Source organism: Pelophylax lessonae, assembly GCF_965119305.1.
Source record: "Pelophylax lessonae genome assembly, contig: HAP1_SCAFFOLD_57, whole genome shotgun sequence".
Classification (NCBI taxonomy): Eukaryota; Metazoa; Chordata; class Amphibia; order Anura; family Ranidae; genus Pelophylax; species Pelophylax lessonae.
This window is the reverse complement of record NW_028120142.1, coordinates 248166-536523: the sequence shown is the minus strand read 5'-3', so window position 1 is coordinate 536523 and position 288358 is coordinate 248166. Positions and strand designations below refer to the sequence as shown.

At 43.8% G+C, this 288358-nt stretch overlaps 1 protein-coding gene and 1 pseudogene across 2 annotated transcripts; one reads left to right on the top strand and one right to left on the bottom strand.

Annotated features, from left to right (window-relative positions):
• Positions 1-140749: 140749 nt before the first annotated feature.
• Positions 140750-247273, bottom strand: LOC309543479 (CD209 antigen-like protein A). The gene is made up of 4 exons (XM_082275959.1): positions 247239-247273; positions 239458-239606; positions 236996-237105; positions 140750-141163 (listed from the first exon to the last, which is right to left on the bottom strand). Exons 1-4 carry the CDS (start codon positions 247258-247260, stop codon positions 141025-141027), a joined length of 420 nt encoding a protein of 139 aa, XP_082132085.1. The 5' UTR covers positions 247261-247273; the 3' UTR covers positions 140750-141024.
• Positions 206748-207929, top strand: LOC309543480 (annotated as a pseudogene). The gene has a single exon. The product of its transcript is annotated as an uncharacterized misc_RNA (transcript).
• Positions 247274-288358: the final 41085 nt, after the last annotated feature.

Below are 288358 nucleotides of genomic sequence, written 5' to 3'. Positions count from 1 at the left end.
GCCCCCCAGTATATAACATAGCCCTGCCAAATCTCTAGCACTGTAATAGAGAGGATGTGGAAGAGAGTGGAAGCAGTTCTGTAACACCTGCTGCTCCAGTGTCATTTAGCAATTATTAGTGTGAGGAAAGGGATATGCAGTGTAGTTAGGGTACTTTTTACCACTATAGTTAGATTCAATAATCTAGTTTCTGTAGGGAAAGTGTTAAGTGTCAGGGTGACCGTAGTGTAGTTTAGGGTGAACTGACTCTGACTGCTATGCCAGGGTGACCGAACTCATCCATGTCAGGGTGACCGCCAGAAGAAAAAGATAATTTTTCTTTAAATTTTTAATAGAGCAGGGATGGGGCTCCGCTCCTTTCACACCTGAGCGTTTATGTTTCAGGCATTTATTGGGCTTTTTTGTGGACGTCTTTGGAGGCAGGCATGACATCTGAACTTCTGTGTAGGGGTATATATACACACACACACATGTATGTACAGTGGGGATCAAAAGTTTGGGCACCCCAGGTAAAATTTTGTATTAATGTGCATAAAGAAGCCAAGGAAAGATGGAAAAATCTCCAAAAGGCATCAAATTACAGATTAGACATTCTTATAATATGTCAACAAAAGTTAGATTTTATTTCCATCATTGACAAAATTATAGAAAAAATGGCCTCTGCAAAAGTTTGGGCACCCTGCAGAATTTATAGCATGCACTGCCCCCTTTGCAAGGCTGAGACCTGCCAGTGTCATGGATTGTTCTCAGTCATCGTCTGGGAAGACCACGTGATGTCAATCTCAAAGGTTTTAAATGCCCAAACTCATCTGACCTTGCCCCAACAATCAGCACCATGGGATCTTCTAAGCAGTTGTCTAGAAAACTGAAACTGAAAATAGTTGACGCTCACAAAGCTGGAGAAGGCTATAAGAAGATAGCAAAGCATTTTCAGATGTCAATATCCTTTGTTCGGAATGTAATTAAGAAATGGCAGTCATCAGGAACAGTGGAAGTTAAAGCAAGACCTGGAAGACCAAGAAATATATCAGACAGAACAGCTCGCAGGATTGTGAGAAAAACAATTCAAAACCCATGTTTGACTGCACGATCCCTCCAGAAAGATCTGGCAGACACTGGAGTTGTGGTACACTATTCCACTATAAAGAGATACTTGTACAAATATGGTCTTCATGGAAGAGTCATCAGAAGAAAACCTCTTCTACGTCCTCACCACAAAAATCAGTATTTGAACTTTGCAAATGAACATATAGACAAGCCTGATGCATTTTGGAAACAAGTTCTGTGGACCGATGAGGTTAAAATTTAACTTTTTGGCCAGAACGAACAAAGGTACGTTTGGAGAAGAAGGGGCACAGAATTTAATGAAAAGAACCTCTGTCCAACTGTTAAGCATGGGGGTGGATCAATCATGCTTCTGGGTTGCATTGCAGCCAGTGGCACAGGGAACATCTCACGAGTAGAAGGAAAAATGGATTCAATATAATTTCAGCAAATTTTGGATGGTAACTTGATGCCATCTGTGAAAATGCTGAAGTTAAAGAGAGGATGGCTTCTACAAATGGATAATGATCCTAAACACACCTCAAAATCCACGGGGGATTACATCAAGAGGCGTAAACTGAAGGTTTTGCCATGGCCTTCACAATCTCCTGACCTCAACATAATTGAAAATCTATGGATAGACCTTGAAAAAGCGGTGCGTGACAGACAGTCCAGAAATCTCAAAGAACTGGAAGACTTTTGTAAGGAAGAATGGGCAAAGATACCTCAAACAAGAATTGAAAGACTCTTGGCTGGCTACAAATAGCATTTACAAGCTGTGATACTTGCCAAAGGGGGCAGTACAAGATATTAACTCTGCAGGGTGCCCAAACTTTAGCAGACACCATTTTTTTGTTTTCTGTTATTTTGAAAGTATAAATGATGGAAATAAAATTTAACTTTTGTTGACATATTATAAGAATGTCTAATCTGTAATTTGATGCCTTTAGGAGATTTTTCCATCTTTCCTTGGCTTCTTTATGCACATTAATACAAATTTTTACCTGGGGTGCCCAAACTTTCGATCCCCACTGTATACACATACACACATATAGGTGTGAAAGGAGCAGAACCCCATCCCTGCGCTAATTAAATAATTTCAGTAGCGCAGGTATAGGGTTCCGCTCCTCTCACACCTTGGCGTTTTTGTTTCAGGCGATTATTGTGCATTTTTTGGGCGTCTTTGGAGGCAGGCATGACATCTGAACTTCTGTATATATATATATATATATATATATATATATATATATATATGTGTGTGTATGTGTGTATATGTATATATGGAATCAAAAAACACAATTTTGAAGCCCTAAAACCCAATAAATGCCCCTAAAAAGTGCCTAGGGTTCTGGGCAGGGGCGTACCATGGGATTGGCCAGGATGGCGCCCGCCAGGGGCGCAGGCCGAGGGGGGGGCGCAAAAGTATTGCCAGTGTAGCAGTGAAATACCACTCCTATTGCTCCTCTGTTCAGCCTGCGCCCCACGCGGCCGGTGCCCCCCCCTTTTCTTCCGCCCATCGTATTTCCAGGTTGTGATCCGGCCCCGCCCCCTGCTCTCTGTTTGTACTGAAAGGAGGGGCTGTCCCCGGCTGTCCCCGCCCACCCGTTCCCGCCGCCGGACAAGGCTGAGAGGATGCTGCACGCAGCTGTGCTGATCGGAGGTGAGGGGGAGGGGAGCGCGCCCAGTGACAGGTTTACGGGAGGGGGATAGTGTGTGTCTGTGGGGAGCCGGGTCGGTGTTGTGCAGTAGGATGGAGAGTGTGTGGACCGTGGGCGGTGTATCGGGCCTTGTCACCCCCTTCTCACTCCCTTTCACTGTATCCCTGTCACCCCTTCTCACCCCCTTCTCACCCCGTCACCCCCTTCTCACCCCCTGCCACCCCCTTCTCACCCCTGCCACCCTCTTCTCACCCCCTTCTCACTCCGTCACCCCCTTCTCACCCCCTGCCATCCCCTTCTCACCCTCTTCTCACTCCGTCACCCCCTTCTCACTCCGTCACCCCCTGCCACCCCCTTCTCACCCCCTTCTCACCCCCTTCTCACTCCGTCACCCCCTTCTCATCCCCTTCTCACTCTGTCACCCCCTGCCACCCCCTTCTCACTCCCTGTCACCCCCTTCTCACTCTGTCACCCCCTTCTCACCCCCTGTCACCCCCATCTCACTCCCTGTCACCCCCTTCTCACCCCCTTCTCACTCCGTCATCCCTTTCTCACTCCGTCACCCCCTTCTCACCCCCTGCCACCCCCTTCTCACTCCCTGTCACCTCCTTCTCACCCCCTGTCACCCCATCACCCCCTGTCACCCCCTTCTCACTCTGTCACCCCCTGCCACCCCCTTCTCACTCCCTGTCACCCCCTTCTCACCCCCTGTCACCCCATCACCCCCTGTCACCCCCTTCTCACTCTGTCACCCCCTTCTCATCCCCTGTCACCCCCTTCTCACTCCGTCACCCCCTTCTCACTCCCTGTCACCCCCTTGTCACCCCGTCACCCCCTGTCATCCCCTTCTCACCACCTTCTCACCCCCTGTCACCCCGTCACCCCCTTCTCACTCGGTCACCCCCTTCTCACACCCTGTCACCCCCTGCCATCCCCTTCTCACTCCCTGCCACCCCCTTCTCACCCCCTGTTACCCCCTTCTCACCCCCTATCACCCCTGTCACCCCCTTCTCACTCCGTCACCCCTGTAATCCCCATCTCACCCACTGTCACCCCCTTCTCACTCCTTCACCCCCTTCTCACTCCGTCACCCCCTTCTCACCCCCTGTCACCCCCTTCTCACCCCCTGTCACCCCCTTCTTACTCCCTGTCACTCCGTCACCCCTTTCTCACCCCCTGTCACTTCCTGTCACCCCCTTCTCACTCCCTGTCACCCTCGTCTCACTCCCTGTCACCCCTTCTCACCCTTTTCACCCCCTTGTCACCCCCTTCTCACTCCCTGTCACCCCCTTCTTACTGTCTGTCACTCCGTCACCCCCTTCTCACTCCCTGTCACCCCCTTCTCACTCCCTGTCACCCCCTTTTCACTCCCTGTTACCCCCTTCTCACTCCCTGTCACCCCCTTCTCAATCCCTGTTACCCCCTTCTCAATCCCTGTCACCCTCTTGTCACCCCCTTTTCACCCTTGTCACCCCCTTCTCACTCCCTGTCATCCCCTTCTTACTCCCTGTCACTCTGTCACCCTCTTCTCACTCCCTGTCACCCCCTTCTCACTCCCTGTCACCCCCTTCTTACTCCCTGTCACTCCGTCACCCCTTTCTCACCCCCTTCTCACTCCCTGTTACCCCCTTCTCACTCCCTGTTACCCCCTTCTCACTCCCTGTCACCCTCTTCTCACTCCCTGTCACCCCCTTGTCACCCCCTTCTCACTCCCTGTCATCCCCTTCTTACTCCCTGTCACTCTGTCACCCCCTTCTCACTCCATGTCACCCCCTTCTCACTCCCTGTCACCCCCTTCTTACTCCCTGTCACTCCGTCACCCCCTTCTCACTCTGTCACCCCCTTCTCACCCCCTGTCACCCCCTTCTCACTCCCTGTCACTGTCTCCCTGTCACCCCCTTCTCACCCCCTTCTCACTCCGTCAACCCCTTCTCACCCCCTGCCACCCCCTTCTCACTCCCTGTCACCCCGTTCTCACCCCCTGTCACCCCGTCACCCCCTGTCACCCCCTTCTCACTCTGTCACCCCCTTCTCACCCCCTGTCACCCCCTTCTCACTCCGTCACCCCCTTCTCACTCCCTGTCACCCCCTTGTCACCCCGTCACCCCCTGTCATCCCCTTCTCACCCCCTGTCAACCCCTTCTCACTCCCTGCCACCCCCTTCTCACTCCCTGCCACCCCCTTCTCACCACCTTCTCACCCCCTGTCACCCCGTCACCCCCTTCTCACTCGGTCACCCCCTTCTCACCCCCTGTCACCCCTTGCCATCCCCTTCTCACTCCTTGCCACCCCCTGTCACCCCCTTCTCACCCATTATCACCCCTGTCACCCCCTTCTCACTCCGTCACCCCCTTCTCACTCCGTCACCCCCTGTCATCCCCTTCTCACCCCCTGTCACCCCCTTCTCACTCCGTCACCCCCTTCTCACTCCGTCACCCCCTTCTCACCCCCTGTCACCCCCTGTCACCCCCTTCTTACTCCCTGTCACTCCGTCACCCCTTTCTCACCCCCCGTCACTCCCTGTAACCCCCTTCTCACTCCCTGTCACCCCCTTCTCACTCCCTGTCACCCTCGTCTCACTCCCTGTCACCCCCTTCTCACCCTTGTCACCCCTTCTCACCCCCTGTCACCCCCTTCTCACTCCCTGTCACCCCCTTCTTACTCCCTGTCACTCCGTCTCCCCTTTCTCATCCCCTTTTCACTCCCTGTCGCCCCCTTCTCACTCCCTGTCACCCACTTCTCACTCCCTGTTACCCCCTTCTCACTCCCTGTCACCCCCTTCTCACTCCCTGTTACCCCCTTCTCACTCCCTGTTACCCCCTTCTCACTCCCTGTCACCATCTTGTCACCCTTGTCACCCCCTTCTCACTCCCTGTCATCCCCTTCTTACTCCCTGTCACTCTGTCACCCCCTTCTCACTCCCTGTCAACCCCTTCTCACCCCCTTCTCACTCCCTGTTACCCCCTTCTCACTCCCTGTTACCCCCTTTTCACTCCCTGTCACCCCCTTCTCACTCTATTCTCACTCCCTGTCACCCCCTTCTCACTCCCTGTCACTCCCTGTCACCCCCTTCTCACTCCCTGTCACCCCCTTCTCACTCCCTTCTCACTCCCTGTCACCCTGTCACCCCCTTCTCACTCCCTGTCACCCCCTTCTCACCCCCTTCTCACTCCCTGTCACCCCCTTCTTACTCCCTGTCACTCTGTCACCCCTTTCTCACCCCTTCTCACTCCCTGTTACCCCCTTCTCACTCCCTGTTACCCCCTTTTCACTCCCTGTCACCCCCTTCTCACTCCCTTCTCACTTCCTGTCACCCCCTTCTCACTCCCTGTCACTCCCTGTCACCCCCTTCTCACTCCCTGTCACCCCCTTCTCACTCCCTTCTCACTCCCTGTCACCCTGTCACCCCTTCTCACTCCCTGTCACCCCCTTCTCACTCCCTTCTCACTCCCTGTCACCCCCTTCTCACTCCCTGTCACCTGCCCTCTCTCTCCCTGTCACCCCATATCTCTCTCTCCCTGTCACCTGCCCTTTCTCTCTCTCTCTCTCTCCCCTCTCTCTCTCTCACTCCCTGTCACCCCCTTCTCACTCCCGGTCATCTGCCCTCTCTCTCCCTGTCACCCCCTCTCTCTCTCTCCCCCTGTCACCTGCCCTCTCTCTCTCTCTCTCCCCTCTCTCTCTCCCTGTCACCCTCTTTGCACTCCCTGTCACCTGCCCTCTCTCTCATTCCCTGTCACCTGCCCTCGCCCTCGCTCTCTCTCTCTCCCTGTCACCTCCTCTCTCTCTCCCTGTCACCCCCTCTCTCTCTCCCTGTCACCCGCCCACTCTCTCTGTCACCCGCCCTCTCTCTGTCACCCCCCCCCATCTCTCTCTGTCAAACTCTCTCCATGGGGGGGCACCGATACAGTTCCTCGCCAAGGGCGCTGGAGACCCTAGGTACGCCTCTGGTTCTGGGTCATGCCCCAGGGACTATTAATCACACAAAAAAAAAAAAAGAGAGCCAATTATTAAAAAAATTATTGAAAAGATTTCTTTGGATTTAGTGTCTAGGGGGTTTAAAAAGTGTACCTGTGAAGTTTCAGCTCTGTAGCATGTCTAGAACAAGAAAAAAAACAGATATTTTTCTTAGAATTTTTATTAGCGCAGGGATGGGGTTCCACTTGTTTCACACCTGGGCGTTTTTGTTTCAGGAGTTTATTGTTCATTTTTTGGGCATCTTTGGAGGCAGGCATGACATCTGAACTTCTGTATAGGGCAGTGGTTCTTAACCTGGGTTCGATCGAACCCCAGGGGTTCGGTGAGTCAGTCTCAGGGGTTCGGCGGGAGGGCAACAGGGCAATTGCTCCCCCCCGAGAGAAAATATTACTGATTGTGAGGCCAACCCCCTCCCCCCAGGAAATCAGAGCTGCGGTCGGGACGACTCACAGCTATTACACATAGACACTTGACGCTCTGCCCCCTGTACCTCCCCCAGCAGGTTTCCAGCCTATCTCCTGCAGGCTGCTTGCTGCTTGAGTGGGCGGGATGGGGATGTACCTGACCACGGAGATCGCGCCCGCCTGGAAGAGGGAAGTGTGAGCAGCTGAGCAGAGAGAGCCGAGTGAATGTTCCTGGAGGTAGGCTCAGCTAGCTGTACATGGTGGATTTGTTTGCAAGCACCTCTATGCTAAGTCTGCTGAGTTACTGCAGCTTAGCATAGAGGTGCTGTTAGCTGACAAATGGAAATGCATGTCCTTTTCATTTAGCTCAATAAGCATTGTGAATGCCCCCTGGTGTGTGCCCTCCTGATACCCCATGGTATGCCCTCCCAACACCTCCCCCCCAGTGTGTGTCCTCCTGACACCCCATGGTATGCCCTCCCAACACCTCCCCCCAGTGTGTTCCCTCTTGACACCCCATGGTATGTCCTTCCAACCCCCCCAGTGTGTGCCCTCCTGATACCCCATGGTATGCCCTCCCAACACCTCCCCCCAGTGTGTGCCCTCCTGACACCCCATGGTATGCCCTCCCAACCCCCCACCCCAGTGTGTGCCCTCCTGACACCCCATGGTATGCCCTCCCAACCCCCCCAAGTGTGTGCCCTCCTGACACCCCATGGTATGCCCTCCCACCCTCCCCAGTGTGTGCCCTCCTGATACCCCATAGTATGCCTTCCCAACCCCCCCGTGTGTGCCCTCCTGGCTCCCCCAGTGTGTGCCCTCCCAACCACTGATGTGTGCTCTCCTGACACCCAGTGTGTGGCCTCCTGACTCTCCACTGGTGTGTGCCCTCACTACCCTCCCCCACAGTGTGTGTGTCCTCCTGACCCTCCCCCCCAGTGTATGCCCTTCCAACCCCCTGGTGTGTGCACTCATAACCCCCCGGTGTGTGCCCTCCTGACCCTCCCCTGGTGTGTGCCCTCCCAGCCCCCTGGTGTGTGGCTTTACTGATCCCTGTACACTGTCCTATCCTCTATCCTATCAACTCCTGTCCTCTGCCCTATTCTCTGTACGCCGTCCTACAGCCTACTGACCACTCTATCCTTCCCTACAATCAACTGACCCGTATACACTGCCCTACATGCTACTGGCCTCTGTACACTGCCCTACATCCTACTGACCTTTCTACACCGCCCTAAAAGCTACTCACCCCTATACACTGCCCTACATGCTACTGACCTCGCTACACTGCCCTACAAACTACTGAGCACTGTACGCTACCCTACAAACTACTGAGCACTGCACGCTGCCCTATAAACTACTGACCACTGCACGCTGCCCTACAAACTACTCACTACTGCACGCTGCCCTACAGCCTACTGACCTCTGTACGCTGCCCTACAGCCTACTGACCTCTGTACATTTTACTTTGTATGATACATTTAATTCAGTTCTGTAAACAACACCTTATTTTCTGGCAGTGCCCCTCCCGAGACTAGACTCATAAAATCATATTTTATTTTTCCAATTAAGAAGGGTTCGGTGAATGCGCATATGAAGCTGGTGGGGTTCAGTACCTCCAACAAGGTTAAGAACCACTGGTATAGGGGTATATATACACACACACACACATATATATATATATATATATATATATATATATATATATATATATATATACACATACACACATATAGGTGTGAAAGGAGGATAACACCATCCCTGCAAATAATTTCAGTAGCGCAGAGGTTAAGGTTCCGCTCCTTTCACACCTATATGTGTGTATGTGTGTATATATATATATATGTATATATGTGTGTGTGTGTGTGTGTGTGTATACCCCTATACAGAAGTTCAGATGTTATGCCTGCCTCCAAAGACGTCCACAAAAAGCCCAATAAACGCCTGAAACAAAAACGCCCAGGTGTGAAAGGAGCGGAACCCCATCCCTGCGCTAATAAAAATTCTAAGAAAAAATTTCTTTTTTTTTCTGGTTCTGGACATGCTACAGAGCTGAAACTTCACAGGTACACTTTTTAGACCCACCAGACACTAAATCCAAAGAAATCTCTCTTTTCTTTTTTCACTTTTTTCAATAATTGTCTCTCTATCAAAAACAAAAATTTTTAAAAACTTTTTTTTGTGTGAATAACCACTTAAGCCCCGGAAGATTTTACCCCCTTCCTGACCAGGGGGTATTTTGCGATTCGGCACTGCGTGACTTTAACGGACAATTGCGCGGTCGTGCGACGCTGTACCTAAACAAATTTGGCGTCCTTTTTTTCCCACAAACAGAGCTTTCTTTTGGCGGTATTTGATCACCTGTGCGATTTTTTGATCACGTGCTATAAACAAAAAAAGAGCGTAAATTTTGCAAAAATAGCAATATTTTTCCCTTTTTTTTATATGAAATTCCCCCAAAAAAAATGTAAAAATCAAAATTTTTTAACAATTTCGGCCAATTTGTTTTATGCTACCTATGTTTGGTAAAAAAAATCGCAAAAAGCGTATTTTGATTGGTTTGCGCAAAAGTTATTGCGTTTACTAACTAAGGGAAAGATTTTTGTCATTTTTGTTGTTTTTTTTTTTTAACGCGTAATGCCGGCGATCTGCAATTTTTTTTGCGGTACTGCGACATTGCGGCGGACAGATCGGACCCTTGAATGACATTTTTGACACTTTTGGGGTTACCAGTGACATTTCTACAGTAATCAGTGCTATATATATGCACTGTTACTGTAAAAATACACTGGTAGTGAAGGGGTTAACTTTATTTGAGAGGGAGGGGCTGTGTGTGTCCCTAGGGGCGTGATTCTAACTGTGATTGGCTGTGGCTTCAGCTGTATGCAGAGTGATCAACGGATCTACATAGTAGATCCATATGATCATCTCTCATACAGAGGGGAGAATGACAGACGACATCGGGTCCGCCGGTCACACGCGCGGGGGGGTCCGTGACCACGCGGGAGCGGGAGCGCGCCTCCGGCGGCGCGCGCTCGCTCACTCCCTAGACCCTCACAAGCTAGTGACGTAGCCCTACGTCACTTTGCCTGTGAGGGGCTGACCGCCGCCATAGATAGTCGTGCGGCGGTCAGCAAGTGGTTAATAGTCCCTGGGGCATGACCCAGAACCCTAAGCACTTTTTAGGGGCATTTGTATTTGAATTATGTATGCAGAATTTCCTTCCATTACCCTTCTCCTCAACAGAATTATGTATTTAGGGTCTCCTCCCACTACCTCCTTCTCCTCCAAAAAATTATGGAAGCAGGGTCTCCCTGCACTATCTCCTCCACAGACAGATGTATGGAGGATCTCTATCCACTACCCTCCTTTTCCACATAATTATGCATGTAGGATTTCCTTCCAATACCCTCCTCCTCCACAGAATTAGGAATGCAGGGTCTCTTTCCACTACCTCCTCCACAGAATTAAGTATGTAGGGTCTCCTTCCACTACTCTCCTCCATAGAATTATGTACGCAGGGTCTCCTTCCACTACCTTCCTTCTCCACAGAATCATGTATGCAGGATCTCTTTACACTACCCTCTTCCTCCACAGAATTATGTATGCAGGATCTCCTTCCAATACCGTGTACTCCACAAAATTATGAATGCAGGATTTCCTTCCACTACCTCTTCCTGCACAGAACAATGTATGCAGGGTCTCCTTCCACTTTCTTCTCCACAAAATTATGTATGCAGAATCTTTTTCCACTACCCTCTTCCCCCTTAGAATTATGTATGCAGGATCTCCTTCCAATACCTCCTCCTCCACAGAATTATGTTTGCAGGGTTTCCTTCCAATACCGCCTACTCCACATAATTTTGTATGCAGGATATTCTTCCACTACTCTCCTCTTCCAAAGAATTATGTGGAGAATTGCCGTCCATTGCCCTTCTCCTCCACAGAATTATGTATTTAGGGTCTCCTCCCACTACCTCCTTCTCCTCCCAAAAATTATGGAAGCAGGGTCTCCCTCCACTATCTCCTCCACAGACCTATGTATGCAGGATCTCTATCCACTACCCTAATTTTGTATGCAGAATCTTTTTCCACTACCCTCTTCCTCCTTAGAATTATGTATGCAGGATCTCCTTCCACTACCCTCCTCATCCACAGAATTATGAATGCAGGGTCTCCTTCCACTACACTCCTCCTCCCAAAGAATTACGTATTCAGGATCTCCTTCCCCTGCCTTCTCCTCCACATAATTATGTACGCAGGGTTTCCTTCCACTAACCTCCTCCTCCACATAATCATGTATGCAGGATCTCCTTCCATTACTCTCCTCTTCCACAGAATTATGTATACAGGATCTCCTTCCACTACCTCCTCTTCCACAGAATTATGTATGCAGAATCTCCTTCCACTACCTCCTCCTAAACAGGATTATGTGTGCAGGATCTCCTTCCACTACTCTCCTTCTTCACAGAATTATGTATGCAGGATCTCCTTCCACTACCTCCTCCTCCACAGAATTATGTATGCAGGATCTCCTTCCACTACCTCCTCCTCCACAGAATTATGTATGCAGGATCTCCTTCCACTACCTCCTCCTCCACAGAATTATGTATGCAGCATCTCCTTCCACTACCTTTTTCCTCCACAGAATCATGCATGCAGGACCACCTACCAATAAATACCTCATCCTCCACAAAATAATGTATGCAGGGTCTCCTTCCACTACCTCCTCCTCCATAGATTTATGTATGCAGGATCTCCTTCCACTGCCTTCTCCTCCACAGAACTATGTATGCAGGATCTTCTTCCACTACCTCCTCCTCCACAGAATTATGTATGCAGGGTCTCCTTCCACTACTACCTCCTCCACAGAATCATGTATGCAGGATCTCCTTCCACTATCTCATTCACAGAATTATGTATGCAGGGTCTCCTTACAATACCTTGTCCTCCACAAAATTATGAATGCAGGGTTTCCTTCCATTACCCTCCTCTTCCACAGAATTATGTATACAGGATCTCCTTCCACTACCTCCTCCTCCACAGGATTATGTATGCAGGATCTCCTTCCACTTCTTTCCTTCTACACAGAATTATGTTTGTAGGATCTCCTTCCACTACCTCCTGACACAGAATAATGCATGCAGGATCTCGTTCCAATAAATACCTCCTCCTCCACAACATAGTGTATGCAGGGTTTCCTTCCAGTAGTCTCCTCCTTCACATAATAATGTATGCTGGATATCCTTCCACTACCTCCTCCTCCACGGAATTATGTATGCAGGGTCTCCTTCCACTACCTCTTCCTCCACAGAATTATGTATGCAGAATTTCCTTCCACTACCTCCTCTTCCACAGAATTATGTATATAGGATATCCTTTCACTAGTCTCCTCCTCCACAGGATTATGTATGCAGGATCTCCTTCCACTACTCTCCTCCTCCACAGAATAATGTATGCATGGTCTTCTTCCACTATTTTCCCTCCCCAGAATTATGTATGCAGGATCTCCTTCCAATAAATACCTCCTCCTCCACAAAATAATGTATGCAGGATTTCCTTCCATTACCCTCCTCTTCCACAGAATTATGTATGCAGGATCTCATTCCACTACACTCCTCCTCCACAGGATTATGAATGCAGAGTTTCCTTTTACTGCCTCCTCTACAGAATTTTGTAAGCATGGTCTCCCTCCACTATCTCCTCCAAAGACCTATATATGCAGAAGCTCCTTCCACTACCCTCCTCTTCCACATAATTATGTATGTGGGATCTCCTTCCACTTCTCTCCTCCTCCACATAATTATGTATGCATGATCTCCTTCCACTACTCTCCTCCATTAAATTATGAATGTAGGCTCTCCTTCCTCTATCATCTTCACAGAATTATGTATTCAGAGTCTCTTTCCATTACCCTTTTCCTCCACAGAATTATGTATGCAGCATCTCCTTCCAATACCTCCTTCTCCACAGAATTATGTATGCAGGGTCTCCTTCTATTACCCTCCTCCACAGAATTATGTATGCAGGATCTCCCTTCACTACCTCCTGCTCCACAGAATTATGTATACAGGGTCTCCTTCCACTACCGCCTCCTCCACAGAATTATGTATACAGGATCTCCTTCCACTTACTCCTCCCCCACTTAATTCTGTATGCGGGGTTTATTTTCACTACCTCCTTCTTCATAGATTTATGTATGCAGGATCTCCTTCCACTACCTGCTCTTCCACAAAATTATGTATACAGGGTCTTCTTCCACTACATCCTCTTCCATAGAATAATATATACAGGATCTCCTCCCACTGTAAATAATTATGTATGCAGAATTTCCTTCTAATACCCTCCTCCTTCACAGAATTATGTATTCAGGATCTCCTTCCACTGCCTCCTCCTCCAAAGCATTATGTATGTAGGGTCTCACTCTACTATTTCTTCCACAGACCTATGTATGCAGGATCTCCTTCCACTACCCTACTACTTCAATTAATTATGTATGGAGGTTCTCCTTCAACCACTCTCCTCCTCCTCAGAATTATACATGCAGGATCTCCTTCCACTACCTCCTCTACAGAATGATGGATGCAGGATCTTCTTCCACAATTTTTTTCCTCCACAGAATTATGTATGCATGATCTCCTTCCAATAAATACCTCCTCCTCCACAAAACTATGTATACAGGGATTCCTTCCACTAGCCTCCTCCTCCACATAATAATGTATGCAGGATCTCCTGAATGAGACTTCCTGATGACGCGATAACAGCGAAATGCATTGTGGTCTGTAAACCGGAAATCGAGTGAGCCAGCAATGTCATTTCCGTCCTGTCTGGAATGCACACCACCGCTGCCACGCTACTAGGGCTGTGTAAGAGACTGTGTCATATCACAGAGCACTAGAACTGACACCTCCACAGACCCTAAAACAAACAGCGCTTCCACCCAGTGCCAGGAAAGGCACTATACACTGTAAGCAGCCAATTTTTATCTTTATTTTTGTTACTTTAATAAAAAAACGATTTACACTATATTTGGCTTCCCTACCAGATTTTTTCCATATAAACCTGCTTGAGACCCATATCCTGTGGTCCAGATCCAGATTAGAACATCTACCACCCATTTGGACTGGATAAGCCCGGTGAAGGATTGATCCATCCTTAAAGGGATCAAAAGCGATTTAGGTCCTTGCGACCTAAAGTGATCTGGTAAGAAGCAAATATTGCTTACTTTTATCAAGAACACAAATTGGAGCACAGAAGCACTTTGAAGATTTCATTCAATTATCACGTACTATTTTCACCAATTGCACAAATATATATGAACCACATATTTTATTGTCAACCATATGCATTTTTACGTCATACAAGTTTATGAATAATCACAAGTGTCACTAATTTGCACTATTTTTATTATCACTTAAAGTCACCAATTTTTTTTATATATATATATTTTATTTTAGTATATACATATATATATTTAATAAGTTGATATTATTATTATGGTTTTACAATAAGGTATTACAATTGATTTCAAGGTCCACCTTCCATTTATATATTTATATAATTTATTGGTAAGGACACTATATATATAATATCCTTATTCACCTTGAACATTATCACTGACCAGCAGCACACGTATGCTATAAACCAACATCATTACCAGCGCCTATTTTTTCATTCGCTTAATATTTGTAATTTTAGTGGCACAACACCATTAAAATAAAAAAGGGCAGCAGGTATTTGCACCATACAAAGGGCCAAAACATTAAAACCAGGCGCCTTCACCTTTAATAATCAATTATGTATGTAGTGTCTCACTCCACTATCTCCTTCGCAGACCTATTTATGCAGGATCTCTTTCCACTACCCTCCTCCTCCACATAATTATGTATGCAGGGTCTCCTTCCATTATCCTACTACTCCGTATAATTATGTATGTAGGATCTCCTTCAACCACTCTCCTCCTCCACAGAATTATTCATGCAGGGTCTCTTTTCACTGCCTCCTCCTCAACAGAATAATGTATGCAGGTCTCCTTCCAGTCCACTACCTCCTCCTCCACAGAATTATTTATGCATAATATCCTTCCACTACTCTCTTCCACAGAATTAAGTATGTGGGGTCTCCGTCCACTACTCTCCTCCACAGAATTATGTATGCAGGATCCTCTTCCACTACCTTATCCTCCACAGAATTATGTATGCAGGGTCTCCTTCCCCCAGTGGCAGAACTACCAGGGTTGTGGCAGTTGCATTTGCAATGGGGCCCTGGAGTTCCGCCACTGTGGAAGGGCCTGTCACCACCCGGGAGATAGTACACTCGTCATTCACGTGCAGTCTCATAGGCACACAGTCCCGCCCTGCTCATCCTCTCCGACCGCAGTCACGGGCACTCACAGGCACACGTGCCCCGCCCATTCTCTCAGCCAGCCCATTGAGTTCAGTAGGATAGAGGGGAGATACCATGTTGGGAGACTGAAAGAGAAAATCAGCTGATCCGGGCCAGCCAGTAGAGTGAAGGGGAAGGAGTTCTGCACTATGTGAGGAAACTCCATGTCAGGATAAGAGTTACTGGAGACTAGTGATGGACGAACATCGACCGGGGCGGTTCGCAAACGCCAGCCGCAAATTTTCTCAAAAGTTTGCGAACCGCGAGTTCGCGGCGGGCCCCATTGACTTTAATGGGAAGCGAACTTTAAAAACCTTTAGGTCATATTTGCAGCCACAAAAGACGTACTAGATGTGCACAAATAGTCCCAGCACATGGACAATGTCATAACAGAAGTATTGCAATTGAAAAAGTTGCCCTACATTTTTTATTTTATTTTTTTACAGCAAAAAATATATATATTTTTTTCATAAATCAGCCAGGAGTGACAGCAGCCGGTAAATACATTTTCTAATACATATAGGGTCCATTCACACATCTGTAAAATGGGTCCGCATCCATTCCACAATTTGGAGGAACCTTTACAGACACATTGTTTTTAATTTCCAGTCTGAAAAATTAGGCATTCACAGGATAAAGAAGTAAGTGTCGGCCATTCCAGGCCCCAAAAATTAGCCCACATGCGTTTACCTGACAGCTAAGAACGTAGTATTCTGTGGCTGAAGGTACATTAGGCATTCACAGGTAACAGAAGTAAGTGTCAGCCAGTATTGGCTGCAAAAATTAGCTCACATGGTTTGAACTGACAGCAAAAAACGTAGTTTTTGATGGCTAGAGGTACGGTAGACGTTCATAGTACACAGAACCATAAGTGTAGGCCTGTATAAGCTCCAAAAATTAGCTCACATGGTTTGAACTGACAGCAAAGAACTTAGTATTTGGTGGCTGGAGGTACATTAGGCATTCACAGAAAAAATAATTGTCGGCCCTGAAAGTCCCCTAAAATTTGCCATTCAATGAAATGCCTTTTATGCCGCTGATGTAGCGAAGCCAAGGACCAGGATTTGTTGTGGATGGATGAATTTCGATGAAACCTGGTCTACTGGTCACATGTGTTGAATTCCTCAGAGATCCATGCCTCATTAATTTTTATAAATGTGAGGTAGTCTACACTGTCATGAGCTAGGCAAGTGCGCTTATCGGTCACGATCCCCCCTGCTGCACTGGACACTTTTCGGACAGGACACTGGACGGGGGGCAAGCATACAGTTCCATTGCAAAATGTGCAAGCTCAGGCCAGATGTCAAGCCTGCCCACCCAGTAGTCAAGGGGTTCATCACTCCTCATAGCGTCCACATCGGGCGTTAACCGGATGTAGTCGGACACCTGTCGGTCTAGGCATTCCCTGATGCTGGATCGGGAGTACAGCTGTCGATGGGTCAGCTGAAAGAAGGATCTCATATCTGAAGTGACCAACACATCTTCAAACCACCCTCTTCTTGCAGGCGCTGTTGGATTGCTATCTCTCTGTCTCTCTGTGACCGAAAATTCCTCTGCCAACGCACGCAAAAGCAGAATGCAGCATTTCTCGCAGCAAGGCCTGGAAGTGCTGCATTCTGACCGCCCTCTGTGATGGTGGTAACATTTCCGCCATTTTTTGTTTGTACCGGGGGTCTAAGTACGTTGCCACCCAGTACTGTTCCTTGCCCTTTATTCTTTTTATACGGGGGTCCCCCTTAAAACACTGGAGCATAAGGGCCCCCATTCGCACTAAACTGGAAGCGGTGTAGTGGCCTGGCTCCAGCTCATCATCCAGGATAATGTCGTCCTTGTTCTCCTCCCCCAACCACGGATAACACCAGGGATCCCAGAAATGTTTAAAGCATGCTCTTCTTGCTCCTTCTCATCTGCCCCGGCACCATCCTCCTCTGACTCCTCTTCAGACTCCTGTTGTTGACTTATCTCAGATGGAGTAGCACCCCCTGGCAATTTATCCAACATTGTGACTTCCTCATCTTCCTGCTCCTGCTCATCAATGGCTTGATCAATAACATGACGCATTGCACGCTCCAGAAAGAAGGCATAATGTACGATGTCACTGATGGCACCCTGGCCGTGACTGACCAGTTAGGTGATCTCATTGAATGGCCGCAGAAGTCTGCATGAGTCGCGCATGAGCAGCCACTGGAGAGGTGAAAAAAACCCAAGCTCTCCAGAACCTGTCCTGAATTTGTACAGGTAGTCGTTAAATGCACGTTTCTGCTGGAGCAACCTATCAAGCATATGCAACGTTGAGTTCCATTGCGTCGGGCAGTCACAAATAAGACGCCTGATGGGCAGGTTGTGTCGCCGCTGAATGTTAGCAAGGCGAACCATGGCTGTGTAAGATCTTCTGAAATGGGCCGAGATTTTCCTGGCCTGCCGCAAGACGTTCTGGACCCCCGGGTATTTGGCAACAAATCGTTGCACGACCAAGTTCAGGACGTGTGCCATGCATGGCACGTGTGTTATTTTGCCCTGTTTCAGCGTGCTCAGCAGATTGGCACCATTGTCGAACACCACTTTACCAACTGTCAAATTGAGCGGTGTCAGCAACTTATCTGCCTGTGAACACAAAGCTGAAAGGAGTGCAGGACCAGTGTGGCTCTTGGCTTCCAGGCACAACAGACGGTGCACAGCAAGGCAACGCCTCACCTGGCATGTGGAATAGGTTCTGGGGATCTTGGGCGGCGCAGCGGAAGAGACGGTAGCAGCGGAAAAGGAGGAGTCAGCCGAGGAGGAGAGGGAGGATGGAGGAGGAGGAGGAGGAGAAGAAGAGGCAGGCCTGCATGCAATCCGTGGCGGTACAACCAAATCTACACGGGTGCCACGGGTACATGCTTGACGGCCATCAGAAGATGTACCCAGTGGGCAGTAAAAGTGATATACCTTCCCTGCCCATGTTTGCTAGACCATGTGTCTGTGGTCAGATGTATCCTGGCACCGACACTGTGTGCCAGAGATATATTCACTTGCCTCTGAACATGGCCATACGGCTCTGGAATGCCCTTCTGCGAGAAATATTTCCTGCCTGGGACCTTCCATTGTGGTGTTCCAATGGCCACAAATTTCCGAAAGGCCTCCGAGTCCACCAGTTGATATGGCAGTAGTTGGCGGGCTATCAGTTCCGACAAGCCAGAAGTCAAACGTTGGGCAAGAGGGTTATCCGGCGTCACCTTTTTTTTTACGCTCCAACATTTGGGACACGGAAGCCTGCCTTTTTCCAGAACAACGTGAGGACGTTATGATGGAAGGTGGAGTGGAGGACAATTGTGAGGAGAGAGGAGAAGGAGAAGAGGCTGGACGGTGAGAGCCTGGAGTGTGGCTTTGTGGGTTCTGACGGTATTGCTTCCACTGGGCTCGGTGATGGGAGTCCAGGTGCCTTTTTTTTTTTTTTTACTTTCAAAGATTTTTATTAAGTTTTAACAAAACAAAATCCATCAACGGATAACAGCATTTAGCCATATAAATTGGTAGGTAGCTTACAGAAAGCTTCACCATACAAGTTATGACCTGTGGAGTGAAAAATGTCCATAAACAACAATGCAGGTAAAGAGGCTCCTATGGAGGAAGAGCAATGTGAGTAAAAGTAGAACATCATGCAGTCGAGGGGGACCCCCCTGACCCCCAGTCAACCCCAATGGGATCACAATCTGTCGCCCGGAGAGCCAGGAAAGACCCCACCCGAATAAGTGATCAGTAGCAGAGTGAACTACTACGCCCCGATGTCATCACCTCTCCCTTATTCCCTATCATTTTGGGAACGCCATGGCTACAGGCGCACAACCCCTGTATTACCTGGAAAACAGGAGAGATTGAGTTCCTGTCCCCTTACTCTCGATGACAGCTCTGCTTCTTCCAACAACCACCTCAACCATTTTCGCTGCTATGCATGGAGTCTGATGCTGAAGCTCGTTCCTCTGTTCCTGTGGTCTACCATGACTTTTTAGATGTCTTCAGTAAGAAAGGAGCAGAGACTCTTCCTCCTCACAGACCATTTGAGTGTCCAATCAAGCTCCTCCATGGAGCCTAAATACCTTTTGGATGAATCTTTCCCCTCACAGAGCTTAAACTCACAGCTTCAAAAGAATACATCAATGACAGCCTAAGGAAGGGTTTTATTCGCCCCTCCACGTCCCCGGCAGGAGCAGGGATTTTCTTTGTGGAAAAGAAAGACCACTCTCTCCGTCCCTGTGTGGACTATCGGGACTTAAACAAAATTACAATAAAAAACCGTTACCCCTTACCCCTGGTACCAGAACTATTCCAGAGACTTTGTTTTGCTACTGTGTTTACCAAGTTGGATATACATGGAGCATATAATCTGGTACGAATCCGGGAAGGTGACGAGTGGAAGACTGCATTTCACACTCGTTTTGGGCACTTTGAGTACCTTGTAATGCCCTTCGGACTTTGTAACGCCCTTCCAACATTTCATTAATGACATTTTCCGAGACTTTCTGGACTTATTTGTCATTCTGGGAACTTCCTGTTTCAGATATATTGGGCAGACTAGATGGGCCAAATGGTTCTTATCTGCCGACACATTCTATGTTTCTATGTTTCGTATATCTTGACGATATCTTGATATTTTCTGTTACCTTAGAGGATCACCATGGGCATGTAAGGAGTGTGTTGGCCCAACTCAGGCAGCATGGCTTGTACGCAAAACCCGAAAAGTGGGAATTTGGACGACAGGACATTCAATTCCTAGGTCTAATCCTCTCTACAGAGGGCATTAAGATGGATCCGCAAAAGGTGTCTGCCATTTTACACTGGCCAGCCCCCACAGACAAGAAAGGGGTACAACGGTTTGTGGGGTTTGCAAACTTTTACCGGAAATTCATCAAGAATTTTTCTGCAATTATGTCCCCTATCACCCAGCTGACAACAGCGTATTCGGTTCCAGTGGACTCCTGAGGCACAAACCGCTTTTGAAACCCTAAAAACCCTGTTTACTTCCGCACCTGTGCTCTGACATCCTGACCCTGCTTTACCTTACGTCCTGGAGGTGGACACTTCTGAGTCAGCAGTTGGAGCAGTATTATCCCAACGCCAAGGAGCCATGGTTCTGTTACACCCCATTGCTTTTTTCTCATGCAAACTATCTCCTGCAGAAAGGAATTACGACATGGGTGATCATGAACTCTTGGCAATAAAAGCAGCTCTAGAAGAATGGAGGTATCTCTTAGAAGGGGCAGCTCATCCAATCCTGGTATACACAGACCATAAAAATCTGGAATACCGGCGAGCTGCGAAACGTTTGAGACCACGTCAGGCCAGGTAGGCTCTTTTCTTCTCAAGGTTCTCTTTCCACGTTACCAATAGACCGGGGTCAAAGAAGACTAAAACCAATGCGCTCTCCCGCATGTTCTGTGTGGCAGAAGAATCTGTGGTCCCAGATACAATCCTGTCTTCTGGGAACTTCCTGTTGTTACAAGAAGACTTACTACTTCAACTCAAACAGGCATCTGGAGGAGTGCCATCACCTCCCGGAATAACTCTACAAGCTAAGGATGGACTTTTGTGGCACGACAATAAGATCTTTATTCCTGAAAAATTTCGGGTCAATATTCTGGGCCTCTGCCATGATCATATACTCTCTGGACACTTTGGTATCCCCAAAACTACTGAACTGCTTCAGCGTACTTTCTGGTGGCCTAGCTTGGAGAAAGACTGTAGGAAATATGTTGAGACCTGTGTCAACTGCATTCAGAACAAGACAACCAGAACTAAGTCTTGGGGTCTACTCAGACCTTTGCCGATTTCAGACAGGGCCTGGAAAATTATATCCATGGACTTTATTGTGGAACTTCCCGCATCCGATCGGCCGTCTTTTGCCCAGGGTTGTCCTGTCCGCTGAAAAGTGCAAAAGACTGCACAAGAATTTTGTCCGCTGACTGCAGAAGTGATGTCATGTGATTGTTAACTTTCCCTGTGTTTTTTCTTCTCTGAGCATGCCCAGTCTTGCAAATCTGCTGATTGTCGGCCGAAATTCTGTACTGACTGGCGAACAATCGGCCGTTCTGGTGTTGGCCAACAAAAATTTTAATGCCTGCACAACAGATTCTTTTCGGCCGAAAGTGCGCTGTCGGCTGTCGGAAGCATCATGCTAACAAGCCTACAATCGGCCGATCGGTCGTCGGCCGAATATTTATGGCCGACAATCGGTACGTGTGTACGGGGCTTAAGATGGCACATTTCTTACCCATGAAGGGTACACCATAAGCCGTAGATACTGACAAGATGTTCATCAAGGAAATTGTAAGACTGCATGGAGTTCCTGCCAACATAGTATCTGATCGTGGGGTTCAATTTACCTCTAAGTTTTGGCGGTCCCTTTGTGAAAAGTTGATAATTGAACTGTCCTTTTCTTCAGCATACCACCCACAGACCAATGGCCAGACAGAAAGGACTAATCAGACTTGGGAGCAGTATTTACGCTGTTTTTCCTCTTTTTCACAGGATGATTGGGTAATGCTGTTACCACTGGCCGAGTTTGCTTACAATAATTCTGAACATTCTGCTATTAAGCAGACCCCGTTCTTTGCCAATTATGGTTACCACCCTTCCTTCCTGGTCACCACAGTTCCCGAGGGCCCTGTCCCTGCTGTCCAGGACACAGTTAACTTTTTTGCATCCAACAACAGATTACTGCAGGAAACTATAGCCAAAGCTCAGGAGAGTAACAAAAGATTCTATGACGGAGAGTGCGCATGCGCGGCTGCTCCGATATGGCTCTGCGCCTCCCCGGTCTACAAACGGCACCAGCACCAGCATCGTAGCACACTAAGCCCCGCACTCGGCATCGTCAGCTGCCCCTTCCTCCAGTGGTCCCCCCTTGGATGTCGGCGAGTCACCGGAGAGAGGTTTCCCGCCGTCTTCTCTTTTCATCCCCGGGGCGGGGCCCGGCCAAGATGGCGACCGTGCCTTTCCTCCCCTCATAGGAAAGCGGCACACAGGAGGTAGGAGACGTGACAGCCTGCACTATGGACACCCCATTGGCCTCCCCAGATCCCTGGTCCTCCCCAGCGACCCCCGCATACAATCCACAGCCCCCACTAGCATCACTGGCCTCTACGGAATCTCTCCTCAGCAGAACCCTGGAGCAGGCCCCAGGGATCCCGGGGCTGCAATCACCTGAGGCCCTGGCTTTCCCTCACCAACTAGGCCTCAACTCCCCAGACATCTCACTATTAATGGCTAGGTTCTCAGAGATGCTAGCCACTGGCCTGGCTCATACTGCCTCACAAATCACAGGATCCATTAAAGCGGAACTCCAGAACATTGGCACCTGGATCGAAGCGATCGAGAGCACTATGGATCAAACGGTCGCAAGGGCCAATCAAAACACTGCTTGCATCCAGACTATTCAAGATCAGCTAGAAACAGCACTCAGTAAACTGGATGATCTGGAAAACAGAAGCAGACGCCTGAATTTCAGAATAAGGGGGATCCCTGAAACCATCAATGACATCCCTGCCACAGTTAAAACCTTTATTAAGGATATCATACTGGACATTTCTGACCATCGCCTGGAACTCGACCAGGCACACAGGGCCCTACAACCGCTCCGCAAAGATGGCCTTCCTAGGGACATTATCGTCAAAACTCATTTTTATGGGGTTAAGGAGGAGCTCATGAAAAAGGGTAGGGGTAGAGAGGATCTATCCATCAAAGGCCACAAGATCCAACTCTTCACTGACCTCTCCCCTTCACCATTCAACGCCGCAGAGCTTTGAAGCCGCTTACACTAGCACTATCTGTCAAAGCGCTAAAGTATTGGTGGTCTTTCCCCCTCAGGCTGAATTTTCAGTTTCAGAACAAGACGCACAGCTTCTCCAACTTCCAGGAGGGTGAAGGCCTGCTCCTGCAACTGGGTGTTATCACCAGGGACCCTGCCCCTGCCCCATCCACTTCCAGGAGAGAATCTTCCAAGCGACCCCCACCGATCAGCCCTGTATCCTCGGTATGGAACAAGCAGCAAACCAAGCACCACTGTGATGTCAAGCCTCCCTGAAGTCTGCATTGATCCTCTGGAATCTTCTTTCTTCGGTCGTCGAAGTCAAACCTTCTTCGCCTGAGAGGGGTCCAAGTTGATCCCTGCCTCCATTTTTTGGCCCCCCCTTTTTTGGGTCTGTTTTCGGACTGTTGTTTCGTTTTGTTTTTTTCCAGCGAACTATCCTGTTTTCAATTTTTTGACCTAGCTGACCTCATCTTTTATATATTACGCTGGTCAGGTTCTTGCTTGAATGCTGGGACTGCTGCACATTGTTCATTGCTTATTTAATTGCCGTAATGCCTAAAGCTCCCCTCTTCCCCTCAAAACCCCCCCTTTTTTTTTTTTTTACCCGTTTCCCAATACCCTCTCCTCTTTCCTTCCCTTCCACTATTCCCCCATCCCCTTCCTACCTTCCCATTCCCATGATCCCCTTCCCTTCCGTCCTCCCTAGTCCTAACCTCCTCATAGCACATTTGGGGCAGTTCCCCACACTCTATACCTAGGGGTGATTTTAGTGCTTGAATATTGTTATCTTTTCTTTTACAGGACTGCCGGGCTGGTGCCCTATGGCCGGAGAGGCCTTAATGTGCCTCCTCCTGTCGGACGTAAGATGATTTCATCTTGCTTCCCTCAGGAATGCGCCCTGACTGGTTCAGGACGCATCCGTACATGTGATGGGGAACTGCGGGTTATGCCTGCGGTCTCCTCATCTCCTTGCAAGACCTTGTTCATGCAGCTTTCCCCTTCTTCTGTTGCCTTCTTTTCTCTCTTCTTCTCCCTTTACTGGTATGTTTTTCTTCCCCTCAAGTTCCTGCAGTCCATCCGGTTCCCCACCGCTCCTGACACGCCTGCTGACACTGTGACTAGTCTCCTACGGGGGTATTCTCGGGACCCCGCCAGGTCATCTACACCAGCGTGCCTCCTACCCGAGCACCATGCAGCCTAACGTGAGTATGGTCTCTTCTCTACAGGTGGCATCACATAACACCCAGGGCTTAAATTCGCCTGTTAAACGTAGAAAGGCATTTCAACATTATCACTCCCAAGGACTGGGGGTTCTCCTACTTCAGGAGACTCACTTTCCGGAATCTTATCAACCGACATATGTCCACCATAAATACCCCTTGTTTTATCTCGCCAATGCCCCCTCCAAACCGAAAGGGGTGGCCATATTTGTTTGCTAAATCCCTTCCCTTCTTGCACCTTCAAACCTTTCGGGACCCCCAAGGTCGTTACATTCTGGTCAAAGGCCACATACACGGAGTGTTATACATGTTTATTTCCTACTATGCCCCTAACAAGGGTCAGGCGAAATTCCTCTCCAAGATGTTTCTCCTTCTCTCTCCCCACTTTGAGGGCGCGTTCTCATAGGGGGGATTCTAACCTAGCTCTCGACTGCTCCCTAGATAAATCTGAGTCCTCCAGAGGTAAGCTTTGTCGACCCTCTAAACAGAGCCTTCGCGTGGCTAGATCGATTCATGCGCTAGGCCTGATTGATATCTGGTGCAAATTGAACCCCTCTACCCGAGATTATACACATTTTTCGGCCCCCCATCATATGCTAGCGCGCATTGACCACATCTTCATCCCCACGACAGACATCCCTTCTGCCCAGAAGTCTAAAATTAGAGACGTCCCTTGGTCGGACCATTCCATGGTCACTCTACAGCTCTCCTGCTCCTTATTTCCCCGAGGCCCCTCACTGTGGAGAATTAATGAGTCCATTCTGAGCGACCCCACTAGATGCTCCATGATAGACACTGCACTTCGCGAATACTTTGCGCTTAACGATCTCCCTAACACCTCGCCTACTACCCTCTTGGGGGGCCCATAATTCTGTTCTGCAGAGCTACCTCATCCAATTGGGGGCAAAAATTAAAAAGGAAAGACAAGTTGACATCACCCGCTTGGAGACTGAGTATACTCGCCTCCGCAGAGCTCACAAGCGCTCCCCTAATCCTACCTCCCTTGCCGAATTGGATGCGATTAAGTTGTCACTTAACCTGGCCCTGACCTCCAGGGCCGAAAAAAGCCTGCGTTGGCAGGAGGCTCGCTCTTATGCTTTTAGGGATAAACTGGGTACGAAATTGGCGTTGAAGCTATCCCCAAAGTTTCCCCCTCTGGTGTACTTTCGAGCAACCCCATGGACTTCTTCCATTCCTTCTATTCTCTACTTTATGTGGCCCCTACCCCCCATAAGGGGGACGATCCTGACTCGTTCCTAGACAACGTGCCTCTCCCCCGCCTCACGGCTACGCATAGATCCCTTTTGGAATCCCCGATTGACGAAGAGGAGGGGCTGGATGTAATCAAGGCTCTCCGACCCAATTCCACCCCAGGCCCTGACGGTTTTTCCAATTCTTATTATAAGACATTTGCGTCGGTCCTATCTCCTTATCTGGTCAGGTTCTTCAATGCCCTCAGGGGCGGAGCCCGCCTAGAAGAAGCCTCTAATAAAGCTTACATTTCTGTTATCCCCAAGCCGGGAAAGGACCCCTCCAAAGTGGGCAATTACAGACCGATATCTATCATTAATAATGATCTCAAGATTTTGACAACAATTTTTGCCAATCGCTTATTCAGCTTTATTGCCAAATACATTCATAAGGATCAAGTGGGGTTCATCCCGGGTAGGCAGGGACCTGACCAGATAAGGAGGGTGGTTGACGCCATCTCTCTGCTAAATTCAGAGTGGGATGGAGGCCCTTCCCAGTCTGGATTTCTCCTATCCTTAGATCTACAAAAGGCCTTTGACTCCCTTTCATGGCCATTCCTCTTCCGCACTCTCGAACAATGGGGTTTTGGTCCCTCTTTCATCACTACACTACAAGTCCTTTACTCCCACCCGGTGGCTCAGGTCAGGATGCAGGGATACTACTCTGCGGACATCTTGATCCGGAGTGGAACGAGGCAGGGATGCCCCCTCTCCCCGCTCCTTTTTGCCGTAGCCCTGGAATCCCCGGCTATGGCTATCCGTCTTCACCCTGATATTCACGGCATACAATGCGGGTCCGAGACCCACAAATGTGCGCTGTTCGCAGACGATATAATGCTTTTTGTTACCTCCCCATTGATTCCCCTTCCCAATATAGTTTCCCTCTTGGATGCCTTCGGGGTGGCATCTGGTTTGCGAATCAACATGACTAAATCCCTGACCCTTAATATCACCCTCCCTTCGCCGCTGGTGGAACGTCTGAAAGACCATTTTCCCTTCTCCTGGCACTCGGATTCCATTCCTTACCTCAGAGCTTCCTTGACTCCCACAATAGACAAACTTTATCCAACCAACTACCAGCCCATGATACAACGACTAAAACAGGATCTCTCTGACTGGTCTCGCTGTCACATTTCCTGGTTAGGCAGAATCAATGCAGTTAAGATGACTCTCCTGCCGCGTATTCTTTGTTTTTTCTGGTCGCTCCCAATCCCAGTGCGGAAATCCCATATCCAGAATTTACAAGGGCACATCTTTAAGTTTATCTGGGGAATGAAGGGACACAGAATTACAAAACACACGCTTCTACGCTCCCGGAAACAGGGGGGCTTGGGAGTTCCGGACCTCTGGAAATACTATCAAGCAGCACAACTGACTCCGTTTTCCATTATCCATTCCAGAGGGGGGAAGCCTGACTGGTACTCTATGGAATGCCAAGCCGTCCCCCGACACACCATTGATTACCTGCTTTGGAGACCTGCCCAAGCCCGCCCCCCAGTGATGGCCCCTACCCTTTCACATTCTTTTTCCATTTGTGAGTACATACACAAAACGCTTAAAGTCACTTCACCATGGGCTCCCCTCACTCACATATTCCACAATCCGGCCTTCCCTCCAAGGAAAAAACATAGATGCATTTAAATGGTGGACTGACAAAGGCCTGTACAGAATTGACCACTTTTTGGATAGCTCGGGTCCTATAACTTTTTCTCATTGTACCACGAAGTTGAAGATGTAGAGAAATTCCATGTAACCCAAATCTCCCACTTTATTAACTCACTTAGGTCCAAATTCCCTTAACCCCTGCGGGTAACACCTTATGAACAGTGGTGTGCCCAAATTTCTGACGTCAAAAGGGGAATCTCCCTCTTCTCTGCTCTGCTGAATGACACACAAACCAAACTTACCTACATGCTCAAATGGGAGCAGGACCTCAACATAGACTGGGACCTCCCTGACTGGCACGCAAATGTTGGGCGCTCTTTCTGGGGTACTCACAATATTGGTCTCATGGAAGCTAATCTCAAAGTTCTCATAAGATGGTACATGGTGCCCGCTAGATTGGCCACCATTTTTCCCTCCACACCCCCAACCTGCTTTCATGAAACCTGACTGGCACTATTCTCCACATCTTTTGGGAATGCCCCAAACTTAGGACGTTTTGGCAGCGCATTTATAGTATTGTCCGCAGATTACTGGTCTCACGGTGCATCCGTCCTTAGCTCAAGCCCTGTTAAGCCAACGCATTCATAAAATCCCTAAACACACCCAGTCCCTCATCTTCTACATCTTCCTCGGTGCCAAGATGGCGATAGTCAGGCAGTGGAAGTTGCCTTCAGTCCCACTCCATTTGGCTAAGCGTAAGATCTCATGGATAATGGCACAGGAGAAGATGTATAGTATTACGGATGACTCCAGAGAGAAGTTTGAAAGGATTTGGGAACCCTGAGCAGCCTACGTAAATGTTACCATTTGATGCATTCCTGACATTGGACTGAGGGTCGGTCCTTTCTTCCTTTTCCCCCTCATTAACCTCTTACTTGTTTTTTCCACACCGTCTTTAGGAGTTGGGCCGCAGGAACCTCCTTCCCTTCTTAGCTTCCCTTCCCCTTTTCTCTCTCCTTTCCTCGCAGTCTGTCTGCCTCCTTTCCCATCTCTTTTACTTTTTCCTTTTCACTTCATCTTCTGCTCTTGGTTTTAATGTACTCATAGCAATCTGCTGACGATCCTACCTGTGAAGGCCTCTAGGACATGGTCCGGAGCCCCTTTTTCCTGTTTCAGTTGGGTTAGGATCGACATATTTTCGCATCTGAAGTTCGGGTCACTTGCTAAATTCACCTGGGGCTGGTAGATAGCTTACCTCTAGGCTGTTCTCCTTTGGAGTTTTGGTTTTTGGGTCACTACACGATTACGTAGTTGACTCGTGGAGCGCCTCCTCTGAGACACAGTTTGCTCCCTTTTGGGGTGTCTTGGGAGTGGTGCTCTACTGTTACGGGGCAACCCCCTGCACCTACTGGATGGTGACCTCCTTTTGAGCTATTTTGGTACAAAGGTTTGACTATTTTTCTCATGACTTAACTCTAGATGTTATATTTGCATTGATTGCCGGATGCCCACTTGACAATGATGACCTACTGTATGTTTTTCAACCATTATTTGTTGTAGAATAGTTTTCATTATTGTATCATTTCCAATGTTATTTGTCTTTCTTATTCTCTAATAAAAATGTATTGAAATGTAGCACCCTTGTCTTAATGCAGGGTTGCTATTGAAATTTAGTTTGCTGGGCAGTAACTAGCCTGGCTGTAATTATACTGTGGTCAATTGAACTTCCTCTCTTAACCACTTTACGACCGGCGCACGACGATCTACGTCGGCACTCAGCCCCGGCCAGGCAAACTGACGTAGGCCTACGTCAGCACAATTTGCCGGCCCTGTGCGCGCTCCTGCGCGTCCCCGCCGCCGACGATGACTCGATTGGGTTCAGAACCGATCAGTCATCAGGTCCAGGCCAATCATTTTTGGTCTGGACCTGTTGATCGGTCCTGCCCAATCAGATCATCCTCTAAGCCTCTGAAATGTAAACACAGGCTTAGAGGAGATGTGCCCTCCCCCCACAACGGTCTTTTTGGATCCAGCGTGAGAGGAGAGCACATCTTACTGTGAGTATTGCACCAAGCACACCCACATACAGTTAGATAGGCACATTTCACCCCCGATCGCCCCCCAATTAACCCCTACAGCACCTGACACAACACACACTATATACAGCATATAGCAGTTACCTATATACCTGTATAAGTGTGATTTGTGAACAGGTGTAGCACTTGCGACCCCCCCTTTTCCACTCAAATTACCCCCCACCCCCCCCTAATAAAGATTTAACCCACTGATCTCCCCTGACCCCCCCCTGATCACCGCCGTTAACCCCTACACCCTCTGTCACATCAGCACTAATACAAACGCAATATACGGTGTTATTGTATTTTTGTATTAGTGTCATTGTGATCAGAATTAGCGCAGGCGACTAAGTTTCTGTCCCAAGAAGGTTTAGGGTCCCCGCCACCCGCCCAATAAAGATTTAAGCCCCTGACCCCCCCTGATCACCCCTACACCCCCTGCCATAACACACACCGTATACAGTATATAGCATTTTGCTATATACCCGTATAAGTGTGATTTGTGGTCAGGTCTAGCGCTTGCGACCCCCCTTTTTCCACTTGAATTACCCGCCACCCCCCCCTAATAAAGATTTAAGCCCCTGATCCCACCTGATCCCCCCCTGATCACCGCTAGTTAACCCCTACACCCTCTGTCACATCAGCACTAATACAAACGTAATATACTGTGTTTTTGTATATTTGTATTAGTGTCATTGTGATCAGAATTAGCGCAGGCGACTAAGTTTGTGTCCCAAGGAGGTTTAGGGTCCGCGCCACCCGCCCAATAAAGATTTAATCCCCTGATCCCTTCCTGATCACCCCTACACCCCCTGCCACAACGCACACTGTATACAGTATATAGCATTTTCTATATACCCGTATAAGTGTGACTTGTGACCAGGTTTAGCGCTTGCCACCGTTCCTTTTATCCTTAGGATACCCGCCAGTCCCTTCCAATAAAGATTTAAACCCCTGATCCCCCCCTGATCACATCCCGTTAACCCCTACACCCTCTGTCACATTAGCACTAATACACACATAATATACTGTTTTTACTGTATTTTGTATTGGTGTCATTGTGACTTGAGGTTGCGCTAGCTAGCTAGTTTCTTTCCCAAAGGAGGTTTAGGGTCCCCGCCACCCCCCCCCCAGATCCCCAGCGCATAGTTTAGAAGTAACCCCTTGATTGCCACACACGCACGCACGCACGCACCTACACTTCCATTTCTAGTATAGTGTTTGAACAGATCAATATCTGATCTGATCAGAACTATACTAGCGCCCCCATAGTTTAGGGTTCCCAAAACGCGGTGTTTGCACGATCAGTACTGATTCCGGCCAGCACCTGCGTTTAACCCTTTCACCCAGGTAAGTGTAGTAATCAATAGATTACTGTCACTTACAAAAAACACAAGACACAAAACCGCTGTGTTAGCAGAGTCAGGCCTGATCCCTGCTAGCATTAGCAGTTTTTTTTTGTAGCGCTTGAAATAATCTTCGACAACCAGGTGCTTTTATTACCTGTGAGTCGCATCACTGTACGAGTAAATTTAGTTACCAAAATGACCAAACGTTCGTACAGGGATGAAGAGCTTATCAGTTATATGCTGACCGAGTCATCTGATAGCGAAGGGGAAGCTACAATGACCGAATTAGTGTCAGTATATGAACCTGATGACGGCAGCGGCTCCCTGACAGATAGCTCCGACAACAGATGGGTCCCTGTTAGACCCAGGCGTACCCGACCCCATTCTGAAGTTGTTGTGATGCAGGAATCGCAGGGTGCTCGTATGGAGCAGAGTGTGGGTACTAGTGCCGCTCATCCTTCTGGCGACCTGGCAAGCGCCAGCGGCCTAGTACAACCTGGACCTAGTACAACCAGCACTGCAGTAAGACCTGGTGACGTGGCGAGTCCCCTAAGTGCAGTTGAAGCTGGTGCGGTGGCTAGCACAAGTAGTGGCCCGCAGCCACCGCGTATTCGAAGACAGGCCCGTAGAGCCCATAGTGCCCTCCCTGATGCGCTGGCATTTCCTAATTGGCAACCCACTGATACTACTGCGCCAGTACTTCCCCCATTCACCGCCCAACCTGGAATCCACGTGGAGACAGCTGGTTTTACGCCCCTGAACTTTTTTGAGCTGTTCTTCACGGAAGATCTTTACAGATCTATTGTGGATCAATCAAATTTATATGCACAACAGTTCATCGCCGCCAACCCAAATTCACACCTTGCCAGACAATTCGGCTGGAAACCTATAACGGTTTCCGAATTTAAGATCTTTCTGGGCCTTTCCCTCCACATGGGCATAACTAAACAGAGTGAATTGCGGCTATATTGGTCCACTAGCCCAGTTCACCATATGCGCATGTACTCTGCCTCCATGTCCAGGGGGAGATACGAGCAAATTCTGCGATTTATGCATTTCAGCGACAATGAACTCTGTCGTCCTCGGGGAGACCCTGCATACGATCGGCTCCACAAAATTCGGCCCCTCATAGACCACTTCAATCAGCGGTTTGCAGCCTTGTTTACCCCCAAACAAGTTGTCTGCGTTGACGAGTCCCTGATTAAATTTACTGGCCGCCTTGCTATGAAACAGTACCTCCCCAGCAAGCGTGCCAAGTACGGGGTCAAACTGTATAAATTGTGTGACAGGGCCACAGGCTATACAGTTAGTTTCCGGGTCTATGAGGGAAAAGATAGCTGTGTGGAGCCCCCCAACTGCCCAGACTACATAGGGAGCAGCGGTAAGATCGTTTGGGACTTGGTGTCACCCTTATCCGGAAAGGGGTACCATTTGTACGTGGACAACTTTTACACAAGCGTGCCACTATTTAGTCACCTTCTCGATTTACAAATTGGCGCACGTGGCACCGTGCGACCTAATCGCCGGGGCTTCCCCCAACGGCTTGTAGATTCCCGTCTTAGTTGGGGGGCGAGAGCCTGCTTGAAAACGGACAAATTGCTTGCGGTGAAGTGGAAGGATACACGGGATGTTTATGTTCTGTCCTCCCTTCACGCAGACACGACGATCCAAATTACTACGGCAACTGGCGTTATGGAGAAACCCCTCTGTGTCCACAAATATAACCTTAATATGGGAGGGGTGGACCTTAACGACCAGCTTTTGGCGCCGTATTTAGTTGCCCGTAAAGCCAGACGCTGGTACAAAAAAGTGTCTGTTTACCTATACCAATTGGCTATGCTGAACGCCTTTGTCCTATACAGGGCGTCAGGATGAACTGGATCTTTCCGGGAATTCCAGGAAGAGATCATCCTTGCCTACCTGTACCCAGGAGGCATGCCTGCCCAACTTCCCCTTCCAGATGCAGTGAGCCGGCTGCATGAGAGGCATTTTTCACATGTCCTCCCGAGTACCCCTACCCAAAGATGGCCCCAAAGAAGATGTCGTGTCTGTAGCAAGCGCGGATTTAGGCGTGACACCCGTTATTATTGTCCCAAATGTCCTGACCAACCTGGTCTCTGCATCGGGGAATGTTTCGAGCGCTACCATACACTAGTGGATTATTAGCGTAGGGTACAGCACGACACAGTGTAGGGCACATAAACACAGGGTCTCGAAGGATGTTGGATGTCCATCGACATTTTGAGAGACCCAAGCTGGAAGAGAAGATCGCAGAAGATCGCAGTCCCTCCCAAATCAAGAAATAAAGGAACAGTTAGAAAGAAAAATAAAAGGATCCAAAAACTGTTGTGGTGTCAGTAATTTTATATGTCCTTCTACTCCTTCCTACTATACTTTTTTCAATGTCCTTTGTTTGTTTTTTCATTCTTTTGTGACCTGTTTCTCTTGCAGGTCCCTCGTCGGCTACCACGCATTGATTTTATATATTCTGACACAAACAGTGTTTGCGCTCAGCATATATGGATACCTTTGCTGATAGCAGCTGTGGTGATTTTCTGATTTCAGCACTGCAGTTAAAATCCTATTTTGGTATACGTGGATAGTGTCATGTATACCCATCATTAAATTCAGTGGGTGGTTGTTTGGGCGGTTAATGATGAGTAATACTACGCATTATTCCTGTGCTGATTTCTGATAGGTTCTCTTTTTTTCCGTTCAGCCCACAGGCTGCATGAAAAAAAAAAAAACCTATATGCCAAACAAGGACCAGCAATGTACTGGTACGTTGCTGGACTTTGAGTGGTTATACCAGGATGATGCCTGCAGATTTAGGCATCATCTTGGTATCGTTTTTTACAGCCAGCGGTCGGCTTACATGTAAAAGCAATCCTAGCAGGTAATTGGCCGCTAGACTGCTTTTACATGCAGTGGGAGGGGCCTCCCCCCCCCCACCGCCGCCTTCCGCAGCCTTCCATGGTTTTTCTCTGGCTCTCCTGTCCCACCGGTTAACCCGAGAGTGCAGCCGGTGGTTCAATTTTCTAACCATAGAGCTAATTGGAGATGAGAATGGCTCCAATCATCTCTATGGCCTAAGATGCCGGAGGCTACGAGCATTTTATGACTTCTGTTTCGCCAGAAATAAACAGGGCCATTGGGAAATTGGGAAAGTATTTTATCACACCAATTTTGGTGTGGTCAGATGCGTTAAGGTCAGAGGAGAGATCTAGAGTCTAAAAGACCCCAATTTTTTTAAAAAAGAGTACCTGTCACCACAGATTGCTATCATAGGGGATATTTAAATTCACTATGATAACAATAAAAATGATTTAAAAAAAAAAAAATTAAAGGAAAGGTGTCAAAATAACATAAAAAAGCAAAAGAAAAAAAAAAAAAAAAAAAATTGAGCCCCCCCCCTTACCCCCGGTGCTTGCGCGCAATGGCGCACGCAAGCGGTGGTCTAGTGTCATATGTAAACCACAATTGCAGCATGCATGTGAGGTATCGCCGCGATCGCCAGATCGAGTGCAGTAATTCTTGCAGTAGACCTCCTCTGTAAGTCTAAAGTGGTAACCTGTAGAGACTTTTAAAGGTTTTCAAAAATGTACATACGTTTTTGTCGCTGCGCAGGCATGCGCAATTTTTAGAGCATGTCATGTTAGGTGTCTATGAACTCGGCATAAGATCATCTTTTAAATTTTACCAAAAAAAATGGAATTATATAGTGTATTTGTGCAATAAATTAAAAAAAAATGTATTTTTTTCGCAAAAATTGCGTTTGGAAAATCTGTGCGCAAATACCGTGTGACAAAAAAATTTGCAACATCCACCATTTTATTCTATAGGGCCTCTGCTTTAAAAAAATATATAATGTTTGGGGGTTCAAAGTAATTTTCTAGTAAAAAAAAAATATTTTTTCATGTAAACAAAAAGGCACAGAAAAGGCTTGGTTTTCAAGTGGTTAGAAGAGTGGGTGATGTGTGGATAAGATTGAGCATAAAATGCCGGGACTGTTCAAACACCCCCCTAATGACCCCTTTTTGAAAAGTAGACACCCAAAGCTTTTTTCTGAGAGGCATGGTGAGTCCATGGAGTATTTTATATTTTGCCACAAGTTTCGGGAAAATTATTATTTTTTTTTTTTGTTGTTTTTTTACAGAAAGTTGTCACTAAATGATATGCCATGGGAATATGTGAAATGACACCCCAAAATACATTCTGCTGCTTCTCCTGAGTACAGGGATACCACATGTGTGAGACTTTTTGGGAGCCTAGCTGTGTACGCGCCCCCGAAAACCAATCCACATCTTCAGGTTTTCTAATGGCGTAAATTGCTGATTTTACCCCTGACTACCTGTCACAGTTTCAGAGGCCCTGAAATTTCAAGATGGCACAAAACCTCCCCAAATGACCCCATTTTGCAAAGTAGACACTCCAAGCTACTGGCTGAGAAGTATGGTGAGTCCATGGAATAGTTTATATTTTGCCACAAGTTTCGAGGAAAAATTTTTTTTTTATTTTTTTTTATTTTTTTACACAAAGTTGTCAGTAAATGATATATTGCTCACACAGGCCATGGGTATATGTGAAATGACACCCCAAAATACATTCTGCTGCTTCTCCTGAGTACAATGATACCCCATGTGTGAGACTTTTTGCCAGTCTAGCCGCGTACAGGACCCGGAAAACCAATGCGCACCTTTAGGCTTTCTAAGGGCGTAAATTGTTGATCTCACTCCTTACTACCTATCACACTTTTGAAGTCCATAAAAAGCCAAGATTGCACAAAACCCCCCCAAATGACCCCATTTTGCAAAGTAGACACTCCAATCTATTTGCTGAGAGGCATGGTGAGTATTTTGCAGCTCTAATTTTTTTTGGAAAATGAAGAAAAAACAGGAAAATGCATTTTTTTTCCTCTTTTTTCAATTTCCAAAACTTTGTGACAAAAAGTGAGATCTGCAAAACACTCAACATGCCTCTCTGCAAATAGCTCAGGGTGTCTACTTTCCGAAAAGGGGTCATTTGGGGGGGGGGGGGGGTTGTGCTGTCTTGGCATTTCATGGCCTCCAAAACTGTGATAGGTAGTCAGGAGTGAAATCAACAATTTACGCCCTTGGAAAGCCTGAAGGCGATGATTGGTTTTCGGGGTCCTGTACTCGGCTAGACTGCAAAAAAGTCTCACACATGGGGTATCCCTATACTCAGGAGAAGCAGCAGAATGTATTTTGGGGTGTCAGTTCACATATACCCATGGCATGTGTGAGCAATATATCATTTAACGGACAACTTTGTGTAAAAAAAAAAATATATATATATATATATATATATTTCCCGGAACTTGTGGCAAAATATAAAATATTCCATGGACTCACCATGCCTCTCAGCAAATAGCTTGGGGTGTCTACTTTCCAAAATGGGGTCATTTGGGGGGGGTTTTGTGCTATCTTGGAATTTTAGGGCCTCCGAAACTGTGATAGGTAGTCAGGAGTGAAATCAACAATTTACGCCCTTGGAAAGCCTGAAAGCGGGGACTGGTTTTCGGGGACCTGTACTCGGCTAGACTGCAAAAAAGTCTCACACATGGGGTATCCCTGTACTCAGGAGAAGCAGCAGAATGTATTTTGGGGTGTCATTTCACATATACCCATGGCATGTGTGAGCAATATTTCATTTACTGACAACTTTGTGAAAAAAAAAAAATATATATATATATATATATATATGTATTTCCCGGAACTTGTGGCAGAATATAAAATATTCCATGGACTCACCATGCCTCTCAGCAAATAGCTTGGGGTGTCTACTTTCCAAAATGGGGTCATTTGGGGGGGGTTTGTGCTATCTTGGAATTTTAGGGCCTCCGAAACTGTGACAGGTAGTGCAGAGGTGACATGCACAATTTACGCCATTAGAAAACCTGGGAGTGTTGATTGGTTTTCGCGGTCCTGTACACAGCTAGGCTCCCAAAAAGTCTCACACATGGGGCATCCCCATACTCAGGAGAAGTGGCAGAATGTATTTTGGGGTGTAATTCCACATATACCCATGTCATGTGTGAGAATTTTATCTTTTAGTGACAACGTTGTGTAAAAAAAAAAAAAAAAAATAGTAATATTCCCAAAACTTGTGGTAAAATATAAAATATTCCATGGACTCACCATGCCTCTTAGCAAACAGCTTGGGGTGTCTACTTTCCAAAATGGGGTCATTTGGGGGGGTTTGTGGTATCTTGACATTTCAGGGCCTCCTAAACCGTTAGAGGTAGTGAGAAAATGCAATGAAAAATGTACGCCCTTTGAAATTCTGATGGTGGGGATTTGTTTTTGTGGTCCCGTACACAGCTAGGCTCCCAAAAAGTCCCACATATGTGGTATCCCTGTACTCAGGAGAAGCAGCAGAATATATTTTGGGGTGTAATTACACATATACCCATGGCATGTGTGAGCAATATATCATTTCAATGACAACTTTGTGTAAAAAAAAAAAAATATTTAGTCATTTTTCAAACACCTGTGACAAAAAAATGAAATATTCAATGAGCTCAACATGCCTCTCAGAACATTCCTTAGGATGTCTACTTTCCAAAAAGTGGTAGTTTGGGGGGGGGGGGGTTGTACTGCCCTGCCATTTTAGCACTTCATGAAATGAGATAGGCAGTCAAAAATTAAAGCTGCGTAAATTTCTGTATTTACACCATAGTTTGTAGACGCTATAACTTTTGCGCAAACCAATAAAAATACGCTCATTGAATTTTTTTTGTCAAAGACATGTAGCTAAATATATTTTGGCCAAAAAAAAATACATAAATTGAGTATATTGGATATTTTTTAAAAGACAAAGTTGAAATTGTCATTTTTTTGCAAAATTTTCGCTTTTTTTTATTAATATCGCAAAAAATAAAAAGCGCAGAGGTGATCAAATACCACCAAAAGAAAGCTCTGTTTGTGGGAAAAAAAGGATGTAAATTTTGTTTGGGTACCACATTGCATGACCGCACAATTGTCAGTTAAAGTCACGCAGTGCCGAGTCGTAAAATACCCCCTGGTCGGAATGGGGGTAAAATCTTCCGGGGCTTAAGTGGTTAATCTGGGTTTGACTGCATTTATCCCTTCCGTCAGTAGGTGGCACTGTTGCCTCTGACACTAGAGTGAGAATTACAGTTAAACAAACTGTTAATGTCCATGTCTCTCTCAGCCAATTACAGTGTTGCTGCGGCATTCTGGGAGACTTTATTTAACTGAGGGGAGGTCCAATAATCGTTCTCTTCCCGCCCGGACCCCCCTTCGGGGAGGGTGTGTATTGCTGTGCTGCTGCTGGCTAGGCCTGAAGCCTGGGGCCTAGTCACATGCCTGGGATTCTGCTGAGGAGAGCCAGCAACCCACATGGAAAAGAACATCCACAGACATCCAGTAACCTGTGTGAGTAATCTGCCTGTTTCATATGGAAGACAGCTGTCCTGCCAGTACAGACCACAAAAGAGATTGGATCTGGTGGAGAGGAGTTGCCTCCCAGATCAATCTGAAGCTTTATGGATACGGAATGAACCTCAAGGTCTGTTATCCTGTACCGCTGTCTGAGTACCTGTCTTTTGTAATCGGAGTCTGACAAATTGACTGTTCTCTAAGGGTGTCCTGAGCCCTACCCCTCTCTCCCCCAGTTTATTCTTGTCCTGTTGAGAAGAAATAAACTATTTTGTTACTTCAGCATAAAAGTGACTGGCACCCATCGTTTATTTTACCTGCATCACTACCCACCATGCCTGACAATCCACACCCACAGGAGGTATGTAGGCCCTCTCTGCCTCTAAGGGTCATCACTAGGCCCTAGGGGGTTCTGGGGGTCTGCTACAGAAATATAAAATATTCTATGACAGGAAAAGAAGAGGAGAACTGATCTTGGAACCTAGTGACCAGGTATGGCTGGCCACAACCAACCTAAAGCTAACCTGCCCATCAAGAAAACTTGGGCCTAAGTACATAGGTCCCTTTCCAGTTAAAAGGAAAATTAATGACGTTACCTATGAATTACTGTTACCTGACTCCTTTAAAATCCACCCTGTCTTCCACGTATCATTGCTGAAATCTGCATTACCAGACCCTTTCCCTGGAAGGATCAACGGAACTCCTGAACCTGTACTAATCAATGGAGAAGAGGAATTCGAAGTGGAAACAATTATTGATTGCAGGAAGAGAGGCAACCTCATCCAATATCTAATTAAGTGGAAAGGTTATGGACCTGAAGATAATTCTTGGGAACCAGTAAACAATATTCATGCAAAGGGTCTAATCCAAGCGTTCAAACGCAACCATCCTGAGAGACTAGCCCATTTGGGCATCCAGGGGCTGCCCATTGGGAGGGGACAATGTAAGAAGAGGCTTGCTATTCAAAGACATGTTCCTGTTAAATCCCGCAGAGACTTGGCTAATGCGCATGTGCGAACATGCGCACGCAATGTGTGACAGATACTGGCGCCAAATGGGCTATTTAAACCCAGCCTTTGCTCAGCTCTAGTGCTGCTTTGTCTTCAGCCTTTGTTGACCTGTACCTGCAAACGTGTATCCTGTTTACCAGTTCCAGACCTGGCTTGTCCTGACCATCCTCTGCTCTCTGCCTGTACCGACCCTGCTTGTCCTTTGACCTCCGCTCCAGCGTGCTCCTTCTGGCTCCTGCATTAACGTTTGGCTTCTGACCCGGCTTGTCTCACTACGCTCCTGTCTTCTCCAAATCTGATCACCTAGCCAGTGAGGGTTCTGCCAGCCTACCCTGCTATCCTGCCTTCAGCTCTAGTTGCCTGCACACCTGCTTATTCACTGGATCTACCTGGCTATCCCTGTCCGTGGACACTGGCCTGCTTCCAGCTTACATCAGGTACTCGTGCTACTCTACACTCCGGTGCCTCCTGTCTGCACTATCAGGGGCCCTGAGTCAGAGGCGTAAGAGAGGCCTTCCTCACCGTTTCAGGCTCACCTTCAGGTACATGATACACTAGCAGATTTTCAAATGAACATTTATAGGAACATTTGTACAAAAATTCATAGATTTGATGGTTTTATTTATATAATTTAAAGAACCCCTCAGAGGCTCTGTCAATGGAGCAGCAGCTAGACTACCTGAGCTATGGGACTGGGACGGGAGCCACGCGGTCACACTTTTCTGATTATAATAAGGGTCAGTCCCCTGTCCCAGTCTGTTAGTTTACTGTGCAGGCAGGCCGGGACTCAGGAAACTGAAGAGTGATGCCATGAGGGAGGGACTGAGGCAGCTTAAGCTACCCATTGGCTGAGGAGGCAGAAGGGGATAGTTCAGCCTGCAGGCTGCACCGCCTCCCACTGCCTCCTCAGCCAATTGGTAAATTGTGCTGTCCATCACTTCAATTTTACGTTCATCCCGTGGGTTTCCTGAAGACGAGAACATGCACAAAATGTATTGAAGCCGTGAGGTAGACGTCATTTCTCAGTTCATTCCTTGAGTGGTTCCTGGGCAGTGGAATGCATGCTGGCTTAGGCTGACGCTAGTGTCGGGGCATTTACACTAGACTGGAGACTATGTATGCTGACAAATTATAATAGATTTAAATGTGAGCGCATATGCAAACGTTTTTTAGATTTTGTTGCTATAATAAACGGTATCACACTATATATTCCCTGTTGGGGTTCTTTTTTCATGGTATACAAGTCACCCTGGGACCTCCTAGGAGAGGAGGAGGGACAACTGTGGGGATGATTGCTGATAAATCCATATACAGTATCTCACAAAAGTGAGTACACCCCTCACATTTTTATAAATATTTTATTCTATCTTTCCATGTGACAACACTGAAGAAATGACACTTTGCTACAATGTAAAGTAGTGAGTGTACAGCTTGTATAACAGTGTAAATTTGCTGTCTCCTCAAAATAACTCAACACACAGCCATTAATGTCTAAACCGCTGGCAACAAAAGTGAGTACACCCCTAAGTGCAAATGTCAATATTGGGCCCAAAGTGTCAATATTTTGTGTGGCCACCATTATTTTCCAGCACTGCCTTAACCCTCTTAGGCATGGAGTTCACCAGAGCTTCACAGGTTGCCACTGGAGTCCTCTTCCCCTCCTCCATGACGACATCACGGAGCTGGTGGATGTTAGAGACCTTGCGCTCCTCCACCTTCCGTTTGAGGATGCCCCACAGATGCTCAATAGGGTTTAGGTCTGGAGACATGCTTGGCCAGTCCATCACCTTTACCCTCAGCTCCTTTAGCAAGGCAGTGGTCATCTTGGAGGTGTGTTTGGGGTCGTTATCATGCTGGAATACTGCCCTGTGGCCCAGTCTCCAAAGGGAGGGGATCATGCTCTGCTTCAGTATATTACAGTACATGTTGGCATTCATGGTTCCCTCAATGAACTGTAGCTCCTCAGTGCCGGGCAGCACTCATGCAGCCCCAGACCATGGCACTCCCACCACCATGCTTGACTGTAGGGAAGACACACTTGTCTTTGTACTCCTCACCTGTTTGCTGCCACACACGCTTGACACCATCTGAACCAAATAAGTTTATCTTGGTCCCATCAGACCACAGGACATGGTTCCAGTAATCCATGTCCTTAGTCTGCTTGTCTTCAGCAAACTGTTTGCGGGCTTTCTTGTGCATCATCTTTAGAAGAGGCTTCCTTCTGGGACGGCAGCAATGCAGACAAATTTGATGCAGTGTGCGGCGTATGGTCTGAGCACTGACAGGCTGACCCCCCCCGCCCCTTCAACCTCTGCAGGAATGCTGGAAACACTCATATCTCTATTTCCCAAAGACAACCGCTGGATATGATGCTGAGCACGTGCACTCAACTTCTTTGATCTACCATGACGAGGCCTGTTCTGAGTGGAACCTGTCCTGTTAAACAGCTATATGGTCTTGGCCACCTTGCTGCAGCTCAGTTTCAGGGTCTTGGCACTCTTCTTATAGCCTAGGGCCTAGGCCATCTTTATGTAGAGAAACAATTCTTTTTTTAGATCCTCAAAGAGTTCTTTGCCATGAGGTGCCATGTTGAACTTCCAGTGACCAGTATGAGAGAGTGAGAGCGATAACACCAAATTGAACTCACCTGCTCCCCATTCACACCTGAGACCTTGTAACACTAACGAGTCACATGACCCTGGGGAGGGAAAATGGCTAATTGGGCCCAATTTGGACATGTTTACTTAGGGGTGTACTCATTTTTTTTGCCAGCAGTTTAGACATTAATGGCTGTGTGTTGAGTTATTTTGAGGGGACAGTAAATTTACACTGTTATACAAGCTGTACACTCACTACTTTACATTGTAGCAAAGTGTCATTTCTTCAGTGTTGTCACATGAAAAGATAAAATAAAATATTTACAAAAATGTGAGGGGTGTACTCAATTTGTGAGATACTGTACATGAAGGCTGGTTGTTTTAGTTGATCTGGTGAGTGCATATATTGCAGCATGTGGTGGAGCTCGTTGTGTTGGTGATTTGAAGGAGGCTTCTGGTCAACATTATACTGCACTTTCTCTGGTGATTGGACTTACACAGTGTGGATTTATAGAATTCACCCAAGCTTAGCCCAAGGATCTGCACCAGTGGCAAAAGTACCAAGGTTGCAGCAGTCACACTTGCGACCGGGCCCTGGTGTTCCGCCACTGTGGGGGGGGGGGGGGGGCGGCGCTGATTTCTCTGGTTACACTACAGACAGAATTGGGACACTTGCTGCTCAGCACAGTGGACCGCTCACACAGTCTCTGCCGGGTCCATGCAGCTGCAGGCTGATGAAGGGGCATTCTCTCTGAGAGCTAAATCTGCTGACCCAGGAAAGTGATGGGGGAGGAGCTGCAGGAGGTTGTGATGCGGAATGAGGATGGATGTCACTGGAGACAGGTGGAGCGGAGGAAGCCGAGAGAGACAACAATGCAGGGGGAACCGAGTGCACACTGACAGCAAGCAAATGTCACTGAATCCAGTCCCCACCACCAGGGCAATGGAGTCGGAGTCGGAGGAAATTTTGGGTACCTGGAGTCGGAGTCGGCAAACAATGGACCGACTCCGACTCCTACTAAATTTAGATTGGAATTAAAAAAAAAGCAAGTTTAACCTCCCTGGCGGTATGATTCTGTCAGGAATTCTGTACCAAAAGCGGTACAATTCTTTTCATGGAAATTTGGAGTTATGTATTATAGGCCTATAATTCTTAGTAATTACTGACTTAAACCTGACCAAAACAAGTCTCTAGTAGACATCCCAGATGTGATAAATTTGAAACACAAATGCATGAATTATAATCGAATCAATAATATAATTTTATTATAGAATATATATAATATATATAATAAAATTATATTATTGATTAGATTATAATTCATGCGTTATATATTATATATATATGTGTGTGTGTATATATATATATATATATATATATATATATAAAACGCATGAATTATAATCGAATCAATAATATAATTTTTATATATATATATATATATATATATATATATATATATATATATATATATATATATATATATATATATATGTGTATATAGGTGTATATATATATGTGTGTGTGTGTGCATATATATATATATGAGTATAATATATATAATATAAAATGTGTAATGTGCAATGCTGCAGGGAACTGAACTAGGAAGTCATCAGACCGACGGAGACTGACGGAGAGCGGCGGGGATCTCGGCTGGCGGTCACAGCAATGAGAGATCATCGCTGGATCGCCAGGAGAAGGTAAGAGAACACAGCTGCGCTCTCTGCACATTCACCCCGAGCATGACTCGGGGTTACCGATCCTGGTATGAAAAATCCACCCCGAGTCATGCTCGGGGTTACCGCCAGGGGGGTTAAATGTCCAAATTTACAAAAAGTTATAATTAATGACTTAGTATAAGGAAACTTATAATTGAGGAGGCCAAATGTAAAAAGGAAGAACTACAGAAAGTTCTGAAAGGACGTTTTGTCTTCCTTAAAATGGATGCATGCACACGTCACAGAGTCAATTATTTTGCTATTAATGTTATATTTGTGGATGAAAATAACAAAACAATAACACAGACCCTCAGATTAAGAGTCCATTCACACTGCCGCTACTTGTGAGGCGACTTGTGTGCCCTCAAGTCGCCCCAAGTTGCTTGACATGACAAAAGCAATGTTAATCAATGAGAGCCGTCTTAATTGGCACTACTCAAGTCGCTCCGACTTCAGAAAAGGGTCCTGTACTACTTTGAGGTGACTTGTATCTGACTTGTCCCAATAGACTTCAATGGGAGTCGCCTCCAAGTTGGATCCTTATCTTATTTGAAGCGACTTGTGATCCGACTTTCCAGGAAGAAGAAGGAAAATTAACCATGTTTTCCCCACATTGCAGCCATGCCTACAGTTCCTATATACCATTATCTCTGCCTGGTCTGTGTAAGTGGCACTGGTGGACACAGATAAATGGCACTGGTGGGCAGTGGCACTGGTGGACACTGATACATGGCACTGGTGGACACTGATACGTGGCACTGATATGTGGCACTGGTGGACATTGATATGTGGCACTGATACGTGGCACTGGTGGACACTGATTTGTGGCACTGATACGTGGCACTGATATGTGGCACAGGTGGACACTGATATGTGGCACTGGTGGACACTGATTCGTGGCACTGATACGTGGCACTGATATGTGGCACTGGTGGACACTGATATGTGGCACTGATATGTGGCACTGGTGGACACTGATTCGTGGCACTGATATGTGGCACTGGTGGACACTGATTTGTGGCACTGATACGTGGCACTAATATGTGGCACTGGTGGACACTGATATGTGGCACTGAAACGTGACACTGGTGGACATTGATTTGTGGCACTGATATGTGGCACTGGTGGACACTGATTTGTGGCACTGATACGTGGCACTGATATGTGGCACTAGTGGACACTGATATGTGGCACTGATACGTGGCACTGGTGGACACTGATTTGTGGCACTGGTGGACACTGATTTGTGGCACTGATACGTGGCACTGATATGTGGAACTGGTGGACACTGATATGTGGCACTGATACGTGGCACTGGTGGACACTGATTTGTGGCACTGATACGTGGCACTAATATGTGGCACTGGTGGACACTGATTTGTGGCACTGATACGTGGCACTGATATGTGGCACTGGTGGACACTGATACATGGCACTGATACGCAGCACTGGTGGACACTGATTCGTGGCACTGATATTTGGCACTGGTGGACACTGATTCGTGGCACTGATACGTGGCACTGGTGGATACTGATACGTGGCACTGATACGTGGCACTGGTGGACACTGATTCGTGGCAATGATACGTGGCACTGATATGTGGCACTGGTGGACACTGATTCATGGCACTGATCCGTGGCACTGGTGGGCAGTGGCACTGGTAGACACTGGTACGTAGCACTGATACATGGCACTGGTGGACACTTAGTGTGAGGAAAGGGATATGCAGTGTAGTTAGGGTACCATATACCACTATTGTTAGATTCAATAATCTAGTTTCTGTTGGGAAAGTGTTAAGTGTCAGGGTGACCGTAGTGTAGTTTAGGGTGAAGTGACTCTGACTGCTATGCTAGGGTGACCAAACCCTTCCATGTCAGGGTGACCGCCATAAGAAAAATATAATTTTTCTTAGAATTAATAATAGAGCAGGGTTGTGGCTCCGCTCCTGTCTCACCTGGGCGTTTTTGTTTCAGGCGTTTATTGGGCTTTTTTGTGGACGTCTTTGGAGGCAGGCATGACATCTGAACTTCTGTGTAGGGGTATATATACACACATACATATATGTATATATACACATACACACATAAAGGGGGGGAAAGGAGCGGAACCCTATCCCTGCGCTACTGAAATTATTTGCAGGGATGGTGTTACCCTCCTTTCACACCTATATATGTGTATATATATATATGTGTGTGTGTGTATATATACCCCTATACAGAAGTTCAGATGTCATGCCTGCCTCCACAGACGCCAAAAAAATGCCCAATAAACGCCTGAAACAAAAACGCCCAGGTGTGACAGGAGCGGAGTCCAATCCCTGCTCTAATAAAAATTCTAAGAAAAATGATCTTTTTTTTTCTGGTTCTGGGCATGCTACAGAGCTGAAACTTCACAGGTACACTTTTTAGACCCCCCAGACACTAAATCCAAAGAAATCTTTTTTTTTTTTTTTTTTTTTTTTTCAATAATTGGCTCTCTATCAAAAACGACAATTTTTAAGAATTTTTTTTGGTGGGCAATGACGAAATGACAACACATCATATTCTGATTGGGCCAAATACAAAGTCGTACAAAGTCGTCTATCATACAAGTCACGCTGAAGTAGAGCTAAGTCGCGCTGAAGTCACGCTGAGGCAACTTAGAGGTCGCGGTAGTGTGAACCGGCTCTAAAGGACACTCAGGCACATCACACCAGTGATTACCTTCAGAAGTTAGAGGAGGGTGTTCTAAAAGATTTTGAAACTACAAAGGAACAGATTTTATGTGTTGTGACAGATAACGCTTCTAACATGTTGAGCACAATTGAGAAGATGAACGCAGATGAAGAAGGTAACAAACAGATATTAGAGTTAGAGGAAGACAGCTCTGCAAGTATTGGAGAAAGTTTAGAAACTGAAGAGAATGCTGACATTTTTTTAGACAATTTTTTGAAGAAGCATTGAAGCTTGCTACTATTCATCATATGCGATGTGCTGTTCATACACTGCAACTCGCCATAAGAGATGGATTAAAAGATCGCCATGCAGCTACACTAATTGGCAAATTACGGCAAGTAACTGTTGCAGCCAGGGCCCCGAAAACAGATGCAATTTTGAAAAGACGTGCAGGAAAAGGAGCCATTTTGGATCAAACAACTCACTGGGGAAGCACTTATTTAATGGTGAAGCGTTTGCTTGAACTTAAAGACTTCATAGAAGAAATGGACAATTAAAATCTTGCATTAACTGAAAGCCAGTGGACACAAACAAAAGAGCTGGAGAACCTTCTTTCTCACCCCTTCACTTCTTTCCCCTAAACTCCTCTAGTGTCTGAATGCAACTTAAGACCCAATGTTATATTGTGTTGATATTGCAAAAATAGAAGGACTTATCTGAGATGTGTAAGACGATTATATGTAATTAAAAGGAAAGATAAATGATATGCAATTGTAATTATAACATACTGAAAATAAGGTAACACATATATGTAATCTATCTAAATACTGTTATTTCTCACACAGACAAAAGAAATGATATGCTCCAGATGAAGCTTTTTTGTCTAAGAAAGCGAAACATGTCGAGCAAAGGTCATATATTACATGGTGAATGTTAACTTATATTTTCAGTCGACCCTGCTGACCAGCACCATACTGTTTGGGTGTCCGTCGGCGGTTCTTCTGATAACAAGCAATACGTTTCCAAGGATTATATGACTACAAATGATCTTGTACTTTGAACTGTATGTAAACCGACTGTTATAAGTTCTATGCACTGAGATATTGTACAACATAGACCATTGTTGTGTGGTCTCACTGTGTCCTTAATACACAATTATTTGCCTGTATTTTTCTATGATTTTAAAATATTTAGTTCTGTGTTGAATAAAAGAAATCTTTTTAACAAAACTCCTGTGCCCGAAATCTCTGTTTCCCAATCCTTCCAAATGTAATTGATCAATTGAGGATAGGGGCACACCCTAAATTGGATACGTCATGGCCAAGATGGCTGCTATCTGTGGACACATGACTTGTAAAATAATCACCCCTTCACTGTCACCAAGAGGTTGCAATGTGACAATCTATCCCCGGGTAAATTCCTCTTGGAATGGACGAGCCTGTTATATCGCCTGAACAAAAATGAAGGGTTAATAGCTGAGGGCATTACATCTTCAATGATGAAAAGAGAGTCTTTTGCTGGAAAATGAAATCTTGTTAGCTGCTATTTATGTCGACCCAATGAGCCGACTTTTGTTGAACAGCGAACAGACTGCTACTGGGAAAAAGGCCCTCTATGATGTAGCAGTTCGCATGAAGGGATTACGACCTGAAATACCTCCACAGGATGAAGTTCTTTTAAGCAATAGTGGTAACTCAGGATCATCTCCTTCAAATGAAGAATTAGACTTTGATTTCTTCTTAGACAAAATGGAAGTTGCTAAAGGAAAGCGACGTCGCCTAAGCGTTACAGAACCAGTAAATGTCCAAATAAAAAAATTCCAACAGGAGTTTTATAAAGCACTAAAAGAAGTTGAAAAGTATGATCGTTCATCAAAACTTACTGTTGAAGAAGCCATCCTTGTTTATCCAGAGATCGTTAGTGATGTGGCCCAGAATAGTTACTGCAATGCCACCCACCCAAGTCAGTGTCGAAAGATTAATACAGAGGAGTCGGAGTTGGGGAGTCAAAAAACTGAGTAGTCGGAGTCGGAACATTTATCTACCGACTCCACAGCCCTGCCCACCACCACTGCTGATTCAATCCCTCCCTAGCACTAACACTCCTCCCCCCCAACACTGACACTCCTCCCCCCAACGCTGACACTCCTCCCCCCAGCACTGACACTCATCCCATCCATCCCTAGCACTGACACTCCTCCCACCCCCCCAGCACTGGCACTCCTCCCCCAGCACTGACAATCCCCCAGCACTGACACTCATCCCATCAATCCCTAGCACTGACACTCTTCCCACCCCCAGCACTGACATTCATCCCATCTATCCCTTGAACTGCCACTCTTCCCACCCCCTCAGCACTGACACTCATCCCATCCATCCCCAGCACTGCCAGTCCTCCCAACCCCCCCCCCCCAGCACTGACACTCATCCCATCCATCCCCAGCACTGCCAGTCCTCCCAACCCCCCCCAGCACTGACACTCATCCCATCCATCCCCAGCACTGCCACTCCCTCCCAGCACTGACACTCATCCTATCCATCCCCAGCACTGCCACTCCTCCCACCCTCCCAGCACTGACACTCATTCCATCCATCCCTAGCACTGACACTCCTCCCACCCCCCAGCACTGACACTTCTCCCACCCCCCAGCACTGACACTCATCCCATCCATCCCTAGAACTGACACTCCTCCCACCCCCACCCACCCTAGCACTGACACTCATCCCATTAATCCCTATCACTGACACTACTCCCACCCACCCCAGCACTGACACTCTTCCCACCCCCCGCAGTACTGTCATTCATCCCATCCATCCCTAGCACTGACACCCCCCCTCACTGAGACTCCTCCCACCCCTTCAGCACTGACACACATCCCATCTATCCCTAGCACTGACATTTCTCTCACCCCTCCCAGCACTGACACTCCTACCACCCCCCAGCACTGACACTCCTCCCATCACTCCCTAGCACTGTCACTCCTCCCACCCCTCACCCCAGCACTGACACTCATCCCACCCCTAAGCACTGACACATAGCACTGACACTCCTCCCATCTCTCCCTAGCACTGTCACTCCTCCCACCCCCTTACCCCAGCACTGCCACTCATCCCACCCACTCCCCAAGCACTGCCAATCATCCCACCCCCTCTCCCCTAGCACTGTCACCTCTCCCCCCAGCACTGACATTCCTCCCATCCCTCCCTAGCAATGTCACCCCCCCCTTAGCACTGGCACCAATCCCACCCTCCCTAGCACTGCCACTCATCCCACCCCCCTAGCACTGCCACTCATCCCCTCCCCCCACCAGCACTGACACTCATCCGTCTCCCCCCATCAGCACTGACACTCATCACCCTCCCCCTCCAGCACTGCTACTCACCCCCCTCCAGCACTGCCACTCATCCCCCTGCCCCGCCAGCACTGTCACTCATACCATCCCTCCAGCAGGTGCGTATGTACAGGATTTCCAGGGGAAGCAATTGCATGCTCCAGGGTTCCCATGCAGCCACCTGTACACCTAAAAAGGAAGGGCAGCATATAAAGGAACCAATCCCCTTCATTTTTCTCCTGCAGCCTTTCAGCTGCTGCAGGAGGAAAATAAAGGGCGTCTATTCATCTATATGCCACCCCTCCTATCCATCGCCTGCTGCCCCAAGCTCTTGTGTACTCCTTGCCCCCCCCCCCCATCCTCCACAGTGCTGCTGGCTTCCCCCTTCCTGCCAGCTGCTGCGGGGGATGCTTTGTGGATGGAGAGCAGGGAAGGGGCCAGTGAAAGTGTAATTCACCAGCCCCTCTCTTATCTTAATGAAGAGTCAGTGATTCAAGGTGATCACTTTACCCAGTTCATTTATATCTGAAGCATAGTAAACTGTTTACTATGCTTCAATTTGTGAATAAACAGGAAGCATCTGTACAGAGCTATTCCTGTGCATTCATTCTGTGCAGCTGTGGCTGCAGAGATGGAGATTGGAGGATGTGTCCTTAAACTCCTTTCCCAGTTTCAAAGATGAAACATGAGAGGTCTGTTTAGAACTGTGATATCTCTCCCACAGTCCATAGTCCCATCACACATGTATATATCATAGGTAAAAAGGCGCTGGTAATCTTAATATATCACGTGTTATAAAAATTAATAAGTGATTTAAAGTGTAATATATGTGATTAAAAATTGCTACAAATATATATATGATCTACCATTGGTGCAATTAGCAAAGAAAATTGCATACCAGTGCAATTTCAATTCAGAAGTGTTTGTGCTTCTCAAAGTAAATTAATCCACAAAGGTGTGGATCAGTGAACCAATAAATAGATATATAAAGAATTCCATACAAAAATCACATAAGAATATATAAAAATATAAATATATAAATGTGCTCCAAGTAGTGTTTAAAAGTCCAGGCAATAGCATGCAATCAAAATTGTTCTTGGTGAATTCTTATTAATCCCTTCACAGTGCTCCAGGTGCTGGGATGTGACAACCGTGGCCTCTTACCAGCTAGCAGCAGGTCACAAGGACCCCCAACGCCTGTGATCCCTTTATTGGGTGGATCAAACCTCTCCTCGATTGCTTGGATCTCTGGCTCCTATATTACTCGAGTTGGACCATGTAGTCCCCCCATACACATAAAGATATAGAAGAACAAATAGCCTCCAATAGTGAAATACTGTTTTATTCTCCAAAAAACATACACTATAAGGTGACAATTAGCCTCTTACTATTTGTTGTGCCCTCCTGGCACTGGGCAATTCGGCAGTATAAAATCATTTTTTTGGGTCTTAGGAAGATATTCTCCGGGGATCTGCAGCACCCTGTATCTCCTTTCCCCCTTCTTTGTATTGCGGCGGTGGATGTGTATCCCAGCCTCTGTTCCGAATGCCTCTGTGTGTTACTTCCGGGTTAGCATTGACCACAATGCATTTCGCTTAACGAGCGTCCTCAGGCAGTCTATGCTGGCCCTGTCAGTCACATCTTAAGTATCGCTATCTCTATTATGATTGGCCGGTGTTTAATTTTGCTTTTGTAGCGCCATTCATTTATTTTTATTGACATTAAGTGCTGATCTGTATATTTAACAGGATGGTATCGATTTATTACGTGACCCTTTTATTTTATGTGTATTTGACATTTGCTGCAAATGGCCCGGGTATATTCCTATTCCCCGCATTATACAAACAGCAATTCACATCCAATAATTCTTAAAAACACATAATATATTTCCCACAATTATAAAACTATTTATATCTAGTATTAAATCTTTATTAATAAAACATTATAAATTAAAATTGAAATTAGACATTATAAAATAAAAAAATATATATCTTTAATTGACGCCATCTAGTGGTCATCTAATTTTTCCTACATTCTTTTTAGTGTAATTCGGGACTATAACTCCATCTAGTGGCCATATATAGGAACAATTATTTTTTATTTTATCATTCTTATGGACATAGATATTAATTTATAGGGACATATGCTTATTAAAAGGTACAGTGTACATTATAAATTTTAAAATAATATTATCTATATAAAAATCCATAATTTGTATTAAAAAATATATATATAAAATGGATATATAAAATATAAATATGAGATATATTATCTAAAGGCAAGGGATATATTCGATTAAATTCCTAAAAATTATTTAAAAAGCAATCGAGGAGAGGTTTGATCCACCCAATAAAGGGATCACAGGCGTTGGGGGTCCTTGTGACCTGCTGCTAGCTGGTAAGAGGCCACGGTTGTCACATCCCAGCACCTGGAGCACTGTGAATGGATTAATAAGAATTCACCAAGCACAATTTTGATTGCATGCTATTGCTTGGACTTTTAAACACTACTTGGAGCACATTTATATATTTATACTTTTTTATATATTCTTATGTGATTTTTTTATATATCCTTATGTGATTTTTGTATGGAATTCTTTATATATTTATTTATTGGTTCACTGATCCACACCTTTGTGGATTAATTTACTTTGAGAAGCACAAACACTTCTGAATTGAAATTGCACTGGTATGCAATTTTCTTTGCTAATTGCACCAATAGTAGATCATATATATATTTGTAGCAATTTTTAATCACATATATTACACTTTAAATCACCTATTAATTTTTATAACACGTGATATATTAAGATTACCAGCGCCTTTTTACCTATGATATATACCTATTTATTGTTTTATTACAATTAAAAGGGCAGCAGGTTCAACAATCTTTTATTTAAAGGGCCAGGCGCCTTCTCTTTTCTTTTTATTCCCATCACACATGTGCATGGAATGAGCTCTTAAGGTACTGGGTGCTGTAGCGACCGCCAGCTGGGTACTAGAACCTGCACGATATGTAGCTATTCGCCAGCACACCAAGGATCATCAATTTCATCCAAACGTTTTTTATATAAGAAAGATCACATCACGAAACGGTGTGGTGCAAAGTTTCGGAGCCATGCAGGACCCCTTCATCAGGCCTTTATGTGGACGAAATTGATGATCCTTGGTGTGCTGGTGAATATCTATGTATGATATCTCATCCAAGACCCATCAAGGGGCTCCTAAAAAAAATAAAAAAAAATAAAAAAAAAATTGTGAAAAAATAAATAAATAAAATAAACTGGTAAAAAATAAAATAACTAAAATTAAAAAAAAAAAAAAAATACTGACACCAGTGATTGAACTTCCAGGGTCCCAAAAGTTGCACTTGTGACCGGGCCCTAGCATTTCGCCACCGGCTGGGAGTCAGGGGGGCCCTTAATGGTGTCTTGCACCCGGGCCCGGAAGGTTCTAGTTAGGCCTTTGATCTGCACTATATGGATATTTGATCACTTTGTATATGATTGCATTTATGACCATTGGCGTAGGGTATTTGCATTTATTCCAGTGATTTATCACATCAGGCAAGCGCCCCTCTGTACTTATTTCATTATAATTGGTAAAGTGTGCTGTCCTTCACTACAATTTAAAGTTCATCCCACGGGCTTCCTATGAGTACAGAGGCCTGGATGGAGCAGTGACTCGGGGAGAAACCTGCAGACATGATCCCGACCTGAACTGCAAGTAGGTGAAGGAGAAAAGAACAAGAAAGCTGCATTCTTCTCTCTCACACAGCTTCATGCACTGTACTGTGTATAGATGGTGACTACAACCAGAGAATTCCACAGGTCTGAAGTGCAACATAATTACCAGCTACACCCAGTGCACGTAGCTGTGTGAGAGAGAATCAGATTTTATCTCTAGGCTGTGAAGCGCCGGGAAGGAGATCTTGCTGTCTGTGCTCAGCCTTTATATGTACAATGCAGGGCTGTGAGCTATGCTGAGTGCCCTGCCAGCGATGACTCCTGTCCTCTTTCCTGCCAGCGATGACTCCTGTCCTCTTTCCTGCCAGCGGTGACCCCTGTTCACTTTCCTGCCAGCTGCAACCCCTGTTATCTTTCCTGCCAACAATGAGCCCTGTTCTCTTTCCTGCCATGGGTGACCCCCTGTCCTCTCCCTGCCATTGATGACCCCTGTCCTCGCTCCTGCTAGCGGTGACCCCTGTCCTCTCTCCTGCTAGCGGTGACCCCTGTCCTCTCCTCTCGCCTTCCAGCTGTGACCCTTGTGCTCTCTCTTTCAAGCAGTGATCCCTGTGCTCTTCCCTTCAAGCACTGATCCCTGTCCTCTGCCCTTCAAGCAGAGACCCCTGTGCTCTGCCCTTCAAGCAGTGACCCCTGTGCTCTGCCCTTCAAGCAGTGACCCCTGTGCTCTGCCCTTCAAGCACTGATCCCTGTGTTCTCCACTTCAAGCATTGATCCCTGTGCTCTGCCCTTCAAGCACTGATCCCTGTGTTCTCCACTTCAAGCATTGATCCCTGTGCTCTGCCCTTCAAGCACTGATCCCTGTACTCTGCCCTTCAAGAAGTGACCCGGTGCTCTGCCCTTCAAGCACTGGTCCCTGTGCTCTGCCCTTCAAGCAGAGACCCTTGTGCTCTGCCCTTCAAGCAGTGACCCTTGTGCTCTGCCCTTCAAGCAGTGACCCCTGTGCTCTGCCCTTCAAGCAGTGATCCCTGTGCCCTGCCCTTCAAGCACTGATCCCTGTGCTCTGCCCTTTAAGCACTGATCCCTGTGCTCTGCCCTTCAAGCACTGATCCCTGTGCTCTGCCCTTCAAGCAGTGACCCCTGTGCTCTGCCCTTTAAGCAGTGACCCCTGTGCTCTGCCCTTCAGTCAGTGACCCCTGTGCTCTTTCTTTCCAGTGGTGACCCCTGTCCTCTCTCTTTCCAGCAGTGACCCCTGTCCTCTTTCTTTCCAGCGGTGACCCCTGTCCTCTCTCTTTCCAGGGGTGACCCCTGTCCTCTCTCTTTCCAGCAGTGACCCCTGTCCTCTCTCTTTCCAGCGGTGACCCCTGTCCTCTCTCTTTCCAGCGGTGACCCCTGTCCTCTCTCCTGCCAGAGGTGACCCTGCCTCTTAAGCCCCTTCCACTGCTAATAGTTTGACTATGCATTCTTTGCTATCCCTCATTGTCAAGTTCTAAAGTTGGGAGGTATGATACTGTGTTCCAGCAGCAGGATGGAGACTTCCTATCATGCAAAATTGAGTCAGGTTGAGTGCTCAGCCATTCACAGGATACTATGTACTTTATCAATTAATACAAAGCTTCCTTTGATTGACTAAAGTGGTTGGAAAATGTCACAATCTCCACCCCAGCTAATTTATTCATTGATAAAATGCAAGGTGTCCTGTGAATAGTTAAGCGCTCAATCTGACTTAATTTGTTTCTGAGAGCAGGGTTGAAAGTCCCCATCCTGCTGCTGGAACACAGCGCTTTATCCTGTATGTAGCTAATTCTACATACAGTTTACCAAGCTCTGACAGCAAGCACATCTATTAGTTAGGAAATTAGTTAATTTGTGCCACACCCACAATTTGTCACAGTGTGGCAGGAGCATTAATTATTGTCCTCAGGGTACCCAAGCCTGAACTCCCACCGCCAGGAAAAAAAGAACCTAAACATTTGTATGTATAGCATCCTCCCAGATAAATGCTTAAGGGTCCCTTCTCAGGCTGTCAAGGTCCAATGAGTTAGATGCCGCCGGGTAGTGAGGGTGCAAGCTCAGGAAAGGCCTCTTTAGATCCAAAGCATACTGAGAAAATAGAAAGAGATAGACTGGGTAAAGGTGTATGCAGTGGTCAGGCTAAGTGGTTAGCAGGTAAAAGCAGCCACAGCTTGATTCATCCAGACCACCCAGTTTGTCCAACTGCATAGATTTCCCGTACTGTTGGGGCCCCCCTGTGTGCCTGGGCCCCCTAAAGGAGCACTGGTGCCCCCCCCCCCCCATCAGCGGCCCTGCTGCCAGTTCCTAGAGAGCTATAAGGGGTTTCACTGAGGATCTGGTCTGGAGGCTACACTGAAGTGACTGTCTTCTTGAGACTAGAGGGAGACATCCAAGTCCTAGGGACACTGTGAGTACAGACTGGAGAGAGGGATCCAAGGGACTATTGTTGCTGTTAACTGCTGGTGTATTCGTATCAAGGCTTGCCTGGCCTGGAACATTGATGATGGTGTCCCAGTGCTGTCCACTTCATGTCCTACTGCTTAAGGAACTCTTCTAAGGAGTAGCTGCAAAGTGATGAATCTCTTCGCTTTCTGGTGTATCCCACAGCTTCCCTAAGCCCATCCAAGTTACTTTGCAATAAAGCTCATTAGGCAACACCTAGACTGTTTACTGAGCCCGAAGAGTGAATGCTGCTATTTGCCTAGCTGGGACACAACCTGGGACACAACTCAACACAAAATTTTCTTATCACTGTAGTTGAAAAAAAAACATTGTTTTGAACCCACTAACGATTAGAATATTGAATGAGTGCTCTTTCATCTAGTGTATGGTCAGCGTCCTGTAGTGCCCAGTTTGCATTGCTGTCTCTGCTTTTGTTTGTTTGACCAAGGTAGAGGTGCCTTAAAGTGGTTGTAAAGGCAGAAGGTGCATTCTATGCATTAGGATTAAAAAGCTTTCTGTGTTCAGTAGCCCCCCTCAGTCCTCCTAACAATTACCTGAGCCCCATCTCAATCTAGCGATGTGCCCGCTGTGTGTATTGGCTAATACACACAGCGGGCACCATTGGCTCCCACTGCTGTCAATCAAAGTCAGCGAGTAAATGAAGGGAGAGAGGGGCGGGGCCAAACTGTGGCTCTGTGTCTGAATGAACACACAGAGCAGCGGCTCAGCTCGGGAGCCCCCAAAGCAAGCTGCTTGCTATGGGGGCACTCGGCAGGAGGGTGGAGCCAGGAACTCCAGCGGGGGACCCAAGAAGAGGAGGATCTGGGCTGCTCTGTGCAAAACCATTACAGAGCAGGAAAGTATAATATGTTTGGTATTTTTAATAAAAAAAAAAAAAAAAAGACTTTAGTATCACTTTAAAATAAAAAAAATACTACCGTTGCGTGCAAAATTTTTGTCTCTAAGCGTTACTTCACACTAAGTGTGGTGACAGAATCTTTACTGCAATGTGAAATTTCTCTAACCGCAGAGACACGCAGTACACAATTGTTTCCTATGTGTCCCATTCACACTGCAACGCAGAATATGCCTGAGCTGCTGTAGACATGGGCCGAATACCCCCCTGTTGGGTTCGCAGCAGAACTCCCGAACAGGGGAAATGTTCTGACCCGAACGGCCAACCCCATTAAAGTCTATGGAAGTCATACAGCCAAAATCAAAAGTGCCCAATTTGAAGGCTTACGGTAATTAATTGGCCATAAAAGGGATATGGGGGTCCGAGTACTTACCCTGGGGGACATGGATCAATACAAAAACAAAAAAATATTTTTTTCAGGAGGAGTGATTTAAATTATGTTTAACCACTTCTGGACAGGAAGATTTTACCCCCTTGATGACCAGGCCATTTTTTGCGATACGGCACTGCGTTTTCTTTAACTGACAATTGCGAAGTCGTACGACGCTGTAACATATATATATATTTTTTACTTTCTGCTATAAAACACAGCCAATAAAAAAAAAAATAAAATCTAACTTTTTCATCAATTTAGGCCAATATGTTTTCTGCTACATATTTTTCGTAAAAAAAATCCCAATAAGTGTATATTGGTATGGTTTGCCCAAAAGTTATTGCATCTACAAACTATGAGATAGATTTATGTCATTTAGCGGCAATCAGCAATTTTTACCAGGACTGCAAAATTGCGGCGGACAGATTGGACACCTAACTGATACTTTTGACACTTTTGAGGGGACCAGTGACATTATTACAGTAATCAGCGCTAAAAATATGCACTGTCACTGTACCAATAACACTGGCAGAGAAGGGGTTAACAGCAGGGGTGATCAAAGGGTTAAGTGTGTCCCTAGGGGGTTCTTTCTAACTGTGTGGGGGATGGACTCACTAGATGAACATAGAGATCCGTGTTCTTAAATATCAGGAACACAAGATCACTGTGTTCATCTGTGACAGAACAGCGGTCTGCCTTGTTTATATAGACAGACCGCCATTCTGTCTCTATGGGGAGTGATCGCGGGTGGCCCGCATCCACCAGAGCCACTGACTGACTCCCCCTCTGGCCAATCAGCAAGCCCCACTGAAGGGAGCGCATGCTCCCCCACTGGCTATTACACAAAACGCTGTACAGGTACGTCATTTTGCGCAATAGAGCTGACCTGCCACAGTAAAAGTGCGGCGGCTGGTCGGCAAAAAAAATTAAAATGAGAAATTCCTTTAAATATAGTGTCTGGGGGTCCCCTTAATGTGCCTGTAAAGTGGCGCATCTGGAGCATGCATAAAACATGCTACAGCAAAAATGATATTCATAAAAAAAAATCAAAACAAATCCCATTTGCCTTCTCTCAGGCATTTGTCGTGGAACGGGCACATCGCATGACAGCTAAGAAGCTAAGAAGGGTACGAGGCAGGGATGCCCGCTTTCCCCAATCCTTTTTAACCTCGCCCTGGAACCCCTGTCCAGATTTTTTTCTGGAACAGGCTCCTATGCAGGGTATTCAAATAGGGAATGAAGAAATACGAACGGCATTATTTGCCGACGATATGCTGCTTTTTACATCTAATCCTCGGGCCGATTTAAAAATCATACAACATATTTTAAACGACTTTGAAAAACTGACAGGCTTTAAAGTAAACTATGATAAAAGTGAGGTTCTTCCGCTTACTTCATCTACCATCTTTCACTGGGACACATCTTGCCCTTTCCCTCTAGCACAGTCATACATTACATATTTAGGAATCAAAATTAGTAGGGATGTGTCTTCTCTGTATACGTTAAACTTTACTCCAATGTTTGAAAAAATTAGGAAAGAACTGTATATGTGGCAGAATTTACCCCTGTCATTCTTTGGGAGATGCCACTTAATTAAAATGATTAGTTTCCCACGCCTATTATATCAGTTACAAACTATACCCCTGTTATTGAAGCATAAAGATGTTCAACTCCTGAATAGGGCCTTTTCAAAATTTATTTGGCAGGGAAAACGCTCGTGAATTTCGCTGGCTAGGTCGTATCTCCCGAAGTTAAGCGCACCGTTGTTTTTTCTATCTTGAAGGAACAGCGGGCGGATATTGTCACCCTGGTGGAGACCCATGCTGAGAGTAACCTGCTATTTGCACTATGTCATCCCTGGGTGGGTTGGTCATTCCACTGGTCACACTACTCATATTCCAGGGGTGTCACGCTGCTCATATCCAAGAGTGTTGCATTTGTTACTCAGGAGGTGGTGACGGACCCTCAGGGCAGGTGCATATTTGTGTTTGGTAAGATTAGTGGGCATGCAAAAAAAAAAAATGACCCGCGGTTACAACTGCCGACAATCGTAATCGACCAATTGACTCCAATACCCCTTTTATGGCCAATTACTTGCATATAAGCCTTCAAAATAGGAACTTTTGATTTTTCCTGTTTGGCTCCTATAGACTTCAATGGAGTTGGCCGTTCGGGTTACAACATTTCCCCTGTTCGGAAGTTCTGTTGCAAACCAAACAGGGGTGTTTGTTCGGCCCATCTCTAGTAGTGTATTATACTTTTGTTGCTAACAGCTACAACACTGTTCTTTTTGAGCGCTGACTGTTATTTCTATTTTTGTTTTCAATGGCCCAGTAAGGTTCCCGGGTGTCAATTACTGGAGGGCAGCAATGCCAACAATAAATGAAGGACTTCCGGCTGCACCAGTCAATGGTTTGGATGGGAGGGCTGACCACAATGTTTAATTAATTGCCAAACTTAAAACAGGCTGGAATGGGTAGAATTTGTGGGATGAGCTTCGAGTTTGAGTCGAGGCTACGTTCGAACATCGGTCGTTCGATCAATTGTCAAATGAAGAACAAATGTGCTTCTTTGTGGGAAATTTGAGTTTCCCACAATGCACTGCACGCGCGCCGCATTATGTGATTGGCCAAAGCATGCACCCTGACCTCATGCTTTGGCCAATCAAATAATCTCTGCCATAATTGGACTAAAGGCAGGCTGCCTTTAGCCAATCATGGCTCAGGGGACAAGTACATGCCCCACACTACATAAAGGCTGCTCGCGCAGCCTCAACGTGTAGTGTCATTGTGCGGGCGCTCAGACGGACAGGCATGCCATTCAGGCAGGGAGAGAGTCATTTTTTTGGAGTCAGACAGTACAGAGAGATATGTCTAGCAGTGTAGGGAGGACGAGGTTCCTGTGTGAGGTAGGGCAAGCTGTCTTTCTTTACATCAGATACCAGTCACAGTATTGTTCATCGGTCAGTTTCTGCAACATTCTAAAATCTTTATAGAACTGTAGGAATAGAGATCACTACAGATATCAGCCACAGTACCCTTTGCTCATTTGTGATTTTTTTCTATAGGGGTCACATACCTGTGGGAATAGAGATCACTACAGATATCAGCCAGAACCGAAGATTTGTGCTATCAAGGAGAGGGATAATTACTGGTTGGCAACCCTTCTTGATCCACGTTACAAGGGTAAAGTTGCAGAGCTCATCCTTCCTTCACAGAGAGAGTAGAGGATGAAACATCTTGAGGAGGCCTTGAAAAAAAAATTGTGTACCGCCTTTCCAGACACTGGGAGGTCAACATTCTCCGAACGTGTTTCTGAGGCATCGTTTAGCCACAGGAGGAACAGTGGAGAAGGCGGCCAGCTGACCGATGCCTTTAAACAGTTCTTTTGTCCTCAGCAGCACCCAGTCCTGTTAGGTTTAAGCAACCATCCCCAGTGTCTCCATCATAGGGTGCATGATTATCAAGAGCAGACTTGGAGACCTTTCCAGCTGCGCATCCACTGGTTTACTGGGTCTTGAGGATGGACCACTGGCCAGAACTTGCTCAATATGCAATGGAGCTACTGGCCTGTCCTGCTTCCAGCGTGCTTTCAGAACGGACATTCAGTGCTGCTGGAGGTTTTATGACTGACAAAAGAGTGCATCTGTCCACAGACTCTGTTGACCAGCTGACTTTTTTCAAAATGAACCAGTCCTGGATCAACAAGAGCTATCAGGCCCCTGATGCTGATGTAACAGATTGAATTTGCTAGGAGTTCTGCAATCCCTTGAAGAATGCATATGCTGCCTATCCTATTCCTCTACCTTGATTCTGCTAGCTTCCAACAATGTTTTTGGTTTAGGTCACTACCAACCCCCAAGGCCTAATTTTTCTGCACTTGTATGACAGGTGCATGCAACTTAAATGTTGTATGTCACTTTAAACAGCAGGCCCTGACCCTTTGCCCTGCTAACTAAATTTATGGCACTTGTGTAGCACATGTAATTTCAAATTTGCATGGCATTCTTACCAGCAGGTCCCATTCCTGCACCCAGCAAGAGTAACCGAGAGGCCTTTGTTACAGTGTTCAGGCACCACCTTTTGCAAAGGCCCAATTTTTGGCACTTGTATTGCACATGCTATTTAAAATTTGCATGGAATTCTTAAAAGTAGGTCCCATTCCTGCACCCAGCAAGAGTAATTGTGAGGCCTTGGTTACGGTGTTCAGGCACCACCAACAGCAAAGGCCCAATTTTTGGCACTTGTATAGCACATGCGAGTTCAAATTTGCATGGAATTCTTACCAGCGGGTTCCATTCCTGCACCCACCAAGAGTAATTGCGAGGGGTTATGGTGTTCAGGCACCATCAACAACCAAGGCCCAATTTTTCTGCACCCGTATGACAAGTACATGTGATTTGAAATTTGTATGTATATTTGTATATGACATTTTTTTCTTTAGAAATGTCAGTATAACTGCAGCAGGCTACATACATCATAGAGATGCACTACTTTACAGGCACATTCAGGGGACCCCCCAGGCATGATATTTGAAGGAATTTTTCATTTTTATAGTTTCACTTTAAGCCTCATTAAAATCAGTAAATCAGTGCTCCTTTAAAAACGATTGTTTTTAAAAACTTTTTTTCCATTGCTACATGTTCCCCAGGTCAGGACCCGGGCCCCCATACACTTTTTTGGGGCAATAACTTGCATTTAAGCCTTCAAAATAAGGCCATTTGATTTTCGAGGTTTGAGTCCCATAGACTTCAATGGGGTTCGTTAGTTCGAACAAATTTTTCCTCTGTTTGCGGAGTTCTGGTGCGAACCAAACCGGGTGGTGTTCGGCTCATCACTATTCATGGCCAACCCAAAGCTTATCCCTACTCGCCTCTGTCCCCCGCTTCCTTTTCTTTTACATCCTCTTCTCCTTGGTGCTGGCCTTTCCAGCCTTGCCACCCTAGGTGGTGACCCTCAAGAACCATAATGGTAAATACAGATATAATAATAAAGTGATCAAATTTGATAATTATCAATAGAAATACTCACAGTAAATGAACAGGAAGCTTCTTAGGATGATCAAAATAATGAAGATCAATATTAGGAGGACCCCCAGGGTCAGTACCACCCAAAACCGTTTGCTCCTGGCAGTCGGAATCTCTATGGATATAGAGAGGATAGTGAAAGAGTCTGCATGTATCAGCCACTATAAAACAAGTGCATCTCATAAAATTAGAATATTAAAAAGTTAATGAATTTCAGTAATTCAATTCAAAAAGTGGAACTCATACATTGTTACACACAGAGTTATTTCAAGCATTTCTTTCTTTTAATTTTGATGATTATGGCTTACAGCTAGTGACACCCCAAAATTCAGTATCTCATAAAATTAGAATATTACATAAGACCAATAAAAACAAAGGATTTTTAATACAGAAATGTTGGCTTACTGAAAATTCTGTTCATGTACAGTTTAGTATGCACTTAAAGAGGAGTTCTGGCCCCTGAAGCATGGCAAGGAATGAGATTCTGGCTTTTATTACCCCTATACAGACATAGTAAGAGGTGATATGTGATTGGTTGCTCTGGTTTATAGATCCAGTAAAGCAGTATTAGTATTAGTAGACATGTGTCCTATAAATGGAGACTTTGGTCCTCAGCTCAGCTGTCTATAATGTATGGAGAAGATACCCCTCATTATAATAACTTACCTTTGGCTGTTGGTGTGTTCTTCATCCTCCGTACATTGAGATCACTCATGTTGGTATTTGGATTGTCCTCAGACGATAGTCCTGCAGAGGAACATAGACCTTCATATCAATATTGTACATTTCAGAGAGGATATTCTGATATAATAGAGCTCTATGAGAGTGATGTATACTCTCCACACAGTATTCCACCCATCAGAGATCCACACATGTCTGCTGCCCTCTAATAATAATCTTGTAGGGTGAAGGTTCAAGTGGATGTAGTACATTGATATATATATATATATATATATATATATATATATATATATATATATATATATATATATATATATATATATATATATATATATATATATATATATATATATATCTTCATGATAAGAGCAACATGCCAAGTCATGTGTCTAGATCAGACTTTTTAAACCAGGGTGCCCAGGCACCCTGGGGTGCCTTGAGGTTTCTTCAGGGGTGCCTTGGAAAAATGCCTAAACATTACCCCACAATTGTATACAAGCTGGTGTGTGGAAAAAGGCTGCCTTTTAGTTACACAAATCCACAGGGTTTCATTGGGCACCATTACTACCTTCTTGAGGGTACCTTAGCTGAGTGATGGAGAATAATTGAGGGGTAAGAGAAACATTGAAATACTAGTCATTACCAGTTTACAAAAATGTATTTGCTTTGGAAGAATAAATCACCTCTAACGTTGGGTGTCCTACATGTGCTAATACTGCTTTTTTATGCAAAACTATTAGAATAGTTTTTACATTTTAGATTGAGGTGCCTCCAGACTGTTCATAATTTTAAAGGGTGCCTCGAGTCTGTTCATAATTTTTGAATGGGCGCCTTGACTGAAAAAAGGTTGAGAAAACTCTGGTCTAGTTATCACTTCTATTCATTTTCACAAAGTCTGCTGCTTCTGTGTTTTTAGATCTTTTTGTTGGATGTTACTATAGGATACTGAAGAATAATTACAAGCATTTCATAAGTGTTAAAGGTATTTATTGACAATTATATGACGTTTATGTAAAGAGTAGGAAAGGGCTTTGTGTTCGACTCGAACATCAGCTGCTTATGTGTTCGCAGAACACACAAACAAATGGGACACTCAGTGGGAAGTTTGCCCACCGATGAGCGCTCCATTATGCACTGCGCTGTTGCAGTGCATTGATTGCTAATGATTGGCCAAAGCATGCACCTGACCTGTATGCTATGGCCAATTACAGCACGATGTCCTGTCAGAGGTCAGAGCCATGATTGGCCAAAGGCAGGAAGTCCACGCAATGCTACAACAACCTCAAATAAGAATCCTTCAAGGTACACAATTGAATTTACCCACACCTAATGGGGGGGGGGGGGGACTTCTCCACTATTTTATAAACTGCATACACAAACCTCAACCCCAATCAGGGGCTGACTGGCCACTTTCGGCCCAGGGGTCAAGTACAATCCAGAGGCCCATGGTGCCTTTTCTCCCTCTTACTGGCCTCCTCCTGACCCCCATTCCAGGCTGAATCTCTGCTCTAGGCACTCTCTACCCACTGGCCGAATCCGGGTTCCCAACCTGGCCAGCAGGAGGTGGTTGGGGGGGAGGCTGGAACTGCACGATTGGGGCTGGCCGGGGGAGAGTCTCCAGAGCGGCATGGGACTGGCCTTATCTCAGACACGGTTTACACCATCCATGCTGGGGGGAGGGGAGCCTGCGCTCTGTCCTTGTCTTCATCAGTAGATCAGCAGCGGTGGGGACTTTTTACTTCTCTTCACCAGGAATCCTTTAGGCACGTCTGTGGCAGAAGTGGTGCAGCCTTTTTACGGGGCATCAGAGTGGCCCAGGGGGCAATTGCACCCCTGCCCCCTGGCCCAGCCCTCCCTGCCCCCAATGGATGCAAGCTCAACCTTCCCCATATGTAAGATATTCCCCATATGTTATGTAAGATCAAAGATATAGAAAATATTAATCAATTATATATTAAACATTATGTATATTGACTTTCATAAGTGGGGAACAAAAATGTGTGTGCATACTTCACATGAATGCAAAAATCATCACCATCTTCAATCAAAAGAGATTTTGAAAAAATACCACATCACAAATGACAAGACATTTAAAATCAAGTTGCAGCAAACAAACTTCCTTCCCCATTCCTGTCATATATATATATATATATATATATATATATATATATATATATATATATATATATATACACACAGTATCTCACAAAAGTGAGTACACTCCTCACATTTTTGAAAATATTTTTATATATCTTTTCATGTGACAACACTGAAGAAATTACACTTTGCTACAATGTAGCGCCAGACCATGACACTCCCACCACCATGCTTGACTGTCGGCACGACACACTTGTCTTTGTACTCCTCAGCTGGTTGCCGCCACACATGTATGACACCATCTGAACCAAATAAGTTTATCTTGGTCTCATCAGACCACAGAACATGGTTCCAGCAATCATAGTTACATAGTTACATAGTTAGTGAGGTTGAAAAAAGACATCAGTCCATCCAGTTCAACCTATGATGTGTGTGTGTGTTTGCTTTTAACCGTACATTGTATACCCCTGTATGTTGTGGTCTTTAAGGTGCCCATCTAATAGTTTTTTGAAACTATCAATGCTCCCTGCTGATACGACTGCTTGTGGAAGAGAATTCCACATCCTTACCGCCCTTACAGTGAAGAACCCCTTACACATTTGAAGGTTAAACCGCCTTTCCTCTAGTTTTAGTGAGTGGCCACGTGTCTTGTTGTATTTCCTTACTCTGAATAGTTTGTTCCTTATGCTAGGGTCGCCAGTACAGTATTTGTACATTGATATCATATCCCCCCTCAATCGTCTCTTCTCTAGAGAGAATAGGTTCAGTGCTTGTAGTCTTTCCTCATAGCTGATGTCCTCCATTCCCCTAATTATTTTTGTTGCCCTTCTCTGGACTCTTTCCAATTCCAGCACATCCTTCCTGAGGACCGGTGCCCAGAACTGGACAGCATACTCCAGATGTGGCCGGACCAGAGTCTTGTAGAGCGGGAGAATAATCTCTTTATTTCTGGAGTGAATCCCCTTTTTTATACATCCCAATATTCTGTTGGCTTTGCTTGCAGCTGCTTGGCATTGCATGCCACTGCCAAGCCTGTTGTCTACCAGTACCCCCAAGTCTTTTTCCATCCTAGACTCCCCCAGAGGTTCCCCCCCTAGTGAGTAGCTTGCTTTCTGGTTTCTGGCCCCCAAGTACATTACTTTACATTTATCAACATTAAACCTCATCTGCCATGTAGTTGCCCACCCCGTTATTTTGTTTAGGTCCGCTTGTAAGGTTTCCACATCCTGTATAGAAGATATTGGCATGCTTAGTTTAGTATCGTCCGCAAATACTGAGATTGTACTAGATATCCCCTCCTCTAGATCATTTATGAATAAATTAAACAGGATTGGCCCCAGGACAGAACCCTGGGGGACCCCACTTTCCACCCCCGCCCAATCCGAGTACTCCCCATTAATCACCACCCTCTGGACTCTCCCCTGGAGCCAGTTCTCTATCCAGGTACTCACCTTATGGTCCATACCTACCTTCCTTAGTTTGTACAGTAAGAGTTTGTGGGGAACGGTGTCAAAGGCCTTTGCAAAGTCCAGATACACCACATCCACTGGCTTACCTTTATCTAGATGGCAGCTCACTTCATCGTAGAAGGTTAATAGATTGGTTTGGCAAGAACGATTTTTCATAAATCCATGCTGATTACTACTAATTATATTGTTTTCATTACTAAAGTCTTGTATGTGGTCCCTTAACATCCCCTCCAAAATCTTGCAGACTACAGATGTTAGGCTGACAGGTCTATAGTTACCCGGGATATATCTCAGCCCCTTTTTAAATATTGGTACTACGTTGGCCTTTTTCCAATCTGCTGGCACCATACCTGTCTGTAAACTATCCTTAAAGATCAAGAATAATGGTCTGGCAATCACCTGGCTGAGCTCTTTAAGAACCCTCGGGTGCAAGCCATCCGGTCCCGGTGATTTATTTATGTTAAGTTTCTCAAGTTTAGTTCTAAGTCTGTCTTCTGTTAGCCATGGCGGCACTTCCTGAGGTGTGTTGTTTAGATTGGCCTTACAAGCGGGGTTCGTGTAGCCCCCAATCCATATCCTTTGTCTGCTTGTCTTCAGCAAACTGTTTGCTGGCTTTCTTGTGCATCATCTTTAGAAGAGACTTCCTTCTGGGACGACAGCCATGCGGACCAATTTGATGCAGTGTGTGGCCTATGGTCTGAGCACGGACAGGATGACCCCCCACCCCTTTAACCTCTTCAGCAATGCTGGCAACACTTATACATCATCACATGCTGAGCACAAGAACTCAACTGCTTTGGTCGACCATGGCGAGGCCTGTTCTGAGTTGAACCTGTCCTGTTAAACCGCTGTATGGTCTTGGCCACCATGCTGCAGCTCAGTTTCAGGGTCTTGGCAATCTTCTTATAGCCTAGGCCATCTTTATGTAGAGCAACAATTCTTTTTTCAGATCCTCAGAGAGTTCTTTGCCATGAGGTGCCATGTTGAACTTCCAGTAACCAGTATGAGAGAGTGAGAATGATAACACCAAATTTAACACACCTGCTCTCCATTCACACCTGAGACCTTGTAACACTAATGAGTCACATGACACCGTGAAGGGAAAAATGGATAATTGGGCCCAATTTGGACATTTTCACTTAGGGGTGTACTCACTTTTGGTGACAGCAGTTTACACATTAATGGCTGTGTGTTGAGTTATTTTGAGGGGACAGCAAATCTACACCGTTATACAAGCTGTACACTCACTACTTTACATTGTAGTAAAGTGTAATTTCTTCAATGTTGTCACATTATAGATAGAATAAAATAGAATAAAATAGTTACAACAATGTGAGGGGTGTACTCACTTTTGTGAGATACTGTATATGCATATTTATCAACTGATATTGGAAAAAATGGTAGATGTAAACATAGACAGTTGGCTAAGTCCACGCTCCACACTATATAAGGCTGCTGCTTAAAAGGCACTTGTGTATAGTGTGTAATAATAGAGGTTAGGCAGGTAGTTAGTGGATAGTGAGTTGAGTTAGTTTAGTGCAGTCAGTGTAGTGTACAGGTTATACCCCACTTTTATAATGTATAGATATGTTGTAGTCCTGGGTCCCCTCTTAACCACTTGCCATCCAGCCGCGATAGGTCGGCAAGTTCCTGCAAATTTCCGTACTTGTACGGCGGTTCGCGGCAGCAATCCTGGGGGCACACGCGTGCCCATTAGCTAGCGGGGAAGCTGATACACAGGACCGATTGCCGCCAGGCACCCGCAGTCGCTCCTTGTGGAGAGAGAACAGCGGTCTGCTGTTGTAAACACATCAGACCGCTATTCTCTCAGTAATCATCACAGGGCTCCTGTAATCCCACTATTTAGGATCACAGGTCTCTGTGATGATTCCACAAGCCCACCCCCCCCCCCACAGTTAGAACCCCCCAGGCTCACATTTAACCCTTTGATTACCCCTGGGTTAACCCCTTCCCTGCCAGTGTCAATAGTACAGTGACAGTGCATATTTTTAGCACTGATTATTGTAGTAATGTCACTGGTCCCCCTAAAAGTGTAAAAAATGTCAGTTAGGGGTCCGATCTGTCCTCCGCAATGTCCCAGTCCCGCTAACAATTGCAGATCACCAAAATTACTAGTAAAAATAAATAAATAAATAAAAATGACGTAAATCTTTCCCCTAGATCACGTATGTCAAACACAAGGCCCGCGGGCCGAATGTGGCCCTCCAGGCCTTGTCAATCATTAGAAGGACAGACAGGGCAATCTGTCACAAAGGCCGGGAGCGCCGAACTGTCTGTTGTTTACAGAGCGCTCGAGTTCGGCACATCACGGATCGAGTGGACAGAATACTGGGTGGGGCTGGGGAAGACCCAGCTGTCATGGTACACGTGGGTACCAATGACATAGGCAGTCCGATTTCAGGGACTTAGGAGCTAAGTTGAGGACTAGGACCTCCAAGGTAGTATTTTCAGGAATACTACCTGTACCTCGAGCCACACCAGAGAGGCAGCGGAAGATTAGGGAAGTTAACAAGTGGCTGAGGAGCTGGTGTAGTAAGGAGGGTTTTGGGTTCCTGGAGAACTGGGCCGACTTCTCAGTCGGCCACTGGCTCTTTGGTAGGGACGGATCGCACCTAAATGGGGAGGGTGCAACCGTACTGTCAGGGTCCGGACTGGTAGCAGGAGCGATGCAGGGAGTGGATCCGCTGTGTCAGTGAGGGATTGGCGTGGACCGTACCGGAGGATCGGTTCTAAGTAGTTACTGGTTTTCACCAGAGCCCGCCGCAAGGCGGGATGGGCTTGCTGCGGCGGTAACTACCAGGTCGTGTCCTCTGGTAGCGGCTCAACCTCACCGACTGCTGATATAGGCGTAGTACAAAAGGGAAAGGCAGAGGCGTAGTCAGACGTAGCAAAGGTCAGGGCAGGCAGCACAGGTTCAGAGGCGATAGTCGTTAGCAAAGGGTTCCGCAACAGGCAAAGGATTACACAAATAACGCTTTCACTAAGGCAACAAGGCAACAAAGATCCGGCAATGGCTGGAAGGGGCAGGTCACTTATATAGGAAACAGGAAACATGTCACAGGAAACAGGTCACAGGAAACGGGTCACAGGAAACGGGTCACAGGAAACAGGAAACAGGTCACAGGAAACAGGAAACAGGTCACAGGAAACAGGAAGGGAGGTTTGGACCAGGCACCAATTACTGGTGCACAGGCCCCTTAAATTTCAAACGACCTGCGCATGCGCGCCCTATGGTGCAGGGGCGCACTCTCCGGGAACCATGTGAGCGGGGAGCGGAGGAGGGAGCCAGAGCAGGCACAGGTGAGTGGATCTGGAACGAACGCTGCGAGCGCTCCGGTCCAGAAGCAGGGACCGGAGCGCTCAGCGTTACAGTACCCCCCCCCTTTGGTCTCCCCCTCTTTTTGGTACCCAGAAACCTGAGGATGAGGTTACGGTCCAAGATATTCTCCTCTGGCTCCCAGGATCTCTCTTCAGGACCGCAGCCCTCCCAGTCCACCAAAAAATATCTTCTCCCCCTGACCAATTTAGAGGCCAATATCTCCTGAACGGAGAAGACATCCGAGGTACCGGATACAGGCGTGGGAGGAAGATTCTTGGGGGAAAAGCGATTAAAGACCGCAGGCTTGAGGAGGGAGACATGAAAACAGTTGGGAATTTTAAGGGAGGGAGGGAGATGGAGTTGGTAACACACAGGATTGATCCTCTTCTTGACCTTGTAGGGTCCCAAATAACGAGGACCAAGCTTGTAACTAGGAACCCTGAAGCAGACGTACTTGGAGGAGAGCCAAACTCTGTCCCCAGGAACCAGGACAGGAGGAGACCGACGTTTCTTGTCCGCTTGGATTTTCATGCGGGATGAGGCCTGTAAGAGGGACAGGCGCGTCTCACGCCAGATGGCAGAAAAGTCTTGCACCAGGTCATCCACTGCAGGTACACCGGAGGAGGAGGATAACGGCAGAGGAGGCAGAGGATGGCAAAGGAGATCTTGGCGGACATGGAAATCCGCACGGGTACCGTAATGCGCGGAGAGGAGGTATTCACACCTAGCAATGCCTCTCCCACGTTGACTAGGTGCGAGCGTTTCCCTGACGCGGTGGACGGAGAGGACAGTCCTTTAGAAAGTGCTCAGTACTGGCACAGTACAAACAGAGGTTCTCGTCTCTACGGCGGTTCCTTTCTTGCGTGGTCAGGCGAGACCGATCCACCTGCATGGCTTCCTCGGTGGGAGGCCCAGAAGAGGGTTGCGGTGGAGGCTGGAAGATAGGCGCCAGACGAGGAAAGCGTCTGGGACGAGCACTTCCCTTTTCCTGTAGCAGTTCCTCTCGTCGCTCAGCAAAACGCAGGTCAATCCTGGTGGCCAAATGGATGAGGTCACTCAGGTTGGTAGGGACTTCTCGTGCGGCCAGGACGTCCTTTATGGCGCTGGACAAGCCTTTCTTAAAGGTAGCACAGAGCGCCTCGTTATTCCAGGAGAGTTCCGAAGCCAGGGTGCGGAAACGGATAGCATAGTCTCCGACAGAGGAACTCCCCTGGGACAAGTTCAATAACGCAGTCTCTGCTGAGGCAGCCCGGGCTGGCTCCTCAAAAACACTCCGGAATTCCACAAAGAAACTCTGGACACTGGCAGTGGCAGGATCGTTGCGGTCCCAAAGTGGTGTAGCCCAGGCCAGGGCCTTCCCCGAAAGCAGGCTAACGACAAATGCCACCTTGGCTCGTTCCGAGGGGAACTGGTCAGCCGACATCTCCAGGTGAAGGGAGCATTGGGATAGGAATCCGCTGCACAACTTGGGATCACCGTTGTACTTGGCTGGCATGGACAGACGGACTCTAGAAGTGGCGGCGGCCACAGGCTGCGGTGGTGAAGCAGATGCAGGCAGTGGAGGCGGCTGCTGCTGTGCTGGAAGAAGCTGCTGCAGCATGGCAGTCAACTGTGCCAGCTGTTGACCTTGCTGAGCGATCTGCTGCGACTGCTGGGCCACAACTGTAGTAAGGTCCGCGATACTAGGCAGAGGCACATCAGCGGGATCCATGGCCGGATCTTACTGTCAGGGTCCGGACTGGTAGCAGGAGCGATGCAGGGAGTGGATCCGCTGTGTCAGTGAGGGATTGGCGTGGACCGTACCGGAGGATCGGCTCTAAGTAGTTACTGGTTTTCACCAGAGCCCGCCGCAAGGCGGGATGGGCTTGCTGCGGCGGTAACTACCAGGTCGTGTCCTCTGGTAGCGGCTCAACCTCACCGACTGCTGATATAGGCGTAGTACAAAAGGGAAAGGCAGAGGCGTAGTCAGACGTAGCAAAGGTCAGGGCAGGCAGCACAGGTTCAGAGGCGATAGTCGTTAGCAAAGGGTTCCGCAACAGGCAAAGGATTACACAAATAACGCTTTCACTAAGGCAACAAGGCAACAAAGATCCGGCAATGGCTGGAAGGGGCAGGTCACTTATATAGGAAACAGGAAACAGGAAACATGTCACAGGAAACAGGTCACAGGAAACGGGTCACAGGAAACGGGTCACAGGAAACAGGAAACAGGTCACAGGAAACAGGAAACAGGTCACAGGAAACAGGAAACAGGTCACAGGAAACAGGAAGGGAGGTTTGGACCAGGCACCAATTACTGGTGCACAGGCCCCTTAAATTTCAAACGACCTGCGCGTGCGCGCCCTATGGTGCAGGGGCGCACGCTCCGGGAACCATGTGAGCGGGGAGCGGAGGAGGGAGCCGGAGCGGGCACAGGTGAGTGGATCTGGAACGAACGCTGCGAGCGCTCCGGTCCAGAAGCAGGGACCGGAGCGCTCAGCGTTACACGTACTTGGTGAGAGGATGGCCAAAAAATTAGAGGGGCTTTTAAACTAGGTGATGGGGGGGGGGTACAGATGTAGAATTAGCCAGCGGGGAGCAAGATTCAGAGGGCACAAATGGGGACATTAGCGGTAGGGTGTTCAGAGTTCCTAAATCCAAGGGGGGTATGGGGAAAAATCACAAGAGCAGCCTAAAAACAACATCAAATAATGATATGGTATGCATCTGGTCAAAATTACGAGGTTTGTATACCAATTCCAGAAGCCTGGCCAACAAGATGGGAGAGCTGGAGCTGCTGATGTATGAGGAAGACTTAGATTTTGTGGGGATAACAGAGACTTGGTTTGACAACTCTCATGATTGGATAGCGACCATTCAGGGGTATTCCCTTTATCGCAGAGATAGAGAAGGTAAAAAAGGGGGAGGGGTATGTCTGTATATTAAGAACAGTGTACAGGTAAATATGAGGGATGATATTAATAATGGAGCTATGGACGAGGCAGAATCCCTATGGGTAGAACTTCAAAGGGAAGGCACTATGGGGAAGGTAATATTGGGCGTATGCTACAGGCCCCCCAACCAGAGGAAGGAGGGGGAGGCAGACCTCCTTTCACAGATAGGATTGGCGGCAAGGATGGGAAATGGCATTATAATGGGGGACTTTAATTAATCTGATATAGACTGGGCAGAAGGAACTGCGCATTCAGCCAAGGCTCGGCAGTTCCTAAATGTTTTGCAGGACAATTTTATGGGTCAGATGGAGACTGCACCAACAAGAAACAATGCGATACTTGACCTACTGATTACCAACAATACAGACCTGCTCACGGATATAGAAATATGGGGCAACTTAGGAAACAGTGACTATAGTAATAGGAAACACAAGGGTAATATAAGGACACTGAATTTCAAAAGAGCCAATTTCCCAAAACTGTGCTCTTTGCTGGAAAATATCAAATGGGATAGAACCCTGGGAACAAATAACACGGAGGAAAATGGGAGTGCTTCAAGAGCATACTAAACAAAGGGATTGGCCAGTGCATTCCAAAGGGAAATTAATTTAAAAGAGCAAAACTAAACCCTTGGTGGCTAAACTCCAACATAAAAATGCATATTAATGCTAAAGAAAAGCCTTCAACAAATACAAGGCTGAGGGGTCATTGGCAGCATTCAAGCATTACAAAGAGCGTAATAAGAAATGTAAAGGCAAAATCAAGGCAGCTAAAATAAAGCACGAGAGAAATATAGCAGAAGAGAGTAAAAATAACCCCAAGAAATTCTTTAGGTATATAAACAGTAGGAAAGCGAGGCCAGAACACATTGGCCCATAAAAGACTACAAAGGAAGTCTTGCCACAGAGGACAGAGAGAAGGCGAAAGTGTTAAATAATCTCTTCAGTTTTCACAAAAGAACCCAGCTTGTAATGCTAAACTAAATAATACACCTCAGGAAGTACCGCCATGGCTAACAGAAGATAGACTTAAAACTAAACTAGAGAAACTTAACATAAATAAATCACCGGGACCGGATGGCTTGCACCCGAGGGTTCTTAAAGAGCTTAGCCAGGTGATTGCCAGACCATTATTCTTGATCTTTAAGGATAGTCTACAGACGGGTATGGTGCCAGCTGATTGGAAAAAAGCCAACGTGGTACCAATATTTAAAAAAGGGCCGAGATATATCCCAGGTTACTATAGGTCGGTCAGCCTAACATCAGTAGTCTGCAAGATTTTGGAGGGGATGTTAAGGGACCACATACAAGACTTTAGTAATGAAAACGGTATTATTAGTAGTAATCAGCATGGATTCATGAAAAATCGTTCTTGCTAGACCAATCTATTAACCTTCTATGATGAAGTGAATTGCCATCTAGATAAAGGTAAGCCTGTGGATGTGGTGTATCTGGACTTTGCAAAGGCATTTGACACCGTTCCCCACAAACGCTTACTGTACAAACTAAGGAATGTAGGTATGGACCATAGGGTGAGTACCTGGATAGAGAACTGGCTCCAGGGGAGAGTCCAGAGGGTGGTTATTAATGGGGAGTACTCAGATTGGGCAGGTGTGGAAAGCGGGGTCCCCCAAGGTTCTGTCCTGGGACCAATACTGTTTAATTTATTCATAAATGATCTAGAGGAGGGGATTTAATAAAAAAAAAAAAAGATTTAAGGGTATAGATCCAATAAATCTCTTGACGTGAGACCCCAATCTTATTGGATCCACCCCTCCATGGTGCAGTATATTTGTCAATAACTTGAAGTTTACCTTTAGGATCCCCTTGATGATAACGGGAATAGTGTTTAGGTACATTATGTTTACTTTTGCCCTAGATAATATTTGTAATATGTTCATCATTTAACCTGACATAGAGCTGCCTCGTGGTCCGCGCTACGTATTTTTTTTTGCAAGGGCAAGTTTATAGGTACATAACATGCGTCGTAGTGCAGGTAGAAAAGAACTTGATCTCATATAAAAAATTAGTGATGGTTGACTGAAAAGAAATGAATTTCCTCCTACCATCACCATTGTAATGACAAACTCTACACTGTGACAAGGATAGAACCCAATCAAATCAGTAAAAAATTTAGTTTTCACTGGTGGATCCAATATATTGGAGGCCAATCCCCCCCTAAGGGAAGGTGCCTGCCTAAAGGTAATTAAGGGTTTATTTTGAAGTATAGGACCTAAGACCCTATCATTTTTAAGAATATCCCAATGTTTCACAAAAAAATGTTGAATGAGTTTATGATGGACTGAGTACTCTGTGAAAAGAGACCATTTAGCAAAGTTTGAGGGATTGGTGGTAGTGGGCTGTGATTTGGCCAATAATTGGGCCATATCTCTTTGGGCTACCTCAGCAATAGTGGCATCAAGGTCACCAGTATCATATACCTTAGATATAAATCTGTTTTTGAGGATAGTAGATTGTCTAGCAAAATCTTCATCCAATGTGCAATTCCTCCTAAGTCGGATAAACTGACTTTTTAGGGATACCCTTAAGCCACGGCCTATTATGACAACTGTCTGTTGGCAGGTAAGAATTGCGATCTGTAGTTTTGAAATATGTACTAGTGATCACACGATCATTGTCCCTAGTAATCTCGAGATCCAAAAAATTAATATTGGTCTCACTAAACTCATATGAAAGTTGTATGCCCCAATCGTTAGAGTTCAAGAAAGTCATAAATGAACCCAACGAATCAAGGTCACCCTTCCATAGGAGGAGGATGTCGTCTATATAACGAACCCAAAAGGCCAACTATGGCCTCTGTGTGGGATGGACGACATCCTCCTCCCATTTGGCCATAAAAAGGTTGGCCAAACTAGGGGCAAATTTAGCCCCCATGGCCACACCCTTTTGCTGTAAATAATATTGGCCATTAAACCAAAAATAATTTCACCCTGTAGCGAACAGTACAAGCTCAAGAATGAATTCCTGTTGGGAAAGAGGCATTCGTGGATCAGTGCGTAAATAGTGTTCCACAGCCTCAAGACCCAAATTGTGAGGGATACATGTATATAAAGAATTCACATCTGCTGTTACAAGAAGAAAATTCCCTTCTATACAAATATTGTTTAAGACATTAATCGTGTCTTTTGTATCCTTGATATAGGATGGAATCTTACAAACCAAAGGTTGCAAATAAAAGTCTATATATTTGCCAATCCAGGAGGTTAGGGAATTAATCCCACTTACGATGGGACGTCCCGGTGGCTGTGTTAGACTTTGATGTACCTTTGGCAGGTAATACAAGACTGGAATTCTTGGTGCTGAAGGAACCAAGAACACACTTTCTTTTTGTCTAGTATAGAATCCCTATATCCCTTACAAACCACCTTTGGTGAGTTCCTTTTTATACTGGATTGTGGGATTACTAGGAAGCAAATAACATCCAAGGTCATCTTAAGGAGGAATCTGGGAGTTTATCTGTGAAGCCTTTTTGACCTGTATGTCATACTACATTATAGGTCCATACCATCTGGTTAGCGCCCATTTTATTTGTTCCATCTGGTGACGGGATCTGAATATTTGTTTTACCATCTTTTTCCTGAGCTTGATCAATTCTTCACTTTTTGGGACTTTCTATGTTCTATATATCATCTTATATGGGACTTTATTTTTACTATTTAATATTTTCACTTAAGTTTGTTCACTTCATGTGTTTCATATAACACCTCATGGGATTTTCAATGTTATTATATGTTTATGTGATTTCATTATCATGTTTTTTGTGAATGTGTTTGGTTCACTTATCACATTTAGCGCTTATTCAACTTTTTATGACACGTGGTATTTATGCTGCAATTTTTCAAAGGTTTTTTTTGTAAAAAAAAAAAAAAACTTTCATGAATTAAAAAAAAAAAACACTAAAAGTTAGACTACATTTTTTGAATAATGTGAAAGATGATGTTAACCGCTTGCCGCCCGCCCGCCGTCATATGACGGCGGAGCGGAGCGACCATTATCCTGGGCCGCCGTCATATGACGGCGGCACTTTAAGCAGGGCAGGCGCGCGATCGCGTGCGCGCCGCCCTGCACTGCCGGTGTCAGGGTGTCCCCGGGACACCCCCCGTCACCGGCAGGGGGGAAACAGCCAATGGGCGTGGCTGTTTCCCACGTGATCGGCTGTGTTCCAATGACACAGCCGATCACAATGAAGGCGCCCACTAGATGACCGCGCATGCGCGATCGGGAGCGCGCAGCGCGGTCATGTCGGTGGCACTGTGTTCCGTAGGAACACAGCTGTCACCGGCGGTAGTAAACAGTCACTGACAGTGACTGTTTACTATGTGATCGGCTGTGAATCCATTCACAGCCGATCAGAAAATGTAAACAAAGAGCAGTAACTCAGTGTTACTAGCTCTTCTCCCCTCATACAGTTTCCAGTATGAGGGGAGAAGAGCTAGAAATAGTGAGTTACTGCTCTGTACACATGTAAAAAGTAAAATCACACTAATAAATGTCCCCACACAGTCCTCAGCCCCCCCCAATGTCACCTGTCACCCAACAGTCACCTCATCAGTGCCCAGAAATTGACACCCATAACGTTCACATGTGAGCGCAGCGATCGCAGGCAGAATCACAGCGATTCTGCCCACGATCCGGAAATCATTGCAAATCGCAGGACGCCTGTGCGTTGCCCTTGATTTGCAATAGCACCCCAAACGCTGTGCGATGTTGCCGCCATTTCCGCCTGCCGAATCACGGTAACATCGCGCAAACATCGCATGACGCCCAAAAAAGGTACAAGAGTTTCTTTGGAGCGTCATGCGTTGTTTGCGCAATGTTACCGCGATTCGGCAGGCGGAAATCGCAGCAACATCGCACAGCATTTGGGGTGCTATTGCAAATCACGGGCAACGCACAGGCGTCCCGCAATTTGCAATGATTTCTGGATCACGGGCAGAATCGCAGTGATTCTGACCGTGATCGCTACGCTGACATGTGAACGTAGCCTAAAGTTCACCGGTCACCAGAGACTGCCATCAGCAATGCACCATCGCCCGTCACCTGTCACCCATCAGTGACCATCGCCCGTCACCTGTCACCCCATCAATCACCGTCACCTGTCACCCCATCAGTCATCGTCACCTGTCACCCCATCAGTCATCGTCACTTGACACCCCATCAGTGATCGTCACTTGTCACCCCATCAATCATCGTCACATGTCACCCCGTCAGTGATTGTCATCTGTCACCCCATCAATCATCGTCATCTGTCACCCCATCAATCATCGTCACCTGTCACCCCATCAATCATCGTCACCTGTCACCCCATCAATCATCGTCACCTGTCACCTCATCAATCATCATCACCTGTCACCTCATCAATCATCGTCACCTGTCACCCCATCAGTCATCGTCACCTGTCACCCCATCAGTCATCGTCACCTGTCACCCCGTCAGTCATCGTCACCTGTTTGCCATATACATGCAATCACTTACTGACCGCCTAACGACTATATACGTCGGCCATTAAAAGCTAAATACTGGAGTTATGGCAGCAGATAGCCCCCATAACCCCGGTATTTTTTGAAACGGCGGGCGGTCGGCTTTCAGATAAGGGTGGTCCCAGTGGCGGATTCGCCGCGGAATTACCCTTACGGTGCAGGGGAAGAGGTGCCCCCCCCCCCTCCTGCCGCGTCCCAGACGTTTTCCCAGCTTACCGGACCCACCGGCAGCGGAGAAAACTATCCGGTCCCGGATCCTCAGAGACAGGAAGTCGAGTGAGGGCAAGATGGCCCTCACTCAACTCTATGGTCTTGGAGGACCGGAGCTACGTCAAAAGACGTTGCCTAGCAACCGGTTTAAAGGGCCGCTTTTTTTTTTTGCTTTTTTTTTTTCCCTCTTTCAACAATTTTTTTTTTTTTTTTTCTTTTTTAGTGTAGTTGTGAGGTGTGAGGTCTTTTTGACCCCAGATCTCACAATAAAGAGGACCTGTCATGCCTATTTCTATTACAAGGGATGTTTACATTCCTTGTAATAGGAATAAAAATGATCAAAACATTTTTTTTTTTTAAACTGTGTAAAAATAAAAAAATAATAAATAAAATAAATAGGAAAAAAAAAAATAAAAAAAATTAAAGCGCCCTGTCCCCGTTAGCTCGCGCGCAGAAGCAAACGCATACGCAAGTCCCGCCCACATATGTAAACGGTGTTCAAACCATACATGTGAGGTATCGCCGCGATCGTTAGAGCGAGTGCAATAATTTAAGCCCTAGACCTCCTCTGTAACTCTAAGCTAGTAACCTGCAGAAATTTTTAAAATGTTGCCTATGGGGATTTTTAAGTACCAATGTTTGGCGCCATTCTGTGAGCATGCGCAATTTTGAAGCATGACATGTTTGGTATCTAATTACTCGGCGTAACATTATCTTTCATATTATGGAAAAAAATTGGGCTAAATTTACTGTTTTCTTATTTTTTAGTTCAAAAAAGTGAATTTTTTTCAAAAAAATCGCATTTGGAAGACTGCTGCGCAAATATGGTGTGATAAAAAATATTGCAACGATCTCCATTTTATTCTCTAGGGTCTCTGCTAAAAAAAAATATATAATGTTTGGGGGTTCAAAGTAGTTTTCTAGCAAAAAAAATTATTTTAGCTTGTAAACACCAAGTGTCAAAAATAGGCCCAGTCTTAAAGTGGATAAATGGACAACTTTGTGTAAAGCGCTACTTGGATGTGAGGCCTATGTATGTGGCCAGGCTGTGAAAAAGTGTTACACATGTGGTATCGCCATACTCAGGAGGAATAGCAGAATGTATTTTGGGGTGCAAGTTTTGCTATGTACATGCGATGTGTTAGAAATATTGCATAAATGGACAGCTTTGTGTAAAAAAAATGTGTTTTCATTTTCTTTCCACATTTTCCAAAAACTTGTGGAAAAAAATGACATATTCAAAAGACTCATTATGCCTCAAAAATTATACGTTGGGCTGTTTGCTTTCCAAAATGGGGTCATTTTATGGGGGTTTCCATTGTCCTGGTGCTCCAGGGCCTTCAAAAGTGCGATAGGTTGTCAGGAAATGATATGTGTAATTTGTGCTCCTAGAATGCCGGACGCTGCTTCTCGGATGTTAGGCCTCTGTATGTGGCCAGGCTGTGAAAAAGTCTCACACATGTGGTATCGCCATACTCAGGCAGAGTAGTAGAATGTGTTTTGGGGTGTAGTTGCAAGTATACATGTGCTGTGTGAGAGAAATAACCTGTTAATACGGCAATTTGTAAAAAAAAAAAAATAAAAAAAAAAATCTTCATTTTGCAAAGCATTGTGGGAAAAAATTACAACTTCAAAAAACTCATCATGCCCCTTATTAAATACCTTGGAATGTCTACTTTCCAAAAAGGGGTCATTTGGGGGGTATTTGTACTTTCCTGACCTTTTAGTGTCTCAAGAAATGAGATAGGCCTTCAGTACATCAGGTGTGATCAAGTGTGATCAATTTTCAATGAATAGCACCATAACTTGTGGACTCTATAACTTTCACAAAGACCAAATAATATACACTTACTTGGGTTATTTTTACCAAAGATAAGTAGCAGTATAAATTTTGGCCAAAATTTGTGAAGAAAAATGACTAATTTGCAAAATTTTATGACAGAAACAAAGAAAAATGCGTTTTTTCACGATATTTTCAGTCTTTTTTTATTTATAGCACAAAAAATAAAAAACCCAGTATTGATCAAATACCATCAAAAGAAAGCTCTATTTGTGTGAAAAAAAGGACACAATTTTTGTATGGGTACAGTGTTGCATGACTGAGTAATTCTCAGTCAAAGTGTGAGAGCGCTGAAAGCTGAAAATCAGTCTGGGCAGGAAGGGGGTGAAAGTGCACTGTAGGCAAGTGGTTAAAAGATACCTAACATGTCACACTTTAAAATCGTGCACACTCGTGCAATGGCGCCAAACTTCGGTAGTTAAAAATCTCCATTGGCGACACTTTAAATGCCTTTAGAGGTTACCAGTTTAGAGTTACAGAGGAGGTCTGGTGCTAGAATTTTTGCTCTCACTCTGACATTCGCGGCAATACCTCAAATGTGTGGTGCAAATACTGTTAACATATTCGTGTGCAACTTACGCAGGGGGGCACTTTACTTTTTTTTATGAGCAGAGACCCTAGGGAATAAAATGGCAGTTGTTGCAACTTTTTATGTCGCATGGTATTTACACGTTCGGCTGATATGGTTTACCGAAAAGTGACCCTACAATTATCCCTAGCTTCTGGTGACCTAACCCTCACCAATATGTACGCACCCAACTCACCTGATGTCCCTTTCCTGCAAGACATGGTTTCTTGGATACTACAAGCCCCAGATACCTTACATTAGAGGAGACTTAGTGGAGACTTTAACTCTGTCATGCATTCTCTTGAGGATCGTACCAGAGAGCCATCTCACCTTCCCAATGGCTGCTCTTCCCTGACTTCGGAAACCCACCCTACTAGCCCAACACATTTCATCTACACAATTCACCTTTGTATGGTGAGCCGCTCATCCAATTGACCGGGACTACACATTTTTCTCCCCCCCTCATAATTCTTTCTACCGCATTGATTACTTTTTCGCTTCCCCTGCACTTGCTCCTTTATTAACAGATCCAACAATTGGAGATATGGTGATCTCTGATCATAGCCCTATTATTGTTACACTCCCTAATGCCAAACCCTCTTCACACCTGCCCGTTTGCCGCTTCCCTTCATATGTAAAAGACAATGAAGATTTACAACACAGGCTATACTCTGCCTGGGAGATAACGTGTGCATGCAGCACACGTTATCTCTGATCCAAACCTTTTTTGGGAGACAGGTAAAGCTTTTTTTCATCTCGTAAACCTCTCAATTTAAAAAACATATCCGTCAACAGTTCCAACGAGCCAGTGCATCACTGCACTTAGCCCATGAAGCTTTAAGAGTAAATCGCATCCACTTACGATAAAAACATTGCAATCTGCCAAGTCATTCTTTGATCTATGGGTTGAACAACAGGAAGCGGCGAAGTAATGATATTATACCCTATGCTAGCATAAATATGGACACAAAGCTGGTAAACTACTAGCTAAACTCTGTACGGGCACTAAACTTCCCACATACATTTCAGCCCTCAAAACCACCACAGGCTCCCTTATCAGATAACCAGCGGAAATAAGGAAAATGCTAGTAGATTACTACACCACATTCTACTCTGAAGACCCAAACGACCACACAGTAGGGCAGTACCTACTAGCCAAGATACATCTACCACAATTCACACATGCAAACCTAGAAGCTCTCCATGCCTCCATCTCTGTAGAAGAGACTACCAAATCATCCATGTCATCGGCTAAAGCTCCTGGCTCTAACGGCTACTCGACCTAATTTTATAAACTCACCAAAGACTTCATTCCTTGCAAGGTATCTTTACTTCCATGTGGGAATGTGGACCTTACCTCCCAATGGGCACACAAGCTCATATCAAACTTTTTTCAAAAAAAGGCAAAGATCTCCTACACCCAGGGTCATATCAACTAATAAACATAGATGTCAAAATCCTCTCTAAATTAATAGAAGCACACTTAGCCCCTTTACTTCCCACCATTCTTCATCCAGCCCAGTCAGGTTTTGAAGCCGGTCGCTCAGCGACCTTAAGCATTCGTAGGATCCTACTAGCACTCGAACACGCCAAACTACAACACACCAGGATGAAGCCATTATCTCCCTAGACACCAAAAAGGCTTTTTGACAACATCAGCTTTTCTTGGCTCTTCAGAATGATGGAGGCATTTGGGTTCTCGTGCCTGATAGTCTGATTCCTGCAACAAGTGTACAGATCCCCGGCTGCTCCTCTAGTTACCCCTGATTTTATCTCTGGTACCATCCCTCTAAGAAAGGGAACAAGACAGGGATGCCCTCTCTCCCCCCTCCTCTTCAATATAGCAATTGAACCCCTCTCTAGGCTCCTCAACTCCCCGGCGAGTGTCAGTGGCATCACAGTTGGGGACCAAGTTCTCCGCTCCGCTTTTTTTGGGGGCGATATTCTGCTGTTCTCCACCAACCCTGCGTCTGACTTTGTCAGACTCAGGGAATTATTTGCAGCCTTCCATCTCAGCTCTGGGTTTAGGATAAACTTCAACAAGAATGAAGTCCTAGCTTTGCACCCACAAATATCCAACGCATGGCGCTCATCCTCCCTATTCGCCATAGCTGCACAACACATCACTTACTTGGGCATACGCATTGGACACTATCCTTCCTCATTATATCATCTCAATTACCCACCTCATATCTAAAATTATTAAAGAGTTGGAAGCCTGGGCGGCCCTCCCTCTCTCTCTCTTTGGGAGATGCCACCTTTTTAAAATGGTATCATTCACACACCTGTTGTACCCGCTCCAAACACTGTTTACTGAAACATTCTGATGTACACAAAATTCATAGAGCACTGACCGTTTTTTTGTGGTGTTCTAAGAAACCTTGTATTGCTCTCCAAAAACTATATCTCCCGAAGTCTGAGGGTGGAGGGGGACCTGCCCAAAAGTTGCCTCTATACTCTGGCATGTCTGCTTAGACAGGGTTAAGGCTGGATCTCTGATGCATCGCAATACTCTAATATCCTACTTGAGGGCGCTCTGGTGTCTCTGTATTCTCTACCGGCTGTCTTACACTCATCGATAAGAGCCCTACCGGCTCACCTCAAATCCAACATTATTTTCTGGGATACGGTGATAGCATGGAGGGAGGTGCGGAAAGTACTGGTGCTACCCTCAAGCATATCAATTCATCTTACTATTCAAGATAACCCTGTGTTTCTCCCATCTACTCTATACAAAGCCTTTGAACTATGGTGAACTCATGGTTTCACAAAAATAGCCTCTTTATACCAGGAAAATTTTAGTAAATTCAAGTCCTTTCAGGCTATCTCTTGGAAATATTCCCTACCAACATCTCACTTCTTCAACTACTACCAACTTACCACCTACCTACGGACTTGCCATGGCTCGCAAATAGACCCTTTTCAAAAATCATTTATTGATATAGTGCTCCAACGTAAAGACTACTCCATCTCCACCTTATACCTGCACCTCGTTTCACACCAATCAGACGAACATCACCTGTGTCTATTCAAAAAGTCAACGTCCATCTTTGAAGGCACCAATCTTCTGGAGAAAATCCTCAAAAGCTATCAACACATCACATCCTGTGACCGTGTGTATACGGCGCAAGCCGATCGGCGTGGACGCTAGCGGGAGAGCTTCCGGCCTGCGTTCCACCCTTAGCAAACGTCACCACGCTGTGCGTTCCAATCTGACGCGTTTCGTCACTTCTGGTGACGTCTTCGGAGATAGGGACGCACAGTCTTTTTTTTTTATCCATGTCCGTATTATGGTATTATATTATATATTCATGTAATACCATAATACGGACATGGATAAAAATACCCCATAATGGTTTGGCTCGCTAATAAAACTTAGTTGAAAATAGTAATAAACTGATGATTTGGTGAAAAAGTAGCTCGCTGGGACTCTCTATCCATGTCCGGAATGAAAAGGAAGAGGCAGGATGAAAGGGTGTTATGTTAAGTATTTAAGGGAAGGAAAGACTGTGCGTCCCTATCTCCGAAGACGTCACCGAAAGTGACGAAATGCGTCAGTTTGGAACGCACAGCGTGGTGACGTGTGCTAAGGTTGGAACGCAAGCCGGAAGCTCTCCCGCTAGCGTCCACGCCGATCGGCTTGCGCCGTATACACACGCTCACAGGCGGCCAAACAAGGCTGCATTTCAAAGAGGACAGTACCTGACCTGCTTTTTTACCTTATATTTTTATATTTGAGTTTGGTTTGCATATGTATTGTACCCAATTGGGAATAAAACTTTAAAAGGATAATACACTATCTGGAGCTTCATTTTTTATACATATCTTTGCCTGGCGAGGGGAGAGGAGACGGAGGGGGACCTCATCACTTCACCTGCCTTGAAGCAAGCCAAAGAGATCGTTTTTAGCCTGGAGGGCTATACAAGTCTGATAGGTCTTGGTGCTATAAGGCACACATGACCCACAACGTTCGGTGAGTGATCAAATCTTCCCTTTGTCATTTGGATTCACCATCGCGCTGAGCACTTGCACTTTGGTTAAGAAGTTTTGCACAGAAGAATCACAAATATATATATATATATATATATATATATATAATTTTTTTTTGCATATAGACTCTTTTTGCACACTTATTGGAACTTTCACTGAAAATCTTCTTCACTGAGGACTTTTTTTGGACAATTTTGAGTTTAAATAATATATGAAATATTGTTTTTGGAATATTAATTTAACACTTCGTAATTATTTATATATTTATTAATTTAGAGCAAGCGCTATAGGTAGCCTTTTAGACTACTTACTTAACATGATTCTTTTACTATAGCAGCTGCTAAACAATAAAGAGGACTCCAGTGGCAACCTGTGAAGCTCTGGTGAACTCCATGCCCAAGAAGGTTAAGGCAGTGCTGGAAAATAATGGTGGCCACACAAAATATTGACACTTTGGGCCCAATTTGGACATTTTCATTTAGGGTCGTACTCACTTTTGTTGCCAGCGGTTTAGACATTAATGGCTGTGTGTTGAGTTATTTTGAGGGGACAGCAAATTTACACTGTTATACAAGCTGTACACTCACTACTTTACATTGTAGCAAAGTGTCATTTCTTCAGTGTTGTCACATGAAAAGATAGAATAAAATACTTACAAAAATGTGAGGGGTGTACTCACTTTTGTGAGATACTGTAAATAGTGCAGCGTAACTGGTAACCAAATGACACAATCCTGTGTAAGTGTCCACACAGTTGTACTAAGATCAATTAATGTGTATTAACCACCTCAATACTGGGCACTTAAACCCCCTTCCTTCCCAGACCAATTTTCAGCTTTTAGCGCTGTTGCAATTTGAATGACAATTGCACGGTCGTGCAACACTGTACCTAAACCAAATTTATGTCATTTTTTCCCACAAATAGAGCTTTCTTTTGGTGGTATTTGATCACCGCCAGGTTTTTTATTTTTTTGGTGCACAAATAAAAAAAGACCGAAAATTTAAAAAAAAAAAAAAAAGTTTTTTGTTTAGGTTATAAAATTTGGTAAATAGATAAGTTTTTTCCTGCACTGTTGAGCACTGATGACGCCGCACTGACAGGCACTGATGAGGAGACACTGATGGGGTGGCACTGATGGGGTGGCACTGATATGCAGCACTGATGGGCACTGATAGGTAGCACTGATATGCAGCACTGATGGGCACTGATATGTGGCGCTGATAGATAGCACTGATATGCAGCATTGGTGGGCACTGATAGGCAGCGCTGATGGGCACTGATAGGCAGCACTGATGGGGACTGATCAGCGGCACTGATGGGCACTGATAGGCGGCACTGATGGGCACTGATAGGTGGCACTGATGGGCGGCACTGATCGGCACTGATGGGGGGCACTGATGGGCACTGATAGGCAGCACTGGTGGCAATAATGGGCACTGGTGGGCGGCACTGATAGATGGCAATAACGGGCACTGGTGGGTAGCACTTATAGATGGCATTGGTGGGCAGCACTGATAGGGGGCACCACTGGCAGGCTCTTTGAGCCCTGTTTGCCATCCCTGGTGGCCATGGTGGGCATCCCTGGTGGTCATGGGTGGGCATCCCTGGTGGCTCTGGTGGCACCCCCTCCCCCCAGGGCTGCACTGGTAATCAATCATCTGATTACCAGCACAGACCCCCCCTGTGATCAATGAGTAATTAGAAATACTCACTGATCACCCCGGCTGCAGAATCGATCCTCTTCTCTTCTCCTCACTGACAGGATCTGTCAGGAGGAGAAGAGATCGAAGCCGTTACAACGGCTGTATTGACATTACATGATGGCTGTGATTGGACACAGCCATCATGTGATCAGGAGGGCCAATCACAGGGCCCTCCTGCCGAGTCTTGTCGCTCTGTGTCCTAGGAACACAGGCACATCGAGATTGCGCCGCTGCGCGTGCCCGCGGCGGCCTGATCTCTCTCCTTCTGAAGGACGTTCCGGAACGTCCGATCAGAAGGAGGAGACTCCCACCCGGCCGTATATTTACAATGGCCCGGGTGGGAGGTGGTTAAAGAAAAAGAAACAGTAAAAGAACTAGACAAGTAACAATGGCGTCCAATAAATAGTAATAATAGTCAGTGGTAGTGGAAAATGTCCCATTGACAAAGTCAAAGCTCAGGACGCAACACGTTTGGGGAATCAGGAGCCAGACCCTCGGATAATATCCCGCGGCCACTGCAAACTATTTATAGCACACTGGGATAGAGTTTTCTGCCCTTTGTATCGGCAGTGTTGAGCGCCATCTTTGTGAGTTTCCATCCTATACTTTATCTGCTTTGAATAAAGAGAATACAGAGAGCACTAAACATTTCCCGTTTGTTTTTAGATACTGCTGATTGAGATTGACTTTCCTTTCCCATAATGAGGGTTTTGAGAACTTCATCAGCAATACACAAACTATGTATAAAGAAGGACATGAGGGGGGGGGAGATATGACCACCATGTATAAATACATAAGGGGGGATATGATCACCATGTATAAATACATAAGGGGGATATGATCTCCATGTATAAATACATAAGGGGGGATATGATCTCCATGTATAAATATATAAGGGGGGGATATGACCACCATGTATAAATACATAAGGGGGGGATATGATCTCCATGTATAAATACATAAGGGGGGGATATGATCTCCACGTATGAATACATAAGGGGGAATATGATCTCCATGTATAAATACATAAGGGGGGATATGATCTCCATGTATAAATATATAAGGGGGGGATATGACCACCATGTATAAATACATAAGGGGGGATATGATCACCATGTATAAATACATAAGGGGGATATGATCTCCATGTATAAATACATAAGGGGGGATATGATCTCCATGTATAAATACATAAGGGGGGGATATGATCTCCACGTATGAATACATAAGGGGGAATATGATCTCCATGTATAAATACATAAGGGGGGATATGATCTCCATGTATAAATACATAAGGGGGGATATGATCTCCATGTATAAATACATAAGGGGGGATATGATCGCCATGTATAAATAAATGAGGGGGGATATGATCTCCATGTATAAATACATAAGGGGGGATATGATCGCCATGTATAAATATATAAGGGGGGATATGATCTCCATGTATAAATATATAAGGGGGGATATGATCTCCATGTATAAATATATAAGAGGGGATATAATCTCCATGTATAAATACATAAGGGGGGATATGCTCTCTATGTATTTTACATAAGGGGAGATAGGATCACCATGAATAAATAAATAAGGCGTCCATATAGTGAACTTGGTGTTGAGTTATTCACTTTAAGGTCATAACAGAGGATAAGGGGACACTCTTTATATCTGGAGGAAAAACAATTTTGTCTCCAAATATGGAAAGACTTCTTCACAGTATGAGCTGTGAAAATTTGCAATAGCTTCCCTCCAGAGGTGGTTCTGGCCAGCTCAGTAGATTGTTTTTAAAGGCCTGGATTCTTTCCTAGGTGTACATAATATAGTTGGACACTATCAATTATAGGTAAAGTTGATCCAGGGAATATCCGATTGCCTCCCAGGGGATCAGGAAGGAATTTTTTCCCCACTGGAGCAAATTGGATCATGCTATGCTGTTTTTTTTTGCATTCCTTTGGATCAACTGTAGATATAGGATTGTGTATATATAGGATTGTGTATATATAGGATTGTGTATATATAGGATTGTGTATATATGGGATTGTGTATATATAGGATTGTGTATATATAGGATTGTGTGTATATAGGATTGTATGGGTTTCCCCCCCCTTTTACTGGTTGAACTATATGGACTTGTGCCTTTTTTTAACCAGACTAATTATGTAACTATTTGCTAACATGTAAAGGTAATAACACCAGAAATTGTAAATCCAGGAAATTATCTGCCCCCTGTGGGTCAGGAATATTGTTTTCTCCCTGGTGGGGAACATTGGACCATTATTTCATTATTTATTTTTGCCTTCCTCTGGATCAATTGTAGTAAAGAACTTCATATATATATATATATATATTCTATTTATTTTGTTATTCATTTATTTATTTAATTATTTTCTCTGATTGTTGAACTTGATTGACTTTGGTCTTTTTTCAGCCTGACTAATTCTGTAATCATGTCACTGGCAGGATCAACAAAGGCCCCCCCCCCCAACAAATATAACACAACATTTTCATTGGTATTTTTACCGGGCCAACAGGGAGCAAATAAGAGGAGCTCATTACTTACACACCCTTTAAGGATACTAATTTTTTTTGTCGGGGTTCCCACCTCCTTCACTATTCATCAATGAATGATCACATCCATTACCTACCTGAGACCATCTCCAGATTTTCACTTCTCCTCATTGCGTTCTGCGGACAAACAGGATTCTGTGTTCTTCACGATCTACGGCTTCAATATCTGTGCTTGTTATCGTTAGAATTTTGTTAAGAAGTTGTTGCACCTTTACTTCATTTTAATTTTAGGAACCTAAAAATACCACAGACACGCAACGGGGAAGTATATGAATTTCTGTAATTTCTGTAAATTATTACTGAACTGGACATTTGAACTACTGAGGACCATTCTGAGTTGCTGCAATGAGATTTGAGCAATACAGACTGGGCTGCTGCATCGTTTTTTCACTTTGATTTCCGGGTTGTCTTTGAACTCAGCCCTCTGTAGATTGATAATTTTTGTTTCCATCAAACAATGTGGCATCCTTTCCTTCCTAACACATTCCCCAGTTCATACCATTATAGATCCTAACACATTATCCAGTCCATACCAGTATAGATCCTAACACATTACCCAGTCCATACCAGTATAGATCTTATCACATTACCCAGTTCATATCAGTATAGATCCTAACACATTACCCAGTCCATACCAGAATAGATCCTAACACATTACCCAGTCCATACCAGTATAGATCCTAACACATTACCCAGTCCATACCAGTATAGATCCTAACACATTACCCAGTCCATACCAGTATAGATCCTAACACATTACCCAGTCCATACCAGTATAGATCCTAACACATTACCCAGTCCATACCAGTATAGATCCAAACACATTACCCAGTCTATACCAGTATAGATCCTAACACATTAACCAGTCCATACCAGTATAGATCCTAACACATTACCCAGTCCATACCAGTATAGATCCAAACACATTACCCAGACTATACCAGTATAGATCCCAACACATTAACCAGTCCATACCAGTATAGATACTAATACATTCTCCAGTCCATACCAGTATAGATCCTAACACATTACCCAGTCCATACCAGCATAGATCCTTCCTAACACATTACCCAGTCTATACCAGTATAGATCCTAACACATTACCCAGTCCAAACCAGTATAGATATCCAGCATGAGATTTTCCCCATTGAGATCTGATGTGTTTTTAAAGTATTTCTTTCATTTCGGGTGTTTTTCTAGGACTGTTCATATAGCTGGTATATTATGCTGATGGGGTGAAGAGGAAGAAAAGGGGGAAATTCTACCTAATATTACACATTTAGGAGTATTATACAGTGTTTTGAAAAAGTATTCATACCCCTTGAAATGTTCCACATTTTGTCATGTTACAACTAGTGTTGAGCGAACACGATCTGTATTATTCCGGACACGGACCCGAAAACTTTACTGTATGTTCGGGTTTAAAATCAGTGTTCGGTAATTTTATTTCCTGTTTTGTATGTAATGGCGCACTTTTAATGGCGGGCTTTCAACAGCCAATCAACAAGCGTTTAACTGGTGTGCCTTAAGCCATCCCAGCCATGCCTACTAATGTATTAGTAGCTGTGATTGGCCAGCTGAAGCATTTGACCCATGTCTTTTTAAGCTCGAGAGACACAGCGCGGTGAGTCATTCTGCTGTAGTGTAGGGTAGGGAGAGAGCACACATCATAACGGTGCTGGCTGCTGCTGATTAGGGACAAACAGGGAAAAACAACATTGTGCCCAAAAAGAATGCAGGGACAGGTCGGAGTGTAGGCAGGGAAAGATATTTGAGCATTTTAGGGACAGGCTGGAGAGAGTAGGCAGGGACAGATAGGAGACACAGGACAGAACAATCGTCCATTAGTGATCTACATCGATTTTGCTGTGTGGGGGGTGGTGCAGTGAACAATCTTTTTGCCCTCACTTGAGCCCACTGAGGAGGAGGGAGAGGGAGAAAAAAATATATTTTTATCAGTCTGTTGTGTGCAGCGTTCAGCTATATTTTACTACAGAGTGCTGTTCTAATCTGCTATTTAAAAATTACAAAGTTAAAGGGGAATTTTTTTTTTTCCTTCATAGCCTGCTGCTGACCTTGACATAAAACATAAGACACTGCTGTGTTCACATGTGCTATTGAAAAATCACCAATTTTATATACTTTTTTCTATTCCGCTATTCAATCTACACCCTTTTGGGGTGAAAAAATTAAATTGCGGCATAGTCTGAATCGGTACGTGTGAGATACACCTTTCAAATTTTTTGGGCGCATCTTCCACCGCCAAGGATTGCAGGGCGCTTCAGTTTGCCTCCTGTTCTGAACTCCTCCTACTCTTCATCCTCATCCTGCCTTTAGGGTACAAAAAATTGTAATCGGGGCCCAGTCTGTGTTTGTACGTGTGAGATACACCTTTTTATATCATATTTTCTATTCCGCTATTCAATCTACACCCTTTTGGGGTAAAAAAAATTAAATTGCGGCATAGTCTGTATCGGTACGTGTGAGATACACCTTTCAAATTTTTTGGGCGCATCTTCCACCGCCGAGGATTGCAGGGTGCTTCAGTTTGCCTCCTGTTCCGAACTCCTCCTACTCCTCATCCTCATCCTGCCTTTAGGGTACGAAAAATTGTAATCGGGACCTAGTCTGGGTTTGTACGTGTGAGATACACCTTTTTATATCATATTTTCTATTCCGCTATTCAATCTACACCCTTTTGGGGTAAAAAAAATTAAATTACGGCATAGTCTGTACTAATCTGCTATTTAAAAATTACAAATTTAAAGGGGAATTTTTTTTTTTCCCTTCAAAGCCTGCTGCTGACCGTGACATAAAACATAAGACACTGCTGTGTTCACATGTGCTATTAAAAAATCACCAATTTTATATACTATTTCCTATTCCGCTATTTAATATACACCCTTTTGGGGTGAAAAAAATTAAATTGCGGCATAGTCTGTATCGGTACGTGTGAGATACACCTTTCAAATTTTTTGGGCGCATCTTCCACCGCCGAGGATTGCAGGGTGCTTCAGTTTGCCTCCGAACTCCTCCTACTCCTCTTCCTCATCCTGCCTTTAGGGTACAAAAAATTGTAATCGGGGCCTAGTCTGTGTTTCTACGTGTGAGATACACCGTTTTATAAATTTTTTTCTATTCCGCTATTCAATATACACCCTTTTGGGGTAAAACAAATTAAATTGCGGCATAGTCTGTGTTTGTACATCTGAGATACACCTTTTTATATACTTTTTTCTATTCTGCTATTCAATATACACCCTTTTGGGGTTAAAAAAATTAAATTGCGGCATAGTCTTTATCGGTACATGTGAGATACACCTTTCAAATTTTTTGGGTGCATCTTCCACCGCCAAGGATTGCAGGGTGCTTCAGTTTGCCTCCTGTTCCAAACTCCTTCTACTCCACATCCTCATCCTGCCTTTAGGGTACGAAAAATTGTAATCGGGACCTAGTCTGGGTTTGTACGTGTGAGATACACCTTTTTATATCATATTTTCTATTCCGCTATTCAATATACACCCTTTTGGGGTAAAAAAAATTAAATTGCGGCATAGTCTGTGTTTGTAGGTCTGAGATACACCTTTTTATATACTTTTTTCTATTCCGCTATTCAATATACACCCTTTTGGGGTGAATAAAATGAAATTGCGGCATAGTCTGTATCGGTACGTGTGAGATACACCTTTCAAATTTTTTTGGCGCATCTTCCACTGCCGAGGATTGCAGGGCGCTTCAGTTTGCCTCCTGTTCCGAACTCCTCCTACTCCTCTTCCTCATCCTCATCCTGCCTTTAGGGTCCAAAAAATTGTAATCGGGGCCTAGTCTGTGTTTGTACGTGTGAGATACACCGTTTTATATACTTTTTTCTATTCCGCTATTCAATATACACCCTTTTGGGGTAAAAAAATTAAATTGCGGCATAGTCTGTATCGGTACGTGTGAGATACACCTTTTTATATACTTTTTTCTATTCCGCTATTCAATATACACCCTTTTGGGGTGAAAAAAATTAAATTGCGGCATAGTCTGTATCGGTACGTGTGAGATACACCTTTTAAATTTGTTTGGCGCATCTCCTTCCACCGCCAAGGATTGCAGGGCGCTTCAGTTTGCCTCCTGTTCCGAACTCCTCCTACTTTTACTCCACTTCCTCATCCTACTCCTCCCTTTAGGGTACAAAAAATTGTAATCGGGGCCTAGTCTGTGTTTGTACGTGAGAGATACACCGTTTTATAAAAATTTTTCTATTCCGCTATTCAATATACACCCTTTTGGAGTTAAAAAAATTAAATTGCGGCATAGTCTGTATCGGTACGTGTGAGATACACCTTTCAAATTTTTTGGGCGCATCTTCCACCGCCGAGGATTTCAGGGTGCTTCAGTTTGCCTCCTGTTCCGAACTCCTCCTACTCCACTTCCTCATCCTCTACCGCCTCCTCATCTGGTCAGCGTAACACCTTCACCACCAACTTCAGCACAGCCAGGGGTAAACAACAGCAGGCAGTTTTAAAACTTGCCTGTTTGGGGGAAAAACCACACACCGAGCAGGAGTTGTGGAGGAGCATGGAACAGCAGACAAATGAGTGGTTGCTGCCAGCGAGCCTCAAGCCCGGCCTGGTGGTGTGCGATAATGGGCGAAATCTTACAGCAGCTCTGGCCCTAGCTGGTTTGACGCACATCCCTTGCCTGGCGCATGTGCTGAATTTGGTGGTGCAGAGGTTCCTTAAAAATTACCCCGATATGTCAGAGCTGCTGCAGAAAGTGCGGGCCATCTGTGCGCACTTTCTGCATTCTCACCCTGCTTCTGCTCGCCTGTCAGCGCTGCAGCGTAACTTCGGCTTTCCCGCTTACCGCCTCATATGTGACTTGCCCACAAGGTGGAACTCCACCTTGCACATGCTGGAAAGACTGTGCGAGCAGCAGCAGGCCATAGTGGAGGTTCAGCTGCAGCACGCACGCGTGAGTCGCTCTGCGGAACAGAACCACTTCTATCACCCCAGTTATAATACTTTTTTAAAAGTGATTTTGTTACTCTTTGTAGTTGTAGTATCGCTGCAGAAACGCTCACCACACCAGTCCCAATGCATGCACAGTGCACTATACAAATCTACTATAATATGCTTTCTATATTAGAAAGTATATTATAAGTGTATTACACCCCTATATAGTGCACTGCACACCAAAGAATAGTACACCTATATCAAATACCAGTCCTTGAAAGGACTTTTTTGGTCCTATAACTGAGTGATCTGTGTCACTGACAATCTGTCCCTGCTGCACACAGCAAACCTCTCCCTACACTGACAAAAAGCAGAATGTAAAATGGCCACCAGGTCAGGTCTATTTATAAGGTAAGGGTTATGTCCATTTGCTGAAATGTCTCAATTGACTGTCCTGTTCCACCTGATGGATGTGTCATGTGTCAAAGTTCTCCTCAATGTAAATGAATATGGCCGCCGCGAACATCGCCATATGTTCGCAATATTGGCGGACTGGGAACGAGCAAAGTTCACCGCCAACCGACCGCCGGGCGAACCGCAAGGCCATCCCTAGTCACTGATACATGCATCGTCCTGGCTCACCATCCTTGTGGTCTCCTCAAATGGTGATAGGACGATGCATGCATCCTTAATCAAAAGCCACTGGCGTGGCAAAAAAAAGCCAAGCTCCCCTGACCCTGTCCTTGTGCCATACTCGCACAGGCACTCATTGATGGCCCTCTGCTGCGTGTGCAGCTGCTGCAGCATTGCCAACGTTGAGTTCCACCTGGTGGGCATGTCACAAATGAGGCGGTTGGTGGGCAGATTGAATTCCCCTTGAATGTCAGATAAGTGAGCACTGGCACTGAACGAATGGCACAAACTTTTCTGGTGTGCCTCAGGAGATCTTGGAAGACCGGGTATCTGGTCAAGAAACGCTGCACCACCAGATTCAGAACATGTGCCAAGCATGGAACATGTGTCAAGTGTCCCTGTCAGAGGGCGGAGAGAAGGTTGGTGCGATTGTCACATACAACCATTCCTGGCTCAAGCTGTCGTGGCGTCAACCATCTCTGAGCCTGCCCCTGCAGAGCTGACAGAATCTCTGCACAGGTGTGACTCCTATCCACAAGACAGACCAACTGAAGCACAGCATGGCATCTTTTAGCCTGACTGCTTGCATAGCCCCTTGAACACTTAGGGAGCCCTGCTGTTTCAGATGACAATTGAGCAGAAGAGGACATGGAGGAGGAGGAGGTGGTGGAGTAGCCAGATGTGGCAGAACCAACACCAGCTTTTTGGAGGCGTGGTGGCAAAACAAGCTGCAATACCGAACCCTGTCCTGCATCCTTCCCAGCTGCCAGCAGAGTTACCCAGTGCACTGTGAAAGAAATGTAACGTCCCTGCCCATGCCTGATGGACCAAAAGTCAGCAGTAATGTGCACCTTCCTGTTGACCGCTTTGTCCAACGAGGCCAAAACACTACCTTCCACGTGACGGTAGAGAGCGGGAACGGCCTTACACAAAAAGAAATGCCTTTTCGGGACCTGCCACTGGGGTACAGCACATTCCACAAATTTGCGAAGGGGAGCCAAGTAGACTAGACTAGATGAAAACATTTTAATAGTATTTGCACTACGCATGTCAGGTGTCACCGCGAATGTTAGAGCGAGAGCAATAATTCTAGCGCTAGATCTCCTCTGTAACTCTAAACTGGTGACCTGTAAAGGCGTTTAAAGTCTCACCTATGGAGATTTATAGGTACTGTAGCTTGTCGCCATTCCACAATTTGCGCAATTTTAAAGCATGACATGTTAGGTATCTATTTACTCTGCGTAACATTATCTTTCTTTCACAATATATTAAAAAAATTGGGTAAATATTGTGCTTTGCTTTTTTTTTTAATTTAACATATGCGTGCACAACTTACTTATGTGTTTATTTCTGCATGTGAGCTCGAAGGGATAGGGACGCTTTCCTTTTTTTATTTTTCCTTTTTTATTTTTACACTGTCCCTTCATTTTTTTTTTTTTTAAATCACTTTTATTACTATTACAAGGAATGTAAACATAGGTTCTCTTTATGAAGAGATCTGGGGTCAAAAAATCTCTTCTTTAACTTTAAAAGCAAAAAAAAAAAAAAATGAGTAAGAACAATAATTCCAGCACTAGACCTCCTCTGTACCTCTAAACGGGTAACTTGCACATTTTTTTAAAGCATCGCCTATGGAGATTTTTAAGTACTGTAATTTGTCTCCATTCCACGATCGGGTGCAATTTTAAAGCCTGATATGTTAGGTATCTATTTATTCAGCGTAACATTATCTTTATTTCAATATATTAAAAAAAATGGGCAAATATTGTTTGTTTGTTTTTTTAATTCAATAAAAAGTATTTTCTTCCCAAAAATTGTGTTTGCAAAACCGCTGCGCAAATATCGTGTGACATAAAAAATTGCAACAATTGTTATTTTATTCACTAGGATCTCTGCTAAAAAAAATATGTAATGTTTGGGGGTTCTAAGTAATTTATTTTAGCAAAAAATACTGTTGTAAAAAGTTGCAGAAAAAGGTTGGTGTGGTGATTGCATATATTGTAATGGTAATCTCATATATTTCCTTTTTTCTTGGTTTTCTTCCTCTCTTCCGCCTTCTTTAATTATTTTAGTTCCGTCTAGACATTTAGATATTACAAAAGTTTTGATAATGACACAAATATTAATTTTTACAAAGTCTGCTGCCTCAGTTTTTATGAAGGCAATTTACGTACTGTATACTCCAGAATGTTATGAAGAGTGATCAGATAAATTGCAATTAATTGCAAACTCCCTCTTTGCCATGAAAATGAACTTAAAAACATTTCCACTGCATTTGTGAAGAAGGCTTCAGGGTGTCCAAGAAAGTCCAGCAAGCGCCAGGACCGTCTCCTACAGTTGATTCAGCTGCGGGATCGGGGCACCACCAGTGCACAGCTTGCTCAGGAATGGCGGCAGGCAGGTGTGAGTACATCTGAATGTACAGTGAGGAGAAGACTTTTGGAGGATGGCCTGGTGTCAAGAAGGGCACCAGAGAAGCCACTTCTCTCCAGGAAAAACATCAAGGACAGACTGATAATCTGCAAAAGGTACAGGGATTAGACTACTGAGGAATGGGGTAAAGTCATTCTCTCTGATGAATCTCCTTTCTGATTGTTTGGGGCATCCGGGAAAAAACTTTGTCTGGAGAAGAAAAGGTGAGCTCTACCATCAGTCCTGTGTCATGCATCCTGAGACCATTCATGTGTGGGGTTACTACTCAGCCAAGAGAGTGGGCTCACTCGCAATTTTGCCTAAGAACACAACCATGAATAAAGAATGGTACAGAAACATCCTCCAAGAGCGACTTCTCCCAACCATCCTAGAACAGTTTGGTGAGGAACAATGCCTTTTCCAGCATAATGGAGCACCTTGCCATTAGGCAAAAGTGATACCCAAGTGGCTTGGGGGAACAAAACATCGACATTTCAGGTCAATGGCCAGGAAACTCCCCAGACCCTAATCAAATTGAGAACCTGTGCTCAATCCTCAAGAGATGGGTGAACAAAAAATCCCCACCAATTCTAACAAACTCCATGCATTGATTATGCAAAAATGGACTCCGATCAGTCAGGATGTATCCCAGAGGTTGATTGACAGCATTAAAATAGAAACGCATTCAGCGCTACAATCACCAAAATGGAATAAGAGCTGCTGAACACCAGTGAAGGTCAAATCTAACAAAACCCGGTATAGGCATAAAATACAAATAAGGGGTGCAGCGCTAAAATAAATGATAAAATATATACATTGAAGTAATAAAAGTGAAAAAGTCCTAAATGAACAATTCAATCACAGATACTATATAAGCATAAGCATAACGAAAAGTCCTTTAGATGTCAAAGAGCCAAGCCGTAGAATTCAAGGAAGCCCGTGCTGTGAAAGATGAAACTTATGCACCTCTTCTACTGTGATTCCATCACCATAGTGTGTGCTAGCCTCTCACCTCAATTCCCAAACCTCTAGGGTCATTGCGCAGTATGATATTAAATCAGATGGGCTCCCGATATAAAACAGCTTTGCCTCCAATCACCAACCTCAGACCGATCTCATAATGGGGGATTCCACCATGCAGAGGGGGGAACAAAAGGACATCTAGTGCTCTCTGTATATTCAACAGTTTAATGCTTAAAACAATGTAGTACACTTACAGACATAGCACTTTCCAAGTGCATAACGAACAGCATGTATGTGGAATACACTGCCGGCTGGCCGCTCGGTGTGTGATCCCTTCGGAGCGTCGCGGGTGACGTCACAGTTCCTCCCCCGTACGCGTTGCGTCAGTGGGTGTGACTTCTTCAGCGGGGTACGTGGAGGGCGGCACCCGCACGCTATTTATTGATGCTGCTAGGTAACCGGACAATAACTCCCAGGGCGGAGCAGGAAACACTCCGGTTTCCATTTTGGAATAGGGAAAACCAGCTCTACTTCCTGGGGATCCCGGAACCAGCAAAATACTTTTAATTATAAATCAGAATCAGTACAACCGTGAATACTTTCTACAAGTGAAAGGAGTTGCTATGGGAGGATGGTTTGCTCCCAGTGTGGCAAATTTATTTATGTCACACTGGGAGGAAGAGGTGATCTTCTCAAACCGCCCTCCCCAACTGAGTTGTTATCGTCGTTTCATCGACGACCTCCTCCTAGTCTGGAGAGGGGATATGACCAGTCTGCAACAATTCATGAACCATCTTAGTTCCAACGATAGGAATATTGAACTTACTTGGAACGTAAATACCGAAAGTATCATATTTCTAGATCTGGAGATATTTAAAGATGAAGGGTGTTTAAAAACTCGTACCTACTTCAAACCCACTGATCGCAACTCTTATATACCAACAGGAAGTTGCCACCATAATCTGTGGTTGTGTAATATTCCTAGAGGGCAGTTTCTGAGAATGAAACGAAATTGTTCTCAGGAAGAAGACTTTCGTTCTCAGTCCAAAATATTGGCCTCTAGGTTTTTGGAAAAAGGCTATGACCCAGAGCATATAGAGAAAGAATTGTCCAAAGTGAGTCAAATTGAACGAGTAACAACTCTTATGCCATCTACAAAAATAGCCCCCAGTAATGAGTTTTGCTTTGTGCTGGACTACAATGTCCAGTATAAGAAGTTTGAAAACATCGTAGCCAAGTATTGGCCTATTTTGCAAAATGATAGGGTATTAGGCCCGACCCTCCCAGCGAAACCCAAATTTGTCTACTGAAGGGCACCAACCCTGAGAGATCGGCTGGCACCAGGGGTTTTGGATCCTCCCATTAAATCTGATAACAGTCTTTTTCCATCCATGAAAGGTTTTTATGCCTGTGGAAGGTGCGCTGCATGCAAAACCTCAAAAGGTAACATCAAAAATCTGATTTAATATCATACTGCGCAATGACCCTAGAGGTTTGGGAATTGAGGTGAGAGGCTAGCACACACTATGGTGATGGAATCACAGTAGAAGAGGTGCATAAGTTTCATCTTTCACAGCACGGGCTTCCTTGAATTCTACGGCTTGGCTCTTTGACATCTAAAGGACTTTTCGTTATGCTTATGCTTATATAGTATCTGTGATTGAATTGTTCATTTAGGACTTTTTCACTTTTATTACTTCAATGTATATATTTTATCATTTATTTTAGCGCTGCACCCCTTATTTGTATTTGATTGACAGCATGCCAGGGCAAATTGCAAAGGTCTTGAAAAAAAAAGGGTCAACACTGCAAATACTGACTCTTTGCTAGTGATGAGCCGAACACCGCCCCTGTTCGGTTCGCACCAGAACATCTTGAAAAGGGAATAGTTCTAGCGAACATGCAAACTCTATTTTGGGACACAAACATGACAAATCAAAAGTCCTCATTTTAAAGGCTTATATGCAAGTTATTGCCATAAAAAGTGTATGGGGGTCTGGGCACTGCCCTGGGGGACATGTATCAATGCAAACATATTTTTTTTTTAAAAACAATCATTTTTAAAGGAGCAGTGATTTTAATAATGCTTAAAGTGAAACAATAAAAATGAAAAATTCCTTTAAATATCGTGCCTGGGGGGGTCCCCTTAATGTGCCTGTAAAGTGGCACATCTGTACGATGTATGGAGCCTGCTGCAGCAATGCTGACATTTCTAATTAAAAAATGTCACTTAAACCTGTGCGTGGCTGTAATGTATTGTCGGCGCCCAGCAATACAAATAAAAAAAATGAAAAAACGTCATAGGGTCCCCCCCCCCCCACCAGTCCATAACAGGCCCTTATCCAAGCATGCAGCCTGGCAGGTCAGAAAGGGGAGGGAACGAACAAACGCCCCTGCTTCCTGAACCATACCAGGCCACATGCTCTCAACATGGGGGGGTGGATGCTTGTACCCATGTTGATGGGGACAAGGACCTTTTCCCGGCAACCCTGGGCTGTGGTTGATGGGGTCTGTGGGTGTGGGGCTTATCAGAATCTGGAAGCCCCCTTTAACAAGGGGGCCCCCAGATCCCGCACCCCCCCCCCCTATGTGAATGGGTATCTGGTACATCGTACACCTACCCATTCACCAAAAAAAGTAAAAACCACAGAACACAGTTTTGACAAGTTCTTTATTAAAAAGAAAAAAAATAGTGTCCCTCGATGTAAATCCATCATCAATCACGACACTCGCCCCACCCGAAAAATAGAAAAAAATTTAAAAATGCTTCAGTCTCTTCGACCTGCCAACGGGCTGGTCGACAAGTGTTTAACATTGGCGTCTATGGGAAATATTGGTCAGCTTGGCATGACATTGCTCCCGAACTATAAGTTACAGGGATACAAAACTTGGGGAGCACCAAGAGGGGACCCAGGACTACAACATATCTATACATTATAAAAGTGGAGTATGCCTGTTCACTACACTGACTACACTAATCTAACTCAACTCACTATCCACTAACTACCTGCCTAACCTCTATTATCACACACCATACACGCTATACTGCCATGTAAGCAGCAGCCTTATATAGTGTGGGGTATGGACTAAGCCAACTGTCTATGTTTACATCCATCATTTTTCCAATATCAGTGGATATATATATATATATATATATATATATATATATATATATATATATACATATAGACGACAGGAATGGGGAGGGAAGTTTGTTTGCTGCAACTTGATTTTAAATATCTTGTCATTTGTGATGTGGTATGTCTTAAAAATCTCGTTTGATTAAAGACGGTGATGATTTTTGCATTCATATGGAGTGTGCGCACACATTTTTGTTCCCCACTTATGAGAGTCAATATACATAATGTTTAATATATATAATTGATTAATATTTTCCACATCTTTGATCTTACATTACAGAATATGGGGAAGGTTGAGCTTGCATCCATTGGGGGCAGGGGAGAACTGGGCCAGGGAAAATGGGGGCAGTTGCCCCCTGGGCCGCTCTGATGCCCCATAAAAAGGCTGCACCACTTTTGCCACAGACATGCCAAAAGGATTCCTGGTGAAGAGAAGTAAAAAGTCCCCACCGCTGACTTACTGAGTGCGGAATGAAGACAAGGACAGAGTGCAGGCCCCTCCCCAGCATGGATGGTGTAAACTGTGTCTGAGCTGAGGCTGTTTCCATGCCCCACTAGAGACTCTCCCCCGACCAGACTCAACTGAGCTGTCCCAGCCAACCCCCCCAACCACCCCCTGCTGGCCAGTTTGGGAACCCCCTGCTGGCCAGTTTGGGATTCGGCCGGTGGGTAGAGAGTACCTAGAGTGGAGCTTCAGCTTGGAATGGAGGTCAGGAGGAGACCAGGAAGAGGGAGAGTGGGAAGAGGCACCATGGGCCCCTAGGTTGTACTTGCCAGCTGGGCCGAAAGTTGCCAGGCAACCCCTGATTGGGGTTGATGTTTGTGTATGCAGTTTATAAAATAGTGGAGAAGTTCTCTCCCCATTAGATGTGGGTAAATTCAATTATGTACATTGTAGGATTCTAATTTGAGGTTGTTGTAGTATTGCGTGGCCTTAGCCCCTGGGCCATGATTGGCTAAAGGCACCTTGGCCTTGGTCAATCATGGCTCTGACAGGACTTTGTGCTGTGATTTGCCAAAGCATACAGGTCAGGTGCATGCTTTGGCCAATCATCAGCAATCAATGCACTGCAACAGCGCAGTGCATTATGGGGGCGCTCATCGGCGGGCGAACTTCTTGCTGAGCGCCCCATTTGTTCAAGTGTTCAGTGAACATACGAACAGCTGATGTTCGAGTCGAACACAGAGCTCTTTCCTACTCTTTACATAAATGTCATGTCATTGTCAAAAAATACCTTTGACGCATATGAAATGCTGGTAATTATATTTCAGTATCCTATAGTAACATCCGACAAAAAGATAAAAAAAAACACAGAAGCGGCAGACTTTGTGAAAATGAATATTTGTAACATTCTCAAAACTTTTGACCACGGCTGTAGATTATTGTTTAGACATCCTCCACATTTCCCCTTATATCACTTCCCTTTTATTCAGAGTGGTCAGACTTTGTAACGATAAAATAAAATTTTAATGATCTCTGCTCACAGATATAGTTCTAGTAAATGCATACAATTCTTAATTATACATTGCTATGTGAGTCCATATATCATGGTATGTATCCCTGGTAAAATAATAAGGACCTGTATAAATTTCACATGATAAATATATATGATATAATCTAAAAAAAAAAAAAAAAATATATATATATATATATATATATATATATATATATATATATATATATATATCTCACAAAAGTGAGTACACCCCTCACATTTTTTAAAATATTTTATTCTATCTTTTCATGTATCAACACTGAAGAAATGACACTTTGCTACAATGTAGTAGTGAGTGTACAGCTTGTATAACAGTGTAAATTTGTTGTCCCCTCAAAATAACTCAACACACAGCCATTAATGTCTAAACCGCTGGCAACAAAAGTGAGTACACCCCTAAATGAAAATGTTCAAATTGGGCCCAATTAGCCATTTTCCCTCCCCGGTGCCAAGACCCTGAAACTGACCTGCAGCACGGTGGCCAAGACCATACAGTGGTTTAACAGGACAGGTTCCCCTCAGAACAGGCCTCGCCATGGTCCACCAAAGAAGTTGAGTGCAGTGCTCAGCGTCATATCCAGAGGTTGTCTTTGGGAAATAGACGTATGAGTGCTGCCAGCATTGCTGCAGAGGTTGAAGGGGGGGGGGGGTCAGCCTGTCAGTGCTCAGACCATACGCCGCACACTGCATCAAATTGGTCTGCATGGCTGTTGTCCCAGAAGGAAGCCTCTTCTAAAGATGATGCACAAGAAAGTCCACAAACAGTTTGCTGAAGACAAGCAGACTAAGGACATGGATTACTGGAACCATCTCCTGTGCTCTGATGAGACCAAGATAAACTTATTTGGTTCAGATGGTGTCAGGCGTGTGTGGCGGCAACCAGGTGAGGAGTACAAAGACAAGTGTGTCTTGCCTACAGTCAAGCATGGTGGTGGGAGTGTCATGGTCTGGGGCTGCATGAGTGCTGCTGGCACCGGGGAGCTACAGTTCATTGAGGGAACCATGAATGCCAACATGTACTGTGACATGCTGAAGCAGAACATGATCCCTTCCCTTTGGAGACTGAGCCACAGGGCAATATTCTAACATAATAACGACCCCAAACACACCTTCAAAACGACCACTGCCTTACTAACATAGCTGAGGGTCATGCCAAGCATGTTTCCAGACCTAAACCCTATTGAGCATCTGTGAGGCATCCTCAAATGGAAGGTGGAGGAGCACAAGGTCTCTAACATCCACCAGCTCTGTGATGTCATCATGGAGGAGTGGAAGAGGACTCCAGTAGTAACCTGTGAAGCTCTGGTGAACTCCATGCCCAAGAGGGTTAAGGCAGTGCTGGAAAATAATGGTGGCCACACAAAATAATGACACTTTGGGCCCAATCTGGACATTTCCACTTAGGGGTGTACTCACTTTTGTTGCCAGCCATTTAGACATTAACCACTTTAAGACCGGAAGGATTTGCCGCTTAATGACCAGGCCCTATTTTGCGATTCGGCACTGCGTTACTTTAAGGGACAATTGCGCGGGTGTGCAACACTGTACCCAAATAAAATTGATGTCCTTTTTTTCCCACAAACAGAGCTTTCTTTTGGTGGTATTTGATCACCTGTGCGATTTTTTTATTTTTTGCGCTATAAACAAAAAAGAGCGACAATTCTGAAAAAAAAAACAATATTTTTCACATTCTTTTATATGACATTCTCAAAAAAATAAATGTAAAAATGATTTTTTTTAACATTTTAGGCTATTTTGTTTTCTGCTACATATTTTTTGGTAACAAAAATCACAGTAAGCGTATTTTTAATGGTTTGCACGAAAGTTATCGCGTCTACTAACTACGGGAAAGAAAAATGTCATTTTTATTGTTTTTTTTTTTTACTAGTAATGGCGGCAATCTGTGATTTTTTGCGGGACTGCGACATTGCGGCGGACAGATCGGACCCCTAACTGACATTTGTGACACTTTTGGGGGGACCAGTGACATTACTACAGTAATCAGTGCTAAAAATATGCACTGTCACTGTGCTAATGACACTGGCAGGGAAGGGGTTAACATTATGGGTGATCAAGGGGTTAAATGTGAGCCTAGGGGAGTGATTCTAACTGTGGGGAGGCGTGGCTTCTGAAATGACCATAGAGACATGTGATCCTATATAGAAGGATCACAGGCATTCTGTGATCATTTCAGGAAGAAGAACGGTCAGATATGTTTACAACAGCCGACCTTCCTCCCTCAGCGGGGAACAATCGCGGGTGTCAGGCGGCAATCAGAGCCGCCTCCCCGCTACATCGGCTTCCCGCCTCGCCCCCTAGCCTCCCGAGAGCGAGCGCTGTACATGTATGGCGATTTGCTTGGGAGCGGCTGCCTGCCCCAGTACATCTGTGGCGCGTGGTCGTAAACTGGTTAACGACTGTGTGTTGAGTTATTTTGAGGGGACAGTAAATTTACACTGTTATACAAGCTGTACACTCACTACTTTACATTGTAGCAAAGTGTCATTTCTTCAGTGTTGTCACATGAAAAGATAGAATAAAATATTTACAAAAATGTAAGGGGTGTACTCACTTTTGTGAGATACTGTATATACAGTCCATCAATAAATGGTTCAATCTCTGTGAAAAAAGGTTGCAGTCCCACTAGAGTTGCCACCTCATCCCTTTAAAACTGACCACATACTAATTACACTGTTCTGTGGCTGATTAAGGTGGAAATTCAATTCACTTGATGCCTTATCTGCATTAACCACTTAAGCCCCGGAGGATTTGGCTGCTAAACGACCAGGGGGTATTTTGCGATTCGGCACTGCGTGACTTTAACGGACAATTGTGCGGTCGTGCGACGCTGTACCTAAATGAATTTGGCGTCCTTTTTTTCCCACAAACAGAGCTTTCTTTTGGCGGTATTTGATCACCTGTGCGATTTTTTGATCATGCGCTATAAACAAAAAAAGAGCATCAATTTTGCAAAAATAACAATATTTTTCCCTTTTTTTTATATGAAATTCCCCCCCAAAAAAATGTAAAAATCAAAATTTTTTAACATTTTCGGCCAATTTGTTTTATGCTACATATGTTTGGTAAAAAAAATCGCAAAAAGCGTATTTTGATTGGTTTGCGCAAAAGTTATTGCGTTTACTGACTAAGGGAAAGATTTTTGTCATTTTTGTTGTCCGGGTCCGCCGGTCACACGCGCGGGGGGGTCCGTGACCACGCGGGAGCGGGAGCGCGCCTCAGGCGGCGCGCGCTCGCTCCCTAGACCCTCACAAGCTAGTGACGTAGCCCTACGTCACTTTGCCTGTGAGGGGCTGACCGCCGACGTAGATCGGCGTGCGGCGGTCGGCAAGTGGTTAAATTAGCCTCAGAACCTGTGTAATTCATATGTGTTCGGGTTTAAATGGATGAGATGGTAGCCCTAAGTCCCATACACCAGAAACTCTTCAGTAATTACCTCTGATCACCACAGTGCCCTTCCCCCCACCTATGGGTGTCTTCTCACCTGCTTGAATGGACCTCACTAATTAAAGGAGGCCTATATGGGCTTTGCAGTGTTAGAAGTGGTACCGCTCCCACTGGTTGTACACTCCAAATCCGTGCCTCTCAGCAGCTCTCAGCGTGGTGTCAATCATATAGGAGGCAAGAGGAAAGAACCATGGTGCAATTTGCTAGTAAAAAGTATTTATTTCCAGATAAAAATCCACTCACATTTCACAATACAATCCTCTGCATACACAGCTCCACCTAGTCCCAGCGTGATTACATCACCGCCCACCTCACGCGTTGCGCCCAATGGGCTTTCTCAAAGGTTCAGGCTCACAGACTGTGGACAATTTTGCATTTCATTTGGAAATCAAAGTCCCAGAGTCTGGAGGAAGAGTGGAGAGGCACAGAATCCAAGTAGCATGAGGTCCAGTGTGACGTTTCCACAGTCAGTGATGATTTGGGGACAGTGGCGGCTGATGAAGTTTTAAGATGGTGGGGTGCAAGACCCCGCCCTTCCATTTTGACCCCTCCCATTTATCAGAAGCCCCACCACTTATAGACTCCACCCATTTTGTCCCTTGTATTTTGCTTGCGTGAACAAACTCTCCCAATATATCACATATTAAGGGGTCTCTCAGTACTAGTATATCCCATAATAGGGAGCAGGGGCCCTATTATGGGATATACTGTGAGAGATACCCTATTATGGGATACACTGACTAAGAGTGGCACAAACCCCACAGTACAGACCCCCCCAGCACAAACCCCACAGTACAGGCCCCCTAGCACAAACCCCACAGTACAGGCCCCCTAGCACAAACCCCACAGTACAGGCCCCCTAGCACAAACCCCACAGTACAGGCCCCCTAGCACAAACCCCACAGTACAGGCCCCTAGCACAAACCCCACAGTACAGACCCCCTAGCACAAACCCCACAGTACAGGCCCCTAGCACAAACCCCACAGTACAGACCCCTAGCACAAACCCCACAGTACAGACCCCCTAGCACAAACCCCACAGTACAGGCCCCCTAGCACTAATCCCACAGTACAGACCCCCTAGCACAAACCCCACAGTACAGGCCCCCTAGCACAAACCCCACAGTACAGAGCCCCTAGCACTAATCCCACAGTACAGGCCCCCTAGCACAAACCCCACAGTACAGGCCCCCTAGCACAAACCCCACAGTACAGGCCCCCTAGCACAAACTCCACAGTACAGGCCCCCGAAGAAAAAAAACCCCACAGTACAGGCCCCCTAGCACAAACCCCACAGTACTGACCTCCTAGCACTAATCCCACAGTACAGACCCCTAGCACAAACCCCACAGTACAGACCCCCTAGCACAAACCCCACAGTACAGGCCCCCTAGCACTAATCCCACAGTACAGACCCCCTAGCACAAACCCCACAGTACAGGCCCCCTAGCACAAACCCCACAGTACAGGCCCCCTAGCACAAACCCCACAGTACAGGCCCCCTAGCACAAACCCCACAGTACAAGCCCCCTAGCACAAACCCCACAGTACAGGCCCCTAGCACAAACCCCACAGTACAGACCCCCTAGCACAAACCCCACAGTACAGGCCCCTAGCACAAACCCCACAGTACAGGCCCCTAGCACAAACCCCACAGTACAGACCCCTAGCACAAACCCCACAGTACAGACCCCCTAGCACAAACCCCACAGTACAGGCCCCCTAGCACTAATCCCACAGTACAGACCCCCTAGCACAAACCCCACAGTACAGGCCCCCTAGCACAAACCCCACAGTACAGAGCCCCTAGCACTAATCCCACAGTACAGGCCCCCTAGCACAAACCCCACAGTACAGGCCCCCTAGCACAAACCCCACAGTACAGGCCCCCTAGCACAAACTCCACAGTACAGGCCCCCGAAGAAAAAAAACCCCACAGTACAGGCCCCCTAGCACAAACCCCACAGTACTGACCTCCTAGCACTAATCCCACAGTACAGACCCCCTAGCACAAACCCCACAGTACAGTCCACCTAGCACAAATCTCACAGTACAGGCCCCCTAGCACAAACCCCACAGTACAGGCCCCCTAGCACAAACCCCACAGTACAGACCCCCTAGCACAAACCCCACAGTACAGGCCCCCTAGCACAAACCCCACAGTACAGGCCCCCTAGAACAAACCCCACAGTACAGGCTCCCTAGCACAAACCCCACAGTACAGGCCCCCTAGCACCAACCGCACATTACAGGCCGCCTAGCACAAACTCCACAGTACAGGCCCCCGAAGAAAAAAACCCCACAGTACAGGCCCCCTAGCACAAACCCCACAGTACTGACCTCCTAGCACTAATCCCACAGTACAGACCCCCTAGCACAAACCCCACAGTACAGTCCACCTAGCACAAATCTCACAGTACAGGCCCCCTAGCACAAACCCCACAGTACAGGCCCCCTAGCACAAACCCCACAGTACAGACCCCCTAGCACAAACCCCACAGTACAGGCCCCCTAGCACCAACCGCACATTACAGGCCGCCTAGCACAAACTCCACAGTACAGGCCCCCGAAGAAAAAAAACCCACAGTACAGGCCCCCTAGCACAAACCCCACAGTACAGACCCCCTAGCACTAATCCCACAGTACAGGCCCCCTAGCACAAACCCCACAGTACAGGCCCCCTAGCACAAACCCCACAGTACAGACCCCCTAGCACTAATCCCACAGTACAGGCCCCCTAGCACAAACCCCACAGTACAAGCCCCCTAGCACAAACCCCACATTACAGGCCCCCTAGCACAAACCCCACAGTACAGGCCCTCTAGCACAAACCCTACAGTACAGACCCCCTAGCACTAATCCCACAGTACAGACCCCCTAGCACTAATTCCACAGTACAGGCCCCCTAGCACAAACCCCACATTAAAGGCCCCCTAGCACTAATCCAACAGTACAGGCCCCCTAGCACTAATCCCACAGTACAGGCCCCCTAGCACAACCCCCCCCCCCCAGTACAGGCCCCCTTTCAATGCAGTGACAAGCGTACATGCCCCCTTTCAATGCAGTGACCAGCGTACATGCCCCCTTTCAATGCAGTGACCAGCATACATGCCCCCTTTCAATGTAGTGACCAGTATACATGCCCCTTTCAATGTAGTGACCAGCATACATGCCTCCAATACAGTGACCAGCGTACATGCCCCCAATGCAGAGATCAGCGTGCGTTCCCCCAATGCAGTGACCAGCGTACATGCCTCCAATGCAGAGATCAGCATGCATGCCTCCTTCAATGCAGTGACCAGTGTACATGCCCCTAATGCAGTGACCAGCGTACATGCCCTCAATGCAGTGACCAGCATACATGCCCCCAATGCAGTGACCAGCGTACCATGCCCCCAATGCAGTGACAAGCGTACATGCCCCCAATGCAGTGAACAGCATACCATTTCCCCAATGTAGAGATCAGCGTGCGTGCTCCCTTCAATGCAGTGACCAGCGTACATGCCCCCAATGCAGTGACCAGCGTACATGTCCCCAATGCAGAGATCAGCGTGCGTGCACCCTTCAATGCAGTGACCAGCGTACATGCCCCCAATGCAGTGACCAGCGTACATGCCCCCAATGCATTGACCAGCATACCATGCCCCCAATGTAGTGACCAGCGTACATGTCCCCAATGCAGAGATCAGCGTGCGTGCCCCCTTCAATGCATTGAACAGTGTACACATGTCCCCAATGCAGAGTTTAGCGTGCGTGCCCCCATCAATGGAATGAACAGTACACATGTCCCCAATGCAGAGTTTAGCGTGCGTGCCCCGATCAATGGAATGAACAGTATACATGTCCCCAATGCAGAGTTTAGCGTGCATGCCCGACTGAGAGCAGTGCTGCAGTGCACTTACCTGGAGGCCGGTCTGGCGGAAAGGAGGCGGCAGACTGTCTGTGTCCAAGTTGTCTGTCTGGCGCTGGCTGCGGAGTCGGACTGGAAGTGCAGAGTTGCGGATGCGGGCGTGTAGGCGGGCGAGCTGGTGGAAGAACTGAACCAGGCGGTGGTCACTCTTCTTCTGACTGATGCGGCTGAGTGGCTCTCCTCCGGCGGGAAGGTGTCGGTGATCACGTGAGTGAGAGTGACGCCGGGATGCACGCACACACGCGTCACAGGTCCCCGGGATGTCCTCCTGTGTGATAGGTCCAGGCAGGAGACTGGACCAATCACAGGCAGGACATCACAAAAGTGGGAAGTGTCGGGCGCATTACTCTGCGCCCCGATGACCCCAGAAGGCCGCCAATCGGCACCTCTGCCGGCGTCACGTGGGGTGGAAAACCCCACCCCCCATACCCACCACTAGGTCCGGTGCCCCTAGTGGGCTAAAAATGGAAATGTTTTTTTTTTCAATCTTTTTTTTTTTCTTTTTTTTGGGGGGGAGCGGTGCCCCTGTAGAGATCAGCGTGCGTGCCCCCTTCAATGCAGTGACCAGCGTACATGCCCCCAATGCAGTGACCAGCGTATATGTCCCCAATGCAGAGATCAGCATGCATGCCCCCTTCAATGCAGTGACCAGTGTACATACCCCCAATGCAGTGACCAGCATACATGCCCCCAATGCAGTGACCAGCGTACATGCCCCCAATGCAGTGACCAGCATACCATGCCCCCAATGTAGTGACCAGCGTACATGTCCCCAATGCAGAGATCAGCGTGCGTGCCCCCTTCAATGCATTGAACAGTGTACACATGTCCCCAATGCAGAGTTTAGCGTGCGTGCCCCCATCAATGGAATGAACAGTGTACATGTCCCCAATGCAGAGTTTAGCGTGCGTGCCCTCATCAATGGAATGAACAGTACACATGTCCTCAATGCAGAGTTTAGCGTGCGTGCCCCGATCAATGGAATGAACAGTATACATGTCCCCAAGCAGAGTTTAGCGTGCGTGCCCCCATCAATGGAATGAACAGTGTACATGTCCCCAATGCAGAGTTTAGCGTGCGTGCCCCCATCAATGGAATGAACAGTACACATGTCCCCAATGCAGAGGTTTTTTTTTTCAATCTTTTTTCTTTTCTTTTTTTTTGGGGGGGAGCGGTGCCCCTGTAGAGATCAGCGTGCATGCCCCCTTCAATGCAGTGACCAGCGTACATGCCCCCAATGCAGTGACCAGCGTACATGACCCCAATGCAGAGATCAGCATGCATGCCCCCTTCAATGCAGTGACCAGCGTACATGCCCCCAATGCAGTGACCAGCGTACATGTCCCCAATGCAGAGATCAGCATGCATGCCCCCTTCAATGCAGTGACCAGTGTACATACCCCCAATGCAGTGACCAGCATACATGCCCCCAATGCAGTGACCAGCGTACATGCCCCCAATGCAGTGACCAGCATACCATGCCCCCAATGTAGTGACCAGCGTACATGTCCCCAATGCAGAGATCAGCGTGCGTGCCCCCTTCAATGCATTGAACAGTGTACACATGTCCCCAATGCAGAGTTTAGCGTGCGTGCCCCCATCAATGGAATGAACAGTGTACATGTCCCCAATGCAGAGTTTAGCGTGCGTGTCCTCATCAATGGAATGAACAGTACACATGTCCTCAATGCAGAGTTTAGCGTGCGTGCCCCGATCAATGGAATGAACAGTATACATGTCCCCAAGCAGAGTTTAGCGTGCGTGCCCCCATCAATGGAATGAACAGTGTACATGTCCCCAATGCAGAGTTTAGTGTGCGTGCCCCCATCAATGGAATGAACAGTACACATGTCCCCAATGCAGAGTTTAGCGTGCGTGCCCCCATCAAGGGAATGAACAGTGTACATGCCCCCAATGCAGAGTTTAGCGTGCATGCCCCGATCAATGGAATGAACAGTATACATGTCATGACATCACAAAAGTGGGAAGTGTCGGGGCGCATTGCTCTGCGCCCCGATGACCCCCAGAAGGCCGCCAATCGGCACCTCTGCCGGCGTCACGTGGGGTGGAAAACCCCACCCCCCATACCCACCACTAGGTCCGGCGCCCCTAGTGGGCTAAAAATGGAAATGTTTTTTTTTTTTTTCAATCTTTTTTTTCTTCTTTTTTTTGGGGGGGAGTGGTGCCCCTGTGCCCCCTATGGAAAGGCCGCCACTGTTTGGGGAGCCAAGTCATCTGCTGGTGTTGGTCCACTGTGTTTTATCAAGTCCAAAGTCAGCGTAACCCTCTACCAGGAAATTCTAGAGCAGTTCATGCTTTCCACTGCTGACCAGCTTTATGGAGATGCTGATTTCATTTTCCAGCAGAACTTGGCACCGCCCACACTGCCAAAACTACCAATACCTGGTCACATGATCATGGGATCACTGCTTGATTGGCCAGCAAACTCATCCAACCTAAACCCCATAGAGAATCTGTGGGGTATTGTCAAGAGGAAGATGAGAGACACCAGACCCAACAATACAGATGAGCTGAAGGCCACTATTAAAGCAACCTGGACTTCCATAACACCTCAGCAGTGCCACAGGCTGATCACCTCCATGCCACGCCGCATTGATGCAGTAATTTATGCAAAAGGCACCCCAACTAGGTATTGAGTGCATACTATACTGTACATGGACAGACTTTGCACTAAGCCAACATTTCTGTATTAAAAATCCTTTTTTTGTTTTTGGTCTTATGTAATATTCTAATTTTCTGAGATACTGAATTTTGGGGTGTCACTCGCTGTAAGCCATAATCACCAAAATTAAAAAAATAAATGCTTGAAATATATCACTCTGTGTGTAATGCATCTATATACAATATATGAGTTTCACTTTTTGAATTGAATTACTGAAATGAATTAACTTTTGATATTCTAATTTTCTGAGATGCACCTGTATTATAGTGGCTGATGAAAACATTTTATTTTGTTTTATTTTTTTTTTTTATTGGCTGTGTTTTTTAGCAGAAAGTGATCAATTGCCACCAAAAGAAAGCTCTATTTGTGGGGGAAAAAAATACATCAATATTATTTGGGTACAGCGTCGCATGAAGGCGCAATTGTCAGTTAAAGTAACGCAGTGCCATATCGCAAAAAATGGCCTGGTCATTAAGGAGGCAAATCCTTCCTGTCCAGGAGTGGTTGAACATAATTAAAATCACTGCTCCTGAAAAATTTTTTTTTTTTTTTTTTTTTATTGATCCATGTCCCCCAGAGTAAGTACTCGGACTCCCATACCCCTTTTATGGCTAATTACTTGCATATACAGTATCTAACAGAAGTAAGTACACCCCTCACATTTTTGTAAATATTTTATTGTAACTTTTTTTGTGACAACGCTGAAGAAATGACACTTTGCTACAATGTAAAGTAGTGAGTGTACAGCTTGTATAACAGTGTAAATTTGCTGTCCCCTCAAAATAACTCAACACACAGCCATTAATGTCTAAACCCCTGGCAAAAAAAGTGAGTACACCCCTAAGTGAAAATTTCCAAATTGGGCCTAATTAGCCATTTTCCCTCCCCGGTGTCATGTGGCTCATTAGTGTTACAAGGTCTAAGGTGTGAATGGGGAGCAGGTGTGTTAAATTTGGTGTTATCGCTCTCACTCTCTTATACTGGTCACTGGAAGTTCAACATGGCACCTCATGGCAAAGAACTCTCTGAGGATCTGAAAAAAGAATTGTTGCTCTACATAAAGATGGCCTAGGCTATAAGAAGATTGCCAAGACACTGACACTGAGCTGCAGCACGTTGGCCAAGACCATACAGTGCCTTAACAAGACAGGTTCCACTCTGAACAGGCTTGCCATGGTCGACCAAAGAGGTTGAGTGCACGTGCTCAGCGTCATATCCAGAGGTTGTCTATGGGAAATAGATGTATGAGTGCTGCCAGCATTGCTGCAGAGGGTGAAGGGGTGGGGGGGTCAGCCTGTCAGTGCTCAGACCATACGCCGCACACTGCATCAAATTGGTCTGCATGGCTGTCATCCCAGAAGGAAGCCTCTTCTAAAGATGATGCACAAGAAAGTCCGCAAAAAGATTGCTGAAGACAAGCAGACTAAAGACATGGATTACTGGAACCATGCCCTGTGGTCTGATGAGACCAAGATAAACCTATTTGGTTCAGATGGTGTCAAGCGTGTGTGGCGGCAATCAGGTGAGGAGTACAAAGACAAGTGTGTCTTCCTACAGTCAAGCATGGTGGTGGGAGTGTCATGGTCTGAGACTGCATAAGTGCTGCCGACACTGGGGAGCTACAGTTCATTGAGGAAACCATGAATGCCAACATGTACTGTGACATACTATAGCAGAGCATGATCCCCTCCCTGGGACGCAAGGTAGTTTTCCAACATGATAATGACCCCAAACACACTTCTAAGATGACTACTGCCTTGCTAAAGAAGCAGAGGGTAAAGGTGATGGACTGGCCAAGCATGTCTCCAGACCTAAACCCTATTGAGCATCTGTGGGGCATCCTCAAACGGAAGGTGGAGGAGCGCAAGGTCTCTAACATCCACCAGCTCCGTGATGTCGTCATGGAGGAGGGGAAGAGGACTCCAGTGGCAACCTGTGAAGCTCTGGTGAACCCCATGCCCAAGAGGGTTAAGGCAGTTCTGGAAAATAATGGTGGCCACACAAAATATTGACATTTTGGGCTCAATTTGGACATTTTCACTTAGGGGTGTACTAACTTTTGTTGCCAGCAGTTTAGACATTAATGGCTGTGTGTTGAGTTATTTTGAGGGGACAGAAATTTTACACTGTTATACAAGCTGTACACTCACTACTTTACATGGTAGCAAAGTGTAATTTCTTCAGTGTCACATGAAAAAATATAATAAAATATTTACAAAAATGTGAGGGGTGTATTTACTTTTGTAAGATAATGTAAGCCTTCAAAATGGGCACTTTTAGTTTTTGTTGTTCGGCTTCCATAGATTCTAATGGGGTTGGCTGTTCGGGTTAGAACATTTGCCCTGTTCCGGAGTTCTGCTGCAAACCCAACAGGGGGGTGTTCGGCCCATATCCACAGCAGCTCAGCCATATTCTGCGTTGCAGTGTGAATGGGACACATAGGAAACAATTGTGTACTGCGTGTCTCTGCGGTTACAGAGATTTCACATTGCAGTAAAGCGTCTGTCACCACATTTAGTGTGAAGTAACCTTTAGAGACAAAAGTTTTGCACGCAGCGGTAGTATTTAGATTATTTTTTTTCTCTTAAAGTGATACCAAAGTCTTGTTTTTTTTTTTTTTTTCTTTTTAAATATCAAACATATTATACTTTCCTGCTCTGTAATGGTTTTGCACAGAGCAGCCCAGATCCTCCTCTTCTTGGGTCCCCTGCTGGAGCTCCTGGCTCCACCCTCCTGCCGAGTGCCCCCATAGCAAGCGACTTGCTTTGGGGCTCCCGAGCTGAGCCGCTGCTCTGTGTGTTCATTCAGACACAGAGCCGCGGTTTGGCTCTGCCCCTCTCTCCCTTCATTGACTCCCTGACTTTGACAGCAGTGGGTGCCCACTTCATTGACTCCCTGACTTTGACAGCAGTGGGTGCCCACTGTGTTTATTAGCCAATGAGGAGGGAGCAGTGCCAGGACAAGGCCATCCAGCGCCCAGGGAAAAGATGCCAGGATCAGGGCACTGAAATCCCTGCAAAAAAACATTGCGCCCTGGGCAGCTGTCCCTCCTGCCCACCCTTTGTCCCTCAGGTAATTGTTAGGAGGGCTGAGGGAGGCTACTGCACACAGAAAGCTTTTTAATCCTAATGCATAGAATGCACTTTCTGCCTTTACAACCACTTTAAGGCACCTCTACCTTGGTCAAACAAACAGAAGCAGAGACAGCAATGCAAACTGAGTACCATGGGAAGCTGACCATACACTAGTTGAAAGAGCACTCATTAAATTTTTTAATCATTAGTGGGTTCAAAACAATGTTTTTTTTTCAACTACAGTGATTAGAAAATTTTGTGTTGAGTTGTGTCTCAGGTTGCGTCCCAGCCAGGCAAATAGCAGCATTCACTCATCTGGCTCAGTAAACAGTCTAGGGGTGTCCTAATGAGCTTTATTGAAAAGTAACTTGGATGGACTTAGGAATACTCCAGAAAACTGAGCAGGAATGTGAAGACTAGGGATGAGCTTTGAGTTCGAGTCGAGGCTATGTTCGACTCGAACATCGGTAATTCGATTGTTCGTCGAATGACGAACAAATGTGCTTTTTTGCGGGAAATTAGAGATTCCCATAATGCAGTAGCTTTTTGGAGTTTGTCAGACAGTGCAGAGAGACATTCCTAGCAGTGTAAGAAGGGCCAGGAACGTGTTTGAGGCAGGGAGAGATTTGTTTCTTTGCAGTTTGTCAGACAGTGCAGTGCCAGTGATACATTCTTAGCAGGTAAGGAGAGAGATTTCTCATCTATAGGGCTATCAATTACATCATATCAGTGAGAGTATTGTTAATCGGTCACTTGTGTACATCTATAAGCACCACAGATCATCTATAGGGTTATCGATTACATTACATCAGTGAGAGTATTGTTAATCGGTCACTTGCATATATCTATAACCACCACAGCTCATCTATAGGACTATCAATTACATCATATCAGTGAGAGTATTGTTACTCGGTCACTTGCATACATCTATAAGCAGCACAGCTCATCTATAGGGCTATCGATTACATCATACCAGGTCATTAAGTATCTATTGGACAGTTGCATATACCCTATATTGATCTGTATCAACATCATGTCCGAAAGGCCGACAAGGAGAGGCCAATGCTCAAAGGCCACTAAAAGAGGGCAAGCAGCCTCTGTGTCCATTGTGAAAAGTGGTGGTCACAGTGGACATAGTGCATACTCTGCAGGCAGGGCACGCCAGTCCTTTATTTCCGGTGCTGCCTGTGCTATTCAGTCACAAGATGTGGAAGAGTTGGTGGAGTGGATCAATAAGCCATCCTCATCCTCCTCATCCTCTGACACCCACACTTACAGTAGTTTGCCTTCCAACGCAGCTGCCCATTCCACAGGCTCCATCTCCACAGCTACTCCTTCTGTCGCTCCACCATCATGCATTGAGGAGTCACCTGAACTATTCAATCATAGTGTCAGTGAAATGCTGCTGGAGGATTCATAGCAATTTGAAAGCTGTAATGTTGGCTCAAAGGTTGATGAAGGGAATAACGTGAGCTTAGAGAGAGGGGGTGACAATGACTGACAAGAAACCAGCAATCATATTGCCACAGCTGAAGCATATTGCCAAATTTGCTCCAGTGACAAGGATGGAGGGGATGATGAGGTCACTGACTGTACCTGGATGTCTGACAGGATAGAGGAGGAGGAGGAGGAGGAGGGGAGGAGGAGGGGGAGGAGGGGGAGGATGAGGAGGACGCACAACTCCAACAAGGCAGGATGTGCTCCAGGGGCCGCCAAAGGAGAAGCCAACCTATTGCATCACAGCCCAGAGCTCCACGGGTGCAGGGTGCTGCAAACTCTCTAAAGCAGATCAAGCATGACCAGAACACCAGCCGCTTGGGCACCACATGACAACCTAACATGCAGTATGTTGGCAACAGCACCTGAAAGAGGCACCAGATCAAAACAAGCATACATCACCTTGCTCCTCATCTGTGATCTCTAACCCTACTATACCTCATCTCTTCTCAAATACCAGCATTGAGAGGGACGATGGTATAGATAGCAATGAGTGCCACAGAGACTTGCACCCAATCTGCTAGCAGTACACCACCGCTTGATTTGAGCAGCAGGTAAATTTCGCTACCCCAGTTTTTGAACTGTAGAAATACACTGTCCCAGCCATCCACATGCTCAGCGGCTTAATGCTAGCTTGGCCAAATTGCTGGCATTACAGTTGCTGCCTTTTCATTTGGTAAACTCTGCTCCCTTTCGCGATTTTGTGGAATGTGCTGCACCACAGTGGCAGGTCCCAACAAGGCATTTATTTTCATGTAAGGCCATTCCTGCTCTCTTCCATCATGTGGAAGGTAGTGTTTTGGCCTCGTTGGACAAAGCGGTCAGCAGGAAAGTGCACATTACTGCTGACTCCTGGTCCAGCAGGCATGGACAGGGACGTTACATTTATTTAATGGCGCACTGGGTAACTCTGCTGGCAGCTGGGAAGGATGCAGGACAGGGTTCGGTGTTGCAGCTTGTTTTGCCACCACGCCTCCAAGAAGCTGGTGATGGTTCTGCCACCCCTGGCTACTCCACCACATTCTCCTCCTCCTCCATGTCCTCTTCTGCTCAATTGTCCTCTGAAGCAGCAGTACTCCCTAAACGTTCAAGGGGATACGCAAGCAGTCAGGCTAAAAGATGCCATGCTGTGCTTCAGTTAGTCTGTCTAGGGGATAGGAGTCACACCGGTGAGGAGATTCTGAAAGCTCTGCAGGGCCAGGCTTAGAGATGGTTGATGCCACAACAGCTTGAGCCAGAAATGATTGTATGCGACAATGGTGCCAACCTTCTCTCCGCCTCCGACAGGGACACTTGACACATGTTTCATGCTTGGCATATGTTCTGACTCTGGTGGTGCAGTGTTTCTTGAACAGATACCCAGGCTTCCAAGATCTCCTGAGGCAGGGCAGAAAAATCTGTGGCCATTTTCGCCATTCATTCAATGCCAGTGCTCACTTACGTGACATTAAAGTGGAATTCAACCTGCCCACCAAATGCCTCATTTGTGACATGCCCACCAGGTGGAACTCAACGTTGGCAATGCTGCAGCAGCACACAGCAGAGGGCCATCAATGAGTACCTGTGTGAGTATGGCACAAGGACAGGGTCAGGGTAGCTTGGCTTTTTTCACCACGCCAGTGGCTTTTGATTAAGGATGTATGCATCGTCCTATCACCATTTGAGGAGGCCACAAGGATAGTGAGCCGGGACGATCTACCTGCTTGAGCACATGCTGGGTGGAATCATGCACAGGGCACTTGAGGCAGAACAGCGTCAGGAAGAGGAGGACTTCCTTTCCTCACAAGGCCCCCTTTATGCAGATATCATTCCTGCAGGGCCACAAACCACACATGAGGAAGAAGAGGAGGAGGATGAGAATTTCAGCAGCATGGATGTAGAGGACAGCATACAGCAGTCTTCAAGGTATGGTTTTGATTCCCCAGAAACCCCAGGAGTTGTACATGGTTGAGGAGAGATTGCTTCTGCTGACAATGTCATCCTTAGTGACCCAGAGTACTCAGAAGCTCATGCCTCCTCCAACTTAAGTTGCATGGGCTCCCTGATTCTGCAAAGCCTGCTAAAGGACCCAAGGATTCGTGCTATCAAGGAGAGGGATCATCACTGGTTGGCAACCCTTCTTGATCTATGTTACAAGGGTAAAGTTGCAGAGCTCATTCTGCCTTCATAGAGAATGCAAAAGAAAACAACACAGCGCCTCTAAGTACAGCATTTATTGGTAGGCATAAAATACATGATAATATCAACTCACATGTTTGAAAGTATAAAAGGCATGAAACTCCCGTGGTTAGTCAGATGAAAGTCCAGGGGTCCTGGGGAGTGGAGAACCTTGAGCCGGTCTGGTGGACGGATGGACGCTGTGCAGAGAATCATCTGTCTTCCGGGTTCGGCTGGGCGCCAAGGACCAAGCTGGAACGCAGTGCACGCTGCGTGACATCACCGGAGGCAGTGGATGACACAACGCGTTTCAGAGCTCGCGCACGGCTCTCATTGGGCATGCGTGCTCTTTTGTCAAGTGTAGGATAACGGACAGTCTGTGGACAGGCCATATAGAAGAGAAAAGGCGGAAACAAGTGGGAGGGGACTACGGAGATGCCTAAAAAATACTGTGGGCAGTAAGAACGATACTGTGGGCAGTAAAAATAACATTACTGGCTATACTGATAAGTGCTGGATACATTTAGCCGTATTGAAAAATGGGACATAACATATATATGTATAAAACTATATATATATATATACATATATCTGATGCACAGTGGATATAAAAGCGATAAAAACAATATAATAACATTAATATGAATGTGGGTCTAAAAGGGAAAAATGGAATTGGTTAAAATCAAATATCAAATACAAAGAGTGTTAGCAAAAACATGTAATTAGAAGATGTATGGTATTGTACCCACATTAAAAATAATAAAAAACTATTATAAAATTAAAAGTTGAATAAGAATAAAAAATTTATATATAATAAATAAACATCTGTGTACATGGTAAAGATATAGTAAAGAGATATAGTATATAGTAAAGAATGTAAACAGTGGAGGAAAAAATATATATATACATATATATACAAATACAAATATATACCGTCCCTATGGGTCTACTTTCCTATCTTCCAATGTGAACCCAACCTCCTTTGCTATTCCTATCACCACTCCTTTTGCTCTTTTAGTTGGAGAATCTCCATAATACTATACTAGATGGTGCTTTGAGTATAGTTTCACATTTGTATCTTGTGCCAAATGTGTCTCTTGTAAAAAGACTATGCTCGCTGCATAGCGTTTAACCTCCTTCAGTATCTTATTCCTTTTTGCTGGGGTATTTAATCCCCTTTCATTATAAGTCAATCATTTTAATTCAGCCATATTGTCTTTTTCACTCCCTGCTCCTTACCCTCCCTCCCCCACAAGTAGGGAGAGAGGGATAAGGGGGATCCCTGACCCATAGTCCAGGAGTCAGACCCAAGACGAGGGGGAGAAATGTCACAAAATATTTTTTTAAGCTTCTAGCATGCTTTGTTCTACCCTGGCTCCTCCCTCTTCCCACCCATAGTTACATAGTTACATATATAGTTACCCACTTCCCTTACCCACCTACCTGTCACCCCATCCCACCCTCCCACCCCACCTCTCCTGTAATACCAAAGATCTTACATGTTAAAGTTTTGGACCCAACTTTGGTCTTTGAGGAGACTTCTACCTTCTCCATCTCCACCACCTAGCTGTCTACTCCTTCTACTGGGGGTGATGCTCAGACTAGTGCGCTTTATGGGCCCACGTCCCTGTCTCCCAGGGATGAAGTTCCAGAGCTCACCCAGTCTCCTCAAGAACCCATCTTCTCAACATGAATTTCCCCTACCCCTCTCCTTACCAACCTCACGTGTCCTTGTTATCTCTTTTTTGTCCCATTCTTCTTAGGGACTAGTTGCCATTGGTGGACTTCCAGTTGTTCCTCCTCTGCCCTCGTATCTGACCAGCCATGAATAATTAGCATTGGTAAGTCTAGTTTTTTACAGAACTCTATGGCCCCATGCACACGGGACGTTTTTAACGCCGCTGTAAGCAGCGTCAGGCGTTTTCTTTTTGCAGCCTAAAAACGCCCCTCCATGTTATTCTATGGCCTCATGCACACTCAGACGTTTTTGAGCTGTAAGTGGCTTAGACGTTTTTAGGCTGCAACAAGAACCCACCACCTGCGCGTTCTGAGGACCAGCGTTACAGCGTTAAAAACGCCTGACGCTGCTAAAAGCTGAATAACTTTGCTATAACGTTGCTTAACGTGCGTTAAGCCACGTTATACGTTTTTTTTTCTTCCATTCAAAATCAATGGTTCCCTATGGGATCCTATTGATTTGAATGGAGGTCGCACCGCAACACCGCAAGTCGGATCCGACTTGCGGGGTGACTTGCGCTGTGGGAATCTTGAGGGGGAACGCCACGCCAAAATGGGAAAAAAACGGCGTGGGGTCCCCCCCAGGGTTCCAAACCAGGCCCTTCGGGTCTGTTATGGAATTTGAGGGTAGCCCCATGCCGAAAAAACGGCATGGGGTCCCCCCCAAAATCCATACCAGACCCTTAACCGAGCATGCAGCCCGGCAGGCCAGGAAAGGGGAGGGGACGAGCGAGCGGCCCCACCCCCCCTGGACCACACCAGGCCACATGCCCTCAACATGGGGGGGTGTTGGTGCTTTGGGGCAGGGGGAGCTCTGCACCCCCCACCTCAAAGCACCTTGCCCCCATGTTGATGAGGACAAGGGCCTCATCCCCACAACCCTGGCCGGTGGTTGTGGGGGTCTGCGGGCAGGGGGCTCATCGGAATCTGGAAGCCCCCTTTAACAAGGGGGCACCCCAGATCCCGGACCCCCTCCCTATGTGAATGGGTATGGGGTACACTGTACCCCTACCCATTCACCCCATAAAAGGCAGTGTATGGAAATAACGACAAGAGACGTTTTGGAAAGTTTATTAAAAATCTTCATCCGACTCTTCTTGTCTTCTCCTCTCCGGGGTCTTCTGCTCTTTTGCTGTCCGCCCTTCTTGTCTTCTCCTCTCCGGGGTCTTCTGCTCTTTTGCTGTCCGCCCTTCTTGTCTTCTCCTCTCCGGGGTCTTCTGCTCTTTTGCTGTCCCCCTCTTCTTGTGTTCTTGTCTCCGGGGTCTTCTGCTGTCCCCTCTTCTGCTGTCCTCTCTTCTTTTCTTCTCCTCTCCGGTCTTTTGCTGTCGGCTGTCGGCTGTCTTCTTCCTCCGGTCCTCCTCCGACGACGTCTCCGCTGATTATGCCTATCTCCGGTCTCTTCAGCTTATTATATAGCCATTAGGGGCGTGGCCCCGATGACGTCATCTGGAGGCCCCGCCCCCTCATGTCACATATGACGTCATCTGTGACATGAGGGGGCGGGGCCTCCAGATGACGTCATCGGGGCCACGCCCCTAATGGCTATATAATAAGCTGAAGAGACCGGAGATAGGCATAATCAGCGGAGACGTCGTCGGAGGAGGACCGGAGGAAGAAGACAGCCGACAGCCGACAGCCGACAGCAAAAGACCGGAGAGGAGAAGAAAAGAAGAGAGGACAGCAGAAGAGGGGACAGCAGAAGACCCCGGAGACAAGAACACAAGAAGAGGGGGACAGCAAAAGAGCAGAAGACCCCGGAGAGGAGAAGACAAGAAGGGCGGACAGCAAAAGAGCAGAAGACCCCGGAGAAGACCCCGGAGAGGAGAAGACAAGAAGGGCGGACAGCAAAAGAGCAGAAGACCCCGGAGAGGAGAAGACAAGAAGAGTCGGATGAAGATTTTTAATAAACTTTCCAAAACGTCTCTTGTCGTTATTTCCATACACTGCCTTTTATGGGGTGAATGGGTAGGGGTACAGTGTACCCCATACCCATTCACATAGGGAGGGGGTCCGGGATCTGGGGTGCCCCCTTGTTAAAGGTGGCTTCCAGATTCCGATGAGCCCCCTGCCCGCAGACCCCCACAACCACCGGCCAGGGTTGTGGGGATGAGGCCCTTGTCCTCATCAACATGGGGGCAAGGTGCTTTGAGGTGGGGGGTGCAGAGCTCCCCCTGCCCCAAAGCACCAACACCCCCCCATGTTGAGGGCATGTGGCCTGGTGTGGTCCAGGGGGGGTGGGGCCGCTCGCTCGTCCCCTCCCCTTTCCTGGCCTGCCGGGCTGCATGCTCGGATAAGGGTTTGGTATGGATTTTGGGGGGGACCCCATGCCGTTTTTTCGGCATGGGGCTACCCTCAAATTCCATAACAGACCCGAAGGGCCTGGTTTGGAACCCTGGGGGGGACCCCCACGCCGTTTTTTTCCCATTTTGGCGTGGAGTTCCCCCTCAATATTCTCACAGCGCAAGTCGCCCCGCAAGTCGGATCCGACTTGCGGTGTTGCGGTGCGACCTCCATTCAAATCAATAGGCTCCCATAGGGAACCATTGATTTTGAATGGAAGGAAAAAAAAACGCTGCTAAAAGCAACGTGGCAAAACGTGCAATAACGCCAATGGAAAAAGCTACTGAAAGCACGTTTTTACAGCTGCTTTTTCCGGCGTCAGAACTAACTTTGACGTACGTTTTTTCTAACGCCCCGTGTGCATGGGGCCTTAAAGCTCCTCTGGGAATTTCGTCAGAGCTCAGGGAACACACTTTGAAAGAGACGAGCTGAGAGTCAAAACATGTTTAGTTTATTATATGCCAAGCATAAGTATTTATACAGTACAGAACAAAAAGGACATTGTTTCAACATAAGGGTATGTGGTTTTAGCACAGGTGTTTCTTATGTTAAATATCTAACCTTGAGCTTTTTCTATTAAAGTTTAATAATAAAAGCTACTGATACATAAATGTGTTCCCAGAAGACAGTAGATAAGAAGTAGCGCTGGGGATTACAAACATATTAGTCATCTAAATAAAACATTCTGTGGTTGTACGCGACTCCTATCTCGGTCGATGTCCAATAGGAAGGAACGCGTCAGAGAGGAGGCGTTACCGTCACGTACCACCGCTCGGAGTCCGTGCTGCAGCCGGAACCGAGCCTACTTCCATTAAGAAATTCTGCCCCGCGATTTATCAAGCTGTTTCCATCTGCATAACTGTAAGTCTAACTCTTTGCTACAAATAAACTGGTTGAGAAGATATCACACTATTGCGACCTTTATTTCTTGCACCCCGATCTTGGAGAGTATTGGCCCATGGTCACTGCCCCCCGGAGACAGGTCTAAAGGTGAAGGAAGCATTGTTGAGATCCTCGGAACCAGATTGTTTTCCAGTGGCTGATTGAAAAGGCAACCCGGTGTATAATACACAGAGGAAGTGGAAAGGGATCTTTGAATCCGTTATTCTGCGCTCCTTTTTATCACTTCTGGTAAGAGACCATTCTGGGTGGTTCACGCGGAGAGTGATTTATCCACGTTTGCAGTGAAATATATTGTTTAATCTGTGCACACCTTATTATCCGTCTGGTAAGGAGGAATTTCACCTGGTGGTGGGCGTCACTGCACTGAAGTTGAAGATTTTTCTTTATTGTCGAGCACTCATTTGTTTGATTAAGCATGGACACTTATAGAGAAACTGGACTTTTTTTGCACATTCCCACCTACAATATTTCTATGTTGTTATACATTATTTGATATCATTTTGTTTTAGCGCACCTTTCTTTTACACAAAGGCAATTATTGCCTTCATGACCAGCACTTTCATAGGGTTATGGTGTCAAGGCATCGTCGGCACCACTAAAGGCCCAAAGCATCTTTTACTCCTATTCAAAGTCAAGGGACAACAGTATTCATCCAAAACATCTCTAATCTTGTTCACTGTGCACTACATTGTGGACCCTACCCCTAACCCTCAATGTATCCGTGCATATATGTCTGTTTCTTGTGAGAATTCAAGTTAAAGTGCACCAAACACCATTTTACATGAAATAAAGTGCAATTACATACATCTTTTGACTTCTTGAAAACATTTGGTAATAAAAGCCCCATTGTGAAAATACTAATAATTATATCCACATTTAAAGAGACAGCACCATTTAAAAAAAAACTCTAATCTTGTTCCCAGTGCACTGCATTATGTCCCCATCATACACATTGGCTGTGCAGTTGATTAGGAGCAAAAGAAAGGCGCGGTTAAGCAAAAAAGTCATTTTTGAAGGTTTGGCATGCTATAATTCTGGTTCTGGACATGCTACAGAGCTGAAACTTCACAGGTACACTTTTTAGACCCCCCAGGCACTAAATCCAAAGAAATCTAATTTTTTTTCAATAATTGGCTCTCTATCAAAAACAACAATTTTTAAGAACTGTTTTTTGCCTGATTCCTAGTCCCTGGGGCATGACCCAGAACCCTAGGTACTTTTTTGGGGCATTTATTAGGTTTTAGGGCTTCAAAATTGTGGTTTTTGATTCCCAAAGTTCGGGTCCCATTGAATTCAATGGGGCCTGGGAATCCGAACTGAACTTTCGGGAAATTCGGGTGTTCTGGTCAAACCGAACTTTTCAAAAGTTCGATCATCCCTACTAGTTAGTTCCCAAACGTATGCTGCCATGGAAGTCTATCAAATACTTACTGTAATTTTCCTTTCCTGATGGACTCCATGGCAGCAGGAGTTCCCTCCCAGAGTCATGAGTAGGCTAGTTACGGAACGCGGCCTCTTGCTCAGCCTGAAAATTTATGGGAATGGGGTCCTATGGGGTAGGAGCGAGGGCGGGGCTACCCAAAATGTATGCTGCCATGGAGTCTGTCAGGAAAGGAAAATTACGGTAAGTATTTATTTGACAGTAAATTTTCCATTATTTCTTTGTCAACTCCATCTTTTGGCCATAATTTGGTATTTTCCCGAAATACTTCAATCAGTCAGGAAAATACCGCATTATAGCTGTTAAATAGAGCTGGTGATCATCGGAAATACATATATTAGGCAAATTATGGGGAACCCCAGCCTTTTCTGGCACTTTTTGTTTACATGTAAATATCTCTATTCTATTTGCTAGAAAATTACTTAGAACCCCCAAACATTATATATATATATATATAATATTTTTTATTTATCAGAGACACTAGGGAATAAAAAGGCAATTGTTGCAATTTTTTTTATGCTACACGGTATTCATATCTCAAATGTAATTTTTTTGAAAAAAAAACACTTTAAGGATATTATATGCAAAAAAACCCACAATATATAGCCCAATTTTTTGGGTAAACTATAAAAGATAATGTTATGCCGAGTAAATGGATACCTCAAAAGTCACGCTTTAAAATTGCACACACTGGTAGAATGGCAACAAACTACGGTACTTAAAAATCTCCATAGGCGAAGCTTTAATGTTTACAGGTTACCAGTTTAGAGATACGGAGGAGGTTTAGCGCTAGAATTATTGGTCTCGCTCTAACGGTTGCAGTGATACCTCACATGTGTGGGGCGAACACAGTGTACATATGCTTACGTATGCGTCCGATAAATAAATAAGAAAAAAAATGATCGTGTCTCCAACCCCCCGTTGGAGACACAATCATTTTTTTTCTTATTTATGTATCTTTTACTCGGCCCCTTTTTATTTTTATTTTATTTTTTTTTATTACTTTTATTCCTATTACAAGAAATGTAAACATCCCTTATAATAAAAATAAAGGATGACAGGTCCTCTTTATGGAGAGATTTGGAGAGACCCCAACTCCCTCCTCTACCTTAAAAAAAAAAAAGAATTTAAACTTTTGCTCGCTAAAAAAAAAAAAAAATAGTTTACTTCCGCCCCAGACTGGAAGTGAAGTCATGACCTGGCTCCGGTCCTCCTAGATCAGTGATGGGGAACCTTGGCACCCCAGATGTTTTGAAACTATATTTCCCATGATGCTCAACTACACTGCGATTGCATGAGCATCACAGGAAATGTAGTTACAAAACATCTGGGGTGCCAAGATTAGCCATCATTGTCCTAGATGATAGAGGAGACACTAGACATGTGCTGTACGTTTGGTTCCTAATTGAAATTCGGAAATGTGAATATATCCATATTTCCAAATTACAATAGAATAGAATTACAATAGTAACAGATTTAAATTAATCTGAAATATTAAAACAAAATTTTGGATGAAATTAAAATTCGTATAGTTTTTGAATTGAATTTGAATAGTTTTAAAAATCAAATTCAAATTGAATTCACATTTCCAAAGAGAATAAAATATAATAGACAATAAAGGAATAGAATAGAATAAAATAGAAAATAAATAATGAAATATAATAGAGTAAAACAGAACAGAATACAAAAGTATAATAAAACTGAAAATAAAGGGACAGAATAAAAAATATAATGGAATAGAATAAAACCATCTTCTGAAATTCGAATTTCAAAAAGAATAAATTCAAATATAATAGAAAAAATAGAAAATAAATTAAAAGACTAGAATTGAAAAAAATAAAATAATATAAATTTTGAAATTCGAATTTTGAATAGATTAAATTTTGAAATTGAATAGAAATAAATTAATAGAATACAATAAATTAATATAATAATTTTCCAAAATTTGAATTTCAAATAGAATAAATGTGAATTTGAAAATAAAGGGATAGAATAGAACATATAATAGAATAGAATAGAATAAAATAGAAAGAATATAGCCATCTTCTGAAATTCGAATTTCAAATATAATAAATACAAATGCAATAGAAAAGAATAGAATATAAAAGAAAATAATAGACTAGAATTGAAAAAAAAAAACAATAGAATCGAAAGAATATAACCATCTTCTGAAATTCTAATTTTGAATAGAATAAATTTGAATTTGAAGAGAATAGAATAGAAAAAGAAATAAAATATAAGAATAGAATAAACAATATAACCATATACCGAAATTAGAATTTCAAATAGAATAAATTCAAGTAGAATAGAAAAGAATAGAATGTATTTAAAAAGAAAATAATAGAATAGAAAAAATAATAGAATAGAATGAAACAGAGAGAATATAACCATCTTCCAAAATTTGAATTTTGAATAGAATACATTTTAAATTGAATACAATAGAATAGAAAATACAATAGTAGAATAGAGTAGAATAGAACAAAATAGAATAAATATTAGGAAATAAAATAGAAAAATAAGTAAATAGAATAGAATAAACAATATAACCATTTTCTGAAATTCAAATTTTAAATAGAATAAATGTAAATTTGAATAGAATAGAAAATAATAGAATATAATAAAGAAAAGAATAGTAGAAATAGAATAAACAATATACCCATTTTCCTGAAATTTGAGTTTCATATAGAATAATTGTGAATTTGAATAGAATAAAAAAAATATATAATAGAAAGGAAAGAATAGAATAGAATAGAATAGAATAGAATAAAAAATATAATCGTTTTCTGAAATTTAATTTTCAGATACAATAAATGTGAATTTGAATTGAAGAGAAAAGAATAGAATATAATATAAAAGAAAACAATAGAATAGAAAGAAAATAACCATCCTCCGAAATTCAAATTTTGAATAGAAAAAATTTGAATTTGAAAACAATAGAATAGAAAATAGTAAAATAGAATAGAAAAGGATAGAATAAAATAAATAATAGAAAAGAAAATAGAAAAGAATAGAATAAAATAAACAATATACCCATTTTCCAAAATACAAATTTCAAATAGAACTAGAAAAAAAAGTTTGTCGAGACAAACTTTAAGTTGGCTTGAGAAAGCCTGACCAGAAAGTTTGAAAAGATTAGAAAGTTTAGAAAGTTTGAAAAGTTTGAAAATGTGAAAAGTTTAAAAAGTTTAAAAAGATTTAAAAGTTTAAGAAGTTTAAAACATATTGCTAGCATTACAAGCAAGTGACTACCATCATTAGTATGATTAGCAAAGTTGCTAGCTTGATTAGCAAGTGACTAGCATGTACTTAGCATGATTAGCAAGGTATCTAGCATGTCACTAGCATAATTAGCAAGTTACTAGCATTTCTCTAGCATGTTTCTAACATGATTATCATGCGGCTAACATGTTGCTAGCATGATTAGCATGTGACTAGCATGTTTCTAGCATGATTAGCATGTTGCTAGCATGTCGCTAGCATAATTAGCAAGTGACTAGCCATGTCGCTAGCATGATTATCAAAGTTACTAGCATGTTGATTGAGTCTAATGGGATTTGGAGCTTGGGTCATCTGAACATCCTGTCAATGAAAGTCTATGGGCATTTTTATGATTTTTAATATTAATTTTTAAGAAAACCGTAACTCAAACCAGTCTGAAAAGATATAGCACACCGAGTCAGAACAGTATGAAGGTCTGTGCTGAGTTTGGAGTATGTAGCTTGAACGGTCTAGGAGGAGTTAGTGTCCAAAAATTTTGCGGCCAGAAAAATAATAATAACTAGAAAAAAAAGTTTGTCAAGACAAACTTTAAGTTGGCTTGAAAAAGCCTGACCAGAAAGTTTGAAAAGTTTAGATCGATCGATCGATAGAAAAGGTTTGAAGATCGATCGATAGATAGAAAAGGTTTGAAGATCGATCGATAGATAGAAAAGGTTTGAAGATCGATCGATAGATAGATAGATAGATAGATAGATAGATAGATAGATAGATAGATAGATAGATAGATAGATAGATAGATAGATAGATAGATAGATAGATAGATAGATAGATAGATAGATAGACAAACAGACAGATTATCTCTCATTATATTATCGGATGTTACATTGCTATCTCTCATTATATTATTTGATGTTACATTGTTATCTCTCAGTATATTATGGGATGTTACATTGTTATCTCTCAGTATATTATGGGATGTTACATTGTTATCTCTCAGTATATTTTGGGATGTTACATTGTTATCTATCATTATATTATGGGATGTTACATTGTTATCTCTAAGTATCTTATAGGATGTTACATTGTTATCTCTCATTATATTATGGGATGTTACATTGTTATCTCTCATTATATTATAGGATGTTACATTGTTATCTCTCAGTATCTTATAGGATGTTACATTGTTATCTCTCATTATATTATGGGATGTTACATTGTTATCTCTTATTATATTATGGGATGTTACATTGTTGTCTCTCATTATATTATAGGATGTTACATTGTTATCTCTCAGTATATTATGATATGTTACATTGTTATCTCTCATTATATTATAGGATGTTACATTGTTATCTCTCATTATATTATAGGATGTTACATTGTTATCTCTCAGTATATTATCAGATGTTACATTGTTATCTCTCCGTATATTATGGGATGTTACATTGTTATCTCTCAGTATATTATAGGATGTTACATTGTTATCTCTCAGTATATTATAGGATGTTACATTGTTATCTCTCATTATATTATAGGATGTTACATTGTTATCTCTCAGTATATTATTGGGTGTTACATTGTTATCTCTCAGTATATTATAGGATGTTACATTGTTAACTCTCATTATATCATCGGATGTTACATTGTTATCTCTCAGTATATTATGAGATGTTACATTGTTATTTCTCCGTATATTATGGGATGTTACATTGTTATCTCTCAGTATATTATGTGATGTTACATTGTTATCTCTCATTATATTATGAGATGTTACATTGTTATCTCTCAGTATATTATCGGATATTACATTGTTATCTCTCAGTATATTATGAGATGTTACATTGTTATCTCTCAGTATATTATCGGATATTACATTGTTATCTCTCAGTATATTATGAGATGTTACATTGTTATCTCTCAGTATATTATCGGATGTTACATTGTTATCTCTCAGTATATTATCAAATGTTACATTGTTATCTCTCAGTATATTATCAGATGCTACATTGTTATCTCTCAGTATATTATGAGATGTTACATTGTTATCTCTCATTATATTATCGGATGTTACATTGTTATCTCTCAGTATATTATCGGATGTTACATTGTTATCTCTCAGTATATTATCAGATGTTACATTGTTATCTCTCAGACAGTATATTATCGGATGTTACATTGTTATCTCTCAGTATATTATGGGATGTTACATTGTTATCTCTCAGTATAATATGGGATGTTACATTGTTATCTCTCAGTATATTATGGGATGTTACATTGTTATCTCTCAGTATATTATGTGATGTTACATTGTTATCTCTCATTATATTATCAGATGTTACATTGTTATCTCTCAGTATATTATCGGATATTACATTGTTATCTCTCAGTATATTATGAGATGTTACATTGTTATCTCTCAGTATATTATCGGATGTTACATTGTTATCTCTCAGTATATTATCAAATGTTACATTGTTATCTCTCAGTATATTATCAGATGCTACATTGTTATCTCTCAGTATATTATGAGATGTTACATTGTTATCTCTCATTATATTATCGGATGTTACATTGTTATCTCTCAGTATATTATCGGATGTTACATTGTTATCTCTCAGTATATTATCAGATGTTACATTGTTATCTCTCAGACAGTATATTATCGGATGTTACATTGTTATCTCTCAGTATATTATGGGATGTTACATTGTTATCTCTCAGTATAATATGGGATGTTACATTGTTATCTCTCAGTATATTATGGGATGTTACATTGTTATCTCTCAGTATATTATGGGATGTTACATTGTTATCTCTCAGTATATAATGAGATGTTACATTGTTATCTCTCAGTATATTATCAGATGTTACATTGTTATCTCTCATTATATTATCGGATGTTACATTGTTATCTCTCATTATATTATCGGATGTTACATTGTTATCTCTCATTATATTATCGGATGTTACATTGTTATTTCTCAGTATATTATCAGATGTTACATTGTTATCTCTCAGTATATTATCGGATGTTACATTGTTATCTCTCAGTATATTATGGGATGTTACATTGTTATCTCTCATTATATTATCAGATGTTACATTGTTATCTCTCAGTATATTATCGGATGTTACATTGTTATCTCTCAGTATATTATTAGATGCTACATTGTTATCTCTCAGTATATTATCAGATGTTACATTGTTATCTCTCATTATATTATGGGATGTTACATTGTTATCTCTCATTAAATTATGGGATGTTACATTGTTATCTCTCAGTATATTATCAGATGTTACATTGTTATCTCTCATTATATTATAGGATGTTACATTGTTATCTCTCAGTATATTATCAGATGTTACATTGTTATCTCTCAGTATATTATGGGATGTTACATTGTTATCTCTCATTATATTATCGGATGTTACATTGTTATCTCTCAGTATATTATGGGATGTTACATTGTTATCTCTCAGTATATTATGGGATGTTACATTGTTATATCTCATTATATTATCAGATGTTACATTGTTATCTCTCATTATATTATGGGATGTTACATTGTTATCTCTCAGTATATTATCGGATGTTACATTGTTATCTCTCAATATATTATCGGATGTTACATTGTTATTTCTCAGTATATTATGGGATGTTACATTGTTATCTGTCATTATATTATCAGATGTTACATTGTTATCTCTCAGTATATTATAGGATGTTACATTGTTATCTCTCAGTATATTATGGGATGTTACATTGTTATCTCTCAGTATATTTTGGGATGTTACATTGTTATCTATCATTATATTATGGGATGTTACATTGTTATCTCTCATTATATTATAGGATGTTACATTGTTATCTCTCAGTATCTTATAGGATGTTACATTGTTATCTCTCATTATATTATGGGATGTTACATTGTTATCTCTTATTATATTATGGGATGTTACATTGTTGTCTCTCATTATATTATAGGATGTTACATTGTTATCTCTCAGTATATTATGATATGTTACATTGTTATCTCTCATTATATTATAGGATGTTACATTGTTATCTCTCATTATATTATAGGATGTTACATTGTTATCTCTCAGTATATTATCAGATGTTACATTGTTATCTCTCCGTATATTATGGGATGTTACATTGTTATCTCTCAGTATATTATAGGATGTTACATTGTTATCTCTCAGTATATTATAGGATGTTACATTGTTATCTCTCATTATATTATAGGATGTTACATTGTTATCTCTCAGTATATTATTGGGTGTTACATTGTTATCTCTCAGTATATTATAGGATGTTACATTGTTAACTCTCATTATATCATCGGATGTTACATTGTTATCTCTCAGTATATTATGAGATGTTACATTGTTATTTCTCCGTATATTATGGGATGTTACATTGTTATCTCTCAGTATATTATGTGATGTTACATTGTTATCTCTCATTATATTATCAGATGTTACATTGTTATCTCTCAGTATATTATCGGATATTACATTGTTATCTCTCAGTATATTATGAGATGTTACATTGTTATCTCTCAGTATATTATCGGATGTTACATTGTTATCTCTCAGTATATTATCAAATGTTACATTGTTATCTCTCAGTATATTATCAGATGCTACATTGTTATCTCTCAGTATATTATGAGATGTTACATTGTTATCTCTCATTATATTATCGGATGTTACATTGTTATCTCTCAGTATATTATCGGATGTTACATTGTTATCTCTCAGTATATTATCAGATGTTACATTGTTATCTCTCAGACAGTATATTATCGGATGTTACATTGTTATCTCTCAGTATATTATGGGATGTTACATTGTTATCTCTCAGTATAATATGGGATGTTACATTGTTATCTCTCAGTATATTATGGGATGTTACATTGTTATCTCTCAGTATATTATGGGATGTTACATTGTTATCTCTCAGTATATAATGAGATGTTACATTGTTATCTCTCAGTATATTATCAGATGTTACATTGTTATCTCTCATTATATTATCGGATGTTACATTGTTATCTCTCATTATATTATCGGATGTTACATTGTTATCTCTCATTATATTATCGGATGTTACATTGTTATTTCTCAGTATATTATCAGATGTTACATTGTTATCTCTCAGTATATTATCGGATGTTACATTGTTATCTCTCAGTATATTATGGGATGTTACATTGTTATCTCTCATTATATTATCAGATGTTACATTGTTATCTCTCAGTATATTATCGGATGTTACATTGTTATCTCTCAGTATATTATTAGATGCTACATTGTTATCTCTCAGTATATTATCAGATGTTACATTGTTATCTCTCATTATATTATGGGATGTTACATTGTTATCTCTCATTAAATTATGGGATGTTACATTGTTATCTCTCAGTATATTATCAGATGTTACATTGTTATCTCTCATTATATTATAGGATGTTACATTGTTATCTCTCAGTATATTATCAGATGTTACATTGTTATCTCTCAGTATATTATGGGATGTTACATTGTTATCTCTCATTATATTATCGGATGTTACATTGTTATCTCTCAGTATATTATGGGATGTTACATTGTTATCTCTCAGTATATTATGGGATGTTACATTGTTATATCTCATTATATTATCAGATGTTACATTGTTATCTCTCATTATATTATGGGATGTTACATTGTTATCTCTCAGTATATTATCGGATGTTACATTGTTATCTCTCAATATATTATCGGATGTTACATTGTTATTTCTCAGTATATTATGGGATGTTACATTGTTATCTGTCATTATATTATCAGATGTTACATTGTTATCTCTCAGTATATTATAGGATGTTACATTGTTATCTCTCAGTATATTATGGGATGTTACATTGTTATCTCTCAGTATATTATAGGATGTTACATTGTTATCTCTCAGTATATTATGGGATGTTACATTGTTATCTCTCAGTATATTATGGGATGTTACATTGTTATCTCTCATTATATTATCGGATGTTACATTGTTATCTCTCAGTATATTATCAGATGTTACATTGTTATCTCTCAGTATATTATCGGATGTTACATTGTTATCTCTCAGTATATTATGGGATGTTACATTGTTAACTCTCAGTATATTATCAGATGTTACATTGTTATCTCTCAGTATATTATCGGATGTTACTTTGTTATCTCTCAGTATAATATGGGATGTTACATTGTTATCTCTCAGTATATTATAGGATGTTACATTGTTATCTCTCATTATATTATCGGATGTTACATTGTTATCTCTCAGTATATTATCGGATGTTACATTGTTATCTCTCATTATATTATCGGATGTTACATTGTTATCTCTCAGTATATTATCGGATGTAACATCCCATAATATAATGATAGATAACAATGTAACATCCCATAATATACTGAGAGATAACAATGTAACATCCCATAATATACTGAGAGATAACAATGTAACATCCGATAATATACTGAGAGATAACAATGTAACATCCGATAATATAATGATAGATAACAATGTAACATCCCATAATATAATGATAGATAACAATGTAACATCCCATAATATACTGAGAGATAACAATGTAACATCCCATAATATACTGAGAGATAACAACATCTCATAATATAAATAGCCATGTCGCTAGCATGATTATCAAAGTTACTAGCATGTTGATTGAGTCTAATGGGATTTGGAGCTTGGGTCATCTGAACATCCTGTCAATGAAAGTCTATGGGCATTTTTTGGGTTTTTAATTTTAATTTTTAGGAAAACCGTAACTCAAACCAGTCTGAAAAGATATAGCACACCGAGTCAGAACAGTATGAAGGTCTGTGCCGAGTTTGGAGTATGTAGCTTGAACGGTCTAGGAGGAGTTAGTGTCCAAAAATTTACCGGCCAGAAAAATAAAAGAGAAGAAGAAGAAGAAGAAGAAGAATAATAACTAGAAAAAAAAGTTTGTCAAGACAAACTTTAAGTTGGCTTGAAAAAGCCTGACCAGAAAGTTTGAAAAGTTTAGATCGATCGATCGATAGAAAAGGTTTGAAGATCGATCGATAGAAAGAAAAAGTTTGAAGATCGATTGATAGATAGAAAAGGTTTGAAGATCGATCGATAGATAGAAAAGGTTTGAAGATCGATCGATAGATAGAAAAGGTTTGAAGATCGATCGATAGAAAAGGTTTGAAGATCGATCGATCGATAGAAAAGGTTTGAAGATCGATCGATCGATAGAAAAGGTTTGAAGATCGATCGATAGAAAAGGTTTGAAGATCGATCGATAGAAAAGGTTTGAAGATCGATCGATCGATAGAAAAGGTTTGAAGATCGATCGATTGATAGAAAAGGTTTGAAGATCGATCGATCGATAGAAAAGGTTTGAAGATCGATCGATCGATCGAAAAGGTTTGAAGATCGATCGATCGATCGAAAAGGTTTGAAGATCAATCGATCGATCAAAAATGTTTGAAGATCGATCAAAAATGTTTGAAGATCGATCGATCGATCAAAAATGTTTGAAGATCGATCGATCTAAAATGTTTGAAGATCGATCGATCGATCGAAAAGGTTTGAAGACCGATCGATCGAAAAGGTTTGAAGATCAATCGATCGATCAAAAATGTTTGAAGATCGATCGATCGATCGATCAAAATTTTTTGAAGATCGATCGATCGATCAAAAATGTTTGAAGATCGATCGATCTAAAATGTTTGAAGATCGATCGATCGATCGAAAAGGTTTGAAGACCGATCGATCGAAAAGGTTTGAAGATCAATCGATCGATCAAAAATGTTTGAAGATCGATCGATCGATCGATCAAAATTTTTTGAAGATCGATCGATCGATCAAAAATGTTTGAAGATCGATCGATCAAAAATGTTTGAAGATCGATCGATCGAAAAGGTTTGAAGATTGATCGATCGAAAATGTTTGAAGATCGATCGATCGATCGAAAAGGTTTGAAGACCGATCGATCAAAAAGGTTTGAAGATCAATCGATTGATCGAAAAGGTTTGAAGATCGATCGATCGATAAGGTTTGAAGATCGATCAATCGAAAAGGTTTGAAGATCGATCGATCGAAAAGGTTTGAAGATTGATCGATCGATCGATAGAAAAGGTTTGAAGATCGATCGATCGATAGAAAAGGTTTGAAGATCGATCAATCGAAAAGGTTTGAAGATCGATCGATCGATCGAAAAGGTTTGAAGATCGATCGATCGAAAAGGTTTGAAGATCGATCGATCGAAAAGGCTTGCGATCGAAAAGGTTTGAAGATCGATCGATCGATCGAAAAGGTTTGAAGATCGATCGATCGAAAAGGTTTGAAGATCGATTGATAGATAGATTAGATGAGTTTGAATGAGTTTACATTGATTAGCATCAAAGCTTGATTGAGTCTAATGGGATTTGGAGCTTGGGTCATCTGAACATCCTGTCAATGAAAGTCTATGGGCATTTTTTGGGTTTTTAATTTTAATTTTTAGGAAAACCGTAACTCAAACCAGTCTGAAAAGATATAGCACACCGAGTCAGAACAGTATGAAGGTCTGTGCCGAGTTTGGAGTATGTAGCTTGAACGGTCTAGGAGGAGATAGTGTCCAAAAATTTACCGGCCAGAAAAATAATAAGAAGAAGAAGAACTAGAAAAAAAAGTTCGTCGAGACAAACTTTAAGTTGGCTTGAGAAAGCCTGACCAGAAAGTTTGAAAAGTTTAGATCGATCGATCGATAGATAGATAGAAAAGGTTTGAAGATCGATAGATAGATAGAAAAGGTTTGAAGATAGATAGATAGATAGATAGATAGATAGATAGATAGATAGATAGATAGATAGATAGATAGATAGATAGATAGATAGATAGATAGATAGATAGATAGATAGATAGATAAGGTTTGAAATTTTTTTTACCGCCCCCCACCCGCGGTCTGTCTGTCTGCCTGTCTGGCTGGCTGCCTTGCGACAGCAATAGAAGTCATCGGATTTGTTTTTGTTTTTTAAATACAAGCTAAATAGAAAAAAAAAAAAAAAAATTTTTACCGCCCCCCACCCGCGGTCAGTCTGTCTGTCTGTCTGTCTGTCTGGCTGCCTTGCGACAGCAATAGAAGTCATCGGATTTGTTTTTGTTTTTTTAAAGACAAGCTAAATAGAAAAAAAAAAAAAAAAAAAAATTTACCGCCCCCCACCCGCGGTCTGTCTGTCTGCCTGTCTGTCTGTCCGCCTTGCGACAGCAATAGAAGTCATCGGATTTGTTTTTGTTTTTTAAATACAAGCTAAATAGAAAAAAAAAAAAAAATTTTTACCGCCCCCCACCCGCGGTCTGTCTGTCTGTCTGTCTGTCTGTCTGTCTGCCTTGCGACAGCAATAGAAGTCATCGGATTTGTTTTTGTTTTTTTAAATACAAGCTAAATAGAAAAAAAAAAAAAAAAAATTTTACCGCCCCCCACCCGCGGTCTGTCTGTCTGCCTGTCTGTCCGCCTTGCGACAGCAATAGAAGTCATCGGATTTGTTTTTGTTTTTTTAAATACAAGCTAAATAGAAAAAACAAAAAAAAAAAAAAATTTTTACAGCCCCCCACCCGCGGTCTGTCTGTCTGTCTGTCTGTCTGTCTGGCTGCCTTGCGACAGCAATAGAAGTCATCAAATTTGTTTTTGTTTTTTTAAAGACAAGCTAAATAGAAAAAACAAAAAAAAAATTTTTACCGCCCCCCACCCGCGGTCTGTCTGTCTGTCTGTCTGTCTGTCCGCCTTGCGACAGCAATAGAAGTCATCGGATTTGTTTTTGTTTTTTAAATACAAGCTAAATAGAAAAAAAAAAAAAAAATTTTTACCGCCCCCCACCCGCGGTCTGTCTGTCTGTCTGTCTGTCTGTCTGGCTGCCTTGCGACAGCAATAGAAGTCATCAAATTTGTTTTTGTTTTTTTAAAGACAAGCTAAATAGAAAAAACAAAAACAAAAAAAAAAAATTTTACCGCCCCCCACCCGCGGTCAGTCTGTCTGCCTGTCTGTCTGTCCGTCTTGCGACAGCAATAGAAGTCATCGGATTTGTTTTTGTTTTTTAAATACAAGCTAAATAGAAAAAAAAAAAAAAATTTTACCGCCCCCCACCCGCGGTCTGTCTGTCTGTCTGTCTGTCTGTCCGCCTTGCGACAGCAATAGAAGTCATCAAATTTGTTTTTGTTTTTTTAAATACAAGCTAAATAGAAAAAACAAAAAAAAAAAAAAAAAAATTTTACCGCCCCCCACCCGCGGTCAGTCTGTCTGTCTGTCTGTCTGTCTGTCTGCCTTGCGACAGCAATAGAAGTCATGGGATTTGTTTTTGTTTTTTTAAAGACAAGCATGATTATCAAAGTAACTAGCATGTTGATTGAGTCTAATGGGATTTGGAGCTTGGGTCATCTGAACATCCTGTCAATGAAAGTCTATGGGCATTTTTTGGGTTTTTAATTTTAATTTTTAGGAAAACCGTAACTCAAACCAGTCTGAAAAGATATAGCACACCGAGTCAGAACAGTATGAAGGTCTGTGCCGAGTTTGGAGTATGTAGCTTGAACGGTCTAGGAGGAGTTAGTGTCCAAAAATTTACCGGCCAGAAAAATAATAAGAAGAAGAAGAATAATAATAAGTTTAAATACAATATCAGTAAGTTGGCTTTTCCAAGCCAACTTAATAATAAGAAGAAGAAGTTTAAATAGGATTTCAGTAAGTTGGCTTTCTCAAGCCAACTTAATAAATATGAATTTAAATAGAATAGAAAAGAATAGAATAGAATAAAAATTGAATGGAAAAAAAGAATAGATCAGAATAAAATAGAAAGAATTTAACCATCTTCCAAAATTCAAATTTTAAATAGAATATATTTAAATTAGAATACAACAGAATAGAAAAATAAATAATAGAATAGAAAAAATAGAATAAATAATAGAAAATTAAAATATTAGAAAATAATAGAATAGAATAAATAATATGACCGTTTTCCAAAATTCGAATTTCAAAATAGAATAAATGTGAATTTGAATAGAATAGAAAATAATGGAAAATAAAATAATTGAAAAGAATAAACAATGTAATCATTTTCCGAAATTCAATTTCAAACAGAATAAATGCAAATAGAAAAGAAAAGAATAAAATAGAAAATAAAACATTAGAATAGAAAGAATATAACCATTGTTCGAAATTCTAATTTAGAATAGATTAAATTTGAATTCAAATACAATAGAATATAAAATAAAATAGTAGAATGGAAAAGAATAGAACAGAATAAATAATAGAAAATAAAATAATAGAAAATAAAGAAAGTAAAAGAAAAGAAAAAAAATGGATAGAATAGAATAAACAAATTTCAATCTTAAATAGAATAAATGTGAATTTGATAAAAATAGAAAAGAAAATAGAATAGAGAAAAAAACAAAAACAAAAGAATAGAATGGAATAGAAAGAATATAACCATATTCCAAAATTTTAATTTCTAAAAGAATATATTTTTATTTGAATAGAATTCGAATTGATTCAAATTTTATGATTTTGGTCGACTTGAGTTTAATTTGACCAAATTTTGGAAAATTCCAATTGATTTGAATTTGAATAAACTAACCAAATCACGAAAACAAATTACACAAATTAAATTAATTTAACAAAAAATCACTGTACATGTCTACTGTTCACATCTATGACCAGCGGCATGAACGGTCGGAACCCCGGTAAGAATGGTAAGCCCGAGAAACACCGGCAAGATATGAGAGGGAGGGGATGACCCCTCCCATTGCTGCTAAAAGCAATCCAGCGGCTAATCAGCTGCTCTGATTGCTTTTATAAGAAAGAGAATTGTCAGCCGGAAAACAAACAGTATCGGGGTTTTGGCTGAGAGCGTCACTCATAGCTCCAGTAAACCACTTCAAAGCCGCCACATATATATATGTATTGTGGTCATGACAACTAGGGGACAATGGCATAGTGAATGGATATATAGAGACCTCATAGTCTATGGGTTCAATCAATGGAAATAAAATATAGAGCAAAAGCGAATGGTTTCCCCCAACCTAACCTCCTAGTACTGTCATGGAACTCCTGGGAAAGCATGGAAGCAGATATCATAGAGAGAAGGGAGGTCACAGTATACCGAGCGTATCTCAGCACCTCGACAGAGCTTTACATATGGAATGTTTCTTATCATCACACTGGTCGTCATTCAATGACCGATCCTCTTTTACAATCTGTGCGCAGTTTTCATCGCCTCCTACGTTGTTGGGTTCTCCTTTACGCCACAAACTGCAAAAAGAAGAAAAATGAGAGCGTCAAAATATTTCACTTTTGGGTCTCCTTCACACGGCCGGTTTCATGCAGCCACCAGATTCCAGCGACTGGAATGACTGCGGCCTGCGAAGAGCAGAGGCCTCTCAGCCTATTCCAACTAATGAGAAGCTGACAGAAGCCACCACTAAGTCCACCATACAAAGACAACTAGTAAATGCAGCTTCATGGATCTCATGATGAACAATCATTTATTTTATATATATATATATATATATATATATATATATATATATATATATATATATATATATATACAAACACTGTGCAAAAAAAAAAAAAGAAACACATTGGAAACCCATCAAATCTGAGTGGGGAAAAATATCATGCTGGACATCTTTACAGGTATGGACTGGGTAATGTGTTAGGATCTATACTGGTATGAAGTAGGTAATGTGTTAGGATCTATACTGGTATGGACTGGGTAATGTGTTAGGATCTATACTGGTATTGACTGGGTAATGTGTTAGGATCTATACTGGTATGGACTGGGTAATGTGTCAGGATCTATATCACTATGGACTAGGTAATGTGTTAGGATCTATACTGGTATGGACTGGGTAATGTGTTAGGATCTATACAGGTATGGAATGGGTAATGTGTTAGGATCTATACCGCTATGGACTAGGTAATGTGTTAGGATCTATACTGATATGAAGTAGGTAATGTGTTAGGATCTATACTGGTATGGACTGGGTAATGTGTTAGGATCTATACTGGTATTGACTGGGTAATGTGTTAGGATCTATCCTGGTATGGACTGGGTAATGTGTTAGGATCTATACTGGTATGGACTGGGTAATGTGTCAGGATCTATATCACTATGGACTAGGTAATGTGTTAGGATCTATACTGGTATGGACTGGGTAATGTGTTAGGATCTATACAGGTATGGAATGGGTAATGTGTTAGGATCTATACCGCTATGGACTAGGTAATGTGTTAGGATCTATACTGATATGAAGTAGGTAATGTGTTAGGATCTATACTGGTATGGACTGGGTAATGTGTTAGGATCTATACTGGTATTGACTGGGTAATGTGTTAGGATCTATCCTGGTATGGACTGGGTAATGTGTTAGGATCTATACTGGTATGGACTGGGTAATGTGTCAGGATCTATATCACTATGGACTAGGTAATGTGTTAGGATCTATACTGGTATGGACTGGGTAATGTGTTAGGATCTATACAGGTATGGAATGGGTAATGTGTTAGGATCTATACCGCTATGGACTAGGTAATGTGTTAGGATCTATACTGGTATGGACTCGGTAATGTGTTAGGATCTATACAGGTATGGGCTGGGTAATGTGTTAGGATCTATACTAGTATGGACTGGGTAATGTGTTAGGATCTATACTGGTATGGACTGGGTAATATGTTAGGATCTATACTGGTATGGACTGGGTAATGTGTTAGGATCTATACTGGTATGGACTGGGTAATATGTTAGGATCTATATCGGTATGGACTGGGTAATGTGTTAGAATCTATACCGCTATGGACTAGGTAATGTGTTAGGATCTATACTGGTATGGACTGGGTAATGTGTTAGGATCTATACTGGTGTGGACTGGGTAATGTGTTAGGATCTATACTGGTATGGACTGGGTAATGTGTTAGGAAGGATCTATACTGGTATGGACTGGGTAATGTGTTAGGATCTATACTGGTATGGACTGGGTAATGTGTTAGGATCTATACTGGTATAGACTGGGTAATGTGTTAGGATCTATACTGGTATGGACTGGGTAATATGTTAGGATCTATACTGGTATGGGCTGGGTAATGTGTTAGAATCTATACCGCTATGGACTAGGTAATGTGTTAGGATCTATACTGGTATGGACTCGGTAATGTGTTAGGATCTATACTGGTATGGACTGGGTAAAGTGTTAGGATCTATACTGGTATGGACTGGGTAATGTGTTAGAATCTATACCGCTATGGACTAGGTAATGTGTTAGGATCTATACTGGTATGGACTCGGTAATGTGTTAGGATCTATACTGGTATGGACTGGGTAAAGTGTTAGGATCTATACTGGTATGGACTGGGTAATGTGTTAGGATCTATACTGGTATGGACTGGGTAATATGTTAGGATCTATATAGGTATGGGCTGGGCAATGTGTTAGGATCTATACCGCTATGGACTAGGAAATGTGTTAGGATCTATACTGGTATAGACTGGGTAATGTGTTAGGATCTATACTGGTATGGACTGGGTAATGTGTCAGGATCTATATCGCTATGGACTAGGTAATGTGTTAGGATCTATACTGGTATGGACTGGGTAATGTGTTAGGATCTATACAGTTATGGAATGGGTAATGTGTTAGGATCTATACCGCTATGGACTAGGTAATGTGTTAGGATCTATACTGGTATGGACTCAGTAATGTGTTAGGATCTATACAGGTATGGGCTGGGTAATGTGTTAGGATCTATACTAGTATCGACTGGGTAATGTGTTAGGATCTATACTGGTATGGACTGGGTAATATGTTAGGATCTATACTGGTATGGACTGGGTAATGTGTTAGGATCTATACTGGTATGGACTGGGTAATATGTTAGGATCTATATCGGTATGGACTGGGTAATGTGTTAGGATCTATACCGCTATGGACTAGGTAATGTGTTAGGATCTATACTGGTATGGACTGGGTAATGTGTTAGGATCTATACTGGTGTGGACTGGGTAATGTGTTAGGATCTATACTGGTATGGACTGGGTAATGTGTTAGGAAGGATCTATACTGGTATGGACTGGGTAATGTGTTAGGATCTATACTGGTATGGACTGGGTAATGTGTTAGGATCTATACTGGTATAGACTGGGTAATGTGTTAGGATCTATACTGGTATGGACTGGGTAATATGTTAGGATCTATACTGGTATGGGCTGGGTAATGTGTTAGAATCTATACCGCTATGGACTAGGTAATGTGTTAGGATCTATACTGGTATGGACTCGGCAATGTGTTAGGATCTATACTGGTATGGACTGGGTAAAGTGTTAGGATCTATACTGGTATGGACTGGGTAATGTGTTAGAATCTATACCGCTATGGACTAGGTAATGTGTTAGGATCTATACTGGTATGGACTCGGTAATGTGTTAGGATCTATACTGGTATGGACTGGGTAAAGTGTTAGGATCTATACTGGTATGGACTGGGTAATGTGTTAGGATCTATACTGGTATGGACTGGGTAATGTGTTAGAATCTATACCGCTATGGACTAGGTAATGTGTTAGGATCTATACTGGTATGGACTCGGTAATGTGTTAGGATCTATACTGGTATGGACTGGGTAAAGTGTTAGGATCTATACTGGTATGGACTGGGTAATGTGTTAGGATCTATACTGGTATGGACTGGGTAATGTGTTAGGATCTATACTGGTATGGACTGGGTAATATGTTAGGATCTATATAGGTATGGGCTGGGCAATGTGTTAGGATCTATACCGCTATGGACTAGGTAATGTGTTAGGATCTATACTGGTATTGACTGGGTAATGTGTTAGGATCTATACTGGTATGGACTGGGTAATGTGTCAGGATCTATATCGCTATGGACTAGGTAATGTGTTAGGATCTATACTGGTATGGACTGGGTAATGTGTTAGGATCTATACCGCTATGGACTAGGTAATGTGTTAAGATCTATACTGGTATGGACTCAGTAATGTGTTAGGATCTATACCGCTATGGACTAGGTAATGTGTTAGGATCTATACTGGTATTGACTGGGTAATGTGTTAGGATCTATACTGGTATGGACTGGGTAATGTGTCAGGATCTATATCGCTATGGACTAGGTAATGTGTTAGGATCTATACTGGTATGGACTGGGTAATGTGTTAGGATCTATACAGTTATGGAATGGGTAATGTGTTAGGATCTATACCGCTATGGACTAGGTAATGTGTTAGGATCTATACTGGTATGGACTCAGTAATGTGTTAGGATCTATACAGGTATGGGCTGGGTAATGTGTTAGGATCTATACTAGTATCGACTGGGTAATGTGTTAGGATCTATACTGGTATGGACTGGGTAATATGTTAGGATCTATACTGGTATGGACTGGGTAATGTGTTAGGATCTATACTGGTATGGACTGGGTAATATGTTAGGATCTATATCGGTATGGACTGGGTAATGTGTTAGGATCTATACCGCTATGGACTAGGTAATGTGTTAGGATCTATACTGGTATGGACTGGGTAATGTGTTAGGATCTATACTGGTGTGGACTGGGTAATGTGTTAGGATCTATACTGGTATGGACTGGGTAATGTGTTAGGAAGGATCTATACTGGTATGGACTGGGTAATGTGTTAGGATCTATACTGGTATGGACTGGGTAATGTGTTAGGATCTATACTGGTATAGACTGGGTAATGTGTTAGGATCTATACTGGTATGGACTGGGTAATATGTTAGGATCTATACTGGTATGGGCTGGGTAATGTGTTAGAATCTATACCGCTATGGACTAGGTAATGTGTTAGGATCTATACTGGTATGGACTCGGCAATGTGTTAGGATCTATACTGGTATGGACTGGGTAAAGTGTTAGGATCTATACTGGTATGGACTGGGTAATGTGTTAGAATCTATACCGCTATGGACTAGGTAATGTGTTAGGATCTATACTGGTATGGACTCGGTAATGTGTTAGGATCTATACTGGTATGGACTGGGTAAAGTGTTAGGATCTATACTGGTATGGACTGGGTAATGTGTTAGGATCTATACTGGTATGGACTGGGTAATGTGTTAGAATCTATACCGCTATGGACTAGGTAATGTGTTAGGATCTATACTGGTATGGACTCGGTAATGTGTTAGGATCTATACTGGTATGGACTGGGTAAAGTGTTAGGATCTATACTGGTATGGACTGGGTAATGTGTTAGGATCTATACTGGTATGGACTGGGTAATGTGTTAGGATCTATACTGGTATGGACTGGGTAATATGTTAGGATCTATATAGGTATGGGCTGGGCAATGTGTTAGGATCTATACCGCTATGGACTAGGTAATGTGTTAGGATCTATACTGGTATTGACTGGGTAATGTGTTAGGATCTATACTGGTATGGACTGGGTAATGTGTCAGGATCTATATCGCTATGGACTAGGTAATGTGTTAGGATCTATACTGGTATGGACTGGGTAATGTGTTAGGATCTATACCGCTATGGACTAGGTAATGTGTTAAGATCTATACTGGTATGGACTCAGTAATGTGTTAGGATCTATACCGCTATGGACTAGGTAATGTGTTAGGATCTATACTGGTATGGACTGGGTAATGTGTTAGGATCTATACTGGTGTGGACTGGGTAATGTGTTAGGATCTATACTGGTATGGACTGGGTAATGTGTTAGGAAGGATCTGTACTGGTATGGACTGGGTAATGTGTTAGGATCTATACTGGTATGGACTGGGTAATGTGTTAGGATCTATACTGGTATAGACTGGGTAATGTGTTAGGATCTATACTGGTATGGACTGGGTAATATGTTAGGATCTATACTGGTATGGGCTGGGTAATGTGTTAGAATCTATACCGCTATGGACTAGGTAATGTGTTAGGATCTATACTGGTATGGACTCGGTAATGTGTTAGGATCTATACTGGTATGGACTGGGTAAAGTGTTAGGATCTATACTGGTATGGACTGGGTAATGTGTTAGAATCTATACCGCTATGGACTAGGTAATGTGTTAGGATCTATACTGGTATTGACTGGGTAATGTGTTAGGATCTATACTGGTATGGACTGGGTAATGTGTCAGGATCTATATCGCTATGGACTAGGTAATGTGTTAGGATCTATACTGGTATGGACTGGGTAATGTGTTAGGATCTATACAGGTATGGAATGGGTAATGTGTTAGGATCTATACCGCTATGGACTAGGTAATGTGTTAGGATCTATACTGGTATGGACTCAGTAATGTGTTAGGATCTATACAGGTATGGGCTGGGTAATGTGTTAGGATCTATACTAGTATGGACTGGGTAATGTGTTAGGATCTATACTGGTATGGACTGGGTAATATGTTAGGATCTATACTGGTATGGACTGGGTAATGTGTTAGGATCTATACTGGTATGGACTGGGTAATATGTTAGGATCTATATCGGTATGGACTGGGTAATGTGTTAGGATCTATACCGCTATGGACTAGGTAATGTGTTAGGATCTATACTGGTATGGACTGGGTAATGTGTTAGGATCTATACTGGTGTGGACTGGGTAATGTGTTAGGATCTATACTGGTATGGACTGGGTAAAGTGTTAGGATCTATACTGGTATGGACTGGGTAATGTGTTAGGATCTATACTGGTATGGACTCGGTAATGTGTTAGGATCTATACTGGTATGGACTGGGTAAAGTGTTAGGATCTATACTGGTATGGACTGGGTAATGTGTTAGAATCTATACCGCTATGGACTAGGTAATGTGTTAGGATCTATACTGGTATGGACTCGGTAATGTGTTAGGATCTATACTGGTATGGACTGGGTAAAGTGTTAGGATCTATACTGGTATAAACTCGGTAATGTGTTAGGATCTATACTGGTATGGACTGGGTAATGTGTTAGGATCTATACTGGTATGGACTGGGTAATATGTTAGGATCTATATAGGTATGGGCTGGGCAATGTGTTAGGATCTATACCGCTATGGACTATGTAATGTGTTAGGATCTATACTGGTATTGACTGGGTAATGTGTTAGGATCTATACTGGTATGGACTGGGTAATGTGTCAGGATCTATATCGCTATGGACTAGGTAATGTGTTAGGATCTATACTGGTATGGACTGGGTAATGTGTTAGGATCTATACAGGTATGGAATGGGTAATGTGTTAGGATCTATACCGCTATGGACTAGGTAATGTGTTAGGATCTATACTGGTATGGACTCAGTAATGTGTTAGGATCTATACTGGTATAGACTGGGTAATGTGTTAGGATCTATACTGGTATGGACTGGGTAATATGTTAGGATCTATACTGGTATGGGCTGGGTAATGTGTTAGAATCTATACCGCTATGGACTAGGTAATGTGTTAGGATCTATACTGGTATGGACTCGGTAATGTGTTAGGATCTATACTGGTATGGACTGGGTAATGTGTTAGGATCTATACAGGTATGGACTGGGTAATGTGTTAGGATCTATACTGGTATTGACTGGGTAATGTGTTAGGATCTATACTGGTATGGACTGGGTAATATGTTAGGATCTATATAGGTATGGGCTGGGCAATGTGTTAGGATCTATACCGCTATGGACTAGGTAATGTGTTAGGATCTATACTGGTATTGACTGGGTAATGTGTTAGGATCTATACTGGTATGGACTGGGTAATGTGTCAGGATCTATATCGCTATGGACTAGGTAATGTGTTAGGATCTATACTGGTATGGACTGGGTAATGTGTTAGGATCTATACCGCTATGGACTAGGTAATGTGTTAAGATCTATACTGGTATGGACTCAGTAATGTGTTAGGATCTATACCGCTATGGACTAGGTAATGTGTTAGGATCTATACTGGTATTGACTGGGTAATGTGTTAGGATCTATACTGGTATGGACTGGGTAATGTGTCAGGATCTATATCGCTATGGACTAGGTAATGTGTTAGGATCTATACTGGTATGGACTGGGTAATGTGTTAGGATCTATACAGGTATGGACTGGGTAATGTGTTAGGATCTATACCGCTATGGACTAGGTAATGTGTTAGGATCTATACTGGTATGGACTCAGTAATGTGTTAGGATCTATACAGGTATGGGCTGGGTAATGTGTTAGGATCTATACTAGTATCGACTGGGTAATGTGTTAGGATCTATACTGGTATGGACTGGGTAATATGTTAGGATCTATACTGGTATGGACTGGGTAATGTGTTAGGATCTATACTGGTATGGACTGGGTAATATGTTAGGATCTATATCGGTATGGACTGGGTAATGTGTTAGGATCTATACCGCTATGGACTAGGTAATGTGTTAGGATCTATACTGGTATGGACTGGGTAATGTGTTAGGATCTATACTGGTGTGGACTGGGTAATGTGTTAGGATCTATACTGGTATGGACTGGGTAATGTGTTAGGAAGGATCTATACTGGTATGGACTGGGTAATGTGTTAGGATCTATACTGGTATGGACTGGGTAATGTGTTAGGATCTATACTGGTATAGACTGGGTAATGTGTTAGGATCTATACTGGTATGGACTGGGTAATATGTTAGGATCTATACTGGTATGGGCTGGGTAATGTGTTAGAATCTATACCGCTATGGACTAGGTAATGTGTTAGGATCTATACTGGTATGGACTCGGCAATGTGTTAGGATCTATACTGGTATGGACTGGGTAAAGTGTTAGGATCTATACTGGTATGGACTGGGTAATGTGTTAGAATCTATACCGCTATGGACTAGGTAATGTGTTAGGATCTATACTGGTATGGACTCGGTAATGTGTTAGGATCTATACTGGTATGGACTGGGTAAAGTGTTAGGATCTATACTGGTATGGACTGGGTAATGTGTTAGGATCTATACTGGTATGGACTGGGTAATGTGTTAGAATCTATACCGCTATGGACTAGGTAATGTGTTAGGATCTATACTGGTATGGACTCGGTAATGTGTTAGGATCTATACTGGTATGGACTGGGTAAAGTGTTAGGATCTATACTGGTATGGACTGGGTAATGTGTTAGGATCTATACTGGTATGGACTGGGTAATGTGTTAGGATCTATACTGGTATGGACTGGGTAATATGTTAGGATCTATATAGGTATGGGCTGGGCAATGTGTTAGGATCTATACCGCTATGGACTAGGTAATGTGTTAGGATCTATACTGGTATTGACTGGGTAATGTGTTAGGATCTATACTGGTATGGACTGGGTAATGTGTCAGGATCTATATCGCTATGGACTAGGTAATGTGTTAGGATCTATACTGGTATGGACTGGGTAATGTGTTAGGATCTATACCGCTATGGACTAGGTAATGTGTTAAGATCTATACTGGTATGGACTCAGTAATGTGTTAGGATCTATACCGCTATGGACTAGGTAATGTGTTAGGATCTATACTGGTATGGACTGGGTAATGTGTTAGGATCTATACTGGTGTGGACTGGGTAATGTGTTAGGATCTATACTGGTATGGACTGGGTAATGTGTTAGGAAGGATCTGTACTGGTATGGACTGGGTAATGTGTTAGGATCTATACTGGTATGGACTGGGTAATGTGTTAGGATCTATACTGGTATAGACTGGGTAATGTGTTAGGATCTATACTGGTATGGACTGGGTAATATGTTAGGATCTATACTGGTATGGGCTGGGTAATGTGTTAGAATCTATACCGCTATGGACTAGGTAATGTGTTAGGATCTATACTGGTATGGACTCGGTAATGTGTTAGGATCTATACTGGTATGGACTGGGTAAAGTGTTAGGATCTATACTGGTATGGACTGGGTAATGTGTTAGAATCTATACCGCTATGGACTAGGTAATGTGTTAGGATCTATACTGGTATTGACTGGGTAATGTGTTAGGATCTATACTGGTATGGACTGGGTAATGTGTCAGGATCTATATCGCTATGGACTAGGTAATGTGTTAGGATCTATACTGGTATGGACTGGGTAATGTGTTAGGATCTATACAGGTATGGAATGGGTAATGTGTTAGGATCTATACCGCTATGGACTAGGTAATGTGTTAGGATCTATACTGGTATGGACTCAGTAATGTGTTAGGATCTATACAGGTATGGGCTGGGTAATGTGTTAGGATCTATACTAGTATGGACTGGGTAATGTGTTAGGATCTATACTGGTATGGACTGGGTAATATGTTAGGATCTATACTGGTATGGACTGGGTAATGTGTTAGGATCTATACTGGTATGGACTGGGTAATATGTTAGGATCTATATCGGTATGGACTGGGTAATGTGTTAGGATCTATACCGCTATGGACTAGGTAATGTGTTAGGATCTATACTGGTATGGACTGGGTAATGTGTTAGGATCTATACTGGTGTGGACTGGGTAATGTGTTAGGATCTATACTGGTATGGACTGGGTAAAGTGTTAGGATCTATACTGGTATGGACTGGGTAATGTGTTAGGATCTATACTGGTATGGACTCGGTAATGTGTTAGGATCTATACTGGTATGGACTGGGTAAAGTGTTAGGATCTATACTGGTATGCAGTGGCGTAGCGTGGGGGGTGCAGGGGGGGCGGGCCGCACCGGGCGCAACATCTGGGGGGGGCGCATCTGCAGTGTCACTCTGTCTGTCTCACTATGACATACACAGTTCACACACTGTCAGTGGCTGCCTCCATCTTTAGGCTGGGAGATGTCCAGCGTGGCCGCCCTATGGCTGAAAACGGCGGGGAGGGGCTGGACTGTGCCTCACCTGTCCATTGGTGTAGGGTGGGGTGGCGTTGCAAACCAAGCCCTGCCTATGCCGCCTCTCCTCACTGCTCAGTCAGTTTAGCAGTGAGTGAGTCAGTAGCCTGGCGCTGTCACAGAGTGGGGAACGGAGGAGAAGCCGCCACTGCAGGTAAGTCTCTTTGCATTGAAGGGGGCACGCTGGTCTGTCTGCATTGAAAGGGGGCACGCTGGTCACTCTGCATTGAAAGGGGGCACGCTGGTTTCTCTGCATTGAAAGGGGGCACGCTGGTCTCTCTGCATTGAATGGGGGCACACTGGTCATTCTGCATTGAAAGGGGGCACGCTGGTCTCTCTGCATTGAAAGGGGGCACGCTGGTTTCTCTGCATTGAAAGGGGGCACGCTGGTCTCTCTGCATTGAATGGGGGCACACTGGTCATTCTGCATTGAAAGGGGGCACGCTGGTCTCTCTGCATTGAAAGGGGGCACGCTGGTCTCTCTCCATTGAAAGGGGGCACGCTGGTCATTCTGCATTGAAAGGGGGCACGCTGGTCATTCTGCATTGAAAGGGGGCACGCTGGTCTCTCTGCATTGAAAGGGGGCACGCTGGTCTCTCTGCATTGAAAGGGGACACGCTTGTCTCTCTGCATTGAAAGGGGGCACGCTGGTCATTCAAACTTGTATTTAGATGCATTTTACTTTGAAAGGGGGCACGCTGGTCATTCAAACTTGTATTTAGATGCATTTTACTTTAATTATATCAGTATTTTCATAACAAACAATACATGTGCTTAGGGGGTAAGGGTTTCTTTAACTAATCTAGTGGAAGAGACTCGAGTGCTAAAATCCCGCGGGTTAGGGGGCGCAAATTACTTGCCTTGCCCCGGGTGCTGACAACCCACGCTACACCACTGCTGGTATGGACTGGGTAATGTGTTAGAATCTATACCGCTATGGACTAGGTAATGTGTTAGGATCTATACTGGTATGGACTCGGTAATGTGTTAGGATCTATACTGGTATGGACTGGGTAAAGTGTTAGGATCTATACTGGTATAAACTCGGTAATGTGTTAGGATCTATACTGGTATGGACTGGGTAATGTGTTAGGATCTATACTGGTATGGACTGGGTAATATGTTAGGATCTATATAGGTATGGGCTGGGCAATGTGTTAGGATCTATACCGCTATGGACTATGTAATGTGTTAGGATCTATACTGGTATTGACTGGGTAATGTGTTAGGATCTATACTGGTATGGACTGGGTAATGTGTCAGGATCTATATCGCTATGGACTAGGTAATGTGTTAGGATCTATACTGGTATGGACTGGGTAATGTGTTAGGATCTATACAGGTATGGAATGGGTAATGTGTTAGGATCTATACCGCTATGGACTAGGTAATGTGTTAGGATCTATACTGGTATGGACTCAGTAATGTGTTAGGATCTATACTGGTATAGACTGGGTAATGTGTTAGGATCTATACTGGTATGGACTGGGTAATATGTTAGGATCTATACTGGTATGGGCTGGGTAATGTGTTAGAATCTATACCGCTATGGACTAGGTAATGTGTTAGGATCTATACTGGTATGGACTCGGTAATGTGTTAGGATCTATACTGGTATGGACTGGGTAATGTGTTAGGATCTATACAGGTATGGACTGGGTAATGTGTTAGGATCTATACTGGTATTGACTGGGTAATGTGTTAGGATCTATACTGGTATGGACTGGGTAATGTGTCAGGATCTATATCGCTATGGACTAGGTAATGTGTTAGGATCTATACTGGTATGGACTGGGTAATGTGTTAGGATCTATACCGCTATGGACTAGGTAATGTGTTAGGATCTATACTGGTATGGACTCAGTAATGTGTTAGGATCTATACAGGTATGGGCTGGGTAATGTGTTAGGATCTATACTAGTATGGACTGGGTAATGTGTTAGGATCTATACTGGTATGGACTGGGTAATATGTTAGGATCTATACTGGTATGGACTGGGTAATGTGTTAGGATCTATACCGCTATGGACTAGGTAATGTGTTAGGATCTATACTGGTATGGACTGGGTAATGTGTTAGGATCTATACTGGTGTGGACTGGGTAATGTGTTAGGATCTATACTGGTATGGACTGGGTAATGTGTTAGGAAGGATCTATACTGGTATGGACTGGGTAATGTGTTAGGATCTATACTGGTATGGACTGGGTAATGTGTTAGGATCTATACTGGTATAGACTGGGTAATGTGTTAGGATCTATACTGGTATGGACTGGGTAATATGTTAGGATCTATACTGGTATGGGCTGGGTAATGTGTTAGAATCTATACCGCTATGGACTAGGTAATGTGTTAGGATCTATACTGGTATGGACTCGGTAATGTGTTAGGATCTATACTGGTATGGACTGGGTAAAGTGTTAGGATCTATACTGGTATGGACTGGGTAATGTGTTAGAATCTATACCGCTATGGACTAGGTAATGTGTTAGGATCTATACTGGTATGGACTCGGTAATGTGTTAGGATCTATACTGGTATGGACTGGGTAAAGTGTTAGGATCTATACTGGTATGGACTCGGTAATGTGTTAGGATCTATACTGGTATGGACTGGGTAATGTGTTAGGATCTATACTGGTATGGACTGGGTAATATGTTAGGATCTATATAGGTATGGGCTGGGCAATGTGTTAGGATCTATACCGCTATGGACTAGGTAATGTGTTAGGATCTATACTGGTATTGACTGGGTAATGTGTTAGGATCTATACTGGTATGGACTGGGTAATGTGTCAGGATCTATATCGCTATGGACTAGGTAATGTGTTAGGATCTATACTGGTATGGACTGGGTAATGTGTTAGGATCTATACAGGTATGGAATGGGTAATGTGTTAGGATCTATACCGCTATGGACTAGGTAATGTGTTAGGATCTATACTGGTATGGACTCAGTAATGTGTTAGGATCTATACAGGTATGGGCTGGGTAATGTGTTAGGATCTATACTAGTATGGACTGGGTAATGTGTTAGGATCTATACTGGTATGGACTGGGTAATATTTTAGGATCTATACTGGTATGGACTTGGTAATGTGTTAGGATCTATACTGGTATGGACTGGGTAATATGTTAGGATCTATATCGGTATGGACTGGGTAATGTGTTAGGATCTATACCGCTATGGACTAGGTAATGTGTTAGGATCTATACTGGTATGGACTGGGTAATGTGTTAGGATCTATACTGGTGTGGACTGGGTAATGTGTTAGGATCTATACTGGTATGGACTGGGTAATGTGTTAGGAAGGATCTATACTGGTATGGACTGGGTAATGTGTTAGGATCTATACTGGTATGGACTGGGTAATGTGTTAGGATCTATACTGGTATAGACTGGGTAATGTGTTAGGATCTATACTGGTATGGACTGGGTAATATGTTAGGATCTATACTGGTATGGGCTGGGTAATGTGTTAGAATCTATACCGCTATGGACTAGGTAATGTGTTAGGATCTATACTGGTATGGACTCGGCAATGTGTTAGGATCTATACTGGTATGGACTGGGTAAAGTGTTAGGATCTATACTGGTATGGACTGGGTAATGTGTTAGAATCTATACCGCTATGGACTAGGTAATGTGTTAGGATCTATACTGGTATGGACTCGGTAATGTGTTAGGATCTATACTGGTATGGACTGCGTAAAGTGTTAGGATCTATACTGGTATGGACTGGGTAATGTGTTAGGATCTATACTGGTATGGACTGGGTAATGTGTTAGGATCTATACTGGTATGGACTGGGTAATATGTTAGGATCTATATAGGTATGGGCTGGGTAATGTGTTAGGATCTATACCGCTATGGACTAGGTAATGTGTTAGGATCTATACTGGTATTGACTGGGTAATGTGTTAGGATCTATACTGGTATGGACTGGGTAATGTGTCAGGATCTATATCGCTATGGACTAGGTAATGTGTTAGGAGGATCTATACTGGTATGGACTGGGTAATGTGTTAGGATCTATACAGGTATGGAATGGGTAATGTGTTAGGATCTATACCGCTATGGACTAGGTAATGTGTTAGGATCTATACTGGTATGGACTCGGTAATGTGTTAGGATCTATACAGGTATGGGCTGGGTAATGTGTTAGGATCTATACTAGTATGGACTGGGTAATGTGTTAGGATCTATACTGGTATGGACTGGGTAATATGTTAGGATCTATACTGGTATGGACTGGGTAATGTGTTAGGATCTATACTGGTATGGACTGGGTAATATGTTAGGATCTATATCGGTATGGACTGGGTAATGTGTTAGGATCTATACCGCTATGGACTAGGTAATGTGTTAGGATCTATACTGGTATGGACTGGGTAATGTGTTAGGATCTATACTGGTGTGGACTGGGTAATGTGTTAGGATCTATACTGGTATGGACTGGGTAATGTGTTAGGAAGAATCTATACTGGTATGGACTGGGTAATGTGTTAGGATCTATACTGGTATGGACTGGGTAATGTGTTAGGATCTATAATGGTATAGACTGGGTAATGTGTTAGGATCTATACTGGTATGGACTGGGTAATATGTTAGGATCTATACTGGTATGGGCTGGGTAATGTGTTAGAATCTATACCGATATGGACTAGGTAATGTGTTAGGATCTATACTGGTATGGACTCGGTAATGTGTTAGGATCTATACTGGTATGGACTGGGTAAAGTGTTAGGATCTATACTGGTATGGACTGGGTAATGTGTTAGAATCTATACCGCTATGGACTAGGTAATGTGTTAGGATCTATACTGGTATGGACTCGGTAATGTGTTAGGATCTATACTGGTATGGACTGGGTAAAGTGTTAGGATCTATACTGGTATGGACTGGGTAATGTGTTAGGATCTATACTGGTATGGACTGGGTAATGTGTTAGGATCTATACTGGTATGGACTGGGTAATATGTTAGGATCTATATAGGTATGGGCTGGGCAATGTGTTAGGATCTATACCGCTATGGACTAGGTAATGTGTTAGGATCTATACTGGTATTGACTGGGTAATGTGTTAGGATCTATACTGGTATGGACTGGGTAATGTGTCAGGATCTATATCGCTATGGACTAGGTAATGTGTTAGGATCTATACTGGTATGGACTGGGTAATGTGTTAGGATCTATACCGCTATGGACTAGGTAATGTGTTAGGATCTATACTGGTATGGACTCAGTAATGTGTTAGGATCTATACCGCTATGGACTAGGTAATGTGTTAGGATCTATACTGGTATGGACTGGGTAATGTGTTAGGATCTATACTGGTGTGGACTGGGTAATGTGTTAGGATCTATACTGGTATGGACTGGGTAATGTGTTAGGAAGGATCTATACTGGTATAGACTGGGTAATGTGTTAGGATCTATACTGGTATGGACTGGGTAATGTGTTAGGATCTATACTGGTATAGACTGGGTAATGTGTTAGGATCTATACTGGTATGGACTGGGTAATATGTTAGGATCTATACTGGTATGGGCTGGGTAATGTGTTAGAATCTATATCACTATGGACTAGGTAATGTGTTAGGATCTATACTGGTATGGACTCGGTAATGTGTTAGGATCTATACTGGTATGGACTGGGTAAAGTGTTAGGATCTATACTGGTATGGACTGGGTAATGTGTTAGAATCTATACCGCTATGGACTAGGTAATGTGTTAGGATCTATACTGGTATTGACTGGGTAATGTGTTAGGATCTATACTGGTATGGACTGGGTAATGTGTCAGGATCTATATCGCTATGGACTAGGTAATGTGTTAGGATCTATACTGGTATGGACTGGGTAATGTGTTAGGATCTATACAGGTATGGAATGGGTAATGTGTTAGGATCTATACCGCTATGGACTAGGTAATGTGTTAGGATCTATACTGGTATGGACTCAGTAATGTGTTAGGATCTATACAGGTATGGGCTGGGTAATGTGTTAGGATCTATACTAGTATGGACTGGGTAATGTGTTAGGATCTATACTGGTATGGACTGGGTAATATGTTAGGATCTATACTGGTATGGACTGGGTAATGTGTTAGGATCTATACTGGTATGGACTGGGTAATATGTTAGGATCTATATCGGTATGGACTGGGTAATGTGTTAGGATCTATACCGCTATGGACTAGGTAATGTGTTAGGATCTATACTGGTATGGACTGGGTAATGTGTTAGGATCTATACTGGTGTGGACTGGGTAATGTGTTAGGATCTATACTGGTATGGACTGGGTAATGTGTTAGGAAGGATCTATACTGGTATGGACTGGGTAATGTGTTAGGATCTATACTGGTATGGACTGGGTAATGTGTTAGGATCTATACTGGTATAGACTGGGTAATGTGTTAGGATCTATACTGGTATGGACTGGGTAATATGTTAGGATCTATACTGGTATGGGCTGGGTAATGTGTTAGAATCTATACCGCTATGGACTAGGTAATGTGTTAGGATCTATACTGGTATGGACTCGGTAATGTGTTAGGATCTATACTGGTATGGACTGGGTAAAGTGTTAGGATCTATACTGGTATGGACTGGGTAATGTGTTAGAATCTATACCGCTATGGACTAGGTAATGTGTTAGGATCTATACTGGTATGGACTCGGTAATGTGTTAGGATCTATACTGGTATGGACTGGGTAAAGTGTTAGGATCTATACTGGTATGGACTGGGTAATGTGTTAGGATCTATACTGGTATGGACTGGGTAATATGTTAGGATCTATATAGGTATGGGTTGGGCAATGTGTTAGGATCTATACCGCTATGGACTAGGTAATGTGTTAGGATCTATACTGGTATAGACTGGGTAATGTGTTAGGATCTATACTGGTATGGACTGGGTAATGTGTCAGGATCTATATCGCTATGGACTAGGTAATGTGTTAGGATCTATACTGGTATGGACTGGGTAATGTGTTAGGATCTATACAGTTATGGAATGGGTAATGTGTTAGGATCTATACCGCTATGGACTAGGTAATGTGTTAGGATCTATACTGGTATGGACTCAGTAATGTGTTAGGATCTATACAGGTATGGGCTGGGTAATGTGTTAGGATCTATACTAGTATCGACTGGGTAATGTGTTAGTATCTATACTGGTATGGACTGGGTAATATGTTAGGATCTATACTGGTATGGACTGGGTAATATGTTAGGATCTATATCGGTATGGACTGGGTAATGTGTTAGGATCTATACCGCTATGGACTAGGTAATGTGTTAGGATCTATACTGGTATGGACTGGGTAATGTGTTAGGATCTATACTGGTGTGGACTGGGTAATGTGTTAGGATCTATACTGGTATGGACTGGGTAATGTGTTAGGAAGGATCTATACTGGTATGGACTGGGTAATGTGTTAGGATCTATACTGGTATGGACTGGGTAATGTGTTAGGATCTATACTGGTATAGACTGGGTAATGTGTTAGGATCTATACTGGTATGGACTGGGTAATATGTTAGGATCTATACTGGTATGGGCTGGGTAATGTGTTAGAATCTATACCGCTATGGACTAGGTAATGTGTTAGGATCTATACTGGTATGGACTCGGCAATGTGTTAGGATCTATACTGGTATGGACTGGGTAAAGTGTTAGGATCTATACTGGTATGGACTGGGTAATGTGTTAGAATCTATACCGCTATGGACTAGGTAATGTGTTAGGATCTATACTGGTATGGACTCGGTAATGTGTTAGGATCTATACTGGTATGGACTGGGTAAAGTGTTAGGATCTATACTGGTATGGACTGGGTAATGTGTTAGGATCTATACTGGTATGGACTGGGTAATGTGTTAGAATCTATACCGCTATGGACTAGGTAATGTGTTAGGATCTATACTGGTATGGACTCGGTAATGTGTTAGGATCTATACTGGTATGGACTGGGTAAAGTGTTAGGATCTATACTGGTATGGACTGGGTAATGTGTTAGGATCTATACTGGTATGGACTGGGTAATGTGTTAGGATCTATACTGGTATGGACTGGGTAATATGTTAGGATCTATATAGGTATGGGCTGGGCAATGTGTTAGGATCTATACCGCTATGGACTAGGTAATGTGTTAGGATCTATACTGGTATTGACTGGGTAATGTGTTAGGATCTATACTGGTATGGACTGGGTAATGTGTCAGGATCTATATCGCTATGGACTAGGTAATGTGTTAGGATCTATACTGGTATGGACTGGGTAATGTGTTAGGATCTATACCGCTATGGACTAGGTAATGTGTTAAGATCTATACTGGTATGGACTCAGTAATGTGTTAGGATCTATACCGCTATGGACTAGGTAATATGTTAGGATCTATACTGGTATGGACTGGGTAATGTGTTAGGATCTATACTGGTATGGACTGGGTAATGTGTTAGGATCTATACTGGTGTGGACTGGGTAATGTGTTAGGATCTATACTGGTATGGACTGGGTAATGTGTTAGGAAGGATCTGTACTGGTATGGACTGGGTAATGTGTTAGGATCTATACTGGTATGGACTGGGTAATGTGTTAGGATCTATACTGGTATAGACTGGGTAATGTGTTAGGATCTATACTGGTATGGACTGGGTAATATGTTAGGATCTATACTGGTATGGGCTGGGTAATGTGTTAGAATCTATACCGCTATGGACTAGGTAATGTGTTAGGATCTATACTGGTATGGACTCGGTAATGTGTTAGGATCTATACTGGTATGGACTGGGTAAAGTGTTAGGATCTATACTGGTATGGACTGGGTAATGTGTTAGAATCTATACCGCTATGGACTAGGTAATGTGTTAGGATCTATACTGGTATTGACTGGGTAATGTGTTAGGATCTATACTGGTATGGACTGGGTAATGTGTCAGGATCTATATCGCTATGGACTAGGTAATGTGTTAGGATCTATACTGGTATGGACTGGGTAATGTGTTAGGATCTATACAGGTATGGAATGGGTAATGTGTTAGGATCTATACCGCTATGGACTAGGTAATGTGTTAGGATCTATACTGGTATGGACTCAGTAATGTGTTAGGATCTATACAGGTATGGGCTGGGTAATGTGTTAGGATCTATACTAGTATGGACTGGGTAATGTGTTAGGATCTATACTGGTATGGACTGGGTAATATGTTAGGATCTATACTGGTATGGACTGGGTAATGTGTTAGGATCTATACTGGTATGGACTGGGTAATATGTTAGGATCTATATCGGTATGGACTGGGTAATGTGTTAGGATCTATACCGCTATGGACTAGGTAATGTGTTAGGATCTATACTGGTATGGACTGGGTAATGTGTTAGGATCTATACTGGTGTGGACTGGGTAATGTGTTAGGATCTATACTGGTATGGACTGGGTAAAGTGTTAGGATCTATACTGGTATGGACTGGGTAATGTGTTAGGATCTATACTGGTATGGACTCGGTAATGTGTTAGGATCTATACTGGTATGGACTGGGTAAAGTGTTAGGATCTATACTGGTATGGACTGGGTAATGTGTTAGAATCTATACCGCTATGGACTAGGTAATGTGTTAGGATCTATACTGGTATGGACTCCGTAATGTGTTAGGATCTATACTGGTATGGACTGGGTAAAGTGTTAGGATCTATACTGGTATAAACTCGGTAATGTGTTAGGATCTATACTGGTATGGACTGGGTAATGTGTTAGGATCTATACTGGTATGGACTGGGTAATATGTTAGGATCTATATAGGTATGGGCTGGGCAATGTGTTAGGATCTATACCGCTATGGACTAGGTAATGTGTTAGGATCTATACTGGTATTGACTGGGTAATGTGTTAGGATCTATACTGGTATGGACTGGGTAATGTGTCAGGATCTATATCGCTATGGACTAGGTAATGTGTTAGGATCTATACTGGTATGGACTGGGTAATGTGTTAGGATCTATACCGCTATGGACTAGGTAATGTGTTAGGATCTATACTGGTATGGACTCAGTAATGTGTTAGGATCTATACTGGTATAGACTGGGTAATGTGTTAGGATCTATACTGGTATGGACTGGGTAATATGTTAGGATCTATACTGGTATGGGCTGGGTAATGTGTTAGAATCTATACCGCTATGGACTAGGTAATGTGTTAGGATCTATACTGGTATGGACTCGGTAATGTGTTAGGATCTATACTGGTATGGACTGGGTAATGTGTTAGGATCTATACAGGTATGGACTGGGTAATGTGTTAGGATCTATACTGGTATTGACTGGGTAATGTGTTAGGATCTATACTGGTATGGACTGGGTAATGTGTCAGGATCTATATCGCTATGGACTAGGTAATGTGTTAGGATCTATACTGGTATGGACTGGGTAATGTGTTAGGATCTATACCGCTATGGACTAGGTAATGTGTTAGGATCTATACTGGTATGGACTCAGTAATGTGTTAGGATCTATACAGGTATGGGCTGGGTAATGTGTTAGGATCTATACTAGTATGGACTGGGTAATGTGTTAGGATCTATACTGGTATGGACTGGGTAATATGTTAGGATCTATACTGGTATGGACTGGGTAATGTGTTAGGATCTATACCGCTATGGACTAGGTAATGTGTTAAGATCTATACTGGTATGGACTCAGTAATGTGTTAGGATCTATACCGCTATGGACTAGGTAATGTGTTAGGATCTATACTGGTATGGACTGGGTAATGTGTTAGGATCTATACTGGTGTGGACTGGGTAATGTGTTAGGATCTATACTGGTATGGACTGGGTAATGTGTTAGGAAGGATCTGTACTGGTATGGACTGGGTAATGTGTTAGGATCTATACTGGTATGGACTGGGTAATGTGTTAGGATCTATACTGGTATAGACTGGGTAATGTGTTAGGATCTATACTGGTATGGACTGGGTAATATGTTAGGATCTATACTGGTATGGGCTGGGTAATGTGTTAGAATCTATACCGCTATGGACTAGGTAATGTGTTAGGATCTATACTGGTATGGACTCGGTAATGTGTTAGGATCTATACTGGTATGGACTGGGTAAAGTGTTAGGATCTATACTGGTATGGACTGGGTAATGTGTTAGAATCTATACCGCTATGGACTAGGTAATGTGTTAGGATCTATACTGGTATTGACTGGGTAATGTGTTAGGATCTATACTGGTATGGACTGGGTAATGTGTCAGGATCTATATCGCTATGGACTAGGTAATGTGTTAGGATCTATACTGGTATGGACTGGGTAATGTGTTAGGATCTATACAGGTATGGAATGGGTAATGTGTTAGGATCTATACCGCTATGGACTAGGTAATGTGTTAGGATCTATACTGGTATGGACTCAGTAATGTGTTAGGATCTATACAGGTATGGGCTGGGTAATGTGTTAGGATCTATACTAGTATGGACTGGGTAATGTGTTAGGATCTATACTGGTATGGACTGGGTAATATGTTAGGATCTATACTGGTATGGACTGGGTAATGTGTTAGGATCTATACTGGTATGGACTGGGTAATATGTTAGGATCTATATCGGTATGGACTGGGTAATGTGTTAGGATCTATACCGCTATGGACTAGGTAATGTGTTAGGATCTATACTGGTATGGACTGGGTAATGTGTTAGGATCTATACTGGTGTGGACTGGGTAATGTGTTAGGATCTATACTGGTATGGACTGGGTAAAGTGTTAGGATCTATACTGGTATGGACTGGGTAATGTGTTAGGATCTATACTGGTATGGACTCGGTAATGTGTTAGGATCTATACTGGTATGGACTGGGTAAAGTGTTAGGATCTATACTGGTATGGACTGGGTAATGTGTTAGAATCTATACCGCTATGGACTAGGTAATGTGTTAGGATCTATACTGGTATGGACTCGGTAATGTGTTAGGATCTATACTGGTATGGACTGGGTAAAGTGTTAGGATCTATACTGGTATAAACTCGGTAATGTGTTAGGATCTATACTGGTATGGACTGGGTAATGTGTTAGGATCTATACTGGTATGGACTGGGTAATATGTTAGGATCTATATAGGTATGGGCTGGGCAATGTGTTAGGATCTATACCGCTATGGACTATGTAATGTGTTAGGATCTATACTGGTATTGACTGGGTAATGTGTTAGGATCTATACTGGTATGGACTGGGTAATGTGTCAGGATCTATATCGCTATGGACTAGGTAATGTGTTAGGATCTATACTGGTATGGACTGGGTAATGTGTTAGGATCTATACAGGTATGGAATGGGTAATGTGTTAGGATCTATACCGCTATGGACTAGGTAATGTGTTAGGATCTATACTGGTATGGACTCAGTAATGTGTTAGGATCTATACTGGTATAGACTGGGTAATGTGTTAGGATCTATACTGGTATGGACTGGGTAATATGTTAGGATCTATACTGGTATGGGCTGGGTAATGTGTTAGAATCTATACCGCTATGGACTAGGTAATGTGTTAGGATCTATACTGGTATGGACTCGGTAATGTGTTAGGATCTATACTGGTATGGACTGGGTAATGTGTTAGGATCTATACAGGTATGGACTGGGTAATGTGTTAGGATCTATACTGGTATTGACTGGGTAATGTGTTAGGATCTATACTGGTATGGACTGGGTAATATGTTAGGATCTATATAGGTATGGGCTGGGCAATGTGTTAGGATCTATACCGCTATGGACTAGGTAATGTGTTAGGATCTATACTGGTATTGACTGGGTAATGTGTTAGGATCTATACTGGTATGGACTGGGTAATGTGTCAGGATCTATATCGCTATGGACTAGGTAATGTGTTAGGATCTATACTGGTATGGACTGGGTAATGTGTTAGGATCTATACCGCTATGGACTAGGTAATGTGTTAAGATCTATACTGGTATGGACTCAGTAATGTGTTAGGATCTATACCGCTATGGACTAGGTAATGTGTTAGGATCTATACTGGTATTGACTGGGTAATGTGTTAGGATCTATACTGGTATGGACTGGGTAATGTGTCAGGATCTATATCGCTATGGACTAGGTAATGTGTTAGGATCTATACTGGTATGGACTGGGTAATGTGTTAGGATCTATACAGGTATGGACTGGGTAATGTGTTAGGATCTATACCGCTATGGACTAGGTAATGTGTTAGGATCTATACTGGTATGGACTCAGTAATGTGTTAGGATCTATACAGGTATGGGCTGGGTAATGTGTTAGGATCTATACTAGTATCGACTGGGTAATGTGTTAGGATCTATACTGGTATGGACTGGGTAATATGTTAGGATCTATACTGGTATGGACTGGGTAATGTGTTAGGATCTATACTGGTATGGACTGGGTAATATGTTAGGATCTATATCGGTATGGACTGGGTAATGTGTTAGGATCTATACCGCTATGGACTAGGTAATGTGTTAGGATCTATACTGGTATGGACTGGGTAATGTGTTAGGATCTATACTGGTGTGGACTGGGTAATGTGTTAGGATCTATACTGGTATGGACTGGGTAATGTGTTAGGAAGGATCTATACTGGTATGGACTGGGTAATGTGTTAGGATCTATACTGGTATGGACTGGGTAATGTGTTAGGATCTATACTGGTATAGACTGGGTAATGTGTTAGGATCTATACTGGTATGGACTGGGTAATATGTTAGGATCTATACTGGTATGGGCTGGGTAATGTGTTAGAATCTATACCGCTATGGACTAGGTAATGTGTTAGGATCTATACTGGTATGGACTCGGCAATGTGTTAGGATCTATACTGGTATGGACTGGGTAAAGTGTTAGGATCTATACTGGTATGGACTGGGTAATGTGTTAGAATCTATACCGCTATGGACTAGGTAATGTGTTAGGATCTATACTGGTATGGACTCGGTAATGTGTTAGGATCTATACTGGTATGGACTGGGTAAAGTGTTAGGATCTATACTGGTATGGACTGGGTAATGTGTTAGGATCTATACTGGTATGGACTGGGTAATGTGTTAGAATCTATACCGCTATGGACTAGGTAATGTGTTAGGATCTATACTGGTATGGACTCGGTAATGTGTTAGGATCTATACTGGTATGGACTGGGTAAAGTGTTAGGATCTATACTGGTATGGACTGGGTAATGTGTTAGGATCTATACTGGTATGGACTGGGTAATGTGTTAGGATCTATACTGGTATGGACTGGGTAATATGTTAGGATCTATATAGGTATGGGCTGGGCAATGTGTTAGGATCTATACCGCTATGGACTAGGTAATGTGTTAGGATCTATACTGGTATTGACTGGGTAATGTGTTAGGATCTATACTGGTATGGACTGGGTAATGTGTCAGGATCTATATCGCTATGGACTAGGTAATGTGTTAGGATCTATACTGGTATGGACTGGGTAATGTGTTAGGATCTATACCGCTATGGACTAGGTAATGTGTTAAGATCTATACTGGTATGGACTCAGTAATGTGTTAGGATCTATACCGCTATGGACTAGGTAATGTGTTAGGATCTATACTGGTATGGACTGGGTAATGTGTTAGGATCTATACTGGTGTGGACTGGGTAATGTGTTAGGATCTATACTGGTATGGACTGGGTAATGTGTTAGGAAGGATCTGTACTGGTATGGACTGGGTAATGTGTTAGGATCTATACTGGTATGGACTGGGTAATGTGTTAGGATCTATACTGGTATAGACTGGGTAATGTGTTAGGATCTATACTGGTATGGACTGGGTAATATGTTAGGATCTATACTGGTATGGGCTGGGTAATGTGTTAGAATCTATACCGCTATGGACTAGGTAATGTGTTAGGATCTATACTGGTATGGACTCGGTAATGTGTTAGGATCTATACTGGTATGGACTGGGTAAAGTGTTAGGATCTATACTGGTATGGACTGGGTAATGTGTTAGAATCTATACCGCTATGGACTAGGTAATGTGTTAGGATCTATACTGGTATTGACTGGGTAATGTGTTAGGATCTATACTGGTATGGACTGGGTAATGTGTCAGGATCTATATCGCTATGGACTAGGTAATGTGTTAGGATCTATACTGGTATGGACTGGGTAATGTGTTAGGATCTATACAGGTATGGAATGGGTAATGTGTTAGGATCTATACCGCTATGGACTAGGTAATGTGTTAGGATCTATACTGGTATGGACTCAGTAATGTGTTAGGATCTATACAGGTATGGGCTGGGTAATGTGTTAGGATCTATACTAGTATGGACTGGGTAATGTGTTAGGATCTATACTGGTATGGACTGGGTAATATGTTAGGATCTATACTGGTATGGACTGGGTAATGTGTTAGGATCTATACTGGTATGGACTGGGTAATATGTTAGGATCTATATCGGTATGGACTGGGTAATGTGTTAGGATCTATACCGCTATGGACTAGGTAATGTGTTAGGATCTATACTGGTATGGACTGGGTAATGTGTTAGGATCTATACTGGTGTGGACTGGGTAATGTGTTAGGATCTATACTGGTATGGACTGGGTAAAGTGTTAGGATCTATACTGGTATGGACTGGGTAATGTGTTAGGATCTATACTGGTATGGACTCGGTAATGTGTTAGGATCTATACTGGTATGGACTGGGTAAAGTGTTAGGATCTATACTGGTATGCAGTGGCGTAGCGTGGGGGGTGCAGGGGGGGCGGGCCGCACCGGGCGCAACATCTGGGGGGGGCGCATCTGCAGTGTCACTCTGTCTGTCTCACTATGACATACACAGTTCACACACTGTCAGTGGCTGCCTCCATCTTTAGGCTGGGAGATGTCCAGCGTGGCCGCCCTATGGCTGAAAACGGCGGGGAGGGGCTGGACTGTGCCTCACCTGTCCATTGGTGTAGGGTGGGGTGGCGTTGCAAACCAAGCCCTGCCTATGCCGCCTCTCCTCACTGCTCAGTCAGTTTAGCAGTGAGTGAGTCAGTAGCCTGGCGCTGTCACAGAGTGGGGAACGGAGGAGAAGCCGCCACTGCAGGTAAGTCTCTTTGCATTGAAGGGGGCACGCTGGTCTGTCTGCATTGAAAGGGGGCACGCTGGTCACTCTGCATTGAAAGGGGGCACGCTGGTTTCTCTGCATTGAAAGGGGGCACGCTGGTCTCTCTGCATTGAATGGGGGCACACTGGTCATTCTGCATTGAAAGGGGGCACGCTGGTCTCTCTGCATTGAAAGGGGGCACGCTGGTTTCTCTGCATTGAAAGGGGGCACGCTGGTCTCTCTGCATTGAATGGGGGCACACTGGTCATTCTGCATTGAAAGGGGGCACGCTGGTCTCTCTGCATTGAAAGGGGGCACGCTGGTCTCTCTCCATTGAAAGGGGGCACGCTGGTCATTCTGCATTGAAAGGGGGCACGCTGGTCATTCTGCATTGAAAGGGGGCACGCTGGTCTCTCTGCATTGAAAGGGGGCACGCTGGTCTCTCTGCATTGAAAGGGGACACGCTTGTCTCTCTGCATTGAAAGGGGGCACGCTGGTCATTCAAACTTGTATTTAGATGCATTTTACTTTGAAAGGGGGCACGCTGGTCATTCAAACTTGTATTTAGATGCATTTTACTTTAATTATATCAGTATTTTCATAACAAACAATACATGTGCTTAGGGGGTAAGGGTTTCTTTAACTAATCTAGTGGAAGAGACTCGAGTGCTAAAATCCCGCGGGTTAGGGGGCGCAAATTACTTGCCTTGCCCCGGGTGCTGACAACCCACGCTACACCACTGCTGGTATGGACTGGGTAATGTGTTAGAATCTATACCGCTATGGACTAGGTAATGTGTTAGGATCTATACTGGTATGGACTCGGTAATGTGTTAGGATCTATACTGGTATGGACTGGGTAAAGTGTTAGGATCTATACTGGTATAAACTCGGTAATGTGTTAGGATCTATACTGGTATGGACTGGGTAATGTGTTAGGATCTATACTGGTATGGACTGGGTAATATGTTAGGATCTATATAGGTATGGGCTGGGCAATGTGTTAGGATCTATACCGCTATGGACTATGTAATGTGTTAGGATCTATACTGGTATTGACTGGGTAATGTGTTAGGATCTATACTGGTATGGACTGGGTAATGTGTCAGGATCTATATCGCTATGGACTAGGTAATGTGTTAGGATCTATACTGGTATGGACTGGGTAATGTGTTAGGATCTATACAGGTATGGAATGGGTAATGTGTTAGGATCTATACCGCTATGGACTAGGTAATGTGTTAGGATCTATACTGGTATGGACTCAGTAATGTGTTAGGATCTATACTGGTATAGACTGGGTAATGTGTTAGGATCTATACTGGTATGGACTGGGTAATATGTTAGGATCTATACTGGTATGGGCTGGGTAATGTGTTAGAATCTATACCGCTATGGACTAGGTAATGTGTTAGGATCTATACTGGTATGGACTCGGTAATGTGTTAGGATCTATACTGGTATGGACTGGGTAATGTGTTAGGATCTATACAGGTATGGACTGGGTAATGTGTTAGGATCTATACTGGTATTGACTGGGTAATGTGTTAGGATCTATACTGGTATGGACTGGGTAATGTGTCAGGATCTATATCGCTATGGACTAGGTAATGTGTTAGGATCTATACTGGTATGGACTGGGTAATGTGTTAGGATCTATACCGCTATGGACTAGGTAATGTGTTAGGATCTATACTGGTATGGACTCAGTAATGTGTTAGGATCTATACAGGTATGGGCTGGGTAATGTGTTAGGATCTATACTAGTATGGACTGGGTAATGTGTTAGGATCTATACTGGTATGGACTGGGTAATATGTTAGGATCTATACTGGTATGGACTGGGTAATGTGTTAGGATCTATACCGCTATGGACTAGGTAATGTGTTAGGATCTATACTGGTATGGACTGGGTAATGTGTTAGGATCTATACTGGTGTGGACTGGGTAATGTGTTAGGATCTATACTGGTATGGACTGGGTAATGTGTTAGGAAGGATCTATACTGGTATGGACTGGGTAATGTGTTAGGATCTATACTGGTATGGACTGGGTAATGTGTTAGGATCTATACTGGTATAGACTGGGTAATGTGTTAGGATCTATACTGGTATGGACTGGGTAATATGTTAGGATCTATACTGGTATGGGCTGGGTAATGTGTTAGAATCTATACCGCTATGGACTAGGTAATGTGTTAGGATCTATACTGGTATGGACTCGGTAATGTGTTAGGATCTATACTGGTATGGACTGGGTAAAGTGTTAGGATCTATACTGGTATGGACTGGGTAATGTGTTAGAATCTATACCGCTATGGACTAGGTAATGTGTTAGGATCTATACTGGTATGGACTCGGTAATGTGTTAGGATCTATACTGGTATGGACTGGGTAAAGTGTTAGGATCTATACTGGTATGGACTCGGTAATGTGTTAGGATCTATACTGGTATGGACTGGGTAATGTGTTAGGATCTATACTGGTATGGACTGGGTAATATGTTAGGATCTATATAGGTATGGGCTGGGCAATGTGTTAGGATCTATACCGCTATGGACTAGGTAATGTGTTAGGATCTATACTGGTATTGACTGGGTAATGTGTTAGGATCTATACTGGTATGGACTGGGTAATGTGTCAGGATCTATATCGCTATGGACTAGGTAATGTGTTAGGATCTATACTGGTATGGACTGGGTAATGTGTTAGGATCTATACAGGTATGGAATGGGTAATGTGTTAGGATCTATACCGCTATGGACTAGGTAATGTGTTAGGATCTATACTGGTATGGACTCAGTAATGTGTTAGGATCTATACAGGTATGGGCTGGGTAATGTGTTAGGATCTATACTAGTATGGACTGGGTAATGTGTTAGGATCTATACTGGTATGGACTGGGTAATATTTTAGGATCTATACTGGTATGGACTTGGTAATGTGTTAGGATCTATACTGGTATGGACTGGGTAATATGTTAGGATCTATATCGGTATGGACTGGGTAATGTGTTAGGATCTATACCGCTATGGACTAGGTAATGTGTTAGGATCTATACTGGTATGGACTGGGTAATGTGTTAGGATCTATACTGGTGTGGACTGGGTAATGTGTTAGGATCTATACTGGTATGGACTGGGTAATGTGTTAGGAAGGATCTATACTGGTATGGACTGGGTAATGTGTTAGGATCTATACTGGTATGGACTGGGTAATGTGTTAGGATCTATACTGGTATAGACTGGGTAATGTGTTAGGATCTATACTGGTATGGACTGGGTAATATGTTAGGATCTATACTGGTATGGGCTGGGTAATGTGTTAGAATCTATACCGCTATGGACTAGGTAATGTGTTAGGATCTATACTGGTATGGACTCGGCAATGTGTTAGGATCTATACTGGTATGGACTGGGTAAAGTGTTAGGATCTATACTGGTATGGACTGGGTAATGTGTTAGAATCTATACCGCTATGGACTAGGTAATGTGTTAGGATCTATACTGGTATGGACTCGGTAATGTGTTAGGATCTATACTGGTATGGACTGCGTAAAGTGTTAGGATCTATACTGGTATGGACTGGGTAATGTGTTAGGATCTATACTGGTATGGACTGGGTAATGTGTTAGGATCTATACTGGTATGGACTGGGTAATATGTTAGGATCTATATAGGTATGGGCTGGGTAATGTGTTAGGATCTATACCGCTATGGACTAGGTAATGTGTTAGGATCTATACTGGTATTGACTGGGTAATGTGTTAGGATCTATACTGGTATGGACTGGGTAATGTGTCAGGATCTATATCGCTATGGACTAGGTAATGTGTTAGGAGGATCTATACTGGTATGGACTGGGTAATGTGTTAGGATCTATACAGGTATGGAATGGGTAATGTGTTAGGATCTATACCGCTATGGACTAGGTAATGTGTTAGGATCTATACTGGTATGGACTCGGTAATGTGTTAGGATCTATACAGGTATGGGCTGGGTAATGTGTTAGGATCTATACTAGTATGGACTGGGTAATGTGTTAGGATCTATACTGGTATGGACTGGGTAATATGTTAGGATCTATACTGGTATGGACTGGGTAATGTGTTAGGATCTATACTGGTATGGACTGGGTAATATGTTAGGATCTATATCGGTATGGACTGGGTAATGTGTTAGGATCTATACCGCTATGGACTAGGTAATGTGTTAGGATCTATACTGGTATGGACTGGGTAATGTGTTAGGATCTATACTGGTGTGGACTGGGTAATGTGTTAGGATCTATACTGGTATGGACTGGGTAATGTGTTAGGAAGAATCTATACTGGTATGGACTGGGTAATGTGTTAGGATCTATACTGGTATGGACTGGGTAATGTGTTAGGATCTATAATGGTATAGACTGGGTAATGTGTTAGGATCTATACTGGTATGGACTGGGTAATATGTTAGGATCTATACTGGTATGGGCTGGGTAATGTGTTAGAATCTATACCGATATGGACTAGGTAATGTGTTAGGATCTATACTGGTATGGACTCGGTAATGTGTTAGGATCTATACTGGTATGGACTGGGTAAAGTGTTAGGATCTATACTGGTATGGACTGGGTAATGTGTTAGAATCTATACCGCTATGGACTAGGTAATGTGTTAGGATCTATACTGGTATGGACTCGGTAATGTGTTAGGATCTATACTGGTATGGACTGGGTAAAGTGTTAGGATCTATACTGGTATGGACTGGGTAATGTGTTAGGATCTATACTGGTATGGACTGGGTAATGTGTTAGGATCTATACTGGTATGGACTGGGTAATATGTTAGGATCTATATAGGTATGGGCTGGGCAATGTGTTAGGATCTATACCGCTATGGACTAGGTAATGTGTTAGGATCTATACTGGTATTGACTGGGTAATGTGTTAGGATCTATACTGGTATGGACTGGGTAATGTGTCAGGATCTATATCGCTATGGACTAGGTAATGTGTTAGGATCTATACTGGTATGGACTGGGTAATGTGTTAGGATCTATACCGCTATGGACTAGGTAATGTGTTAGGATCTATACTGGTATGGACTCAGTAATGTGTTAGGATCTATACCGCTATGGACTAGGTAATGTGTTAGGATCTATACTGGTATGGACTGGGTAATGTGTTAGGATCTATACTGGTGTGGACTGGGTAATGTGTTAGGATCTATACTGGTATGGACTGGGTAATGTGTTAGGAAGGATCTATACTGGTATAGACTGGGTAATGTGTTAGGATCTATACTGGTATGGACTGGGTAATGTGTTAGGATCTATACTGGTATAGACTGGGTAATGTGTTAGGATCTATACTGGTATGGACTGGGTAATATGTTAGGATCTATACTGGTATGGGCTGGGTAATGTGTTAGAATCTATATCACTATGGACTAGGTAATGTGTTAGGATCTATACTGGTATGGACTCGGTAATGTGTTAGGATCTATACTGGTATGGACTGGGTAAAGTGTTAGGATCTATACTGGTATGGACTGGGTAATGTGTTAGAATCTATACCGCTATGGACTAGGTAATGTGTTAGGATCTATACTGGTATTGACTGGGTAATGTGTTAGGATCTATACTGGTATGGACTGGGTAATGTGTCAGGATCTATATCGCTATGGACTAGGTAATGTGTTAGGATCTATACTGGTATGGACTGGGTAATGTGTTAGGATCTATACAGGTATGGAATGGGTAATGTGTTAGGATCTATACCGCTATGGACTAGGTAATGTGTTAGGATCTATACTGGTATGGACTCAGTAATGTGTTAGGATCTATACAGGTATGGGCTGGGTAATGTGTTAGGATCTATACTAGTATGGACTGGGTAATGTGTTAGGATCTATACTGGTATGGACTGGGTAATATGTTAGGATCTATACTGGTATGGACTGGGTAATGTGTTAGGATCTATACTGGTATGGACTGGGTAATATGTTAGGATCTATATCGGTATGGACTGGGTAATGTGTTAGGATCTATACCGCTATGGACTAGGTAATGTGTTAGGATCTATACTGGTATGGACTGGGTAATGTGTTAGGATCTATACTGGTGTGGACTGGGTAATGTGTTAGGATCTATACTGGTATGGACTGGGTAATGTGTTAGGAAGGATCTATACTGGTATGGACTGGGTAATGTGTTAGGATCTATACTGGTATGGACTGGGTAATGTGTTAGGATCTATACTGGTATAGACTGGGTAATGTGTTAGGATCTATACTGGTATGGACTGGGTAATATGTTAGGATCTATACTGGTATGGGCTGGGTAATGTGTTAGAATCTATACCGCTATGGACTAGGTAATGTGTTAGGATCTATACTGGTATGGACTCGGTAATGTGTTAGGATCTATACTGGTATGGACTGGGTAAAGTGTTAGGATCTATACTGGTATGGACTGGGTAATGTGTTAGAATCTATACCGCTATGGACTAGGTAATGTGTTAGGATCTATACTGGTATGGACTCGGTAATGTGTTAGGATCTATACTGGTATGGACTGGGTAAAGTGTTAGGATCTATACTGGTATGGACTGGGTAATGTGTTAGGATCTATACTGGTATGGACTGGGTAATATGTTAGGATCTATATAGGTATGGGTTGGGCAATGTGTTAGGATCTATACCGCTATGGACTAGGTAATGTGTTAGGATCTATACTGGTATAGACTGGGTAATGTGTTAGGATCTATACTGGTATGGACTGGGTAATGTGTCAGGATCTATATCGCTATGGACTAGGTAATGTGTTAGGATCTATACTGGTATGGACTGGGTAATGTGTTAGGATCTATACAGTTATGGAATGGGTAATGTGTTAGGATCTATACCGCTATGGACTAGGTAATGTGTTAGGATCTATACTGGTATGGACTCAGTAATGTGTTAGGATCTATACAGGTATGGGCTGGGTAATGTGTTAGGATCTATACTAGTATCGACTGGGTAATGTGTTAGTATCTATACTGGTATGGACTGGGTAATATGTTAGGATCTATACTGGTATGGACTGGGTAATATGTTAGGATCTATATCGGTATGGACTGGGTAATGTGTTAGGATCTATACCGCTATGGACTAGGTAATGTGTTAGGATCTATACTGGTATGGACTGGGTAATGTGTTAGGATCTATACTGGTGTGGACTGGGTAATGTGTTAGGATCTATACTGGTATGGACTGGGTAATGTGTTAGGAAGGATCTATACTGGTATGGACTGGGTAATGTGTTAGGATCTATACTGGTATGGACTGGGTAATGTGTTAGGATCTATACTGGTATAGACTGGGTAATGTGTTAGGATCTATACTGGTATGGACTGGGTAATATGTTAGGATCTATACTGGTATGGGCTGGGTAATGTGTTAGAATCTATACCGCTATGGACTAGGTAATGTGTTAGGATCTATACTGGTATGGACTCGGCAATGTGTTAGGATCTATACTGGTATGGACTGGGTAAAGTGTTAGGATCTATACTGGTATGGACTGGGTAATGTGTTAGAATCTATACCGCTATGGACTAGGTAATGTGTTAGGATCTATACTGGTATGGACTCGGTAATGTGTTAGGATCTATACTGGTATGGACTGGGTAAAGTGTTAGGATCTATACTGGTATGGACTGGGTAATGTGTTAGGATCTATACTGGTATGGACTGGGTAATGTGTTAGAATCTATACCGCTATGGACTAGGTAATGTGTTAGGATCTATACTGGTATGGACTCGGTAATGTGTTAGGATCTATACTGGTATGGACTGGGTAAAGTGTTAGGATCTATACTGGTATGGACTGGGTAATGTGTTAGGATCTATACTGGTATGGACTGGGTAATGTGTTAGGATCTATACTGGTATGGACTGGGTAATATGTTAGGATCTATATAGGTATGGGCTGGGCAATGTGTTAGGATCTATACCGCTATGGACTAGGTAATGTGTTAGGATCTATACTGGTATTGACTGGGTAATGTGTTAGGATCTATACTGGTATGGACTGGGTAATGTGTCAGGATCTATATCGCTATGGACTAGGTAATGTGTTAGGATCTATACTGGTATGGACTGGGTAATGTGTTAGGATCTATACCGCTATGGACTAGGTAATGTGTTAAGATCTATACTGGTATGGACTCAGTAATGTGTTAGGATCTATACCGCTATGGACTAGGTAATATGTTAGGATCTATACTGGTATGGACTGGGTAATGTGTTAGGATCTATACTGGTATGGACTGGGTAATGTGTTAGGATCTATACTGGTGTGGACTGGGTAATGTGTTAGGATCTATACTGGTATGGACTGGGTAATGTGTTAGGAAGGATCTGTACTGGTATGGACTGGGTAATGTGTTAGGATCTATACTGGTATGGACTGGGTAATGTGTTAGGATCTATACTGGTATAGACTGGGTAATGTGTTAGGATCTATACTGGTATGGACTGGGTAATATGTTAGGATCTATACTGGTATGGGCTGGGTAATGTGTTAGAATCTATACCGCTATGGACTAGGTAATGTGTTAGGATCTATACTGGTATGGACTCGGTAATGTGTTAGGATCTATACTGGTATGGACTGGGTAAAGTGTTAGGATCTATACTGGTATGGACTGGGTAATGTGTTAGAATCTATACCGCTATGGACTAGGTAATGTGTTAGGATCTATACTGGTATTGACTGGGTAATGTGTTAGGATCTATACTGGTATGGACTGGGTAATGTGTCAGGATCTATATCGCTATGGACTAGGTAATGTGTTAGGATCTATACTGGTATGGACTGGGTAATGTGTTAGGATCTATACAGGTATGGAATGGGTAATGTGTTAGGATCTATACCGCTATGGACTAGGTAATGTGTTAGGATCTATACTGGTATGGACTCAGTAATGTGTTAGGATCTATACAGGTATGGGCTGGGTAATGTGTTAGGATCTATACTAGTATGGACTGGGTAATGTGTTAGGATCTATACTGGTATGGACTGGGTAATATGTTAGGATCTATACTGGTATGGACTGGGTAATGTGTTAGGATCTATACTGGTATGGACTGGGTAATATGTTAGGATCTATATCGGTATGGACTGGGTAATGTGTTAGGATCTATACCGCTATGGACTAGGTAATGTGTTAGGATCTATACTGGTATGGACTGGGTAATGTGTTAGGATCTATACTGGTGTGGACTGGGTAATGTGTTAGGATCTATACTGGTATGGACTGGGTAAAGTGTTAGGATCTATACTGGTATGGACTGGGTAATGTGTTAGGATCTATACTGGTATGGACTCGGTAATGTGTTAGGATCTATACTGGTATGGACTGGGTAAAGTGTTAGGATCTATACTGGTATGGACTGGGTAATGTGTTAGAATCTATACCGCTATGGACTAGGTAATGTGTTAGGATCTATACTGGTATGGACTCCGTAATGTGTTAGGATCTATACTGGTATGGACTGGGTAAAGTGTTAGGATCTATACTGGTATAAACTCGGTAATGTGTTAGGATCTATACTGGTATGGACTGGGTAATGTGTTAGGATCTATACTGGTATGGACTGGGTAATATGTTAGGATCTATATAGGTATGGGCTGGGCAATGTGTTAGGATCTATACCGCTATGGACTAGGTAATGTGTTAGGATCTATACTGGTATTGACTGGGTAATGTGTTAGGATCTATACTGGTATGGACTGGGTAATGTGTCAGGATCTATATCGCTATGGACTAGGTAATGTGTTAGGATCTATACTGGTATGGACTGGGTAATGTGTTAGGATCTATACCGCTATGGACTAGGTAATGTGTTAGGATCTATACTGGTATGGACTCAGTAATGTGTTAGGATCTATACTGGTATAGACTGGGTAATGTGTTAGGATCTATACTGGTATGGACTGGGTAATATGTTAGGATCTATACTGGTATGGGCTGGGTAATGTGTTAGAATCTATACCGCTATGGACTAGGTAATGTGTTAGGATCTATACTGGTATGGACTCGGTAATGTGTTAGGATCTATACTGGTATGGACTGGGTAATGTGTTAGGATCTATACAGGTATGGACTGGGTAATGTGTTAGGATCTATACTGGTATTGACTGGGTAATGTGTTAGGATCTATACTGGTATGGACTGGGTAATGTGTCAGGATCTATATCGCTATGGACTAGGTAATGTGTTAGGATCTATACTGGTATGGACTGGGTAATGTGTTAGGATCTATACCGCTATGGACTAGGTAATGTGTTAGGATCTATACTGGTATGGACTCAGTAATGTGTTAGGATCTATACAGGTATGGGCTGGGTAATGTGTTAGGATCTATACTAGTATGGACTGGGTAATGTGTTAGGATCTATACTGGTATGGACTGGGTAATATGTTAGGATCTATACTGGTATGGACTGGGTAATGTGTTAGGATCTATACCGCTATGGACTAGGTAATGTGTTAGGATCTATACTGGTATGGACTGGGTAATGTGTTAGGATCTATACTGGTGTGGACTGGGTAATGTGTTAGGATCTATACTGGTATGGACTGGGTAATGTGTTAGGAAGGATCTATACTGGTATGGACTGGGTAATGTGTTAGGATCTATACTGGTATGGACTGGGTAATGTGTTAGGATCTATACTGGTATAGACTGGGTAATGTGTTAGGATCTATACTGGTATGGACTGGGTAATATGTTAGGATCTATACTGGTATGGGCTGGGTAATGTGTTAGAATCTATACCGCTATGGACTAGGTAATGTGTTAGGATCTATACTGGTATGGACTCGGTAATGTGTTAGGATCTATACTGGTATGGACTGGGTAAAGTGTTAGGATCTATACTGGTATGGACTGGGTAATGTGTTAGAATCTATACCGCTATGGACTAGGTAATGTGTTAGGATCTATACTGGTATGGACTCGGTAATGTGTTAGGATCTATACTGGTATGGACTGGGTAAAGTGTTAGGATCTATACTGGTATGGACTCGGTAATGTGTTAGGATCTATACTGGTATGGACTGGGTAATGTGTTAGGATCTATACTGGTATGGACTGGGTAATATGTTAGGATCTATATAGGTATGGGCTGGGCAATGTGTTAGGATCTATACCGCTATGGACTAGGTAATGTGTTAGGATCTATACTGGTATTGACTGGGTAATGTGTTAGGATCTATACTGGTATGGACTGGGTAATGTGTCAGGATCTATATCGCTATGGACTAGGTAATGTGTTAGGATCTATACTGGTATGGACTGGGTAATGTGTTAGGATCTATACAGGTATGGAATGGGTAATGTGTTAGGATCTATACCGCTATGGACTAGGTAATGTGTTAGGATCTATACTGGTATGGACTCAGTAATGTGTTAGGATCTATACAGGTATGGGCTGGGTAATGTGTTAGGATCTATACTAGTATGGACTGGGTAATGTGTTAGGATCTATACTGGTATGGACTGGGTAATATTTTAGGATCTATACTGGTATGGACTTGGTAATGTGTTAGGATCTATACTGGTATGGACTGGGTAATATGTTAGGATCTATATCGGTATGGACTGGGTAATGTGTTAGGATCTATACCGCTATGGACTAGGTAATGTGTTAGGATCTATACTGGTATGGACTGGGTAATGTGTTAGGATCTATACTGGTGTGGACTGGGTAATGTGTTAGGATCTATACTGGTATGGACTGGGTAATGTGTTAGGAAGGATCTATACTGGTATGGACTGGGTAATGTGTTAGGATCTATACTGGTATGGACTGGGTAATGTGTTAGGATCTATACTGGTATAGACTGGGTAATGTGTTAGGATCTATACTGGTATGGACTGGGTAATATGTTAGGATCTATACTGGTATGGGCTGGGTAATGTGTTAGAATCTATACCGCTATGGACTAGGTAATGTGTTAGGATCTATACTGGTATGGACTCGGCAATGTGTTAGGATCTATACTGGTATGGACTGGGTAAAGTGTTAGGATCTATACTGGTATGGACTGGGTAATGTGTTAGAATCTATACCGCTATGGACTAGGTAATGTGTTAGGATCTATACTGGTATGGACTCGGTAATGTGTTAGGATCTATACTGGTATGGACTGCGTAAAGTGTTAGGATCTATACTGGTATGGACTGGGTAATGTGTTAGGATCTATACTGGTATGGACTGGGTAATGTGTTAGGATCTATACTGGTATGGACTGGGTAATATGTTAGGATCTATATAGGTATGGGCTGGGTAATGTGTTAGGATCTATACCGCTATGGACTAGGTAATGTGTTAGGATCTATACTGGTATTGACTGGGTAATGTGTTAGGATCTATACTGGTATGGACTGGGTAATGTGTCAGGATCTATATCGCTATGGACTAGGTAATGTGTTAGGAGGATCTATACTGGTATGGACTGGGTAATGTGTTAGGATCTATACCGCTATGGACTAGGTAATGTGTTAGGATCTATACTGGTATGGACTCAGTAATGTGTTAGGATCTATACCGCTATGGACTAGGTAATGTGTTAGGATCTATACTGGTATGGACTGGGTAATGTGTTAGGATCTATACTGGTGTGGACTGGGTAATGTGTTAGGATCTATACTGGTATGGACTGGGTAATGTGTTAGGAAGGATCTATACTGGTATAGACTGGGTAATGTGTTAGGATCTATACTGGTATGGACTGGGTAATGTGTTAGGATCTATACTGGTATAGACTGGGTAATGTGTTAGGATCTATACTGGTATGGACTGGGTAATATGTTAGGATCTATACTGGTATGGGCTGGGTAATGTGTTAGAATCTATATCACTATGGACTAGGTAATGTGTTAGGATCTATACTGGTATGGACTCGGTAATGTGTTAGGATCTATACTGGTATGGACTGGGTAAAGTGTTAGGATCTATACTGGTATGGACTGGGTAATGTGTTAGAATCTATACCGCTATGGACTAGGTAATGTGTTAGGATCTATACTGGTATTGACTGGGTAATGTGTTAGGATCTATACTGGTATGGACTGGGTAATGTGTCAGGATCTATATCGCTATGGACTAGGTAATGTGTTAGGATCTATACTGGTATGGACTGGGTAATGTGTTAGGATCTATACAGGTATGGAATGGGTAATGTGTTAGGATCTATACCGCTATGGACTAGGTAATGTGTTAGGATCTATACTGGTATGGACTCAGTAATGTGTTAGGATCTATACAGGTATGGGCTGGGTAATGTGTTAGGATCTATACTAGTATGGACTGGGTAATGTGTTAGGATCTATACTGGTATGGACTGGGTAATATGTTAGGATCTATACTGGTATGGACTGGGTAATGTGTTAGGATCTATACTGGTATGGACTGGGTAATATGTTAGGATCTATATCGGTATGGACTGGGTAATGTGTTAGGATCTATACCGCTATGGACTAGGTAATGTGTTAGGATCTATACTGGTATGGACTGGGTAATGTGTTAGGATCTATACTGGTGTGGACTGGGTAATGTGTTAGGATCTATACTGGTATGGACTGGGTAATGTGTTAGGAAGGATCTATACTGGTATGGACTGGGTAATGTGTTAGGATCTATACTGGTATGGACTGGGTAATGTGTTAGGATCTATACTGGTATAGACTGGGTAATGTGTTAGGATCTATACTGGTATGGACTGGGTAATATGTTAGGATCTATACTGGTATGGGCTGGGTAATGTGTTAGAATCTATACCGCTATGGACTAGGTAATGTGTTAGGATCTATACTGGTATGGACTCGGTAATGTGTTAGGATCTATACTGGTATGGACTGGGTAATGTGTTAGAATCTATACCGCTATGGACTAGGTAATGTGTTAGGATCTATACTGGTATGGACTCGGTAATGTGTTAGGATCTATACTGGTATGGACTGGGTAAAGTGTTAGGATCTATACTGGTATGGACTCGGTAATGTGTTAGGATCTATACTGGTATGGACTGGGTAATGTGTTAGGATCTATACTGGTATGGACTGGGTAATATGTTAGGATCTATATAGGTATGGGCTGGGCAATGTGTTAGGATCTATACCGCTATGGACTAGGTAATGTGTTAGGATCTATACTGGTATTGACTGGGTAATGTGTTAGGATCTATACTGGTATGGACTGGGTAATGTGTCAGGATCTATATCGCTATGGACTAGGTAATGTGTTAGGATCTATACTGGTATGGACTGGGTAATGTGTTAGGATCTATACAGGTATGGAATGGGTAATGTGTTAGGATCTATACCGCTATGGACTAGGTAATGTGTTAGGATCTATACTGGTATGGACTGGGTAATGTGTTAGGATCTATACCGCTATGGACTAGGTAATGTGTTAGGATCTATACTGGTATGGACTCAGTAATGTGTTAGGATCTATACAGGTATGGGCTGGGTAATGTGTTAGGATCTATACTGGTATGGACTGGGTAATGTGTTAGGATCTATACTGGTATGGACTGGGTAATATTTTAGGATCTATACTGGTATGGACTTGGTAATGTGTTAGGATCTATACTGGTATGGACTGGGTAATATGTTAGGATCTATATCGGTATGGACTGGGTAATGTGTTAGGATCTATACCGCTATGGACTAGGTAATGTGTTAGGATCTATACTGGTATGGACTGGGTAATGTGTTAGGATCTATACTGGTGTGGACTGGGTAATGTGTTAGGATCTATACTGGTATGGACTGGGTAATGTGTTAGGAAGGATCTATACTGGTATGGACTGGGTAATGTGTTAGGATCTATACTGGTATGGACTGGGTAATGTGTTAGGATCTATACTGGTATAGACTGGGTAATGTGTTAGGATCTATACTGGTATGGACTGGGTAATATGTTAGGATCTATACTGGTATGGGCTGGGTAATGTGTTAGAATCTATACCGCTATGGACTAGGTAATGTGTTAGGATCTATACTGGTATGGACTCGGCAATGTGTTAGGATCTATACTGGTATGGACTGGGTAAAGTGTTAGGATCTATACTGGTATGGACTGGGTAATGTGTTAGAATCTATACCGCTATGGACTAGGTAATGTGTTAGGATCTATACTGGTATGGACTCGGTAATGTGTTAGGATCTATACTGGTATGGACTGCGTAAAGTGTTAGGATCTATACTGGTATGGACTGGGTAATGTGTTAGGATCTATACTGGTATGGACTGGGTAATGTGTTAGGATCTATACTGGTATGGACTGGGTAATATGTTAGGATCTATATAGGTATGGGCTGGGTAATGTGTTAGGATCTATACCGCTATGGACTAGGTAATGTGTTAGGATCTATACTGGTATTGACTGGGTAATGTGTTAGGATCTATACTGGTATGGACTGGGTAATGTGTCAGGATCTATATCGCTATGGACTAGGTAATGTGTTAGGAGGATCTATACTGGTATGGACTGGGTAATGTGTTAGGATCTATAATGGTATAGACTGGGTAATGTGTTAGGATCTATACTGGTATGGACTGGGTAATATGTTAGGATCTATACTGGTATGGGCTGGGTAATGTGTTAGAATCTATACCGATATGGACTAGGTAATGTGTTAGGATCTATACTGGTATGGACTCGGTAATGTGTTAGGATCTATACTGGTATGGACTGGGTAAAGTGTTAGGATCTATACTGGTATGGACTGGGTAATGTGTTAGAATCTATACCGCTATGGACTAGGTAATGTGTTAGGATCTATACTGGTATGGACTCGGTAATGTGTTAGGATCTATACTGGTATGGACTGGGTAAAGTGTTAGGATCTATACTGGTATGGACTGGGTAATGTGTTAGGATCTATACTGGTATGGACTGGGTAATGTGTTAGGATCTATACTGGTATGGACTGGGTAATATGTTAGGATCTATATAGGTATGGGCTGGGCAATGTGTTAGGATCTATACCGCTATGGACTAGGTAATGTGTTAGGATCTATACTGGTATTGACTGGGTAATGTGTTAGGATCTATACTGGTATGGACTGGGTAATGTGTCAGGATCTATATCGCTATGGACTAGGTAATGTGTTAGGATCTATACTGGTATGGACTGGGTAATGTGTTAGGATCTATACCGCTATGGACTAGGTAATGTGTTAGGATCTATACTGGTATGGACTCAGTAATGTGTTAGGATCTATACCGCTATGGACTAGGTAATGTGTTAGGATCTATACTGGTATGGACTGGGTAATGTGTTAGGATCTATACTGGTGTGGACTGGGTAATGTGTTAGGATCTATACTGGTATGGACTGGGTAATGTGTTAGGAAGGATCTATACTGGTATAGACTGGGTAATGTGTTAGGATCTATACTGGTATGGACTGGGTAATGTGTTAGGATCTATACTGGTATAGACTGGGTAATGTGTTAGGATCTATACTGGTATGGACTGGGTAATATGTTAGGATCTATACTGGTATGGGCTGGGTAATGTGTTAGAATCTATATCACTATGGACTAGGTAATGTGTTAGGATCTATACTGGTATGGACTCGGTAATGTGTTAGGATCTATACTGGTATGGACTGGGTAAAGTGTTAGGATCTATACTGGTATGGACTGGGTATTGTGTTAGAATCTATACCGCTATGGACTAGGTAATGTGTTAGGATCTATACTGGTATTGACTGGGTAATGTGTTAGGATCTATACTGGTATGGACTGGGTAATGTGTCAGGATCTATATCGCTATGGACTAGGTAATGTGTTAGGATCTATACTGGTATGGACTGGGTAATGTGTTAGGATCTATACAGGTATGGAATGGGTAATGTGTTAGGATCTATACCGCTATGGACTAGGTAATGTGTTAGGATCTATACTGGTATGGACTCAGTAATGTGTTAGGATCTATACAGGTATGGGCTGGGTAATGTGTTAGGATCTATACTAGTATGGACTGGGTAATGTGTTAGGATCTATACTGGTATGGACTGGGTAATATGTTAGGATCTATACTGGTATGGACTGGGTAATGTGTTAGGATCTATACTGGTATGGACTGGGTAATATGTTAGGATCTATATCGGTATGGACTGGGTAATGTGTTAGGATCTATACCGCTATGGACTAGGTAATGTGTTAGGATCTATACTGGTATGGACTGGGTAATGTGTTAGGATCTATACTGGTGTGGACTGGGTAATGTGTTAGGATCTATACTGGTATGGACTGGGTAATGTGTTAGGAAGGATCTATACTGGTATGGACTGGGTAATATGTTAGGATCTATACTGGTATGGACTCGGTAATGTGTTAGGATCTATACTGGTATGGACTGGGTAATGTGTTAGGATCTATACTGGTATGGACTGGGTAATGTGTTAGGATCTATACTGGTATGGACTGGGTAATATGTTAGGATCTATATAGGTATGGGATGGGTAGTGTGTTAGGATCTATACCGCTATGGACTAGGTAATGTGTTAGGATCTATACTGGTATTGACTGGGTAATGTGTTAGGATCTATACAGGTATGGACTGGGTAATGTGTTAGGATCTATACTGGTATGGACTGGGTAAAATGTTAGGATCTATATCGGTATGGGCTGGGTAAGGCATTAGGATCTATATTGGTATGGACTGGGTAATGTGTTAGGATCTATACTGGTATGGACTTGTTAATGTGTTAGGATCTATACTGGTATGGACTGGGTAATATGTTAGGATCTATATAGGTATGGGCTGGGTAATGTGTTAGGATCTATACCGCTATGGACTAGGTAATGTGTTAGGATCTATACTGGTACTGACTGGGTAATGTGTTAGGATCTATACTGGTATGGACTTGTTAATGTGTTAGGATCTATACTGGTATGGACTGGGTAATGTGTTAGGATCTAAACAGGTATGGACTGGGTAATATGTTAGGATCTATACTGGTATGGACTGGGTAATGCGTTAGGATCTATACTGGTATGGACTGGGTAATATGTTAGGATCTATACTGGTATGGGCAGGGTAATGTTTTAGGATCTATACCGCAATGGACTAGGTAATGTGTTATGATCTATACTGGTATGGACTCGGTAATGTGTTAGGATCTATACAGGTATGGACTGGGTAATGTGTTAAGATCTATACTGGTATGGACTGGGTAATATGTTAGGATCTATATAGGTATGGGCTGGGTAATGTGTTAGGATCTATACCGCTATGGACTAGGTAATGTGTTAGGATCTATACTGGTATTGACTGGGTAATGTGTTAGGATCTATACTGGTATGGACTGGGTAATGTGTTAGGATCTATACTGGTATGGACTGGGTAATGTGTTAGGATCTATACTGGTATAGACTGGGTAATGTGTTAGGATCTATACTGATATGGACTGGTTAATGTGTTAGGATCTATACAGGTATGGACTGGGTAATGTGTTAGTATCTTTACTGATATAGACTCGGTAATGTGTTAGGATCTATACTGGTATGGACTGGGAAATGTGTTAGGATCTATACAGGTATGGACTGGGTAATGTGTTAGTATCTATACTGGTATAGACTTATAGACTGGGTAATGTGTTAGGATCTATACTGGTATGGACTGGGTAATGTGTAAGGATCTATAGTGGTATGGACTTGTTAATGTGTTAGGATCTATACTGGTATGGACTGGGTAATGTGTTAGGATCTAAACAGGTATGGACTGGGTAATATGTTAGGATCTATACTGGTATGGACTGGGTAATGCGTTAGGATCTATACTGGTATGGACTGGGTAATATGTTAGGATCTATACTGGTATGGGCAGGGTAATGTTTTAGGATCTATACCGCAATGGACTAGGTAATGTGTTATGATCTATACTGGTATGGACTCGGTAATGTGTTAGGATCTATACAGGTATGGACTGGGTAATGTGTTAGGATCTATACTGGTATGGACTGGGAAATATGTTAGGATCTATATAGGTATGGGCTGGGTAATGTGTTAGGATCTATACCGCTATGGACTAGGTAATGTGTTAGGATCTATACTGGTATTGACTGGGTAATGTGTTAGGATCTATACTGGTATGGACTGGGTAACGTGTTAGGATCTATACTGGTATGGACTTGTTAATGTGTTAGGATCTATACTGGTATGGACTGGGTAATGTGCTAGGATCTATACAGGTATGGACTGGGTAATATGTTAGGATCTATACTGGTATGGACTGGGTAATGTGTTAGGATCTATACTGGTATGGACTGGGTAATGCGTTAGGATCTATATTGGTATGGACTGGGTAATGTGTTAGGATCTATACTGGTATAGACTGGGTAATGTGTTAGGATCTATACTGGTATGGACTGGTTAATGTGTTAGGATCTATACAGGTATGGACTGGGTAATGTGTTAGTATCTTTACTGATATAGACTCGGTAATGTGTTAGGATCTATACTGGTATGGACTGGGTAATGTGTTAGGATCTATACAGGTATGGACTGGGTAATGTGTTAGTATCTATACTGGTATAGACTTATAGACTGGGTAATGTGTTAGGATCTATACTGCTATGGACTGGGTAATGTGTAAGGATCTATAGTGGTATGGACTGGGTAATGTGTTAGGATCTATACTGGTATAGACTGGGTAATGTGTTAGGATCTATACTGGTATGGACTGGGTAATGTGTTACGATCTATACTGGTATGGATTCGGTAATGTGTTAGGATCTATACTGGTATGGACTGGTTAATGTGTTAGGATCTATACAGGTATGGACTGGGTAATGTGTTAGGATCTATTCTGGTATGGACTGGGTAATGTGTTAGGATCTATACAGGTATGGACTGGGTAATGTGTTAGTATCTATACTGGTATAGACTGGATAATGTGTTAGGATCTATACTGGTATGGACTGGGTAATGTGTAAGGATCTATATTGGTATGGACTGGGTAATGTGTTAGGATCTATACTGGCATGGACTGGGTAATGTGTTGGGATCTATACTGGTATTGACTGGGTAATGTGTTAGGATCTATACTGGTATGGACTGGGTAATGTGTTATGACCTATACTGGTATGGACTAGGTAATGTGTAAGTATCTATACTGGTATAGACTGGATAATGTGTTAGGATCTGTACTGGTATGGACTGGGTAATGTGTTAGGATCTTTACTGGCATGGACTGGGTAATGTGTTAGGATTAGAGTTGAGCGGACACCTGGATGTCCGTGTTCAGCGGGTTCGGCCGAACTTGAAAAAAAAGTCCGAATCCGTGTCCCGGACTTTTGCCGAACTTTTCCCGGACACCGAACCCCATTGAAGTCAATGGGGACCCGAACTTTCAGGCACTAAAATGGCTCTAAAACACCAATGGAAAGGGCTAGAGTGCTGCAAATGGCAGCAAAACATAGTTAAGAGCATGGCAAGTGCTCTGCAAACAAATGTGGATAGGGAAATAACTTAAAACAACCAAAAAAAAACCCAGAAAAATAAAACAATGTTCTTCATCTCTGAAGGACGAGGCCCATATGCAGTAGGAGGGAGGTTGAGGTGGTGGTGGATGTGGCGTTGTCATCGGCGTGCCCGCAGGGTGTGCCTGGTGTACCTGGGCACACCCTAATCACCTAGGGAACATAGCATTATCGCTCTGTTTGCCAGTGAGGAGATGGGAAAGATCTCCCTTGGACCTGCTCTGCTCTATTTCTCTTTGCCAGCAGGGAGAGTAATGTATCGGGGCCATGTACATGTAGGCAAACACATGCATGTGTATTTAAACTTTGGGGTGCACACCCTAATGCAATAGGCTGCGCACACCTATGGGCGGTGTAGGTGGAAGCGGCGGTGGAGGAGGACCAGGGCCGGATTAAGAGCATCATGGGCTTGGTGGAAAAAAAAGTAATCACATAGGTGATAACTATAGCATTTGCAGTGTCCCCTAGTGGGAAAAAATATATAAATCACAGTTGTGCTAAATATAAATGTAAAAGTGATGCTCTCAAATATATATACTGAAAAGATGCCCTGATAAATAGACAAATAAATAAGTAGATAAGTAAATAAACCACTCATAAATATAATCCTTCACAATGTACAGTGATAAAAACTTTCAGTGTATTAAAAATGTTGAATATAAATCATAAAGTCCAAACAAAGCTAAATAGTAAAAAGTGCTGGTGGTCGTTGATTGATTCCTTGGTGCTTCCTTCACCGTGAATAAATAAATGAAATGCCCACTCACCAAATGCTGTGGGTTTTATATGTCATATGACACTAAAACCGTCATACGTTGGGCACAGAGAGTGGAGAGCGGTAGTTCCGATGTGCGTTCCACTCGAGTGCGTATGACGTCACGATGTGCGTTCCACCTAACGCGTTTCGTCATTGGCTGTGCCCAACGTATGACGGTCCTATTTGTTTGCCTGCACTGTTTGGATTGAACACGGTTACCTCACGATTTTGCTGTCTAATTTTGAACTTTGGATGGGCACCTTTTATCACCTGCTGGAAGTTTTATGGATTTATTGTTGTTAATGCATGGGGTGTGTGAATAAAAGATATTGGAAACAATACCACACTATCCGCTTTTCATTTCCCCATCACGGCTGTGATTGGAGGGGACTTGCAGGAGGGGCACATTCCAAGGCTGGGATCGTGGCTGGAGGGGACTTACCCGAGGTGGAGGTTTAACCCGCAGTGGCTGCAAAGACCCAGGGAGAGCTATCCGAACCGGGCAAGATCTCCTAATAAGCACAGACGGTTTTAGTGTCATATGACATATAAAACCCACAGCATTTGGTGAGTGGGCATTTCATTTATTTATTCACGGTGAAGGAAGCACCAAGGAATCAAGCAACGAGCACCAGCACTTTTTACTATTTAGCTTTGTTTGGACTTTATGATTTATATTCAACATTTTTAATACACTGAAAGTTTTTATCACTGTACATTGTGAAGGACTATATTTATGAGTGGTTTATTTACTTATCTACTTATTTATTTGTCTATTTATCAGGGTATCTTTTCAGTATATATATTTGAGAGCATCACTTTTACATTTATAAAAAGCACAACTGTGATTTATATATTTTTTCCCACTAGGGGACACTGCAAGCGCTATAGTTATCACCTTTGTGATTACTTTTTTTACCACTATCAGCACCCGCACTTTACATAGCAGCTGCAATTAATTTTAATTAATTTAATAATTGATTTAAACAATTAATCACTTTATTTATCCACACATATATTTATATATTTATTACACCAGATCCTGATTTATCTTCCTGGCGCGCTAATATATACACATTGTATATATTTTTTGCACATCATGGGCTTGGTGCTGAGGATTTTGAAGGGCCTTAAGGGCCGTGCCTTGGCATGCACCCAGAGGAGGAAGGGTGCAGCCATGCATGCCTAATTCAACATGGGATGCTGTCTCTGAAGCCCATAAACACATCCATGCATCGGCAACTGTGCCTCCTTGTCCGGCCTTCGTGCTGTGTGGGGAGGTTCTGAGGGAGCTGCCTGGGGAAGCGAGCATAGAAGCCAGACTTCTGTGTTTACAAGTGACAGAAGAGCGGTAACAGTGAATATGGCCAACCCGGGGCCTATATAAAGGTAGGGGCCTGGAGCTGCAGCTCCAATAGCCCCTACGTTGATCTGGCCCTGAGGAGGACGAGGTAGCCAACACTGCTTCTTTTCAGAAATTTTAAATGAGGGTACACCCCAAAAGAGTGAGAAAGAGCAAAAATAGAACAATGGCTGGGTAAGGTCGGTATCCATCGCTATTCTGCACAAGGTACGGAAAAGTCCCGTGGGATCCATGCCTGGGTAATTTTAATGAACGTGAGCTTGTCCACATTGTCTCTGGACAGGCGGCTGCGCTTGTCTGTGATAACGCCCCCAGCCGTGCTAAATACCCGTTCAGATAATACACTGGCTGCAGAGCACGCCAGCACCTCCAAGGCGTAAAGGGCAAGCTCAGGCCATGTGCCTAATTTGGAGACCCAGAAGTTGAAGGGGGCAGACCCATCATTCACTACATGTAGGCATGTGCACACATACTGCTCCACCATGTTGGTAAAATGCTGCCTCCTGCTAAGACGTTCCATATGAGCTGCTGGTGCTGCTGTTTGTTGTGGCGTGCTGACAAAGCTTTTCCACATTTCGGCCATGCTAACCCTGCCTTCTGAGGTGCTGGCGGTGCCCTGGTTGCATTGGCTACCTCTTCCTCCTCCTCCTCCTCTGCCTTGTGCTTCCACGGTGGCCCCGCTGTCAGGTGGGAATGCCAGCAGCATCGCGTCTACCAGCGTGCGCTTGTACTCGCGCATCTTGCGATCGCGCTCCAGTGAGTGAATTAAGGACGGTACGTTGTCCTTGTAACGGGGATCCAGCAGCGTGGCCACCCAGTAATCAGCACAAGTTAGAATGTGGGCAACTCGGCGGTCGTTGTGGAGACACTGCAGTATGTAATCGCTCATGTGTGCAAGGCTGCCCAGAGTCAACGAAAGGCTGTCCTCTGTGGGAGGTGTATCGTCCGTGTCCTCTGTATCCCCCCAGCCACGCACCAGTGATGGCCATGAGCTGGCCTGGGTGCCACCCTGCTGTGAACATGGTTCCATCTCCTCCTCCAGCTCCTCCTCCTCCTCATCCTCCAGAACTGTGCCCCTGCTGGACTATTGTGTCCCTGGCGTTTGTGTGTGCAGGAACCCACCCTCGGAGCCCCTTGTGAATGACTGCCCTGAAAGCCTTGGAAATGTTACCTCTTCATCCTCCTCATCCTGTGCCACATCCTCTTCCATCATCGCCCCAATTGTTTTTTGAAGGAGGCATAGAAGTGGGATAGTTAAGCTGAGAACGGCGTCATCGGCACTGGCCATGTTGATGGAGTACTCAAAACAGCGCAACAAGGCACACAGGTCTCGCATGGAGGCCCAGTTATTGGTGGTGAAGTGGTGCTGTACCGCAGAGCGACTCATGCGTGCGTGCTGCAGCTGAAACTCCACTATGGCCTGCTGCTGCTCGCACAGTCTTTCCAGCATGTGCAAGGTGGAGTTCCACCTTGTGGGCATGTCACATATGAGGCGGTGAGCGGGAAGGCCGAAGTTACGCTGCAGCGCTGACAGGCGAGCAGCAGCAGGGTGAGAATGCCGAAAGTGCGCACAGACGGCCCGCACTTTCTGCAGCAGCTCTGACATATCGGGGTAGTTTTTAAGGAACCTCTGCACCACCAAATTCAGCACATGCGCCAGGCAAGGGATGTGCGTCAAACCGGCTAGGCCCAGAGCTGCTGTGAGATTTCGCCCGTTATCGCACACCACCAGGCCGGGCTTGAGGCTCGCTGGCAGCAACTCATTTGTCTGCTGTTCCATGCTCCTCCACAACTCCTGCGCGGTGTGTAGTTTTTCCCCCAAACAGGCAAGTTTTTAAACTGCTTGCTGTCGTTTACCCCTGGCCGTGCTGAAGTTGGTGGTGAAGGTGTTACGTTGTCCGGATGAGGAGGCGGTAAAGGATGAGGAAGCGGAGTAGGAGGAGTTAGGAACAGGAGGCAAACTGAAGCACCCTGCAATCCTCGGTGGTGGAAGGACATGCGCCAAATTGCTATCCGCCTCAGGCCCATCCACCACTGCATTTATTCAGTGTGCCGTTAGGGAGATATAACGCCCCTGACCGTGCTTACTGGTCCACGTATCGGTAGTTAGGTGGACCTTGGCACAGATGGCGTTGCGCAGTGCACACCTGATTTTTTCCCCCACTTGGTTGTGCAGGAAGGGATGGCTTGCCTGGAAAAGTAGTGGTGGCTGGGCACGATGTACTGTGGGACAGCCACCGACAGGGGAGGACTGGGCCAGGGGGCAGGGGGGCAATTGCCCCCTGGGCCGCTCTGATACCCCGTAAAAAGGCTGCACCACTTTTGCCACAGACATGGCTAAAGAATTCCTAGTGAAGAGAAGTAAAACATCCCCACAGTTGACCTACTGAGTGCGGGATGAAGACAAGGACAGAGCGCAGCCTCCCCCCCAGCATGGATGGTGTAAACTGTGTCTAAACGGAGGCCGGTTCCATGCCCCACTGGAGACTTTCCTCCCCCGGCCAGCCCTGAGTTAAGCCATTGAGTAGAGAACACCTGGAGTGGAGCTTCAGCCTGGAATGGGGGTCAGAAGGAGGCCAGGAGGAGGGAGAGTGGGAGGGCGGCCGTGTCGCTGCACCATGGGCCTCTGGTTTGTGCTTTAACCCCGGGCCGAAAGTTGGCAGTCAGCCCCTGGCCACCGACATAAGGTTTTTAAAACTGTGCGTCTCCGCCAGACGGAATGAAAGCATTTCAAAGGCCAAGAATTTTGAAATGCTGGCATTCAGGGCCAGGGATCGCGGGTGGGTAGGGGGGTACTTCCTCTTCCTCTCAAGTGTTTGGGAGATGGAAAGCTGAACGCTTCCACGGGACATTGTGGAGATGGTTGGTGACCCAGGTGGTGGTGTTGCTGACAGATCGTCTGTTTGCGGGGTGGCAGGTGCTGGTATCACTATAGATTTGGCTGGAGCGGCCGAGACTGCAGCAGAAGAGGAAGCAGGATGAGCCAGAGACGTTTCTTGGTTTTGAAGGTGTCTACTCCACTGCAGCTCGTGCTTTGCACTTAGATGCCTGATCATGCAGGTTGTGCTCATGTTGAGAAGGTTTATGCCTCACTTCAGGCTCTGATTGCACAGGGTGCAAACCACTCGTGTCATGTCATCAGCACATTTTCTAAAGAACTTCCACGCTAGAGAACTCCTTTGAGCTGGCTTTGGTGCGCTCGTTCCCTTGCTGCGTTGGGCAATAGCAGGCGTAGTGTCTAGGGCACCCTCAAATCTTCAGAAGTATGAGATGAACCCCAAAAATTGGAAAGGTGTATCTCACACGTACCAACACAGACTATCCCGCAATTTAATTGTTTATACCCAAAGGTTTTTATTGAATAGCGGAATAGAAAATATGATCAAAAAAAGTGTATGTATCTCACACGTACAGAACCACACTAGGCCCCAATTACTATTTTTTGTACCCCTAAAGGCAGGATGAGGAGTAGGATGAGTTTGGAAAAGGCAGCACCCTCAAATCTTCAGAAGTATGAGATGAACCCCAAAAACTTGGAAAGGTGTATCTCACACGTACCAACACAGACTATCCCGCAATTTAATTGTTTATACCCAAAGGTTTTTATTGAATAGCGGAATAGAAAATATGATCAAAAAAGTGTATGTATCTCACACGTACAGAACCACACTAGGCCCCAATTACTATTTTTTGTACCCCAAAAAGGCAGGATGAGGAGTAGGAGGAGTTTGGAACAGGCAACACCCTCAAATCTTCAGAAGTATGAGATGAACCCCAAAAATTGGAAAGGTGTATCTCACACGTACCGACACAGACTATCCCGCAATTTAATTGTTTATACCCAAAGGTTTTTATTGAATAGCGGAATAGAAAATATGATCAAAAAAAGTGTATGTATCTCACACGTACAGAACCACACTAGGCCCCAATTACTATTTTTTGTACCCCTAAAGGCAGGATGAGGAGTAGGAGGAGTTTGGAACAGGCAGCACCCTCAAATCTTCAGAAGTATGAGATGAACCCCAAAAACTTGGAATGGTGTATCTCACACGTACCAACACAGACTATCCCGCAATTTAATTGTATATATACCCAAAGGTTTTTATTGAATAGCAGAATAGAAAATATGATAAAAAAAGTGTATGTATCTCACACATACAGAACCACACTAGGCCCCAATTACTATTTTTTGTACCCCTAAAAGGCAGGATGAGGAGTAGGAGGAGTTTGGAACAGGCAGCACTCTCAAATCTTCAGAAGTATGAGATGAACCCCAAAAACTTGGAAAGGTGTATCTCACACGTACCAACACAGACTATCCCGCAATTTAATTGTTTATACCCAAAGGTTTTTATTGAATAGCGGAATAGAAAATATGATCAAAAAAAGTGTATGTATCTCACACGTACAGAACCACACTAGGCCCCAATTACTATTTTTTGTACCCCTAAAAGGCAGGATGAGGAGTAGGAGGAGTTTGGAACAGGCAGCACCCTCAAATCTTCAGAAGTATGAGATGAACCCCAAAAATTGGAAAGGTGTATCTCACACGTACCAACACAGACTATCCCGCAATTTAATTGTATATACCCAAAGGTTTTTATTGAATAGCGGAATAGAAAATATGATAAAAAAAGTGTATGTATCTCACACATACAGAACCACACTAGGCCCCAATTACTATTTTTTGTACCCCTAAAAGGCAGGATGAGGAGTAGGAGGAGTTTGGAACAGGCAGCACCCTCAAATATTCAGAAGTATGAGATGAACCCCAAAAATTGGAAAGGTGTATCTCACACGTACCAACACAGACTATCCCGCAATTTAATTGTTTATACCCAAAGGTTTTTATTGAATAGCGGAATAGAAAATATGATCAAAAAAAGTGTATGTATCTCACACGTACAGAACCACACTAGGCCCCAATTACTATTTTTTTGTACCCCTAAAAGGCAGAATGAGGAGTAGGAGGAGTTTGGAACAGGCAGCACCCTCAAATCTTCAGAAGTATGAGATGAACCCCAAAAATTGGAAAGGTGTATCTCACACGTACCAACACAGACTATCCCGCAATTTAATTGTTTATACCCAAAGGTTTTTATTGAATAGCGGAATAGAAAATATGATCAAAAAAAGTGTATGTATCTCACACGTACAGAACCAGACTAGGCCCCAATTACTATTTTTTGTACCCCTAAAAGGCAGGATGAGGAGTAGGAGGAGTTTGGAACAGGCAGCACCCTCAAATCTTCAGAAGTATGAGATGAACCCCAAAAATTGGAAAGGTGTATCTCACACATACCAACACAGACTATCCCGCAATTTAATTGTTTATACCCAAAGGTTTTTATTGAATAGCGGAATAGAAAATATGATATAAAATTGGTGTGATTTATCAATAGCACATGTGAACAGCAGTGTCTTATATCATTCAGCTCTGCTGCAGGCCACAATTTAATTTTTTTAACCCAAGGCTGTATATTGAATAGTGGAATAGAAAAAAGTGTATGATTTTTGAAACCACTCAATAATAGCACATGTGCACACTGAACACAGCAGTGTATGATCAGAGTCAGCACAGCACAGCTGAAGAAAAAACACTGCACACAGTGACTGTTAGAAAAATATTTTTTTCCCTCCTCCTCCTCAGTGGGCAAAAATGATTGTGTTCACTGCACCCCACACACACAGCAAAATCGATGTGGACCACTGACACCTGCCTATCTCCAGCCTCTCCCTAAAAGGATTGATAAGATCGGTCACTGCAAACCCCCCCACACACAGCAATATCGATTGTAGAACACACTGTCTGACCCTAAAAATCAGCAGCCTCTCCCTAAAAGGATTGATAAGATCGGTCACTGCAAACCCCCCCCCCCCCCCCCACACAGCAATATCGATTGTAGAACACACTGTCTGACCCTAAAAATCAGCAGCCTCTCCCTAAAAGGATTGATAAGATCGGTCACTGCAAACCCCACCCCACACAGCAATATCGATTGTAGAACACACTGTCTGACCCTAAAAATCAGCAGCCTCTCCCTAAAAGGATTGATAAGATCGGTCACTGCAAAATCGATTGTAGAAAACTGACCCTAAAAATCAGCAGCCTCTCCCTAAAATGCCCTACAACTCGCCCTGCCTAACACACTCCGACCTGTCCCTCAATTCTATGCGGACACAAATGAGTTTTGCCTGTCTGTCCCTAATCAGCAGCCAGCACGTATTATGTGTGCTCTGTCCCTGAACTACACAGCAGAATGACGCAGCGGCGCTCGGTCTCAAACTTAAAGACTTGGTCACATGCTTCAGATGGCCAATCACAGCTACTAACACATTTGTAGGCATGGCTGGGATGGCTTAAGGCACACCAGTTAAACGCTTGTTGATTGGCTGTTGAAAGCCCGCCATGAAAAGCGCGCCAATGCATACAAAACCCGGAAATAAAACGACCGAACACGGATTTTTACCCAAATATACAGTAAAGTTTTCGGTTTTCGGGTCCGTGTTCGGGTAACAAAAATCCAATTATTCGGTACGAACACAAATAATACAGTCCGTGTTCGCTCAACCCTAGTTAGGATCTATACAGGTATGGACTGGGTAATGTGTTAGGATCTATACTGGTATGGACTGGGTAATGTGTCAGGATCTATACTGGTATAGACTGGGTAATGTGTTAGGATCTATCCTGGTATAGACTGGGTAATGTGTTACAATCTATACTGGTATAGACTGGGTAATGTGTTAGGATCTATACTGGTATAGACTGGGTAATGTGTCAGGATCTATACTGGTGTGAGCTGGGTAATGTGTTAGGATCTATACAGGTATGGACTGGGCAATGTGTTAGGGTCTATACTGGTATGGACTAGCTAATGTGCTAGGATCTACATACTGGTATGGACTGGATAATGTGTTAGGATCTATACTGGTATGGATTTGGTAATTTGTTAGGATCTTTACTGGTATGGACTGGGTAATGTGTTAGGATCTATACAGGTATGGACTGGGTAATATGTTAGGATCTATACTGGTATGGACTGGGTAATGTGTTAGGATCTATACTGGTATAGACTGGGTAATGTGTTTAAATCTATACTGGTTTGGGCTGGGTAATATTTTAGAGCTATACTGGTATGGACTGGGTAATATTTTAGGAGCTATACTGGTATGGACTGGGTAATATGTTAGGATCTATACTGGTATGTATGACGTTGGCGGGTATCAGACCCCTGGCCTTTTTATCCACCCCGTGACCAAAGACCAAGCAATCTCACACCCTGCCGTCACTTGTGTAACAATGCCACTCTCAGCTGCACCCAGCACACAGATTGTCCAGCTCGCGGGACCACAAACTAGATGCCAGCAGACTGAGAGCGATTGTCACCGGGTTAATTAAACGATTAACCCTTTCTCTGCCACCACCTCTACGTTATAATGAGCAGAGAGGACGCTCGTGATTTTACAAATATCAATTATGACTTTATAATAACTGTCTGTAACACACCCACTGTCACCTCAGACAAGAATGGTTCAGATAGGTTAGCCTAAACAGTACAAATATCAATTATGACTTTAAAATAACCGTCTGTAACACATAGTAGCGCGCTTCAGGAGGCAGGTTTGTTTGGGTCAGTTTGCGTTTAAGAGCTTAGAGACAAAGTTAATATTTTTCAAAATAATGTTTACAGAAAAATGGGTTACAAAGAAATAGAGACACAATACAGCAATGGAGAAATATGAAGAGAAAGGATGAAAATACTTGCATTAAAACGGTCCTGGTATTACCTTAGTTTTGGAAGCTGAACATGTGATATTTGATTTCCCTTGAGCGATGTTATGGCCTCGATGTTAGGATCAGAACTGGCAGCTCTCTCAGTTCCTGTGTTTTTCTCTGACCCTCCAGGGGGTGTCACCAGAAGTACTCTGAGTCTATAAACTGAGTCTATTAACACAGATTCATTAAAAACACTCATATCTGGAGCATGAAACGGTTACATGCTTGAAACCGATATTTGATGGTCCGTTTTTGAATTGGCTTTCTACAGACACTAAACATGGGCTATCTCAGATTAACCCCTGACCTGTACGGCATTGGATCGCTAGCTTGTCTTTCCTAGTCTTTCCTAGGCATGAAGGTGTCCGTGTTGGGTCTTAATTCGATTGGTATTTTATGGGGCACCCAAATATCTACTTTTTGTTAATATGTTATGTTCGGGTAAAAAGATATGACTTGAGCACGGATTGTGAGATGTACCTTAACAATTTGGGCTTTGGGAATTTACAAGGCCGCTTCAATGGACATCTGCTCTGACCCCCTGCTGTCCTCGGAGACCCAACTCCTGCTAGAAGGGCTGAAAAGACTTTATGACCTTCCAACCAGGATGTGTTTGAAGATAAGGCACTCGAGTGAAGAGCAGGGGGGGGGGGGCTATCTCTGCGGAGTACACATTTGCTGTTACAGCTTACTGGAATTTTGCCTGTGTCAGTGAACAAGATGGATGCCGAGGACAAGATGGTGTCGATACCACAATACCATTACAGTATGGACTGGGTAATATGTTAGGATCTATTCTGGTATGGGCTGGGTAATAAGTTAGGATCTATATTGGTATGGGCTGGGTAATATGTTAGGATCTATACTGGTTTCGACTGGGTAATGTGTTAGGATCTATACTGGTATGGACTGGGTAATGTGTTAGGAATAGGGTTGAGCCAACCCAGACTGTATTGTTTGTGTTCGTACCGGACTTTTGGGTACTCGGTACCCGGACCTGAACATTTCACTGTATGTTCGGGTACTGTCCGTTGTTCTGTAATGTTATTTGATGTTTTGGCGCGGTTTTAATGGCACGCTTTCAACAGGTGCAAGGCAGCCAATCAGCAAGCGTTTTACTAGTGTGCCCTAGAAGCCATCACAGCCATGTCTACTAATGGCATGGCTGTGATTGGCCAGTGCAGCATGTGACCCAAACTCTATATAAGCTGGAGTCACACAGCGCAGCATGTAACTCTGCTATAACTACTGTAGGGAGAGGTTCCTGAGGCGCATTAGGCCCTGCCAAATACTGCTGTAAGGTTATGTCACCTACTCGCAGATGAGAAAGGTGTTTCACTTGTGCGTGTAGCTGGCAAAGATCAACCACGTCCTCTCCTTGCAACAGGAGCTCCACCAGCAGCACCACAACCCAGCACTAACATGGTGGAGCAGTATGTGTGCACAGGCCTAGACGTACCGAATGATGGGTCTGCCCCCTTCAACTGCTGGCTCTCCAAATTGGGCACATGGCCTGAGCTTGCCCTTTATGCCTCGGAGGTGCTGGCCTGCCCTGCAGCCAGTGTATTATCTGAATGTTTATTTAGCACAGCTGGGGGCGCTATCACAGACAAGTGCAGCCGCCTGTCCAGAGCCAATGCGGACAAGCTCACGTTCATTAAAATGAACCAGGCATGGATCCCACAGGACTTGTCCATACCTTGTGTAGAATAGACATATATACTGGCCTTACCCAGCCATTGTTGTATTTTGATCTTTCTCACTCTTTTGGGGTGTACCCTAATTTAAAAAGAAATAAAATAAAAAACAAAAACCAGTGTTGTTTACCTCATCCTCCTCCACCGCCTCTTCCACCTACACCACCACATCCACCGCGACCTCAACCTCCTACTCCATATGGGCCTCATCCTCTTCCACTGCCGCCGCTGCTTCCACCTACACCGCCTTATCCTCCGCCACCTCAACCTCCTACTCCATATGGGCCTCGTCCTCCTCTAACATCATTCAAGATGATTATTTTTTATTTTTCAGTTTTTTATGTTATTTTAAGTTATTTCCCTATCCACATTTGTTTGCAGAGCACTTTGCCATGCTCTTAAGATGTTTTTGCTGCCATTTGCAGCCCTCTAGCCCTTTCCATGTTTGTTTAAGAGTAGAGTTGAGTGGACACCTGGATGTCCGTGTTCGGCGGGTTCGGCCGAACTTGAAAAAAAAGTCTGGGTCCGTGTCCCGGACTTTTTCCGAACTTTACCTGGACACCGAACCCAATTGAAGTCAATGGGGACCCGAACTTTCAGGCACTAAAATGGCTCTAAAACACCAATGGAAAGGGCTAGAGTGCTGCAAATGGCAGCAAAATGTAGTTAAGAGCATGGCAAGTGCTCTGCAAACAAATGTGGATAGGGAAATAACTTAAAACAACAAAAAAAAAAACAGAAAAATAAAACAATGTTCTTCATCTGTGAAGGACGAGGCCCATATGGAGTAGGAGGGAGGTTGAGGTGGTGGTGGATGTGGCGGTGTCATAGGCTTGCGCACAGGGTGTGCCTGGGCACACCATAATCACCTAGGGCACATTAGCATTATCGCTCTGTTTGCCAGTGAGGAGATGGGAAAGATCTCCCTCGGACCTGCTCTGCCATAAGAGAAGTGCCACACACTTCTACCCTGTTTCCCTTAAAATAAGCCCTACCCTGAAAATAAGACCTAGCGTTAATTTTGGGGATGGCTGCAATATAAGCCCTACCCCAAAAATAAGCCCTAGTTAAAGTTGTTCTAAAAACATTTAATCCATTTTGTAAAAAGATTATATAATGTGCAGTGTGTCTCCTTTTGCAACTTTATTGTGGAAAATAGATTATTTACAGCGCGCTGGGCGCTCATATGACCTGAGGTAGATCTCCTCTCCTCGCGGTTTACGTCAGTGGCCCCTCACTCTGCAGTGCAGAAAGCGGGGAAGAAGAGCTCCGGTGGGTCATGTGAGCACCCAATGGCACTGTAAATAAGGTATTTTCTACTATAAAGTTACAAAAAGAGACACATTGCACACTCTATAATCTATTTACAAAACGGATTATATAATTTTATAATGCCTTTAATCAAGGTTTATTTTTGGGATTACTGAATGTCCTAATGCTGACTCCTGAGAAGACAGGGGACGCAGGAAATTTTTTAAAAACATTTTATTGTTTTTATTCCAGGTTTTTTAGAACAAAGAGAGGGGTAAATGACAAAATACAAGCACTGTGCTGTCTATCATGCCTTAAAGAATCAAGATTTTTTTTTTGTTAGGGTTACAACCACTTCGTCATGGTGACATGACTGTTTTTGAATAAATGTAAATTATTGTACATGCCGTAAATAAATAAGACATCCCCTGAAAATAAGCCCTAGTGTGTTTTTTGTAGCCAAATTTAATATAAGACCCGGTCTTATTTTCGGGGAAACATGGTATTTCACTTTGCCAGCAGGGAGAGTAATGTACCGGGGCCATATACATGTAGGCAAACACATGCATGTGTATTTAAACTTTGGGGTGCACACCCTAATGCAATAGGCTGCGCACACCTATGGGCGGTGTAGGTGGAAGCGGCGGTGGAGGAGGACGAGGTAGCCAACACTGCTTTTTTTCAGTCATTTTAAATGAGAGTACACCCCAAAAGAGTGAGAAAGATCAAAAATAGAACAATGGCTGGGTAAGGTCGGTATCCATCTCTATTCTGCACAAGGTACGGAAAAGTCCTGTGGGATCCATGCCTGGTTCATTTTAACCCTCCTCTTATGTTAGAATTCCGTTACTATCCATGATGTTAGGGTCGGTTTTGACCCGTGTTTTAAATCAGCCATAAAATACCCTCTGAATAATTATTTATCATCAAATTTGTTTCTTACCTCTTGGTTACCTTGTTAGGCTTCTTTATCCTTGAAAAGATTGGTTTTAATATTTTTGGTGTGACCCCTTAGACCTTTCTATTGATAGCATACCTCTCATTTTCACATTTAACAAATGGTAAAATAAAGTCAGCAACTCTGAAATGTATTGGTCCTATGTTTCTTCACTTTATTTAGAGAAGCAGACAAGCAGGAAAAGAGATAGGCCCCTCCCTAACTACAGCTCACAGGGTCGAGAGATGATTGGCTGTCACTGTTACTAAGCAGAGAGAGTGTTTATGATTTCAGTTTTGGAACTTATTAGTGTCCTAAAATCCTATATTATGACTGGGTCAGAATTTACCCTAACACCATGAACGTCTTAATTTTCACCACAGTATTTTATAATTTAGTGAAAAGGATTCTTTTTCTATTACATTGTTTAAATAGAGGTTCCTGACAAAGTAAAAAAATCTTGATGCAATAAACAAATTTATGTGATACTTATAGACATTCAAAACCTGAACACGGGTCATAAGAGGAGGGTTAATGAACGTGAGCTTGTCCACATTGTCTCTGGACAGGCGGCTGCTCTTGTCTGTGATAACGCCCCCAGCCGTGCTAAATACCCGTTCAGATAATGCACTGGCTGCAGGGCACGCCAGCACCTCCAAGGCGTAAAGGGCAAGCTCAGGCCATGTGCCCAATTTGGAGACCCAGAAGTTGAAGGGGGCAGACCCGTCATTCACTACATGTAGGCGTGTGCACACATACTGCTCCACCATGTTGGTGAAATGCTGCCTCCTGCTAAGACGTTCCATATGAGCTGCTGGTGCTGCTGTTTGTTGTGGCGTGCTGACAAAGCTTTTCCACATTTCGGCCATGCTAACCCTGCCTTCTGAGGTGCTGGCGGTGCCCTGGTTGCGTTGGCGACCTCTTCCTCCTCCTCCTCTACCTGGGCCTTGTGCTTCCATTGTAGCCCCGCTGTCAGGTGGGAATGCCAGCAGCATCGCGTCAAACACAGACTAGGCCCCGATTACAATTTTTTGTACCCTGAAGGCAGGATGAGGAAGAGGAGTAGGAGGAGTTCGGAACAGGAGGCAAACTGAAGCGCCCTGCAATCCTCGGCGGTGGAAGGAGATGCGCCAAACAAATTTAAAAAGGTGTATCTCACATGTACCGATACAGACTATGCCGTAATTTAATTTTTTACACTCAAACAGGGTGTATATTGAATAACGGAATAGAAAAAATTTTATAAAACGGTGTATCTCACACGTACAAACACAGACTAGGCCCCGATTTTAATTTTTTGTACCCTAAAGGCAGGATGAGGATGAGGAGTAGGAGGAGGTCGGAACAGGAGGCAAACTGAAGCACCCTGCAATCTTCGGCGGTGGAAGATGCGCCCCAAAAGATTGGAAGGTGTATCTCACGCGTACCGATACAGACTATGCCGCAATTTAATTATTTTTACCCCAAGGGTGTAGATTGAATAGCGGAATAGAAAATATGATATCAAAAGGTGTATCTATCTCACACGTACAGACCCAGACTAGGCCCTGATTACTATTTTTTTGTACCCCAAAGGCAGGATGAGGAGTAGGAGGAGTTCGGAACAGGCAGGAGGCAAACTGAAACACCCTGCAATCCTCGGCGGTGTAAGATGAGCCCCAAAAATTGGAAAGGTGTATCTCACACGTACCGATACAGAATATGCCGCAATCTAATTCTTTTTACCCCAAAGGGTGTAGATTGAATAGCGGAGAAGAAAAATTTTTATAAAACGGTGTATCTCACACGTACAAACACAGACTGGGCCCCGATTACAATTTTTGTACCCTAAAGGCAGGATGAAGATGAGGAGTAGGATGAGTTCAGAACAGGCAGGAGGCAAACTGAAACACCCTGCAATCCTCGGCGGTGTAAGATGAGCCCCAAAAATTGGAAAGGTGTATCTCACACGTACCGATACAGACTATGCCACAATTTAATAATTTTACCCCAAGGGTGTAGATTGAATAGCGGAATAGAAAATATGATATCAAAAGGTGTATCTATCTCACACGTACAGACCCAGACTAGGCCCTGATTACTATTTTTGTACCCCAAAGGCAGGATGAGGAGTAGGAGGAGTTCGGAACAGGCAGGAGGCAAACTGAAGCACCCTGCAATCCTCGGCGGTATGAGATGCACCCCAAAAATTGGAAAGGTGTATCTCGCACGTACCGATACAGACTATCCCGCAATTTAATTATTTTTACCCCAAAGGGTGTAGATTGAATAGCGGAATAGAAAATATGATATAAAATTGGTGATTTTTCAATAGCACATGTGAACACAGCAGTGTCTTATATCAGTCAGCTCTGCTGCAGGCTATGAAGGGAAAAAAAAAAGAAAATCCCCCTTTAAGTTTGTCATTTTTAAAAAGATTAGTACAGACTATGCCACAATTTTATTTTTTTAACCCAAAAGGGTGTATATTGAATAGTGGAATAGAAAAAAGTGTATACATTTTAAAATCACTCAATAATAGCACATGTGAACACAGCAGTGTATTATCAGAGTCAGCAGCACTGAAGGAAAAACGCTGCACACAACTGACTGATAAAAAATATTTTTTTCTCCCTCCTCCTCAGAGGGCAAAAAGATTGTGTTCACTGCACCACCCCACACACAGCAAAATCCATGTAGAACACTGACCCTGCCTATTCTCCAGCCTCGCCCTAAAATGATCGATAAGATCGGTCACTGGCACTGCAAACCCCCCACACAGCAAAATCGATGTAGAACACTGACCCTGCCTATTCTCCAGCCTCACCCTAAAATGCCCTAATAACTCGCCCTGCCTGCACTCCGACCTGACCCTGAATTCTTTTCGGACACAGTATAATTTTTCACTGTCTGTCCCTAATCAGCAGCCAGCACGTATGATGTAGGGATGATCGAACTTTTGAAAAGTTTGGTTCGACCAGAACACCCGAATTTCCCAAAAGTTCGGTTTGGATTTCAGAACCCCATTGAAATCAATGGGACCCGAACTTCGGTAATCAAAAAACACAATTATTAAGCCCTAAAACCCAATAAATGCCCCTAAAAAGTTCCTAGGGTTCTGGGTCATGCCCCATTAACTATTAATCACACAAAAAAGTTCTTAAAAATTGTCATTTTTGATTAAAAAAAGCCAATTATTGAAAAAAAAAAAAAAAAAGAGAGAGATTTTTTTGATTTTTACTTTGGATTTAGTATCTGGGGGGTCTAAAAGGTGTGCATGTGAAGTTTCAGCTCTGTAGCATGTCCTGAACCATGAAAAAAAAAAAGATAATTTTTCAGTAGAACAGGGATGTGGGTCGGGACCCTCCTTTAACTTTAACACCTATATGATCTTTCTTTCTGGTTCTGGACATGCTACAGAGCTGAAACTTCACAGGTACACCTTTTAGACCCCCCAGACACAAAATCACACAAAAAAAAGTTCTTAAAAATTGTCATTTTTGATAAAAAAAGCCAATTATTGAAAAATTAAAAAAAAAAAAAAGAGATTTAATAGAAGGCATTTTTTGGGGTTCTTTGCAGTCAGGAAAAACATCTGAACTTGTGTATAGTGGTACTGTGCACAAGTTCTGATGTTTTGCCTGCCTCCAAAAACCCCCAAAAAATGCCAGCAAAAACACACCTGGGCATTTTTTTTTTTGACACTAGCGTTTTTTTGGCATTTTTTGGGGTTCTTTTGAGGAAGGCAAAACATCTGAACTTGTGTATAGTGGTGTATATACACACATCCATATATTAATATACACACCTAGACATATATAGGTGTGATAGTAGCAGAAATATATGCTTGCGCTAATGAAATCATTTACAGTAATATATTTCTGCTACTATCACACCTATATATGTCTAGGTGTGTATATAAATATATGTATGTGTGTATATATACCACTATACACAAGTTCAGATGTTTTGCCTGCCTCAAAAGAACCCCAAAAAATGCCAAAAAAAACGCTAGCGTAAAAAAAAAAAAATGCCCAGGTGTGTTTTTGCTGGCATTTTTTGGGGGTTTATGGAGGCAGGCAAAACATCAGAACTTGTGCACAGTACCACTATACACAAGTTCAGATGTTTTTCCTGACTGCAAAGAACCCAAAAAAATGCCTTCTATTAAACCGGCAAGGTGTTACAGCAGCGAAGCCAACCTCCTGTCTGAAAGTTTTCTAATACAAACAATCTTTTTTTTATGGTTCTGGACATGCTACAGAGCTGAAACTTCACATGTACACTTTTTAGACCACTCAGATCTGAAATCCAAAGTAAAAATGAAAAAATTTCTTTTTTTTTTTTTTTTTCAATAATTGGCTTTTTTTAATCAAAAATGACAATTTTTAAGAACTATTTTTGTGTGATTTTGTGTCTGGGGGGGTCTAAAAGGTGTACCTGTGAAGTTTCAGCTCTGTAGCATGTCCAGAACCAGAAAAAAAAAAAGGATTGTATGTATTAGAAAACTTTCAGCTCAGGGGGTAAGCTTCTCTCCACACCTTGCCGGTTTCAAAGCAGGCATTTTTTTGGGTTCTTTGCAGTCAGGAAAAACATCTGAACTTGTGTATAGTGGTACTGTACGTGTACAAGTCAGAGATCATGCTCTTCGGAAAGTGGTTCCTGCCTTCTTCTGCATCCATCCCTTTCAGCATCAAGACGGTCTTCATCAAAATTCTTGGAGTTTGGTTTGGAGCTGAGGGCGCAGCCCTGAAGTCTTGGGAGGAGAGACTGTCCAAGATGAGACAAAAGTTTGGACTATGGAGCCTCAGAGAACTCACCATCGAAGGGAAAACACTGGTACTCCGCAGCGAGATCCTCCCTGTGTTGCAGTACCTCGCCCAGGCCTGGCCCCCCCCGGGTCAACACCTGCAAGGCCATCACCAGGGCGGTGTTCCACTTCATCTGGGGCTCCAAGATGGACAGAGTGAAGCGAGCAGTCATGTTCAAGGAACCCCTCAAGGGCGGTAAGGGCGTGCCCGACATCGCAACGTTACTGGGGGTGTTCTTTGCCTGCAACTGCATCCGCAGAACTTTGATTGACAAAACTTCGGACTCTGGAGGCAACTCCATGTCCCGTTTTTTCCTCCTGCCTCTCTGGAGGTCCCTTGGATGGGACAAATGGGACAGCTCCATCCCCTACAACTGGGACACTCCTTGGTACTACTTGGACACTTTCAAGTTCATCAAGGAGCTGGGGCTGCATGGAGTTAAGCCCGACTTGTGGAAGCCAAAAACTATCTACAAGTTGATCAGAGCATCGGACATTGCTGAGACTGTTCCAGGCCTCCCTTCAGCCACTTGCAAAGTGGTCTGGAGGAATGTTTCTTCAAAGGGACTCACCAACAGGCATAAAGATCTGGCGTGGATGGCTGTCCAGGGGGGTTTGCCACTCAGGACATTTATGCATGCCAGAAACTTGTGCAGATTCAGGCACTGCCCCTTTTGTATCATCCATGAGGAAACGTCATTTCACGTTTTCTGGGAGTGCTCATTTGCACAGAGCCTGTTGAGGGCCTTGGAACCTGAACTGAGAGACTTTGTTCCACAGACTGCATCACACATTTTGCTGTGCTGAATGGACTTTTTCATGGGACTTTTTCCCAAGAGGACATTGACAACGCCTGGCGGGTGTTGTGTTGCTTTAAGGACGCTTTATGGTGCGCCAGAAAGCGCCTTATCCACCAGAGGGAGAGGATGTCCATTGAGGACTGTCGCAGACTGATCCACAGTCTGCTCAGAGACTATAACCTGATGGATCTCATGGAGGAAGAGGAGGTCTGAAGATTTCCCCTTCCCCCACTCTCCCTTGTGTGTCTTTGTCCATTCAATAAAGCTTCGGGCCTGTGATTTCATTCCCCCTCCCCCTACCCCCACTCTCCCACCCCCCATCACACCTGTTGCTTTTTTGAAATGTTTATTATTTTATATCGTTTAAGGAATGCAACGTATAGATAACGTATTTTTCAGTTTCATGCTTCAGGGGTATTGCGGCGTCATGCATGATGTGATGGCACGGGGTATCCTTACTCCGCACAACACATCAGGCATCATACCGCAGAATGAATGTATGTGATTGAATGTATTTATTAGTATGACCGGAAATGTATTGTAATGTAGTGTATTTATGCGCTGCGTCGCAGTACAGGGGAGAATGTACCCCGACAAAAGTATTGTTTTTTGTATATCTTTTATGCAAAATAAAGATTACATTTTCAACAAAAAAATTAGTAGGCATGGCTGGGATGGCTTAAGGCACACCAGTTAAACTCTTGTTGATTGGCTGTTGAAAGCCCGCCATTAAAAGCGCGCCATTACATACAAACCCGGAAATAAAATGACCAAACACGGATTTTAAACCCGAACATACAGTAAAGTTTTCGGGTCCGTGTTCGGGTAACAAAAATCCAATTATTCGGTACGAACGCGAATAATAAAGTCCGTGTTCGCTCAACACTATTGAAGAGGCATTTTAAAGTTCGGGTCTACATTGACTTCAATGGGGTTCGGGATCGGGGCAAAGTTCGGGTTAAGTCTGGTTCTCGAACCCGGACTTTTTTTTCAAGTTCGGTTGAACCCGCCGAACCCGGACATCCAGGTGTTCGCTCAACTCTAGTTAGGATCTATACTGGTATGGACTGGGTAATGTGCTAGGATGTATACTTGTATGGACTGGATAATGTGTTAGGTTCTTTACTGATATGGACTGGGTAATGTGTTAGGATCTATACTGGTTTGGGCTGGGTAATATTTTAGGAGCTATACTGGTATGGACTGGGTAATGTGTTAGGATCTATACTGGTATGGACTGGGTAATGTGTTAGGATCTATACTGGTATGGACTGGGTAATGTGTTAGGATCTATACTGGTATGGACTGGGTAATGTGTTAGGATCTATACTGATATGGACTGAGTAATGTGTTAGGATCTATACTGGGATGGACTGGGTAATGTTTTAGGATCTATACTGGGATGGACTGGGTAATGTGTTAGGATCTATACTGGTATGGACTGGGTAATATGTTAGGATCTATACTGGTATGGGCTGGGTAATATGTTAGGATATATATTGGTATGGGCTGGGTAATATGTTAGGATCTATACTGGTATGGACTGGGTAATATGTTAGGATCTATACTGGTATGGACTGGGTAATGTGTTGGGAAATAAAGGATGCCACCTCGTTTGATGAAAATGAAAATGATCACCCTACAGAGGGCTGAATTCCAAGATACCCCGAAAATCAAAGTGAAAAAATCATGCAGCAGGCTAGTCCATTTTCCTGAAATGTCATTGCAGCAACTCAGAATGGCCCTCAGTAGTTTGTATGCCCCCCATGTGCTTGTATGCATGCCTAACAATGTCGGGGCATGCTCCTCTTGAGACAACAAATGGTGTCCTGGGGTATTTCCTCCCAGATCTGGACCAGGGCATTACTGAGTAGTGATGGGACGGTTCGCGAATGGTTCTTGCAAACTCGCTCAAATGTCCCATTCTTTTTAATGGCAGGCAAACAGGGAAAACCTCCAGGTCATATTTGCAGCCACAAAATACTTACTAGCTGTGCACACATAGTCCCACAACATGGACACTGACATACCAGAAGTATTGCTATTGGAAAAGTTGCCATAAAAAAAAAATGTTTTTTTCAGCAAAAAAAAAATATTATTATTTTTCTAAATCAGCCAGAACTGACAGCAGCAGGTAAATACATGTCAAATACATATAGGGTCCATTCACACGTCTATAAAATGGGTCCGCATCCACCATTACACAATTTAGCTAAATGTTTACAGATCCATTGATTTTCAATTCTAGTCTGAAAAATTAGGCATTATCCTGGACAGGATAAAGAAGTAAGTGTCGGCCAGTACAGGCCCCAAAAATTTGCCAACATGAGTTCACCTGACAGCAAAGAACTTTGTATACTGTGGCTGGACGTACATTAGGCATTCACAGGTAGAGATGGCCTTGCGGTTTGCCCGGCGGTTGGTTCGCGGCAAATTTTGCTTGTTCGCTACCCACCAATTTTGCGAACACATGGCGTTGTTCGCGGCGGCCATATTAGTTTACATTGGGGAGAACTTTGACCCATGACACAACCGCCAGGAATGGGACAGCCAATTAAAACATTTCAGCACATGGACATGCCCCCTACCCTATAAATAGACCTGAGCTGTCGGACATTTCTCATTCCGCTTTTTGCCAGCGTATGGAGAGGTTGCCTGTGCTCTTGAGGGAGAGATTGCCAGAGACAAATAGCTCTGTGAAGATCCACAAAAGTCCTTTTCAGGGCTGGTATTTCGATATAGGTCTACTAGTATCTTTTCAGGTTAGGGGCAGGTATCCAGTCGGTGCTTTAGGGGCAGTTAGAGATCGGCAGCAGTCACACAAATTGCTCTGTTAATGTCCACAAAAGTCACTTAAAGGGCTGCAAAATTTTTGGTAATAGCTGTGCAGTGCACTAAAAAGGGGAGGGGAGGGGGGTAATCCACAGTATAATATACTTTGTAGAAAGCATATTATAGTGCACCCTCTTCTGCACCCTCCTCATCCTCTCTATCTGCACCCTCTTCACGCTCTGCTGTGTGCACCCCCAAAGACACCACCAGAAACACCACGTACCCTCCACTTGAGTCACTGAAATTATTTTCTGATCCATCACAAGACGTTTGCGATGCGCAGCCATTTGTGGAATCGGATCAGGAAGAGGAGGAAGCAACACCCGCCACTCAGCAGTTTGACGACAGTACCCAGATCAGCCCAAGGAGGTTGGTCCCCGCTGTTGCTGCCTAATCCGAGATCTCGAATGTTAGTGGTGGGGAAGGTGACGTGGATGATGACGAGTCTATGGATGTCACGTGGGTGCCCACAAGAGAGGAAGAGGAAGGGAGTTCAGAGGGAGAGATGGACCGGAAGATAGGGAGGAGAGGCAGGCAGAACTTGCATTGCACAAGAGGTACAAAGCAGACTGCAAATGTATCAGGAGCGGGCCATCAACCATGTACAGTCACATCTGGCGCTCCCAGGATGCCGGCACATGAGTATGCCGGCACATGGCTCCGCAGTGTGGGCTTTTTTAATGTGTCCGTTGCTGACAACAGTGTTGCCATCAGCAGCCTTTGCAGTCAACGTGTAAGTCGCGGTAAGTCCAACACTCACCTAGGGACAACCGCCTTAAGAAGGCACCTGAACTCCCATCACCGAGCCCAGTGGGAGCAACACCGTCAGAACCCCCAAAGCCACACTCCAGGCTCTCACCGCCCAGCCCCTTCTCCTTCTCCTTCTTCTCTCTCCTCACATTTGTCCTCCACTCCACCTTCCATGATGCTGTCGTCACGTTGTTCTGGAAAAAGGCAGGCTTCTGTGGTCCAAATGTAGGAGCAAAAAAATATGATGACGCCGGATAACCCTCTTGCCCAACGTTGGTGCCAAGATACATCTGACCACAGACACATGGTCTAGCAAACACGGGCATGGTAGGTATATCACTTTTACTGCCCACTGGTTGAACCTTCTGACGGCCGTCAAGCATGTAACCTGTGGCACCTGTGTAGATTTAGTTTTACCACCATGGATTGCAAGCAGGCCTGCCTCTTCTCCTCCTCCATCCTCCCTCTCCTCCTCGGCTGACTCTTCCTTTTCCACTGCTACCATCTCTTCCACTGCGCCGCCTAAGATCCCTAGAACCTATTCCACATGCCAGGTGAGAAGTTGCCATGCTGTGCTGCGGCTGTTGTGCCTGGAAGCCAAGAGCCACACTTTTCCTGCACTCCTTTCAGCTTTGGGTTCACAGGTAGATCAGTGGCTGACACTGCTGAATTTGACAGTTGGTAAAGTGGTGTGCGACAACGGTGCCAATCTGCTGAGCGCGCTGAAACAGGGCAAAATAACACACGTGCCATGCATGGCACACGTCCTGAACTTGGTGGTGCAGCGATTCGTGGCCAAATACCCTAGGGTTCAGGACGTCTTGAGGCAGGCCAGGAAAATCTCGGGCCATTTCAGAAGATCTTACACAGTCATGGCTCGCCTTACTGACATTCAGCGGCGACACAACCTGCCCATCAGACGTCTTATTTGTGATTGCCCGACGCGATGGAACTCAACGTTGCATATGCTTGATAGGCTGCTCCAGCAGAAACAAGCAGTTAACGACTACCTGTACAAACTTTGCGGCAGGACATGTTCTGGGGAGCTTGAGTTTTTTTCACCTCGCCAGTGGCTGCTCATGGGGGACGCATGCAGACTTCTGCGGCCATTCGACGAGATCCCCAAACTGGTCAGTCACAGCCAGGGTGCCATAAGTGACATCGTACCTTACGCCTTCTTTCTGGAGCGTGCATTGCATCGTGTCATTGATCAAGCCATCAAGGAGCAGGAGCAGGAAGATGAGGAAGTCGCAATGTTGGATGAATTCCCAGTGGGTGCTACTCCATCTGAGACAAGTCAACAACAGGATTCTGAAGAGGAGTCAGAGGAGGATAGTGCTGGGGGGGGGGGATGAGAAGGAGCAAGAAGAGCATGCTTTAAACCTTTCTGGGATCCCTGGTGTTATCTGTGGATGGGGGGAGGAGAACAAGGATGACATTATCCTGGATGATGAGCTGGAAGCAGGCCACTACACCGCTTCCAGTTTAGTGCGAATGGGGGCCCCCGTATAAAAAGCATAAAGGCCAAGGACCAGTACTGGGTGGCAACGTACTTAGACCCCCGGTACAAACAAAAAATGGCGGAAAAGATACCACAATCACAGAGGACGGTCAGAATGCAGTGCTTCCAGGCCTTGCTGCGGGAAATGCTGCATTCTGCTTTTGCATGCGCTGGCAGAGGAATTTCCAGTCACAGAGAGACAGTTGCGGGTAGCAATCCAACAGCGCCTGCAAGAAGAGGGCGGTTAGAAGATGTCTTGGTCACTTCAGATATGAGATCCTTCTTTCAGCCGAACCATCTACAGCTGTACTCCCGATCCAGCATGAGGGAACACCTAGACTGACAGGTGTCTGACTACATCAGGTTAACGGCCGATGTGGATGCTCTGAGGAGTGATGAACCCTGGACTACTGGGTGGGCAGGCTTGACCTCTGGCCAGCGATTGCGCAATTTGCAATGAAAATGTTGGCTTGCCCCTTGTCCAGTGTCTTGTCCGAAAGGACGTTCAGCGCAGCAGGGGGGGATCATGACCGATAAGCGCACTCGCATAACTCATGACAGTGTAGACTACCTCAAATTTTCAAAAATGAATGAGGCATGGATCTCTGAGGAATTCAACACATGTGACCAGTAGACCATGTTTCATTGAAATTCCTCATGCCAGGCCACAAATATCCGCCAGACCACCATCCACCCACAACAATTCCTGGTCCTTGGCTTCGCTACATACAGCGGCATAAAAGGCATTTCATGTCCATTGAATGGCAAATTTTTGGGGCCTTTCAGGACCGACAATTACTTTTTCTGTGAATGCCTAATGTACTGTACCTCCAGCCACCAAATACTAAATTTTTTGCTGTCAGTTAAACACATGTGGGCTAATTTTTGGGGCCTATACAGGCCGACACTTCTGTATACTGTGAATGCCTAATGTACCTCCAGCCATCAAATACTACGTTCTTTGCTGTCAGTTAAACCCATGTGGGCTAATTTTTGGGGCCTACACAGCCCGACACTTACTTCTGTATACTGTGAATGCCTAATGTACCTCCAGCCATCAAATACTACATTCTTAGCTGTCAGTTAAACTCATGTGGGCTAATTTTTGGGGCCTATACAGGCCGACACTTACTTCTGTATCCTGTGAATGCCTAATGTACCTCCAGCCACCAAATTCTACGTTCTTTGCTGTCAGCTAAACCCATGTGGGCTAATTTTTGGGGCCTATACTGGCCGACACTTACTTCTGTATCCTGTGAATGCCTAATGTACCTTCAGCCATCAAATACTACGTTCTTAGCTGTCAGGTAAACCCATGTGGGCTAATTTTTGGGGCCTATACAGGCCGACACTTACTTCTGTATCCTGTGAATGCCCAATGTACCTCCAGCCATCAAATACTATGTTCTTAGCTGTCAGTTAAACCCATGTGGGCTAATTTTTGGGGCCTATACTGGCCGACACTTACTTTTGTATCCTGTGAATGCCTAATGTACCTTCAGCCACAGAATACAGCATTCTTAGGTGTCAGGTAAACCCATGTGGGCTAATTTTTGGAGCCAATACTGGCCGACACTTACTTCTGTATCCTGTGAATGCCTAATGTACCTTCAGCCACAGAATACAACGTTCTTAGCTGTCAGGTAAACCCATGTGGGCTAATTTTTGGGGCCAATACTGGCCGACACTTACTTCTGTATCCTCTGAAAGCCTAATGTACCTTCAGCCACAGAATACAACATTCTTAGCTGTCAGGTAAACACATGTGGGCTAATCTTTGGGGCCTGGAATGGCCTACACTTCTGTATCCTGTGAATGCCTAATTTTTCAGACTGGAATTGAAAATCAATGGGTCTGTAAAGGTTCCACCAAATTGTGGAATAGAGGCGGACCCATTTTACAGATGTGTGAATTGACCCTATATGTATTTGACATGTGTTTACCGGCTGCTGTCAGTTCCGCCCTGGCCGATGTTGGTCCATCACTATTAACAGGACATTGGTGTCATGTTATGACATGTTATGACAGTGGTTCTCAAATCCGGTCCTCCGGACCCACTAACAGGCCAGATTTTAAGTATTACCTTGGGGGATGCAGACTGGAATACTGCAATCACTGAGAAGCAAATGAGATCACCTGTGATGTAATTTAGTTATCTTGCAAACCTGGCCTGTTGGTGGGTCCCGAGGACCGGATTTGAGAACCGCTGTGTTATGACATATGTACTTCTACGAATGTATTTGTAGGAGGGTTTTTTTTTTTCGTTTTTTCTAGTTTTCCTTTTTCTTTTTTTTCTTCTTTCTCTCTGCTATTCTACAGCTATGGAGTGGCTCTGCTGTATGGTAGATATACTCCATGGAGCCAATCACTATCTTTATGCCTATAACTGATGATTTGATGAAAACCATCATAGTGAGTAATGTACATAGAGGCTGGCACTTACGGATGGCTGATTGCTCCAGGCCTTGTGGGCCAGTGGATTGCTACATTGAATGGGTAAACAAGAGGCCACCCAGCTGCTCTCCGGTGGCCCGTGGTAGTGAGAGGGGAGTAATTATGGGGGTTAGCTCCCTGTTCCCAAGGTTTTTTTTTCCCTGTTTAAGTGTTTGTATGGCCTGCCCAGATAACGTTAGTAAAATTTATAATGCGTAGAGGAAAATAAATTGTTGCTGGAGAGGGGCGAGGGATGAGTGCCTCTTATTGGCCATCTCTTCCCACACCCCCACATAATTCATATAATATAAAAAAAAAATATATTTTTTTTTCTTTCTTTGGCTCTAGGGGTATTAGATTGAGTTTTTTTTCCCCTTTTTCTTTTTTTTTTTCTCTTTTTTGGGGTCTTCCATGGAGAAAATTAGGTTGTTATCACTGAACACAAAGGGACTTATCAACCAGAGAAAAGACATATGTTATGGGCTGACTTGAAGGGATTGAGGGTAGATGTGGCTCTGGTACAGGAGACCCACTTCAGAACTAATAATTTTCCGGTTCTCCAGTCTAAATACTATCCTAATGTTTACCATTCAACTAATAAGGACGCTAAGTCCAGGGGTGCCTCTGTCCTCATCGCTGCCAGGTTACCCTGGACTTTCCGAGATTCTATGTTGGATCACCATGGCCGCTTTGCTTTTGTAAAGGGTCTTATTGGAGACGTTCTGGTTACGGTGGTTTCCCTTTATGCACCCAATTCTCAGCGAGATGTTTTTCTATGTATTGGATAAATCGTCCGATTTTGGTGAGGGCCAGTTAATTGTGGGTGGGGACCTAAATATCACTCTGGTCCCATCGATTGATGTTTCGTCAGGGTCCTCTATGACCCCTCCCAGGGTACATAGGGCAGTGTCGCGCTCCCTCAATCACGCTCAATTAATATATGTATGAGCGGGACTATACATTTTTTCACCATCTTATCAGATCTACTCTTGACTCGAATACTTTCTGGTCCCACACGCACAACTTCATTCAGTGATAGGGGTATCTATAGGTAATATCACCTGGTCGGACCATGCCCCAGTGATCCTCCACTACCGCTTGGGGAGGCCATTGTCGACCTCCTCAAGAGTGTAGATTAAATGAGAGTATTCTACAGAGCCCAGGGGTACTAACAGAGGTAACCGAGGCTCTTAGGGAATACTTTAATCTCAATGAGACCGATGATTGCTCGGTGGGCACGTTATGGGAAGCTCATAAACCCGTCATACGTGGGGTTTTGATTAAACATGGTGCTCGCATTAAATGGGAGTGAAAGGCCTCCCTCCGCTCGCTATTGTTACACTTACAGAAGGTGGAAGCGTGCCATAAACATGCCCAAACACCAACTAATACGCAAGAGCTGGTTACTACATGTCGGCAGATTATGGATATTCTCCAATACAGAGCCAAGGCGGCTATCCAAAGAGGGAGGAGAATAGGGTATGAATTAGGAGACAAATGCGGTAAAGCACTGGCAAAAGCAGTGCGCAACCTTAGGTCATCATCATATATCTCCCAGGTCAAGACCAGGCAGGGCAAGAAATTAATTATGCCAACTCAGTTGACACAAGCTTTCCGAGAGTTCTTTAATGACCTATATAATCTTCAAGACCCATCACTAGTGTTGAGCGAACACGGACTGTATTATTCGTGTTCGTACCGAATAATTGGATTTTTTGTACCCGAACACGGACACGGACACTTTACTGTATGTTCGGGTAAAAATCCGTGTTCGGACGTTTTATTTCCGGGTTTTGCATGCTTTGGCGCTCTTTTCATGGCGGGCTTTCAACAGCCAATCAACAATCGTTTAACTGGTGTGCCTTAAGCCATCCCAGCCATGCCTGCAAATGTCTCAGTAGCTGTGATTGGCCGTCTGAAGCATGTGACCAAGTCTTTATAAGTTCGAGGCAGCCGCAGCGGCGTCATTATGCTGCTTAGATTCAGGGACAGAGCACACATCAACGTGCTGGCTGCTCATTAGGGAAAGATAGGCAGGAAAAAACCATTTGTGTCCGGATAGAATTGAGGGACAGGTCGGAGTGTTTAGGCAGGGCGAGTTGTAGGCATTTTAGGGATAGAGTCTGCTGAATTATATAGGGTCAGTGTCTTCTACAAACTACAATCGATATTGCTGTGTGGGGGGTGGGGTCTGCACTCAATCCTGATCTACGATCTCTTCTCAATCCTGTTAGGGACAGAGTCTGCTGAATTTTAGGGAAACTGTGTTCTACAAAATACAATCGATATTGCTGTGTGGTGTGGGATTGGAGATAGGCAGGTGTCAGTGATCCACATCCATTTTTCTGTGTGTGAGCTGCAGTGAACACAATCTTTTTGGGCTGCAGTGAACACAATCTTTTTGGGCTGCAGTGAACACAATCTTTTTGGGCTGCAGTGAACACAATCTTTTTGGGGTGCAGTGAACAAAATCTTTTTGGGGTGCAGTGAACACAATCCTTTTTGGTGTGCAGTGAACACAATCTTTGTGGGGTGCAGTGAACAAAATCCTTTGTGGGGTGCAGTGAACACAATCTTTTTGGGGTGCAGTGAACAAAATCCTTTTTGGGGTGCAGTGAACAACATCCTTTTTGGGGTGCAGTGAACACAATCTTTTTGGGGTGCAGTGAACAAAATCCTTTGTGGGGTGCAGTGAACACAATCTTTTTGGGGTGCAGTGAACACAATCTTTTTGGGGTGGAGTGAACAACATCCTTTTTGGGGTGCAGTGAACAAAATCCTTTTTGGGGTGCAGTGAACAAAATCATTTTTGGGGTGCAGTGAACACAATCTTTTTGGGGTGCAGTGAACACAATCTTTGTGGGGTGCAGTGAACACAATCTTTTTGGGGTGGAGTGAACAACATCCTTTTTGGGGTGCAGTGAACAACATCCTTTTTGGGGTGCAGTGAACACAATCTTTTTGGGGTGCAGTGAACACAATCTTTGTGGGGTACAGTGAACAGAATCTTTGTGGGGTGCAGTGAACACAATCTTTGGGGGGTACAGTGAACACAATCTTTGTGAGGTGCAGTGAACACAATCTTTGTGGGGTGCAGTGAACACAATCATTGTGGGGTGCAGTGAACTCAATCTTTGTGGGGTACAGTGAACACAATCTCATACTGAAGGTTTGAGGGTGCTGCCTGTTCCATACTCCCCCTACTCCTCATCTAGCCTTTTAGGGGTACAAACAATAGTAATTGGGGCCTAGTGTGGTTGTGTACGTGTGATATACATACACTTTTTTGGGATCATATTTTCTATTCCGCTATTTAATCAAAAACCTTTGGGGATCAGTTAAATTGGGGGATAGTCTGTGTTGGTACGTGTGAGAGAGATCCACCTTTCCAAGTTGTTGGGGTTCATCTCATACTTCTGAAGGTTTGAGGGTGCTGCCTGTTCCATACTCCCCCTACTCCTAGCCTTTTAGGGGTACAAACAATAGTAATTGGGGCCTAGTGTGGTTGTGTACGTGTGATATACATACACTTTTTTGGGATCATATTTTCTATTCCGCTATTTAATCAAAAACCTTTGGGGATCAGTTAAATTGGGGGATAGTCTGTGTTGGTACGTGTGAGAGAGATCCACCTTTCCAAGTTGTTGGGGTTCATCTCATACTTCTGAAGGTTTGAGGGTGCTGCCTGTTCCATACTCCCCCTACTCCTAGCCTTTTAGGGGTACAAACAATAGTAATTGGGGCCTAGTGTGGTTGTGTACGTGTGATATACATACACTTTTTTGGGATCATATTTTCTATTCCGCTATTTAATCAAAAACCTTTGGGGATCAGTTAAATTGGGGGATAGTCTGTGTTGGTACGTGTGAGAGAGATCCACCTTTCCAAGTTGTTGAGGTTCATCTCATACTTCTGAAGGTTTGAGGGTGCTGCCTGTTCCATACTCCCCCTACTCCTAGCCTTTTAGGGGTACAAACAATAGTAATTGGGGCCTAGTGTGGTTGTGTACGTGTGATATACATACACTTTTTTGGGATCATATTTTCTATTCCGCTATTTAATCAAAAACCTTTGGGGATCAGTTAAATTGGGGGATAGTCTGTGTTGGTACGTGTGAGAGAGATCCACCTTTCCAAGTTGTTGGGGTTCATCTCATACTTCTGAAGGTTTGAGGGTGCTGCCTGTTCCATACTCCCCCTACTCCTAGCCTTTTAGGGGTACAAACAATAGTAATTGGGGCCTAGTGTGGTTGTGTACGTGTGATATACATACACTTTTTTGGGATCATATTTTCTATTCCGCTATTTAATCAAAAACCTTTGGGGATCAGTTAAATTGGGGGATAGTCTGTGTTGGTACGTGTGAGAGAGATCCACCTTTCCAAGTTGTTGAGGTTCATCTCATACTTCTGAAGGTTTGAGGGTGCTGCCTGTTCCATACTCCCCCTACTCCTAGCCTTTTAGGGGTACAAACAATAGTAATTGGGGCCTAGTGTGGTTGTGTACGTGTGATATACATACACTTTTTTGGGATCATATTTTCTATTCCGCTATTTAATCAAAAACCTTTGGGGATCAGTTAAATTGGGGGATAGTCTGTGTTGGTACGTGTGAGAGAGATCCACCTTTCCAAGTTGTTGGGGTTCATCTCATACTTCTGAAGGTTTGAGGGTGCTGCCTGTTCCATACCCCCCCTACTCCTAGCCTTTTAGGGGTACAAACAATAGTAATTGGGGCCTAGTGTGGTTGTGTACGTGTGATATACATACACTTTTTTGGGATCATATTTTCTATTCCGCTATTTAATCAAAAACCTTTGGGGATCAGTTAAATTGGGGGATAGTCTGTGTTGGTACGTGTGAGAGAGATCCACCTTTCCAAGTTGTTGGGGTTCATCTCATACTTCTGAAGGTTTGAGGGTGCTGCCTGTTCCATACTCCCCCTACTCCTAGCCTTTTAGGGGTACAAACAATAGTAATTGGGGCCTAGTGTGGTTGTGTACGTGTGATATACATACACTTTTTTGGGATCATATTTTCTATTCCGCTATTTAATCAAAAACCTTTGGGGATCAGTTAAATTGGGGGATAGTCTGTGTTGGTACGTGTGAGAGAGATCCACCTTTCCAAGTTGTTGGGGTTCATCTCATACTTCTGAAGGTTTGAGGGTGCTGCCTGTTCCATACCCCCCCTACTCCTAGCCTTTTAGGGGTACAAACAATAGTAATTGGGGCCTAGTGTGGTTGTGTACGTGTGATATACATACACTTTTTTGGGATCATATTTTCTATTCCGCTATTTAATCAAAAACCTTTGGGGATCAGTTAAATTGGGGGATAGTCTGTGTTGGTACGTGTGAGAGAGATCCACCTTTCCAAGTTGTTGAGGTTCATCTCATACTTCTGAAGGTTTGAGGGTGCTGCCTGTTCCATACTCCCCCTACTCCTAGCCTTTTAGGGGTACAAACAATAGTAATTGGGGCCTAGTGTGGTTGTGTACGTGTGATATACATACACTTTTTTGGGATCATATTTTCTATTCCGCTATTTAATCAAAAACCTTTGGGGATCAGTTAAATTGGGGGATAGTCTGTGTTGGTACGTGTGAGAGAGATCCACCTTTCCAAGTTTTTGGGGTTCATCTCATACTTCTGAAGATTTGAGGGTGCTGCCTGTTCCATACCCCCCCTACTCCTCATCTAGCCTTTTAGGGGTACAAACAATAGTAATTGGGGCCTAGTGTGGTTGTGTACGTGTGATATACATACACTTTTTTTGGATCATATTTTCTATTCCGCTATTTAATCAAAAACCTTTGGGGATCAGTTAAATTGGGGGATAGTCTGTGTTGGTACGTGTGAGAGAGATCCACCTTTCCAAGTTGTTGGGGTTCATCTCATACTTCTGAAGGTTTGAGGGTGCTGCCTGTTCCATACCCCCCCTACTCCTAGCCTTTTAGGGGTACAAACAATAGTAATTGGGGCCTAGTGTGGTTGTGTACGTGTGATATACATACACTTTTTTGGGATCATATTTTCTATTCCGCTATTTAATCAAAAACCTTTGGGGATCAGTTAAATTGGGGGATAGTCTGTGTTGGTACGTGTGAGAGAGATCCACCTTTCCAAGTTGTTGGGGTTCATCTCATACTTCTGAAGGTTTGAGGGTGCTGCCTGTTCCATACTCCCCCTACTCCTAGCCTTTTAGGGGTACAAACAATAGTAATTGGGGCCTAGTGTGGTTGTGTACGTGTGATATACATACACTTTTTTTGGATCATATTTTCTATTCCGCTATTTAATCAAAAACCTTTGGGGATCAGTTAAATTGGGGGATAGTCTGTGTTGGTACGTGTGAGAGAGATCCACCTTTCCAAGTTGTTGGGGTTCATCTCATACTTCTGAAGGTTTGAGGGTGCTGCCTGTTCCATACCCCCCCTACTCCTCATCTAGCCTTTTAGGGGTACAAACAATAGTAATTGGGGCCTAGTGTGGTTGTGTACGTGTGATATACATACACTTTTTTTGGATCATATTTTCTATTCCGCTATTTAATCAAAAACCTTTGGGGATCAGTTAAATTGGGGGATAGTCTGTGTTGGTACGTGTGAGAGAGATCCACCTTTCCAAGTTTTTGGGGTTCATCTCATACTTCTGAAGATTTGAGGGTGCTGCATGTTCCATACTCCTCTTCCTCATCCTCCCTTTAGGGTAGGAAAAAATTTAATCGGGCCTAGTCTGTGTTTGTACGTGTGAGATACACAGTTTTTTATCCTATTCCGCTATTCAATACACACCCTTTTGGTGTAAAAAACATTAAATTGCGGCATAGTTTGCATATTTGACATTTGCATATATTGTGCCTTGTTGCGCTGTTTTGGGTACTCCACCAACATGGCCAGTGGCAATGACGCCATTCTCAGCTTAACTATCCCACTTCTATGCCTCCTTGAAAAAACAATTTGGGCGATGATGGAAGAGGATGTGGCACAGGATGAGGAGGAGGAGGAGGAGGATGAAGAGGTAACATTTCAAAGGCTTTCAGGGCAGTCATTCGCAAGGGGCTCCGAGGGTGGGTTCCTGCACACACAAACGCCAGGGACACAATTGTCCAGCAGGGGCACAGTTCTGGAGGATGAGGAGGATGAGGAGGAGGAGGAGCTGGAGGAGGAGATGGAACCATGTTCACAGCAGGGTGGCACCCAGGCCAGCTCATGGCCATCACTGGTGCGTGGCTGGGGGGATACAGAGGACACGGACGATACACCTCCCACAGAGGACAGCCTTTCGTCGCCTCTGGGCAGCCTGGCACACATGAGCGATTACATGCTGCAGTGTCTCCACAACGACCGCCGAGTTGCCCACATTCTAACTTGTGCTGATTACTGGGTGGCCACGCTGCTGGATCCCCGTTACAAGGACAACGTACCGTCCTTAATTCACTCACTGGAGCGCGATCGCAAGATGCGCGAGTACAAGCGCACGCTGGTAGACGCCATGCTGCTGGCATTCCCATCTGACAGCGGGGCCACAGTGGAAGCACAAGGCAGAGGAGGAGGAGGAGGAGGTCGCCAACGCAACCAGGGCACCGCCAGCACCTCAGAAGGCAGGGTTAGCATGGCCGAAATGTGGAAAAGCTTTGTCAGCACGCCACAACAAACAGCAGCACCAGCAGCTCAGATGGAACGTCTTAGCAGGAGGCAGCATTTTACCAACATGGTGGAGCAGTATGTGTGCACACGCCTACATGTAGTGAATGACGGGTCTGCCCCCTTCAACTTCTGGGTCTCCAAATTGGGCACATGGCCTGAGCTTGCCCTTTACGCCTTGGAGGTGCTGGCGTGCCCTGCAGCCAGTGTATTATCTGAACGGGTATTTAGCACGGCTGGGGGCGTTATAACAGACAAGCGCAGCCGCCTGTCCAGAGACAATGTGGACAAGCTCACGTTCATTAAAATGAACCAGGCATGGATCCCACGGGACTTTTCCGTACCTTATGCAGAATAGCAATGGATACCGACCTTACCCACCCATTGTTCCATTTTTGCTCTTTCTCACTCTTTTGGGGTGTACCCTCATTTAAAATTTGTGAAAAGAAGCAGTGTTGGCTACCTCGTCCTCCTCCTCAGGGCCAGATTAATGTAGGGGCTATTGGAGCTGCAGCTCCAGGCCCCTACCTTTTATATAGGCCCCGGGTTGGCCATATTCACTGTTACCGCTCTTCTGTCACTTGTAAACACAGAAGTCTGGCTTCTATGCTCGCTTCCCCAGGCAGCACCCTCAGAACCTCCCCACACAGCGTGAAGGCCGGACAAGGAGGGACAGTTGGCGATGCATGGATGTGTTTATGGGCTTCAGAGACAGCATCCCATGTTGAATTAGGCATGCATGGCTGCACCCTTCCTCCTCTGGGTGCATGGCAAGGCACGGCCCTAAGGCCCTTCAAAATCCTCAGCACCAAGCCCATGATGCTGTTAATCCGGCCCTGGTCCTCCTCCACCGCCGCTTCCACCTACACCGCCCATAGGTGTGCGCAGCCTATTGCATTAAGGTGTGCACCCCAAAGTTGAAATACACATGCATGTGTTTGCCAGCAGGGAGAGTAATGTATCGGGGCCATGTACCTGTAGGCAAGGAGAAATAGAGCAGAGCAGGTCCCAGGGAGATCTTTCCCATCTCCTCACTGGCAATGCTATGTGCCCTAGGTGATTAGGGTGTGCCCAGGCACACCCAGCACACCCTGTGCGCACGCCTATGTCACCGCCACATCCACCACCACCTCAACCTCCCTCCTACTCCATATGGGCCTCGTCCTTCAGAGATGAAGAAGAACATTGTTTTATTTTTCTGTTTTTTTTTGTTGTTTTAAGTTATTTCCCTATCCACATTTGTTTGCAGAGCACTTGCCATGCTCTTAATTACGTTTTGCTGCCATTTGCAGCACTCTAGCCCTTTCCTTTGGTGTTTTAGAGCCATTTTAGTGCCTTAAAGTTCGGGTCCCCATTGACTTCAATGGGGTTCGGTGTCCGGGAAAAGTTCGGTAAAAGTCCGGGACACGGACCCGGACTTTTTTTTAAAGTTCGGCCGAACCCGTCGAACACGGACATCTAGGTGTCCGCTCAACCCTACCCATCACCTGATCCGGCCCAGATGACGGATTATATCCTGACCTCGGGGCTGCCACAGCTTCATATAGAGGCTGTGGAAGCCCTGGAGGCACCTCTTATACAAACGGAAATTCTCAAAATTATTACAGTAAATCTATGACATCGGGCAAGGCCCCTGGACCGGATGGCTTCACTCAGTTTTATTATGTTTCTATGTTTCCAGTACTAGCCCCATACTTAGAGAAGCTTAACAATGCAGCGGGGGAAGGGCCGGTCTTTCTTCGTGATACGTTGAAAGCCCACATTACTCTAATTCATAAGGAGGGGAAGGACCCAATGGCCTGCAGTAGCTATAGATCGATCTCTCTTCTAAATTTTGATTAAAATTTTTTTACTAAGCTACCGTCGGCTCGTCTGACCCAATATGTACAGCCCTTGGTATACCTGGACCAAGTAGGCTTCATCCCCAATAGAGAGGCTAGGGACAATAAAATCAAGGTGCTTAATCTTGTCCACATCGCCTCAGATGCTGGTAAGCCTGAAATATTTTTGAGTACAGACGCCGAGAAGGCGTTCGATCTCATCAATTGGGATTTTATTTTCTCAGTCCTTAAAAATGTAGGCTTGGGAGATAATAGGCGTAATAGGATCTCGGCAATCTATTCTAAGCCATCTGCACAGGTCAAGGTGAATGGCCCCCTTTCAGACCCCTTTCCTATCACTAACGGGACCGTCAGGGTTGTCCCCTTTCTCCTCTTCTCTTTGCTTTGGCCCTAGAACCCTTCTTGTGTACAATATGAAAACATCCTGACATTTGGGGCATTCCGACTAAGGGAGTACAACATAAAATTTTGCGGATGATCTGCTTTTTTCTTTAACTAATCCTAGGGTGACACTCCCGAACTTGCTTCAAGAATTCGATAGATATGGGAAATTATCGAACTTCAAAATTAATATTTCCAGTTCGGCCTTTATGGGGGTTCATCTGACGTCCCCCATGCTACACTCGTTCCAAAAGAGTTTCAAATTTAAATGGGAGGTTCAGGTGATAAGTTATCTGGGCACTAATATACCCTCTAACCTGAGTCACTTGGTTGCACTTAATTTTTCTCCACTCCTTGCCCAGACGCGGATATTGTTAGAGAAATGGCAAAGGGGTTTGCACTCCTGGTTCGGGAGGTGCAACCTATTGAAGATATGTATTTTACCAAAATTTTTATATTTATTTCAAACGTTACCGGTACAGATACCTTTGAAGTTTTTTAATCAGGTATATACTTTGCTGATTAAATTCATCTGGCCTCATGGGAAGCCAAGGATCTCAAGACATTGGCTGACCTTACCTAGGAGATGGGGAGGGATTGCCCTACCAGATGTCAGAAAGTATTATCAAGCCGTACATCTTGGCAGAGTGGTGGATTGGGGTTGCCACTACACCAACAAATTGTCAGTTCAAATAGAACAGGCCATGACCCCCTTGGCATTGAGTGGAGCCCCATGGTTATTCAGGGAGTTGCCCCCGGCTCTGAAGGCACACCCGATGATAGGTGCAACATTGAGATCATGTGAGTCATCTCGAGTGAATCATAAGCTCTTCTCGAGGGAATCCCCACTCTACCCAATCTTAGGCAATCCTAAATTTGAGCCAGGTTTAACATCTAGCCATTTCCTGGCCCTGCGTAGAGCTGGCATCTTTCGGGAAATGCACTTCCTGTTGAGGGATCAATGGCCCGATATATCTGAGCTTACGGATCCTCAGGCGTTAGCTCTGTGGCAGGCCCTGCAACTCCGCCATTTCTTTAGATCGTTATTACCTCCAAAGTATTATCGCTGTCCCTTGACGACTTTTGAGGTATACTGCACTAAGCAGGGCCCGAAGTCAGGAACCCTGTCTTTTATGTATGGATTACTAATCAATTCCCAGACACAACTGGCTCTACCTTGGGTACGTAAATGGGAGATCGAGTTGGGTCGTACATTCTCGCCAGCACAAGTCAAGAATGTGCTTGGATTAGCATTAAAGACTTTGAGGTGCACTAAATTACAGGAAACAAGTTTTAAGATCTTATCGAGATGGTAGTATACACCAGCAAAGCTTCATAAACGCTACCCGGAAGTGTCAGATCGCTGCTGGCAGTGTAATAGCGCAGAAGGGACAATGTTACATATTTTTTTGGCTTGTCCTCGGTTGACACATTTTTGGTCGGAAGTCTGTTGGATTACACAGATATTCACCGAACGTGCGATCCCAAATGACCCAGCCTGTCTCGGATTTACCGGTGTCGGTTTTTCAAAAAGGTATTATTAGTCATCTCCTCAGTGCGGCTAAGTCTTGTATACCCTTATATTGGAAGCAGATGACCCCCCCTTTCGGTGGCAAGTTGGGTGCGCAAAGTGGAAGCCATCAGTAAGATTGAGGATCTGGTCTGGTCCTCAAAACACCAGTATGAGAATTACGTATTAATATGGGGGGGGGGGGGGGGGGGAGGTATTTATCAACTGAGGAAGGGTCCGCTCTATTGAATGGTTAGAGCAACATATAGGTTTGTAACTAGTTGCTGGAGGCTCCACTCGGGGGCCTGGAGGGGCTCTCCCTCGCCTTTTTTTTTTCTTTTCTTTTCGCTATTTGTGTTATTCACGATAAATATATGAATATAAGACTGCTTATGTATAAACATGTATGAAATAATTTCAATTTTTGTTATGCAGTGTTTGTAATTCCCAGCCTTAATAACAATAAAAATTTTAAATGAAAAAAAAAAAAAAATACAGTAAATGCCATGGCCTACCTGAGTATTGTTGCTGACCATGTCCATCCCTTTATGACTACAGTGTCCCCATCTTCTGATGGCTCCTTCCAGCAGGATAATGCACCATGTCACAAAGCTTCAATCATCTCACCACTGGTTTCTTCACCATGACAATGAGGTCGCTGTAGTCCAATGGCCTCCACACTCATCATCCAATAGAGCACCTTTGGGATGTGGTGGAATGGGAGATTGGCATCATGGATGTGCAGCTGACAAATCTGCAGCAACTGTGTGATGCTATCATGTCACTATGGAGCAAAATCGTGAGGTCAGGCGCTTATGTTTGACGAGAAGGCCTGGTCTCTGCTCTAATTCATCCCAGGGACCAGCAGAGGGGGGCGACTGATGACAGTAAACCCAGAGAGTCGGTCTCCCACACTGCAACACAAAGGGAACTGCACTGCAAAGGGCCTCCGCAATGATTACAGTGCCTCACCACAGTGCAGCCCCCCACACCACAGCTCCCCTCCTCCTCTTACCTCTGTGCATGGCCTGTACATTTAACCCCTTCATGCCTAAGCCTTTTTTCTAACACTTGTTGCTTACAAGTTAAAATCAGTATTTTTTTCTAGAATATTACTTAGAAACCCCAAACACACTCCTGAGCCCTGCACCCTGTGCAATACACACTCCTGAGCCCTGCACCCTGTGCAATACACACTCCTAAGCCCTGCATCCTGTGCAATACACACTCCTGAGCCCTCCATCCTTTGAAATACTCACTCCTGGGCCCTGCATCCTGTGCAATACTCACTCCCGAGCCCTGTATCCTGTGAAATACTCACTCCCAAGCCCTGCACAATGAGCAATATACACTCCTGAGCCCTGCACCCTGGGCAATACACACTCCCGAGCCCTGCCCCCTGTGCAATGCTCACTCCTGAGCTCTGCACCCTGTGCAATACACACTCCTGAGCCCTGCACCCTGTGCAATACACATTCCTGGGCCCTGCACCCTGTGCAACACACACTCCTGAGCCTTTCACCCTGTGCAATACACACTCCTGAGCCATGCATCCTGTGCAATACACACTCCTGAGCCCTGCATCCTTTGCAATACACACTCCTAAGCTCTGCATCCTATGCAATACACACTCCTGAGCCCTGCACAATATGCACTACTAAACTACACGCCCTTAAAATGCAGCACCATTTTTGCTCTCAGCAACACCACCGACACATGGACTTTTTTAACTTCCAGTGACACCAACAGCACTGAGACCTTTTTGTTCCATCCAGTGACAGCCCCAATACAGGGCCACATTTTCTCTTAGCAACTGTTAAGTGACACCGCAGACACAGGGACATTTTTTTCCTTCCAGTCACACCACCGATGCAGGGCCATTTTTTCATGTCAGTCATACTTCTGAGTCCGGGAAATTTTCCGCCAGTTTTAGCTCCATATTTGTATTCCTATTTTAATTGAATTAGCTCCACTGCAGTGCACCACAAACATTGGTACTTTGCATGCCAAAAACATTATATACAGTACATTTCAGGGTGCACAACTATTGTCCCCCTCCTCTTCCCTTTCTTCACTGGGGGTGTAGTTCCCCATGTTGGCTCTGGGCACTAAATGACCTCATACTGGTCACCCCCCTTTCCTGTCCAGGCCATTACTTTAATTTTCAAGGCTGTAATATTTTGATTGACATTTACTCCTTCAGGCATGTCAGAACTATGGTGAAGAAATAGACGTATCTTTCATAAATTGCATATGAAGATTTAAGGACTGAAAAAGCCTTAAAAACAGGGTTATGCCTCGTACACACGCATCTATAGTTGGCCGTGAATTTTCGGCCAACGTCCAATCGGCTGATTTTTGGCTTGTTAGTATGATTCTTTCGACAACCGACTCTGACTTTTCGGCCGAACAAAATCTGGTGTACAGGCTATAAAATTTTTGTTGGCCGTCAACAGAACGGCTGATTTTCCGTCAGTCAGTACAGATTTCGGCAGACAAAAATCTGATGAGCAAGACTGGGCATGCTCAGAGAAGAAAAAACACACGGAAAGTAAACCAGAACATGACATCACTTCTGAAGTTGTATTTTATTGGCCGAGAAAATTTGTGTGCAGTCTAGAGCACATTTCAACCAACACAACAACACTGGACAAAAGTCGGCCGATCGGTCGGCCGATAATCGTTGCGTGTGTACAAGGCATTAGACTCTAGGCATTCACAGGGCTTTTTCAAATAGAACATCCTGTGTTTTTATCACCTTATTGAAGGATAAAGGATATTGAGGGAAAGGAAAGACAGGTGCTGGTGGTAGGGGATTCAATTATTAGAAGGACAGATAGTGTAATCTGTGACAAAGACCGTGTGTGCCGAACAGTCTGTTGTTTGACGGGTGCTCGGGTTCGGCACATCGCGGATCGGGTGGACAGATTATTGGATTATTGGGTGGGGCTGGGGAAGACCCAGCTGTCATGGTACACGTGGGTACCAATGACATAGGCAGAGGAAGACGGAGAGTACTAAACGATTTCAGGGACTTAGGCGCTAAGTTGAGGACTAGGACCTCCAAGGTAGTATTTTCCGAAATACTACCTGTACCTCGAGCCACACCAGAGAGGCAGCGGGAGATTAGGGAAGTTAACGAGTGGCTGAGGAGCTGGTGTAGTAAGGAGGGTTTCGGGTTCCTGGAGAACTGGGCTGACTTCTCAGTCGGTTACCGGCTCTTTTGTAGGGACGGATTGCACCTAAATGGGGAGGGTGCAGCCGTATTGGGTGCGAGGATGGCCAAAAAGCTATAGGGGCTTTTAAACTAGGGAATGGGGGGAGGGTACAGATGTAGAATTAGCCAGTGGAAAGCAAGTTGCAGAGGGCAGAAATGGGGGCACTAGCGGTAGGGTGTACGGAGCTCCTATACCCAGGATGGGTATGGGGAAAAATCAGGAGGGCAACCTAAAAACATCAAATGAGGATATATGTAGCCGCTCAAAATTAAGAGGTTTGTATACCAATGCCAGAAGCCTGGCCAACAAGATGGGAGAGCTAGAGCTGCTGTTGTTGGAGGAGGACTTAGATTTTGTGGGGATAACTGAGACTTGGTTTGACAGCTCTCATGACTGGATGGCGACCATTCAGGGATATTCCCTTTATCGCAGAGATAGAGAGGGTAAAAAAGGAGGAGGGGTATGTCTGTATATTAAGAACAGTGTGCAGGTAAATATGAGGGATGATATTAATAATGGAGCTAAGGACGAGGCAGAATCCCTATGGGTAGAGCTTCAAAGGGAAGGCACAGTGGGGAAGGTAATATTGGGCGTATGCTATAGGCCCCCCAACCTGAGGGAGGAGGGGGAGGCGGACCTCATGTTACAGATAAGATTGGCAGCAAGGATGGGAAATGTCATTATAATGGGGGACTTTAATTATCCAGATATAGACTGGGCAGATGGAACCGCGCATTCGGCCAAGGCTAGGCAGTTCCTAAATATCTTGCAGGACAATTTCATGGGTCAGATGGTGAATGCACCGACAAGAAACAATGCGATACTTGACCTACTGATTACCAACAATACAGACCTGCTCACGGATATAGAAATACGGGAGAACTTAGGAAACAGTGACCATAGGTCAATAAGTTTCAGTATTAATTATAGTAATAGGAAGCAGAGGGGTAATTTAAGGACGCTGAATTTCAAAAGAGCCAATTTCCCAAAACTGCGCTCGCTGCTAGAAAATATCAATTGGGATAGAACCCTGGGAACAAAGAACACGGAGGAAAAATGGGAGTGCTTCAAGAGCATACTTAACAAGGGGATTGACCAGTGCATTCCAAAGGGAAATAAATTTAAAAGAGCAAAATTAAACCCTGGGTGGCTAAACTCCAACATAAAAATGCATATTAGTGCTAAAGGAAAGGCTTTCAAAAAATACAAGGCTGAGGGGTCATTGGCAGCATTTAAGCATTACAAAGAGTGTAATAAGAAATGTAAAGATGAAATCAGGGCGGCTAAAATAGAACACGAGAGACATATAGCGGAAGAGAGTAAAAATAACCCCAAGAAGTTCTTTAAGTATATAAACAGTAAGAAAGCGAGGTCAGAACACATTGGCCCCATAAAAGATGACAAAGGAAATATGGCCACTGAGGACAGGGAAAAGGCGGAAGTGTTAAATAATTTCTTCTCTTCAGTCTTTACAAAAGAATCGGGGGGCTACACGAACCCAGCTTGTAAGGCCAATCTAAACAACACACCTCAGGAAGTGCCGCCATGGCTAACAGAAGACAGACTTAGAACTAAACTTGAGAAACTTAACATAAATAAATCACCGGGACCGGATGGCTTGCACCCGAGGGTTCTTAAAGAGCTCAGCCAGGTGATTGCCAGACCATTATTCTTGATCTTTAAGGATAGTTTACAGACAGGTATGGTGCCAGCAGATTGGAAAAAGGCCAACATAGTACCAATATTTAAAAAGGGGACGAGGTGTATCCCGGGTAACTATAGACCTGCCAGCCTAACATCTGTAGTCTGCAAGATTTTGGAGGGGATGTTAAGGGACCACATACAAGACTTTAGTAATGAAAACAATATAATTAGTAGTAATCAGCATGGATTTATGAAAAATCGTTCTTGCCAAAACAATCTATTAACCTTCTACGATGAAGTGAGCTGCCATCTAGATAAAGGTAAGCCAGTGGATGTGGTGTATCTGGACTTTGCAAAGGCCTTTGACACCGTTCCCCACAAACGCTTACTGTACAAACTAAGGAAGGTAGGTATGGACCATAAGGTGAGTACCTGGATAGAGAACTGGCTCCAGGGGAGAGTCCAGAGGGTGGTGATTAATGGGGAGTACTCGGATTGGGCGGGGGTGGAAAGTGGGGTCCCCCAGGGTTCTGTCCTGGGGCCAATCCTGTTTAATCTATTCATAAATGATCTAGAGGAGGGGATATCGAGTACAATCTCAGTATTTGCGGACGATACTAAACTAAGCATGCCAATATCTTCTATACAGGATGTGGAAACCTTACAAGCGGACCTAAACAAAATAACGGGGTGGGCAACTACATGGCAGATGAGGTTTAATGTTGATAAATGTAAAGTAATGTACTTGGGGGCCAGAAACCAGAAAGCAAGCTACTCACTAGGGGGGGAACCTCTGGGGGAGTCTAGGATGGAAAAAGACTTGGGGGTACTGGTAGACAACAGGCTTGGCAGTGGCATGCAATGCCAAGCAGCTGCAAGCAAAGCCAACAGAATATTGGGATGTATAAAAAAGGGGATTCACTCCAGAAATAAAGAGATTATTCTCCCGCTCTACAAGACTCTGGTCCGGCCACATCTGGAGTATGCTGTCCAGTTCTGGGCACCGGTCCTCAGGAAGGATGTGCTGGAATTGGAAAGAGTCCAGAGAAGGGCAACAAAAATAATTAGGGGAATGGAGGACATCAGCTATGAGGAAAGACTACAAGCACTGAACCTATTCTCTCTAGAGAAGAGACGTTTGAGGGGGGATATGATATCAATGTACAAATACTGTACTGGCAACCCTAGCATAAGGAACAAACTATTCAGAGTAAGGAAATACAACAAGACACGTGGCCACTCACTAAAACTAGAGGAAAGGCGGTTTAACCTTAAAATGCGTAAGGGGTTCTTCACTGTAAGGGCGGTAAGGATGTGGAATTCTCTTCCACAAGCAGTCGTATCAGCAGGGAGCATTGATAGTTTCAAAAAACTATTAGATGGGCACCTTAAAGACCATAACATACAGGGGGTATACAATGTACGGTTAAAAGCAAACACACACACACACATCATAGGTTGAACTGGATGGACTGATGTCTTTTTTCAACCTCACTAACTATGTAACTATGAAGGATGGTAAGCTGTTGTTTGCAATCCTTAAGATAAAAAGCCATATTCCCTACGTCTTGAAAGGCGAAATATCGGGGGAAGTCGTAAACATAATGTTTTGGCCATGAAGTGTCTCCACACAATGGCAGATATTCAGCTGGTTTCAGGATCACACCTGTGTTCACCCATTCCCTAGCAAATAAATTATTGTTTCTACCATGAGTAGACAAATAACGGAAAAAGCCTGGACAAAGACATGAACGTGTGATTAATTTACCTACACCAAGAGGGGGGTAGAAATTGTGTCATACAGACAACCCCCCAATGGAAGCCACATGGTGTCAGATAAACATTAGTTATTGTTCACTTAGACTGATTAGAACTGCATCTTCAAATGGATTTAATATAATCATAAGCTTATACAACATCCCTGTCCCATAATATACCAAGGGGGGGGGGGTGGAACTTATGATTTTATGGACAGTCTTCTATTGAGAATTACATTATATCTATTACATAGTAGTGTATAATGGTCAGACTACATTCCCATATTTTATATCCTATCCAAAATCATTATTGTATTGTTTGTTAGCATAATAATTCCCTAGTAGATAATATTCTGATTGGAAATAACCCATGTGTAGAAAAGTTTACATATACAAGTTGTTATGTAGCAATATATACTATAACTGTATATGTATCCATATAGTTTTTACTGCTACTAAATATAAATATATAGTATCTGGGTAAATCAGTCATTTCCAATCAATATATATAATGTATTAATAATATATCCTTATTAAACGGCGTTACCAGATGCAATCCTTACCTAGATACATGACGGGAATATCAGATGGCCACACATGTACCATGAGAGTATGGATAGATTCTTATATTGTTTTTATGATTATTATTAAATGAAGAACTTATCATATAATTCTAATATCCAATATACTGGATGACTAGTAGAGGTGTCGCCCAATGACTTCACCAGTTAATAGTTAGGTAATCCCAACCAATGGGGATAAAGTTCCTCCCTCTGGGTTCTTCTTGCTATAATTTTTACGGCCCTTTTGTTCAACACAAAATAAAAAGGAGGCCAGATGTGAGATAGGACACACACAATGCAACAACACTTCAATACACTATAACACACATGCTACTACATCCATACTCATACTCACCTATACATACTCCATCTTGGTCCACCCCTTACCTGAAACTTTGAAGGACGCCAGACGAAACTCCTCCCTAACTGGCTACCATTTTGGGAAAGACAGCCATCTTAAGGACTCTGATAACGACCATTTTAAGCTAGCAGCCATTTTAAGAGTGTAAATATCCATTGCTGATTTTCTGATTATCATTTATTTCCTTCCTTATATGTTTTGAATTTCATGCTAAAGGGTAACGAGATTACAATCCCAGCCGTATTAACCATATTAGATTTTTCTCTAAAAACAGATTTTTGTTTTTATACGTTTTTTTAGTATTAAGTTTAGCACAATATTAGCGATTTAGTCTCCCGTTTTGCATAGCCTATTCTCACTCCAACTGCAGCGGAGTGACTGTTGGCTGCGGACTTTTGCAGACAATTTTGATCTGATTATCTAGAACGTTTATTTATGGTTTCTACTATACAAGGGAAAAACATAATCTTGCTTTCTTTTTAATTTTTTTTTAATTGAACTACATATCCCATTGCATTTATCGTTTAAGTTTGTATTTTATGTAAAAAGTTATCACCTCAGGTCTAACTGTTTTGAATACATGTCTTGTGAATAAATATACTTATATATTCCCTACTGTAGTCGGTATTCACTAAGATTGGTCAATGCTGTTAAAAAGAAATTAATCAATACTGGTATTACAGTACCTCTAGGACCGGTGCAAAAAAAAAAAAAAAAAAAAAGAATTTAATCAATTAAAAATAACTCGTTATATTCGTTCAGAATAATATTCTCGAACATGTAACGCACGACAGGCAACATTGTACCCAAATGAATTTTATATAATTTTTTAAGGCAGAAAAAGCTTTCCTTTGGTGATATTTAACCACCGCTGTTTTTTTTTTTATTTTCTGCTTTATAAATGGAAAAAGAACCCTTTTTAGAAAGAAGACTTGCCACAAGTTTTGGGAGACAAAAAAAACATGTCATGACGTCACTTCCAGGTACTGGAGTCTTAAAGGCGCCAGATTTTTTAAAAATGACAGTATTGAAAACAGCCAAACTTGCTATTTTAAATGCTTTAAAGTGCAGAGGAGGGGTTTGTGGTCTTTTAGACCCCCAGATCCCTCCATAAAGAGTACCTGTCACTGCCTATTACTGTCACAAGGGATGTTTATATTCCTTGTGACTAGTGATGAGCCGAATACCCCCTGTTCGGTTCACAACAGAACATCTCAAACAGGGGAAATGTTCTAGCGAACATAAAAAATCACAAGTCCTCATTTTAAAGGCAAGTGACTATTAGTCACCCACCAGCCAGGGGATTCAAACCCACAACTTCTCACTTGCAAGCCTGGTATTCTACCACCTATGCCACCATCAAGCCTGCTGGTTAAACTAACACTATCCCTGCCTAACTAACGTCTATCTCGCGCTACACACAATACACTTAGCAGGGAGAGAGATTTGTGCTTTTTACAGTTTGTTGTCAGTTCTGTATATAGCAACTGGGCAGTATACACCATAAATGTATATATATATATAAAATGGCGTGGGGTCCCCCCCAGTCCATAACAGGCCCCTCGGCCTGTTATGGAAAGATGATGTCATGTGAAAGATGATGTCATGCTGAGTAAATAGATACCTAACATGTTGCAGTTTAAAATTGCACACACTGGTAGAATGGTGACAAACTACATACTTAAAGATCTCCATAGGCGACGCTTTCAAAAATTTTAATGGTTATTGGTTTAGAGTTACAGAGGAGGTCTAGGGCTAGAATTATTTCTCTTAATCTAATGATCGCAGTGATACCTCACATATGTGGTTTGAACACTGTTTACATATGCGGACGCAACTTACCTATGCGTTCACTTCTGCACGCGAGCGAGGAGGGGAGGGCGCTTTCATTTTTTTTTCTTATTTATTTTATTTCATTTTTTTTTTTTTTACACTGTACATTCATTTTTTTTATTTTTTTCAATCACTTTTATAGCTGTCACAAGGAATGTAAATATCCTTTGTGACAGTAATAGTGAGTGGCAGGTACTCTATGGAGGGATCTGGGGGTACCTTAAGTAATGTGATGACATCTCTTCTGAGTTTCTACATCAGAGACCCAATCAGAGCAGAATCTGGCTTTGTTCGAGTCTTTGGGCCAACTGGCGGATGTCCCGGCTGGTCGCTCGGGTCTCCAGGTGGGACAGGAGACCCAGGCGAGCTGCGGAAGGCGGCGGAGGGGGGGTGTCCGCTCTCGCTGCTTGCAATTACAGCCGAGCGGTTGTCATTACAAGAAATTGCACAGAGCACCGGGCTCAGGAAAGCATACTATGCAGGGCATGGGGCTCAAGATTGGATAACACACAGTCCACTGCACAACCAAAAATTGCCTTCCCCCAAACCCCCTTCCTAGTTGAGAGCTCTACTCACAACCCTTCAGTACAGAACTCTTCAACCAACCCCTCCATCTTAGTACAGAGCTCCACCTATCCTCCCCCCAGTACAGAACAGAACACCCCCCCCCCACCCCAACAAGAAAATACCCCCAGCAACAAACTGTATATATACAATATATCTCCCAGTATCCAGCATGGATAGACTCTACAACATTCAGCAACAACAGGCCCCTCCCTCAACACTAAATCTCTTCCATGAACAATTGACCCTACAGAAACAATATATCCCCTCCCCACCAGCACCAATAGAGCCCTTCAACAATAGATTTCCCAAGTGACAATAGAGGCAGCCAGCATCAGTTGACCATCCAGCACATCCCAGCACCCTTTGGCATATACATTCTGTCCTGAAGGTTCCGGAACTGCATCCCCCCCCCCGTTCCTGCTGAAAAAAAGATCTGCACTCACTTGAGTGTGAGAGGGGTCCCATCTACCCACAGCCAGTGATTGCTGTTCTTCATATCCCGCCGCAGTCCAATCCAGATATCATTTCCTTCCATGAAGGGCAGCAAGTAATTCTAGATTAGGGATGACAAAAAATTTAGTAGAAATGTAACACTGGAAGAAACATTGTCACAGTTCTACATTGGTAGGTTAAAGCAAAAGGATCACACAAGTCCCCCCCCCCCCCCCCCCCAAATAAAAGGGTTTTATATATATAGTATAGTGTTGGGCGAAAGGTTCAGACCAAGCATCACCCGTTTGCCCGTTTAGTGAACACCCAGGGCGCTCAGCGGAATGTGAAAAAAAATGTGAAAAAAAAAGGCAACATTAAAAAAGAAAACAGCGTGAGGGGCCCCCTCCCAAAATGTATACCAGATCCTTACCCAAGCAGGCAGCCCGTCAGACCAAGCCAATGGCCACCAGATTACAGCCCCCCCCCCCCCCCATGTGCCCCCTATTAATTCACCAAAAAAGTATCAAAAAGAAATACCAAAACACACAGTTTTTGACAATTTCTTTATTAAAAATAAAAAAACAATGCCCCCCCCATGAAGATCTATCATCAATCAATATTTCTTTTTGACACCTTTTGGTGAATGGATCAACATGGGGACAAGGGGCTTTAGGGTGGCCCCTCTGCCCCAAAGCACCCCCCATTTTCAGGGCATGTGGCCTGATATGGTTCAGGAGGGGGGGGGCTTGCTTGTCCACCCCCCCCCCTTCCTGGTTTGCCAGGCTGCATGCTCAGCTAAGGGTCTGGTGTCTATTTGGGGGGGGGGGGGGGCACACTATTTTTTTTTGGCATGGGCCCCCCCCCTAAAATCCATACCAGACCCAAAGGGCCTTGTATGCATTGGGGGAACCCCACGCTGTTTCTTTTAAAATTTTGTTTTGCTGGCAATGGTACTGTATTGCAATTTAAATGTCATTTTTTTTTTTTTTCTAAATGTCAGTTTTACTGCAGCAGGTTCTACACATGGTACAGATGTGCCACTTTACAGTCAGACTAAGGGGACCCCCCAGGCACTATGTTTGCATTGATAGATGTTCCCCAAGGCAGTACCCGGGTCCCCATACCCTTTTTAAGGCCAATAACTTGCATATATGCTTTCAAAATGGGGACTTTTGATTTTTCAAGTTTGGGTGCCCACTTTTAATAAAACAAAGTTCAAGCCAACAAATGGGTTTCCCTCAAAGAATATTATTTTTAGCATTTCTCTGCCACCCCTCTAATAAATGCCCTGCACACACATAAACAATTAGTGTGTTGATTGCCCACGAAACCTGGATCCAGGATTGGAGACTTCATCCAGGATTGAAAGCTTCTTACCACCCAAGTTTTTATGAAGCCTCTGGGCTCCAGGACCCAAACCAGGTTTTACCAACCACTGAGGAAACTGCAGTTTCCTCAGTATAAAAAGAGAACCCTGGAGCCCCTCAACCTTCCTGAATGAAAATCCTGGGTAACAAGAAACACTTTTCCCGCCATGACAGGGCACAGCAAATATACACAGGGCAGGGACAAAGGTGGACAGGAGAGGCAGCTGCCCTGGGCACTGTGATATCATGCAAAGGAGACTTGTGTTGGGAGAGGGGAATTGGTTGCAGGGTGCCTGCAGTCCTTCCCCATTTTCTTGAATGGATCACATTTGGTGGCAATTCTGCCCACCAGACATGACATGAGTGATAGTTTTTGCCACAGATGCCAAGAAGTGCATGGCAACAGAAGCATGTGAACACCCCCGCCCCCTCAGTGGTGTATTTTGTTTTTTTAGCTGCCCTAGGCAAGACTAAAACCAGGCACCCCATCTAAAGTTGTCCCACCCTTTCTTCTCAATTGGCTATTGGGGGGTCTCTGGTGGCTATTGGGGGTCTCTGGTGGCTATGCGGGGTCTCTGGTGGCTATGCAGGATCTCTGGTGACTATGAGGGGCCTCTGGTGGCTGTGTGGGCTCTCTGGAGAGAGAGGGTGGTTAAGAGAGAGGCGGGGTGGGAGACAGGCGGATTGAGAGAGAGAGAGAGAGGTGGGGTGAGAAAGAGCGAGGGAAGGAGAAAGAGAGGGATGTGAGAGAGAGAGAGAGGGGGGAGGTGAAAGAAAGAGAGGGAGGTGAGAGAGAAAGCAGGGTGTAAAAGAGAGAGGTGAGGGAAAGAGGTGGGGGAGAGAGAGAGAGGCAAAGGGGGGTGAGAGAGAGGGGAGTGGGTTGAGAGAGAGAGAGAGAGAAGGGGTGAGAGAGAGGGGGGCTTCCCTATACCCCCATACTACACTAGGAGACTCTCCCATCCCCCCAAAAATAATCTGCAGTCACCACCACCTCCTGCTTCCACTTCCACTGTTTTAATATGTCATTGTAACTACTCTGTGTTTGCAACACGTAAAGAGAACATGTCACCTGTCAGAACCACCGCATCCAGAGCTCAGATAATTACCAATTCTTTCTTGTTCTCCAAAATCAGAAGAATGCTGTATTTCTTAGCACATTCCTCCTGGCTCCTCTCCCAAGTTTCCAAAGTTTTTTGGAAATAGTAGCATCTGGAACCAATTGATATCCAGCCTGCGGGACAGCAGGAACTGTGTCCTGGGTGAGAAAAGACAACCTTGAAATTTCAAAGAGGTTTAAAGTCCATCTCTGGGAAATCTGAAACGTCTCCCTTGCAGTGGGGATGCACATCTACTAACCCAACACAAAATGAGGTTGAAGGATTGTAAGAGGTGCATGAAAGTCAGCCAGCCCCCAGTCTGATGTATTCACCCTCCAGTCTGTCACCAACCAAATAAAACCTGTCTCTTGGTACAAAGAACAGGGGTTTAGTTGACACACATTTGCAAATTTGCACATTTGCGGCTGGTGCTCCATCGGTCGGGGGGGGGGCGTCAGACAGACCTGGTCACGCCCCCCCCCCGTCACTCCAGAGTCCAGTCCACACCATATTCCCCCCTCCCGGGCGCCAGTTTACTTACCTTCTTCCTCCGGACTGACAGGCGGCGACAGCTGTCCCCTCAGTCTCCTCCATGTCCTCTCTCGCGGCCGTCTCCTCCCTCCTCCTCCACCAATAGGATGCCTTCTCCTTTGGCCAATTGGGAAACAGGTCCTGCTTCCTGATTGACCGGGAGGAGAATCAGTGTGGCAATAGCGAATATTCATTCGCTATTGTCACACAACAGGGTGGACTCAAGGCGCAGTGCTCTGCTCCCCAAAACAAAATTAAAAATTAAAAATGAATTAATAAAAATCAACTTTTGTTAATAAAACAATTAAAGTCCCATTCCACATTTAAGCCAAAAGGGGCATGTGTTTTGAGACAATATATCCATCGTGTTTCGGCCCGTAATATCTCTCTCTTTGCGTTAGAACCTCTCCAATGTGGCGTGTGTTTATCAATGGCCACAAACAGTGTGTCTTTGTGATTTTTATGATGGCATATATCGTAGTGTTTAGACACACTATGGCCAGGGAATCCTTTTTTAATTTTCCCTACATGCTCGCCTAAACGAACCTGTAGGGCCCTTGTGGTGCGACCAATGTATTGTTTTCCGTATTTATATTAAAGAAGGTAAACAATATTTTTTGTAGAGCATGTAATAAAGGTTTTTATATCATACTCTTTACCCGTCTGTTCAGAATGGAATTTCTCGATTTTCCTACCCTTGAATGAATTGATAGCACAAATATTGCACCTACGGCATGGATAATAACCTTTCATTTCTGAAAAGAAGATGGGTTGCCTTGGTGGGTCTATCACGTTTTGTGCTATTTTGTGTCTCAAGGAAGGAACACCCCTAAAAACTACAGCTGGCTTTTCAGGGAGCATTGGTCCAAGAATGCGATCATTCTCAATGATCGGCCAGTGTTTTCTAATTATATTTTTTATGAGGTAATGCTGTGTGGAGAAGGATGTAATAAAAGTATTTTTGAAGGAATTTATTGTTCATATTTCTGCATTCACTAGGTTGTAAGAGGTTCCTCCTATCAATCTCCACAACTTCCTTAATAGTTTTATCAAGAAAGTTGCCATCATATCCTTTATCAATGAATTTTAATCTCAGATCTGATGCCTGTATGAGAAAATCATCCTGATAAGTACAATTACGCCGTAAGCACAAAAATTGGCCTTTTGGGACTCCTTTTAGCCAGGGGTTATAATGGCAACTATCAGTTGGTATAAAACCATTGTTTTCTTTTAAGTGTGTGTTGGTAGTCAATCGATCACCATTGACCACCAGATTTAAATCGAGAAACGTCAGTTCTGAACTACTACTTGAATAATCAAGTTTGATCCCCCTATTATTGAGATTGAGAGACAGTGTCTCCATCCCATAGGAGGAGGATGTCATCAATGTACCTCCGCCACAAAATAAGTTTACATGATCTCTGAACACCTGCCTCTGAGAGTCTTCCACCCTCACACCGGTGAGAAGTTTAACGAGTGGATCCTGCCATTTCTTCCTTAAAGTGAGCTGAGGTCTATCCATTAGTTTGGATGACCAATTGTATTTGCTAAGCAGCCCTTCTTACTAAAACTTGTTTCTCAAGCCGCTATACGGAGCAGCATCCACATATTGACACTTGCTACATTGGGAAGTTTTTTTTAGCGACACCTAGTCGCTGGGACATTTTTACATGTATATATTTTTGTGTGTGCATTCATTTATTGGGACTATATTTTCTTCAATGGACTTATTGGTGATCACTATTAATTTGGTGGACATTATTTGTTGAACATATGAGTTGTCTTTTTTGGTACATGCACTTTTTTTATGGGTTAAGTGCTACACATATTTTACACTAAAACATTTCAAGTGCCCGTGGGACTTTATATGAGGTACAACACAACACAAAGACAATTCAAAGATTTGTATTAGATAAAGACATGTCAATATAAAAACAACAAGCTGATTTGCTGTAATTGTAGTCAGAGTCAAAGCACATAAAAAATCCCTACACATTTCCTAAATATTCATTCACTTCATCAGGAGTAGATTCTACTGACATAATGTCTACATCCTAGACATGCCCAAAAACATGTCATCATTATACACAGGGCGTGTCTAGTATATCCCGTCCTTCTGCTCTGCTCCCGGGATTTCCCCTGTCTTAGTACAATGCAATGAAGCTGTGATTAATAAGCAGGAGCTGTCAAAAAAAAACCTGTCTGCCAATGTTTATCAACAACATTGCTCAGACGGGAATACAGAAAGTTACATTGAAACATTGTAACTTTCTGTTTATCCATTTATCGATCAAAGGGATGAACTTCAATCTCAAAGTGAAGAGAGTTAAAGCAACCTTGACAAGTAAAAAATGAATATTTAAATGTTCCTCTGTTAAACCCTTTATTAACCCCATATTCTCCTTCTCCATTCAATTGTAATTTTCCTGCTGATTTTTTTTCTATTTTATTAACTAATAGTTAAAGTGGTTGAAAAGTCAGAAGGTTTTTTTTTTAATCTTGATGCATTCTTTGCATTAAGATAAAACGACTTCTGTGTGCAGAAGCCCCCCTCAGCCTCCCTAATACTTACCTGAGCCCCACCTCTGTCCAGCAATGTCCACGAGTGCCTTGGCTGTCAGAGATTCTCCCTCCTGATTAGCTTAGACACAGCACCAGCACCATTGGCTTATGCTGCTATCAATCAAAGTCATTCAGCCAATCAGGAGAGAGAGGGGCTGGGGCCACAGCTCCATGTCTAAATGGACACAGGGAGCTGTGACTCGGCTCAGGTGCACTCACCAGGAGGGAGGGGCCAGGAGCACAGCAGAGGGACCTGAGAAGAGGAGGATCCGGGCTGCTCTGTGCAAATCCAACATCACAGAGGAGGGAAGTATAACATGTTTGTTATTATTATTGAAAAAAAAAAGACTTTACAATCACTTTAACCACTTAAGCCCCGGAGGATTTGGCTGCTCAAAGACCAGGCCCCTTTTTTCAACTTGGCACTGCGTGATTTAAACTGACAATTGTGTGCTCATGCAATGCTGTACCCAAACGAAATTTACGTCCTTTTTTTCTTACAAACAGAGCTTTCTTTTGGTGGTATTTGATTACCTCTGAACTTTTTATTTTTTGCGAAATTAATTAAAAAAGAGCAAAGATTTTGAGATAAAATTAAATTTTCAACTTTGTCTTTTAAAAAATATCCAATATATTAAATGTATGTCATATATTTTGGCCAAAATGTATTTAGCTACATGTCTTTGACCAAAAAAATGTATTTTTATTGGTTTGCGCAAAAGTTATAGCCTCTACAAACTATGGTGTATATACTGGAATTTATGCAGCTTTTACTTTCTGACTGCCTATCTCATTTCATGAAATGATAAAATGGCAGGGCAGTACAAACCTCCAACCCCCCCAAATTACCACTTTTTGGAAAGTAGACATCCTAAGGAATGTCCTGAGAGGCATGTTTTTTCATTGAAATGATATATTGCTCACGTATGCCTTATATAAATGTGTAATTACACCCCAAAATATATTCTGCTGCTTCTCCTGAGTACAGGAATACCACATATGTGAGACTTTTTGGGAACCTATCTGTGTACAGGCCCCCGAAAACCAATCACTGCCTTCAGAATTCCAAAGGTTGTACATTTTTCATTGCATTTTCTCACTACCTATTACGGTTTAGGAGGCCCTGCAATATCAAGATACCACAACCCCACCCCAAATTACCCCATTTTGGAAATTAGACACCCCAAGTTATTTGCTGACAGGCATGGTGAGTCCATGGAATAATTTATATTTTGCCACAAGTTTTGGGAAAATTGTTATTATTTTTTTTAACACAAAGTTGTCACTAAAAGATAAATTGCTCACACATGCCATGGGTTTTTGTGGAATGACACCCCAAAATACATTCTGCTGCTTCTCCTGATTACAGGGATACCACATGTGTGAGACTTTTTGGGAGCCTAGCTGTGTACGAGACCCCGAAAACCAATCACCACCTCCCGTTTTCTAATGGCGAAAATTGTGCATTTCACCTCCACACTACCTGTCACAGTTTCAGAGGCCCTGAAACTTCAAGATAGCACAACCCCCCCCCCCAAATTACCCCATTTTGCAAAGTAGACACTCCAAGCTATTTGCTGAGAGGCATGGTGAGTCCATGGAATATTTTATATTTTGCCACAAGTTCCTGGAAAATTATTATTATTTTTTTTTTTTACACAAAGTTGTGACTAAAGGATATATTGCTCACACCTGCTATGGTTATATATGAAATGACACCCCAAAATACATTCAGCTCCTCCAAAGAATCGTGTATGCAGAATCTCCTTCCACCCCCATCCTCCTCCACAGAATTACGGTAGATATGTAGGATTTCCTTCCACTACCCTCCTCCTCCACAGAATTATGTATGCAATGTTTCCTTTCACTACATTCCTCCTCCTAGCAATTATTTATGCAGGATATCTTTCCACTATCCTCCTCCTCCAATGAATTATGTATGCAGAATTTCCTTCTACTATCTTCCTCATCTACAGATTTTTGTACTCAGGATCTTCTTCCACTACCTCCTTCTTCACAACATTATGTATGCAGAATCTCCTTCCACTACACTCCTTCTCCACAGAATTATGTATGTAAGGTCTCCCTCCATTATCTCCTCCGCAGACCTATGTATGCAGAACCTCCTTCCATTATCCTCCTCCTCCACAGATTTATGTATGCAGGCTTTCCTTCCACTACCCTCCTCCTCCACATAATTATGTATGTAGGATCTCCTTCCTCTACCCTTCACCTCCATAGATTTATGTATGCAGGATCACCTTCCACTACCTCCTCCACAAAATTATATATGCAGGGTCTCCTTCCACTACCTCCTCCTCCACAGAATTATGTATGCAGGGTCTCCTTACACTACTCTCCTCCTCCACAGAATTATGTATGCAGAATCTCCTTCCACTACCACCTCCTCAGAATTATGTATGCAGGATCTCCTTCCATTACCTCCTCCTCCACAGAATTATGTATGCTGGGTCTCCTTTCACTACCTCGTCACCAACAGAAATATGTATGCAGGATATATTATTTCTCTAACCTCCTCCATTTATATAATCATGTATGCAGGGTCTCCTTCCACTACCCTCCTTTTCCAAAGAATTATGTATGCAGAATTTCCTTCCATTGCCCTTCTCCTCCACAGAATTATGTATTTAGGGTCTCCTACCACTATCTCCTCCTCCTCCAAAAAATTATAGAAGCAGGGTCTCCCTCCACTATCTCCTCCACATACCTATGCAACATCTCCTTCCACTACTTTCTCTTCCACAGAATCATGTATGCATTTTCCATTAGATTTTACTTCTTTTTATTCATGAGAACTAATTGCAAATGCAAGTTAAAAAAAAAATTCAGGGAGAATAAAATACTTACTATTAGCCTGCAGTTGTATAATTTCGTCTTCAATATTTTTTTCTGAGAATGGAAAAGAATTCAAATAAGTGAATATTCCTTGATGTTTGATGACTCACAGGAGCAAATATTTCCATGCTTGCAAGGCACAGCTGTGGTATATAGGAAGATATAGTATTAAATGGCTATATGCTTAGTGTAAACTCTTAAAGAGGTTGTAAACCTTGGGGGAAAAAAGAACAAAACCTGTAAGACAAAGGCATAATGAGCTAGTATGCATTGCATGGAGATATCTGTTAGAAGGGGCAGCTCACCCAATACTGATCTATAAAGATCACAAAAAACCTTGAGTACCCTGAGGACTGCTAAACGTCAGAAACCTCGCCAGTCCCGATGGGCACTCTTCTTTTCAAGGTTCTCTTTCCACATTACCTACAGACTCAGGTCAAAGAATGTCAAGCCTGGTGCATTATCACGCATGTTTGAGGACACTAAGGGCTTGCCAGCACCAGATACTATCCTGCCAGCAGGGAACCTTCTCTTGCTACAGACTGATCTCGTATCACAGCTGAAGCAAGGATCTGCAGTTACCGGCAGTCCTATCAGGGACACCTTACAGACAAAAGAGGGACTTCTTTGGAAGGGAGAAAAAAATCTTTGTCCCAGAAGTTGTTCAAGTAACAGTACTGGGTTTCTGTCATGACCATCCCTTAGCAGGACACTTCAGAATCTGCAAGACAGTAGAATTAGAGCAGCGCACATTCTGGTGGCCTGATCTGGAGAAAAATTGTAAGGGCTATGTAAATGCATGCATTACCTCTACCTGAAAAAAGAGCACCTGAAACAAGGCCTGGGGTCTGCTCAGACCTTTGCCTGTGCCAGACAGGCCATGGACAATTATCTCCATGGGCTTCATAGTGGAGCTGCCATCATCAAGAACGAGCCAAACAGATGTCAGCAAACATGCATTTGCGAGCACTCATCTGTCACCAAGGCTGGCGCCAAACAGCCTATTGAAACAGAGCTTCAGCACTGGATAATTGCTATTTGGTCTACAGCGTTCTGTGTATGTTGCTGCATTCCTGATTCCTGTGTTTGACCTCTGATCTTGACCCCGGCTTGCTTCAACCCATTCCTATCTGCTACTTGTCCTGACCCCTGGGTTCACCTCGGATTCTGTCTCTGCCTGCTGCACCTCTTGATCCTGCATCCATTGTCGACTGACCCGACTACGCTACTTCCTGCCGTATATGCCTGATCTGTGCGTCTGTTACCAACCCGGCTCGTCTGACCCTGCTTCCAGCTCTTCCAGCCTGCTTCAGCTCCTTCAGTCCAGCTCAGCATCTTCTAGCACCTGCTTCTTGCTGTGCATCCACAGTCTGTCATCAGCCAAGCCAATCTGCCTGCTTCCAGCTATCCTGCTGGCACATCTGCCTGCTGTCTCATCTGCCTGCTGTCAGCTACTCATGGCTTCCTTCCCAGCTACTACCTGCACAGACTGCTGGACAGATCATAGGGGCACTTACCCCACCATGCTGTTGTCTCACCACCAGTGGCCCTCAAGCCAAGAGCTGTATGAGAGGCCTTTCTCCGCACGTCAGGCTCACCAACAAGATAAGAGACAACTACCCTCCTCTAGATAATTCCAGAGAATTATGTATGCAGAGTCTCCTTTCACTAACCCTTCCTCCACAGAATTATGTATGAGGGATCTCCTTCCACTACCCCCTCTATCCACTAGAATTATGTATGCAGGTCCTCCACAGTATGATATCTGCTTTATTTTTACTAAACTTTACTGCTGTTTATTCAGGAAGGTAAAAAGCAACCCATGACCCTTTTATGCTCACTGTTATTCTTCAGCTGTGACATTTCTTCTTTAATACTTTTACCTGTAAAGGAAATAGAAAATGATATCAGTAATTTTTTTGCAGTATTTACATGAGGTAATGTATATACCTACAGATATATTCAGTTTCACAGAGAGACATCAGGCAGCTGGTAATCAACACAATAACAACAGAGAGTAAGATTTCCAAGGAATAAGCCAGCCAAATTTTGTACTGACCCTTTACACAATATTTAAGTACTTTTACAAGACCACATTTAGAAATGGAGACCTCAGTCAGCGTTTAATTAAGAAATAATCAGTATTTGGGGGGCGTGGTCTGTCGCGGACCAAGATGGATGCTTGATCCAGGCACTCCGCTCCACGATCCGGATCCGCCGCCACTAGCAGCCACAGCCAGCAACCGCACATCACCCCACCGAGCATCCTCGCTCAGGAGAGACACCTGGGCATCCCCCTCCGCTGCACACACACAGTGCTCCACGGCGTCTCCTCCATCAAGTGACCCTCCCTCATCCATCAACGCTGGAGATATGGACACAACAGCAGCTCCTGACCTCCCCACGATGGGACAAGCATCTGACAGAGGTAAGAGGATCGCTTCCTCCCCTGCCCAATCTCCATACAAAGGCTCACATCCCAAGAAGCAGTTCTGGTCCACAGATGCAGATATTGACAGGGCCCCAGCCCTAGCAGCACTTCCTGCTTCAGAGGCTGCTATTAAATCCATGCTACTCACCTTACAGAAAGAACTGCACAGAGAGCTTCAATTGTCCATATCACAAGTCCAGGACAGAATTGAATGCCTGAAGGTCAGGACTGACACTCTGGAAGACACTGTGTAGGAGCATGCTAAGGCACATAATGAAGTGCTGGATACTCAGGATTACCGAGCAGAAGAGCTGCACAGTATAAAAATGAAACTTGCAGACCTGGAGGATCACTCCAGGTGTAAAAATATAAAATTCAGAAATATCCCTGAATCCATCAAACCAAATGAGCTGACCCTGTATTTACAGCGTCTGTTCTCTTTGCTCCTTCCACGCTTGGACACACGCGACTTACTTATTGACAGGGCCCACCGCATTGCTAAACCTTCTCACCTACCTGCTGACGTACCCAGGGATGTGCTGGCAAGGATTATTTTTTTCCACGTGAAAGAACAAATCCTCCACACAGCTAGAGTGACGAAACCCCTGCCAGCCCCATACACTGATCTGGCTCTTTTCAGCGACCTATCGCCAGCCACAATGGAGATGCGTAGAGCTTTTACCCCTATCACGTCCATCCTTCAAGAAAGGAAAATAACCTACAAATGGGGTTTCCCCACCAAACTCCTTGTAACGTACCAGCAGCAAATGATCCCTATCTTTTAACCTAAAGATAGATACAAGAAGTTGACCAATTGGGGTCTCCTGCCGCTTCCCCCTCTCACTCCTCACCGTGGCAAGTCTCATTCTAAGTCTTCACCTCAACATGGTCCCTCTCCTGACAGGAACAAAAGTTGATGGCTTTCCTCTCCAACATCTTCCATGCCACTACTGTATCTGGCGTGGTCGTTGATACACCACTCTTCCCACACCCTCAGGGTACAGTGTGTCACGCACACTTGCTAGTTGCTCTTGTAGTCTTACTTTTCAGTTTCCCTCCTACTGGTTTATTGCATTGATTCAAAGTCATAGAGGCAGTTATATGTTTCTTTGTCTCTCAACATTTGTATTGCCTAGTCATTACTTATAATCCTGATCGCATAGGTAATGTTGTGAAATGTTACTTGATTTATTTTTTTGACTGTTAAGTGTCTCATAACTTGATACTTCCTGTTTCCCTCTCTAGAGGGAGTGGGAGCCAGTAGTCCCGTTTTTCCATTCACACATATCCACCTGCAGAATCCATCATGACCCTCAATATCACCCCTATTAATGCTAAGGGCCTAAATTCCCCGTTTAAAAGACACCTTTTATGGAAGGAAGCCCTATCCCACCAAGCACATGTTATATGTGTACAAGAAAATCACTTTCTACAATCCAAACCTCCGAAATGCTCCCACAAACAATTCTCTAACTGCTTTTTTGCCAACGCTCCAAAGAAAAAAAGTGGAGTAATGATTGCGATACGCGATTCCATTAAATTTATTCTACATCACTGTGAAGTTGACGACAAGGGTAGATACCTATTATTATCCGCTACCTTTGGGCACACTCTAATAATCCTAGTGAATGTGTACGCCCCCAACACAGCCCACAAAAAATTCTACTCTCACCTGCTTACCAAATTGGCACCATTCAGATCAGACCCAATTATTTTATGTGGCGACTTTAGTTAGTTTCAAAACATTGTTCATAAAACGATACCCGAAGGGGAGCAGGAGATTTGGACTTGAGGGAATTAATAAAGTGTGAAATTTGAGTCAGACGGAACTTCTCCACAGGCGGCATCTTCTTCTTCAACATAGAAGTACAATGTGATAAGGTTATAGGACCAAGTAGCAAAAAGAGGGGGTTCCCCTAAATGGGACTTTAAAGGCACATATCAAATAGAAAACCTGGTATGTATTTTGAAAGTGGCTTTATTAATACAAAAATAGAAAATATAAGGTATTGGCATAAAAACAATGTACAAGCATTCGGCAGATGAGAATAGGACTCAGAAGCTAGAACTTAATACATGTTTCGAAGATATTACTTTCTCCTTCTTCAGGGGTAGTTCATAGCGGTACTCTGATAATATACAAAAATATAAGCATGAGTGCCATGAATAATGGAATCTACTCAATACAATGCTTTTATAATTCACAAAACATACTGTATATCGATTGTGAGTACTTACAGAGTTAATCAAATCTTAACTTTGTGTGCTTGTACAGGAAGATAAAACCATTCCATCCAACACCCCTCCTCCGGTCCATCCCTATTAGCCAATACTTACGGCTTAGGCGCAACTGCTCAGATCTCAAAACCTTTCAGATAGCTGCGGATGAACTCCTAGACCGGTTGTCACGGAGAGGCTACTCCAAAAAGTCCCTCAAAAAAGCCTATAAACGTGCTCTATCTAGCGACAGAAACAAACTATTGGCCCCTACATCAGCCAAAAATTCAGATGCGAGTGACAAACTGAGAATAATTACTCCCTACACATACCAACACTGCAAGATCAGGCAGATTGTGTCCAAACATTGGCACCTTTTGTCCTCTGATCCAGTTCTAAGTCAATATCTCTCAGACGCACCCAACTTTACCTTTAAAAGAGCTCCTGCCCTAAAGGAAAGGTTGGTTCGCAGTGAATTTCTGGACAGTACCTCGCTCACCTGCTGCAAGTACAAAGGGACCTTTATGTGTGGTAGCTGCAAATATTGCGGCTACATGTTGACACAAAGGAGCCCCACATTACCCAATGGGACCACCCACAGAGCCAAACACTTTGCCAACTGCCGCACCATTGGCGTTATCTACCTTCTACTGTGCGATTGCCAGTGTTTCTACATTGGCAAAACCAAGCAGGAGTTCTGGCAACGGGCTTACCGCCATATCTTGAGCATGAGGAGGTCCGACCCAGACCTCCCGCTTGGTCGGCACGTAGCCACGGTACATTTTGGCAAAATGCCCAAGATTAAATTTCTAATCTTGGATCGCATCCACCCGGGCCCCAGAGGAGGAGACTGGAACAAAAGTCTCCTCCAACTTGAGCTCAGGTGGATATACCACCTTAAGGCCACTGAACCCCCTGGCTTGAATGGGACACTATCCTTCAAGCCCTTCCTCGAAGGGTTTAACTCCGGGGGCATGGAGACTTAACCCTCTATCATCTAGTTCATAAGATCCCACCTCCTTTCACCATGCCTGTCATATTTGGTTTACACCTATCACCCAAGGTGCTGATTAACAGCAGAGTTTCATGTTGCCTAATTTTCTTAAATAAGCATATACTGCTGTTTTACATCATGTTCGTGTCTATATTTAAATGTGCTCTCTCTGCTCCAATGTATTATGTTTGATGTCAATTTTGGTATATATACTTGCATTGTTATGCTTTCTTTTTTGCTCTACTAACTTAATTTCTTTCCTCTCCCCAATGTTTGCTTTGTTGTCATTTATTTGTAGTGTTGGTTTGTAAACATTTGGTTGAGTGCTCTTTGGCGATGTATATATTCCCATACACACATATATTATTATACCATCCTGTGAGTATCTCTGATTGTCAGTATCCAAACCCATTGGGCCAATTTTTGAGGCATATTGGGTTATCTGACATCATGATATGATTCAGGCATTCAAGCCATCGTTTTGACCACTCATGTCTCTATTGCAGGGCCATCCCGGCACGGTGAGACACATCGCGCATTTAGCGATGCATACCTTTGGTCCTTTCCACCCAGCGCCAGGTCTCCTCCTGTCCGACGCTGACCAATTGAAAGCGGAAGTGCCTCTGCACTTCCGGTTTTGCTCACCGTGCCGTTGGAATGCAGGCGCCGGCCCCGCCCACGCCACGCTGCGCGTCAGCATGACGCGCGCGCGGCTTGGGGGCGGGCTCGGCATCGGCGATCCAGGAAGCCCTTCCTGGACGCCAGCTGTTACCCATGCCGCTTATCAATAGCCTGACGTTCCATATTGCACCAGTCGGGCTTCCCACCCCTGGAGTAGATAACGGAGAACTGTGTTAGTTGTGCTGCTAGATAGTTATTCCAGAGGTCTGGGACACCCAAACCCCCCTATTTCCTGGAGCGTAGAAGTGTATGTTTATTAATTCTATGTCCCTTCTGTCCCCAGATAAATTTAAAGATGTGACCTTGTAGACTCTGAACATGGGATTTCCACACAGGGATCGGGAGAGACCGGAAGAAATAGAGGATCCGCGGCAAAAGAGTCATTTTAACTGCATTGACTTTCCCTATCCAGGAAATATGAAAGCGAGACCATTCAGATAATTCCCGCTTCAAATGTCGGAACATGGGTGGGTAATTGGTTGGATAAAGTTTGTCTATCATGGGGGTTAACGACACCCCTAAGTAGGGGATGGAATCCTAGTGCCAGGAGAAAGGGAAGTGATCCTGCAGCCAAACCACAAGAGAGGAGGGGAGGGTAACATTAAGGGCCAGGGACTTAGACATATTGACTCGCGGGCCTGAGGCCGCCCCGAAAGCGTCTAGGAGGGAAACGATATTGGGGAGAGAAATCAATTGGGAAGTGACAAATAGCATGATGTCATCTGCAAACAGCGTGCATTTGTGGGTAGCGGGTCCGCACTGTATACCATGAATGTCGGGGTGGAGGCGGATAGCTGTTGCCAGGGATTCTAGGGCCACCGCAAAGAGGAGCGGGGACAGGGGGCATCCCTGTCTCGTGCCCCTCCGGATGGGTATATTCGCCGAATAGTAACCTTGCATCCGGACCTGAGCGACCGGATAAAAGTAAAGGGCCCGAAGCGTGGTGAGGAACGCGGGGCCAAAGCCCCAATGTTCTAGGGTGCAGAAGAGGAACGGCCAGGAAAGGGAGTCAAAGGCCTTTTGTAGATCCAGGGACAGGAGAAAACCATGTTGGGGAGGACCACCATCCCACCTAAAATTTAACGGAGAGATGACATCAATCACTCTCCTTATCTGGTCAGGTCCCTGTCTACCCGGGATGAATCCAACCTGATCTTTATGAATGTATTTGGCAATAAAGCTAGATAAACGATTGGCCAAAATTTTCGTCAGGATCTTAAGATCGTTATTAATAAGCGAAATCGGTCTATAATTGCCCACCTCGGAGGGATCCTTCCCAGGCTTGGGGATAACCGATATGTAAGCTTTATTAGATACTTCTTCAAGGTTAGCACCGCCCCTAAGGGCATTGAAGAACCGAACCAGATAAGGAGATAGGACCGATACAAAAGTCTTGTAGTAAGAATTCGAAAAACCGTCAGGCCCTGGGGCAGAATTGGGTCGAAGAGTCTTAATAACACCCAGTACCTCCTGTTCATCAATAGGGGCATCCAGAAGGGATCTATGGGAAGCCGATAGGTGGGAAAGAGGAACTTCGTTCAAAAACGAGTCAGGATCATCCCCCTTATGGGGAGTAGGGGCCGCGTAAAGACGGGAGTAGAAGGAGTGGAAAGAGTCCATGATGGAGTTGGGGTTACTTGATAGAACGCCAGAGCGGGACTTAATCTTAGGCATGGATACCGCACAAAATTTAGGGGAGAGTTAGCGCTAGTTTCGTACCCAATTTGTCCCGAGCGGCGTAAGAGCGAGCCGTTTGCCACCGCAGGGCCTTCTCTGCCCTGGAAGTCAGGACCAGGTTCAGTGAGAGCGTGACCGCATCCAGTTATGCTAGCGAGGCAGGGTTAGGGGATCGCTTATGGGCTCTACGGAGGCGAGCGTATTCAGTCTCCAAGCGGGCAATGTCGACCATTCTTTCCTTTTTAATTTTTGCCCCCAATTGAATGAGGTAACCCCTGATAACAGCCTTATGGGCCCCCCAGAGGGTAGAGGGGGACGTGTCAGGGAGATCATTAAGCGCAAAATAATTGCGGAGTGCGGCCTCTATCATGGAACACCTAGCGGGGTCGCTCAGGATGGACTCATTGGTTCTCCAAGGCGAAGGGCCACGGGGAAGCCAGAAGAAGGAGAGCCGAAGAGAGACCATGGAATGCTCCGACCAAGGGACATCTCTAATTTTAGACTTCTGTGCAGAAGGGACGTCAGTTGTGGGGATGAAAATGTGATCTATACGCGCAAACGTATGATGGGGTGCAGAGAAATGTGTATAATCGTGGGAAGAAGGGTTCAGTTCCCGCCAAATATCAATCAGGCCTAGCCAATGAAGTGTTCTGGCTACTTGTAGACTCTGTTTGGAGGGGGCGGCGAAGCCTAACACCAGAGGAATTAGACTTATCAAGGGAGCAATCAAGGGCTAAATTGGAATCCCCCCCTATGAGAACTCGTCCCTCAAGATGTGGAGAGAGTGTGAGAAACATATCGGTGAAGAATTTCGCCTGACCCAGGTTGTGGGCATAATAGGAGACAAATGTGTATAACTCCCCTTGCATGTGACCTTTAACTAAAATGAAACGACCGTGGGGGTCCAGAACCATGTGCAGATGGGAGAAGGAGAGGGATTTAGCAAAGAATATGGCGACCCCTCTCTGCTTGGAGGGGGCATTGGCAAGATAAAAGGGGTATTTGTGATGGACATATGTAGGTTGATAGGACTCCGGAAAGTGAGTCTCCTGAAGCAGGAGAACCCCCAGTCCCTGGGAATGATAGTGTTGGAATGCCTTCCTACGTTTGACCGGCGAATTTAAGCCCTGGGTGTTGTGTGATGCCACCTGTAGAGAGGAAACCGTACTCACATTAGTCGTCATGGTGGGCTGTCATAGAGTGCGCTGGGGTGAGCTTCGTAGCAGACTCCCAATGGTTTCCCTGGGAGAGGTCAGGCATAGCAGCGGCAAAAGAAGAAGGAGCATTAACAAACTGGTCGGACCGCAGGAACCCACTGAAAAGAAAAAGAGACCAGTAAAGGAACAAAGAGAGAGCAAAGGGGACAGTCAAAGGAGAAGAAGGGCACAAGAGCATGCTCTTGCGCAGAGATAAGGTGACCGCAGGCAGAGCCCACAGTCCCCCATCAGATGTTCGGATGAGCCCTGAACCAGTCAGGGCACATTCCTGTGGGAGGCAAGAGGCAACCAACTTACGTCCAACAGGAGGAGGCGCAATGACACCTCCCAGGTCAAAGAGCCCCAGCCCAGCATTCCTATAAAATACTTTAAAAAAAAAGCAAAATCAAGGCACCACGACACCGCTATTGAAAATGCGGGATCAACTGCCCAGTATACACCATGAGGAGTATAGGAGCAGGGTAAATGAGTGGGGAAGGACTCCATGGATTGGGAGGGAAGGAAAATAAGGGAAGAGGGAGGGGTGGAGGGACAGGGAAATGACGGGGAAGGAGGGAGGACAGGGAGGGGCAGCGTTAAGAGGTAGTAGGAGGAAGGAGAAGGGGACCATAAGCAAGATAGCACTAAAAACATTCAAAAGTAATGAGTAGTGGTCCCATCACAAAAAAACTGCTACCAGCTAAGTAGCAGATAGTCAACACCAGCCATGACCTAGAATATAAAAGAGTTAGTTCGCTGGAAAAGAAAAACGTAGAAAACAGTCCAAACATGGACCCAAAAAGGGGGTCAAAAAGTAAAGGCAGGGATCATCGAGGACCCAAAATCAGGCGAAGAAGAGTAAACTCCAATAGCCTAGAAGAGGAGTAGTAGGAGGGTCCCCGCAGGCATCAGGGTGGCTTGACATCCCGGTAGCGCTTTGTTTGCTGCTTGTTCCATATCGGGGAGACAGGGCTGATCGGTGGAGGCCGCTTGGAAGATTCTCTCCTGGAGGTAGAAGAGGTGGGGGACAGGGTCCCTAGTGATAATTCCCATTTGCATCAGCATGTGTTCGCCATCCTGGAAGTTGGTAAAACTATGAGTCTTGTTCTGAAAGTGGAAATTCAGGCGGAAGGGGAAGGACCACCAGTATTTCAGTGCCCTAGCAAATAGTGCTAATGTAAGCGGCTTAAATGCTCTGCGGCATTGAATGGAAAAGGGGGAGAGGTCTGCAAAGAGTTGAATCTTGTGGCCTTGGATGTTCAAATCCTTTCTACCCCTGTTCTTTCTCATGAGTTCCTATGTCCATAGAGTCCATAGGGTAAATAGGAAAGTCGCCTACCTCCGGCTGGCCGCGGTCATCTGAGGAGATGTGAGGCGCGGCCACCATTTTAAGTGTGTCCCGCTCTGGTGAGGTGAAGAAAAGACGGCGGGATACCTCTCTGAGGTGGCCTGCTGACATCTAATGAAGGTCCGCCGGAGGAAGGGGCAGTCGATGGTGCCGGTCATGAGGTGTAGTGCGCTGTGATGCCGGTGCTGGGGCTCTCAGGAGACCGGGGAGGCGCGGAGCTCCGGGCTAAGGCGCCATGTCGGAGCTGCCGCGCATCGTGGCGACTTTAATGACATTGTGGATACCAATCTAGACACTTCCAACCCCATTAAATGCAGACCCTCGGCCCTTGCTGCCCTTCTGACAAATGAGGACATGTATGATCCATGGAGATGCCTCCATGGTGACAAACGGGACTACACGTTTTTCTCTCACCCTCAGCAGTCTTAACTCGAATCAACCTTTTTCTGACCGATAAACACACCTTGCAATTAGTCACAGAAGCCACTATTGGTTCTATTACGTGGTCAGACCACGCAACGATTTCCCTCAAAATTCTAGAACGGGGTGCCTCGCCACCACACACTACATGGAGGCTGAATTCCTCTTTACTCACGAATCCCGCATATGAATCTGAGATTCATCTGAGATTGAGACTTTTTTTGAATTAAACAGTGATTCTGTACATGATCATTCCATCACCTGGAATGCGCATAAAGCCTTCCTACAAGGTTTGTTCATCAAATTAGGGGCCCAGGAACGCAAAAAACGCCTAGCCACCACAAATTCCCTTCTTACCTGTATTAGAGATCTGGAAAAAGCCCACAGACAAAATGTATCCGACATCACACGCTGAACTGAAAACTGCTCGATCCCAACTCAGTAGCCACCTCTATCAAAATTTTGACCTGTACATTAAACGCCTTAAACTGCAGTTCTATTCCTCTGCCAATAAAGCAGGCGCCTTCCTGGCCAAAATGTCCAAAAGACAGGCAGCCAAAACTAAAATTCAATACCTCACAAATTCCACGGGTGACCGCTTGCGCAACCCCCTAGACATTGCTAACGAATTTAGCGCTTTCTATGCCAAATTATACAACTTGAAAGATACAGATCCCTCCCCTCCCCCCTCGACAGCAGATATCTCCCACTTTCTATCATCTGTCCAGCTACCATGGATATCACCTACACAATTGGAAGCCTTATCCGCTCATTTCTCCCAGACAGAAATTCTGGCAGCTATTAAATCACTCCTCCTCCACAAAGCACCAGGCCCGGATGGATATTCTAACAAATACTATAAGAATTTCGCCCCCCAACTCACTTCACAACTCTGCAAAGCTTTCAACCACTATCTTTCCACTGGCACTATGCCTAAAGAATCACTTGAAGCCTTGATAATCACCCTCCCCAAACCAGGTAAATCCCCTGATAGTCCTGCTAACTATCATCCAATTTCCCTGTTGAACACAGACACCAAATTATATGCGAAATTGATAGCACAACGCCTCTCTGCAATTCTTCCCCAACTCATTAACCCAAATCAAGTGGGTTTTATCCCAGGTAGGCAGGCTGTGGATGGCACCCGCCGTCTCTCGACCTTATCCTACATGTGAAGCACTGTCGAGCGCCTTCTCTCTTTCTTTCCCTGGATGCAGAGAAGGCGTTCGACAGGGTCCACTGGAAATATATGGAAGCAGTCCTCTACAAATTCGGATTATCAGGCCCTTTCCTCACTGCCATCATGAATCTTTACTCCTTCCAGAGTGCACGGGTTTAGACTTCTGGCATCACCTCTGACCCATTCCTAAAAACGAATTGATCGATACAGCAACAAGGGTTTGGCTAGCCACAACTCAGTCTACAAAAGGCCTACCACAATCTATACTCGCACATCTTCCTATATCAGCTCTGGAACTGATATCCCGGACCCCCCCATCTTTACAAGGTCTGCCAAAGGCATACATAACTTAAACCAAATTCTCTCAATGTCTGGCATACAACCATTCCATGATCTCCAATAATCATTTGATTTGCCGTCCAAATCCCTTTTCCCATACCTAAGGATACGTTCAATCCTCTCCAACATTCATCTGACGTCTGAACCATCCATAATGGATACGACACTGAAATTTTATGATACTCCCAAACCTGCAGTTAAAGGCATATCCCTCATATATACTACGCTCCTGCAGTCTACACAAAATGCACCCTCTTCATCTATGGACTTTTGGTCTTCGACAGTTCCCAGTTCACCACTCCCAAACGTGTGGCATTGTGCAATGCTCCTACCATTAAAAGCTTCAAGGGCATATCCCATTGGGAATCTCTACAAAAGCTATTCCACAAATGGTACTTTACCCCCTCTAGACTGGCAACTATATACCCCACCTTGTCTCCGTTATGCTGGCGAGGTTGTCAATAGGATCACTTCAACATATCTGGTGGGACTGCACGCATATCAAACCTTTCTGGAACTCAATCTCAGCATTTCTCTCTTCCCTGTGCAACATATCCTCCCCACTATCCCCTTTGGATCTCCTCCTGGGTCTCTCAATTCCTACATGGCCCTCTTGCGTCAAAATCCTGGCTACCCATGTCCTCATAGCAGCTCGTCTCGCACTGGCGAGAGCCTGGAAATCACCGAAACCTCCTACGCTAGCGGATACCAATCTCTTACTAAACAATCACATCCGAATGGAATTTGTCTTTGCCAAAGCCAAGTTCACCACCGCCTTCTTCTACAAGCACTGGGCACCTTGGCTCTCTGATAATAGGAGTGATAGCCTATGAACCTCTACCGGACTCGATCTAACTGATTCCTGAACTCCACCCCAGATAACCTACATCACCCCAACTCTATTCTGTTTGGGAAATACAATGCATTCCCACGGACTGGGGACACTCCCACACTTTCTATATTTGGTGTCCACCTGCTTGTCAAAATGTTTTCCTATTTGTTTTTTCTTTCTTCCTTCCTTTTTGTGGAACCTTGCCGGTACACGGTTTCCTCCTCACGTAGCCCCTCCACTGATTGGCCTAACACAAGTTAATCACTGATGAACCTAAACTATAATACTCCCCTTGTTGTACCCGGTCCTGACTACAGTTGGTTCCCAAGTGGGGTAGTCGGAGCCCGGTGTACCTTAACGTTTGGACTTCACATGGTGGAAACTCAATACTCATGTGTCGCCGGCTAGGTCCACTTGTAGTGCCTAGACTCAATCTGATATTATGTTCATGTTTCTTGTTCCTAATCTGTGACCAATGCGATATTTTTTTCTTCTTTATTGTGCTACTACAATGTTTGTACATAACCTTCTTGCAAAAACTCAATAAAAATTTGGTTATATAAAAAAAAAGAAATAATCAGTATTTAACCTCTTGCCGACCGCCCACCGTAGTATTACTGCGGCACGGCTGTGCAAAATCACATAGTACTACATGATTTTTTTTGCGCGAGGTGTCTAAACACAGGTGGAGTAGGACCACGATAGGAGCGGCGCCGATGGCCTCCCGCGATTGTCAGATAAACTGACAGAAAACCCGCCTGCCTATGTAAACAAAGCAGGCGAGTCTCCTGTCAGACAGGCAGAGAGAGATCAGAACCCTTCCAATACACATTTGTAATCACATTTAGGTACACATTACCCTTTGATCACCCCCAGTGTTAACCCCTTCCCTGCTAGTATCATTTATAGAGTAACAGTGCATAATATTTAGCATGGATTACTGTACTAATGTCACTGGTCCCCAAAAAGTCTAAAAAATGTCAGTTAGGGGCCTGATCTGTCCGCCGCAATGTCGCAGTCCCACTAAAAATTGCTGATCACCGCCATTACTAATAAAAACAAAAAGATAAATAAAAATTCCAAAAATCTATCTCGTAGTTTGTAAACGCTATAGCTTTTGTGCAAACCAATTAAAATATGCTTTTTGGGATTTTTTTTTTACCAAAAATATGTAGTGGAATACAAATTGGCCTAAACTGATAAAAAAATAGATTTTTACAACATTTTTATTTCGAATGTTTTATAGCAGAAAATAAAAATATGGTGTTTTTTTTCAAAATTGTCGTTCTTTTTTTTGTTTATAGCGTAAAATCTAAATACTGCAGAGGTGATCAAATACTACCAAATGAAAGCTCTATTTGTGGGAAAAAAAAGACATCAATTGTATTTGGGTACAGTGTTGCACGACCGCACAGTTTTTCATTAAAGTAACGCAGTGCCGAATCGCTAAAAATGGCCTGGTCATTAAGGGGGTAAACCCTTCCGGAGCTGAAGTGGTTAAGCAGTTTTACTAGGACAAAATTTTATAACAGGAGAGACACTGGCCAGTTTTATTTAAAAAAAATATCAACAATGGAGAATATTTAAGCAGTTTTATTAAAAATGTAAACTTCATCTTCATCAGAACATAAAAAGTATATGAAAAGGTGCTGAGTCTGAAGCAGTATGGGTTGAAATGTACATGGGTGTGCGTAATACAAAGATTTTTATTGGAGTTTGTTATAGACCTCCCAGTATTAATGAGGAGGTGGAGACTCAGCTCCTAGCACAGAAAGAAAGGGCTGCAAGTGCTGGGACAGTGTTAATAATGGGGGATTTTACCTACCTAGACATTGACTGGAGTAATGGCACTGCTGGAACAGTTAAAGGGCAAACATTTTTAAACCTATTACAAGACAATTATATGGTACAATTTATTGAGGCCCCCCACTAGAAATGATGCTCTGTTGGACCTGGTAATCTCAAACCATGCAGAGCTTATTAATAATGTTCAGAGAAAAGAACATCTGGGTAGCAGTGACTATAATATAATTTCATTTAATGTTAGCTGTAAGCAAAAAAACGCGTACAGGAAATACAAAAACACTTAACTTTAAGAGAGCAAATTTTCCAAGGATGAGGGCTGCTCTCCGGGATTTAGACTGGGAGGCATTATTGGCATAGATGAGCACAGAACAGAAATGGGAAATTTTCAAAAAGACTTTATGCAAACTCACTGCAAAGTATATTCCCATGGGAAATACGTTTAAAAGTCTAAAAATAAAACCAATGTGGCTCACGGCCAAAGTTAAAAATCTATAAATAAAAAGAAAAGGGCTTTTAAAAAATATAAAAATGAAGGAACACTATCATTGTTTAATTGTTACAAAGAATATAACAGAATATGTAAAAAGTAAATCAAGGATGCAAAAATTCAAAATAAATGACAGATTGCAAAAGATAGTAGGACAGACCCCAAAAAATTCTTCAAATATATTAATAGTAAAAAGGTTAGGTCTGAGCATGTAGGCCCTTTACAAAATTATCCAGAGTGGGTGACTAGGGACAAAGAGAAGGTGAATGTATTAAATAATTTCTTCAGCTCTGTATACACAAAGGAGCATGGGGGAGCTCATGACCATAATGAGGATGGTAGTGACACAGCCCCAAATGATCCACAATGGCTCAAAAGTGATATGGTCCATAAATATTTGGACAGAATAAGGGTGGATAAAGTGCCTGGGCCAGATGGCATCCACCCACGCATCCTAAAATAATTGAGCACTTTAATTTCGAAGCCTTTGTTTCTAATTTTTAGGGACTCGTTAAGGACTGGAATAGTACCACTGGATTGGCGTAGGGCCAATGTGGTGCTTATATTTAAAAAGGGATCAAAGTCTTTGCTAAGTAACTATAGACCTGTTAGTTTAACTTCTATAGTCGGGAAGATACTGGAGAGTTTAATAAAAGACCGCATGGATGAGTTCTTGCTGGAAAAAAATATTTTAAGCAACACACAGCATAGAGTCATGAAAGACAGAAGTTGTCAAACAAACATGATATCTTTTTATGAGGAGGTAAGTAAAACCTTGGACAGAGGGGTGGCTGTGGACGTGGTATACTTGGACAGAGGGGAGGCTGGGGGACGTGGTATACTTGGATTTTGCAAAAGAATTTGACACAGTTCCCCACACACGGCTAATGTGTAAGGTAAAGTCTACAGGCTTGGAAAGATCAGTTTGCAAATGGATAGAAAATTGGCTAAAAGATAGAATTCAGAGAGTAGTGGTTAATGATTCTTACTCTGAATGGTCTAAGGTCATCAGTGGTGTACCCCAAGGTTCAGTGCGAGGACTCTTACTTTGCAGATAGCACCAAGCTTTGTGGTGGAATAACTTATTTACAGGATGTCTCCAACTTACAAGCTGACCTCAATGCACTGTTTCATTGGGCAACTAAAACGCAATACACGTTAGGAGGGGAACCCTTGGGGGAATCAAACATGGAGAAGGATCTGGGAGTCTTGGTTGATGATAGATTAGGCAACAGCATGCAATGTCAAGCGGCAGCTGCCAAAGCCAGCAGAATATTAGCATGCATAAAGAAAGGGATGTATTCCAGAGATAAGACTATAATCCTTCCACTTTATAAAACTCTGGTCCGACCGCATCTGGAGTATTCTGTCCAGTTCTGGTCGCCTGTCCTCAGGAGGGATGTGTTGGAGCTGGAGAGAGTCCAGAGAAGGGCAACTAAACTGATTAGGGGATTGGAGGACCTTAACTATGAAGAGCGGCTGCAATAGCTCAATTTATTCTCCCTGGAGAAGAGACGCCTGAGGGGGGACATGATAGCAATTTATACATTTCTCAATGGGGATCTCAGCTTAGAAAAAAAGCTGTTCATTCGAATGGATTGCATGAGGACAAGAGGGCATACCATGCGATTAGAGGAGAAGCGTTTTAACCTCAGGCAACGAGGAGGGTTCTTTACTGTTAGGGCTACAAGATTGTGGAATTCTCTACCACAAGAGGTGGTTTCTGCGATATTGATTGCTCCTCAGTGGGGCGGAGACAAAGGCCAAACATAGGACCTTTCTGTTATGGGGAGGGCCTGTATGACCCCTGGAGGTGTCTCCACACCACTGAGCGCGACTACTCTTTTTTCTCGGCGGTACACGCCAAGTATTCCAGAATAGATTTTTTTCTGACGGATAAATTCACTCTTCAAAAGGTCTCCAATGCCTGTATCCACTCCATCACATGGTCGGACCATGCACCGATCACGTTGGGCTTGGACAAACGACCTACCACCGTTCATCGACCATTGTGGAGAAACAACACCTATGTGTTGTCTCACCCACAATACAGCAAGGACCTACATAAGAGGGTGACGGAATACTTTGAATTCAACGCTGACGGCTCATGTTCCCCTGCCACGGTCTGATGTGCTCACAAAAGGGAAGACAGCGCAGCGCCTTCTAAGTGCAGCAAGACATTTATTGAAGTATGTGCAGCAGTATTACACTCACATTTAGTCGGTGAATAAGATGCAGTTAGTCAAGTAATGTTGATCATCAGGAGCATCACTGGAGGGGGTCCTGGTGGTGGAGGCAGTGGATCCCGGTGAGAGCGGCAGGGGGTTCCTCCGTGTGTACAGGGATGGCCTCGGTGGTGTCCGTGGGCTCCTTGTCAACTGGTGGAACGCTGGCACTCGTGGGTCCTGGGATCCTGAAGTCACTCCTGGCGGTGATGCGGGATGCTACGGCGACGCGTTATCGGAGCATGCTCTCCTTCCTCAGGCCGAGCATGCGCTCCTTCCTCAGGCCGATGTGCTCACAAGGCTGTGGCTAGGGGCCTCCTTATACAGCAAACGGCTAAGGTGCGGAGGGATAAAACCCGCCGCATACAGGGACTGCAAAACGACATTAACGATTTAGAGAGGCAGCACAAAACGACCCAATTGGGAAATGACTAGATACTACTGTAAAAAAATTGACAACCCTAAGGTTAGAACTCGGGAACATACTGACTGCAGAGTATGACTTTCATTTTAAAAGGATGCGGTTGTCCTGGTATTCCAATGGTAATAAGGCGGGGAAACTTTTGGCTTCCCAATTAAAACAGCGACACATAAAGGCACGTATCCCGCATATTAAGCACCATAGGACGAATAAGGTAGTCTCTAATCCCACAGACATTGCCGCAGTATTTAAGGACTACTATGAGTCTCTTTACAACCTAGCGGACTCTGACCCTGACTCGATGCCCACCAGGGCTGCTATACAGCAGTTCTTAGACGCCCTTCACCTTCCTAGTCTGGACTCATCTGTGCTTCAGGAGTTGAATTCCCCTATAACGCAGGACGAAATTCTTTCAGTGATTAAATCGCTCCCTCTCCACAAATCGCCGGGGATAGACGGCTTCTCTGTCGAATATTATAAGACATTCCCTCATAGCCTGGCCCCTCATCTAGCTAGAGTGTTTAATGAGGCAATCTCTACAGGTTCCTTCCCCAGGGAAATGCTGGACGCTGTGATAATTACCCTACCCAAACCGGGGAAAACACCTGATGCCCCCCAAAACTTTAGGCCCATTTCACTCCTTAATGTGGATATTAAGATTTATGCCAAAGTATTAGCCAATAGGTTGCTACATGTTACCCCAACTCTTATTGGACTGGACCAAGTGGGCTTTGTCAAAGGCAGACAGGCACCCGACGGCACGAGGCGTATGATTGATCTCCTTTCATACTTGCAAATTCACCGGACGCCGTTGGTGCTGTTGGAGCTTGACGCCGAAAAAGCGTTTGACAGAGTGCACTGGGGGTATTTGGCAGCTACTTTAGAGAAATTCGGGTTTGGGGGCGGTATCCACTCAGCCATTATGGCTTTATACTCTGCTCCTTCGGCCAGGGTCTACACGGATGGTCTACTATCACAAAGCTTTACCTAACGGGACCCGTCAGGGATGCCCGCTTTCGCCGGTTTTGTTTTCGCTGGTTATTGAACTGCTAGCGGAGGCCATTCGGACAGACACAGCCGTAGAAGGCATACAGATAGGTTCTACACAACACAAACTGGGACTGTTTGCGGATGACATAATCCTCACCTTAACTAACCCTGCGAACTCTTTAGTGGCGGTTCAGACTGTCTTGGATCACTTTGGAGCGGTTTCCCTTTATAAAGTGAATAAGACTAAGTGCTCTGCTCTCCCTGTGTGTGTACCTAAGACGCAATTATCGACCCTCAGAGGTCTATTTTCGTGTGACTGGGATCACCCCTCTATCACATATTTAGGTATTCAGCTGACCTCTCCGATTGAAAACCTCTATAAATGTAACTTCCCTCCACTGTTATCCCAAATAGAAGAGGAATTCCAACAGATTAGGAAAGTTCAATTGTCCTGGCTAGGTAGAATAGCAGCTTACAAAATGCAAATCCTCCCCAAACTGTTATATTTTTTCAGAACTCTCCCCATTCCTATCCCCCAATTGTTCTTTGAAAAATTGGCTTCCAAACTTAGGATGTTTATTTGGGACGGCAAGAGGCATAGGATAGCTATATCCAAACTGTACGATTCTAAACATGCAGGCGGTACGGGGTTACCAGACGCTCAAGCTTATTACTATGCAGCGCTTTTAAATCACACACAATTTTGGTTCTCAAGTCAGGCAGATAACTGGTGGAATCAAATTGAACGCCAGGTGACTGCGGGCCACGACTTACCGGCTTTAGCGATGGCTGAGAGCATTGCACACAATGTCAAAAGACCTCCATACCCGACTATTGAGGCCTCTATATCTGCGTGGCAGAGACTCCTCAGATATGACTGTAGCGACATGAGAGTTAAGAAACTTTCCGTGCCTTTAGTAGTTTACTCACACCTGATCCCGGGTCTTTCAGTATCCAGTTGGCGAAAGCAGGGAATTAATATTCTAGAATCCACTGACAGACAGCCGAGTGTGTTAGAAACCTTTACAATGCACCAAAAAGTCTTAGATCAATCATTTCATATTACTAAGTGGTCTGCCGCCATGAGACTAAACACTAAACACTAAACACTGAGGTGGCTCTGAGGAAGAGGCTAGGCCTCGAAACGCGTCAGTCATCTCATCGGTCATGGACGATTATATGGACTAAACCCGGACAGTCGAGCAATCTAGCTTGATACGATATACTTTTATCTACGTCTGTGAGTAGCCATTTTTAATGTTACATAAATAAAGCCTTTAATTGAGGATAATGCGCTAGGTCGGTGCACCCTTTCTTGTTTTCTTTGCTTCTAGTACCGGTGGACTACCCCAGTCCGATATGGGCAGCAAGACCTTAGCCATCTGAGAAGCCAGCTGTCAGTCCCGTGAGGTGTGTGGTTGAGGGGCTTGGATACCAAGCGCAGGAGAAGGGTGGTTACACCTTATTGTTTTATGGAACAGAATTATGTATGCAGGGATTCCTTCCAATACCTCCTCCACATAATTATGTATGCAGAATATCCTTCCACTACCTCCTCCTCCACAGAATTATGTATGTAGGGTCTCTCTCCACTACCTCCTTCTCCACAGAATTATATATGCAGGATATTCTTCCACTATCCTCCTCCATTTATAGAATTATGTTTGCAGGGTCTACTTCCACTACCCTCCTTTTCCAAAGGTTCTTGGCCTTTTGGCTAAGATCAAGTGTACTATCGACCTTAGCCCTTAGGCGTGTCTCTGCTTCACAGCTAGGACATTGAGAGCCACTTGTATCTATCCAAGCCATTTGGTCCTTGTGGGGTACCCTCTGCTCGGCCATGTAGGATCGTCGATTACATTTGGCTTCATCTACTTGCTGCTATTGGGTTAGAGGCTTAGCCCCCCCCCCCCACGGGGAACGAGATTGTGATCATCCCCACCCCCCACTCTGCGCTACTACTTTTGGGCAGTAGGCGCACAAGGACCTTTTTAAAGGCTGCAAATTAGTTAAGACGAGGAGCAAGAAGGAAGCCGCCGAAGAACACCTGAAACGCTTCTCGACTAACTTCTCCATCATGGGGAAGATGAAGGGAAAGAAAAACGTCCCTGCCACTTCAGCCAAGGCTTCGGAGCAAGTTGCCTCAACCCCCACCTCCACCCAGGCTGGCATCGGCCGGTTGGGCCCAGCAAGGCCAGCCCTGTCCGCAGACGGGCTCCCGATCCTGGAACCCTGGATGAAGCAGACAGTCGTGCTGCAGCTGAAGGAGGTGGATGGAAGAGTTCCCGACATGACCCCGGAAATCTTCGGCAAGAAGATGATCCTCAAACAGGGGTTCAGCAAGGCGGAGACGCTGTCCGTACAGACCTTCATGAAAGGTATATTTTATATAACCTTTGTGTCTCTACAGGTCTGTAGAAGGTATTGGGAGATGGTGAATACTTGTGGGCCAGAATCCCCTTTCTGTAACTTCATTGCGAACACTCCCATTCAACGGGAGGAAAGGCGGGTAACAGTGTTCATGAGGAACCCCCATACCCCAGGAAAAGACATTGCTACCTACCTCCAGAGGTTTTGCATCATGGCTAAAGACCCAGTCAGAATCCTCGATGTCAACGGCTTCTGGACAGGTAAGTGGACCGTGTCTTGAAGGTTAAGGAGAGACTCTTCGGGGGATCTCCAGCACCTGCAGCCCTGCTTCTCTCTGGGAGCCTCCGCAGGACTCTTTACTACGCCGACCAGCCCCATAAATGTCGGAGGTGACGGTCACGTAAGTACTGGATATCACGAACTTGCTTGCAGGTTCTGTCGGGCTGCAGGCCATGAGACCAAGGACTGCCCGAGGTCCAGGGTCTGCAACCTCTGCAGATTGGCTGAGCACTCGGTATGATCGAACGGTTCAGGTCGACCATCGTTTCGACCCGAACATTGACTGTTCGAGGTTCGGACGAATTTAGAACTTTTTGCTGAAAAAGTTCGGAATTCGGCAACCAGAACCGACCAAAATGCAATGGGACAGGAAATGGGCTTTAAAAGCCCATGATTGGACCAGAACCATTAGCAAAATTAGCCAATTGAGGGGGCAGGAGAATGCTAGGAATGTGATTGTAAAGACTAGGGGGTCCCTAGGCCAATCATTAGTGAATACGCCCCCCAGTATATAAGATAGCCCCCGCCAAATTCCTAGCATTGTAATACAGGGACATGGAAGAGAGTGGAAGCAGTTCTGTTAATTTTACTTTAAAAGTGTCATTTAGCATTTATTTAGCATTTATTAGTGTGAGGAAAGGGATATCTAGTGTAGTTAGGGTGCTCTTTTACACTTTAGTTAGATGCAAAAATTTAGTTTCTGTAGGGAAAGTGCCAGGGTGACCGTAATGTAGTGTAGGGTGAACTGACACTGACTGCTATGGCAGGGTGACCAAACCCTTCCATTTCAGGGTGACCGTAGTGTAGTGTAGGGTGAACTGACACTGACTGCTATGGCAGGGTGACCAAACCCTTCCATATCAGGGTGACCGCTATAGAGAAAAGATAGTTTCTCTTAAGTCACATTCGGTGCACTAATATGGCTTCTCGTCGGTCAGCCTACTTCTTGGCTGCAGGCGTTTATAGGGATTTTTTGAGCACATGTTTGGAGTCAGGCATGACATCTGAACATGTATGTATATATACACCTGCACATATATAGGTGTGAAAGGAGCAGAAAACACTACTTGCGCTAACGAAATAATTAACACCAATATAGTTATGCTCCTATCTCACCTATATATGTGTAAAATACATATAAGTGTGTGTGTATATATATACCCCTATACAGAAGTTCAGATGTTTTGCCTGCCTCCAAAGAACCCAAAAAAATGCCCAAAAAAACGCTAGCGCCAAAAAAAAAAAAACGCCCAGGTTTGTTTTCCTGCAGGCATTTTTGGGTTTTTTTGGAGGCAGGCAAAACATCTGAACTTGTGTATAGTGGTATATATACACACATACTTACATGTATTTTACACTTACACATATATAGGTGTTATAGGAGCGGACCCATATTAGTGTTAATTATTTCATTAGCGCAAGCATATATTTCTGCTACTATCACACCCGTATACACAAGTTCCGATATTTTGCCTGCCTCCAAAGAACCCAAAAAAATGCCCAAAAAAACGCTAGCGCCAAAAAAAAAAAACCGCCCAGGTGTGTTGTTGCAGGCATTTTTGGGGGTTTTTGAGGCCTGCCTCCAAAACCCCCAAAAAAATGCCTGCAACAACACACCTGGGCGTTTTTTTTTTTGGGGGCGCTAGCGTTTCTTTGGGCATTTTTTTGGGTTCTTTGGAGGCAGGCAAAACATCTGAACTTGTGTATACGGGAATATATACACACATACTTATATGTATATACACACCTAGACATATATAGGTGTGATAGTAGCAGAAATATATGCTTGCGCTAATGAAATAATTAACACTAATATGGTTACGCTCCTATAACACCTATATATGTGTAAGTGTAAAATACATATAAGTATGTGTGTATATATACCACTATACACAAGTTCAGATGTTTTGCCTGCCTCCAAAAACCCCCAAAAAATGCCTGCAACAACACACCTGGGCGTTTTTTTTTTTTTTTTTGTGCTAGCGTTTTTTTTGGGCATTTTTTGGGGTTCTTTGGAGGCAAGCAAAACATCTGAACTTGTGTATAGTGGTATATATACACACATACTTATATGTATTTTACACTTACACATATATAGGTGTTATAGGAGCGTAACCATATTAGTGTTAATTATTTCATTAGCGCAAGCATATATTTCTGCTACTATCACATCTATATATGTCTAGGTGTATATATACATATAAGTATGTGTGTATATATACCCGTATACACAAGTTCAGATGTTTTGCCTGCCTCAAAAGACCCCAAAAATGCCCAAAAAAACGCTTGCTACTAAACCGGCAAGGTGTGAAAAGAGAAAAGCCACTATCCTGTTCTATAAGTGACCTAATACAAACAATCTTTTTTTTATGGTTCTGGACATGCTACAGAGCTGAAACTTCACAGGTACACTTTTTAGACCCCCCAGATACTAAATCCAAAGACATTTTTTATTTTTATTTTTTTTAATTTTTTTAATAATTAGCTATCAAAAATGACAATTTTTAAGAACTTTTTTTGTGTGATTAATAGTCCCTGGGGTATGACCCAGAACCCTAGGCACTTTTTAGGGGCATTTATTGGGTTTTAGGGCTTCAAAATGGTGTTTTTGGATTACCAAAGTTCGGGTCCCATTGATTTCAATGGGGTTCTGAAATCCGGGCCGAACTTTCGGGAAGTTTGGATGTTCTGGCCGAATCGAACTTTTGAAAAGTTCGATCATCCCTACTGAGCACGTCTACAAAGCCTGCCCTCTGAAATATCGGTCCTACGCTGGAGCCCTGACCTAGGGATAAACTCCTGCCAGCGCTTGGAAAAAGAAGCCAGAGGAAAAGACACAGAGGGCCCCGGAAAGGCCACTGGTGAGTCCCCCCTCCCCCTCCCGCTTTCTAGGCCCTCTCCCCCATCTCCGGCCCGTCCCTCCCCAACCCCTCTGTGCCAGAGGTGGCCTCGCTCCCCCCTCCCAGCCCCTCCCTGAAAAGTCGGAAACGGAAGCCAGCCAGCCCAGCAGCAGAGGAATCCGCTGCCTCCACCAAGCGGCCCACCGTGGTCCAGCACAATGACAATGCTGGACTGGACCCAGTGGTGGAGGACCTGGAGTCTGTGGGGGAGGAAGAAGAAGAAGAAAAAGTACAGGAGGCTGAGGATGTGACCCAGCCAGGGACCGCCCTCAACATCCAGTTGATGGAATGTGTCCTCGAGGAGCTCGGCCTGAACCAGGACACCACATGCACCAGAGGCAGTGGAGGAATCACCCCCCCTGCTAACTAGCCCTTCATCTCCTTTACATGATGGCAGAAATCTCCATCTTTTCCATTAATGTTAGGAGCATCAAGGATGCGTCTAGAAGGCAGGCAATTCTGACCTTTCTTTCCACCCAGCAGAGTGACGTCTACATTCTCCAGGAGTGTGCCCTCCCCTTCTCGAGAAGGTACACTCATCTGTCCTCCCAGTGTACCCTTGGTCCCTCCTACTGGTCCGGGGGTGTCGATTGTAAGTCTGCAGGGGTAGCCATTCTTGTCAGGGGTGGTTGTTTCACAGCTGACTCCGTCCAGGAGCTCGTATGTGGCCATCTTTTGGTCATAGATGGCTCATGGGTGGGAGAGCCAGTTAGGCTCATCAACATGTATGCCTCCCCAGATGAGAATGAGTGACTGGAACTTTTCCAGACCCTGCGGACCCAACTCATCACCACCAGGGCAGTAGTATTCAGCGGTGATTTTAACTGTCCGATTGAAGAGGATGGGCGTAGCTCCAGCATGTACGCAAAGCTCGACACTACCTCTAGGCTGCTCTGGGAGATGATTGCGGAAGCTTCCTTGCAGGACGCCATGGGATCCATAGGGAAAGGTTCCGTGAACTAATCGTGGTGCCGTCCTGACGGATCTGTGCGTTCCAGGATAGACTTCGTGCTCACCTCAAGGGCAGTCAGACATCGTGGGTTCTTCATGGTCCCCTGCTTTTTCTCTAACCACAGGGCCATTGACTTTCGGGGGGTGACCTGGGCAAGGGCTTTGCCCCGGCCCGGGCTCCTGGAAGCTGAATTGTACCCTGCTGGAAAATGAGGAACTGCTGGAGGAGCTCAGGGAGGCCTACACTACCTGGAAGGAGGACAAATGGTTCTTCGGAAAGGTAAGCGATTGGTGGGAGTTTGTGAAAGTCAAGCTGTGCCAGTAGGTGTGTGCCAGGAAGAGGGAACTCAGGAGACTGCAACGTTAGTTGCAGTCCCTGCAGGACCTTCACCTCTGTGGCTGGGACATTAGGCAGGACCTGGAGGACACCAAGAAGAGCCTGAAAGGACACTTTGAGGAAAAATCCAGGCACCTTGTCTTCCGTGCCAAGGTGGAGAATCTTGAGAGAGGTGAGAAGTGCAACTCTTTCTTTTTTAGGAAACTTCACTCAGGACACACACCCTTGTCACAGCTACGCAATGAGACTGGAACACTCCAGAAGGGGAAGGAGGCTGTGATGCAAGTGGTCAGTGACTACTACACCAACCTCTACTCTCCTAGAAGAAACAGACACGGTTACAGCTGACGGGTTCTTGTCAGGTATCACTAACCAAATTGATCCTGCAGGTTCATCGGCCATCAACGCCCCCCTTGGCATTGGAGGAGCTGCACTCCACCGTCAGATCCTTTAGGCAAGGCAAGACCCATGGCTGCGATGGTCTCCCAGCAGACCTCTATGTAGCGCTGTGGGATCTCGTTGGCCCAGACCTGCTTGAGCTGTATGAGGAGATGGTGGTGGAGGGCACAATGCCTCCTTCACTGAGAGAGGGGATGATCACGATTTTGTATAAGCAGAAGGGGGAGAGATGGGATCTGAAAAATTGGCGTCCCATCTCTCTCTTGAACGTGGAGTACAAAATTCTCACCAAGGTCCTCGCCAACATTGGACAGATAATCCACCTGGATCAGACTTGTGGCATTCCTGGTCGCAGGATTGCAGACAGCCTTGCACCTGTCCGGGACACAGTCCAGTACATTCAAGGCCACCATGTGCACGCGGCCCTGGTCAACCTTGACCGGGAAAAGACCTTTGACCGTGTCTCCCATGAGTTTATGTACAGAGCTCTGCGCAGGTTTGGTCTTGGAGAAATGTTTTGTTCTTATGTCAACATTATGTACAATGACATTTGTAGTACGGTGTTGGTGAATGGCTGGAAAACTTTCCCTGTTCTCTCTGGGGTCAGACAAGGCTGCCATCTCTCACCTCTGCTTTTTTGGAACAAATCAACCGTGGAGGTTGGCCCATGCCCCAATATATGTGCAAAAACAAAATCCAAAGAAAAAGTAGGGGTTTCAAAACCAGTTGGGAGAAGGAAGACCAGGAAACAAACACATCAAAATGCATCCATTTATTAGTGTATCTAAAAGAGTTTTGTGTATAGATGAGGGATACACAGAAAGAAAAAAAGACATCCCTCATATATTCACCAATATATTAAAAACAGCAGCACAGAAATATATCCCAAATAAGGGAACAATACATGCTTCAAGCTGATGTTGGTGCAAGAAGTCTTTGGTGATATTCGGTTTGAGGGTCCCAATGAGCCAACGTGTTTCGCATCAGGCTTCGTCAGGACCAGGGAGACCGAGCAATACACAGTGCCTTTAATGCAGGGTCACTGGTGTCAGTTATAGGAACCACCGTACAATGTCACCACCACCAGCTCTGGCACTACATAAACAAAGACTTTTGAAGGACTCTGTTCTTGCTTAGTTGGATATTTTGGATTATTTATGCAATTTATGCACTTTATTTATTTGCACTTTATGAAAGGAGGGTAACACCATCCCTGCGCTACTGAAATTCTAAGAAAAATAATCTGTTTTTTTTTGTGATGACTTTTAATTTATGTATAGTTGTCACTGAGGCTTTATCAACTGTGCGATGTGAAAATCACCTGCAAGACGCACACTGCTATGTGACCCAAAGTTGTCGGTAAACAAACCAGATGTGTGTGACGCAGAGTAGCAAAGCCTTTTGCAGTGGACTTAACGCTTACAACAAGAACAGCCGTTAAGTTGTCACTGAGGCTTTGGCAACTCTGCGTGGTGAAATTCACCTGCAAAACGCACACTGCTATGCGACCCAAAGTTGTCGCTAAATACAGCAGATGTGTGTATCGCTGAAATTTATTTTGCACAATAGCTGAATAGCAAGCACGTATACCTGCTGTAGATATATCAGCAGTGCAACGTGCTCACTAGACGGAACCCTGACACTTAAAAGTATCCCTACAAAAACTAGATTATTGAATCTAACTATAGTGGTATATAGTACCCTAACTACACTGCATATCCCTTTCCTCACACTAAAATAACAGCTCCGTACAGCAGAAGATAATTTCTAACTGACACTGTCCCTTTAATTTTTTTCTAACTCACACAGCACAATCGCTGTATTTCTAACTACACTGACAATCTTTCTGTAAGCTGACTGCTCTTCTGTTGATCTGGAGCTTTACAAGCAATCGGCTATGCAGCAACGTTGTTTAACACAGCAGGAGAAACACAAATGCTTCCACTCTCTTCCAAAGTCTCTGTATTACAGTGCTAGAGGTTAGGCGAGGCTATGTTATATACTGGGGGCATATTCACTCCTGATTGGCCCCTGGTCCCCGTAGTCACTCCAATCACGTTCAGACTCCTGCCCCCTCATTGGCTTTTACTGACATTTCTGGGCCAATCACTGGCTTTTAAAGCCCACTTCCTGTCCCATTGCATTTTGGGCGGTTCTGGTGACCGAATTCCGAACTTTTACCGCTAAAAGTTCGGAATTTGGCCGAATTTCGAACACCCAATGTTCGGGTCAAACCGATGGTTGACCCAAACCGTTCGATCATCCCTAGATGCACAACACATTAGGCATCATACCGCAGAATGAATGTATTTGAATGTATTTATTTGTATGGTTGGAAATGTATTGTCATGTAGTGTATTTATGCGCTGTGTCGCAGTACAGGGTAGAATGTTGTTTTTTGTATATTCTTCTTCAAATAAAGTATACATTTTCAATCCTCATTTTCCAAAGAATTATGTATGCAAATTTCCCTTCCATTACCCTTCTCCTCCACAGAATTATGTATTTCGAGTCTCCTTTCACAACCTCCTCCTCCTCCAAAAAATGATGCAAGCAGGGTCTCCCTCCACTATCTTCTCCACAGACCTATGTATGCAGTATCTCTATCCACTACCCTCCTCCTCCACATAATTATGTATGCAGGATCTCCTTCCAATACCCTCCTCTTCCACAGAGTTATGAATGCAGGGTCTCCTTCCCCTACCTCCTCCTCCACAGAATTAAGTATGTAGGGTCTCCTTCCATTACTCTCCTCCTCCCACAGAATTATGTATGCAGGATCTCATTCCACTACCTCCTCCTTAATAGAATTATGTATGCAGGATCTCCTTCCATTGCCTTCACCTCCACAGAATTATGTATGCATTTTTCATTTATCTTTACTTCTTTGTATTCATGAGAACTAATTGCAAATCCGAATTAAAAACAATCTGGGACCATAAAATACTTACTATTAGCCTCCAGTTGTGTAATTTCATCTTCAATATTTTTTTCTGAGAATGGAAAATAATTCAAATAAGTGAATATTCCTTGATGTTTGATGACTCACAAGAGCAAATATTTCCATGCTTGCAAGGCACAGCTGTGGTATATAGGAAGATATAGTATTAAATGGCTGTATGCTTAGTGTAAATGGAAATATTAAATTATTGTGTAAACTCTTAAAGAGGTTGTAAACCTTGGGGGGGGGGAAATAAAACCTGTAAGACAAAGGTATAATGAGCTAGAATGCATCGCATGGCGATATCTGTTAGAAGGGGTAGCTCACCCAATACTGATCTATACAGATCACAAAAACCATGGGTATCTGAGGACTGCTAAATGTCTGAATCCTCGCCAGGCCCAATGGGCACTCCTTTTTTCAAGGTTATATTTTCACATTACCTACATGCCCGGGTCAAATAATGTCAAGTCTGATGCCTTATCACACATGTTTGAGGACTCTAAGGGCTTGCCAGCACCAGATACTATCCTGCCTATTGATCCTGCATCCATTGCTGACTCTGCCTGTGACCCAACTACATTACTGCCTGTCGTCTATGCCTGATCTGTCCGTCTGTTACCGGCCCAGCATGTCTGACCCTGCTTCTAGCTCTTCCAGCCTGCTACAGCTCCTTCAGTCCAGCTCAGAATCTTCTAGCACTTGCTTCTTGCTGTGCATCCACAGTCTGTCATCAGCCAAGCCAATCTGACTGCTTCCAGCTATCCTTCTGGCACGTATGCCTGCTGTCAGCTACTCCTGGATTCCTTCCCAGCTACTACCTGCACAGACTACTGGATAGCTCATAGGGGCTCCCACCCCGCCATGCTACTGTCTCACCACCAGTGGCCCTAGAGCTGGAGCTGTATGAGAGGCCTTCCTCCGCACATCAGGCTCACCAACCAGTTAAGGGACAACTACCCTCCTCTAGATAATTCAAGAGAATTATGTATGCAGAGTCTCCTTTCACTACATCTCCTTCCACTATTTCCTCCTCCACAGAATTATATCTGCCTTATTTTTACTAAACTTCACTGCTGTTTATTCAGGAAGATAAGAAGCAACCCATGACCCTTTTATACTTACTGTTATTCGTCAGCTGTGACATTTCTTCTTTAAAACTTTTACCTGTAAAGGAAATAGAAAATGATATCAGTAAATGTTTTCAGTATTCACATGAGGAAATGTATAAAAACCTACAGATATATTCAGTTTTACAGAGAGACATCTGGCAGCTGGTAATCGAGACAATAACGTTAGAGAGTAATATTTCCAAGGAATAAGCCAGCCAAATATTGTACTGACCCTATACACAGTATTTAAGTACTTTTACAAGACCACATTTAGAAATGGAGACCTCAGTTAACTTTTGATTAAGAAATAATCAGTATTTAAGCAGTTTTACTAGGACAATTTATAAAACACTGAGAAACTGGCCAGTTTTATTAACAAAAAAAAAATCAACAATGGAGTATATTTAAGCAGTTTTATTAAAAATGTAAACTTCACCTTCATTTAAAAAACAACAGAACATAAAAAGTATATGAAAATGTAATTAAAATATAAGCCCCCCCCCCCCAAAAAAAAAAAAAAAAAAAAAAAGCAAGAGGGTCCCAGCAGCTAAACAGCAAATAAAGTTGTTGCTGACACACACAAAAAAAGTCTCTCTCTCTGAAAACGCTCCTCTACAGAATTATATCTGCAGGGTCTCCTTCTAATACCTCCTCATCTGCAGAATTATGTATTCAGGATCTCCTTCCACCAACTTCCTCCTCCTCCACATAATTATGTATGCAGAATCTCCTTCCACCACTATCCTCCTCCACAGAAATATGTATGTAGGGTCTCCTTCCACTACCCTCCTCCTCCACAGAATTATGTATGCAGGGTTTCCTTTCACTACATTCCTCCTCAAAATAATTATTTATGCAGGATCTCTTTCTACTACCCTCCTCCTCCAATTAATTATGTATGCAGAATTTCCTTCTAATACCCTCCTTATTTACAGATTTATGTATTCGGGATCTTCATCCACTACCTCCTTCTCCACAACATTATGTATGCAGAATCTCCTTCCACTACACTCCTCCACAGAATTATGTATGCAGGGTCTCCTTCCACTATGAAATCCTCAGAAGTATGTATGCAGGGTCTCCTTCCGCTATCTTCTCCACAGAATTATATATGCAGAACCTTTTTCCACTACCCTCTTCCTCCATAGAATTATGTATACAGCATCTCCTTCTGCTACCCTCCTCCTCCAAAGAATTATGTATGCAGAGTCTCCTTCCAATACCTCCTCCACATAATTATGTATGCAGAATCTCCTTCCACTACCTCCTCCTCCACAGAATTATGTATGCAGGGTCTCCTTCCACTACCCTCCTCCTCCACAGAATTATGTATGCAGGGTCTACTTCCACTACCTCCTCCTCTTCAGAATTAGGTATGCAGGGTCTACTTCCACTACCTCCTCCTCTACAGAATTATGTATGCAGGATATTCTTCCACTACCCTCCTCCATTTATAGAATTATGTATGCAGAGTCTCCTTCCACTACCCTCCTTTTCCAAAGAATTATGTATGAGGGATCTCCTTCCACTACCCCCTCCTTCTATTAGAGTTATGTATGCAGAATCTCCTTCCACTACCTCCTCCTCCTCCACCAAACTTCACTGCTGTTTATTCAGGAAGGTAAAAAGCAACCCATGACCCTTTTATGCTCACTGTTATTTGTCAGCTGTGACATTTCTTCTTTATTACTTTTACCTGTAAAGGAAATAGAAAATATCAGTAATTTTTTGCAGTATTCACATGAGGAAATGACAGATAATGACATTAATGACAATAATAGAGGGGACTTAAACCTTTTCAAGCTGAATTGATAAAGGCACCGTGGAGAGGTGGTTCAAAAATACGGGGTGTCTCCCGGAGAGAAACATACGGGATTTATACATTAAAATCTTATTATCCTTATGGTTTGAATATAGAGCAGGACATAAATGCCTTTATCAATTCAGCTTGAAAAGGTTTAAGTCCCCTCTATTATTCATTTATTTATCCATTGTTTTCTATCTTTAGTGTATTATTTGTCTCTTTCCTCCATATAAAATTGAAATGTTTTTTCACTTTTTAATCATTTTTATGATTTTATCCATTTTAGATTAATTAATCTTTACCTTTACAAGGTTTTTATAGTTAATTTCGGTTGACCACCATTTATTTTATGTATAATTTATGTATTTATTTTTAGTCTGGCTGTTTATATTTATTGTTGCATATATTTTTTTCCGTTTCCCCCTGTTGGGATATTGTCCCGGGCTCCATTGGTGGTGTCTTCTATAGTGCTGACCTTATTGCGGTGTAATTCCGCATTTGTTCGGTGTCTATCGTCGCTTCCTGTTTATTCCGGAAATGACGTTACGATTGTAGCACGCCATCAAATGGAGTCCTGGAACGCACACCGGCGTTATTGCGAACCAGTATAGTCACTTCCTGTTTACCCCAGAAGTGATGTTACGCTGTTGGAAGGTTACTATAGTGAGTCTTGGAATGCACGCCGGCGCCATTGCGATCTCACGGTACACGCCAGCAATCTCCCACAGGTGTGATACGTTACCTACAATATTATATATAGTAGGCATTTTTTGGCTGACATTATCTTTTGATAAAGGCATTTCTGCTGAAACACGTTAAGAGGACTACAGTCAGCCCTGCTTTACACCCTTGATATGCCCAATACCTTGGGACGTTTTGTAAGTGTATCTGCTATGTCTCTTTATTAAATTGATTTTTAGCAATATTACACTATGTTTGTCCCTCTTTGGTTTTCACCTATACCCACATTGGAGTTGGAATTTGGTTCATCCATGCCTGCTGCTGGCCCATATGGACACCTCTGAGGTCTCTACATCCATCTGGGACATCCACCCTATATTCCAACAGCTTGTATGACCCATATGCTATATGGTATCTGGGTCCCACCTATTTGGTGAGTGCAATCTATTACCCCTTACCGGTGTTGGGATTTGCTGCACATTGTGATCACGTCACTTATGTTGGATTTTGTTTTTATCACATTATTTACTTGGGACTTTTATTCCAGATGGACTTTTTACTGATTTCCATTTGGCTTATATGATTGGACATTTAGTATTTTATTTTACATGTGTCATTTGTTCAATTATACTTTATTGGTTTTAGCGCTGCACATCTTTATGCTTTTTTTCATGCCTAAAGGATTCCTGGTTTAGAGAAGTAAAAAGTCCCCACCACTGACCTATTAAGTGCAGGATGAAGACAAGGACAGAGCGCAGGCCTCCCTATCCAGCATGGATGGTGAAAACTGTGTCTGAGCAGAGGCCGGTTCCATGCCCGCCTGGAGACTCTTCTGCCCCGGCCATGCCCAACCGAACTGTCTCAGCTCCCCCCAACCTCCCCCTGCTGGCCAGGTCAGAAACCTGGATTCAGCCAGTAAGTAGAAAGTATCTGGAGCAGGGCTTCAGCTTGGAATTTGGGTCAGGAGGAGGATTGGGAGAGTGGGAGGGGGGCCGAGTCGCTGCACCATGGGCCTCTGGTTTGTACTGGCCCCCTGGGCCGAAAGTTGCCAGTCTGCCCCTGGCAGGATTACCTTGCACTACCTCCTCCTCCTCTGCAGATTTATGTATGCAGGGTCTCCTTCCACTACCTCCTCCTCCACATAATTATGTATGTATGATCTCCTTCCACTACCCTTCACCTCCACAGATTTTTGTATGCAGGATTACCTTCCACTACCTCCTCCTCCACAAAATTATATATGCAGGGTCTCCTTCCACTACCTCCTCCTCCACAAAATTATGTATGCAGGATCTCCTTCCACTACCTCCTCTTCCACAAAATTATATATGCAGGGTCTCCTTCCACTACCTCCTCCTCCACAAAATATGTATGCAGGATTTCCTTCCACTACCTCCTCTTCCACAAAATTATATATGCAGGATCTCCTTCCGCTATCTCCTCTTCCACCGAATTATGTATGCAGGATCTCCTTCCAATAAATACATCCTCCTCCACAAAATAATGTATGCAGGGTTTCCTTCCACTAGCCGCCTCCTCCACATAATAATGTATGCAGGATCTCCTTCCACTACCTCCTCCTCCATAGAATTATGTATGCAGGATCTCCTTCCACTGCCTTCTCCTCCACAGATTTATGTATGCAGGATCTCCTTCCACTACCTCCTCCTCCACAGAATCATGTATGCAGGATCTCCTCCCACTATCTCCTTCACAGAATTATGTATGCAGAATCTCTTTCCACTACTCCCTTCCTCCACAGAATTATGTATGCAGGGTCTCCTTCCAATACCTTGTCCTCCACAGAATTATGTGCAGGGTTTCCTTCCACTACCCTCCTCTTCCACAGAATTATGTATACAGGATCTCCTTCCGCTACCTCCTCTTCCACCGAATTATGTATGCAGGATCTCCTTCCACTACCTCCTCCTAAACAGGATTATGTATGCAGGATCTCCTTCCACTACCCCCTCCACAGAATTATGTATGCATGATCTCCTTCCAAAATAATGTATGCAGGGTTTCCTTCCACTAGCCGCCTCCTCCACATAATAATGTATGCAGGATCTCCTTCCTCTACCTCCTCCTCCATAGAATTATGTATGCAGGATCTCCTTCCACTGCCTTCTCCTCCACAGAATTATGTATAGCAAAAAACAAGCGGAGCACCTCTAAGTGCAATACGTTTAATGAAGGAATAAACATACAGTATGAAGTAACTCACTAGATGAAAGGAAGTGAAGGCTCAAATGCAACGTCCTAGGGTCAAGCTGTCCAATAGCTGATGCCGAGAGAGAAGAAGTCAAGATGGTACTATCCGGTGGATGGAATGGCGGGGAGATGCCGGCTCTCGCTTCCCGGGACTGGACTCTCGAGGCAGGCTGTGACTCAGATTAATTAATCTTTACCTTTACAAGGTTTTTATAGTTAATTTCGGTTGACCACCATTTATTTTATGTATAATTTATGTATTTATTTTTAGTCTGGCTGTTTATATTTATTGTTGCATATATTTTTTTCCGTTTCCCCCTGTTGGGATATTGTCCCGGGCTCCATTGGTGGTGTCTTCTATAGTGCTGACCTTATTGCGGTGTAATTCCGCATTTGTTCGGTGTCTATCGTCGCTTCCTGTTTATTCCGGAAATGACGTTACGATTGTAGCACGCCATCAAATGGAGTCCTGGAACGCACACCGGCGTTATTGCGAACCAGTATAGTCACTTCCTGTTTACCCCAGAAGTGATGTTACGCTGTTGGAAGGTTACTATAGTGAGTCTTGGAATGCACGCCGGCGCCATTGCGATCTCACGGTACACGCCAGCAATCTCCCACAGGTGTGATACGTTACCTACAATATTATATATAGTAGGCATTTTTTGGCTGACATTATCTTTTGATAAAGGCATTTCTGCTGAAACACGTTAAGAGGACTACAGTCAGCCCTGCTTTACACCCTTGATATGCCCAATACCTTGGGACGTTTTGTAAGTGTATCTGCTATGTCTCTTTATTAAATTGATTTTTAGCAATATTACACTATGTTTGTCCCTCTTTGGTTTTCACCTATACCCACATTGGAGTTGGAATTTGGTTCATCCATGCCTGCTGCTGGCCCATATGGACACCTCTGAGGTCTCTACATCCATCTGGGACATCCACCCTATATTCCAACAGCTTGTATGACCCATATGCTATATGGTATCTGGGTCCCACCTATTTGGTGAGCGCAATCTATTACCCCTTACCGGTGTTGGGATTTGCTGCACATTGTGATCACGTCACTTATGTTGGATTTTGTTTTTATCACATTATTTACTTGGGACTTTTATTCCAGATGGACTTTTTACTGATTTCCATTTGGCTTATATGATTGGACATTTAGTATTTTATTTTACATGTGTCATTTGTTCAATTATACTTTATTGGTTTTAGCGCTGCACATCTTTATGCTTTTTTTCATGCCTAAAGGATTCCTGGTTTAGAGAAGTAAAAAGTCCCCACCACTGACCTATTAAGTGCAGGATGAAGACAAGGACAGAGCGCAGGCCTCCCTATCCAGCATGGATGGTGAAAACTGTGTCTGAGCAGAGGCCGGTTCCATGCCCGCCTGGAGACTCTTCTGCCCCGGCCATGCCCAACCGAACTGTCTCAGCTCCCCCCAACCTCCCCCTGCTGGCCAGGTCAGAAACCTGGATTCAGCCAGTAAGTAGAAAGTATCTGGAGCAGGGCTTCAGCTTGGAATTTGGGTCAGGAGGAGGATTGGGAGAGTGGGAGGGGGGCCGAGTCGCTGCACCATGGGCCTCTGGTTTGTACTGGCCCCCTGGGCCGAAAGTTGCCAGTCTGCCCCTGGCAGGATTACCTTGCACTACCTCCTCCTCCTCTGCAGATTTATGTATGCAGGGTCTCCTTCCACTACCTCCTCCTCCACATAATTATGTATGTATGATCTCCTTCCACTACCCTTCACCTCCACAGATTTTTGTATGCAGGATTACCTTCCACTACCTCCTCCTCCACAAAATTATATATGCAGGGTCTCCTTCCACTACCTCCTCCTCCACAAAATTATGTATGCAGGATCTCCTTCCACTACCTCCTCTTCCACAAAATTATATATGCAGGGTCTCCTTCCACTACCTCCTCCTCCACAAAATATGTATGCAGGATTTCCTTCCACTACCTCCTCTTCCACAAAATTATATATGCAGGATCTCCTTCCGCTATCTCCTCTTCCACCGAATTATGTATGCAGGATCTCCTTCCAATAAATACATCCTCCTCCACAAAATAATGTATGCAGGGTTTCCTTCCACTAGCCGCCTCCTCCACATAATAATGTATGCAGGATCTCCTTCCACTACCTCCTCCTCCATAGAATTATGTATGCAGGATCTCCTTCCACTGCCTTCTCCTCCACAGATTTATGTATGCAGGATCTCCTTCCACTACCTCCTCCTCCACAGAATCATGTATGCAGGATCTCCTCCCACTATCTCCTTCACAGAATTATGTATGCAGAATCTCTTTCCACTACTCCCTTCCTCCACAGAATTATGTATGCAGGGTCTCCTTCCAATACCTTGTCCTCCACAGAATTATGTGCAGGGTTTCCTTCCACTACCCTCCTCTTCCACAGAATTATGTATACAGGATCTCCTTCCGCTACCTCCTCTTCCACCGAATTATGTATGCAGGATCTCCTTCCACTACCTCCTCCTAAACAGGATTATGTATGCAGGATCTCCTTCCACTACCCCCTCCACAGAATTATGTATGCATGATCTCCTTCCAAAATAATGTATGCAGGGTTTCCTTCCACTAGCCGCCTCCTCCACATAATAATGTATGCAGGATCTCCTTCCTCTACCTCCTCCTCCATAGAATTATGTATGCAGGATCTCCTTCCACTGCCTTCTCCTCCACAGAATTATGTATAGCAAAAAACAAGCGGAGCACCTCTAAGTGCAATACGTTTAATGAAGGAATAAACATACAGTATGAAGTAACTCACTAGATGAAAGGAAGTGAAGGCTCAAATGCAACGTCCTAGGGTCAAGCTGTCCAATAGCTGATGCCGAGAGAGAAGAAGTCAAGATGGTACTATCCGGTGGATGGAATGGCGGGGAGATGCCGGCTCTCGCTTCCCCGGGACTGGACTCTCGAGGCAGGCTGTGACTCAGCGTCGACCGTGTGACGTAGGCAGGGTCAAGGTGCACACGACGCGTTTCAGAGCATGCGCCAAGCTCGTGGGGAGCATGCGCGCTCTTTCCTCAGGTGTAGATGCCGGGACCAATGTAAGCCAGGGAATTTATACACACGCAATGTGTGAATGGGAGTATACAAAGGTTAAGTGACCAATGAGGTAATATGGCGGCCATGTTAAAAGGCACAAACCATGCAAGATTATACAGTAATAGATCAAACATATACTATTGGTGAAAATGAGATAAAACATAACGAAATGTGAGGGAAATATGTACATATATAAACAGAGAAGACTACAATGTATATATAGACCCTAAGCTAATCTCTCAATATAAAATAAAATAAAATAAATTAAATAAAAAAAAAAAAAAAAAAATGAATAAAAAAATTATGAAAAATAATAAATGTAATGAAATATGTATGGTAAAAATGACAAATGATGATGGGAAATGCTACATTGATTTTGAGTTTTGGGTGTAAAAGATTCGCGTACATATACACACACATACACATATGTATACACACATACATATATATGCATATATACACGCATACCCGTATACATCCATATATACGCATAAAAATGTATACAATAAATATTTAATAAAAATATATTGTTAAAATTTTCCTCCAAAACGTGTGTTAAAAGAATCTAGAAATAGAATTAATACAAGGTTATATAAAAAGATATAAAGGGATGTGAGAAAAAAATGGACATATACATATATATACATACATATATATATATACACATACATATGTATATAGCAGATGAGATGGGTATATTAAAATCAAGAAGGAAAATTAAAAATGTATGACTGAAGTAAAAGTGTATTAAAATGTCACAATGCATTTAATGGTGTACATATTTTATGTAGAAGGACCTCTATAAAGAAGAATAATTATAAAATAGTACTAATTTCAAGTTCCTCATTTAGGCCATACGGTTTTAATGTGTTCAAAGAAAAAATCCAAAAAGTCTCCCGTTCGCAGAGCCTAGAGAACCGCTGGGCCTCTGGTAATTTATTGGATATGGCCTCAATAATCCAAACTCTCAACCCCTCAGTAGATTTATTGTGATATTCTAGGAAGTGTCTGGGGACACTATGTTTATCGGACCCTTCCTCAATAAGCCACCGATGTTTGCCAAAACGTTGGCGCAAAGGACATATGGTGCGGCCCACATATAATAATTTACATGGGCAGGTCAGGCTATATACCACATGATCTGTGGAACAATTGTAAAAATTGTCCAACGAATATGTGTGGCCTTCATGGGAAAAGGATTTTTGTCCATAAATAATAAAATCACATGTTTTGCATAATTTTTTCTTACATGGGTACATTCCCTTGAGGGGAATGAGGTTCAATGATGGGGCTTTACAATGCTCAGGTAGTTTACTAGGGGCTATTTTATTCTTCAATGTTGGTGCTCTCCGATAGGTGACTATAGGACGTGGGTGTAAGATTGCTTTGAGGTGTGGGTCTTGCAACAAAATATTCCAATGTTTACGGAGTGTCCCCTCCATGTTTCTATACTTGGTGTGAAATCTGGTAATGAAGCGAACCGGTTGGTCCGCTTCAGGCTTGGAGACCTTGGGGGGCTTTCCTTTGGCATATGTGTTGCAAGCTAGGTCAACCAAGTCTGATGGGTAGCCCTTATCAAGAAATTTGTCTTTTAAGTGGGAACTTTGAGACTGGTAGTCCTGGTCCCTGTTGCAGTTTTGCCGTAACCGGCAAAACTGCCCTTTGGGTATGTTATTTATCCACGTAGCTGTACCCCAGTGTATCAGAGCGCCAGCCGTTTTTTCATTTACAGAATTATGTATGTAGGGTCTCCTTCCACTACCCTCCTCCTCCACAGAATCATGTATGCAGGATCTCCTCCCACTATCTCCTTCACAGAATTATGTATGCAGAATCTCTTTCCACTACTCCCTTCCTCCACAGAATTATGTATGCTGGGTCTCCTTCCAATACCTTGTCCTCCACAGAATTATGTATAGGGTTTCCTTCCACTACCCTCCTCTTCCACAGAATTATGTATACAGGATCTCCTTCCACTATCTCCTCCTCCACAGGATTATGTACGCAGGATCTCCTTCCACTACCTCCTCCACAGAATTATGCATGCAGGATCTCCTTCCACTACATTTTCCTCCACAGAATTATGTGTGCAGGATCTACTACCACTCCCGCCTCCTGCACAGGATTATGTATGCAGGGTTTACTTCCAGTAGCCTCCTCCTCGACATAATATTGTATGCCGGATCTCCTTCCACTAACTCCTCCTCCACAGAATTATGTATGCAGGGTCTCCTTCCACTACCTCCTCCTCTACAGAATTATGTATGCAGGATCTCCTTCCAATACCTTGTCCTCCACAGAATTATGTATGCAGGGTTTCCTTCCATTACCCTCCTCTTCCACAGAATTATGTATACAGGATCTCCTTCCACTACCTCCTCTTCCACAGAATTATGTATGCAGGATCTCCTTCCACTACCACCTCCTCCACAGGATTATGTATGCAGGATCTCCTTCCACTACTCTCCTCCTCCACATAATTATGTATGCAGGACCTCCTTCCACTACCTCATCCACAGAATTATGTATGCAGGATCTACTTTCACTATTTTTTCCTCCACAGAATTATGTATGCTGGATCTCCTTCCAATAAATACCTCCTCCTCCACAAAATAATGTATGCAGGGTTTCCTTCCACTAGCCTCTTCCTCCACATAATAATATATGCAGGATCTCCTTCCACTAACTCCTCCTCCACACAATTATGTGTGCAGGGTCTCCTTCTACTACCTCCTCCTACAGAGAATTATGTATGTAGGATATTCTTCCACTTCCCTCCTCCATCCATAGAATTACGTAGACAGGGTCTCCTTCCACTACCTCCTTCTACACAGCATTACGTATGCAGGGTCTCCTTCCACTACACTCCTCCTCAAAATAATTATGAATGCAGAATTTCCTTCCACTACCCTCCTCCTCCACAGAATTATGTATGCTGGGTCTAATATCACTACCTCCTCCTGCACAGAATAAAGTATCTAGGGTCTCTTTCCACTACTCTCCTCCTCCCACAGAATTATGTATGCAGGATCTCCTTCCACTACCTTCTCCTCCATTAAATTATGAATGCAGGCTCTCCTTCCACTACCTTCTTCACAGAATTATGCACTCAGGGTCTCTTCCACTACCCTCTTCCTCCACAGAATTATGTATGCAGGGTCTCCTTCTATTACCCTCCTCCTCCACAGAATTATGTATGCAGGATCCCCCTTCACTACCTCCTGCTCAACAGAATTATGTATACAGGGTTTCTCCTTCCACTACCGCCTTCTCCACTGAATACTGTATACAGGATCTCCTTCCACTACCTGCTCTTCCACAAAATTATGTATTCAGGGTCTCTTTCCACTACCTACACTGACTTTTCTATCAAAATTAGTTATGCAACCATCAATCCTTCCCCTCATTCCAGGGTACTAGGTGTAATCCTGGACGCTGACCTGTCCTTTAAGCCCCAAATCCAATCATTGTCAAAAGCTTGTAGACTTCACCTCCGCAACATCTCTAAAACTCGCCCCTTTTTAACAACTGAAACCACCAAGCTACTCATTCACTCCCTTGTTATTTCTCGCCTTGACTATTGCAACTCCCTTCTCATAGGCCTATCACTTCATAGGCTATCCCCTCTTCAGTCTATCATAAATGCTGCTGCCAGGCTTATCCACATTACCAACCACTCAGCGTCTGCCTCCCCTCTATGCCAATCCCTTCACTGGCTCCCGATTGCCCAGCGAATTTAATTCAAACTACTAACCACAACATACAAAGCCATTCACAACTCTGCCCTGAGCTACATCACCACTCTTGTCTCCAGATATCACCCAAACCGCCCTCTCCGCTCCTCTCAAGACCTCCTACTCTCAAGCTCCCTTGTCTTCTCCTCTCATTCTCGTCTCCAGGGTTTCTCCAGGGCCTCTCCCATCCTCTGGAACGCTCTACCTCAATCTGTACGGCTATCTCCTATTCTGGCTGCTTTCAGGCGATCCCTGACAACTCATCTCTTCAGGGAAGCCTATCACACCACCAACTAATCTTCCATCAGCTCATTCCCTACTCTTACAACCTCTTGTAACACCTGCCCCATCCCATTAAATTGTAAGCTCTTCTGAGCAGGGCCCTCTTAATTCTCTTGTATTTTATTGTATTGTAAATGTACTGTCTCCCTCTAATATTGTAAAGCGCTGCGTAAACTGCTGGCGCTATAGAAATCCTTAATAATAATAATAATAATAATAATTATTATGTATGCAGGGTCTTCTTCTACTACCTCCTTGTACACAGAATTATGTATGCATGGTCTCCTTCCACTACACTCCTCCTCCAAAGAATTATGTATGCAGAATTTCCTTTCACTGCCCTCCTCCTCCACAGAATTATGTATTAAGGGTCTCCTTCCACTACTTCCTCCACAAAATTATGTAAGCATGGTCTTCCTCCACGATCTCCTCCACAGACCTATACATGCAGGAACTCCTTCCACTACCCTCCTCCTCCACATAATTATGTATGCAGGGTCTCCTTCCAAAACCTCCTCCCCCCACAGAATTATGTATGCAAGATCTCCTTCCACTACTTTCTCCTCCTATAAATTATGTATGCAGGGTCTCCTTCCTCTATCTCCTTCACAGAATTATCTATTCAGAATCTCTTT

Bases quoted from the DNA above. Each gene is read 5' to 3' on its own strand.
- LOC309543479 (XM_082275959.1), bottom strand. From the start codon at position 247,260: ATGTCACAGCTGAAGAATAACA. The intron at 239,607-247,238 runs GTGAGCATAAAA...TTTCTCACCCAG, and splicing joins GTCACAGCTGAAGAATAACA to GACACAGTTCCTGCTGTCCC. The intron at 141,164-236,995 runs GTGAGTGCAGAT...TTCTTTTTGCAG, and splicing joins GGGACCCCTCTCACACTCAA to TTTGTGGCGTAAAGGAGAAC.